The sequence below is a fragment of the Odocoileus virginianus genome, chromosome 21 (genome assembly GCF_023699985.2).
Source record: "Odocoileus virginianus isolate 20LAN1187 ecotype Illinois chromosome 21, Ovbor_1.2, whole genome shotgun sequence".
NCBI classification, from domain to species: domain Eukaryota; kingdom Metazoa; phylum Chordata; class Mammalia; order Artiodactyla; family Cervidae; genus Odocoileus; species Odocoileus virginianus.
In genome coordinates, this window is record NC_069694.1 from 22169991 (window position 1) to 22458348 (window position 288358).

At 39.7% G+C, this 288358-nt stretch overlaps 1 protein-coding gene, 1 long non-coding RNA gene and 1 pseudogene across 5 annotated transcripts; 2 read left to right on the forward strand and 1 right to left on the reverse strand.

Moving 5' to 3' along the window:
- Positions 1 to 2263: 2263 nt before the first annotated feature.
- On the reverse strand, positions 2264 to 219318 carry LOC110127253 (cytosolic beta-glucosidase). 4 transcript variants are annotated; one of them, XM_070452087.1, is made up of 6 exons: positions 219178 to 219318; positions 173156 to 173383; positions 159231 to 160027; positions 158162 to 158285; positions 19889 to 20024; positions 2277 to 2382 (listed from the first exon to the last, which is right to left on the reverse strand). In XM_070452087.1, exons 1-6 carry the CDS (start codon positions 219233 to 219235, stop codon positions 2304 to 2306), a joined length of 1422 nt encoding a protein of 473 aa, XP_070308188.1. In that variant the 5' UTR covers positions 219236 to 219318; the 3' UTR covers positions 2277 to 2303. The 4 variants fall into 4 exon arrangements, with proteins under 4 accessions (XP_070308190.1, XP_070308188.1, XP_070308189.1 ...); XM_070452089.1 differs by lacking the exon at positions 19889 to 20024 and having other exon boundaries at positions 2264 to 2382; positions 219178 to 219317; XM_070452088.1 differs by lacking the exons at positions 2277 to 2382; positions 19889 to 20024 and adding an exon at positions 68270 to 69062 and having other exon boundaries at positions 219178 to 219317.
- On the forward strand, positions 80861 to 84978 carry LOC110127252 (uncharacterized). The gene is made up of 2 exons (XR_002310731.2): positions 80861 to 81117; positions 84234 to 84978. It is a non-coding gene; the product is annotated as an uncharacterized lncRNA (long non-coding RNA).
- A 62206-nt stretch (positions 219319 to 281524) lies between the features above and the next one.
- LOC110152108 (ferritin light chain pseudogene) lies at positions 281525 to 282058 on the forward strand (annotated as a pseudogene).
- Positions 282059 to 288358: the final 6300 nt, after the last annotated feature.

Consider the following 288358-nt stretch of genomic DNA (forward strand, 5'->3'; position numbering starts at 1 on the left):
GCTTTCTGATGGCTCCCCACCCAGACCCAACACTGAGGGAAGTGAGAGAAGAAAGTAATGGGAGGACATCTCTTGTCAGCTGACATTGTCACGTTGACTTGTCCCTGACTCTTTCCGTAGTTGTCAGATGTTGACAACTGACTCTCTTATGAAGCGTTAGTATCCTTCCATCACCGAGACTCTCACTTGCCTCATCCACAGTTCCATAGAACAAGGCGAACATGTTTCTACTGATTCTTACTCCTTTCCCCAGACCCTAGGAGTCCAGCAGCATCTCCAGTTCCTCTCTGCTTAGACCTGCTCCCCTCTTTTGGATGAGACTTAAGACCCCTCCTTGCACATGTTTACTGTGTACAGGCACATGAATTCATACAAAATATTCATTCCTCCTTTACCCTTACAAACTCAAAAGTGCCTGCTGCCTAATGCAGCAAACTTGCCTTTGTTTTACCAAACTGATCATTCAGCCGGCCAGCCCATTCTTGCTGGAAATTAATAGCAAACTTGAGTCTCCAAATAACCATGTCATAATAACTAACAATTTGGTACTTAATATATGCCAGCAGCCTTTGAAGTACTTTAAATATATTAATTTATTTAATCCTCTATAGTCATTAGAGGTAGATATTATAATCATTTCTATCTTACAGATGAGGAACTGAAGTCATCTTCTCTGTGGCAAGTCCTGCATGAAAGAGTCTAGCTTTGGAGCATGATTCCTAGTATGTCTAGTCTTACCAAAACAACTCAACTCATTTACTAATAAATAATTCTAGAGTAGGTAATTTCTAATATTCTTTCCCATACCCATAATTAAATTTTTTAAAATGATATCACTCTTCCATCCACCCATGGGGAGGAACAGGAATGGGTTAAAGTTATGGAGGTGACAGCAGTAAGGACTGGAGAAGGATTTTCCTGGTCTAAATCCCTAGAGGTCCCCCAATGTGATTCTTGCTATGACTTTGTAGCTCAGGAGAAGACTAACATAGCATAGATGGTATTACTCATGGAACCATGGAGTTATAACTCTTCCCAGGTCCTAGTAACAGATGTTTAATTGACCGTTCACACTTGCACCAAACTGCATGAAGCAAATGAAAGCATAGTGCCAGAGACACAAAATATGAAGGCCTGCTTTTTTTTAAATGTATATACTTAAACCAAACTCCCAACTGTTTATGCGTCTCTGCCCCCGTACAAATCCAACATCCCTCTATTGAAAAGATATCAGAGAGTGGGAACCAAAATTAACTCTGTAACTGGTTGGAGGTTTTCTGATACAGGAAAAAGATGCAATAAACATGAATTTTATGACAATATTTTAGTACTTGCTGCTGGGGCATCTCCTTCCTGAAAGAGAAGAAACTGAAGAACTTAAATATGCATTCAGGAAGACACTTAAACTGACTTCCTGAACTGTGATCTTTGATGATCACAGACTTTGGGTATGTTCTATTAATGTCCAGTTGAAGAGCATCACCAGTTGAAGAGTAGGAATAAGGAAAACACAGAGGTATTAAAAGTTAGAAAGCGCTTATGCCTCATGTCTTAGATTTTGAAGGATCTTCAGAGCCCCTGGAAAGCAGAGACCCCTCTCTGCCAGGATGCAGCTGTAACTGGTGAGGTATCTGCGAACTCATAAATAAAAGTCAAAGAGAACCCAGAAAAATAAGTATGTAACAGTAAGGTGGATGTGTAAAGAAATGGATACCCAGTTCTCTTCTCTCTTGCCCCACTACCACTGTCTTGAGTTCATTTCACTGCAGTTAAGCCTAAGTCTCTTCTCTCCTTTCAGCCTTCCTATTCTTCTCCACACTCAACTTCACAGCCAGAGTCATATTTCTAAAATGCAAATCTGATCATGTCACTTCTCTGCTCAAAATGTTGCTCCCCACTGCCTACAGGCTAGAGTCCAAACTCATTAAAATGGAAGTCAGTGCCTTGAAAAGCTGGCACTGACCCACCTTCTGGCCTCATTTCTCAGTGTAACATTTCCAAACCCATCATGGCCTCTTCTCTGCGAACCTTTGCACATGCAGCCCTCCTATCTAGAATTCCCTGCAGTTTGGGATAGATTAGTTGCAAGTAACAGAAAACTCAGCTCAAACAGGCTTCAATAATGAAGTGTATGTATCAGCTCACAGATCGGAAAGTCAAGAGGTTGACAGGATTCAAAGTTGGTTGAACCAGTGGGTCACCAGCATTATTAAGGGTTCACCAATTACCATCGCTTTCCTCTGCCTTTTTACAGTACCTATTTCAGTGCCAGGAAAATTCACCTTGGGGTAACAGGATGAATATCAGCAGCAATCAGGTCTACATGGGATGGAGGATACACATCTTGAGCAAAGGGCGGCTCCCCAGAGAAAAATCTGGATGCTAAAAGGAGAAACAGAGAAATAAATTAAGTGTATCTTTCAAGTCCCAGCTTATCAACTCTGGGGAAACCCCCTATGCCCCAGGCTAAGCTAATAGTTTCTTCCTTAATGTTCATCTGACACATTATACATAGCTCTTTCCTATTTATTAGTACTCCTACAACTCATAAAAGTTTTCATGTTGGCCTATTGTATGCTGACTATTTGATATATGTTAACATATTTAACACTAATGACAAAACTTTGAAATAGATACTGGTATCCATGTTTTATTTATGAGGAAACTGTTCTGTGGTGTTAAATAACTCTCACCAAACCCTCTAACTTCTGAGTTCATATTCTTTACTCTATACTATGTAAATGAAAGCACATTACAAAATATTCACTACATGGCAGTCACCCGAAAGGTATTTTGAATGAATCATAACACTTATCACACTGTCTTATATTTATGGATCTCTCTTCCACACCAACCATAAAACCCCTATAAAAAGGAATAGTATCTTATTCCAGTTGAGAGCTCTAGGGTGTCATGATTAAAACCGTTGGCTTTAAAGACAAACTTCCCATGTTAATGTCTGAGTTCCTTCACTTCCTTTGAGACTTTGGGCAATTTTCTTAAACTCAATGCATTTGCCTCATCTGTAAAATGGGGATGATAACAGCACCTACATCATCAAGTTGTTAGAAGAACTGAATAAGCTACAGAAAATCCAAACAATTATGCTTGATGCATTGAAAGACTTCAGTAAGTATTACCTAAAAAGTATTGTTATTTATCTGCTGCCCCCTTAGGATGGTCACTGTTACACAGCTAAACAGTGTGATCAGAGCCATGAGGAAAATATTTACCCTGCAGAAAACATTTACCCTTTCCTTGTATTTTCCTCCCTGTCTTGTAACTTTAAGGACACAGAGTTATTTTGTTGATCTGCAGAGGAACTGGCCCTGCTTAGCACAGAACAGTGACTTTTTGATGTCCTAGACAGCACAACATGGGGGAGGGAAAATCATGTTACAGTGAGATGGAAATTAAGCATTGTCCAGGAATCAGCAGATTTCAGTTCCTAGAGTTGTTTCTCTTTAACTGTGTGTGAGATTGAGGTGAAATCAATAGAACTAGATGACAGTCTGAATGTGGGGATTGAGAAAGAGGGAATTAAGAATCATTCTCAGCTATTCTGATCTAGTTTGTTTTTTATATCAATGAGTGTGTTTCTATTATATATGTTCTTCTATTTTTTTTTTTTTAGAATCCACATCTAAGTAATAATATACAGTATCTGTCTTTCTCTTTCTTATCTCACTAATCAGAATAACCTCAGGATCTATCCATGTTGATGCAAACAGCAAAATTCCATTCTTTTTATGGCTGAATAATACCATATATATATGGTGCAGTTGGTAAAGAACCTGCCTGCCAATGCAGAAGACATGAGATGTGGTTTCAATCTCTGAGTTGAAGATCCCCTGGAGAAGGCAATGCCAACCCACTCAGTACTCTTTCCTGGAGAATCCTATGGACAGTGGAGCCTGGCAGGCTGCAGTCCATAATGTCACAAAGAGTGGGATATGACTGAAGCAACTTAATACTATATATATATATATAAAACATCTTTGTATATATATAACTATATATATGTATATATGTGTATATATAAAATGTCTTTATCCAATCACCTGTTGATGGACACTTAGGTTGCTTCCATATCTTGGCAATTACCAGTAATGTTATGAACATTGGGTGCACGAATCTCTTCCAATTAGTATTTCTGTTTCACCGAAGCCTTATTTAAAATGGAGTCAAGAGGAGCTGTCATGCCCTACCACTCCACCTGGATGGCAGATTCATCAGGAAGAGATACCCTGCTCTTGCAACAGAAAGGTTACAACTTTACTACTCAGCAGAAGGAAGAATTTCTTCTCACCTGGCAATAGCCCAGCCAATGAGAGACTGTCACAACTCTTGATGAAAAGAATAAGTGGCAATAAAACTTGTTCTTTGTTTTATTGTTCTACATTTGTTCACATTTCAAAACCAAGCAAACTATAATAGAGCCAATCCTTGGTATCCACTGAGGATTGGTTCAAAGACTTGCTATGTTATACTTAAATCCAGAGATACCCAAGTCCCACAGTCTGCCCTCCTCTCTCTCCATATCTGTTGATTCCACAGTCAAGGGTTCAACCAACCTGGAAGAGATTGTAAGTATAGCACTTTTTACAATTTACAGTTGGTTCAGTCCATGGATGTATTCATAGAACAGCTGATAGGGACAGCCAGCTTTATAATACAGTTAACCTTTGAAAAACAAGGGTTTGAATGGTGTGAGTTCACTTACAAGTGAATTTTTTTTCAAAACATATACTACTATGTCTCAGTTCAGTTCAATTCAGTCGCTCAGCCGTGTCCGACTCTTTGCGACCCCATGAATCACAGCACACCAGGCCTCCCTGTCCATCACCAACTCCCGGAGTTCACTCAAACTCATGTCCATCGAGTCGGTGATGCTATCCAGCCATCTCATCCTCTGTCGTCCCCTTCTCCTCCTGCCCCCAATCCCTCCCAGCATCAGGGTCTTTTCCAATGAGTCATCTCTTCACATGAGGTGGCCAAATTATTGGAGTTTCAGCTTTAGCAACAATCCTTCCAATGAACACCCAGGACTGATCTTCTTTAGGATGGACTGATTGGATCTCCTTGCAGTCCAAGGGACTCTCAAGAGTCTTCTCCAACACCACAGTTCAAAAACATCAATTCTTCACCGCTCAGCTTTCTTCACAGTGCAACTCTCACATCCATACATGACCACTGGAAAAGCTATAGCCTTGACTAGACAGACTATGTCTATAGTTGGCTGAATCCCTGGATGCAAAATCCCTGGATAGGAAGGGCAGACTATGTGTTTTGACCCTCCAAGGATTTTCATAACCATCATGGGTTATGGAACCAATACAGAGGGATGACTGTATAATATATTGTAAAGATACATATATATGTGGCAGAACTATAGAGGAAAAAAGAGGATTGTTAACAAAATGCAGGATAGAGATTTTCTTGGGAGGCAGGGGCACATGCTTTAAAGATGTTGGTGATTTCTAAACCTTAAATTGGTCAGTGGATACAAGGATGTCATTTCATTATTATCGTTTAAACAATACATTTAGGTCCTCTAAACTCTTGTTACATAAAATAGAATGTGTGTATGCTACATTTCACAATAAAAGCAAAGATTTAAAAGAGTCTCTTGTCTTGGTCCAGGCTTCCCTGGTGGCTCAATTGGTAGGGATTCTGACTCCAATGCAGGATACCAGGATTTGACCCCTGGGTGGGGAAGATCCCTGAGAGAAGGGAATGGCTACCCACTCCAGTATTCTTGCTGGAGAATTCCATGGCCAGAGGAGGCCTTGTAGGCTATAGTCCATGGGGGTCGCAAAGAGTTGAACATGACTGACTGACTAACACACATTGTCTTGGTCCAGGTGTCAGTGGCTTGGTCCAAGCAGGTGGGACTAAGATACTGGGTCAGATTGGTAAATATATTTCAGAGGCAAAAGGGACAGGACCTGTGACTGTTTGCATGTGAGTGTTGGGGGTGGGAGTGTCAAGGATGACCCCTAAGGATTTGGCATAAAGACTGAGGGGACACAGCATTAGGCATTATTTCTTAAAATGAGAGGTTAAGTGAAGTGAGGCAGAATGTGGTCCTGAGTAAGTTTGTAGGGCCTGTGAGATACCTGATAGGAGATGGCTTTAAGCATCTGAGTGTGTAGGTCTTGTTCAGAAGACAAACAGAGACTGGAGAACTCAATCCGGAGTCATTGACCTGAAGATGACCATGAAGACGGTGCTTGATAAAAGGTAGCACTTAAGTAATATTATTACATCATCAAGGTCACATAAAATGTTGACCCAATGAGTGGGAAGGAAGACTTGATGGTGGTGGTGGTTTAGTCACTTAGTTGTGTCCAAATCTTTGTGACTCCATGGATTGTATCCCATCAGGCTCCTCTGTCCATGAGATTTCCCATGCAAGCATACTGGAGCAGATTACCATTTCCTTCTTCAAGACTGTCCCAACACAGGGATCAAACCTGTGTCTCTTCCATTGACAGGCATATTATTTACCACTGAGCTACCTGGGAAGTCCAGAAGACTCACTATACAATTCTGCCCTTTTCATTCTTGCTGGGGAGAAATATCCACTCTTTTACCAAAACTGTATCTTTTATTCCCAACCTAAGGAAAGTGGAAAGCAGGGCAGAGAAACCAAGGAAGAAGGAAGGAGGAAGGGAACACTGGCTCACCAGATTATACTACATTTTAAAACAACATACTTCCTGCCTATTAGCATCACATCCTGTTCTGTCTGAGTAGGCTGCCCAAGCCCCTAAATGTATCTGAACCATGCATAAACTTCATTTTCCCTTCCTCTTTACTTTTCATTGAGCTCATCCACCCACATCATTGTCTCTCCATGAAAGTCACCATCCTCATCAACAAAAAAACATTAAGCTTTCAGTTTTGTCTATCACTGGGAAACATTTTCAGAAATTTGGTATGAAGATTGCTGAAGAAAAACACATTGTGTTCTCTCCTACCTGCCAGAATGATTGTTGCTATACCAAATTTAATGAAAGATTGCCATCAGGTGTCTAAATGCTTTAGTGACCCAAAGGTCAGAGTAGGCCTTTATCTGCTGTTGTAAAACCTAATGCAAATTACAGACTCCCAGAGCCAAGGGAGGGAGAGTAAACAAGAGATATCATCATGAAGCTCCTTCTCCTTCTCCTTTGTCTTGTCCATATTTTCATGCAAATTTTTAAAATACTAATAATGCAATACCTTTTCTATGAAAAATGTGAAATTAAAAGCTCACCTTTTTTCAAAGCTCACTGCAATGTCATAGTTCTGAAATTTAAATATTTTCTAAAATTATCATTATTAGGAATAATCTCTTCAATTATAAATATATTAACCAAAAACATCATTCCTTTCAAGCAAAAGTGAAATAATATAAAATATTGAAGTGATTTTAACTCTCAGGAAATTGCAATGCTCTACTTCAGTTTCAAACATAATAATTCATTCATTTATGCATTATTCACTTTCATTTATTTAATGAACAACTACTCAGTGCTACAGACTGTTACAGACTCCAGGGAGAAGCAATAGAACAAAATAGACAGGATCTCTTAAAACTCTTAAAGAGTTTTATTATAATTGCGGGGCTGGGAGTTGAAATGGGAAAGACTGACAAGAAGTATATACAATCAATCAATTCAATTACAGAGCATGAGAAGTGCTTTGAAACAAAAAGAAACAGAGTGGAGACTCAAAGGACATAGGGATAGAGTGTCAGGAAAAGGGGCAACCCCTCTAAATGAGATAGTATAGACTCGAACACCAGAAGAATGGGAATGAGCCACTGAGGTGATAATGGGGTGAGGAAATACTCTTCCAGGCAGTGAGATTTGGAAATGTGAAGGCTCTGGCTGGGAAAGCACTTGGCTTGTTCACAGATCACAAAGTAAGTCAGTGGTTGGGTTATATAAAGGAAAGAATGAATGTTAAGAGTGCATTTTCAAAGCTCTGTGGGTAGTGAGAAGGTTGTATTCAAAATCAATCCAGTGGCTTTGGACCCAGGATTCTTACTAGTGACCTAAAACAATAAAACAGCTCGTTATTTTCACCAGCAAAATGAGTTTACTCAGCAACAGCAAAGAATTGCAACTCAGGATATGCAATGTATGGTGAACCACAGGCGTGCTGCGATTCATGGGGTCACAGAGTCGGACATGACTGAGCAACTGAACTGAACTGAACTGAACAGGCAAGTCTGGAGAACAAAGGAAAGGGCCATTCTTTACAGAGTAGAAAAGGGAGTTGCGAAGGGCTGTTATAAGGAGTCCACTGGAGGAAATTGGGAGTTTGCAGACTGTCACAAATTGGCCTGGGGTGTTGCCAGGCAAGGAAAATTCTTTCTTCTTCCTGCTGAGTAGTAAGATAATAACCTTCTTTCTATTGGAGATGCAAAATGTATCTCTTCCTGCTGGGTCTGCTACTAAGGTGGAGTTGTAGGGAATGATGGCTCCCTCTTCTGGCCTCCTACCTCCATTTTAAATAAGGTTTCTATGAAACAAAAAACACTAATTGGAAAAGATACATGTATCCCAATTTTCATAGCAGCATTATTTATAATAGCCAACATATGGACATAATCTAAGTGTCCAACAGATAGAGAAGATCTGCCATGTATAAATGCAGTGGAATACTACTCAGCCATGAAAAGGAATGGCATTTTGCTATTTGCAACAACATGGATCAAGAGTATTTTTCTTAGGGCAGGAAGTCAGATAGAGAAAGACAAATATTGTATGTTATCCCGTGTATGTGGAATCTAAAAAGTAAAAGAATGAACATAACAAAATCAAAATGACTCATAGAGAACAAACTAGTGGTTACCAGTGAGGACAGAGAAAGGAGAGGTAGAGGATTAAGAGGTACAAAATACTATGGATAAAATAAAGTAGCTACAGGGATATATTTGTATAACCCAGGGAATACAGCCAATATTTCATAATAAATAACTTTAAGTGGAGTATAATCTATAAAAATATTGAATCATTATGCTATATACCTAAAACTAATACAATATTATAAATTATCTGTACTTCAATTTGAAAAATTATATCCACAAAAGTAAATAAATAAGATTTCTGTGTCTTAATTTTCACATTACCCACTTATGAGCAATCCGAGGAGAAAGCTACAACAATCTGGTGGCTGTTTTGATTTCTCCTTTTTTGTTGGGTCTGTCCTATGGCTGATTGAGTTTACCTATGCCATGTTTTTCAAATCCCACCGAAAGCTCCTGGCCTAATTGAGGCCTTCACCATTTTTCACCTGGCCTGTTGAAGAAACTCTGAGCTCTGGAGACCTGCTGTTACTTTAGTCCTTCAGACTAAAGCTTTTCCAGTCTGCTGCAAAGTTAGCTCATTAAGGTACCTCTGACCAGGCCACTCGGACCTCAGAAGCCCCCAGCTGCTCAGACTGCTGACCTACAGTGGACGGATTCTCACAATCTAGCCTCAACTTGCATTTCTTGCTTCACCTCCTATATTAGTCTCCTAGGACAGCATTAACAAAGTACCACCGACAAAGTTTATTGTACCACATGTTGGTGGAAGAGTTGGTTCCTTTCGAGGGCTGTGGGAGAAGGATCTGTTCCAACCTCTTTCCTTGACATATAGCTGACTGTCTTCTCCCCGAGTTTCTTTACATCACTTTCTCGCTCCGTGTGTCTGTGTCCAAATCTCTTCTTGGAAGGACACAAGTCATACTGGACTAGGGTCCACCCTAATGAGGTAGTTTTAACTTTGTTACTTCTGTAAGGACTCTCCTCTAAGTCACTTTCTAAACTACTGGGGGTTACAACTTCTACATAAAATTTGGGGGAAAACATAGTTCAACCCATAACACCTCCCATCTCCCATCCAATATTTTTTCATCCTATGCTCTGATCCCATGTAACATTCAGGTCCCCATATCATCCTATACTCTTTGATACCACCAGGGGTCTCTTGACTCTTTTCTCTTCTGCATATGAAACATCCTTCACGTCTTATTCAATATGGTGAAACCTTACTCACCAAAAAAAGCCAATCTCAAAAGTTATGACCTCTATCCTTATCTTCCCCCAGTGCACACATTTCTACAGTTGGAAGAAATGGCCTCTCCCACCAGTATTTTTGTACCGATTATATTCACAATTGTTATATACAAATTGTATATATACAAAATTATATACAAAATTGTTATAGCCAGACATGACTTGTGATGCATTGTATTAATTAGTTTGGGGTGCATCCATCTCCCCAGATAGTGTGGTGAGCTGCTCCATGCCTTCCATGTAATAAATCATCAATAAATGCTTAACGGACCACACTGCATGGCATTGCTTTTACTCTTACTCCCTTGGTTTTCTTTTTAGAAACATTTTTGTTGGAGACTTCTGACAGTGACAAATAGCATTATCAAAATAATGATGGAGACAGTGTGATGGATCATGTGTCAGACTCTACAGTTTCTTTTATATATGGGGTATTGACCAGCTGTGTGATTGAGGAAAATAAAAGTATTATCTATTGGATGAGTGGTTGGACTTGACAACCTTTAAGCTCTCTTCCGATCCCCCAACATGTTATGATAGAATTTTCAGTTCGATTTGAATAGCTGTTTAATTACTAACCCATCCCAGACCTCCCATAAACAATACTTTATCACCTAGCTTTTAAAGATGCAATGAATAATAATCCAAAGCATTAACCAATGAATAAAGGTACCCTGTGGTCAAATGAGTTTGACTAAAGCTAAATTACAAATCTCCCTCTTGAAGATGACAATGATGTCAATATATTAAAGACTGAAAAATCCAGCAGCAAAGAAGACTTTTTAAATGTGTTCCAATAGTTTTCTCATGTATTTGATTATATAAAATTATATATATACAAATAAATAATGAATAAGTTTATAAAGTGTTTATTTGCATGTAAATATGTATGTATATTTACATATAGTATAAAATGCATGTTTTGTATGTAAATATAGGCATAAATGCGGATAGATATATAGATAGCAATATTGTAAATAGACATTTCATCTCAAGAAACTAGTGTCTGTGAAGCCAGCTTTAGGAAAAGTGGACCCAAAAACATTTATTGACTTTAATAACAAAAAAGGCTGTTTTATTACAAGTGGTCATTTATATTTCTTTTTTAATACTATATGTTTATATTTTCCTCCCTGTACACACATACATGGATTCAAGGGAGTAATACAAAACTCATTTCTCCACCTAATTCCTCCTTAAAGATATAACAGCAAGAGTCCTGAAATTCTGAAGACAAGGTAAAATTGGTGATTATAATTTCAGTATAAAGTTGTTAGGATGTTAGGTAACAGATTCTTGTAATATTTGCTCAGCAGACATTGTGATTTTGGGAGAGCTTTACATTAGATCTCTGACTCATGAGAATTTTGCAAATGATGATTGTGATAATCAATTTTGTCTGTCAATTTGACTGACTCCAGCCCCAGGTTATTCAATCAAACACTAATCTAGGTGTTGCTCTGAAAGTATTTTGTAGATGAGATAGACATCCATAATCAGCTGACTTTAAGTAAGAGACTTTGTCTTAGATAATCTGGGTGGACCTGACTTAATCCAGTGAAAGATCTTAATTGCAGCTGAGGCCTCCCTGATGCAGTGCAAGTTCTATATGTGTCATCAGCTTCCACTTGAGCCCACGGATTCCAGCAGGGCCTTCCCGATGGCCCATCTTATGGACTTGAGACTTGCCTAGACAGTGCCCACAATTGCATAAGCCAGTTCTTTGCAATAAATCTTTTAGTATGTATCTCCTACCAGTTCTGCTTCTCTGACTAAGCACTGATTGATACCAAGGTAATGTATCTTCTATGACCGCCACCCTACACTTTATTTTGCCTTTTTTGATCAGGAGACATTGAAGGGCAGGGAGCAAGTCTCATTCATCTTGATGGCCCAGTACTCATGGGACTTGGCAGACTAGAGCTCAGTAAATATACTCTGAATGAAGTAATTAATCAACGTAGGCCAAACCCATGGCAAAGACATTTAAATAGGCTTTTCTGTGCCTCTGTATGGTTTTATAATAACCCACTGAGGTCATATTTTTGTGGTTTTGCTGATAAAGGAAAATAATTCTATTTTTCTCTATCCTTCTGTGGAATGAAAGAAAAATATAAAAGCACTATAAACACAAGCCTCAGCTAATTATTAGGGAAATTACATAGAGCAAGCACAACAAACAAAATAGTTTCAAGGGTAATAACACTGTGACATTTTATATAACTATATACTTTTGTAGCAGAAAGCTTTCTTTCCACCTGTATGATAAAAATTCATAATTTTGTAAATAAGACTAATTTCTTATCACACTCTAAAATGCAGGTGTATCATAAGGGGAAAACCTAGAGTTTCAAAGGGACTGTGTTGGTAAGAAAGAAAGAAAAATAGTATAATTTTCATTGAACGTGTATGTCATAGATGCTGCCCTGGATTGGTTTGCATTCCCAACAAAAATACCCTCCTTCAACAAGAGGTCAAGTGATTGTGATAAAGTGAAATAGGCTTATGAATGTGTGGAGGATGTGTGTGTGAGGGCATAGAAAATAAATAAATGTTGTTCAAGAAAAGAGAAATGAGGAAAATAACTCACAGTAGAGTTCTACTATATGACAACCTTGGTAATATTGAGAGAGAATGAAATAAGTTATGCATTTTACTTGTTAATCTTTATAGTCCCATGAAATAGGTTTTGCTTGTGATATTTCCCAGATGAGGCTTAGATAGGTTGGATTATTGGGACGATAATTGCAGAGTTGGACACGACTTAGCAACTGAACAACAACCACTGGTTAGTTAAAAAGGCAAGATTTGAATTCAGGGCTGACTCTGAGGTTGATGCTCTTTTCACTACATAAATGTTTTCCTTGCATTTCATTGCACTGTATACTTGACAAACTCTTTAATATATGTTTGGGTTGCACATTCATGCATGCTCAGTCACTTCAATCGTGTCTGACTCTTTGTGGCCCCATGGACTGTGGCCTGCCAGGCTCCTCTGTTCATGGGATTCTCCAGGCAAGAATACTGGAGTGGGTTGCCATGCCCTCCTCCAGGGGCATCTTCCCAACCCAGGGATAGAACTTGTGTCTTCTGGGTCTCCAGCATTGCAGGTGGATTCTTTCTTTTTACTGTTTAGCCACCGGGGAAGCTGGATTAGGTGTTATAAAAAATCACACCTATTTTCCATGCCCATCTCTTAAGAAAAGAGAAAAAAAAGTTAGATGGAGAACAAGTATCCCCTTTATTATAAGTAAAAGTGGAAGAGAGAAACCAGCTGAAATGGGCATCCATGTTAGGGTTTCCCAATTTTGACCCCCAAATCTGGACATGGGAAGACCACATAAGGGATAATGTAGACAAGCAGATCAGACATGGTTACTCAGAACCTTTGGACCACATGCCTTCTGCCTTATTAGTAGGAAGATTCAGAACTCCAACCCATCCTTCAGAAACCAGGCTTAGCCTCTGATCCACATGTTCTAGCCAAATGGAAGAGCAAAGCAGAAACAGTCATTCTGTTGGCAGGCAGAGCGAAAGGGAGAAACCAGAAATGGATTCAGTTCTGAATATCCACCCTGTTTCCAATCTCAGCAGTCAGAGTCATACTTCTCCACAGGAGAGGAGTGAGTGGGTCACAAAGATCAGAAGCATACCTTTTGAAATGTTCCCTCGGGTAACAGTGGTGGAGCCCCACTCCACCAGCACTCCTCACCTTGCTAGTTACAGAAATGTAAGGAGTGAGAATTGAGGCCCTTTCTAATATCGTTCAACTGTGTCAATCAGAATGTAGCTACCTTACTGGATGCAGATAACGGAGCAGTGGAAGAGCAGAATTTCATCTGGGACAGTCTTACTCCCACTTTTATGAGGTGGTTCCCCTTACCACTGCCTCTTTGGAAGAGCAGGAGGACAGCTAAGCTTTTCCTTAGAGAAGGTCTGAAATCACATATTTTTTAAAAAAAATTGATTAGCTAAGCACCAAGGTCAAGGCGCCACCCATGGTTGCAAATTCATTTCTTAGTCTATTTATCATCCAAAATTTTGCCCAGTAAATTATTCTACACAGCTTCCCAGAACTATACAAAGTATATTAGTTTCCTAAGGCTGCCAAAACAAGTAGCCACAGACAGACTGGGTGATTTAAAAAAATATTTTTTTTTTCCTCAAAGTTTTAATGATGGGAGTCTAAAGTCAATCAGAGCCATGCTCCATCTGAAACCTATGCAGGGAATCCTTCTTGGCTTCTTCTAGCTTCTGGTGTTTGCTGGCAATCCTTTACATTCCTTGGCTTACAGATACTCAACTCCAATCACTCTCTCCATCACTACATAGCTGTCTTCTCCACTTGTAGGTTTGTGTCTTCACACAGTGATCTCTCTCCTGTAGTCTTTCCTTCTTGTTATAAGGACATAGTCATATTAAATTAAGTGGCTACCTTACTGCATTATATGGGGCTTCCCTGGTAGCTCAGATGGTAATGAATTTGCCTGAAATGCATGAGACCTGGGTTCAGTCCCTGGGTCTGGAAGATCCTCTGGAGAAGGAAATGGCAACCCATTTCAGTATCCTTGCCTGGAGAATCCCATGGACAGAGGAGCCTGGCAGGCTGCTGAGCATGGTGGGTTGCAAAGAGTCAGACGTGACTGAGTGACTAACGCTTTCTTTCACTTTTACTTTCTTTCACTGTATTATACCTCTTCTTAACTTAACCGGCCATATCTGCACTGACCGTATTTCCAAATGTTTTGTGTTCTGAGTAATGAGAGTTAGAACTTTAACACATGTTTTGGAGGGACACGATTCAGCCTATAGTACAAAGTCATCACATGAATACCTAAAGGTGCTAAGACAATACAACATCAGCAACCCATCCAAGAGCTCCAGATGTGAACAAATATTTACATTCCTAGAGAAAAATTAAGGCTTCAAAATCCAATGTTCTTGCCTTTAACATGACTGTTCAATGATATGACAGTGCAAAACTCCTGAAATTAGGGTCCCAAATTTATCTCATTCTGCTGCGTTTCCACCAGCACATCTATGTTGTGTTCCTCCAGGAATCCTCCAGCACAACCTGGAATGAAGGTGATTCCTCCACTGAATTGTTCACAACAAAGAATTAGTTCAATACAATTTCTTTTGTGTTTTCCTTTCTCAAAAGTCTGGAGAGTTTGTAGGTCACACAGATAATTACAATACTCCCAAGTCCACATAATTTAGAGAACAAGACAAACCCCAGTACCAAAAGCAAGGTTAATTCTCCCAACTCAGCATGGGCACAATCCTAATAAAGAAGCAAAAATCCTAATAAGTGAAGACATCCAAGTGAAGGAGGAGAGTGAGTGGTAAGATGATTACTTCTATGTTTGATGCTTCCCAGCAGGTCCACTACTTATAACTATGGGACCTGGAGCAAGAAGACATATAAATGGAGGCCTTCATACCATTGTTTAAATGTTCAAAAGTTATAGATCAAGCTAACAAGCTATGAAATGCAATATGTCCTATCCTCCTACCTAGACAAAAATATAACCTGGAAGTCAAATTAGAATTTAGAATTCTCAGACTTTTTCTGTGTTCTTATTCTAATTATCTTTTTAAGAGCATTCGACCCCAGGGCATCCCTTTTCTCCTGCACCCTGTGATCACGGAGTTAAGTCTCAGCAGTTCCCTCTAATTTATTTTCAGTTTTTGGATCTACCTCAGTTTCTCTGTTTCCAGAGCTACACACTTTGCCTGAGTTCTGGTTCCAAGTTCATCTAAAATATCTTAATTTGGTTAATTTCCTCTTTCAGGTTTTGCACTGTTCCCATGTTCACCTGCCTCCTGAGAGAAGACATTCTGGAAAAAATCCACCTTTGGTAAATTTGTGGCCTTTAGGTTTTAACTTTTTCTCCTCCTTTGTTCACAGAACCTTTTCCCATGGATCAAGAACACCACTAATCTCGATCTGTTTATCAATAAAACACACTACTCTTCCAGGATTGAAGCAAGTGTCCAGGCATCTAGAATAAAAACCATTGTCAGAACTTTCATAATTGAGAAGTCTAGAGCCAAAGTGAAGTAATGTGATGGAAAGGTGGGGAGAATTAATGACTCTAGGACTCTGTGAAAAATCCACACAAAACCAAGATGTGTGTCTTTCAGAGTCCCATAATCAACCCTCTTTACAGGTAGTTCACAGGAAAGAGAGTGAGAGAGAAAAGAAACAGAATGGGGTGGCTAATTTATTATCCTTTACCTGCTCAAGTCTAAAAATCAGTTTTTTTCGTGTTCCAGTAGAACTTAGCTGCCCTTTGCATTTTCAAGTCCTGTTCTGAAGTTCTGCGTGAGAACACAATAAAAGCAACAACAATAAAGATATTGTGAAAAATACTGATAGAGAAAAAGTCAGCATGCTGCAGATCTGCTCATTTGAAGTGAGCTTTAAGGAGAAATAAAAATAGCCTTTTCCTTATAATCTAATCATTTTCTCAGTTAAGCCTGAAAGGTCAAAGCCAGCTTTATTTTATTTTTTTTTATATTTGTTTTTTTTTCCATTTATTTTTATTAGTTGGAGGCTAATTACTTTACATCATTGCAGTGGTTTTTGTCATACATTGAAATGAATTAGCCATGGATTTACATGTATTCCCCATCCCGGTCCCCCCTCCCACCTCCCTCTCCACCTGATCCCTCTGGGTCTTCCCAGTGCACCAGGCCCGAGCACTTGTCTCATGCACCCAACCTGGGCTGGTGATCTGTTTCACCCTAGATAGTATACATGTTTCGATGCTGTTCTCTTGAAACATCCCACCCTCGCCTTCTCCCAGAGTCCACAAGTCTGTTCTATACATCTGAGTCTCTTTTTCTGTTTTGCATATAGGGTTATTGTTACCATCTTTCTAAATTCCATATATATGTGTTAGTATACTGTAATGGTCTTTATCTTTCTGGCTTGCTTCGCTCTGTATAATGGGCTCCAGTTTCATCCATCTCATTAGAACTGATTCAAATGAATTCTTTTTAATGGCTGAGTAATATTCCATGATGTATATGTACCACAGCTTCCTCATCCATTCGTCTGCTGATGGGCATCTAGGTTGCTTCCATGTCCTGGCTATTATAAACAGTGCTGCGATGAACATTGGGGTGCACGTGTCTCTTTCAGATCTGGTTTCCTCGGTGTGTATGCCCAGAAGTGGGATTGCTGGGTCATATGGCAGTTCTATTTCCAGCTTTTTAAGAAATCTCCACACTGTTTTCCATAGTGGCTGTACTAATTTGCATTCCCACCAACAGTGTAAGAGGGTTCCCTTTTCTCCACACCCTCTCCAGCATTTATTGCTTGTAGACTTTTGGATAGCAGCCATCCTGACTGGCATGTAATGGTACCTCATCGTGGTTTTGATTTGCATTTCTCTGATAATGAGTGATGTGAGCATCTTTTCATGTGTTTTTTTGCCATCTGTATGTCTTCTTTGGAGAAATTTCTGTTTAGTTCTTTGGCCCATTTTTTGATAGGGTCGTTTATTTTTCTGGAGTTGAGCTGGAGGAGTTGCTTGTATATTTTTGAGATTAATCCTTTGTCTGTTGCTTCGTTTGCTATTATTTTCTCCCAATCTGAGGGCTGTCTTTTCACCTTGCTTATAGTTTCCTTTGTTGTACAAAAGCTTTTAAGTTTCATTAGGTCCCATTTGTTTATTTTTGCTTTTGTTTCTAAAATTCTGGGATGTGGGTCATAGAGGATCCTGCTGTGATTTATGTCAGAGAGTGTTTTGCCTATGTTCTCCTCTAGGAGTTTTATAGTTTCTGGTCTTACATTTAGATCTTTAATCCATTTTGAGTTTATTTTTGTGTATGGTGTTAGAAAGTGTTCTAGTTTCATTCTTTTACAGGTGGTTGACCAGTTTTCCCAGCACCACTTGTTAAAGAGGTTGTCTTTTTTCCATTGTATATCCTCGCCTCCTTTGTCGAAGATAAGGTGACCATAGGTTCGTGGATTTATCTCTGGGCTTTCTATTCTGTTCCATTGATCTATATTTCTGTCTTTGTGCCAGTACCATACTGTCTTGATGACTGGGGCTTTGTAGTATAGTCTGAAGTCAAGCAGGTTGATTCCTCCAGTTCCATTCTTCTTTCTCAAGGTTACTTTGGCTATTCGAGGTTTTTTGTATTTCCATACAAATTGTGAAATTATTTGTTCTAGTTCTGTGAAAAATACCGTTGGTAGTTTGATAGGGATTGCATTGAATCTATAGATTGCTTTGGGTAGTATAGCCATTTTGACAATATTGATTCTTCCAATCCATGAACACGGTATATTTCTCCATCTGTTTGTGTCCTCTTTGATTTCTTTCATCAGTGTTTTATAGTTTTCTATGTATACGTCTTTTGTTTCTTTAGGTAGATATACTCCTAAGTATTTTATTCTTTTTGTTGCAAAGGTGAATGGTATTGTTTCCTTAATTTCTCTTTCTGTTTTCTCATTGTTAGTGTATAGGAATGCAAGAGATTGCTGTGTGTTAATTTTATATCCTGCAACTTGACTGTATTCATTGATTAGCTCTAGTAATTTTCTGGTAGAGTCTTTAGGGTTTTCTATGTAGAGGATCATGTCATCCGCAAACAGAGAGAGTTTCACTTCTTCTTTTCCTATCTGGATTCCTTTTACTTCTTTTTCTGCCCTGATTGCTGTGGCCAAAACTTCCAAAACTATGTTGAATAGTAGTGGTGAGAGTGGGCACCCTTGTCTTGTTCCTGATTTCAGGGGAAATGCTTTCAATTTTTCACCATTGAGGGTGATGCTTGCTGTGGGTTTGTCATAAATAGCTTTTATTATGTTGAGGTATGTTCCTTCTATTCCTGCTTTCTGGAGAGTTTTAATCATAAATGGATGTTGAATTTTGTCAAAGGCTTTTTCTGCATCTATTGAGATAATCATATGGTTTTTATCTTTCAATTTGTTAATGTGGTGTATTACATTGATTGATTTGTGGATATTAAAGAATCCTTGCATTCCTGGGATAAAGCCCACTTGGTCATGGTGTATGATTTTTTTAATATGTTGTTGGATTCTGTTTGCTAGAATTTTGTTAAGGATTTTTGCATCTATGTTCATCAGTGATATTGGCCTGTAGTTTTCTTTTTTTTGTGGCATCTTTGTCTGAAAGGTCAAAGCCAGTTTTAAAAGTCAGTTCATTCAATCCCCAGGTGACTAGGCTCAGCATGGCCCAGGTGAGTTTCAACAACAAAAACAACAACAAAGATACACAATTTTAAAATGTTGCTTGCTGTTCTCTCTGGTCCTTACTCTCTCACATACACACACAAAAAGAGGTGTGAGGGGGTGGGAGGGTTCAATTCCTTCCAAAGAAATAAAGATAGGTTGAAGGAATAGTCAGCATTGTCCACTTACATCATGACATTGTCTCTTGTGGTTTTACAGGTGAGAAAACCACATGCCTTTGCATCACAGGCTGAACCACACTGATTTTACTGAGGATGAGTGAAGATCTACACTGGTACTTTGAGCTAAAGAACAAAGGAAGGCTTTTTCTTCCCTCAAGAATTATCTTGGGGGAAGCAGAATAGTTCTAAATGATGGTCCTTTTTGGTTCTGAGAATCTATGAATCTAAGGTTATCAATTTCTCTGAACCAAGACAATAACAATGAGGTTATCTTGGAAATTTCTCTATGAGTAAGAGAAATCATTTGACTGGAGGAGTGGACAAGATATCAGGGAGAAAGGGACATTTGAAATAGGACAGGGTGGATTGAAGTTTATACTCTTTGACTCATGTAACTATTTCTCTATAATTCAACTTATTTTGCTCAAAAGCCCCAATTCCTACCTTTTGGGCAGCAATGGATTCAATTTTATAATCTCCAGGTCCATCCATGTTGCTGCAAATGGCATTATTCCATCCTTTTTAATGGCTGAGTAATATTCCACTGTATAAATGTACCACATCTTCTTTATCTGTTCACCTGTTGATGGACATTTAGGTCACTTCCATATCTTGGCTATTGTAATAGTGCTGCAATGAACATTGAGATGCATGGATCTTTTCAAATTATGGTTTTCTCTGGGTATAGGCCTAGGAGTGGGGTTACTATGTCTTATGGTAGCTCTATTTTTAGTTTTTTAAGGAACCTCCATATTTTTTCCCATAGTAGCTGTACCAATTTACATTCCCACCTGCAGTGTAGGAAGATTCCCTTTTCTCCACACCCTCTTCAGCATTTATTGTCTGTGGGTGGGATGAAGGGAGAGTAAGAACTAGAGCTTGACTTCAGTTTAGGTTTAAATTATACCATGAAGAGCCATGATTATAGTTTATTCAATAAACTAGGAGGAACCATTAAAATGTTTAGGTTTGTGAGCAATGTAACTGAACCAGGTCTGGGGAAAAAAACTGAAACAGTCCTCCATAGGAACTCAGAATAGATGTGACTTTGGGGGAAAAAAAATCATAATTTACAGAAACAATATATGGACAAAGGAGTACTGCATTCTAGAAAATATCCCTTTCCAAAACCTGAACTAATAAATTTTACCCAAAAGACCATAGAACTCTCTCAAGTAAAAGCTGTTATTTATATCATTAGGCATACACATAGTCTTGAGAAGTACAAGACACATCAAGACTTTCCTTTTTAAGAGTATTAAATATAGGTCATTCACAAATTCCCCTGACTAATCCCACCAAATGTGTTCAAGTTACGCTTCGATGACTTACACTCTGCCAGCCTGGCGTGACTTCCGAGTGGCAGCAGCTGAGATGTGCTTTAAAAATAGATTTTCTTTAATTGGATTCCAAATCAATTAAAATCCCATTAGGAACATAATTGTAGTGATACAAATCATAAAATGATATCTTTTAAAATAAACTAAAATCCGGGGGGTTCTGGTGTAATTAAGGCTTGATACACATAGACAGCATCAGACTTTTCAGTCACCACCTGCCCAGATGCAGGTAGACGTTTCCATTACTGAAGAGGGAAAAAGTGGAGAAGTGTTGTCAGCTGCAGATGTGGGCACCAATAAAATGTATAGATCCCCACTGGTTCACTTGTAAGAAAATCAAAAACCTTGTAGATATTTCATCACGGCTTTGGACACATTCTACATCTTTCCTATCAACTAATTAACCAGTAAGAACATACTAAGCAACACCCTCTGCTCCTTACTTTTACCCATTCTTCAAGATCCAGCTCACATCTTGTTCTTTCAACAAAGCTAAGCCGCTTTCCTCAGCTGCAGTTACCAGTTGGCTCTTTAGAACAAGGAGGATACAGCCCTTCAGCTTTTATCACTCCAAAATTCTTTCTAACAAAGACTGGGCCCCTGTTCTCAAAAGATGGTCACACACCAGCAGTAGCAGCATCGCCTGGGAGCTTGCCGGAAATGCACAGTCCCATGCCCCACTCGGACCTACAGCGTGACGAGATGCTCAGGTGCTTTGTCTCAACGTTAAAGGTCGAGAAGCAGTTGTACACTTTGCCTTGTCCTTAGCGGAGTGCCTTGGAAAGAACTCATTCTCAACGTACAATTTTAAATAAATTCTTCTTCAAGTCTGATGTATTAGCGAAATTACATTAAAAAATTGAGCCCATTTTTTTCTATATTAAGGGCATCCTTTGCTTCTGAGTGGTAAGAATTAAATGAGACAATTACGTATAATGTGCTTATACAAGGCAATTACATTTAAAGCATTTAGAGTGCCTATCATTGAGCTTATTAAATGTTACTTAATAACATCATTATCTGGACTCTTTTGCCAATTGGTTTCTTTACCCTTATAGGCATGATCTCCCTATTTTGGTCGATGTATTCCAATATAACTTGGTTGAATTTTGCTTTCATTTTAAAGGAGGGAAATGACACAATATTGCAGAATCATTATTTTAAAAACCAGTGGAAAAGGCAATGGAAACATGAACTTTTTCTCTTGTAGCAGATGACTGTGAGCCTTAATGTGAGGAATACAATTATTATGATCATCGTATAGAACATTTAAGTAGCCACGGAGTATCTGAGAAAATTCAGAGCCCATAGAAGATGCATCTTCCACCCAGCATAGTGCTACCAAAATGATTTTTGTGAGGGAGTGGGAGAAATCTTCCTTCAACCAAAGGAAATTTCAATTTTCAGTCATCACCTTGTCAATCTTGCTCTTAAAAATCTCTTTAAAAGAAGATACTTAGGAGAATAAAAAACTTTGTGTTAGAAAAAGTAGACATTTCTAGTTTCTGGAATGAGTCTTGAAGTAAAAACCCATATAAAAATGAAGTACATAGTTTAATTGTCCTTTTATCAGATTGGGGGTGGATGTGCCTGATAAGATTCCCTTCAGCAGCCTACTGACTCTTTCAACCTTGCCTCTTGAAACCTTTCTGAACACAGGAGCTGATACTGCAGGTTTTATATTTATAATGATTAATTAATTCTGCACTAAGCAATGTTCTTGACTGCAAGAACAAAATCCACTTTAGAAGGCCTAAATGACAGCTTGCCTAAAATAATTAACACTCATACTGATAGAATTGAAATGTTCTTACTCTACCAATGCAGATTTCAGCAATTTAATTACTAGTATTTCTAATTGTTCTAGAATTATAATAAAAATAAGAGAGTTTGATAAAACAATAGTGCTAGTTGCTCAGTCATGCCCATCTCTTTTTTTTCTCATTTATTTTTATTAGTTGGAGGCTAATTACTTTACAATTTTGTAGTGGTTTTTGTCATACATTGACATGAATCAGCCATGGATTAACATGTATTCCCCATCCCGATCCCCCCCGCCACCTCCCTCTCCACCCGATTCCTCTGGGTCTTCCCAGTGCACCAGGTCAGAGCACTTGTCTCATGCATCCAACCTGGGCTGGTGATCTGTTTCACCATAGATAATATACATGTTTTGATGCTGTTCTCTTGAAACATCCCACCCTCGCCTTCTCCCACAGAGTCCAAAGGTCTGTTCTATACATCTGTGTCTCTTTTTCTGTTTTGCTTTGCGACCCCATGGATTGTAGCCACCAGGCTCTCTGTCCATGGAATTCTCCAGGCAAGAATACTGGAGTGGGTTGCCATTTCCTTCTCCAGATAAAGCAATGGTGTCAATGCAAAAAATCAAGCAAGGGATAGGAAATGAAAAAACAACATTTAAATGTGGACATACTTAAAATGATTATATACACAGCAGGCACAAACAGGTATTTTGGTTGGGTGAACTACAAACAAAAAGATGATGCCGATTACGATCTAGGTTTGGAGAGAATGCTCTGAGAACACCATTGTAACTCTCTGGAACTAGTAACTCTCTGGCACCCCAGTGAAGTATTATGTAACTGTGGCTTCTGAAAGTCAGAGATTTAGCATTTCCTTGAAACTCCTTGGCCCTGACTGTCACCTTTGACTATTATCAAGTTCATCATGAGACTTTAAAATCTCCAAATTTAAGAGTTCTGACATCTGGTTCATGTGACTTAAGTAAATAAAAGAGGCAGAAGCATGTGATACTGCCTCTTGCCTTTTCCTGTGAATCTCTGAGTAGAGTTCATAAAATTACCCTGCAAGTGGAAGCTTTCAACCCAAGCAAACTCAGGGTAGTGCCTGTCGGATTACGTCTCTATAAAGTGACAGCTTTGCTGATAAAACACTCTGATGGCATCCTCACACTTTCCACTCTCCCATCTCTGTTTCATATTCCCTAAATATGTAATAAATGAAATCTAAATATTTCCTCCTGTTTCCCATAAAATCCTCACTACCTTTTAAAAGTTTGCTTTGAAAAAGGTAAAAGCAACCGAGTTCCTATTTAGTGAACAAATCAGTTTTTTTTCTTAAAAGCAAAATAATACAGACCCTTCTTTTCTTTGTAGATTTAGCCAATGTAGTCCAGAATTTCACTGACAGGATTGATTCATAAAATCTTTGATCACATTTTCCTTTTTGTTCGTTATACTGAGGCAATCTTGCTGTGGCTAGCAACTTCAATGCCTTCCTTAGCTTGGAGAATTATCCAAATTGACAGAGCTGTTGTCTAAAGCTCCCCGATCCAATGTGGTAGCTGCTAGCCTCCTGTGGATTTCAACCACTATTTGAAATGTAGCTACCTCCCTTTAGGGGTTTCCCTGGTAGCTCAGTCTGTAAAAGACCCTTGCAATGCAGGAGACCCAGGTTCAATCCCTGAGCCAGAGAAGATCCCCTGGAGTAGGAAAGGGCAACCCACTCCAGTATTCTTGCCTGAGAAATCCTGTGGACAGAGGAGCCTGGCGGGCTACAGTCTACGGGGTCGCAAAGATTCAGACATGAATTAGGAACTCAACTGCCACCACCGGCCCCCACTAAGATGTGCTGTAAGTATAAAATACATAATGGATTTCAAAGACCAAGCAGAAAAGGAAAAAAAAGAATATAAACTCCTCATTAATCATCTCCCATACATGGGTGAGTAAAAATATCTTAGATCTATCAAGTTTGACAAAATAAATTAAAATTAATTTCACCTCCTTCTTTTTTAAAAAACACCAACATTTGAAGAAAAACAATTTTATTATTTGCTTATTTATTTTTGGCCGTGCTGGGTCTTCACTGCTGTGCCGGCTTCTCTAGCTGTGGCAAGCGGGATTCTCTCTAGTTGTGTGGGAGATTCTCACCGCAGCGCCTTCTCATTCAGCAGAGCTCAGGCTCTCGGGTACACAGGCTCGGGAGTTGTGGTGCACGGGCATGGTTGCCCCGAGGTGGATGAGATTTTCTTTGCATTGGCAGGCGGACTCTTAACCACTAGATCACCAGGGAAATCCTCACTTCTATTTTTTTTTTTAACTTGTTTTAAAGTGACTACTAGATAATATTAAATCACACCTGTCTCTTATTTTGAGGGTCCACATCCTATTTCTATTGGACAGTAGTGGTATACAGAGGGCTATACACTCAATATTTTACAAACTCCACCTCTGTATGTTCTTAGTACAGAAAGACAGACCTTGGAATCTGAGAATCAAGGATTTAGACCCTCTTCCTGGGATTTTCTATCAGTGAAAATCAGAATACTCACTTCTCAGAGTAGCTGTAAGCAATAAATAAATAAGCTCTCAAAGGGTCAAAGGTAATGCCTGGCAATGCTGTAGAAGAAAGAGTTTGAATTTATCTCACTGGACAGAATAACACCTTGGAATACATGCCTCTTCCCAGCCTCATGGTTGTGGTAAACTCCCAGCATCCATGTTTTTCACCCACAAAAGAAAGTGATGATGCAGCCTTGCCCGGTCATCATGGACAGCACAGGGTGCAACGAATAGAGGTCGTTATTGACGGTCTCCATAAACACAGTTATATTCCTTTTGCTTTCTACAGTCTGCTTCTTAGCAGGTGCCAGGGATGGTTCTAAAGAGCTTCTGACACATGGTAGAGTTTAATCCTCGCCACCGTGACCGCAGATGGTAACAGCTGCAGCTTGTAGAGACCTGACCAGCCACTGAGCAAAGCCCCCCACTGGGTCACCTTACAGCCTCGCTGGTAAGGAAAAGGGAGACAAAAAGCATTGTTAGACACCCTTTACGGATGAGAACATTGAGACTCAGAGAGGCTAAGTCATCTCCCAAAGTCCCAAAGGAGGAGACAGAGCTGGGAGTCAAACGTGTTAGTTTTGAGTTGTTCTCTCGATCACTCCAGCACTGGGTCTGCCAGCATCCTCGCTCCCTTCATGGCTTTGCTCCTTCCTGCCCTTTTTCCTTTCCTGTCTCTTCCTTCCTCCTTCCCATCCTATTCTTCTTTTCTCTATGTCTCCTTTTCTTTTATTCTCTCTTCTCTCCAATCACTTTCAAGGTGTCTCTTCGGACGTCAATACATTTTTTTTTCCTCCCAGCAATGTCCAGTTCAGTGGATCAAATAACTTTAACTTTTCTTAAGCATCTCTATTAAAACCATCTCTGCCGTGATGTTGTGTTTGTACTTCTAATCGTAAATGAAAATCTGGTGTGTGACTGTTCCTCTAACATATCACAGGGGATTCGTGCTGCCATGAAGGTGCCTCTGCAGGTACAGTCACTGACTGTCAGATGTCCAGGCCAAACAGTCACAGAGCACTGCGGCAGGGCTCCAAACTGGCAATAATATATGTGATCTTACAGTATAAGACACAGAATCTAGTACTAAGCAGCATATTGGACATCATCTAGTTTCTCTGTTTTACACCACCATCATCATCATTTCTACATTTTATAAATAAAATAATTCTGCCCCAGAAAGATTCTGACTTGATTTTCACTTTCATATAGCTATTTGGCCATTAAGGTCTGCAGTTAATCCTATGTTCTTTATATTATACTAGTCTATCCTCCAAGCTTAATTATCTTTAATAAATAGCTAAAATCCTATTTTTAAATAGAAAGTTCCATTCAAGAGAAGAAAATTCAGGGAAAGCAAAGTAATATTAAAATTTTTGTGGCTGAAACCCCTTATTACTTTTTTACCTACATTGCTATATTACTATATCTATATACTATCTAATTATCTATGTTACTCTTTATGTATATCTCCTGATCCTATTTTAAACTGTACCCTTGTCCCATAACCAAGCCTTCCTTTGCTCCAAACTTTAGAGCAGAAAAGAGCAAACTGCCTTTCCCCAAGGCTTGACTTTTCAGCATCCGATGGAAAATTGGTCACTTCATTTCAGAGCTGCAAATCCACCTGCCTAGTGTTATTCAAATCAAAACAACAAAGTTATCGAGTCTGGCTAATTTCTCAATCACGCCTGTCTCCTTTCACAAATCTAAGCCCTTGGGCCACGTTAGGTATTATCATTGTACTTAAGACTGAAGCTTTACCATTTTAAAAACCACTCTGGGAAAACATGTGAAGCTGAGTGAAACCCTCTAAGTATTTTGGATCAAACTTTACCAATCATTTGTATTTCTCTAATAAAGCTTTTCAAACTTGGGAGCATCTCTTCCTGTTTATCCACTCTCAGTAACAGTGAGCCACTGTGCAACAGTGGGGGAGGAGTGATTTTTTTTTTCTTTTTTAAAATTGGACTATAACTGCTTTACCATTTGCATTAATTTCTGCTGTACAACAAAGGGAATCAGCTATATGTGGATATATATTCTCCTCCCTCCCACTCCTCCATGCATTTTAAAATACCTTCCCCAGTAGAGTCATCTCAATCTGAAAGAATATTTACAAACTCATCTTTGTGGCAGCTTACTCCCACCACGTTTCATACAATTTCCTCACCAGCTCTATTTCTTGTCACCTTCCAAAATCAATTATTGTGATTATATCTTCTAAAGAAGGTGGCAGAAATGATCGCTTATTGTTCTATATCTTTAATTCGCTGATGAGAAATGAACTACAAATTTATTAACCTTGACCAGACAGTAATAAATTTGATGGAAATAATGTTAATTTGTAGCAACCACTGTACACGTTGACATCTCTCTAATCTCTGAGGCTGGTTACCAGTCCTTCTGATCCATATCTCTAGCAGAGGAATCTAAATCCTTCCCATCTCGTGTGGTCATTAGTTCTTAGGAGAGTTAGATATATTTTCCAATTGTGCATTCTGGTTGAGTGAGCAGAGAGAAATCACCAGGACCAGTATCTTTAAATAGCATCAATGGAGTATCCTTCTACCCCCAGAAGAGGTCTGGGTAGCATATAAAACCAGGTAAGTAGAGGCTGCCCTGCCCTCCAGGAGCTTCAATATATATCCATTCTGTGCCTACCTAGAGGCGTCAAGCATGCATTTCTGCTTCTATGTGGTGGACACAGCGCTCAGTTATATAACATAAAAATATTGGGTTTCAACAGCACTTATACTGTGGTCTCTACTTCTGAAGCAAATCCTGTAGAATGGAACTAAGTTTCCTAAGAGAGTATATTTTTAAAACTTATGTTGACTACCATTTTGCTTCAAGACGGAGCCATAAATTGAACTTGAATTATAACTCAATGCCTGTCTACAGCCTCTTCCTCTCACATCAATCAAACTGCGGTACAAAGATGCAGATTTCTGAGAGATGTGGGGTGGATGTCCCAGGGAATAAATACTATTCAATACATCAGACATATCCTTTTTATAATGTAGAGAGAATCATCTAACTGAAAGGAAACCGATCCCTATTTGTCCCTTAACCCTGGACATAACAGACTAAGTGTGACTGTGCTCCCTTTGAGAGTAATCATTCTTGGAAGCCTGATGACCTGACCTGCATGTTAAAGGTATCTCACATTCCCTCCTCTAAAGTCTCTCTCAATTATTTCCCGAGGTCTCCTGGCAGTGTGACATGCCCTCTGAAGTGTTTTCTTGCTTTGCTCCAGCCCAGGAGTTGAAACCCTATTCTAGAAGCTTCTCCCATTTCCGCTTCCTCCAAGGTCCTCAGTAAGATCAAAGATGTCCTCGGAGGGGTCTGAATCAGAATGTCCATCCTCCCCACGTGGTGAGCCGAGGGGCTGAGGGGTCCCGGAACGGCACTGCCCCCCTCTCAGGCCTCACATGGGGAGAGACACCACGCCGTGTTTGACACAGAAACAGAGAGAAGCCATCAGCCAACCAGGTCCACCCAAGCGCTGCTGCGAACCCTGACATCCAGAGTACTCTCACAAATCCACAACAAATAGGCCACAAAGTCGAACCTACCGGGCACTGAGCGTTTCCCCTGCCACCCTTCTCTCCCTCCCCAGCTCCCCTCATGCAAAATCAGATTATGAAAAATAGATGTCTAGTTCCTGCACAACTACAGCCAGGCAGGGGCTTCCCAAGAGGTAGAATAACAACTCACCCTTTCTGAGCACTTAATGCAACCAGGAATTGTTTTAAGCAGCTGGTGGGTTTAAATCCTGACTCTGGCTGTGCAACCTTAGGCATATTTCTAAACTCCTCTCTGTCTCAGATTCTTCAGCTCTGAAGGATCACACTAATCATAATAACAATAGTACCTATGTCATAGGTTTCCCTGAGCACCAAACGATTCATACATAAAGGACTTAGACTAACAGCAGACACATAACAAGCACACTATTGTTTGAATTGATAATAATTCTCACAGTAACCCTCCTAGGAATAACATTATTGTCAACTTGCAGATGAGGAAACCAAGGCCCAGAGAAGTAATGTCACTTGTCCAGGATAACCCAACATGTAGGTGACAGACCAGGGATTGAGAGTCAGAGATACCACAACTCAAGCTTTTAACTCCCACTTTTGACTTGTATGCAATAAAATTCAAATCTGCTGATTATCTAGCAAGAGTCTTGTAAAATTCCCATTTGAGGCTTCTACTTGATTATCTCCAGGTCTTGCATAGTGGGGGCAACGAGGGATAGTAAGCAAAGAGCCCCCAGGCACCAAATTCCCTAGCAGTGCCCTCTACAAAGCCATTTTCTCCTCTCAAATGTAGTCAGTATTAAGTCCGTAGCACCCAGTGCCGCATCTCTTCAACACAAGTAATCGTCAACCATTTCTCTTGGAGTTTTGTCTTGTCTTGTCCTGTTTTATTCTCCTCTAGCACAAGCACTGCCTTCATCCCCCACTTCCGCAATGCAGCTGGGCATATGCCCTGAACTTTCTCTTTTGGACTCGATTCCATCAAATAACCTATAACCGAAGTTCGGAAGTAAACTTGGGCAGTGCAGCCCTCCCCCTAGTGGTGATGCAGGGAATATCCTCAATTTGCTTGCCTTACAAATGAATAACGTTTTGTTAAAAACCTACGTACTTCTTTGAAAGATATTACAGTAGACGAGTGTAGCCTGTCAAACGAGGATGAAACAGGTTTCTCAGGTGCCCTGAAAACTCAGGCACTTCAGTCATCTGGAGGCTCAGTAGCATTAATGAGTTGGAGTAGAGGGAGGCTACTGTGTGTATCCTCAGTCGCGTCTGACTCTTTGCAGTCCCATGGGCTGTAGCCCGCCAGGCTTCTCGGCCCTGGCAAGAATTTTCCAGGCAAGAATACTGGAGTGGAGTGTCAGTTCCTACTCTGGGAATTAACCCGCGTTTCTTGCATCTCCTGCACTGGCAGGTGGATTCTTTACCACAAGCGCCAACTGGGAAGCCTAAAGGGAGACTAAGAAAACTCAGCTTTACAGGGGAGACCGGGGTAGTGCATTCAAAGTGTGTGCGGGCGTGCTCAGTCATGTCCGACTCTTTGTGACCCCACCAACTGTAGCCCACCGGGCTTCTCTGTGCATGGGATTTTCCAGGCAAGACCGCTGAAATGGATTGCCATTTCCTTCTCCAGGGGATCTTTCCAACCCAGGGATTGAACCTGAGTCTCCCATGTCTCCTGCATTGGCAGGCAGATCCTTTATCACTGAGCCACCTGGGAAGGGTGCATTGGAAGGCCCTGATGCAAAAGGGAGTAAGCTGTGTGGGGAAGGTGGGGGAACTAAAAGAAAAACCAGTGAGGCTAGAATTCACAGAAGAGAAAGAATGAGCAAGGCCAGCACATGCAAGTTTTTCTGGCCAAAGTTTAGGACTGGGCCGGGGGGGGCGGGGAGGGGGTGGTGGTGCTGTTGTCTAATAGCAACAAGCAGCACTTAAATGTCTTGAGTCAAGGAAATGGCATGATCAGACTAGAATTTTTAGCCAGTCCCTTAAATCATATCTACCCTATGCTGGAGCTGGGAGTCCTTCCCAATACAGGGGGAAGGACTTTGTTTTCCCTATTATCCTCATTTCATATTCCTGGACATGGGCTTGACTAAACCAATAGCAGAAGAGACTTGCTCTCTTAACGAGACTGTAGGAGGGATGCTCTCACTGGTAAGTAAGGGATATTTGTAAGTCAGCATTTCCTCCTGGGAGGATGTCAGCTCCATCTGGAAATGGCTGAAGCACTGTTGGAATAACAAGTGTCATGATTCCTCAGCAATCTTGCCCTCTGTGAAAGGAAAAAGTATAGATGCTTCTCTGTGGTTACAGTATATTTGCTTATCTGCGTACTTACCCAATGGCAAGGGAGTCCCAGAGAATCTGGGATTTAATGTTGCCAAAACTCTACCTGTCCTCGAGACACTTCTCCATGAAACCCTGCCGGTTGCTATCTGCCCCTCCTTTCTCTGCTCTCCTATAGTAACTGACATCACTATTGGAACTGAATAGTCAAACCTTAGTTAACACAGTCTAAGAGAAACTGTGAGATCTCTTCCCTGCCCCTAGCCTTCTCGCCATGCGGACATACGCATAGAAATGGGGATGATGCACCTACAAGCCAAGGATTGCCAGCAAACCACCAGGGGTCAAGAGAGAGGCGCAGAGCCAATTCTCCCTTGCAGCCCTCAGGAGGACCCATCGTTTCTGACCTTGACCTAGTACTTCTAGTCTCCAGACAGCAAGCTTCTGCTCTCTAAGGCTCTTGGTGTGCAGTGCTTTGTTAAGGCAGCCCAGGCAAACTCATACAGCTTTTGCTCTCAGTCTTCCATATCTGAAGAAACATCACCCCTATTTTCAAAAAAAACCAGGGTCACAAAGTTGAGTCATACTTGATTTGTCCATTTTCTTCAATATCCACCACCCTCCCATATTCCAACCATCAACAAGCAGTCTGTCAATGCGTAACACTGGCTCCTCCCTCCGTTTTCGCCGCTATCCTCTGATCTACACTTGCACCACTTCTTTGCCTGAACTGTTGCAAAAGGTTGTGTTATTCTCCTGGTTCCATCTTTGTTAGTGTTAGTCACTCAGTCGTGTCTGTTTCTTTGCAACTCAATAGACAGTAGCCCAGCAGGCTCCTCTGTGGAATTCTCCAGGCAAGAAAACTGTAGTAGGTAGCCATTCACTTCTCCAAGCAATCTTCCCAACACAACCCAGAGATGGAACCCAGGCCTCCAGCATTGCAGGCAGATTTTTTTTTTTTTTTTTTAACCATCTGAGCCACCAGGTAAGCTAAAGCCTTCCAATGACTTCCATTACATTTAAAGTAAAATCCAACTCCACCCAGGGGCCTCCTGGCCCTCACGTGACCTTGCCTTGCTCATTGCTCCGGCCTCTTCTCTTACCCACCTTTTTCTTATGCTTCAACACACTCACCTTTTTCTGTTACTAAAATTCACCAAGCCTAGTCCCACCTCAGGGCCTTTGCACCAGCTGTTCGTTTCTGTATAGAACATTCTTCATCCAGATATTTTCATAACTGGCTTCCTCTTCTCAGCTCTAATGTTGAACTCTTCCATGAAGCACTCCCTGACTAGCCAACCTGAAAGAATCCCTCAGCTCCTCTTGATCACATCTTCAGTTTATTTTCTATACATAGAAAATTATGCACATTCTATTACTTGGTAACCTATTTCATTAATTGAAAATATTGATCGAACCCCTATGCTGTGTTGAGAATTCTTCCAGGTATTACGGAATACAGTGGTGGAATGACAGTCTTTGTTCTCAAGTTTTCCTTCCAATGGGGAAAGACAGATAAGTGATTTATCCCCACCTGATGTACCTCTGGTTTATTCTGGTTAATTGTCTGCCCAGTCCACTGCTCTTCCCACTAGAATGTAAACTGTTAGATATCAGGGCACTCTTCTACCTTGGTCATCTCTGTATCTCCAAGGCCTTTTAAAACAGATGCATAAACATTTTTATTTGGATAAAACTATTGAACAAATAAAAGGTAAAACCACTGTATATAAGTCTTCTATATAGTCTCCACTGACTAGCAAAAATATCTGGAGGAAGTGAACAAATCTCTCCAAGACCTCAGTTTCTTTCATACTAAAACAGATATCATGATATCCACCTTGTTAAGGATGTATATTGTCCAAACACCAGGTTCAGAATTTTTAATCCAAAAAAACTTTTTTAAAAAATGTATGGTCTCATTTGCCATAAATAAAAACAGGATTATCAAACAGGAGAAATATAGAAAGGGTCAGCTATGAAGATTCCACAGAAAAGCAAGTGCTCACATTGGAAGAGTGAAAGCCAAGCAGCTGGAATCCTGCTGGAACATAATTATAACTAAACCTGTAAGACCAGCGGGCGCACGCTTAGATCTCAGGCTTCTTCTCTACATCCTCAAAGCCCACATGGAAGGAGGAATCACTTATTGAGGAAAATAAACTTTAAAAATGACTGCGTAAAGTAGGTAATAAGCATAAGAAACTAGTAAACCTGAGATACAGTATGAGATGAAATGGAAACACAGAAATATAGAACTGAAAGGGGATTTAAAAACCCAGAGCTTATCTGAAAATCTTTTTTAAAAAGAGAAGAAAAGTCCAGGGAAAGGCAAAAATCATTGTTATAATGTTTATTCATCAAAATGTGTGTCTTTTAGTCTCTTAATGTCTATTTACCTCTTGTTTACACACAATTCTAACAAGTATGGAAATTTAATTTTCCTACTTCCTCTAGATTAGGCTCAGTTATATCATTGAACAAGCACTAGCTTGACAGAAAGAAGATACATAACAAAAAAATTAGACAAAACCTGAAAAACAATATGAACACCCTGAGGCCATTTAATGAAAAGGAAGGAAGTTTTATATAATGCAGTAGCATCAGATCATTCCTATTTTATAGACATACATAAGTATTCTGATTAAACCAAATCTTTCCAAAGATGCAAAAAATTATACTTTACATTTTCTCTCTCTAACCATGAAAGTGTGCCATAACTTCATAAATTTTTATTGCTATTTGGCATTAAAAATTGTATACGATGTCACATTTCAGTCATCCATTGAATTCAAGTATAAATCCCCCTAACTTTGTGACAGCAGGTAAATAAAACACTAAATAAATGCGCAGAGAAGGATCTCAGACACCCAATGAATCACTGAGGGACACTGGAATATGTAAAGTAGCCCTGAATCTTTGATTCTGACATCCAGAAAGAAGGGCACATCCATGTGCCCATGTCACCTGGGACTATCAGACAGAGGGTTCAGCCGGTGAGCATATAACCGCTTGAGAAAGAAGGTTCCAACTGCAGTGCCTGGACTTTTCATTCTCTGGGCAGTGATGGCTCTTTTACAACATCACACTGTACTTTCAGTATCGACAGGGTCCCTCCATCAATTTGCCCTGTGTTGTCAATTGTCCCATTTGCAAGTCATTTAACCAAGAGCTATTTTCCTACCTAACATTTTTCTTCCCTGTGGTTCTTTGAGGACCTCAGGTGGAGTGACAATGTTCTGTGCTCTATCTTCTCCAGTTGCTCCTATGATCTCTCTCTCCCCATTCTGCTCTGGGCCCCAAAAGGCTGACCTCTAAGGCCTGCCTGACAGAGCCCCTGGTTCTCTGGCTTCTGGGTAGCTACCGTATCTATGAGAGACAGTAGGAAGAGAGAAAATTGCATTTTACTCCCCTAGTTTCCTTTCTGCTGGACCAGTTGTTAGATGTGGCTTCCTTCCTTCCTTCCTTCCTCACTCCCTCTTCCTCTCTCTCTTTTTTCTTTTTCTTCGATCTTTCCCAACTTTATTTGCCTGTCATAAAACCACTTTTACTATTACTGTTGAATGCATTTTTTAAACTGTATACACTTGTGTAACCAGTACCACAATCAAGAATTCAGAAAGCATTCCATCACCGCAGAAGGCCATGTGACAGAGGCGCCTGGTGGGCTACAGTCCACAGGGTCGCACAGAGTCAGCATGACTGAAGCGACCTAGCACTCCTGCACACACTTGCAGTCCACCCTTGCCTTCCCAGCCCCAGGCCACCACAGATCTGACTTCGTCAGTATACATTAGTTTTACCTTGACTAGAATTTAATACAAATGGAATCACAGGGTATGAATTCTTTTGTTCAATTTAATTATTTTGAGGTTCATCTCTGTTGTTGAGCTTATGAATAGTTCACCACAGATTACTGCACTGTAGCATTCTACGGCAGGCCTATCACAGGAACGCAGTGCTTCCATAGCAGTCCCTGGAACATAGTACTTCCCTGCACCTAGAACATAGGCTGCCCTGGTGTAAGACAGTAAAGAATCCTTCTGCAATGTGGGAGACCTGGGTTTGATCCCTGGGTTGGGAAGATCCCCTGGAGGAGGGCACTGCAACCCACTCCAGTATTCTTTCCTAGAAAATCCCATGGACAAAGACAGACAGTGGCTACTTTTTTAAAGGCTCTCCTGCTGCTGCTGCTGCTGAGTCGCTTCAGGCATGTCCGACTCTGTGCGACCCCATAGACGGCAGCCCACCAGACTCCCCCATCCCTGGGATTCTCCAGGCAAGAACACTGGAGTGTGTTGCCACTTCCTTCTCCAGTGCATGAAAGTGAAGTGAAAGTGAAGTCACTCAGTCGTGTCTGACTCCTAGCAACCCCATGGACTGCAGCCCACCAGGCTCCTCCATCCGTGGGATTTTCCAGGCGAGAGTACTGGAGTGGGTCACCATTGCCTTCTCCACAGGCTCTCCTACAACTGACGTTTTCCCTAGTTCCACTATCCTTGTTGGTTTCCCTTAAGTCTTCTACCATTTTTGTAAAGAGCTCCCTCATGGTACTGTCATCATGATCCCCTGTGGACACGCCCTCTGTCTCCTGCTGGGCCTCTAACTGCCCCAACATCACTTAGAAAACACTATATGAAAAGCGTATACACAACATTCATTGCAGCACTGTTTACAATAGGCAAGACATGAAAGCAACTTAGATGTCCTTTGACAGATGAGTGGATAAAGAGGATGTGGTACATATATGCAATGGAATATTACTTGGCTGTAAAAAAAGAATGAAATAATGAAGTTGCAGCAACATGGGTGGACCTAGAGATTACCATCCTAAGTGAAGAAAGTCAGAGAGAAATGAATGTCATATTATATCACTTATGTGTGGAATCTAAAAAAGAATGATACAAATGAAACTATTTACAAAAGAAAAGCAGACTCACTGATGTAGAAAACAAATTTATGGTTACCAAAGTGGAAAGGTGGGAGGGGGGAATAACTTGGAAGTCTGAGATTAACAGACACACATTACAGTGTATAAAATAGACAAACAACAGGACTTACTGCATAGAACAGGGAACTATACTCAATATTTTATAATAACCCCAAAGGGAAAGGAATCTGAAAAAGAATATATATATATATATATCACTGAATATATTTTAAGTCAACTTACACTTCAATTTTTAAGTGAAAAAATAGGATGTAAACTTCTGTTCTCTAAAGTGGTGAACATTTCAAGAGACATCATTTTATCATCTTCATTGTGTCCCTCTATGGCAAAGAAAAGTACATGTCAGCCTTTGTAACTGCAAAGAGAAGAGGAATATGGAGGTAGCCAGCTTCTTGTCTGTGGTAGGTCATGAGATAGTAGGTAGAAATAAGTGGGGGCAAGAGTCTGGTGCCCTTGAATTTCTAAACCTCAGTGTTTATTTAATTATTTTAAAATGGTCTAGTAGATAAAACAGTCTGAAAGATATGGATATCAAATAAAAATATAAGGAAAAAATTAAAGCCATTCATAAATCCACTTTCCTGAGACAAATGTAACCTAAGTCTTCTCTCCCTCCACCTTACCAGGGGAACTAAGGGGAGCCTATTTTTTAAAAAAACAGCTTTATGCAAATGTTTTAAAGAAATAGGACAGTTTGATTTTCTGCCTTTTTACACTTAATTATATTTCGCAGCAGTTCCATTAGTATTAAATATTATTCACAGAGTTTTTTTTTTAAGCCCATATAAGCCTTACACTGTATAGAACATGTGTTCAACTACTTCCCTATTGTTTGTGATCGTTGGCTTCTAACTACATTCTGAGCTATATTTTGCAGAAAGCAAACCAAGTTTCAATTCAATCTTTGGCCATCATGATGGTGTTCTTTGACATTTAGGGACAGCCTCAATCCAAAATAGAATTTAAAATCAAAGGATTTAAGAATTGAGAGAATGGTGCTTGACAGCTAATGGAGGCATTTGGGGAATACTCACTGGGTCTAACAAGGAAAATAGAGGGGTTCTCAGTCTCCACCTCTAGGTAACTTCGAAAGCCTGCCCTGCTGAGGTTCAATTAAGATGAGAACGATCAGGTAACTTCACAGGAAGACCATAATTCCTGCAATAACAAATGTCAAATGCTGCCATTTTAGCAGTTCTGAGTGACTGCCTTGTTATTTCTGAGGGTTTTACAGGTAGTATTTGTCAATGGTAGTCTCACTGACTTTTCAAAGTAATTAACTTTGTATCCAAAAATAAACTTAATTGTTTAACCACCGGTGTATTAGGCACCATGGGAGGGATGTACCACTTTCTTTGGAAATAAATCTCATTTCTTCAGCCTCTCGATTTATTTCTCCAGGAGCTGTGTTATTGTCTTGTAAAATGGTCCATCCCTCCCATTATCTCCTAAGTAGCAGTTAGGCTGGGGAGAAAACAGTTATATTGATATATGAAGTTGGAGGCAGATGCCAAGCTAATTGATCTGAGTAGGTTAAATGGTAGAAAATACTTCGGAGAATCAATAGAGGTGCTAATTCGGCTAATTGTTGGATAGTGTTTCTTTTTTAAGTGAGTGATTTTCCCAATTACTGTTTATCATGTTGATTTTTTTTACACTGAGTTTATCAGTTGTTTTTTTTTTTTTTTTTTAGTTTATCAGTTTTAACTTTACTAAACCTTCTATGATACTGGATTCCAATGTCTCTTGCTCCCAAACTTTTTATCTGCAACCTGGTGGCAGGTAGTTTTTCTGGATGTGCTGCTCTTAAGGTGCAAAAACGAGGCTTAATCTTTTACCAAGAAGACCCCAGTAGGGACAAGTCCCTTCCAGTGGCATCTAAAAAAAAATAAGATCTCTATCTCACTAGAGTGGATGGACCAAGAAGTAAAAATTTAAGCACATTATGTAAATCTGGGCTTCACTGGTGGCTCAGCAAGTAAAGAATCCTGCAAGTCAGGACCCTCAGGAGACACAGGTCCGATCCCTGGGTCAGGAAGATCCCCTGGAGAAGGGCATGTCAACCCACTCTGGTATTCTTGCCTGGAGAATCCCATGGACAGAGGAGCCTGGTGGGCTACAGTTCATAGGGTCTCAAAGAGCCGGACAGGACTGAAGCAACTTAGCACGCACACACAAATTTACAAAGGTAACCAATAGACAAACTGGAGATTTAATATCTTACAAATTTAAAACTGGGAAGAGAAACGCAGAGGGAGTGGATAATGAACTAATGTCTCACCTTTCCAAAGGTGCTGGGAAGGGGACATCAAGAGATATTGCTCCAGATTGATAGTTCAAGACCTTGATCAACCATGGATACAAGGAGGAGACGTGGGGGAAGGATTGGAGGGGCAAGGAGAGAGAATTGTCTTTTTTTATTCAACCCGTCTGTATAGTGACTTAAAATTAATAATAATGTAAACACAAAGGTGTTAAGAGTTTGAAAAGAATAATGAGCAGGAAAGAGGAGCCCGGAATGCTAGAATGTCAGGACTAAAAGAGACCCAGGAGAATGGTCTTCTCCCCACTCACATCCTTTACAAACAACAGACTAAGAGACAGCTGGTTGAATAATAATACAGAATATCACAAACACTGAGACGCAAAAAGGACAAACCAGAGCATAGTCTATTGATATTCATGATATTTTCTTGGAATAATACTTGGAAAATTCTCCTTGCTAACTCACACCCTCAAACCTGCTCACTAAAACCTGAAATTCTTTAAAGATGGGACTAAGCCTTTTATTCCAAAATGAAGGCTACCCTAGGGAGAAATTTACACATTAACTCGGGGTTCTGCTTGAGTGATTCTGACCTAAATTGGAACAAAGGTTTAAATGTCTGATATTAGAAGAGTACAAAACTCTGAACACAGAGACAGAGAAAGCCCTGTCAATGTGAACTCCAAAAGGGATGACCAGAAGCATCAGATACAAGTATTTTATGTCATAACTGTTTCCTGCTGTGTCGCCTGCTCTCTGCTCTCTTTCTCTAGCCTCCTTCTTTCTTTATGTGCAATGGTCCATGCTGTTGAAGTTGTTTTACGGCTAAAATCAGCATCAGAATTGGAATTTCAAACAGTTACCATCAGGTTTTGGCTGGCATCTTTGGCAGATCCTCCTTCTGGAGTGATCGCTGTCATATCAGGGGGTGGTGATAAACTAGAACCAACATATCAGCTGGTGGCTAACCTGGAACAGAGAAGAATGTTTCAAACTCTTTCTCAGGGAAATTGAAGTTCCCTGATCAAAAGAATTCACAAGAACATCAGGGTATCAACATGAATCACCCTGGAAGTAATGTGTAATCATCATCATCAACAACACTTCACTTGGGTTGCCGTGTGACTGAGGACTTATTTAACTTCTCTGAGATCAGCCTGTCCATCTATAAAACGGAAACATTGAACATGGCCCTGCCCACCTTGTAAAGAGAAATAAATATGGAAAAAGAAATGAGACAAAGATGCATAAAAAAAGCCATGAGAAAGCACTAAGCAAATATGAAACCAATCAGAAAGATTTCTAGGTTGGGAGGTCTTTGAAGACCCCAGAAACCATTGCATGGAGCATTGCACATTGTGGATATGCAAATGTGTTTTATATATACCTCACAGAGAAAATAAGGTAAAAATACACAATAACATAAATGATAATATAATTCCACAAGGTATTAGGCATATGAGAGCCAGGGGTATGAATAGTCAATGCTATAATTTCAGAGGATATGGGACCCACCAGAAGGATTCTGGAGTAAAATTATTGAGAAGAAACTTTAGTTGAGCTTTGAAGTATAGATCAGATTTAGATAACTATTGAAGGAAAGATATCCAAAGGTAGGAGAAAAATATAATTGGCAAATTAATCCAATTCTTATAATACATCCAGGTATGATGGTCTTGTATCCCTTTAGTTGTACTCTTCAGTTCAGTTCAGTTCAATCACTCAGTTGTGTCCGACTCTGTGACCCCGTGAGTTGCAGCATGCCAGACCTCCCTGTCCATTACCGACTCCTGGAGTTTACTCAAACTCATGTCCATTGAGTCGGTGATGCCATCCAGCCATCTCATCCTCTGTTGTCCTCTTCTCCTCCTATTCCCAATCCCTCCCAGCATCAGGGTCTTTTCCAATGAGTCAGCTCTTCTATTGGAGTTTCAACTTCAGCATCAGTCCTTCCAATGAATACCCAGGACTGATCTCCTTTAGGATGGACTGGTTGGATCTCCTTGCAGTCCAAAGGACTCTCAAGAGTCTTCTCCAACACCACAGTTCAAAAGCATCAATTTTTCGGCACTCAGCTTCCTTCAGAGTCCAACTCTCACATCCATACATGACCACTGGAGAAACCATAGCCTTGACTAGACGGACCTTTGTTGGCAAAGTAATGTCTCTGCTTTTTAATATGCTGTCTAGGTTGGCCATAACTTTCCTTCCAAGCAGTAAGCATCTTTTAATTTCATGGCTGCAGTCACCATCTGCAGTGATTTTGGAGCCCAAAAAAATAAAGTCTTTCCAAAAACTTTCTGAGGGATTAATGTAAATATTAGTATAAGTTTCCAGTAAGTTCTGTCTCATGGATGAACCAGGATTCCAAAGTGGTGAGTTGCCTGAAACTGCATAGTTAATCACGGGGAGGCCAGTGTGACTGACAGCAAACCCTGTGCTCTTAACCACACTGTGAAGTAGATGGGCACACAGTTTGGAAACTGAAGACCATTATTCACTTGACAGTAAGATGTCCTTGAACCCTTGGGGGATGTTTAGCCTTGACATTCTAGAAAGGATGCTCTTTTGTAGTCTGAGCTCTGTGAAAATGCAAATAGAACCAACCTTGAATATTTGCAGACTCCATATTTGTGAATTTACCTACTTGCTCAAGTTCGTTGGACAAAATCAATACTTGCAGAGCTTTTGTGGTCACTTGCAGACATGGGCAGAGTGACAAAAAATTTTGAGCTACTGGACATACATGCTCCCAGCTGAGGTCCAGCAAGGCAATGCTTTGCTTTCTGCTTTAGCTCTCATCCTATAAATGAGTGTCCTTCTCAGAATCTATTTAGTTCCATCCTTTTCACATTTTTGTGCTTTTAGTTGGTGATTTCGCCCCTGAAAATGGCCCCAGAGTGTAGTACTAAAGTTCTGTCTAGTGTTCTGAAGCGCAAGAAAGCTATGATGTGGGAAAGAATGTGTTAGACCAGCTTCACTCATGCATGAGTTATGGTGCTGTTGGCCTTGAGGTCAATGTTAATGAATCAACAATAGATACTAAATAAGGGGGTCTTTAGACAGAAACACGCATAAAACAAGTTTATGTACTGAACGGTTGACAAAATTGTGACCTGAGACTCACAAGGACCTAACTGTTTTTCCCCTGGGAGTAATGGTTCAATATCCTCTAACTCAATGTTCACAGCAACTTTCTGGAACGTAACTACCACAAATAACAGGAATCAAGTCTATTTCCTTGAAAACACAGCCTGTGGCTTGCAGTATCGCTCATTGGTTACATATCACAAATTCATTTATTGGATTTGCTCACCCCTCTTGGGAATGGGAAGTAAAGTTGGAGGCAGGAACAGAGGTGTAGGATGGGAAGGACAGAGAGGATTTAGAACTAGGACAAGCACAGGTGGGTTAGCACAATAGTGAGGAAGATGGCATCAGTTAGAGTAGCTAGAGAGAATTGGGTGCTTGAGAGTCCCAATATGAGAGACTCTAAAAAGAACCAAGGAGGGGACCATTGAGCTCAAGCTTCTGCTGCTCACTATTTTGTCTTGAAAAGAAGGACCTCTGTACGTAGCTTTGTGGAAAGCGTCTGTTACAGCCAATAGGAATTATTCAGCATGACTGCCTTCTTCCTGAAAACCTAGTTAACTCTCCAGTTAGGGCTCAGGAACTCCACAGTCTCCTTTTCAGCATCTTTAGCTGTCATTTGCCCATCCTGGTCTCTGCTTCTAAACCATCCCATGGAGCCAGTGCCCATCACATCAGAGGAACATCCAGGTCTGGAGATTGCCTGAAGCTGCCTATCATCAAGGTTCAAAGCTTCTTTGAGGGTCTGTGTTTTGTCACAGAAATTCAGACTTGGGCAAATTTTGTGTTCCACTCTATAAAGGACCTGCACCTATATGTGCAACAAAAATTAACATAAATAAACATTTTAAGAATAATCATTAGTCTATATGAACACTGATCATGAGTCAGGCAGTGATCTATGCCCTTTACTTTCATTATCTTTTTTTTTAATATTCAACAGTATGATTATATTGCCATCATCCCCCTTTTACAGGTGGAAAAACTAAGCCTCAGAAAGAATACTTTGCCCAAGTGCATTCAATCAATCAGTGCTGGAGGCAAGATTGAAACCCAAGCTGGCTGACTCCAGAGCTCAGTTGGATCCTTCAAGAACCATCTAAAGATCCTCCTCCTGTACCCGTCTCTTCATTCGCCTTGTTATGAGCTAAGTGTCCTCTGAAGTCATGGCATTTACCATCCAACCCCTTCGGTAATCATATCCTCCTTAGGGTATCAGGTATATTTTCATTCATATTTATTACAATGTGCTCACACTAGGGCTTCTAGAACTCCCAATCTCAAGAACTTAAGTTTGGGAAGGACAAATCTACATGATTAGACCTGTCAGAGGAAGTCTTAACATTGTCTAAGCTAAGCAACAGTTTTCCAGTAGTCATGTATGGATGTGAGAGTTGGACCATAAAGAAGGTTGAGCACCGAAGAACTGATGCTTTTGAATTGTGCTGCTGGAGAAGACTCTTGAGAGTCCCTTGGATGGCACAGAGATCAAATCAGCCAATCTTAAAGGAAGTCAACCCTGAATATTCATTAGAAGGACTGTTGCTGAAGCTAAAGCTCCAGTACTTTGGCCACCTGATTTGAAGAGCTGACTCATTGGAAAACACCCTAATGCTAGGAAAGATTGAGGGCAGGAGGAGAAGGGGGTGGCAGTGGATGAGATGGTTAGATAACATCACTGACTCAATGGACAGTATTGAGTTTGAGCAAACTCCAGGAGATAGTGAAGGACAGGGAAGCCTGGCATGCTGCAGTCCATGGGATCACAAAGAGCTGGACATGACTTAACAACTGAACAACAATCAATAGTCTTCAGCCTGTGCCACAACTTGAAGGCCTCCAGTGAGGGAAAAGAGATAAAAGAATATAAAAGAAAATGGTAGTAAGAGGAAAAAAATGGAAAAAGATTTTGAAAAATATCAATAATAAAGTTAGTAGTGGGAAAGGAAGACGGGTTAGAAAGAAAAATAAATACAAGTGGTGTATTAGCCTGGGTATGTTAGAGAGAAAACAATGAGAAAGGTGTCTGTTACCATGTATATCCCACGGGTTACCCATCTTGCATGGGCTGGCCCAACCTCAAGGCTAGTCATTAGAAAACAAGAGCTCTGACCCTGTGATCACTACTAATTAGTTGGAAAATCTTGAACCATTCAGCCAGTTTCCAGTCAACACACTTCACTTAATCTCAGCTGCTTCTACTCCATTACCTCCCCTGACCACTGCGTGAGATGGCTGGAAGAACTAAGTGACTTCACATTGTGTGAAAACACTCGGAGGGGAAGAGGCATGTGGCAGAATATTACATTGCACTTCTAGAAAATGTTGTAGAAGGCTTCATGATGAATGTTAGAGATCCAGAGATGAGCAAGACCTCACCTCACCTTCACAGAACCCACAGGGCAGGTATGGAGACGAGATGGATTAACAAATGAACTAGAAAATAGTCTGATAAGTGTTGGGGCTTCCCTGGTGGTGCAGTGGTTAAGACTGCACTTAGAATTCGAGGATGGCGTTAGAGTTACACCTGGTAGCTGCCTTTCTTTTGGGTTTCTCTGGTGGCTCAGGTAGTAAGAATCCACCTGCAATGCAGGACACCTGGGTTTGATCCCTGGGTTGGGAAGATCCACTGGAGAAGGGAATGGCTATCCATTCCAGTATTCTGGCCTGGAGAATTCCAAGGACAGAGAAGCCTGTCAGGCTACAGTCCATGGGGTCAAAAAGAGTCGGACATGACTGAGTGACTTTCACTTTCATGACAAGCATAGGGCTTCCCAGGTGGTACTAGTAGCAAAGAACTCACCTGCCAATGCAGAAGACACCAGAGACATGGGTTCGGTCCCTGGGTGGGGAGGATCCCCTGGAGAAGGAAATGGCAACCCACTCCAATATCCCTGCCTTGAAAACTCCATGGGCCGAGGAGCCTGGCAGGCTACAGTTCATGGGACCACAAAGAGTAGGACATGACTAAACGACTGAGCATACGCGTGACAAGTGTAATAAGAAAACACGTCCCAAGAGTGGGGAACGGTTAACTCTATCAGGGGAGGGCAGGGAAGACATCATAGAAGAAAATACAGGTATCAATATTTGTTTTATGGGGAAAAAAATGGAAGGTGATGAAAGGAAAGACAAGAAGTAAATAAAAATGTCCAGTCTAGCTTTAAACCCACCTGATTCACTATCAGAGGAACAATGTATTTGTTAATGTCCGACTTCTTTTCTCTGCAATTTTAATCAAGCCCGAAAAGACACTTGTGAGATTAAATCACCACCCACAAGACCTTGATTTATCCAGGGAAAATGGACTATTTCAGCCTCCATTCCCTGAGCAGAACAGACAAGCCAATTTTGCTTTAAAAAATCAACAGGTAGAGGCATAACAAAGGTCATATATTATGAGGCTGCAGATGGAAATTCAGCCCCAGCAGTTACATCGACACAGTTATTACTGTTATTACAGCTAAACCTCCTCATTCCGCTGACATTATTAACCAAGACAAACGTGGCCCTGCAGCTTTATTTCATGGGGCAGATCACCTATTAAACCAAGAACAATATCACTGTCTTTTGCAGCACTTCCAAAATTGCTTCCTGCCTCTGAGAGGTTTCCTGGGCTTTTTTCCCCTTACCCTCAAAATAGACACCATCCATCTCGTACATGTTGTATGGGCAGAATTGGTTACGCATACCCCTGCATTTCGCCATGATATTCAGTCAGGTGAAAGACATGCAATTGCTCTGATCATTTGTGAAACTATCAGCATGCTCTCCGGTAATATTATTTAGGTGCTTACAGACTGAATCCACCTTTTAAAAAGCTCAAAGTTTATCAGGCTATTTTTTTTCCTCTAGTCAAAAATGCACATGTCAGGATCCATGAGTGAAACTCACCCCAGAATTTGAGAGTGCTACCTTCATCTAGAGAGAGAAAGTGAGTCCCAGGCAATATAAATGACTTGACCAAAGCTACTCAGCTATATGTGGCTGAACAGGGATTAAAACTGAGGTCATATAAAATGTTTTCTTACCTATTTAATCTGAAAAATAAGCTACTCTTTGAAACAGGATCTTATTATTTTTGTTGTGTGCTCAGTCATGTCTAACTCTTCGCAGCCTCATGGACTGTACCTGCCAAACTCTTCTGTCCCTGGAATTCTCCAGGCAAGAATATTGGAGTTTGTTGCCATTTCCTCCTCCAGGGTATCTTCCCGATCCAGGGATCGAACCTGAGTCTCCTGCATTGGCAGGCAGATTCTTTACTACTGTGCCACCTGGGAAGCTGATTCTTTTGAAACAGGATCACAAGTCCTTATTTGCTATGTGGATGATAACTAAAATTCAAACTACCTTTATATGACTGATAGGTTGGGCTGATGTTTATAGGGATTTTCCCCTCATTTAATTATACGTTTTTTCACCTTAATTAATGTACTGAGTAAATCATTCCCACACTTCATGTCATGTGACTTGGATTTGTTTCAGTTTGAATGTAGTCCCTTCGCCTCAAAGGGGGAACAAATCCCCTCAAAGCATCGATGATCATGGAACTGACAATATTGACTCTTTTTAATGTAGCCCTAGGCACCCTATGTAATTGTAAATAAAAACCCAGATGGAAATAATTACAGCAATCACTCAACAGTGTCCTTGGTTCTCTTGTGAATGGTACCATCAAGAGGCAGAGTCCAGCAAGGAGTTTAGGACAATGTGATCTTTCAGAAAGGGGAAATATCTTCTAGGTTTTGTGAAACTCCAAATGATCAAAGCTGTCCCAGGAGGTTTGCCATATGGCTTGAGCTTTTGCATGTCTTTTCTTGAATTTTCTTCTCTAATAAAACACATCAACATGTTACTGTTGAACGACAACAAAATAGCAGGACTTGATGTTCCAGTGGCATCAAGGTCGGACGTCTGACCTGCGAGGACCTCTGTGGGCTGCCTCTCCCTTGGCCTCCACGCTCCCAGCCAAGCTGGCCGCCTGCAGACAAGTGTGATGTGGGGGGCAGAGCCTGTCGCCTCGCTGGTTCCTCTGGTCTGTGGGCAGCCGGACTGATCCAGGGCCAGACCTGGCTCCCCAGCTCTCTGCCTTTTGGCGACCAGCCACCTGGAGTCTGTTCAAATGAACAAGCTGCCTTTTCTTCCTACATATTGGTTTCTCCTCCATTTGAAAACAAAACTCTTCCCCATCTGCTTGCTTCTGGGATCGCCATAATTGCATGGAGGATAATTGGCGGCAACTCAATCTGAGGAAAACCCTGTTGATTCGAAGCACAGGCTCAATAAACGTTTGTGTTTCATCGTTTTGCTAAATGGAGCCTGTGTCCCAGCCAGCTTTGCTAACGCAGGAGGAGAAATTAATGGGCGCCATATGAAGAGGAGGGGAAGCATTGAACAATATTCTACCATGACCTCTTTGTTTCTAAGAATTCTTGGCTGTCAAGGGAGCCGTTGATTTGTCTGGAAAGTGTCCCCCCCAATCCATAAAGCACAAAGTAAATGACATCAGGATGGAGCCCTAAAAACAATGGTACTGCCAGGAATAGGGCTATTTACCTGACTCCGTGTACTGAACTGTGGTTCTGGATATGAGTACTGAGCCGGACGACTTCCATAAAAAAAGAAAAAACCATTGCCTTAATACCTAACATTTGCTTTCTGAAATAGTCCTTGACACCATGAAATAAGCCTCGCAAGTCTGTACATAATCCAAGCAGGGAGTATGAGAGAATAAACTAGTCATTCGCACACCTGGATTTGAGTCTTAATACTCACAAGCTGTATGACCTTGTACACGTCCTTTAATCTCAGCCTCGGGGTCTCATCTCTAATATGGGGATGAAGAATCATTTCTAACTCATTGGACTGCTGTGAATGAGATGGTTCATGTAAGCGCTACATCAATATCTGAAGCATAGTAAGCTCTGAAACACTTGGCTATTATTACTTATTACATTTGGTGTTCATTCAACAAACCTGTATTGAGTATTTACTATCAATCAGGCACTCTTTTATGTTCTGGATATACAACATAGAAAAAAACAATGTTTGGCCGTCATGAATCTTAGAGACTTGTAAGGGAGGCAGGCAATAAAGCAAGGAAATAAATTAGTAAATGAGATTGTTTGAAATAGTAACAATTTCTATGATGAAAATAAAACAACCTAAATGTCCATTGACAGATGAATGAATAAAGAAGATATGGTGCTGTGCTGTGCTTAGTCACTCAGTTTTGTCCAACTTTTTGCGACCCCATGGACTGTAGCTCACCAGGATCCTCTGTCCATGGAATTATCCAGGCAAGAATACTGGAAGTGAGTAGCCTTTCCCTTCTCCAGGGATCTTCCCAACCCAGGGATCAAACCCAGGTCTCCCGCATTGCAGGCAGATTCTTTACCAGCTGAGCCAGAAGGGAAGCCACAGGGAACTATACTGAATATTTTGTAATAACCTATAAAGGAAAAAAATTTTAAAAAGAGCATATATAACTGAATCACTATGCTGTATAACTGAAACTAACACGAGGCTGTAAATCAACTGTACTTCAAAAAAAAAAAAGAAAACAACAGAAGTAGGGAAAGACTAAAAGAGGGACTATAAGCTTGGATAGAATTTAGGAAAAGCCGCCCTAAACAGGGGAGCTTCCCTGGTGGCTCAGAGAGTAAAGAATCTGCCTGCAATGCAGGAGACGCGGGTTCAATCCCTGGGTCAGGAAGATGCCCCTGGAGGAGGAAATGGCAACCCACTCCAGTATTCTTGCCTGGGAAATCCCGTGGACAGAAGAGCCTCACAGGCTTCATTCAGTCCATGGGGTCACAAAGAGTTGGACACGACTGAGTGACTAACACTTTCCCTTTCACTTCCCTAAAGAGGAAATATCTGAATCACAACTTGAAAGCATAGGCATAGAAAAGAGCTAGGGCGAAGGTCAGTAGTGGGAATGACCCTGACATGTTCAAGAGGAAAAAGGAGACCAGTGAGGCTGAAACACAGTGAACAAGGGATGAGAGAGATGTGAGATGAAATCAGAGGACCTGGCAGGACCCTGTAGTTCAAGGTAAGTATTCTTTTGTACACTGTGAAAGGTTCTGTAAGTAACTAGAGTCATGTAATTTTTCACGTTTAAATGCTCACTCTGGCTGCCTGGGGAACACTGTCATGAGTTTAAGCAGGAGCAGGCCAATAGCAGACTGGTGCTGTGACCTCATTGGTGGAAGGAGCAAGATGGAGAGAGGGAGATGGTATTTGAGCTATATTCCAGTACAGCCACGTCCATCAGCCTGACACTTGCTTACTTTCACTGATCTGATGAAGCTGAGTTTCTGAATTTCAGTCCTGAGATCACCTGTCCAGCAGCAGTCACATAGACAGTGAAGAGGGTTGGAAGAAGGTGTATTCAAGGGACTTTTTCACTACACCAAGTAGGCAGGATGGGGTAGTAGAAAGTGCCCTGGGGTTTTGTCAAAAAAGCCAAGAATGAGCTGGACTCCACCACCTACCAGATGTGTCACTTTGATCAAGATAGTCAACATCCAGCCTCAGCTGTTGCCTCATCCGCAAAATGAGGGGGAATTCCAAACTCATGGACTGGTGAGGATAATATATGTAGAAACTGTTCCGTGAACTTTAATGTGGTATTAAAATGTAAGAAAGTATTTCCAAACAGAGAGCTGGAACAGATGGTTTCTGCTTTTCTTGATGTTCACTGCCCAACCACAGGGCCAACTGGGCTGCATCCTGTTTGAGTTTCTATATTAGTTTCCTACGCCTGCAGTAACAAATTAACACAAACTGGGTGGCTTAAGATAAGACAAATGTATTCTCTCACAGTTCCAGAAGCTAGAAATCCAAAAACAAGGTGCTGGCACGGCCATGCTCTCTCGAAAGACTCTAGGGAAGTGCCCTTCCTTGCCTCTTTAAACTTCTCGTAGCTCCAGGTGTTCTATGGTTTGTAGCACCATTACTTCAATATTTGCCTCCATCTTCACATGGCCTCTCTCCTACACGTCTGCGTATCTCTATCTTCACAAGTCATCCTCCACATTTTGCTGTTTTCTCTTCTTCTAAGGACATAGTCATATTAGATTAGGGCCCAATTTAATCAAATATGACTGCATCTTTAACTTGGTTATTTCTGCAAATACCCTATTTTTAAACAAAGGGACCAGGTTGCAGAGATTGGGACTTTAATATATTACTCCAAGGAACACAAAAAAGAAAATGTGCAGATTTGAACCATCGTGGTATCTTGCTAAACAAGAGAGTAATGTCCAGTTTAGAGTTACAGGACATAGCTTTGCAAAAAGGCAAAATCAAGAATCCAGGATATAGGACCATGAGCAGATGGGATAAAATGGGATGCTCGATGTAATGGTTAAAAATTAAGCTGGAGCCATCTGGTGGCCCTAAGGAGGGTTGTCAAGGTGGAAGAACTAAGGAAAAGAGGGGCTAGAGAATAAGCCAGCATTGTTACGGGAAAAGAAAGAGTTAAACTGGTACAACTGGGGTGGAGGAGACAGCTGCCAGACACAAGGGACCTGGCCAAAGCATTCCATTTTTTCAGGCAAAGAGTGTTACCCAATAAGAAACAAAGAGAATGATTCGAAGAAAGTAGGTTTCAAGTTCTGCAGGTCATTAATTGAGCACAGGTGGAAGCCCTAAAGAAATTAGACTGTAAGTCACTCTGAACTGTATATGTGTTAGATGGTGGCTCAGTCTGGCAGGTAGCCATGTTCCTAGGCAGACAAGACAGAATTTTTAAAAATTGTCCTTTACCAGTTTCCTTTTTGATTTTTGCTTTAATATTTAATTTTAAACTGTTCATGAATATATGCTTAATTCCAGTAAACAGAGAAAGTAAGCAATAATCTCAACTTATTAATATTTTTCCTTTCTCAGCTGGGGGAGAGGCTTTAATTCTGGAATTAACTGGGTACACTAAGAAATATTCAAATGAAGCTTCATGGGATGTCTTCTGAAAGAAATTAATTCAAGGAATGTCGAATTTTGTGTAGAAAGGAAAGAACTGGAATATTCTCTTTCCACAAGAAATCATAGTGGCTTTCAGGGATCAAAGCTGCAGGCAAATCATTATACTAGTGCTCGTGAGATGAAATGTGCACTTTGAATCCATAAAGTGGAACCGACGGTGTTTCTTCCACGGCATCAAGTACTGTCATGTGAATTTCACTATATATAATTCACCCACATATGTCATATCAAACCACATTAGCAGACATTTAGAAGCACCAAAACTGTACCAACCTCTGAGAGAGATTCAATATGCTAGTGTAGTTGTATGTCTCTATGTTATATATTTACCCATTTATCTCCCACTCTAGACTCAAAGTCCCCTAAAAGCCAGGGATGTCTTTCATTTCCAAATGCCTGGACCAGTGTTTAATCAAAACTCAAAGAATGAATTTAGCTAACATACAACTATCTCACTTAGCCCTAATTCTAGGAGAGAAAGCTCCTGGGGAACATGACCTTCGAGCTGAGGTTTGAAGAAGAATAAAAGGACATTCCAAGCAGAGAAAATGAGATGAACAAAGGCACGGAAGGAGGAAATCACGATGCGACAACTGGTAGATGGTAAATTTGAAGTTAAGACCAAAAAATTAGCTGGAGACATACAGTGGCCACATTCAAATGATCCCAGACTATCTTTCCAGACTTCAGTATCAGCTGGGGTTCAATCCAGAAACACAAACCACCCTAGATGTCTTAGTCAGGAAGCGGTTTAACATAGACAAGTGGGAGTCTATAGGATTCTTGGAGCTGCTGGACTGTACCTCCGGGAACATCTCCCAATCTACACAGAATGAGCCATCAGAACTAGTATATCTGAGACCCCTGGAGCTATGCCAGAATCAGGAAGCTGGAACTGCCTCTCATGCTCCACCATGATTGCCTCCAAATGCCCCCAGAAGCTGGTGGTGGCCAATGGAAAGCTTTTGCAGAAATACCCACCAATCCAGGCTCTTGTCCAAGAAGGTCAGGAAGACGGCACTTTCCAAATACCACACGAAATCACTCATTGCTGCTGCTGCTGCTAAGTCACTTCAGTCGTGTCCGACTCTGTGCAACCCCATAGACGGCAGCCCACCAGGATCCGCCGTCCCTGGTATTCTCTCCAGGCAAGAACACTGGAGTGGGTTGCCATTTCCTTCTCCAATGCATGAAAGTGAAAAGTGAAAGTAAAGTCACTCAGTCATGTCTGACTCTTCACGACCCCATGTACTGCAGCCTACCCGGCTCCTCCATCCATGGGATTTTCCAGGCAAGAGTACTGGAGTGGGGTGCCATTGCCTTCTCCGAAATCACTCATTGGTAGCCCCTAATTCAAACCCAAAGCCCTATCCATAAGGATGTGTTAGTCGCTCAGTCGTGTCCGACTCTTTGTGACCTCATGGACTGTTAGCCTCCCAGTTTCCTCTGTCCATGGAATTCTCCAAGCAAGAATACTGGAGTGGGTAGTCATTCCCTTCTCCAGGGGATCTTCCTAACCCAGGGATGGAACCCAGGTCTCCTGCGTTGCAGGCAAATTCTTTACCATCTGAGCCACCACTCACTGAAAAAGACGCCAATACTGGGAAAGATTGAGGGTAGGAGGAGAAGGGGTGACAGAGGATGAGATAGTTGGATGGCATCACTGACTCAGTGGACATGAGTTTGAGCAAACTCTGAGACATAGTGAAGGACAGGGAAGCCTGGCCCACTGCAGTCCACGGGGTTGCAAAGATTCAGGCACAACTTAGCAAATGAACAACAACAACATCCATAAAGAATTCTAGGAAATGTAGTTTTAATGTAGTTTTCACCTTTTTAACTTCTTCAATTAGAAGGAAGTTGGTGGTTTGAGTGATCCAAACCACAGAATTCAGAAAACCTGTTACAGGATTAAAGTGCTGATGATAAAAGTGATGGTTTGAGAAATTTTTCCAGGATGAATTAAACAGAGTCTGAACACAGAGAAACTAACAGAAACAAATAAAAAATTTATTTTATAGCATGTCCTAAATATTACTCAGAGATTTTATTGATGGCAAAAATCTTTTTAAAGAAAATATCTTTCCTGATTTAGAGTATGTGTGTGTGTATGTTGACGTGCATGCATGCGTGAGTGTGTGTGTGTTTTAAGGAAACTGTTTTATGACTGATAAGGGCATTTATCAGTAGGGAACAATGAAATACTGATAAGGAAAAAGCGTCCCTCAGCTCAGAAGGACTGCCTACTGTTGTCATCTTACACTGTAGCCTGCTGAATCCTGGAGCCATCCACGGGATTTCTTGAATTCATTTGGCATTTCAAATATCAGCTGCAGTTTTAGGTCAAGCGTTGGCTTAAATTTCTATGGGGTTTGTTCAATATGGTGCCTCGGGTTTGGGTATTGGCGAACTGTCATTGTAATTGTGCATTTAATTTGATGTGACTTCAGTATGTACCTCTCACTAAAACCTCCTGAGCAGCTTTTAGAATCCTTTATTAGTTTAGGAAAAGAAAAAAAAAAAGTTTCTCCATTAAAAGAAAGAAATAAAAACGGCCACATTAGTCATGAGGCTTTCAAGATTTGTGGCTATGAGAGAACAAAGTCCCCATCACAGCTATCTTCCAAGCTGCTCTCCACTGCATCACGGGGCAGTGGGGACACATGTAGGCAGCCTAGACTGAATCTCAACATTGCACTCTGCCAGCTACTTATTTCCCTGCTCCAAGTCTCAGGTTTATCTTCTGTAAAATGGACATGACACTTATTTTATAAAATGGTTGAGGAGATTAAAAAGATAGTAATTTCTGGCCTATAATACATAGTTTGGGCTTCCCAGGTGGTGCTAGTGGGTAAAGAACCCACCTGCCATTGTGGGAGACATGAGAGATGCAGGTTCGATCCCTGGATTGGGAAGATCTCCTGGAGAAGGGCGTGGCCATTCACTCCAGTATTCTCGCCTGGAGAATCCTCATGGACAGAGGAGCCTGGCGAGCTATGGTCTGTAGGGTCACAAAGAGACCTATGTAACCATAGGGTTATACGATTGAAGGGACTTCACATGCATGCATGCATACATAGTTTATATACTATATAAGTATAGTTATAGCTTTAATAAATATCAGTGCATTCTCTTTCTCTCCTTTGATGCTTAACTGTGTGCTTAAAGAGCGTAATACTGTGTGTTCCCTTGTTTCTAGTACCTGTGTATATACCTGGTACATAGTAGGTTCTTGACAACTGGTTTCTGGATAATTAGTTAATGTTAGGATGGACAAGTGGGTTGTTCACAAAGGTCACTCATACCATGAACAACTGGTTGTTGACTGGGCTGTACCTACATCTTTGTAACCCCAGGGAGTGGGTTTACAGTGCAGACTCCAGCCCATGCTGAGCAGTGAAGCAACTGTCATTTTCACTCCTGACTAGAACCCGACAGGACCCTCCCCTTTCTGCCTCAGGAGGGCTTTCTTGCATTTGAGGCCCCAGGAGTAATTGTCCTTTCCTACAGGCTTATTTCACAGTCGATTATCCAGTGGCAGCCCCAGTCATCTCATTTTAAACATGTATAGCATGTCCTTGAAGAACCCAATTGCTTCAACAAGAAGCAGTCACTCAAAATATTAAATATCACTCCATCTTCAAAGCAACTTATCATATCATCCAGCCTCTTTCGCGCAAGATCAGCTCTTATCAAAAAAGAAAAGAAAAAGAAAACGTAGTTGCTTAGAGACGCAGTCAGTCAGTTATTGAGCCATGGCGGCCATAGTGCTGGACATAATCAAAGAAACATCACCTGCTGACAGGCTCAAATACAGCCATTGGGCCACCAATATCCAAATCAGTACTTTGCACCAAATGAACACGGGGCTCTGATCCTCCACAACATCAAAGAACCTGGATGTGCAGTCCCCGTGGTTTTGGTGGGAGTCCCAGGGCTTCCTCTCGCCGCCTGGATCCTCCAAGTGGGTATTTATCTTGGCTGCCTAAGCCACCGCTGGTGTCATTAGTGACTGCGGAAAGAAGAGCCAACACCACGCTGCTGCTTCCAAATCACTGCGGACCACAGAGACGGGGTGGTTTGGATAACTCCTGAGAAGCAGGCTGCTAGGCGAGGTTTTCTCTCCTCCCTGAGAAGTGAAATTATTCAAGCCTTTGATCTCCCTTTATTTTCTTTCTCTGAAGTGAATTTTTTTTTTTTTTTTTTTTTTTTTGCCTGTGGAAAGTACCAGATGAGCAGGCCAGGAAAATGAAGAACTGTACTTGCCAGTGAGAAACGTCAAAGAAGAGGAACAACCTTGCTCTCAGTGGTCAATTTTCCTGCCACCACCACCCCCCTCTCCTATCTAGGAGGGGTTAGAAGAAAACTGTCCAAATATCAGAGGATTCTTGTCCTGGCTTCAGTCTAATCGGAAAGCTCGCCCAGCTTCCTTGCTCCACCTCGGTTTTCCTTTCCACTGAGTCAGTCAGATTTTTCTTCCTCAGAGAAATACTTGAAAACAAAGGTGCTTTCAGGTTTGAAGTGCTTCTGAGTTCACCGGAGCGTAAGTGTGGGAGCAACTCAGTCAGAAAAAACCGGGCTTGCTTCTGAGGTCTATGTGCCTGTGTGCTCAGCCGTGTCCGACTCTTTGCGGCCCCATGGACTGTAGCCTTCCAGGCTCCTCTGTCCATGGAATTCTCCAGGCAAGAACACTGGAGTGGGTCGCCATTTCCTCCTCCAGGGGATCTTCCCCACCCAGGGACTGAACCCATGCCCCCTGCCCTGGCAGGCGGGTCTGTTACCACTGCACCACCTGGGAAGCCCCACTCTGGTCTCTGAGGAATGTACAAAAAGGGCACCATTCACCCGCCATGTTCCACCTCCCACTCTGTTCCCGAGAGTGGCCCCACCTCTGCATGGAGACATAGGGATGGGATCCTGCCCTCAATCAAGGACTGTCTGTGAGGCTGCTTCTTTTTCCTAAAAATGGAAACATAGGTCTAATCAGAAAAATTAAACTAAGCCAATAAATGACCGAGAAGGAAAAAAGTTAAACCAAAATTGCCTGAGCGTAACTTGACAACTGTGAAGTGTTAGGAAGATAGCCATAGCACCACGTAGCCACCACCCATAGGGCTGAGGAAACTAAGGCGACAGACAAGCACCATTAAAACAGAACAAAGACCCCCAAAGGGCTGAAACTCAACTCGGACTTCCGAGGAGGGAGAGCTGCGTGGCTGAAGCCGGTGTTTCTTAGGGGATGTGATGGAACTGGTCCTACAAGACTTTGAAAAACTTCAACGTGCTTTCAGCTGCTGGGGTGAAGAAGCACCCCCTAAGTAATAAGGACAGGAACTGGAGATTGAATAAAGCAAGAAGGAAAAAACAGGAACAGGTACCTTCTCCCCTCCGGTCTTGCTCACAGTGTCCCTCTAGTGTTTCCTTTCGGCAAGACCTAACCGAGAGCAGTGGGCAAAGCAGATAGGTGGCTGTAGGGTCCCACTGCCTGCATCGCGCAAGGCACAAGAGAAGGGTCAGTTTGGAGCGGGAAGACAATTCCTTAATAACTGGCCTTAGGGAATAAATAAGGAGAGAAAGGGATGTGTACCATTTAGGGGTTGGTGCTATAAAGACAAAGGGTAGAGAGTAAGACGAGAGAAGCAAAAAACTGGAACAAAAGTCATCAGTAGAAAATGTAAGCCTTTGTAGTTCACAAGAAAAATATAAAGAGGGAGTAAACATAACGCAGAATGTAAGGTTAGGGCAAGGCTGCTGGGCAGGGACTGGAGGCAGTGAGCCAGACAGATCTTAACATGAGAGCATGAACTCTGACTTAAATACAAGTTACATCAGTTATTCAATGTAGGATCCTGGGCAACTTGCTCAAACTCTGAGTTTCTTTGTCTACATCTGTCAAGTAAGGATAATAACACTAGCTATGTTGTAATGTTACTATGAACGGTGGTTGAGATAATTTTGTAAAAGGGCTTAATAGAGTGAATGGCATAAACCAAGATCTCATTGTTTTGTGTAGCTTTTTTTTTAAACATATTTCAACTCTATTCATACTTGCTATTCTCTTTTGTGATGTTATGAAAGAAACTGCTCTTTGTGTCCCAATACTCACTTTTTATTTCAGCATAATAGTGGAATTTTTATCTGGGCACCTGGCTACACAGAGGAACAACTTCTTTCTCAGCTATCTCTGTATCTGTGCCTTGTAGGTTAAGTTCTGACCAATAGGATAATAAGTCAAGTCATGGTGGAACTTCTGAGTGCTGTCTTTAAAAGAATAGGGCACCCTCCTCTTTCCTTCCTGCCTTACTGCTGGCTGGAATGTAGACATCCCAAGGAGCCCTCTTGACTTTTTGAATGAAGACAGCACCTTAGGGGAGGCAGAGAAACAACATAAAAGGAGACTGTTCCATGACGACATCATATAACCATCGTAGTAGCTCAGACTTTGTGTAAGAGAGAAATAAACTTCCATTGCGTTACAGTCACTGTGATCTGGAGTGAAGTAGACTTGACCCCTGTCTTCATGGAGCTTTCATTCTAAAAGGAAAGCGTAGCTGTTATAAACGTGTAACCGAGAGTATATGTTTGATTTCAAGAAACAGAATAATCAGAACCTAGGAGGTTTTGAAATAAAGGTTTTGTTTGTCTCACAGAAAAAGGAATTCGAGTGGCTCTGGGGTGCATTCAGTAGCTCACCAATAACAGGATTCTGGGTCAGCTTCTCTGCAGTGCTCTTGGACCTATCCTCATGGTGTAAAGATAGCTGCCATAGCACCAAACATCGCATCCTCACACACAAAAATATGTAAAACAAGAAAAATGGTCCCTGTTTGTCCTTCTCTTCCATCAGAATGGAAAGTCTTTAGCAATGTCCTTATCAGTTTTGGTCTCAGGTTCCACTGGTTAGTATTGGAACACAGTCCAATGCCATAACAGCTAGGGAGGCCAGGCCAGCAAGGAATTGACATTCTTAGCTTTTACAGGCTTTGGAAGGTGGGCTTCTCAGGAAAGGAAGAAGCAGGCTAATAGTATTGTTAGGCAACAATCTTTTTAGGAACCATTCTTTGCTTTTTGTAACTTTCATGTGGATAGCTTAGTGCTGAAATTCTTCGCCAAAAGTGTTTATTTATACCTTATTGTCTTATTGAGTTGCCACCTTATATTATAGAGGAAATAAAGTAGGGTTAATTAATCTAAATTTTTTTCTGTACTATTACATAATTCAATTATGCCGTGCATCAGGCTTTGTGTTGAATACTTGAAACACATTATATCATTTAATAAAGTGTGGTTTCTGAAAATTGCTGGTCACTGCTTGTTACCTTCCAAAGCACTGCATTTTTGTATGAATAAAATAAAGCTGGATGATAGAAGGTACTGTGAATCAATTTTCAATATGCTCAAGAATCAACATTGCAGAAAGCAGACATCTTATTATCTTGGCCAAACTACATAAAGTGTTGGCTTAGCTTTTAGCTATGGTTTCAAATCGATTCTGATAATGGTGACAGAAAACACGGTGAAAAACTAAAACATATCTGGCATTTTCCTGTCAAATAAACCAACCACTCCCTGGGAAATGAGACATTAGTCAAGAATTTAGATTGACTCACCAGGGTTATTCCAGGACTTATCAAAATGTCTCAAAGTTCTTCTAATTTGCTTAAATACTTGCCGCAGTTGTGCACTCTGCTAGTTACTTGCAATGCATAAATTGCTACACATTCTCATGTAGACTGTGGACTTGCCGTTAAATCTGCTGAATTTAAGAAATTAATGCTTAGAGACTTTATTAAAACTGCCACTCTCACATCCCATCACCTTCACACAAATGGTCAGATTGCAGATATGGTAGATGCAGTGAAGAAACTTGTAGAAAGAATTGTCCAATGAGACTAGACTAGACAGATTCCTCATCACAGAGCACAGCTCAAGGGTGGAGTCAGGACTGTGGTTTAGTGAGCTGTGCAGTATCTCACGTCTTGACAACATCTAGACCTCTATATGTGCAGCATCAACACATACAGAGCCTAGAACAATTGGTTCTCAAATTTGTGTGGTCATAATAATCACATTAAGGAGTGTATTAAAATATAGATGCTATGTGCTAAGTCACCTGAGTCGTGTCCAACTTTTTGCAACCGTATGGACTATAGCCCGCCAGGCTCCTCTGTCCATGGGATTCTCCAGGCAAGAATACTGGCATTGGTTGCCATTATTGATCTCTACTGTTGACCTCCCCTGGAGGAGGACCTCCAGGGGATCTTCCTGGCCCAGTGACCGAACCCCCATCTCCTGCATAGCAGGCAGACTCTTTACTGCTGAAACACTGGGGAAGCCCATAGATTCTTTTTTCTTATCCCAAACTGTGTGAGTGGATCTAGGCTAAAGTAGGTGAATCTGCTTATTTGACACGAGTTCTAGGTGGCTCTGATACACTGGCAGACCCAGATCACAGATCATAATTTGAAAAACATGGTCTAGCTGCTGTTTGGTTAGCATCTACTATTCCAACTTTGAGTTATACAATTTAGTCTTTATGAATTTGACCTATAGTAGGATCCCTTTAAAACTGAAATCATAAGTCAAGTTGTGCAATGACTAGACATCATAAAAATCAACATGGCATTACCATGTTCACTGAGTGAGATTTGTATGTACGTACACACACGCATAGTCCAGTGACTAACAGAATCAGAGCTATTAAGACATCTAATCTCCATCACTTAGGAAATAAACTATCAAATTTATCAGAAATAGAATGCAAAGAACATAATTATTTTAAGACTACCACAAACTGCTACAATTAAGTTATCTAATAGTTTTAAATCTATTGGCACAAGGTTCAACTTGAGGTGTCCTCTTCCAGGATAAACAGTTATTAATTTTAGGAAGTAAGAATAAAGATTTGATAGTCAAAGAATTAAGACACATTAAATCTTAGTCTAACAAATATCCTTATTTCCCCATTAGGTTCCCAAGAGACATTTATGCAAAATACAGAAGCAGGATGTTTAGAATAAAAGAACCACTAAATTAATAAAGCACAGATCCTCCTACTATTTTACTCTGTTACATGGCAGAACTGGAGCAAGTTTGCTTTTGTCTCGAGACATAGGCAGGGTCTAAGATTCCTGCTCTCCTCCTGTAAGTCTAAATTCTGGGGCAATTATATGCTGTCAAATTTATGTGGAGAGGGATGGCAGAGAGGTGGCAGGATACGGAGAAGAGAGAATGAGGCCAGGAATGAGGAGGAAATCCAGGTGGGCCTGGGCCTGAGTCACCTACCTTATAACACACTGAGAGATTGAAAACTAATTAACCAGGAAACCAGGAGTCACTAGAATGGCAGGCCCTGCCGAGATCCGCTTATCAAAGGAAGAGACATCCAAAGGACAAAGGAAAGAAGCCACTCCACCTGTAAGGGCCGTAAGCCTGCCTGTAACAGTGGTGTGGCTCTAAGGTCTGCTTTTATGTGACCAATCATATCAGCAAGTCTGGCTCAGACTCTTGTGTGGGGTCACTTCTCCTTTCCCATGGGTCCTGGAGAAGACTCTTGAGAGTCCCTTAGACTGCAAAAGAGCAAACCAGTCCATCCTAAAGGAAATCAACCCTGAATATTCACTGGAAGGACTGATGCTGAAGCTGAAGCTCCAATACTTGGGCCCCTTGATGTGAAGAGCCAACTCATCAAAAAAAGACCCTGATGTTGGGACAGATTGAGCACAGGAGGAGAAGGGGGCAACAGAGGATGAGATTATTGGATGGCATCATCGACTCAGTGAGTATGAGTTTAAGCACACTCCGGGAGATGGTGAAAGACAGGGAAGCCTGGCGTGCTGGACTCATGGGGTCACAAAGAATCAGACATGACTGAGCAATTGAACAGCCACCACCTCACAGCAAATACAGAGGGATGGAGCAGGGGCAGTGGAAGGAAAGTCCGAGTTCGCTCTAGCTGTGATTCACTCCATAATTGGTTTTGACCTTGAAATGGATGAGCCAATCTGTTTCCTCAGTCCTACCTACCTTTCTAAATCTTACTCAACTTTTAGGGTTCAGCTCAAATACATCCTTCTGCCTGACACCCAAGCAGGTAACTCTTTCTCTGCAATCAAATGGCACACTTCCATACCATCTCACTTATGGACAGATTGTGAACGACTTCACTTGTAAGAAAGTAACCCTTGTATGAATTCATAGAATAATTGGGAGCAGTCTCAGAAATGTGATCATGTCTCCTCTCTGTAACTAGATTCTCTATTCCTGAAACATAGAATTTTTGTTTCAAGTATTTTTGTAATCTTTTGTATCACCTGTAATGTATAATCTAGAAGTCCCCTCACTTAAGAACAGTCAATTTACGAACTTGCATTGTAACAAAGATTTCCACTCGGGTGAAAAGGAAGCAATCTGCTGGCCATCAACAGATGGTTGGGCATGGTCCCTTGAGATGTGGGGATCGAGTCTTTCATTAATTAATAGCATGTCTGAAGCAGTACCGTGCTATCAACTTATTTTTTATTTAAAAAAATAAAAATGCAAGCATATTGGGGGAAAACGTTTAAGAAGTTTTTAAAAATTGTAACTGTCAAATAATCACAGTTCTTTTACAAAACTTGACATAAATATGCTGACAGAGATTGCTTGTCGGGTATCCTGGGACTTCTGAACAAATAAGCTAATGAACAGCCTTTTGAATCTTGACTTGATCATAAGTTAAAGAAGATTTTGGACTGGCATGTAGTAATTATTCAGTAAATTTTTATCTGATTTTAATTTCTGTGGCTTCACAACTAAATTTTTAACCTTTTCAAAGGCAAGCACCGTATCAGCTGCTTCTTTTGCATTCACCACAAAAGACCAAACATGGCGCTAAACAGCACTGCCAACCATAGAAAGAGAACAAACTTTAAAAATCATCATCCAAAGAAAGTCCTTGTGTGTAAGATTCTACACACTAACATGGATATTTTTCCTCCAAGAAAATGTCCCAGGAAAGGAAAGAATGTGTGGATTTTCAGAAACTTGTGTGCAGCAGAGGATGCAGGTCCAGGTCAAACTTGCTTCACCTGGAAGCACCCATTGAGTATTCACCTTTGGGTACATTGCCTGGTCATTCTGTGCCTCAGTTTACTCATCTGTAAAATGGGGGTGACAAGAATAGCAGGCCCGATCTCACACAATCAGTCTGAAGCTCAAAGGAATTAGAGGTTGGCAAACTAACCCCCATGGAACTTTCCAGGTGGCACTAGTGGTAAAGAACATGCCTGCCAATGAAAGAGATGTAAGAGACGGGGTCCGATCCCTGGGTCGGGGAGATCCCCCGGAGGAGGGCAGAGCAACCCACTCCAGTATTCTTATCTGGAGAATCCCATGGATAGAGGATCCTGGCGGACTATAGTCCATAGGGTCACAAGAGTCAGACACAACTGAAGCAACTTAGCAAAGCACACAGAAACTACCACCCATAGCTGAAATCTGGCTTACTGCCTTTTTTTTTAATAAATAAAGTTTTATTGGAACACACACACACAAGATTAATGCATGTGAATGCTTAGAGTTTTCCTGCCCTCTAGCCAATGCTCAGTGAATACTAGCTATTGTTTTTGTGGTGTCAAGAGAGGGTAGTCCTAGCTCTGCTTCGATTGCGCCCTTTGATTCTATTTCCTTGTCTGAGAAATGGAAATATTTAAGTATTTAAACCAAATGCTCTCTAGTGCTAATTCTAACCTGAGTGATTCATATTCACATTATTCATATTCTTCTTTTCAGAAAAGAAAATGCACAAGGTAATGGAAAGAAAAATATAGACAAAGAAAAAAGAAAGCAAGCAGAGTAAATTATTTGACAGAAAGCATCCTGCCTCCCCTTCTCACACCCAAAATAAAAGCAGCTGAGAGAAGGAAGAGGATACAAGAAGAGATAGTGACACTATAAAAAGAACGAAGAGGCAATATTTCACTCAGGGCTCTATTGCTTTTATTAACTGTGAGACAGATTCACTCAGAACTTTTAATTCTTCAAATAACAGGCATCATAAACACCATTATCTGTTTGCTTGTGCCTGTAGCATTTACTGTAATTCCTCAGATGAAAACCTCAGCTTCTAATATTACAGGACAAGGATGGAGTGAGAAAGGCTTAATGCAATTCAAGATATTCAAAGGTAAAAAGCTGCAAATGAAAATTATCACAATGAGCAAGAATAAAATTATTATAAAACTGTCACATTTCTAATATTTCATATCACTTCTGACCATAAGCTCTGCAGCTATAAAAGCAATATCTTTTACTCCCCAGTGTGCAGTGGTGATGGTTCGCATTCTTCAAGGCTTATGATGTTAAAATGCCTTTAATTATGTTCCGGATAGCTATTCGTAAGGCATTCTTAAACCTCTCCAAGGTCAGCGTCTTCCTTCTCACTGATTCTCAGATCATCACTCTCTGATTCTGGCTTCACTGACATAATATTCATTTTATCCTGGGGAAAGGCACAATTGCTGAATTGGTCACACTGGCATCCGGGACGGGAGCAAGACTGTCCCAGAAGGTACCTTTGCCGGGCACTTGACGTCTGCATTGGTCTCCTCTGCTATTCTTTAGAGGTCAGCCAAACAAAATTCAGATGGATACTTAATGCAATTCAAACGTCTGAGCTTTGCAAACAGCCACCACCTTTTGGGGCCATTTGGAGACCTGAGTACCAAGCAGATGGTCAGCGGCACAGCCCCTTATAGATTTGTGTTTCTGGCGATATCGTGTAATGGGGAACAGGAATGCAACGTTGAGTTGCCCATCACAATGTTAAGTAGGCACCTTGAAAATTGAAAACCTATGTCTGCCATAGTTTATCCCGAACTTCAACAATTGCTGGCTATATTGCCTACAATATTAGACTTTACTCCCAATCCATCCATTAAAATGCTCAGACACCCAAACCCCAAAAAAGAAATCAACTTCATGGATGGCTGGCCTTGTTAAAAAGTAGCGAGTGGGTAAGTTATATTTTGGGAGCACTGGCTCACCAAATTCTCGTTAAGGGCATGGCAATTTTGGAAATGTCCTTGTTTTCAGCAATTTTCTTTTCATTTACACACATACCCACCCACACAGACCCATACATCTGTTTCCCCTCTGTGGAATTTCAGAAAGGCTGTGAAAAATAAGTGGAAAGGGAATCCAAAGCCCAAAGCTATCAGAAGGAAGACCAACTACACAACGGGCTATGGGGTGACTTCCAGGAACCACCTAGGTGATGGGGGATGACTTTATTTTGTTGATAATTTTTAACAGTATTTTTGTTATTGTTGTTCAGTCTCTCAGTCATGTCTGACTCTTTACAACCCCATGAACTGCAGCACGCCAGGCTTCCCTGTCCTTCACCATCTCCCAGAGGTTGCTCAGACTAATATCCATTGAGTCAGTGACACCATCCAGCCATCTCATCCTCTGTCGTCCCCTTCTCCTCCTGCCTTCAACCTTTCCCAGCATGGGTCTTTTCCAATGAGTCGGGTTTTCGCATCAGGTGGCTAAAGTATTGGAGTTTTAGCTTCAGCATCAATCCTTCCATTGAATATTCAGGACTGATTTCCTTTAGGATTGACTGGTTTGATCTCCTTGAAGTCCAAGGGACTCTCAAGAGTCTTCTCCAGCACCACAGTTCAAAAGCATCAATTCTTTGGTGCTCAGCTTTCTTTATAGTCCAACTCTCACATCCATACATGACTACTGGAAAAAACATAGCTTTGACTCAATGGACCTTTTTTGGTAAAGTAATGTCTCTGCTTTTTAATATGCTGTCTAGGTTGGTCATAGCTTTTCTTCCAAGGAGCAAGCATCTTTTAACTTTGTGACTGCAATCACTATCTGCAGTGATTTTGGAGCTCAAGAAAATTAAGTCTGTCACTGTTTCCATTATTTCCCCATCTATTTGCATGAAGTGTTGGAACCGGATGCCTTGATCTTTGTTTTTTGAATGTTGAGTTTTAAGCCAGGCTGTTCACTCTCTTCTTTTACCTTTATCAAGAGACTCTTTAGTTCTTCTTTACTTTCTGCCATAAGGGTGGTGTCATCTGCATATCTGAGGTCATTGATATTTCTCCTGGCAATCTTGATTCCAGCTTGTGATTCATCCAACCCAGCATTTTGCATGATGAATAGTACTTTACTGTGTTTTTTGCAGTAATCGAGAGAAATCTATGCCCACTATAGGAAATTTGGAAAATACAGAAATGCTATGGAATAAGTTCTACCTCTCAGGCACTGCCACTAATATGATTTTGGTACATTTTTAACTGAATCTTTATAAGCATTTTTTTATATTGCATTGTCTATTTGTTTTATACCTCTTCATTTCTAACCTTGTCCTAATTCCAAATTTTGTTTATTGTCTGTCACCCCCCAACCCTGAAATGTTCCTTCTGCCCTGAAAAGCATGCTTCTGAAAGGAAAATAATTCTGTCCTATTCTTTGCTTTCACAGAACCCAGGATCTCTCAGGCCCAATAGATTAGTGAATGCACCTAACAGATTAGTGAATGCACCCAAGATTAGTGAATGCACCCAACAGATTAGTGAATGCACCAATTCATTGAGATCCTACTGAACATGTAACTTTAGGTCTTATATTTCTCTCCCAACACTACAAGAGAGTAATAAGCACATCTTGTACATTATGACACAATCCCTCCAATCTATTTATCCAAGTACTACCAAAGAGGCAGATACCCATATGCCCTAATGCAGCTGGTGAATGCCTCCCACAGACTTTTGCTTCCAGCCTGAAGGTGTTTCTCATTCCCTAGAGACACTCATGGGAACCCTCCGCACAAGCTGGAGGTGCGTCCATGAGGCCACCCTTGATCAATGACAGTCGGGAGCCAGTGGATAAATCCGCTTCTTATCCCTGAAGAAGATGATTCTGAGATGTCTTTCACAAACTCCTCTGAAGGTCCAGATGGGTTTGAGTTCATCAGCCAAGGACAACATGAAAACACATTCTTGTTCTGCTTCTCCCTTCTTCCTTCTCTTTTGCTCTACAAGCCACCCCCAGGGAAACCCATCCTAAAGATTCAAAAAGCCTTCATCTCAGATTCTGCATCATGGGAAGTCAGCCTAAGAAAAACATAACTTTTATACATTATTATAAATGATTTAAAACTATTTTAATGGCTGTATAATATTCTACTAACATGAATTACTATAGATATATAATAATTTTAATATTATTGGACTTTGAGGTGGTTTGTCCCTTTTAATCTTATAAATAAAACTATGTTAGTTTTCACATGTAAAGCTTTATCTTCATTTAAGAAATGGAATTGGTGATTCAAAGATAAGAACCTTTTTTTTTTTTAAGTTTTAGACCATATTGGCCAGTTTCTGTCTGAAAATTATAGTCTTATGAACCTGTTCTTTCATGGCAACCTTGCCAGCACTGAATATTATCTTCACTTGTATTTCTGGTAATTTGGGAAGTAGAACATATTTTATTTTAATTTGCATTTCTTTTATTTGTAGTATTTCATCTTTTGGAAACTGTGTCTTATGGAAGAACAACACTGTTTGGAATTTTATGAAATTCTGTTAGACGTACCCTACACCACAAGCCAGATCATCCTAGGAGATGACCATTAGGTTAATGAGGTTGGAGAGGAGATCTATGAGAAGTTTTGAGTTGGAAGAAGAAGAAAAAGGGACATTTCAATTAAATAAATATGGTGCCTACTACATGCTGGCACATTAGAAAATATTGAAGATCCAAAGATGAAAAAGATAGAAAATGTCATCTTTGAGCTAATACTCTAGTGACCATGCTAAAGGGGAAACTGAATGACTGAACTAAAGTCATCCTAGACAACGGCTTGACTGGAAAGAGAAAAACTAGTTCCAAATTGTCACACTTTAGATTAAGACAAGTACGTTGTTTGGACTGCATTTCGTTTGACTATGAAAGAAAATAAACAAAGTCAGTGGTTTGGAACTAGACATAACTGGATTAAGCTCAAGTGATACCAAGTAGAGTAAATGATAATATGATATTATAAGAAAACAGTTGTTATGTGACTTTAAATTAAACAGGGTATGGAATACTCTAACAAACTCAATGGTACAAAGCAGAAAACTGATAAGAATCATAAAGCAAAAAAAGTTAATGTTTTTTTAAAGTCAAAGACAAAATTCCTCTGAGGATAAGAAGTATATTTTGTCATGTAAAATACATCAATGTCACATTTAACTGTGAAAAGATAGACCTAAAATAAGAGAATAAAAATGAAGGAAAGGCTCTAGAAGATAGAAACTATGAGGAAATTAAAAAGTAGTAACCAAAAACAAGTGCTGAGAAATAAACAGAAACTGTCTCAACAACTTTTTTAACAATGAAGGATATGAAACAACCAATTAAAAATCATTTATTGTCTGGTGACTACAGTTCATAATGCTTGAAATTTGCTAAGAGTGTAATGAAATTTGCTGAGAGTCTTCCATGTTCTCAACACTCATGCACAAAAAAAGGAACTATTGAGATGATGGATGTGTTAATTAAATTGACTGTGGCAATCATTGCACAATGTATACATGTATCAGATCATTATATTATTCATCTTGAATATATATAATGTTTATAATCAATTATACCTCAATGAAGTGGGGGGAGTGACTTTTCTACTCACTAAAATTGGATGTTATCAATCTTCGAATTTTGGCAATAAGATCTGTTAAATTGTTTTATCTAATAATTGCTTTAGGTATTCCACTCCAGTATTCTTGCCTGGAGAATCCCATGGACAGAGGAGCCTGGCAAGTTACATACAGTTCATGCAGTTGCAAAGAGTAGGACACGACTGAAAACTAAACAGGCAAAGTTGGGGAATAAAAAAATATACCTCCAAAAAATTTTGCTACACACATAGTCTAGTACCAAAGTGTGTTAATTAATACACATATGAGGGTTTAAGATTGCTAGCAGCTCTCTTTTCTCCCACACTCAGGACCTGTTTATGGAAAAAGTATATTAGATATGGGAATTACAAAAGATGTTACATATATACCTAAAATATTTTTATCCACTAATTTTTGCGTGTGAATCTAATACCTTCTGTTCAAGTAAAATTCTCTCAGCTGGCTTCCCAGCCATCTTTCTTGCATAAATCCTACCTATAATACAGCATTAATTTCCATTTTTATTTTGTGAAAGTGGAACAAGAACTTAAAGACACTTGTGAAATAATCTGAGTACAGAATCTTTCTGGAGTCTTCCAATTTTTTTCCAAATCTTTTACTGTTATTTTTCCCAGGTTTAATTTAACTGTTTTTAAATAGCTCATCTTTATTGAGACTTGTCATTATTATTTCATAATGGACAAAAGCTTTTACTTAATTTTTTAATCAGTTAGGATAATATTTCTGTAAATTAATTAGTTATACTAAAAAATGTCTGTAGTAAACCAGTTTGTTAGCAGACATTTCTAATATTACTAGGCATAAGCATACCACCTGACTGGTGCCTGTGCATAAGTGTAGTTCTAGAGAAGACTATAATGGTTTCTATTTTAGCAGTATAGTAGACTAGATCTTTCTGAACAACCTTCCAGACTAAAATAGCTAAAGTGTTGGATAAGGTATATATATATTCAGTCTTTTACAAAGAACTGCTGAGTTGGCATAAAGGAAGTAACTCACAGAGGTCAAAGTAAAAGTGGAAACAGGAATCTTGAAAGATAAAAGATAACAAAATCAGATTACATGTAGAGGTTTCTGGTAAACTCTGGAGTTCCTGAGCTCCACTTTTATGCTAAAAAATGTACAGGGGACTGGAGTTAAAACCTAGGATTTACCCAAGGATGGAAACTGTGAAGACAAACTTCACTAGGTTTAGCTTCCAAGGACTGCCTACTCAAGATAAAAAGGGACACAAGGAAAATTTCATTTATTGATTCATTGCATTTATTGATTCTATGCTGAGTCAAGAAAGAAAAAAAAAGAATTTGTTGCCAATAGGCCATCATCATAGAAGTTTACAATCCAAATCCATGCTCCCACTAAATAATAATAAATTCCCAAAACAGTAAAGTCATCCCGTGTCAGTAATGCTACTGAATAGCCTAAACAAACAAAAATGTAGTTTGGAGGAATCCAACTATAACTTAGGCCTCAAGAAATTCTCACAGAAAAAGTGCCGAGGGAAATGAGCAGACCATAGCCAAAAATCACAAAATGCAAAAGTGACAGCCGGCAGGAACAAAGAGGTGGCAAATTAGAACTGGAAGTCTTCAGTAATTCTAATATCAGATGCTGAGTATAAAATACACAAATTCAGTATGCTTAAAGAAACAAAAGAAAAGCTTGAAAGTAAAACAGAAAAGAGATTATAAAGAGTAACTAAACTGATTTGGAAAGACCTAAATTACACTCCTAGACACGAAAATAAATTAATTAAAATAAAAAATACAATGGGTAAATTCAACAGCAAATTGGAGACAACTGACATGAGTGTTAATGAGCTGAAAGACACATCCAAATAAGTTATCTAGAGTACATCCAGAGAAAAAAATGATCGGAAACATAAAAAGGGCTAAGAGCCATAGAGAATAGAGGGAAAATGTCCAGTATAAACCTAATTAGTGGTCCAGAAAGAGGATGCATTTGTCAAAATAGGCTAGTCTATGACATAGCCACCTTTTAGTGGCTTAACAAACAAGTGTATGTCTCATTCATATAAAGTCCAGTGTGAATCAGGCAACTGTTCAAGGAAACATTCTCTCCCGCAGAGACCCAGGGGTACTGTGGATCTTCCAATTCCATGAGTGGTCTCCACAGTTTCTGCCAAAGGAAAAGAGAAAACTAGAAGGACACAAAATAATCAACAATTATAAGGTAAATGCACAGCATTATCTCCACCTCTGTTTGCCCTTTAGTCATCAAATTCCATTGCCCACACAGAGAACACACTCAGCCTCAACCCGAAGTCCCACCTAGTTACTATCTTTACCTCAAAATCCTTGGATTTTGATAATCATATTAATGTCTCTAAACCTGGCCTCTCTTTTCATGAGATCTGTGAACTAAAAAGTCAGCATTATATCTCATCCAAAAAAAATCAATAATGGTGAAAGAGGGAAAAATAATTGCAATAAATATTCCCATTCTGAAAAGAAATGAAGGGAAGACATATAATGTAATAAAACATAGTATTCACTGAAGTCTAGTGGGCAAACCACATGAATGCTCCTTACTCAAGAGAGATTTTCCTCAATTAAGCCCTGATTTTTTCTTTTGGAAGAATCCTTTTCCATGGGTTTTATGCCCCGCTGGTGTTACTCTATAAAGTTATTCCTTTTTACTTACTATCCTTTGCCACATCTAAAGTGGGCTTTTGGGGTCAATAACTCTTGTGGTCTATACAGATTTTACAACCCATTTTCTGTTCATGGAAAGTTGGAACCCAAAGGTTGCTTTAAATTGGAAAGGTCATATGCTTTCTAAAAAATCAAGCTAATAGTTTCTTTGTCTATGTAGGTTTCCTAAAAAATTATTACGTTTCTGATATACCTGCTTTCAGTCAGTTACACATACCAGTAATGGTATCAGAAGTACCCTTAGAGACATGTTTTCAGATATGATTTATCTCTCTGTTTTCTTGCCCCGTATGTCCCATATACTTCTTTTTCTCTTTCAGTTTAATGGCAGGTATTTTAAGGCTTTTGTAATAAGGAGTTAAAGGGGAAAAAGCTATAATGTGTATTTATCCTGGGTCATTTTATCTGTTGATGGGTTTTGCTAGTTGCCACTTTTAGATATTTTGGCTTTCCCAATTCTGCAAGTTTTTGAATTTCTAGATTCTTGATATTCTCTTCTATTGTGCTTATAAACTGACCCTACCTCTCTTGAACACATCCCATTTTTATAACATTGTTACAGGTTGGGTTCTCTAGAAAGGGATTTCAATGGGAGTTTAATATACAAGATTATTATTGAGGAATGTTCTTTGAGTCGGCAATTGTGAAAGAAAAGGAAAGACAGGAGAGTTAAACAGAGGGGAAAAAAACTGAGCTATGACGGAGTCCCATGAAAGCCTCAGTCTATCCCACATGGAACTCTGGAACTAAGATGGCCCAGGAAACTTTTCACATGCTGGGCTAAAATGATTGGATGTTCATATATCTGTTTTAATCAGTCATTAGATATAAGCTAGGTGCCCAAGGACAACCATCTAAGTAGTACCTCTTTCATGGAGGATAGTCTATTACCTATTGTACGTACCGATAGTAATGTAGGACATTACATTCATGTCTTATAAAGATCTTTACACTTAGCATCTATTCCCATGTATTAACCTATGTGTCTCTATGCCGGATCACCTCATCACTAGTCTTCTAATCTTTTTCCTTCCAGAAGTCTGATCACCTGTTTAGAATATTCACATCTTCCCATGAATCCATATACATACTTTATCCTGAGGAGGTCACTCCTCTGGCTACACAAGTTGATAGCCAGGTGTACCACTTGTATACCTGCCAAACTTGAGAGGAACCAGCATCCCTTTCACCCACATTCCACTGTCCACATCTCCACCATATCGTCTTTACCAGATTTAAAGACAGCTAGACAAGCTAAGAGTATTCTATATCTGGAATGTTCAAAGCTTTGTCTCTGCCATGGAGACAAAAGAAAATAAAGAAAAGATAATGTTCAAAAATTGGTGAGAATTTTCCAGAACTATTTAAAGATATCAACATTCAGGACTAGGAACTACAATAAATCCCAAGGGGAATAAGTAAGAAGGAAATAGGTACCTCAATCATAATAATAATCCTGAAGAACACAAAAAATGAAAAGAGAAAAAAAAATGAAAAGAGAACATCTTAAAACACAAATTACCTACAAAGAAATGGATATTAGACCAATTTATGATTTATCGACAACAATGAAAGCCAGATATTATTGCAATATCTTCAATATTATGAAAAAAAACTGAACTATTGTTCAAGAAAGAAGGTAATGACATTCTCAGACAAATAATATATGAGAAGCTCAACCTAGCTTCTCCTTGGAATAAAATCTATGGTATATAGTTTAAGGAGAAGAAAAACAATCACAGATAGAGTATCTGAGACACAAAGATTAAAAGAAGATGGGAAATGTGGGGAAATTTAAATCAACACTGACCGTCCAGAACAGTATAAGACATGTTAAATGTTGGGGGGGGAGAATTAAAATACAGAATAATATCAAGATTTAAATTGGAAAGAGAGGTGATTAAATTTAAAATATTTAAGGCCCTTGAATATCTTGTAGGACAATAAAGTGGTGGGGGTGGTTAAATAAATGTGTTAAAAGTGTTTGGGTAACAAAACAAAAAATACATTGAGCACATAGCATCCAAACATACAAAAGGAAAAAAAAAACAATAAAACAAGGGAAAGGAAAAAATATTTAGTCAAATAAGTATGTCACAGAAGAAGATATATCAATATAGAATCATATTATTTTACTTACACATAGATAAAAATAAAACAGTATATTTTCGGGGGTACATATAAAATCACAGAGGAAATTTAGCGAGTTATTTAGAGAAAATTTAAAGGTTGACTACTCTTTAGAGAGTGCAAGGGGAAGAATAGTAGAGGGAGGCTGTGAGTGGGGGGCACATGCATTTTGGTTTTTTAAACTAGAGGATGGGTACCCAGGTATTTATCTTATTATCTTTTTTCAAAAGAGTTGTAAGTGTTTCAAATATTCTTCTACATGTATATCTCATCAAAAATTAAATACATTAGAAAATGTGGAGTACTGACTCTGAGTATTCAAAGTGCCATGAGCTTTTAGTCAGTATGAGTTGTCAGCACATACGTTTTAGAGAAGGAATAGAGAGTGCCAATTAAAGCAATAAATCAATCCAGAAAAGCACTAATCCAGCAATATGATTAAGTAGAAATCAGATAAGAGTGATTCCACTCTGGGTAAATAAAACTGTTTGGATGTGCACTCCCAGGGGAGAAGAGAAGAGGAGAGAAAATCTAGCAGAATTCATTGTTCCTGGTTTGATTTCTTGGAAATTGTTCTGGATCGTGGATGTGGATTTAACTGACTGTGATGCTTGCTTTGGTAAGACTCTTTATGTGTTAACTGCATTTTATCATGTACAGACTGAATTTCACTTCCTAATGGGCTATATCTTTCTATACTGCATATTTTTCCTCCATGAAAAGCACAGCAATAGGTTACTGTTCAAAAACAACAAAAAGATGATAGTTAATAAGGTTTGTATTTCTTATAAAGTTGCTTAAATAATGCCTGCTCAGCTTCCTGAAGAAACTGGGATGAAACAATAAAATACATTTTAATAAAATATGCAAAGAGTTTGAACATTAAAACTGTCGTTATCAGTATCACCATTATCAGTAGAGAAGTTGTATACCTAATTCTCCATACATTGTACCAAGAAATTAAAGCTTTATGTCTAACACAATGTCAAAGACGTTAATGCAAAAATTAACTACAGGAAAGCACAAAAGGAAAAGAACAGAATTCCAAATGAACAGATTAAAGAGATGGTAGCATTAAGATGTCTCAGCTTCTAGAATTAAGACATAAAGTTTTCTAATGTAGCACTCTGAAAAAAATTACTCCTGGAAGTTCTACCTATAGTCATTTACATTTTCATACATGATATGTAAAATGTAATATTGACTTTAGACTGATAAAGAATCAACAACCAAGAAATGCCTGAAAATGAATTCATCCAAACTGTCATCATTGGCCAGAGACTGTGCTTTGTTAGAAATACAAAATCAAAACAACCAGGATTCCTGCCTAAAGGGATGAATGGAGCGAACAAGTCAAGAGATTCCATGCTCGCATGTTAAGTCTCTGGCTCCCCATTCTCCATCTCTTAGTAGGTGCTTATTGAAATATTATTTGAATGATGGCTATGTAGTACATTGGGTCAAAGTGCTTTCAGAATACCAAAGAGTAGGTGACGTTGGAGCTGAATCTTTAAGAAAGGACAGGGCATTTCTAAGAAGAGAAATATCCAGAAGAGCTCAATGGAAAAAAAGATTGCTTTTTCCATTCAAAATGTAAGTAATGCAGGGGTAAATGGACATGTAAGCCCTGAAAGATTCAGAGGAAGCCTGGAACAGAAGTATGAAGGTATAGATGAGATAGGGAGGTAGACTGAGCCATATTAAAAAAATGACATTTAAAAAGCTTGTACTTTCTCCTACAAAAAAGGAGACTTCAGAGGCTTTTCTGCAGGGGAGTGTACATGCAGACTTGTCCTAATGCATAACAGAGGATGGATTAGGAGAGGAATGCCATGTCCTAGGCCCTGTGTTAGTGACCACACGAAGATAAAGAAGATGCTGTCACTTGTACCCCAGTGTTCATCACAGCACTGTTTACAATAGCCAGGACATGGAAGTAACCTAGATGCCCATCAGCAGATGAATGGATAAGGAAGCTGTGGTACATACACACTATGCAATATTACTCAGCCATTAAAAAGAATTCATTTGAATCAGTTCTAATGAGATGGATGAAACTGGAGCCCATTATACAGAGTGAAGTAAGCCAGAAAGATAAAGACCAATACAGTATACTAATGCATATATATGGAATTTAAAAAGATGGTAACGATAACCCTATATGCAAAACAGAAAAAGAGACACAGATGTACAGAACAGACTTTTAGACTCTGTGGGAGAAAGTAAGGGTGGGATGTTCAGAGAGAACAGCATTGAAACAAGTATACTATCAAGGGTGAAACAGATCACCAGCCCAGGTTGGATGCACGAGATGGGTGCTCAGGGCTGGTGCACTGGGAAGACCCAGAGGGATGGGATGGGGAGGGAGGTGGGAGGGGGGATCGGGATAGGGAACACATGTAAATCCATGGCTGATTCATGTCAATGTATGGCAAAAATCACCACAATATTGTAAAGTAATTAGCCTCCAACTAATAAAAACAAATGGAAAAAAAAAAAAAAGAAGATGCTGTCATTGCCTACCAGGTGGTGGATGCCTAGTGGACAAGGGAGGTAAAATCAGGGGACAAGATAATTGCTATTCAAAGGCTAAGCGCTATGATGAATTTATCCACAGTGGTGCTTTGGATTATCCAGGACTACCTATCTCATGGTGAAGTCAGGGAAGGCTTCCAGGAGGAAGTGTCAGCTGAGCTGAGGCTAGAAAATCAGAAAATAAAGGCATATAAGCTGTACTTTAACTCACTGCTAAGCATACCATAAGGTTAAGACACCATAACTGATTATTATCCCATCGTGTGTATTTTGGGGAACATGGCAGGGTATAAATATAAAAGAAATTAATGTAATAAATCAATAAAATAATAAGGGCACTATTTAATCTTATTAAGCACAAGGAATGTTTCATTGATTAATCATGCACAGAGAGTATTTATCAAGAGTTATGCACTAAAAAAGCTTCAGGAGAATTTTCAGAAGTACCAGAACTATGACCAATGGGATTCTCGCAATGGGAAAGACTTGATCACATTTAGAATGTGACCTTAGAATAGGTCACATTTCACGAAGTCTCTTTGAATACTGAGGTTCCATTTCTGCCACCATGAAGCTTATAACCTAATTGATGAAGCATATTTTTTTCATGCCAGAAAAAATAACAGTCTAAAACAAAGCTTACAAACACGTAGGAAGAAGTGGTATGGTACAAGCTGAAGCTTTCATGGGGGTTCTAAGAGATGAACTGAGAAATTCCAGACAGGGAGTATTCTAAACACAATGCCTGGGAATAAACAAAAACATGGCTTTCTCGTTTTCCTTTCTTTCTTCCTTCCTTTTCTTCTTTCTTTCCTTCCCCACTTTCTTCCCTCCCACTCTTTATTCCCCTCCTCACTCTTTTCTCCTTTCTTTCTTTCTTTCCTTCTTCCAATAGATATTTATCTAATCTAGAATTATTTTAAAAATCAAATTTTAAAAATTTCCAGTATTTCTTTGCTGTAAATTGCTTACATTTCAGTGAAAGGACATCAATAAATGAGAAGATAGCCTGCCCTCCTTCCCCTCCTAAATATAATTCCATCTTCCAAAGTCAGGAATAAGGGGTTGATAGGGAATACATCCCCAAAGAGGTGATGCCCAAACTAAATCACAAAGAGCCCAGAAGGTACCCAAGGCAGAAAAATAGCTCGCACCAAGCAAAAGACAGAGCGTGGCATGTTCAAGGAAATGCGATGATTTCAATATAGCCGAAGCTTGGGACGTGCTGGAGAGTGATGAGGGGCGGGATCTGGGGAGCCATGCAGTGATGACTCACAGGAGAGGACACTGACCTGGCTGGTGGCGAGGAGCAGGAGGAGACGAAGATGAATAGGTCAAATAAGGTCCTGCCAGCTAGAGGAGAGCAGATGGACTTCACATAAAAATGCTTCCTATAACTCCTGCAGCACTGTGTTGCTTAAGCAATTTTGCACACTTGAAAGCAATCTGGGTCCATTTAGACCTTCCAACTATAGTCTGTGTTACCTGTAATTATTATTAATTAAGGAAGAGCCTGGTGTATATGAAAGGAGGGTGGAAATCTGCAGGGTTCATTTTTGTATTTGTCAACTTTTATTTGAAAACAGCAGGTGAAATTCTGATTTGAGCAACGTTTAGCCTCAAACTATCATGCAGATTGTTTTGGTATCTATGTAATTGCAAAAGACTGCTTTGGTCGAAGCTCCCGAACACTTTTTATTGCTAATTTTGGCAATAAACCTGTTAATTAGTTAATTGTAAAACATTAGTGAATCAAGCAAAAAGAATCCATCTGTTTATAAATTTCAAAGATCTCTTCTGGGCATAACGTTTAAAAAGAAGAGCTGGCTTGCACTGTATTGCCTACCAACTACAGACCCTGTCTTTGAAATATTTGTATAGTCTCCTCTTAGGGCTAAGAGGGGCTATTTTAATGGAACCAATTGCTGTATTGGAAGGTAATTCTGTAGGTACATGGTACTGCATACCATTTTCTTCAGGAACTGTTGAAAACTGGAAAATCCAGTGAGATATATATGACTTTTTCCTCTATATCCCAAGCTGAACGTAGAAATAATTAGCCAGACAGGAAAAAAAAGCAGAAGGGCATTTCACACAGAGACGCACAGTTATAAAAGCGGGGCTGTGGGGAGGACTGCAAAAATCCCTAAACAAAGAAAATCTTTTGTGCATTCTATGAGAAGGACCAGAGAGAAGGCTAGTGAGAAATGCAGGGACCAGACTATAAAAATATTTCCTATTGTTCAGGGCTCTGGTTTGCCCATGAAGTCTTCACTTAAATATTCATCAAAGTTGATGAAGTATGATGTGATGAAGTACACAGAGCCAAACTAACGAAGTCAATTATGGAGATGGTCAGTGCAGGTGTATAATGGAAGTTTAAACTAACCCTGTGAGTTGTTCTTAGTCACCCAGTTGGGTCCAACTCTATGCGACCCCATGAACTGTAGCCCACCAGGCTCCTCTGTCCTTGGGGATTCTCCAGGCAAGAATACTGGAGTGGGTTGCCAGGCCCTCCTCCAGGGGATCTTCCCAACCCAGGGATCGAACCCAGGTCTCCCACACTGCAGGAGGATTCTTTACTGTCAAAAGGGCTTCCCAGGTGGCTCAGTGGTAAAGAATCCGCCAGCCAAATGCAGGAGACACAGGAGACCTGGGTTCGATCCCTGGGTAGGGAAGATGCCCTGGAGTAGGAAATGGCAACTCACTCCAGTATTCTTGCCTGGAAAATGCCAGACACAGAGAAGCCTGAGGAGGTACGGTTCATGGGGTCTCAACTGAGGACACAGGCGCAGGAACTTCCAGCTCTTCTCAACATCAGCAGAGGATGTCAGCCACTCCCCACATGCCAGGTATGGCCATGGCATCTCAGGGGACTTCCCTGTTCCCCTGACTCAGAGTCCTTGATCCGACAGGGAAGAAGACCCCTAGGCAGCCAATAAACTGAAAAAAAAAATGACTTTTGCATTCACCCCATAAAAATCCCCCAGTCTGTGAGCAACTTGGAAGACATTGCTCCCTTCATCTTAAGTTTTCTGACTTGCTCATGGAAAGGTTTGCAACAAACTCATCATTCTGCTTTGTTTTAGTCAGCGTGCAGAGTGGAGAAAGAGCACTGAGTTGGGAGCCACAAAACTTGGCCTCCCGTCTAGTCTCGAGAATTATGTGGCCTTTAATAGCGCAAGTAATTTCCTTTAGCTTCCTCAACTATATTTCCTCCCAGCTTCCTCAACTATAAAAACAGAGTTGGATCAGGTATAATTTTAGATTACTTCCAGTTAAAACCTTATGGAATTTGATTTCCCAGGCTAATTTGAGGGGCATCCATTTGCTTCCAGCCCAGCAACAGAGGCCAATGCTGTTATAACTGACAGCTGGAGAGATAGGCAAAGAATAAGTTTCCCTAAATGCTCCTGATCTTCCTTTTTTCATTTCTTGGTAAATAAATGAAAAAATTTTATTTTCCAGAGCAAATTCTGAGTTGCAAATGCCATTTTTTTTTTCTTCATGGGGAAGTAAAAAAATTAGCATTTAAAATATGCCAGCATGTAACATTCCGTTTGTTTCCCTAATGTCTGATTTAAGGATAAAGATCTTTTTTCAACACTGAAAGCAAAACCTCCTAATTTATCTGGCTTAGAGGATCATTTACATATCCAATGGAACATTTATTTTATCTGACCAGAATTGAAGATGATACAATATTCTTGGCTGAGATTAAAAATATATAAGGGTGGAATATTGATGGCAATGCGCAGGATAGAGAAGAACAGCCCACATGATGCACTGTGGATGATAAGAATGAAATGGTTCCTAGCTAAAGTGGAATGATAACCTCAAAAGATACAGATTAATGACAGTAGTTTCTAAGGTTGAAATGGGAGAGGCAAGGATAAAGAGGAATAAATTTAAGCATATCGACAAAGGACAGAGAAATTTAAAGGATAATGTTAATTGAATTATGTGTTGTAACCAGATAATACTCTATTATACAAAGATGAAAGCCACAGTCATATCAAAGCATCTAGGAGAAAAGACGTCAACTGAATCTACAAGAGTTATTTTTAAAGTGGCAGTTTCTAATAGGAATCCAAATTTCTGGAGTCCAAGTTTCCTTTAAGCATCTTAATTTATAATGGTGATAAACATAGTTTGATTGCTCAGGAACATATATGGCAGATGTATGGCAACATCAGGATAACTGAATGCACTGTTACTTTTCGACCAGAATTCATTGATTTATTTTGTATACATTTATTGAGTTTTTCTATGTCCATAATTCCAGATGGCTCAAAAGGCACTGTTTTATTCAATCTTCATCCATTCAACAAACCTTTCCGAAGCAGCTTCTGTGTGAAAAGCACTGTGCTAAAAAGTTCAGAGCTTAGAAGAAATTAATGTTTTTTGAGTATAAGCGCTATGCTCTTTTTACCTTTCCAAGCCTAACAACAGGACCAGGCCTGATATAAGTAGTTGATAAATGTTAAAATGACCTAAACCTTTTAGGAAGTCAGATATACATAAAACTATAAGCTAAAAAAAAATAAATAATATCTTAACAATGTATATAATCATGAATTTAAAAAGTTGGAGGAAGATATGAAAGCAACCTAAGTGAGCATCAACAGGTGAATGGATAAAGAAGACGTGGTACATAGATAGACAGACATCAATACAGATACACACACACACACACACACACACACACACACACAATGGAATACTACTAAACTATAAGAAGAAAGAAACTTTGTCATTTGCAGCAACATGGACGGACTTGGAAAACATTATGCTAAGTGAAATAAGTCAAATAAGTAAGACAGAAATAAGACAGATAAAGACTTACACTGTATAATATCACTTACATGCAAAGTCTAAGACATACAAAATGAGCAAATATAGTGAATATAATAAAACTGGTGAATATAACTAATGAATATAATAGAAAAGAAGCAGATTCACAGATATAGAATGAAGTAGTGGTTAGCAGTAGGGAGAAGGGAGAGAGGAGGAGTAATGTGGGGTTAGGGGATTAAGAGGTATAAAATTATTAGGTATAAAATAATAACTATTAGGTATAAAATAAGCTATAAGACTATACTATACAATGTTTATTTATAATAGCCAATATTTTATAATAACTATAAATGTAATAAAACCTGTAAAAATTGTGAATCACTATATAGTATACCTGTAATATATACAGGTATATACAGGTGTATAATATATACAGGTATATTGTAATATATACAATATTGTACATCAACTATACTTCAATAAAAATAAAGATAAATGAAAATAAAAAAAATAAAATTGAAAAGTTGGAAGAGATAGTATAAGTCATTTAATCTTATGTTTCCTAGGTTTGTTCTATGGAATAAAAGTAACAAATATTATTAAAATTAAAGGGGATAGGAGATTCTTGGGTCAAATAATTTCAAAGGAAACAGAAAAAAAACAAGTCTCTTTACTTCCCAGAGTCTCTGATGTGCTAAAATTTTGTATTTCTCTCAAAATTGCAAAGAACACATATCATTGCCAACTTTATCCATTCAGGGACTCTTTTATTGTTAAACTAATGTTCTGACTTTGGTAAGGGCTGAACTGATCCATTTTCCTTGCTTTCCCTCCCAATCCCAACCTCTCTTAACCCAGTGAAACACAACTGTTTAACTCTGTCTAAAGAATTCAGTGAGTAAGTGATTCATCCAATTTTTTGAGCAAACCCGTTCTATCATAGTTGAGTTCGGTTCAGTTCAGTCACTCAGTCACGTCCGACTCTCTGCGACCCCGTGGACTGCAGCATGCCAGACTTTCCTGTCCACCTATCATTGGATAGCTTTAATCGTTAGAAATCTTGAGTTTTGAGCCAAAATCTACCTCAAAGTCTACTAGAGTACATCCTAGCAAACAATAGTCAGAATAATCTGCCCCATGGTCTACTTTTGTATGACCCTCAAGCTAAGAAAAATTTTATATTTTTAAATAGTAAAAAGAAGATGAATATACAGGGCTGATTGTATTTGGCCGATGCCACCTAAACTATTTGCAATCTGAATTTTTACAAGAGTCTACAGACTTGTATTCTAAATAAAAGTCTCCAGCATTTTTGATCATGGGCTCTGTGGTAAGTAGTCTCTAAGGCAGTTCCGCCAAATCTCTACCGACTGGTATTTAAATCCTTGTATAGCAACCCACTCCAGTGTTCTTGCCTGGGAAATCCCATGGAGAGAGGAACCTGGCGGGCTACAGTCCATGGGGTTGCAAAGAGTCAGATACAACTGAAGTAACGCAAGCAAATAACCTGCTCCTGTTGAGTGGCTAGATCCAGCAACTCATTTCTGTTTGACTTGATTCTATCCTATTCTATTCTACTGAACAGTGGTAAAGAACCTACCTGCCAGTGCAGGAGAAACAGGAGACAAGGGTGCAATTCCTGGGTTGGTAAGATCCCCTGCAGGAGGGCATGGCAACCCACTCCAGTTTTCCTGCCTGGAGAATCCCATGAACAGAGGAGCCTGGCAGGTTACAGTCGAAAGAGTCACAAAGAGTCAGACGTGACTGAGTAGTAGACTAAGCACAGAACACCGTATAGAACTTGGAATTTCACTAAACAGAACATGGAAAAATGGATGGAATGCTTCTTCTCAGATTAAGTTGTAAAAGAGTTTGGCTTCTGACTTGGATGTGTTCCCTACCGCTCTCATTCATCTTCTCTTAAGGAAAGTCAGCTGCCATATTGTGAGCTACCCGATAAAAAGGCAAGGGAAGGAGAAGGGCCTCCAGCTAACAGCCAGTGAAGGACTTAAGCCTTCAAACAGTCTGACAGGGGCTGAATTTTACCAATTAAATAGGTGAGTGAACCTAAAACAGAATCTCCTCTAGTTCAGCCTAAAACATGACCACAGCCCTAGTCAACAGCTTTATTTCAAATTCATAAGAGACCTTGGGCTACAGGCAGCCAGCTAAATTACACCCAGATTCCTGACCCATAAAAACTGTGAGACTGTAAATGCTTGCTGTTTTAAGATGTTATATTCTGGAATAATTGTTATACACCAATACAGATAACTAACATACACTCTCATTAGTAAAAATTTTCAGAGCATTCAATCACAATATATGTATATCTATTTATGAACTATAAACATGTCCTACCACAAATTTTTACTTTAAATACTAGCAAAGCTTACTTTTTTTTTAATTTTTAGGTAAAAATATAGAAGAAAGTCTTAACTCGTTATGAGTATGGACGCTATTGGATTGATTTATCCATCCTTTGATATGCTCACTTTTTATATCTACTTTGGAGAACACTGTTAAAAGTAAAATATAATACCATAGTAACACAAACACTCCCCAAAATTATAACTAGAAATTTATTTGTCTGATCACTACATCCTTTCAGGAGAATCAGATCATTCTCTCTAAAATACTTTATTTGTTCAGAAATGTTAGCTCTTCATTCATGTTAATCAATGGACAGCTGGGCACAGAAGTCACCTTGGAAACCTGTACTTCAGTTTGTAGGAAATTTTCAGACATCTAAAAGAGTTTGTTCCTGTCTTAAGGGTTGCTTGGCCACTGAAGAGGAATGTTAACAGCTGTGGGAGAAGCAATTAGTGTCCATTCTATCCTGATTGACAATTCTGCAAAATGCCTGGTAGCATTTTCTATGGTTTTACAAAATGGCGACCTTCTGTTTCAGAGTGCTTGCGTAGATTGAGTTCTCAGTACAGTTATCATCATGTGGATGCCCCATGTAGCTTCCAATTAGGAAATCACAACTAATTTTACTCTCCAACCAGACTGAAATATAAAAGAGACAGATAAGACCTTCATAGTGAGGTGTGAACAAAGATTTCAGGAAAGCAGAATTCATGAAAATCAACTTTTAGGAGCATTCAATTAAAAATGCAAAGACAGAGCTCTCTGAAAAATGGGAAGGCTCTGGATGAAAGGAGAGAGATTAGTGAGAACCCTGCAACGAATGCACTGTTTTCATACAATGTCCTAATCAAGAGACGAGAGGCAGTTGTGAAGCAGTGAGCTGGGAACAATGCCTTTCCCAGGAAAGAAGTCACTACGAAACAAGGGCTGCGGTAGTACGATACTGACTCGTATGCATGAAAAAGAATAATTACTTTCAGACATTGTGTTTGACATCTGGTGAGCTTCCTTGGTCCAAAACAAAAAATCCTAGAAACTGGAAAGTAGGGGGTTATTTTTCCCTTGGCTTCAAACTTCCTATTTTTCTCACTGCACATTTCATATTATCCCAATTATCTAAGTTGGTGCATTAATATAGAAATACTATGATCTTCCATTTTCCCTAATTAAGACTATTAGGAAGACATTTTATGCTCTTATTTTTTTAATGAAATTCAATTTAAAGTCACTGTATCAGATCTTATTAGCTGCTACATTATAACATATAATATTTCATTGGGGGCAAAACGCCTAAATCAAAAATTAGATCCAAACTTCAAGAATACAAACTATGATAGTAACATAGTCATGGTCTTTTGCATATATTTCATCCTGTATAAAAAAAAAAAAAAAAAAAAAAAAACCTCCCTTGTGTCAAATTTTAATGAAGCATGTCCCTAGGAAAAACTATGACATGGGGGACTGCAAAGACATTTTATCATTCCATCTTTTTAATAATAGGTTGTCCAAATTAAAATTCCCATATATTTTAAGGAGGGTGTGAGAGGTGAAGAAAGGTTGACTCACACTAAATAGGCCACCCTTATTCAATAAATTCAGAAAGTATATTTAAGTGTTACCTGCATCGTGAACATGAAACTGACCACAATGAGATGGGGTAACACACTGGAGAAAGGCATGACCAGCATCCAGTAGCAGTTGCTCATACTAGTTTTATACTAGCTCTGTAAAGTCCTTATTCTTTTACCTAAAGAAACATACAATCTAATTGGGATTAACAGACATTCTAACTAATGTTCATATTATCTGTAAGGAAGGAAATATTTTTCAGCTACTTTTGTAAATGAGGAAACTGAGGTTCTGAAAAGTTAATTTGCCCAGCCAAGCTAACCAGAAAGTGTGGAGCAATGAATTCAGCTCTGTCTGTCTGGCTCTGGAAGCCAAGCTATTAACTAGGATTTGCATCTTTCAGCTGCTGCTGTTTCACTCTTCTGAGAGCTAAGGAATGCCCTCAGTGATCTGCTAGTCCTTCAGTCATGGCCTCTTTTTTAGTATGCTTTCTCCTCTTATCTATTATCCTCCCTTAGAAGCATTATAGAAGGACAATTCAGCCTCATAAGGGAAATCTTCCAATAATGATTATTAAAACACAAGTAAACCCATAGCCCCAAAACTTTAGGGAAAATCCTATTTTCAAGTAAAGCCTTCAGGGCTGCCTGGCAAGCTACTCTGCATGTGCCCAGAGCTCAGAATCACCACCACCAGGACAACTGATACTCAAGGATGTTTTCTTTGTCATTGCTGGACAGGAAGGACCTTTCTCAATGATTTTCTGTCGCCACTTGAAAGTGATAAGCTCTATGAACAGTTTAGCGGCCAAATAAAGGATTTCTGGATACCCCACAGTGGGGATTCTCAATTTTGCTGTGCTCTCAGTATATCTCATAGGTATGCTTCGAGGACACATCAACGTTCAAATTTCCACCAGGGTTCAGCATAGTCTACTTCTCTTAGAACAGCTCACACTGGCGGAGCTCAGATGAGACTAAAGATAAAGCATCTTAGGAAGTGAAGAGTGAACAATCAATGTAATATGCATCCTCGGTTTTAAGCTTATGGGGACAGAAAGGTTTTTTTGTTTAAGGTCTAAATTTTTTAAGCCTTAATAAATTTGAATAATAAGAATTGTATAGCGGGGAAATATGCCAGAAAATAAAAATGATGAGTGGGATTCCCTAACAGGAACGGGTTGCTTCATAGGAAGATATCTCATTTCCTGTTTCTCTTTTGTTTTTTACAGCATTAAATACTTAAACTATAGCATTTTTCCCTGAGACTCTATTACTCTCGAAGGAGGTTCAGCCACTCCTGACCAAAAGATTTCACCCAGCCAGCCAGAATTGGAACTGAGAAAACCGGCAGCCCTGATTCCCCCCAAAAATGACAGATTGCCAAAAGCCACAGAAAAAGGAACTTCCAGAAACGCCACAGTATTGCTGTCACCCAATTATTCTGTAACGTCTGATTTGTAGCCTATCAACAGACTGCACTGCGTTCTTCCTATGATTCCCATACAATTTTCCATCAGACATCGTAAGGACCGTGTAATACGTTCCTACTTCCGGTTTATGGTAAAGCCACCCCAGGAATTAGTCTTTATGTCAACAGATTTTCTATTATGCCTCCAGAAGACCTCAAAGCCACGAGGAGCAGAATGTTTAAAGTTTATCTATGCAACGCCAGTGATGTGTCCCGTTACATGTACCTTCGCTTTACCTTTTTCCTTACCATTTGGAGATGAAGAAAATGATTTTTACTTTTTGAAGTCAAGATCGTTCAACCACTCAATTTTGTCAGGGTAAAAAATCTTTATTCTAGCCTTGCAAATCCTTTCTCAGGGGTCTTCAATTCCTTCTTAGTCTGCCCAGAACTGTGCTTTTATCCAATTCATAGGCAGTCCGTAAGAGTGATCACTTCTCTCCAACCCTTACGCACTGCAGGCTGATTGTAAACATAAACCCTTTCAGGGGCTTGATGCCGTTGTAGTTTGAAATGTGCATGTGTTGGATTTCATCAAGAAAAAAGAAGGGAGGTTAGGCCCCCCGTCACATGCTCCTTAGCACTCTGCTTCTCCTCTACCGTCCTCATCACACTTCTAATTACTTGTTCAATGTCACTATCTAATTACTTGTTCCCCACATGTTCTCAATTAAGACTTTTAGAGGCCCTAAGCTCTGACAGGATAATGGTGTCTCTTCCAACACCATATGGATTTTGAAATTAAGAAGAAAATAAAAACTTTTAAGTAAGTTTAAGATGTCCAGCAAGATTTTATTTCCCATGATGACTGCTCCAATGTTTTACTCCAAGTATCATATACCAAGCTTAATTTTTAAATAGGAAAGGGAGGGCACATCTCTGGCGGGTGCCTGAGCGGGTCGGTCTTTCTTTGGGGAATCCAGCACCATTTCTACACAAATTGTAAGCTTCATGAGGACCAAAGCTGTGTGTGTCTTGATCAAAATGTAGTCATACCACGCCTGAGCTAAAATAGGTTCTTAATACATGTCTCATGAAAGGTTAAGAGGAGGACTAAGTGAACAAGTGGGTGAGCGAATAAGTGAGTAGATGGAGAGTTAGGAAGAGAATGAGATGGGGAAGAAAATGAAAGGGAGAAAAGGAGGGAAGGAAAACAGGGAGGTCGGGAGGAGGAAGAGAATGAAAGGAGACAGAAGGGCAGGAGGAAGTAAAACCCGTTGGTTATTATCTTAATTTTGCTATAATTTAGGAGAAAGATGTACCAGGACTAGATACTGTAGTCCATTTCGAGAGCTCAAAGAATTATCTGTTTTGTTATAGGTTAATTCCAGAATAAATGTTGCCTTCCTCCTTTTATAGAATTATAAACTGTGTATTTACTTCCACGACATAATTTTCAAATATGTGACAGTCTGTTGCTCACGTTGTCTTTGTCATAGAATTAGAGAAATGTAGCGTAAACTTTAAATCCGCAGCTGTCACCCAATCCGTGAGGAGGGGCTGCCATGCAGTCAGCCCTGTGATACATGGAGTCAGCTATTCAGCTGCTAAAGTCCTTTGGACTTTCGACTTCTGTCACCCTGGAGGAGGAACAGCATTTGTGCTGACAGCTTTTCCTTTTTCCCAGTTCACCCCCTCCTAATGAAGTGATTCCAAACAGAGGTGTGCGTTTAAATAAATTTTACAAGCCATATCAAACAGAAATATTAATACTCCTTGCCAAAAAAAACAATACCACGCAAATTACAGGGAACTTACAGACACAAAACATTTAGCCAAAATAGGGCTTTTAGATTACATAAATCTTATAAGATGTCAACACACAGCAATAATATTCAGAGATTTCTGTTCTCCCTTTTTCTTGATAAGAACAAAAGTATGCTTTGGCATAGCATTCAAATTTGTCAAATAAGTACCCAAGAATGGATGTATTGTCCAATTTAAGTTTAGTAGAGAAGGCCCATATGTTGTTTAAAAACAGCTCCTGTATCTTTAGGTCTCCAACTCCGAATGTGACAAGGATATTATTATCCAATAGAGTTATAAAGCCTTTTATAGAGATATTTCCCCCCTTAGCCCAGTTATTTTAATTTGTGCACAGATTTTAGCACAGGCAATTTCCCCCTGCAAGGGCCTTTCACTAATAGAATTATACTATCTTAGCACAAAATGGCCTTTGGTTCTTAGTCCACTGGGCTCAAAAGATTACTTCCTTGTGGTCGAGAGTTTTCCACACCACCCAGGAGCCCACCATTATCGGCACTGAACACCCCAATCCTCTACATCCTTCAAGAGGCTACACAGCTGGGCCCAGCATGAAAATGACAAGCATTAGGAAACTCCAAGAGTTTATTTTCCTCTAGCTGGGCATCTTGGCTTCTGGACTCCCGTCAACGCCATCACAATGCATGCCTTTCAATAAAAAGTGATCCTAACAGGATTAAATGTAATTTAGTCAATAAAGAGAAGTTTGCCATCGGGCGGAATTATAATAGACAGTGTGATCAGAAGGAAGAGAATCTGGAAGGTGTTCAGAGCCCATTCTACTGTAAAATGAAACACAGAAAAGAGAAAAAAAAATTACTCTCAGTCAAACCCTTTCACTAATTCCATCTTGCACATGAATCAATTCGCAGTCTATTAAAGTGCTAAGAGCCATGTATTGTCATTTATGGGGAGGAAAAAGAGAGAGTAGAAAACAAGTGTGATTTCTACACCAGTCTTCTCTGTGGCTATGCAAATAAAATGTTTTCAGTTCTGCCTGACATGTGAACTGAACCCACAAAAGGGTCACGGAGCCCAACAAAGAATCATATTTGAAGCAGTGAAAAGTGTTAATTACTCAGTAGTGTCTGACTCTTTGTGACCCCATGGATTGTAGCCCACCAGGCTCTTCCATCTGTGGAATTCTCCAGGTCAGGCTATTGGAGTGGGTAGCTGTGACCGAACCCAGGTCTCCCATGTTGCAGGTGGATTCTTTACCAGCTGAGCCACCTGGGAAGCAGTTCAGTTCAGTTCAGTCGCTCAGTCGTGTCCGACTCTTTGCGACCCCATGAACCACAGCACACCAGGCCTCCCTGTCCATCACCAACTCCCAGAGTCCACCCAAATGCATGTCCGTCGAGTCTATGATGCCATCCAACCATCTCATCCTCTGTCGTTCCCCTTCTCCTCCTGCCCTCAATCTTTCCCAGCATCAGGGTCTTTTCAAATGAGTCAACTCTTCACATCAGTACTGGAGTTGGCCAAAGTACTGAGGTTTCAGCTTCAACATCAGTCCTTCCGATGAACACCCAGGACTAATCTCCCTTAGGATGGACTGGTTGGATCTCCTTGCAGTCCAAGGGACTCTCAAGAGTCTTCTCCAACACCACAGTTCAAATGCATCAATTCTTCTGTGCTCAGCTTTCTTTATAGTCCAACTCTCACATCTATACATGACCACTGGAAAAACCATAGCCTTGACTAGATGGACCTTTGTTGGCAAAGTAGCGTCTCTGCTTTTTAAAATGCTGTCTAGATTGGTCATAACTTTCCTTCTAAGGAGTAAGCGTCTTTTAATTTCATTGTTGTAATCACCATCTGCAGTGATTCTGGAAAGCAGGGTGGTTCCCAAATCTTTACTCAGCAGGCAGCAGTTTAGAAAGGCAAGTCACTGTCTGGAAGGCAGCCCTCCATCCCCTGGGCAGGGTGGATTTAGAAAAGTAATGGAGGAATGAAGCACTGAATTGGAACTCTAGTCCAGAGAAGAATAACCCTCCATGGCCAAAAGGATGAGCTGCTGCTTTCTTAAATCTGCTAATCAATGCCCTTCACCAAATCACTGTTTTAGTACCAATGAAAGGGATAAGGAAGCAAAGTGAGCATGTAGCAAGAGGTGACTGCCTGGAATGAATTCCCTAATTTTTGAGTCTTTTCACTAATATTAATAGAAAAAACAGTACTAGCTACCCTTTTTAGGACACTGTAATTATCACTGAGGGGAGAGTGTTCTAAGTTATGTTAACTGTACCATCTCATCTAAATGTTCACTATGAGGATTTCCCTGGCAGCCCAGAGGTTAAGACTGAGCACTTGCAATATGAGGGATACAAGTTCAATCCCTGGTCAGGGAATTAAAATCCCCATACCATGCAGGGTGGCAAAATAAAATAAGTAAATAAATTCTCACTATAGTCCTATAAAGTAGGACTTTTTTGTGTTGTTTTATGGTGGGTTTTTTGTGCTTGGGATCTTGGTTCCTACACCAGACATAGAAAGAGTGCCCCCTGCAGTAGACTCTTGGAGTCCTAACCACTGGACTGCCAGGGAATTCCCAATACATAGTTTTATTTTAATTCTTAAATACAGATGAGGGGAAGAAAAATCAGAGGTCAAATATTTAATACACAGTTATAAGTTGCTTAGTTACACCAGATATCACACTACATACTAGAAATATTAAGACCTCAAAGTTGATTGCCATTGAGAAGGGCAAACAAAAAACATTATTGTGACAGAGATAATAAATTGGTCCCAATCTGCCCATCTGCTCTCCTAAGGAGAACTGGCCTAGACCCTGCCTCGTACTCCAGCAAAATGTATGCTTTTCACTTTCATATTTTTAATGTATTATTTTTACATTACATTATTTTTCCTTGCCTATGGAGTCATATCTGACCACCCTACCTAGCAGAGAACTCTCTCCCCTCTTTGGCGGTGGTGTTCAGTTGCTCAGTCATGTCCAACTCTTTGTGACCCCATGGACTGCAGCATGCCAGGCTTCCCTGCCCTTCACTATATCCCAGAGTTTGTTCAAACTCATGCCCATTGAGTCGATGATGCCATCCAATCATCTCATCCTCTGTCACCCCCTTCTCCTCCTGCCCTCAATTATGCCTAGCATCAGGGTCTTTTCCAATGAGTCAGCTGTTTGCATCAGATGGCTAAAGTACTGGAGCTTCAGTTTAAGCATCAGTCCTTCCAACGAATACTCAGGGTTGATTTCCTCCCTCTCTTAGCATCTGGAAAATTCACCCAGCATCATTTATCATCATTTCGTGTCTTCTAGTTCCCAAACCAGACCATGAGTTGTCTGAGTCTTGCATCTCTACAATGCATTGCACAGTTTAGTTTGATAAATATGTACTGATCAGGCTGCTGGAAACCACTTCAAATTACTATAAAAGTAATGGCAACTTTCAGTTGCCAGTCCAATGCGTAAGGAGCTTGTAAGTCACTGCTCCTGTCCTAAGTACAAGAAGAAAGCCAAACAAACTGAAAACGAGCAATCCTTCATAGATCTTTCAGAGAATTGAGGTCACAGGAGAAAAATGCTGTCACAAAAATTGGAGAGACAGTGAATCGCAAGTTTCCAGAGCAAAAACCTTTGCAGGAACCAGAGGAAGTAAACATAATGGCTCACACTCATCATGTCCAACATCTCTGAACATGTGACATCTATCAGCTTGTTTAACCTTCACAACAGCCTTATGAGGAGCCCATTTTACAGACAGGGAAACTGAGGCTCAGGGACACTCAGTAAGGTACTTCATGTCACATATCAGAAAGTGAAAGTGCTAGCCACTCAGTCGTGTCCAACTCTTTGCAACAATATGGACTGTAGCCCACCAGGCTCCTTTGCCTGTAGAATTTTTCAGACAGAAATACTAGAGTGGGTTGTCATCCCCTTCTTCAGGGGATCTTCCCTACCTAGGGATCGAACCGAGGTCTCCCATGTCAGAGATATGATTTAAATGCAGGGGAATTGGTTCTTAAAGATTCTTAATGATTACCCTCTATTGACCTGGTGTCTGTGTGTGTTCAGTCTCTGAGTCATGTTTGACTTTTTGTGACCCCCATGGACAGTAGGCCTCCTCTGTCCATGGAATTTTCTAGGTAAGAATACTGGAGCAGGTTGCGATTTCCTACTCCAGGGTTTCTTCCCAATCTAGGGATCAAACTCACATCTCTTGCATTGGCAGGTGAGTTCTTTACCACTGAGCCACCAGATAAGCCCTTATGGGCCTGGTATCAGGGGCCAATACCACCACTCAAGCAAGGTCACATAAACCAGTTATGGGTCAGGTGATACTTAGAGACCTTGGGAAATCCTGGAAAACTGGGTTCCGTTTACTCTCCACAAGAGACATTAACTCTCACAATTGGAAATCTAACCCAGAGCTTCTGCCATCTCCCCATCTCACCTACTCAATTCAGTTCAGTTCAATCGCTCAGTCGTGTCCTACTCTTTGAGATCCCATGGTCTGCAGCATGCCACGCTTCCCTGTTGGTGTCTATCACCAACTACCAGAGCCTACACAAACTCATGTACATCATGTCAATTATGCCATCCAACCATCTCATCCTCTATCATCCCCTTCTCCTTCTGCCTTCAATCTTTCCCAGCATCAGGTTCTTTTCCAATGAATCGGTTCTTTGCATCAGGTGGCCAAAGTATTGGAGTTTCAGCTTCAGCATCAGTCCTTCCAATGAATATTCAGGACTAACTTCCTTTAGGACTGACTGGTTGGATCTCCTTGCAGTCTTTCACCAACATCACAGTTCAAAAGCATCAATTCTTCGTCTCTCAGCTTTCTTTATAGTCCAACTCTCGCATCCATACATGACTATTGGAAAAACCATAGCTTTGACTAGATGGACCTTTTTTGGCAAAGTAATGTCTCTGCTTTTTAATATGCTGTCTAGGTTGGTCATAGCTTTTCTTCCAAGGAGCAAGTGTCTTTTAATTTCATGGCTGCAGTCACCATCTGCAGTGATTTTGGAGCCCAAAAAATAAAGTCTCTCACTGTTTCCATTGTTTCTCTATCTATTTGCCATGAAGTGATGGGACTGGATGCCATGACCTTAGTTTTTTGAATGTTGAGTTTTAAGCCAACTTTTTCACTCTCCTCTTTCACTTTCATCAAGAGGCTCTTTAGTTCCTCTTAGCTTTCTACCATAAGGGTGGTGCATATCTGAGGTTATTGATATTTCTCCCGGCAATCTTGATTCCAGCTTTTGCTTCTTCCAGCCCAGCGTTTCTCGTGATGCACTCTGCATAAAAGTTAAAAAAGCAGGGTGACAATATACACCCTTGACGTACTCCTTTCCCTATTTGGAACCAGTCTGTTGTTTCATGTACAGTTTTAACTGTTGCTTCTTGACCTGCATACAGATTTCTCAGGAGGTAGGTCAGGTGGTCTGGTATTCTCATCTCTTTCAGAATTTTCCACAGTTTGTAGTAATCCACACAGTAAAAGGCTTTGGTGTAGTCAATAAAGCAAAAGTAGATGTTTTTCTAGAACTCTCTTGCTTTTTCAATGAGCCAGCGGATGTTGGCAATTTGATCTCTGGTTCCTCTGCCTTAAATCCAGCTTGAACATCTGGAAATTCACAGTTCACATACTGTTAAAGCCTGGCTTGGAGAATTTTGAGCATTACTTTACTAGCATGTGAGATGAGTGCAATTATGCAGTAGTTTGTGCCAAAGAATGTTCAAACTACTGCACAATTGCACTCATCTCACATGCTAGCAAAGTAATGCTCTCACCTACTGCCACCATCTATAAGGTTTCTTCTCCCTTCCTGCTGCCACAACCCATAACTATAAGGCCACCATGAGTGCCTCTATATCAAAATGTCTTCTAATTTCATTCTTTGAGGCTCATCATGCTTTGTGCTGTGTACTGTATCCCTCCCAGGACAACTAGGGCCTAAATTATCATGATCAGTGATGAGTATGTGCTCTCCAGGTAGGGAACACTGCTCGTAATTAAACAGTATTAATTCCATCAGCTTTGATTTATTCTGCTCTCTCAATAATGAAGCTCAATCTTCTGTTTTCTTTCTGCCTAGCGCTGAGCAATAGAGTTGGTGTTTAAGGATTACCATATAAATCTACTTTTTGGTCAGCCAGTGCTGGAGAATTTTTTCAATATATTACAAATGTATTCATTATTCTCTCATTCACAAAAATAATTAAAACCTACAGGCCAAACACAAATTCCCAGACCACAAAAGCCTGACTGGCACTCTGCTGCCAAATATCAAGGTTGCAAGTGTCTTAGTTTATGGGTTTCTTAATGAGAACTTGTACTGTTCATTCAATAAAGGACTTAAGCGGACATTTCCTGGTGTTCACAGGAATTTTAAAACCAGCCTCACATAACAAAATGAAAAGGGAATACTATTACTTTCTGCATGTTTTTAGGAACTCAGAAATGAATTACCCTAAAATTAAAACTATCAAAAAAAAACTCTAAAAGTGATCCCCAGGATGCTAATAATGTGTTCACATCTCTTTTAAAAAAAAAAAAATCAAAGAAGGAGGGTAAAGAGAAATACAAGTGGATCCAATCCATCATTGTGATATTCAAGTTTCTCCTTAGATAAAACAGACATAAAACATGTGCTTTACAAGTCTCAGATGACCTTCAAGACATCTGAAGTCCAGTATCTATGGATTTTTAAGTATAATTAACAACTCCTGTTTTTCTGTCCAAAGAATCCAAGTTCTGTTTCTCTGACAGGCAAAAGCCAATCAATTTTGTTCCCAAATGCCAATATAAGCAATTTAAAAATAACATTAATTAAAATACTACCAAGGCTGTTAGGGTTTGTGCTGGTGGATTTTTTTCCCCCTCTGTTTAACCTAATTTAATTTTTATTTACAGGGCTAATGAGGGAAACACTTTGGTTGATCCATCTCCGGGACAAAGAGCTGGCCTTTCAAATACAGCAGAAGTCTGTGCAGGCCACCACACTGCCAGGCTGCATGGCCACTGCAGCTAGATTGTTTGTTTCACCTGGCAGACCAAAAGTGACAGATCATTTTATCACAGTGCGAGTAACAATTTTCTGGTTTTGGTAACGAAAATACAATGCTCATTTGTATTGCTGTAAAACTTATAAATATGTTCTATAGGATAAGTAATATTCAAAGCAACGTCCTAATTAAAAGGAAAGCTCAGTTATCTTGCAAGATAATATAAGGAAAGGCACATAAATTGTAAATAAGATACATGGTAAAAATGAAAAAGACAGGCTGGATAGGAGAGGAATAAAATAAGATTTGGAAACCTGCTGTCTAAATGAACACAAATTGTGAGATTATGTCTCATTGAACAATAAAAATAACAAACCAGTGGCAAAGATGCAATAGAATTTCCTATGTACACCATTTTAATCTTAATATAATTTTCCCTAGTGCATCCACATTTATTGAACTACTACGATCATTTCTTTCTCACTCTGACCAAAGTTGCTGAGAGAATGTACTTTGATACAAATAATTTCCTGATTATGAACATGAAAACAGTCCAGAAACTGACCACAGTGTTTTGTTGTTATTAACTTTTTATTTTGTATTGGAGTATAGCCACTTAACAATGTTGTGGTAGTTTCAGATGAACAGCAAAGGGACTCAGCCATACATATACATGTATCCATTCTCCCTCAAACCCTCCCTTGCATCCAGGCTACCACATAAGGTAGAGCAGAGTTCCATGTGGTATATAGTAGTAGGTCATTGTTGGTTATACATTTTAAATATAGCAGTGACCATAGTGCTTTTTAAAAATAACAGGACAGAATGAGGAAGCTGTGGTACATATACACCATGGAATATTACTCAGCCATTAAAAAGAATTCATTTGAATCAGTTCTAATGAGATGGATGAAACTGGAGCCCATTATACAGAGCAAAGTAAGCCAGAAAGATAAAGACCATTACAGTATACTAACACATATATATGGAATTTAGAAAGATGGTAACGATAACCCTATATGCAAAACAGAAAAAGAGCCTCAGATGTATAGAACAGACTTGTGGACTCGGAGAAGGCGAGGGTGGGATGTTTCAAGAGAACAGCATCAAAACATGTATATTATCTAGGGTGAAACAGATCACCAGCCCAGGTTGGGTGCATGAGACAAGTGCTCGGGCCTGGTGCACTGGGAAGACCCAGAGGGATTGGGTGGAGAGGGAGGTGGGAGGGGGGCCGGGATGGGGAATACATGTAAATCCATGGCTAATTCATTTCAATGTATGAGAAAAACCACTGCAATGTTGTAAAGTAATTAGCCTCCAACTAATAAAAATAAATGGAAAAAATAAATAAAAATAAAAATGACAGAATGTCTGCTCAGGCCTGAAGCCTTAGGAGAATCACAAAATATCTGCCATTTCCTCAAGAAAGCAGAAGGAGAGTACAGAAAACCAACTTCCCCATTTCCTCCTGCATAAAGTAACTCGATACATTTGTTTCTTTCTTACTTTAAAAAAAAATGCAGAAACAACTTCTGTGACACCTTGATCTAGACTGATGGCCACCTGATGTAAAGAACTGACTCATTTGAAAAGACCCTGATGCTGGGAAAGACTGAAGGCGAGAGAAGAAGGGGATGGCAGAGGATGAGATGGTTGGATGGCATCACCGGCTCAATGGACATGAGTTTGAGTAAACTCCGGGAATTGGTGATGGACAGGGAGGCCTGGCATGCTCTAGTCCATGGGGTAACAAAGAGTTGGACAGGAATGAGTGACTGAACTGAACCGATCTAGATTGTGCTAGACAGAAACAGAGCTGATGCCAGGGAAGAGCCAGGGCCAGTAAACACAGAAGTGGCTTAAGGAAGATGACCATTGGTGTGGCCTCAGTGTTTCAGTCTGCAAAGTGGGATGATAATACTTATTTCACCACTTCAAGCCTGATACATGAATGCTTAGTAAGTATTACTTGAATATGTATGTGAAGGCACAAACTGTACATATGTAAAAGATTCACTGGAGTGAAGCCATGAAGTCCAGAGGGGGCCCTACATCTCCTTCAGTCTTTACTGAGGAAGCTCAGTAAAATATCCAAGGCCAACCACCCTCACATAAATCTTAGACATTTCAAACACCAAGGTAACAAACTATACCCTCCTTTGCTTCTGCTCATGTCAGTCAGTTAACTCGTACTTATTTCCTGGTTGTCATCAATGTTCTAATGGATCCTTAATTTTTAAAAATACCCAAAAGTAGAGACTATACTCTGCTCCTTCTTTTGTTTTTAATGTGGTGTCACTATTATGCCAAAGCCTTTGACTGTGTAGGTCACAACAAACTGTGGAAAATTCTGAAAGAGATAGGAATACCAGATCACCTTACCTGCCTCCTGAGAAATCTGTATGTAGGTCAAAAAGCAACAGTTAGAACCGGACATGGAACAACAGACTGGTTCCAAATTGAGAAAGGAGTATGTCAAGGCTGTACATTGTCACCCTGCTTATTTAACTTATATTCAGAGTACATCATGCCAAATGCCAGGCTGGATAAAGCACAAGTTGGAATCAAGATTGCTGGGAGAAATATCAATAACCTCATATACAGATGACACCACCCTTATGGCAGAAAGCTAAGAGGAACTAAAGAGCCTCTTGATAAAAGTGAAAGAGGAGAGTGAAAAAGTTGGCTTAAAACTCAACATTCAAAAAACTAAGATCATGGCATCCGGTCCCATCACTTCATGGCAAACAAATGGGGAACAATTGAAACTGTGACGGACTTTATTTTTTGGGCTCCAAAATCACTGCAGATAGTGATAGCAGCCATGAAATTAAAGCTTGCTCCTTGGAAGAGAAGCTATGACCAATATAGACAGCATATTAAAAAGCAGAGACATTACTTTACCAAAAAAGCTCCATCTAGTCAAAGCTATGGTTTTTCCAGTGGTCATGTATGGATGTGAGAGTTGGACTATAAAGAAAGCTGAGAGCCAAAGAATTGATGCTTTTGAACTATGGTGTTGGAAAAGACTCTTGAGAGTACTTTGGCCTGAAAAGAGATCCAACCAGTGTATCCTAAAGGAAATCAGTCCTGAATATTCATTGGAAGGACTGATGCTGAAGCTGAAACTTCAATACTTTGGCCACCTGATGTGAAGAACTGACTCATTGGGAAAGACCCTGATCCTGAGAAAGACTGAAGGCAGGAGGGGAAGAGGACAACAGAGGATGAGATGGTTGGATGGCATCACCGACTTGCTGGACATGAGTTTGAGCAAGCTCAGGGAGTTGGTGATGGACAGGGAAGCCTAGCATGCTGCAGTTCATGGCGTCGCAGAGTCGGACACGACTGAGTGACTGAACTAAGTAACTAATAGTGTAGAAATCCAATTGCTCTTAAATGACAATGCTCAAATACTTCTTTTGCTATTCGCATTCTGGTTTGTGTTATTAATTTACTATTTTCCAAAGGTTTATCAGACAAGAGAGACATGTACTTGCTCATGCATAGCTATGTGCCAAACACATGAACCAATCAATTTTATTAAGTACGTTATTAATTAACTCCTTTGATGAACAGAATGTATAAAGATATAATGTGACTTTTTTAATGTGCCCTTTATTAATTTTTTAAAATGCTTCATCAGTTCTATCATGTCTATTCATAAGTTTTCCAAATGTTCAAATACAATTTCAGATACCCTGCCAGTTCTTTTTCTTTTTAGCTCTGCAGAACTCTCTCCTGAAGTTCTCTGATAATGTGACTAACTTTTAATTTTGATATCTATACTAGATTAAATAGTAGAAAGTTATGGACAGTGGACCTGCTAAGGCAAATAACAGTTGATGTAAACAAAAAAAAAATAGATTCATAAACAAGCCTTCTTAAATTAAGTGATTTGTTCTTAGAGCTGCAAATCATGAGCACACCCTGTTTATAAATTTTGGATTACTTTTTCTAGAAAAAAAAAATCTAAGGATTTAAATTGAAGCTACCAAGTCCATCTGATTTCTTAATACAAAAATCCATTGCAGTGGTTTTCTACTTTTTCAAAAGCCTCATTGATCAAATACAAATAGAGTAAAAGCCATCATTAAATAATTTCCAGGCACTACATATTCAGACTTCATGATCACAGATCAGCTGGTAGGAAACGCTGGTTACCAAAGCAACCTGAGGATGTCTGCAGGATCACCAAAGCAGATTCCATTTCCGAGGGCAGAGAGTCCTTCTCCAGGTGAAATTACCCAGCTGTGCTTTCTATGGAGGTCCCTCCAGGCCATTGTTTCGGATGATCTTAGCATACTCCTTGGCTGATGTGTAAGGGACTCGGGGTCTTGCTGCATCTTCAAAATCAATGTGGAAGAGACCAAACCGGCTGTTATATCCCTGGTTCCACTCAAAGTTATCCAGGAGAGACCAGGCACAGTATACTTGAAGATTGACTTTGTCAAGTTGGATAGCTAAAATTACACAAACAAAAATTTATCAATTACTCAAAGATTTTATGGAAACATAGACAAAATCATTGATGACCAGTATAGGTGGGTAGTCTTCTCCTGCTGAAGATCACAGTGGAAACAGAAGAAGCCTTATTTCAATCCTCTTTTCCAATTCCCTATTTTAAACAAGCATGGACTTCATTTAAGAAGTTAGATTACACACCTTGTTATTTGTCAGCCCCTCTTCATCATATGGGGGAGCTCTTTAATCTCTGAATTTCAGCCGAGTCCAAGTATATAAAAGATCCAATTTTTATTAAAAGTGTAAATAAATGAATAAAGAAATTATGACACTTTAAAAAGTTAAATTACATAATTCTAAACATTTGGGGACTTCCCCGGTAGCACAGTGGATAAGAGACCACCTGCCAATGCAGCTGGTGCAGGTTCGATCCCTGGCACAGGAGGATTCCGCATGCTGGGAAGCAACGATTAATAAGTCCGTGTGCCACAACTACTGAGCCTGCGCTCGAGCCTGCTTGCTGCAGCTGGACAGGGCCTGGATAAAGCAACAAACACCCAGTGCAGCAAAAAGCAAATAAATAAATAAAATTAAATAATTTAAAAAAATATATAGTAACTTTAAAAAATTAAAATAAATATTTGGAGATTCATTCATTTTGAAATGCATTTTATTCATTCATCCATTTACTCAGTACATGTCTTTTCAATACCTACTATTTTTCAGATATGAAACACACGTATACAGAGTTTCTCCTTAGTACCCTAGAACTGCACTCAGTAAAAACACTACTAGCTTCTAAATTCAACTCCAAGATAATCTAGAAAGCTTACTGACAAACTGGAAAAAAGTGATAACATTGCTGAGGAGGCCCCAAGTCTTACTTTGTGTCCTTATGACCAAATTAACATATATTTTAAAATTCTGGAAGTAGAACCTCCAAAATGAAAAGGACCAGCACAGGGTTCTGGCCGTGCTTTTATTCCAGACTAAGAAGGTACAGATATGTTAGGGCATTCTCTCTGCCCCATGTCTAAACTCAGAGTGGTACCAAAGAACTAGACCACCTCCGCTCCAAATGCACATATGCCCAAGCACAATATCCTATATAATTTCATCTGCGGATGCACCAGAGCCCATCCATGGACTCCATAGTAAGATACCAAAGCGTGGAGAATTTTCTAAGTACGCTAATTTCTATCTTTTAGTCAGAGAATTAAGTTCATTTTTAATTGGCATCCTCTTAGGTTATATGAATCTTTGCATTTTCTTTTCTTAATAACAAGTAAACCTTATCTGTGGGATTCACTAATATTTGTTTTATGGTGCAGAAGTTAAAGGGCAGGTTTTCTTTATAAGATAGACATATTCCTAAATAAGTTTGGAGAAGGAAATGGCAACCCACTGCCAGTGTTCTTGCCTGGAGGATCCCACAGACAGAGGAGCCTGGCAGGCAACAGTGCATGGGGTGGCAACAAGTTGGACACGATTGAACTACTAACACAATTTCTTCCTAAATAAGCTAGATGAAAATGAGCATTTATACAATAAATCAAATTTTAATTTTACCAGGGATTGCTTTCAACCCAAATGTCTTCTAACTTCAACAAAGTAAGATCTACCTTTAATTTTTCCTGTAATATTTCTGTATTTTTCTGGTCTCTCGAAAGTACTATACCCATGAACGTGTGTTGATCTCCAAATCTTAGAATTTTTTTTCACTGTGGATATTCCATAGACAAATGGAATTGTTTTTACTATAGATATTCCTTTGACAAAAGTTTTCTGACAGGTTAACTGATGCATAACCCCTTGTCCTTTATGCATGGAGGCATGGATGGGGCTTTACCTAGAGAGTGCCCTGTGAATGACCTCAAGGCAGGAATTAAACCAAACTGGACAGATTCTTTTGCAATGAAGTATTGTTGGAAAATGAAATATATACCATTCAAGCACATCAAGCTTTACAGGAATTAAAACATTTACTAAGTATTCCTTTTCCTTCTACCTGTCCACCTTGCCACATGTGTCTCCTCCCCTATCAACCACAATCTGCAAATACCAAATTTTTAAATAATCTTCTTATATTTAATTTCTGGATGGCATATATCTAAGAATGAAAATGACCAAAACCAAATACCAGGCAAGAATATAGCAATCTTTTTTGACTGCTTTACAATTCAATGTGGGGACATGTGAAAATCATCACTTTTTCTTTCTCACTTGCAGAACTACTGCTCAACAAGCCAGTCTACCAGGTATGAAGCCAGTTTCTGAAAGCATGCACAGTCCCACCAATCACGTACAAAAGGATTGATTCATGTACTAAACTGGGGGATAAAAACGATGCCCTGCCTGCTTGGAAGGGAACAAAAAAGGAAATCTTGACAATTTCATCATTATCTGCCAGGAGTTCCGCAGCAGGCACTAAACGGCCCAAGTGACACTGGTGGATGTCGCTGCGTTTTCATTGCAGGAACACTCAGCTAGAGAATTACCTACTTAGGGCTGAGGAGCCACCCTGCTGGAATCCTTCTCATGGTGCTACCACTGGGAAAAATTACAAAACCGTACTGGAACCTGCATGCCTCTCCTGTTCCAATCTTCTCAAGAACAGAAAGAAACCATCATCGCGTTTCTTGTCACTGTGATTTATGAAGTCCCAAATCTATGCAGGAAAAATATCACTCCTGTGAATCCACTCTCTTTCTTTAAGCAGAGTTTCAGGCCAAGTAAACACAGACCGACAAGAACTGCAGGTGAGTACCACATACATGTGGGTGTGAGCAGGACACCCGCCCCGGAATAACCGGAGTTTGGTTTTGAACTAAAAGACCAGTAGAAAAGGTGTCATGGTCAGCAAGTTGAATATATAGATGAAAGGATTTCTAATCTCATAGCATTGGAATGCTCTTGAGTCATTTACAGAGATGTGGATGGACGGGCAATGTGTCATACAGAGCGAAGGAAGTCACAAAAAGAGAAACAAATATTGTATATTAACACACACACATATATATATATAGAAGCTAGGAAAATGGTACAGGTGGACCTACTTGTAGGGCAGGAATAGAGACACAGATGAAGAGAATGATGGGTGGACACCAGTGGTGGGGGAATGAGTTGGGAGGTTGGGGTTGACGTGCATGCACTGCCATGTATAAAACAGATAGCTAATGGGAACCTGCTGCATAGCGCAGGGAGCTCAGCTCGATGCTCTGTGATGAGCTAGATGGGTGTGATGTGGGGGAGGCTCAAGACAGAAGGGATATACGTATACACGTAGCTGATTCACTTCATTGTACAGCAGAAACCAACACAATATTGTAAAATAACTATACCCCAATTAAAAAAAGGTGCAAGGAAGAAAAATATCTAAGGTTGATTAATATATTATAGCCTCCGGCTGTTCTCATTACAACTCCAGTGTTATAATATGCATATACACACACACACATGCACACATACACTCACTGCCCAGTGTTGGCCAAAATGAAAAGGTTGAGGAGGCAGTCCTTCACCAGACTGCTTTCTCTGCTGACACAACTTCAAGTTCAAAGCATTCCCAAAACCCTGCTCAGTTTCAGTAAGTTGCTACAAGAACTCTCTAGAACACACAGAAACCTCTTATAGTCAAGGTTATGGTTTATTCAGCAAAGGATCCATATTAATATAAGCCAAAGGAAGAGGCACACAGATCAGAAATCGATGGACTTCAAACAGAAAGTTTTCATTGTCTTTTTCCCTAGGAGTCAGGACAATTTGTCCTCTTGGTGCTCACATGTGACAACACACACAGCATTGCCAACCAGAGGCCCACCTGAGCTTCAGTGTCCAGAGTTTTCATTGTAACTGTGTTATCAACATATTGGCATGATCGACTGATTGTTCATGTGAATGAACTCAATTTCCAGGTCAAGTGACACTGTGTGACCCAAAGCCCCCCACTCAGGCACAGAGTCGGTCTTCTAGTGTGACTAGCCCTCACCCTAAACAAAGACATTCTGTCATATAGCAATAGATTTTTCACCCAGAATCTGAGGACAAAGGGCAATCTACTCTTTGGCCAAAATCAAATTCTTTACTACACACACACACCTATTTTATTTATTTTTTTCCATTTACTTTTATTAGCTGGGGGCTAATTACTTTACAGTATTGTAGTGGTTTTTGTCATACATTGACATGAATCAGCCATGGATTTACATGTATTCCCCATCCCGGTCCCCCCTCCCACCTCCCTCTCCACCCGATCCCTCTGGGTCTTCCCAGTGCACCAGGCCCGAGCACTTGTCTCATGCATCCCACCTGGGCTGGTGATCTGTTTCACCCTAGATAATATACATGTTTCGATGCTGTTCTCTCGAAACATCCCACCCTCACCTTCTCCCACAGAGTCCAAAAGTCTGTTCTGTACATCTGTGTCTCTTTTTCTGTTTTGCATATAGGGTTATCATTACCATCTTTCTAAATTCCATATATATGTGTTAGTATACTGTAATGGTCTTTATCTTTCTGGCTTACTTCACTCTGTATAATGGGCTCCAGTTTCATCCATCTCATTAGAACTGATTCAAATGAATTCTTTTTAATGGCTGAGTAATATTCCATGGTGTATATGTACCACAGCTTCCTTATCCATTCATCTGCCGATGGGCATCTAGGTTGCTTCCATGTCCTGGCAATTATAAACAGTCCTGTGATGAATATTGGGGTACACATGTCTCTTTCAGATCTGGTTTCCTCAGACACACACCTATTTTAGAAGCTGACCATTTCATGGTATTGTGCAGATTCTTCTCAATTTACTGACCTAAGTGGTGTTGTGATTATACCTGTGCACTGCTGCTGTACAGAGCAGGGAGAATAGAAAAGAGAGATAAGAAAGCCTTCCTCAGCGATCAATGCAAAGAAATAGAGGAAAACAATAGAATGCGAAAGTCTGGAGATCTCTTCAAGAAAATTAGAGATACCAAGGGAACATTTCATGCAAAGATGGGCACAATAAAGGACAGAAATGGTAGGGACCTAACAGAAGCAGAAGATATTAAGAAGAGGTGGCAAGAATACACAGAATAACTATACAAAAAAGATCTTCATGACCCAGACAATCACGATGGTGTGGTCACCAACCTAGAGCCAGATATTCTGGAATGCGAAGTCAAGTGGGCCTTAGGAAGCATCCTACCAATAAAGCTAGTGGAGGTGATGGAATTCCAGTTGAGCTATTTCAAATCCTAAATGATGATGCTGGTAAAGTGCTGCACTCAATATGCCAGCAAATTTGGAAAACACAGCAATGGCCACAGGACTGGAAAAGGTCAGTCTTCTTTCCAATCCCAAAGAAAGGCAATGCCAAAGAATGCTCAAACTACGACACAATTGCACTCATCTCACATGCTAGTAAAGTAATGCTCAAAATTCTCCAAGCCAGGCTTCAACAGTACATGAACTGTGAACTTCCAGATGTGCAAGCTGGATTGAGAAAAGGCAGAGAAACCAGAGACCAAATTGCCAACATCTGCTGGATCATTGAGAAAGCAAGAGAGTTTCAGAAAAACATCTATTTCTGCTTTATTGACTATGCCAAAGCCTTTGACTGTGTGGATCACAAGAAACTGTGGAAAATTCTGAAAGAGATGGGAATACCAGACCACCTGACCTGCCTCTTGAGGAACCTGTTTGCAGGTCAGGAAGCAAGTTAGAACTGGACATGGAACAACAGACCAGTTCCAAATCAGGAAAGGAGTACATCAAGGATGTATGTTGTCATCCTGCTAATTTAACTTATATGCAGAGTACATTATGAGAAATGCTGGGCTGGAAGAAGCACAAGCTGGAATCAAGATTGCCGGGAGAAATATCAATAACCTCAGATGTGCAGATGATATCACTCTTATGGCAGAAAGTGAAGAAGAACTAAAGAGGCTCTTGATGAAAGTGAAAGAGGAGAGTGAAAAAGTTGGCTTAAAACTCAACATTCAAAAAACTAAGATCATGGCATCTGGTCCCATCACTTCATGAGAAATAGATGGGGAAACAGTGGAAACAGTGACAGACTTTATTTTGGGGGACTCCAAAATCACTGCAGATGGTGACTGCAGCCATGAAATTAAAAGACGCTTGCTCCTTGGAAGAAAAGTTATGACTGACCTAGACAGCATATTAAAAAGCAGAGACATTATTTTGCCAACAAAGGTCCATCTTGACAAAGCTATGGTTTTTCCAGTAGTCATGAATGGATGTGAGAGTTGGACTATAAAGAAAGCTGAGCACCAAAGAATTGATGCTTTTGAACTGTGGTGTTGGAGAAGACTCTTGAGAGTACCTTGGACTGCAAGGAGATCCAACCAGTCCTTCCTAAAATAAATCAGTCCTGAATATTCATTGGAAGGACTGTTGCTGAAGCTGAAACTCCAATACTTTGGCCACCTGATGGGAAGAACTAACTCACTGGAAAAGACCCTGTTGCTGGGAAAGATTAAAGGCATGAGGAGAAAGGGACGACAGAGGATGAGGTGGTTGGATGGCATCACCAACTCAAGGGACATGAGTTTGAGTAAACTCCAGGAGTTGGTGATGGACAGGGAGGCCCGGCGTGCTGCGATTCATGGGGTCACAGAGAGTCAGACACGACTGAGCGACTGAACTGAACTGAAATGAACTGCTGCTGTTGCTGTTTAGTCGCTAAATCGTGTCCAACTCTTTGCGACCCCACGGACTGTAGCTCGCCAGGCTCCTCTGTCCAGGGGATTTCCCGGCAAGAATACTGGAGTGGGTTGCCATTTCCTTCTGCAGAGGATCTTCCCAAAGCAGGGATAGAACCCGGGTCTCCTGCGTTGGCAAGGCAGGCTCTTCTACCTGCTGGGCCACCTGGGAAGCCCATGCTGTGTATCTCATGTTACAAAGGGCTAGAAAGCAGGCACTCAGAATCAATGGGATTTAGTTCCCCACAGTTGATAAAGAGATAATCTTTGTTTTCAAGATTGCCGAAGACTTCTATAAGACATCCATGAATGTGACACAGCTATTAAGCTACAAAACAAACTAATCCACAGACCCAAGCTGCCAGGAAAAGAATCAGTGGACAGGTCCACAACAGTGCAAAAGACAGCAACTTCACAGGGAAAAAGAAGAGAGATAAAGCACAAAAATGGATGAGAAGAAAATATTATAGGCTTCTAAATTTTCATGTGTCAAGTAACAGAAGACTACGCTACCCAATAAAGTAGTGAAAATAACTAAACGTGCTGGATAAATTTTTTTAAACAAGTCTTCCAAACAGTGGAAAGCTGACGGTTTCATAGGGACTTACCAGGACAAAGCAGGAAGTAAGAACTGAGATTGGTGGGCATGGCAGCTACTTTTCCATGACGAAATTTCCCAATCTTAGAAAATCAGAAACTTTTTTTCTTTTCTGGAGTGGGAATAGGTGTCAAAGAATTGTAGTTTGAGAACTCACACACAGAAAGCTAAGATCCCAGAAGACTAAAACTTCAGGGTAAGGGTGAGCCAGAAGGAAACTGGTCACTGGAAAATCACAAGTCACCTGGTGGTTCAGGAAATGTCAAGCAATATGACTGATGTCCTTATAAGAAGAGAGAGTCACCGGGGTGCATGACCACAAAGAAAAAACCAGAGAGGACACGGCGAGAAAGCACTTATCCAAAAGCCAAACGGGGAACGCAGGAGAAGTCAAACCTGCTGATATCTGAATTTTGGACTTCCAGCTTCCAGAACTGTGGGAAAACAAATTTCTGTTGTTTAAGGCGCCCAGTCTGTAGCGTTTTGTTACAGCAGCCCTTAGCAAACTAATATAGGTTGAGGATGGAGAATTTCTGTTCTTAATAAATTCCCTGAGTGATTTTTATATTTAATCAAGTTTGAGGCTCATAAACCTAGGATAAGCTCTGATGGGCAACTACAATTTTTGAAACCCAACTCCCAACCCCAGAGCCATTCTCTAGAGGCATATAAGTGTTGGACAATCTCCATCAGCCCCTCTCCTCAACAGTCATATCTGCAGGAGCTCTATACAGAGACACAACCATGCGAGGGCCATAGCTTCAGACATGGAGGACCGCTGTGAGACTGAGGGGAAGATGCAGCATGCTTAGGAGCATCAGTTGCCTTTTCATCCCACTGCTGAGTCCGTACCAAGCCTTATCCCAGCAGATCGTGGGAAACCATCTCAATTCACCACGTGGGATGGGCTGATTGGATGCTCATACAAAAGATGTGTGCATCCAAAGCCCATGCTGTGTCTTTATTTGGAAAAAAAGGGCCTTTGCAAATGTAAATGAAGGAGCTCAAGATGACATCATCATGCATAATGTGTCTGTGCATGCTCAGTCATGTCTGACTCTGCAATCCCATGGATTGTGCCCCGCCAGGCGCCTCTGTCCATGGAATTTTCCAGGCAAGAATACGGACGTGGGTTGCCACTTCCTATTCCAGGAGACCTTGCCAACTCAGGGATCGAACCCATGTCTCCTGACTCTCCTGTATTTGCAGGTGGATTCCTTCCACTGAGCTACCTGGGAAGCCTCTATCATGCATAATGGTGAGTCCTAAATACAGTGACAAGTGCCCTTAAAAGAGAAAGAGAGGAGTTATACAAGGAAAAAGGCAAGGCGAAGAGAGGCAGAGACTGGAGGCATCTCCTGCAAGCCAAGGAACGCCAAGGCAGCCGCCAGTAGAGAAGCTGGTAGAGCGGCTTGTACCCAGGCTTTCCCAGGCGGCACTGGTAGTAATGAACCTGCCTGCTGATGCACAAGTATGGTACAGATTCTCCCTCAGGACCTCCAGAAGTTGCTGATCTTACTGATAAACCTTCGCTTCAGACTTCTGGCCTCCAGACCTCTGAGAGAAGACATTTATGCTGTTTAAGCCACCAAGTTTGTAGTGATTTGTTTCAGCAACCACAGCAAACAGACACACCAGACTCTCTGGGGTAGATGCCAACTGGGTTCCAAGTACCAAACCACCCACCTGATTCTGCTGAGTGCTTATGAGAATCCCTCTCAAGGCCCACAAAACCGGAGAGAGTAAGCCTTCCCGGGACGCAATTCAAAGCAGATTTTCTGGCATTTGTCCCACACACGAACTCTGAAAATGTGTCTCTCAGAGTTTGGTGGATGTGCACACAAGCTCTACAACTGGTGGACAGCTTTAGCTGTTAAACAGTTCCTGAGAGAACTGGCACGCCAGCCGTTTCCCCTTTCTTTAAAAAAATAAAATAAAACAACATCAGGAAGATCTAAACATAGAAAATGCATAATAAGCCCTCCCCTCCCACCCCTGACAACTCCAGGTGAGTATCAGTGGCCGGACAGCATCTGTGAAAATGCCCAAATAATCCTGAAGCTGGAGGCCCCACCTGCACATGGGAACTCTTCAAAGCAAAAACTATGACTCTCTGAAAAAACAATCTTTGAAAAGCAAAGGCTAATTTATAAATATTTTATAGGAAAATGACAGTTAACCAGAGATGAGCTTAAAGATTTCTTAATTATCTGCATTGTTCCTATTACTTAGATTAGATTAGGGTGGGGGATGGAAGTAAATAGCAAGCAGATGAAAGGTATCATATAAAGCTGTATTTTTATTTAATTATAAAGTTGATGAGCAGATAGGTACACATTTGGAGTCACCTTCTGTAGTTTCTCCATCAATATTACTTTTACAGTTACCTCCGCTATACTATGTAAATTCTTATAAGAACCAAAGTTCTCAGCACATAAAATTGTCTTCTACCAGAAGACAATCTTTCTCTCTTCCTTCCTTCTTTTCTTTCCTTCTGGGACTTACTTTCCCTTTCTGTAAAATGAGGATTATTTATAGCATTTTCTTCCAAGGATTGTGGTGGGTATTAAATCAATATAAAGCTCTATTTATAATGCCTAGTTTATAGTAAATACTCAATAAACACTACTTGTTGGTACTGTTATTCTTGTTATTTCTCTGAGTCTGGAAGGGCAATGAATGAAATCTGTTTTTTCTCTTCCTCCCATCTGTCTCCAAATAGCTTTCAGAGCATGTAGAGTCAGCACAAAGCTGTTCCATGCTGAGAACAAGAGAAAGCAGGGCATCAAGGGAAGTGCAGTATCTGGGGCAGGGTTTGTGCTGGTGGAAAGGGTCAGTTGTGGGTCAAGAAAAATAAATCACTGAAGACAGGGGCCTTAGGGTGAGGCTGCCAGAAACACCGGATGTTGCTGAAGCCTCCCTGCATCAGTACACTTGGAGGTGGGAACAGCATCACTTTAGGTTTCAGGGATCCACATCCATCCTTGGGGCTTCCTCAGTGGCTCAGTGGTAAAGAACCCACCTGCCAATGCAGGAGCCACAGGAGATTCGGGTTAGATCCTGGATTGGGAAGATCCCGTGGAGTAGGAAATGGCAACCCACTCCAGTATTCTTGCCTGGACAATCCCATGGACAGAGGAGCCTAGTGGGCTACAGTCTGTGGGGTTCTAAGAGTCAGACCCGACTTAGTGATTAAACAGCAACAACACATCCATCCCACATTTATTCAATAAATATATATTGTGTTAGGAATTGGGACCATAAGAGTGAACAAAATAATCAGCCTCTCTTTTTAAAGAGCTTAACAGCCTATATGGAAGACATATCTTAATCAAATTACCACCCTGTGAGCCTTTAATTACAATCTGTGAAAAGCATTATGAAAGGAAAGACGTGGGAACTATGGGAAAGAACAGCATATTAGCTAACATTTATTGAGCACTTGGGTACCACTGTAAGGGTTTCGGGTATGCATTAATTCACTTAATCTTTACAGTAAACCTGTGACTTAGATGGATATCACCATTGTCTTCATTTTACAGAGAAGGGAAGTCATGCACAGAGACGTTTGGTAACCTTTGCAAAATTCAAATATCAAGTAACTAGGGGAGTTAAGACTGGAGCTCAGGCAGGATACTGATGGAGCCATGACACTGTACTGAGTCTTTGCTTGTTTTGTTTAAAATCCAAGTTTCTTTTTCTTTAATTTTTAAATTTGTATATACAGTTTAAAGGTTACTTTCCATTTACAGATGTTACAAAATACTGGCTCTATTCCCCATGTTGTACAATCATCCTGGAGCCTATCTTAGACCCAATAGTTTGTACCTCCTACTCTCCCACTCTTACTGCCCCTCCCTCACCACTGCTCACCACTAATTTGTTCCCTATGGATCTGTGAGTCTTGTTTCTTTTTTGTTATATTCATTGGCTTGTTGCAGTATTAGATTCCACATATAAATAGTAGTATATAATATTTGTCTCCGTCTGAATTATTTCACTTAGTATAATGCCCTCCAAGCCTATCCACATTGCTGTAAATGGCAAAATTTCATTCTTTCTTATGGCTAAGTAGTATTCCATTGTGTATATGTGTGTGTGTGTATTATCTACCACATCTTCTCTATCCATTCCTCTCTATCCATTCATCAATTAATGGACACTAGATTGATTCCATCCTTTGGTAATTCTTTGGCAGTTGTAAATAATGTTGCTATGACCATTGGGGTGTGTGTATCTTTTCAAATGAGTGATTTTGGTTTTTTGTGATATATACCCAGGAGTGGAATTGCTGGGTCATATGGCAGCAAGAATGTGGATAAAAGGGAACACTCTTTCACTGTTTGTGGGAATGTATCATGGTGCAGCCACTGTGGAAAACAGTATGGAGGTTTCTCAGAAAACTAAACAAAGAACTACTATCCTAAGTCTTGACAATATGCTATAGTGGAAAGATCTTAGGAAGGGTGGGAGAACAGGAGAGAGGGAAATGGAAACAGTTTCTTGGAATGAACTAGAGCTGAGAGCTCAAAGACTAGCCAGACTTATCAAATGCTCCCAGCCAGGTTCTTTCTTACTTGTAAGTAATAGAAGCTGACCTTGACTGACAAAGCAAGAAAGAGGTGAAGCGGCAGTTGAGCGGCTCAGGAGCAGCGGCCGAGAGGACATACCCCACATCCAAGGTAAGAGAAACCCAAGGAAGACAGTAGGCCCTGAGAGAGAGCATCAGAGGGCAAACAGAAAATTAGCCAATCTGATCACATGGACCACAGCCTTGTCTAACTCAATGAAACTAAGCCATGCCGTGTGGGGCCACCCAAGACGGATGGGTCATGGTGCAGAGGTCTGACAGAATGTGGTCCACTGGAGAAGGGAATGGCAAACCACTTCAGTATTCTTGCCTTGAGAACCCCATGAACAGTATGAAAAGGCAAAAAGATAGGATTCTGAAAGATGAACTCCCCAGGTCGCTAGGTGCCCAATTTGATACTGGAGATCAGTGGAGAAATTACTCCAGAAAGAATGAAGGGATGGAGCCAAAGCAAAAATAACACCCAGTTGTGGATGGGACTGGTGATAGAGGCAAAGTCCGATGCTGTAAAAAGCAATACTGCGTAGGAACCTGGAATGTCAGGTCCATGAGTCAAGGCAAATTGGAAGTGGTCAAACAGGAGATGGCTAGAGTGAATGTGGACATTCTAGGAATCAGAGAACTAAAATGGACTGGAATGGGTGAATTTAATTCAGATGACCATTTTATCTACTACCGTGGGCAGGAATCCCTTAGAAGAAATGGAGTAGCCATTATAGTCAAGAAAAGAGTCCGAAATGCAGCACTTGGATGCAATCTCAAAAATGAGAGAATGATCTCTGTTCATTTCCAAGGCAAACCTGTGGCTCTAGAGGTAGAAAAATAGGTAAATAAAAAATGATAAAACTGACTGTGACACAAAAGAAAAAATGTATCATTTTGCTCTAAAACAGACTCAGGGCTTTAGAATTATAATTTGTCAATTCTTTCTTAAGTCCACAAAATATACCATAGAGCATCTACTCTATACAAGTTACTATTTTAGGCAGAATGATCCTCACTGGGGGTTGGGAGGAGGAATCTAATGCAGACCTTTGCCCTGGAGGTGAAGTAAAAGAGCAAAGACCCCGTTAATCTCTCTGCTATGTGCATTCATTCAACACCATTCATTTCCCTTTTATAACATGAATAAGACACGGATATAACTATTTGTTCAGTGCTGTCTTCTACTCCAGACTCAGAGCTCCATGAGGGCAGGCAGCACAGAGATTTTATATTCCCAAAACCTAGCACAGTGGCTGGCGAAGGATCATTTTCTAGTGAATATCACTTAAATGACTGAATGACTACAAATAGATATAGAACACTGAACAAAATGTTTGCAAGGTAAGAGTAGATAAAAGGTCATTCTCAAGACGGCAAGAGTATCTTCTTGACCAAGATGACAAATTTCAACTCCAAAATTCAACTTGTCCAAATAAAGAGGAAGAAACATCTCCTTACAATCTGATAAACTCATCAGGCATTTTGTATGCTGAAATATTTTTCTATGATCACTTGACTTCAGGAACATGTCTCTTGTCAGTTACTGGTATTCCTATACCTATACAATACATGTTGAATAAATTATACTTAAGTGAAGTCGCTCAGTTGTGTCTGACTCTGTGACTCCATGGATGGTAGCCTACAAGGATCCTCCGTCCATGGGATTTTCCAGGCAAGAGTACTGGAGTGGGTTGTCATTTCCTTCTCCAGGGGATCTTTCCAACCCAGGGATCAAACCCGGGTCTCCCACATTGTAGGCAGATGCTTTACCATCTGAGCACCAGGGAAGTCAAATTATACTAAATACCCCTTAAAAGGGCTTCCCTGGGGCTCAGTTGTAAAGAATCCACCTGCCAATGCAGGAGAGATTTCGATCCCTGGGTCAGGAACATCCTCTGGAGGAGGAAATGGCAAGTATTCTTGCCTGAAGAACTCCATGGACAGAGGAGTCTAGCATGCTATAGTCCATGGGGTCGCTTAAGAGTCAAATACAACTTAACAACTAAACAACAACCCCTTAAAATGCCATTCTCAGAGGAGTTAATATCTCTTTTTGTTAATGACAAAGGGAAAGAAAGTAAGCATTAGCCATCTCCTCACCACAATAATACTACAAAAACATTTCAAGTGCTTGTATTTGATGACGCCTGTAATTGCACAGAGTTGAGAGATACAGGAAAGTGAGCAACAGAGAGTTGGGAAGATAGAACAGTGACATGTCTTTAAAATACTACCATGTACATTTTCATATTGGCATCAAGTTCAAGCTCAGATGGGTACACCTCACCCAGACTGCCTGTCATGGCCTACTGCACAAGTCTCGCTAGTCTGCTTTTTAAGGACAAGGAAGGACACTGCTTGGTGTTGTGGCCACAAGCTGTTCAGGGAAGAGACTTTGCTCAGCACATTTCAGCTGCTGAGCAGGGCTGGGTTCATTTCAGAGAGCCACATAAAATAAATAATCATGCAAAAGCAGATTCGTTCTGATAGGGCTCTGACAGCTGCTCCGAGAGGTGGGTGCTTGCGAGCCCATCTTTCAACAATGAACTGACCCAAAGATCCAGGAAAGCTCCAGACAGGACCATATGGCCTGGAATAAAAACATATTTCAAACTCTGTTTATTATGCATATCTTTCAAAGGTTCACTACTCTGTGATGAAACATTGCACCTGCAAGGCTTTAATAAGCTTCCCTAGCAAGTACAATTATAAAACCCAGGAACCTGAAGAATTTGTCTTCTCTTACACCTAGCCATGTACTGCCCACCAATGACTGGTCTCATTCTTTTTAATTATATAGGTTTGCAATATTTTATAAGCTACAATCGATACTTATTCAGAAAATAAAACTTCTTATAGACCTCAGAGTGAGAGCCTTGAAATATCTCTCTTTAAATTTTGGGGACTGCAACATTACTGTCCACAGAACCCTCTAGTCTGCCTGAAAAGAAAAGCAGCAGTTTAATCATGCACAGGAGAGCATATGACATGAATTGAGGTGGGGCTTCCTTCACCAGCAATGGCCAGGGCAGAGGAGACATGAACAGTTTTCTCTTCACGAAATGAGCCCTGTGATTCCACATTGGATCCAAACATTTGAGAAGTCCAGCTTGTTCATTATTCACTCAACAAATATCGACTGAGCAGCTCTTGTGTGTCAGAATCCAGGTCAGGTATAGAGATTCAAAGATCAACAGTACATAGTTTCTGCCCTCAAGAAATAATGGGGCTTCCCTGGTGGTCCAGTGATTAAGAATCTGCCTGCCAATGCATGGGACACAGGTTCGATCCCTGGTCTGGGAAGATCCCACACGCCATCGAGAGACTAAGCCCATGTGCCATAACTACCGAGCCTGTACTCCAAAGCCTTAGCTCTGTAGCAGAGAAGCCACTGCAATGAGAAGCCCAGGCACCACAAGACCGCAGCCCCTGCTCATCACAACTGGAGGAAGCCCACGCTCAGTAGTGAAGACCCAGCACAGCCAGAAATACATACATACATTACAAAAAAAAAAAAGAAATGTGGTATCATTTGGAAGACAGATCCAAAAAGAACTGGCTAGAGAATATGAAGAAACATTGGTAGGAGAAACCAAAAATCCACATGAAATTCAGAACTTTTTTATTCCTCTACCCTGAAATAGTACACTTGAGACATTTTAGGATTTTTAGAAATGGATTTCATGTAAGATGGCTTAGCCTAATCATTTTGCAGAGTGTTAGCATGGCTGCATCTTTCTAAGATCGTATCTTATTCCCCTTGAACCCATGGGGAACTATATCCCTGGGTTTACATCATAGAAGTATTTTATCATACAAACATCAATGTGAAGAATGTAGGACCAATAATGGTAGATGATACAAATACTTCACTATAAGATTATGTGGTAGACCTGGAGACATATGAAAAAAAGTAACTGTGTCTTCCTAGAGGTGTGGTGATGCCATCAGTACATGAGCTTCTTGGACCAGGGGTTGTTACTTCTTGAACTTCCCTCATAGCTCAATTGGTAAAGAATCCGCCTGCAATGCAGGAGATCCTGGTGAGAGAAATACACAAAAGGAGGAAGGGAGGGAGGATGAGAATAAAGGATAAAGGAGGCAAAGAGAAAAGGAGGAGACAAGAGGAAGGGAGGCAAAGAGGGAAGGAGTCAGGAGGGCAGCAATAAACATTTACTTTCTACAATCAATAGCATCTCTAAACTGCTTTTATCTCCAGACTCTCAAGAATGATTCACAAATATGTAGCCAGGACATTAGCTTTCAAGCCTTTTCAGAATCAAGGAGAAGAGCAAAGGATTACCAGAGATGACACCTGATACTGTCTAGACACCCACGAAAAAGAACAGCTATGATTTATTGCTAAAAACTATCCCGTTCACAACAATTCTTAAAGACTGATGCTATTCTGTCCATTATATGGACACAGAAAATGAATCTCAAAGAAAGTAAACATGTTCAAGGTGATCAAGACAACGGGTAACAGAGAAAGGATTAAAACCCAGCTATCTGCCTCCAAAATTCATGTTCTTCCCAATATCCTGTCCTGCCTTCTTCCTGATTCATCTTAATGAACATTCACATCCCTGCTTAGAAAGGTACCCATTTTTTCTCCATTTTACCTATGCTTTGAAAGACTGCTGATCAAAGCCGTGTAGGTGGCCATAACAGATGAAGTGTCAAAGGAATTCTGGACAGGTGCCTGATACCAAGCATGTGACTGGCAAGGACCAGTCTGACCAGTATCTCTTCATTTGACCTTGCTGTCTCTCGAGTATCAATTAAACGTCTCTGGTTCTGAGCATTAAAAAAAAAAAAAAAATAGTCCTAAGAAACATCAGCAGAAACAGAGAGAGTAGACCATGTACATTGGGAATGGAAAACCTTTAATTTTACTGTGAACTGCACGGCAAAGAAAATCATCAAACCAAGAGAGAATGGGGTCAACAGATTTTTGTTTTTCTCATGCTTATGCCAGAATTCTACAAGTATTTTAACTCCATTTTTTTCTCTTGATGATGTTTTTGTTTAGATGATAATAAGTCCACTCTTATATTAGCTACTTCACTGAGATCAAGAAAACCTATAGACCATCTCTTTCACCTAAACTTTCATTGACTACCTCTAAGAGAAACTTTCTTAAATGAAGGATGGGGTGAATTCACTTGCATTTGGAGCTAATAAGACAGTAGTAATTCCCGCTGAAGCTGAAACTCCACTACTTTGGCCACCTCATGCGAAGAGTTGACTCATTGGGAAAGACCCGGATGCTGGGAGGGATTGGGGGCAGGAGGAGAAGGGGATGACAGAGGATGAGATGGCTGGATGGCATCACTGACTCGATGGGCATGAGTTTGAGTAAACTCCGGGAGTTGGTGATGGACAGGGAGGCCTGGCGTGCTGCCATTCATGGGGTCACAAAAAGTTGGACACGACTGAGCGACTGAACTCAACTGAATTCCCGTTTACTGAATACTGGGCACACTTTTAAAGTTTTATATGCATATTTAATTTACTCTTTCCAACAATACCATTATATAAGGTAGACACTCATTATTCCCACTTTACAAAATGAGAAAAATGGCTTAAGGATGCTGTGTCATTTGCCCCAAGGTCATGCATCTGATAATACACGTCAAGGATGATCTTTGTAAATCTCTGGCAGAGTGAAGTGGATAGCAACTTGCAGATGATTCTTGAAGGACAACTACATCATCTTATTTTCATTGGGCATAATATTTATTCTTTCATTCAAATTCTTTCAATTTATTGTTGTTTTTTTTTTCTCAAGCCAATGGAATACAGAAACAAATATGATGAGATACTAACCCTTAAGTATTTCTCTTTCTTTAAGGAAGAAAAATACGTAAAGGAGTAATTGGGATAGACGCAATCAGGGCAAACACTGGGCATGGTGGGGGCACAAAACAGGAACTGTTAACTCAAGGCATCAGCAACACGATGTCAGATAAGGTTTCTTTAGACTAGCTGATGCTAGAATGAATAACCTTGAAGGGCAGATAGCATATAATGGGGAGGAAAAGGCCAGAAAGCACAAGAAAAAGACAAGGACACATTCTGGGGAACTATATCTAATTCGATGTGGCACAAGGCATCAATAAAGACAAAAGGGCAAGAGTGACCCGGGGGAGTATGTAAAAAGTATGTAAAAAGCCAAGTCTTGAGAGCACTTGCTCGCCATGCTAACAAATTGGAATTTTATGCTGAAGGCAATGAGAAACCACCAGGGATTTTAAAGTAGGAGAATGGGAAGAATGAATTGCACTTTAGGACAATCATTCTGGTAGTAGACCAAAGACGAGTCTGGGAGGCCAGGGAGGCGGCTGCTAAAGCCTTCTATTTGAGGAAATTGCAATGGCTCAGAGGGAGGGGCACGATACTAGAGATATTAAGAAAGAATCAAATCTTTCAGTCAATTCATTAAGATGAAGGGTTTAACATGACTCCCAGTTCTATAGCTGTGTCAATTGGATTTAAGAAAGAAAGAATTTGGGACTTCCCTGGTGGTCCAGCTGTTAAGACTCCTTGCTTCCAATGCAGGGGGGATGGATTCAATCCCTGGTCGGGGAACTAAGATTCCATATGCACTGAACTGTGCAAATAAAGCAAGTGAATTGTATGGTATATGAATTATAACTCAATTTTTTTTAAAAGCAAGAACTTAAGAGAAGAATCAGGTTTGGAGAATTAAACATTATAATGCACCTGAGGCTCTAGAGTATAAAATAAAACTGACGATAGTGTTTTATCATTTCTTTAAACAACCCTATGAGGTTGGTCTTATCCATCCTCATCTCAGATGAGAGCTCTGAACAGAGAGATCAAGTGATTTGCTCAAGTTCCTACAAATAGCAGAGGGAAGAACTAGAAGTTGAACCCTTTCTAAATCTCATTTTCTCTCCACTACAAAGTCTGATTCATGCAATAACAGTAGCAAAATAATAATGACGATAGGGAATGTATGTTGAATGCCCAGGCCATCTTCTGAGAATTTCATATTTAATTTTTAAATTTTTTTAACTTCATATTTAATATTTAACTTCATAACTCATTTAATTCCCATGACAATCCCACCCAGTAGGTATTATTGTTAGCTCCATTTTATTTTTATTTTTTTCAATTTTTAGTTTGTATTGGGGTATAGCCAATTCACAATGTTGTGATAGTTTCAGATCAACAGTGAAGGTAGTTAGTCACACATATGCATTCTCCCTAAACTTCCCACCCATCCAGACTGCCACATAACACTGAGCAGAGTCCATGTGCTACTCCATTTTATAGCTGAAGCAAATGAGACATGAAGAAGTGTCAGCAATAAGTGGTATCAACTGGGACCAAAACCTGCCTGTTGCCATCTCCCCTATGGACGGGTCTCGTGCCACAGCGAACACAACTACACAGCAGTAAGTCAGTGACCATCTTCGTGTTCCTCAACAGAAGCCATGGTTTTCTCAAAGCCTGTGAACTAGGAGAAAATCCAGACACAGGTCCTCATTGTTTCAATCCACATATGAAAGTTGACAGGTATCGCCCCACTCCCTCTGCCACCAGTTTCTTGAGTCGACCAGCACAAATATCCAGGTCTTCCTTGCCAGGCTGCCAGCATTGCCTTTCAGAAGCCAGGGCCAGGCTCTATTGATGCAGTTTGCATCTTCAGTAGGGAACAAATTTCCAGCAGCTTTAGTGCACTGGGCTATGCTGTCCTGGAGCGGAATTAACAACCCCAGCTTGACTGCCCCATGCATCAGGCTGTGGAAACAGTCCTCTGGAGGACCCTGCTCACCAAAAACCCATTAGCCAATTACTCAGAGCCAGTTTAGTAAATGAGCTTTCTGTGGACTAACTGGAGCGCCGTGAAAGCGAACCTGCAAAGAGAAGCTAGCTCTCTGTAGCGAGATCTCTCTCGGTGCACCCCAGATTCGGGGGTCCTGGAGAGCAGATGGTGGATTGCCGCAGCCACACACTCTCAGCCTGGGCTGTGTTGTGTGCTCAGTCATGTCCAGCTCTTTGCAACCCCATGGACTGTAGCCCAACCAGGATCCTCTATCCATAGCATTCTCCAGGCAAGAGTACTGGAGTGGGTTGCCTCCACTCCAGGGGAATCTTTCCAACCCGGGGATGGAGCCCTCATCTCCTGTGTTGCCTGCATTGCATGCAGGTTCTTCACTGCTGAGCTATTGGGGAAAGCAGCTCAGCCTGGGCTGCCCAGAGTCAAATACCAGGTCTGGCCCAGCTGTGCCCTCCAGCAAGGTATTCTGGTCTCAGTTTGTCTCCCCATTTGTAAAATGAGGATCTTAGGACCCATTTCAGTGGATCTGGAGCTCTCAAATGTGATGATGCACTTGTGCTCAACACATAAAAACCATTTCAATCAATGTCAGCTGATATTATTTATTGCACTTGTTTATTTGTGTGGGAAAAGCCCACTTTATTCCAAAGGATGCAATATTAAAAAGTGATAGGAGAGAGGATAAATTCATTTCAGTTTGATTACTCAGGTTTGAGTAAGTAATATTACCAAGGCAAAATGTGGTGTTTGCTACAGCCCTCATTTGGCAGTAAAATATACTTGATTATTAGTTTGTATCACTGTGTTGCTAAGTGACTTTTCTTCTACCTAAGTATTAATTTCTCATCAATTTGATTTTATGCTCCTTAAAGACGGGTTCCATATACTTTCATATCTGCCAGTATCATTCAAATATTCAATAGATATTTGCTTGCTGATTATGTTCTTGAGTAAATTTCTGTCATTCCTTATAAAAAATCAAAAACTGGTATGTTTGCTTTATTACCATGAATATTTAATTCTTTAAGATTGAAAGATTCCAATCAATTTAACCTCTATTCTATTTAACCAAACCACCATGTTTTGGTGTCAAATTAAACGTGCATATAATAAGACCCAAAGAATAAAATGGTAATAAAATAAGCCAGGGCAAGAACTTATATTCCTGAGTCATAGGTAGTTTATTTTATGAAGACTTCATATTAAAGTTCAAGTAGATGAATGCAAAAGTCTTCATGATCTTAATGCCACTGGAGCTGGACAACTGTTAGCCTAAGAAGTAGAAAACTAAAAAGTAAATTGAAGTTCTGCATGAATTAACTGTAATTGTCATTGAAGCTGTGTAAACCTGATCAAATAATTTTATTATCAGCAAAATCTGAAGTCCATTTTAATATACATGAAAACAATATGCTTAGTACTATTGAACATTAACCCAGTAACCATTTTATGGCTTGAATACTTGATTATTACTTATTGAAAATTATAGTTGTCAAGGTAAGCATTAAAAATAATAACTTTATAATGTGATAAAAGCCAATTATTGGTATTCAATGTTTTTTATGTTTTTAATTTAATCGCTTTTAAAAGCATAAAAATACTATGTCGATTTGTTTAAAGGAAAAATAAGAAAAAGTATGTCACATCTTTTGATAAATATAAGTAGCTCCTGAGTGGAAAAGTAAGAACTATTTACCTGCAAATTTGTCATTCAAACTTAGGTAAAGAGTTAAATTGCTCTTAATTATCAAGTTTCTATGGAAATAACTTTGTACTCTAAAAAGGAGAAGAAAACCCTGAAATAGCTTCTTTTCTTTAGTATGGTCATTTTCCTGATCCCACAAGCTGAAGCAAATACAATGTGACCAGCTAATTCCCAGCTGTTTAAAGCTTTAAATCCATGTCTGAACATTGGACAATCAAATTATGTAGTAGCACAGTAGCCAGAAATAAACCCAACACATAAATGCTGTTTATTCAACATTATTAACACAAATAAAATTTACACCTACAGTCTTAGGCTTTAAAAATAACTTCTCTCGTGTCAAATAGCAATATTTTGCTATGCCAATCAAATTAAACCACCAGAAACATATGGAAAGAAATCAATTCTATAGCAAACTGTTGTAAAGTATGGCATTCATCATGTTCAAGACAGGTTAATTCCAGTTCTAAACAAACTTTCTCCTTCCAAGTTGGGCTTTTGTTTTACATTCTTTTCTTTGCTGGGAATGTACACAACACATTCTGCCAATCTCGCCACAAAATCCTTTCTCTCCCACCTGCATGAATTAAATGGAGAAAACACACACACACATAGACATATAATCCTACTAGAACCAGAAAATTTTAACTGTATTTATTTCAGGCAAAAGTGGGACTCAAATCCTATGCCAAGAATGAGTTTGAAAATTCTGGTGAGAAATCTTTATAGAAAAAGAAATGTTTCTCGTCAACAGCTTCAGAAACCAAGTATAAAATCACACTAGCGAATCTACCTGACTAATGAGAGAGAAGCCATTTTTAATGGCCTTTAAAATGCTACACTCTACATAGCACTACAGATGGAAATGGATAGCCTCAAGCAGAGCCCTACTATGAACAATAACTGCATATCCACATTATCTGAATAATATTCCTAAATTAGCATCCTTCACAGCCACTGATGAGCTCACATTTGAAAGACAGAGTCAGGACTCATCTTGCAAACCATGGACCAGAACAGCCTCATTGGAAGCTATGAGTGGAGGAACAGCAGCCGCTGTAAAGTGTATGCAGAATGGAAAAGAAGGAAAAGAAAGGCAAAAGGTGTATATTTTAAAGCAGAAAGAGGCCTTCCCAATTGCCTAGTCTGGTCTTATAACTTCTATCACATGAGAGTGTGGGAGTGAAAATGTGGGATGCAAAAACTTTCCCCACTGGCAAAGAAGAAATGAACATAAAGTGCCAAATGCCCATAGGGCTTCTCCACATTTGTACAGGTACCTAGTTATTCTTCACGAAAATGGAAACAGTCAAAACTATCGTGTCAAAATTAAGAGAGGAGTTGGCTTTTCAGCTAGGGATTTGAAATTTGCATTTAGTTAAAACCAGTCAGCTGAAACATCAAAGTACGTTTTTCATTTTGCCTCAATCTTATCTTATACATCCTAATTAATTCATTAGGCATTCACTTACTAAGTCAACAAATATTTACTGAGAGCTCCCAAGTATCACTGCCCTGGCTGCAGGGGTGGAACAATGAACTGAGCAGAGAAAGTCCCTGGGAAAGAACTGTCAATAAACTAGTACAGGCATGTATACATCAACTGGTGATAGGTGATATAAGGAAAATGATATCAGGATATAGAATGGTCAAGGAAAACCTTACTAATAAGGTGATATTTGAGACAAGATTTACAAAAGAAAGGAACAAATCTGAGAGTATGTAATAAGAGCATTCCAGACTAGTGAAACAGCAAGTACAAGGTTCTCAGGTGAAAGCATCAACACATACAAGGAACAAGAAGACCAGGCTAGACTGGAATGTGCAGAGGAAGAGTGGAACAGGAGGGAGAGAAGTGAAGACTGTCAGGTAGGGTCTTAGAGGCCACAACAAGGACACTGGGTCTAATCCTAAGTGAGATGGAAAGTCATCAGTGCTTTGAGGAAAGAAGTGACATTATATTTGACCTGGCTGTTATCTGAAACACAGACTACTAGAAAGCAAGGACAGAGCAGTTTAAAGAATGCCTGTAAGCATTATCAGCCCCTTCCCCACAGAGTTGGCTTCGTTCAGGACTTCAGTTCATCACCGACGACCACAATCACTACCATCACTCCACCAAACCCAGTAGATACGAGTAGAACCAAAAGGGAAAGATGTCATCTTATTACAGTTCATAGAGAAGCAAGCATCCTCTCTTCTTATACCTCTCTATCATCCCGTTGTATGATACTGATGGGATCCAAATGTCTTCCCTCACCCCTGGTAAGTCAGGAACTGATGACCATTTCTTTTCTCAGAACTAAAGGCAAAGGCAACAGCAGGATGGCAGAGGTAAGAAAGACAAGGCTGCTGGTTGGGGAGCAGCCTGCATCACCACAGTTCACCAAAGCTAAACATAGAAAACTCCTATGGGTAGACCAGATGCCAGCAGATAGAGGAATTTAAGCACTTCTGAAAGGACCACTCATTAAATGAGGGCACCCTGTGCAAGAGTTAATTGGGTGAGTGGCCTGCCCATGGTCTGGACTGAAACTGGCAGGAAGACATCAAAACTAAAAAAGGTCTCCTGGGCCAGGTGACTGGAGAGTATGACAAGTATGACAAGAGGTCTCCCATGAGCACCCAAACGAGGTAACTCTTGGGGAAACTGTCACACAGGAAAGTGAAAGCCAGTTGATAAAGGAAAGCAGACTAAAGGACTCTAAGGAAGCCTGAAAAGCCCCTTGCCCTCAAACTGCTGCCTTTTGTGTGATAATAATGTAATTCCGGTGATAACTCATTGAGGAATTTGCAAATGCATATAGTTTAAATTTTGGAAACATTCCAGTGAAAATTTTTCATATTAAAAAAATTCCATCACAAGAGACTGATTAAACAGGGCTTATACATATAGTCTCCCTTTACAGAATTAAATTCAAATCAATTTAACACAGAAAAGTTTAATAGTTCTCTCCTAAAGTGAAGTGGTGATCAGTCCTGGGTGTTCATTGGAAGGACTGATGCTAAAGCTGAAACTCCAATACTTTGGCCACCTCATGCAAAGAGTTGACTCATTGGAAAAGACCCTGATCCTGGGAGGGATTGGGGACAGGAGGAGAAGGGGATGACAGTGGATGAGATGGCTAGATGGCATCACCAACTCGATGGGCATGAATCTGAGTAAACTTTGGGAGTTGGTGATGGACAGGGAGGTCTGGCATGCTGCAATTCATGGGGTCGCAAAGAGTCGGACACCACTGAGCGACTGAACTGAACTGAACTGAAAGTAGTATTCACTAGCTCTTGAGTTTTGCAAATTTTTGAAATTAAGTAAAAAAATCATTTTCAAAAACTGACTTTTTAAATCATGTGTATGATTAAGAAGCAGCCTGGTTTGCAGGTAGAGCATTAGAATGGTGTCAGCCTGACTCTACCTTTTAAATTATGATTCTATGGACAAGTCTCTTCCTTTTGCAGAGATGACATCCTCTTTAAAGAGTTGGTATATAGAAAGTGTTCTGATTGTGTACATTTTCAGCCCTTTGGGGTGGGTTCCTCCTGATATCTCTTACTTCCCATCCTGTTCTTACTGCAAGGTAGCCAGGAATCCACCATGAACTTCTCACAGTGCCTGTTAGTTTCACCGAGACTACCTTTCATCTATCACCCACCAGCCACTGGTAAGAAAACCTCACTTTTTCTGGAGAAATACTGTTGATATTCAGTGCACATGCTTCATATGGGACTGGTCCTATCTCCTAGATCCAGGTCGGAACACAAGATCTATTTCTGGCCAGTCAACATTTTCTCAAACTGAAGTCATAGTGATTCTGGCCCACAGATGAACTCCTGACTCCAGTTCTGTGATCAGAGATAAGCTAAGCATTGGCTAGAGAAACAGGAAGATGTCCTTCTCCTCCCTTTGATCTTGAACCTATAGGATGCAAGCCTGAGTCTGCTAGCAACCACCACATGGAGAGAGCCTGGGAGTTGAAGAGCCAAGAGGTGGAGAAGAAACAGATTTCTTTAAGCTTCTAAGTCCAATTAATTTGAAAAACTATCCTTGGACCTTTCAGTCACTTGAGCAAGTAAATCCCCTTATTTCTATTAAGTTTTTTTGTAACTGAAACCAATATCTCTCTGTAACTGAAAGAGACATATCTAATGTACATAGTCTATAAGTTGAATTATTTATCCATTCTAATTTAGTGGTATACAAATATATTATAATATACATAGATTATGAACCAAACAAAATATAAATCAGCATAAGAATCACTTTCTACATGTTTTATTACCACTTTCTCAATTAATACATAGTAAAGCTACCATCAGAAAATTTCAACAGTCCTTTTGGGTTCTAAAACCCTATAATATTTAGAAGTCTTTGCATTACATAAGCCAAAGTATAAATGTTCATAAAATGATACAGGACATTAGTCCTCAGAGATTAATCAATAAGCACCTTTCCTGTTAATGTGACATGTGAAAACTTTGAGACAATGATGTTACATTGTGGGTTTTGCTGGTTAGACACATGGAAATAAGGTTGTGGATCCTGAGTAAGACCAAAAAATTGTTTAAATCCAAAAAGATGCCTTTTGTTTTGATCTTTCTTTTGGTGCCAGTGGAGATTTCACACTGGGTAATATAAATCACCAACGTGCTAATTAAGCTGTGTTTCTCACTTTAAGGTCTTTTTGTGCTTCCCTCAAAGTGATAACAAATGGAACATCATCATTTCCCTTAGATCTCAGATCACAAAATGTCCACAAGCTATATACAGTTGTAGTGATACAATAGCCAGCAAAAAAATAAGGCTTTAAATATCACTCACCACAAAACCTGGAATATAAAATGTGAAATTTGCAGAGGCATGACTAATGGGGTGATTTCTATTTTTCCAGCAACTGAACACCCAGTCCATGAACTGTGCACATATAATACTTAGAAAACAGTCTTAGAGAAAACTGACAGATATATGGGGTATTTTATCTTGCATTATGTGATTTGTAGAAGTAATCTCCACTGGAAGTACTTCAAAGGAAGGCATTAAACAAGTGTAAAATAACTAATCTACAAGTATTTATTAAGTGTTTGCTATGTAGCCAGACAAATCCAACGTGATTGAGGAGGAAATAAGGATATGAAGTCTAAGGACCCTGTTGAGAGTAACCTGCTAACTGTGTCCCACTCTTTAAGCCTCATCCTTCCAAATCATTATACATGTGGCTCCCAGGCTGATGGACTCAAAGCACAGTCTGATTCATTTCACCCTCCAGCTCAAGGATCTTCAATGGCTCCCAGATGCCTATGAAATACATTCTGGATATCACAGGTGGGCACCAAGATTAGACATCCTAACCTTCTAGGCTTATCTCTCAGTATTCCCCTTTGAGTGACTTGGACACAAATGAGCATTTTTGTCTGACAAGGAATTGGTTCTAGAAGGGCTATGTTGATGAGAACAACAATGATGATGGAAAAGAACATGAAAAGGAAGAGGAAGAAGAGGTTGACATTCTTCAGTTGGTTACCACGTGCTGAGTACCAGCTATTGTACTAAGTATCTATAGTCTCATTATAACCCCATGAGGGGTATATTATTTTCATCTCCAGTGTTTTCTACTGAAGCAAGTTTCACATAATGTAAAATTAACCATTTTAAAGTGAAGAAGCATTTAGTACATTTACAATCTTGAAAAACCACCACCTCTATTTAGTCTCAAAATATTTTCATCACCCCAAAGGGAAACTCCACATTCATTAAGCAGTTTCTCCCCTTCCCCCCTTCCTCCCAGCCCCTGGAATTCACCAATCTTCATCTATCTCTCTATCACCCCTACTTCAAAAAAGAAAATCCAGTCTTAGAAGAGAGGAAACTAGTTGTCCAAGTTCTCAGTGGTAAGAATAATTGAGCTGGGACTGTCTCTCCTACCTGAAAACAATTAAGCTATGAGGATTTGAAACAGTTACTTGAAGAATAAACTTGCTATGAATACAGGGATTAGAGAGCGGTTCAATGGTGTGCCATGGGGACCCAAAAACAATAAAATAGACCAGATCCCCTACCTATCCTGAAGAGACCACAGGCAATTCGCCAAGGAGACATCATCAACAGCTCTCAGTACCCTGAGATTCATTTCTAACCAGCATTTGATCTCACATTTATGTATAATATTATGTGATATGGATTGAGCACCTACTATGAGCTCACTATATAGTGCTCAGCTATAAGCATAGTCTACTTGAAAACCTCCCAGATGGGACAAGTTTCAAAACAAAATATCTTTAAGCCTGTACATGCCATCCGTGATAAAATGCACCACTGTTTTTCTCAAGTTGGGAATCCTAGTTCTTTTGTGTGATATAGTACGAACATTATAAAATATTTTCCATAGCAGATGTAAATATCCCAGACTGTAATGTGATATGCATATTGCAATATCATATTTATATAATTACATATTATAATGATTAATCCAAATCTAGATATATTATCTTACATAAGAAATCATACATATTAACTCAGTATAGTCTTGTAAGATATCTAACTTGACCCTGGTCTAGATGAACTGAAACAGGAGGGAAGGGGCAGGGTATAGTCTTCAAAAGAGTGACATGGCCACAGGTCATAACAAACTGTGAGAACCAAACGGATCCAAGATGGCTGACAACCTGACTTCCACTAGACATTCAGCCCGGATAGACACTCATTGTAACATGTCAGCAAGCTAAAGGACACATCCACCAGGCCAACCTTTAAGGTCAAAAAGTGGGTGGCGCCCAATTCCTAGAAATCCCCACCCCTTCCCCCAAATAGCTGGAATACTCCTCCCACTCATTAGCCTTTGAAATTACCCACCCCTAGAAAAACTGAATGGCACCCCACTCCAGTACCCTTGCCTGGAAAATTCCATGGACGGAGGAGCCTGGTGGGCTGCAGTCCATGGGGTCGCGAAGAGTTGGACACGACTGAGCGACTTCACTTCCACTTTTCACTTTCCACTTTCATGCACTGGAGAAGGAAATGGCAACCCACTCCATTGTTCTTGCCTGGAGAATCCCAGGGACAGCAGAGTCTGGTGGGCTGCCGTCTATGGGGTCACATAGAGTCGGACACGACTGAAGCGACTTAGCAGCAGCAGCAGCAGGAAAACTGACAGCTGCAAACCCTGGGGCCGTACTCACCTTCTGAGATGGCCCACACTCTGTCTGTGGAGGGTGTTTCTCTCTGAATAAATCTACTTCTCACCTATCATTTTGTCTCTCACTGAATTCTTTCTGTGATAAGACATCAACAATCTGAGCTGCATGAGGCCCTAAGACCAGGTGTGTGATCTCAGTTAACAGATCGTTGGTTCAAGTCCCAATCCGGATTTTGGTTGGGTTCAAGTCCCCATAATCATGTAAGCCAGGTCCTCCTCACAATAAATCTGTCTCTCTACATCCTCCCTTCCTACCAACACACACACATCCTACTGCATCTGTTTTTCTGAGGTGTTCTAAAACAGTTAGTAGGGCTGCCATATGTGCACAGTCAGACAGCTTTGGAAGTTGTTCTGAAGCCACACAATTCAGGTTGGGACTTGGAGGAGTCAGGGACCCAAAGAGAACAGACATCAAATTCTGTCCATGTTCTGTGCAAAACGTTACAGGACTCCGATTTCCATCGAAGGAGAAGCCAACGCCACTAAAGACTTAACCTGCTCGTGGAGGCTTCCTCTCTCCCTCAGGGACTTCTTTCCCCTCAGTCATGTCGCTCCAATCCCTTTGGCACCCCCCTTTCTGCCCCTGGGCTGTGGCAGGCCAGATCCCAGCTCAGAGATTCTATGCTGGATCTCCCTGCTGCCTGGCAGCTGTTTCTACGCTCATCTCCTCCAAGCCAGCCCTCACAAGACTCTTCCTCAGTGAGGCACAGACTGCAGCCAGCCTTTGACCTCCGCCCCCCACCCTCTTCGCAGGTAGCTTCCCAGGTAGCACTAGTGGTAAAGAACCCGTCTGCCAATGCAGGAGCCATGAGAGATGCAGGTTCGATTCCTGGGTTGGGAAGATCCCCTGGAGGAGGACATGGCAACTCACTCCAGTATTCTTGCCTGGAGAATCCAGTGGACAGAGGAGCCTGGCAGACTACTGTACACTGGGTCACAAAGAGTCGAACACAACGGAAGCGAAATTAACACACAAAACACCCCAACTTCTAGTCCCAGTATATCTGGTCCCCCTGCCCCTGCTTTACCTCATTGATTCTCCCAAGAACCCCATGAAATACATGCTTTTATTACCCCCATTTTACAGGTGAAGAAACTGAGATACAGTTGGTTTCATTACTTTGCCCTTCCCATGAATCCTCAAAGTGGAGAGACCACAGAATTTGAAGCCAAGCAGTCTTCCCTAATTCTAAACCCTTAATGACCCAACTAGACTGTCTCTAGCTGTTTTGGAGGAGGAAAAGAAATGCCATGTTTTCCCAGCTTTATTGAGATATAGTTGATATAGACCATTGCATAACTTTAAGATGTACAGTATAATGATATGTCTACATATTATGATATGATGACCACAGGAAACCCTGCTTTCTGAGTGAACTATGTGACAGGCATAGCCCACAACCCAGTGCACACCTTTGGCACATTATTTCATTTAACTGCCAAACAGTTCTGTGAAGTCAGCATGGTCCCATTCATGAACTGTGGGAAAGACTTTCTAGGAGACATTGGGTAGCACAGAAAATGAGAGAATTCCAGTCTACTCTCCAAAATCTTTATCTCTATTATTCTGTGCTCCAAGGATCTGGGTTCTCTCTGTCTGTCTGTTCTGACATCCATGATACCTGTTTCAAATTCAGGATTCTCGCAGTGGCCCCAGAGCTCCGGGCTCTACCCTTGTGAATGTAATACAACAGCCAGAACTTCAGGCCTCCTCTTCTCATACCACAAGAGAAAGACGAAGCTGCTCCTTTAACTACTCCAATGGAAGGGACTGAAACCATCTTTTAGAAACACCAATCAATATCTTCCTGCATCCCTTTGTCTCTGTTTGGGTAACATCCTTTTCCATGGTCCAATCAGAGTGTCTCAGGAACGGGATTCTCTTATGGAGAATTTAACTAATTAGAGCTCTTGCTCTTCTCTGAAGCTAGGGTGGAAACATTCTTCCCGAAACTAGAGAGTTGTAATGGGAACCAAATGAATTGGTCAGAGAAAATGTGGGACAATATCAGAAGATGTAGCCTATGTCCAACAAGAAAGTGTGTGTGTGCGTACTCAGTTGCTCAGTCACGTCTGACTCTTTTGCGACCCCATGGACTATAGCCCACCAGGTTCCTCTGCCCATGGCATTTCCCAGGCAAGAATACTGGACTGGGTTCATTTCCTACTCCAGGGGATCTTCCCGAGGCAGACATTGAACCCACGTCTCCTGCACTGGCAGACAGATTCTTACCACTGAGCCACCTGGGAAACCCCCACTAGGAAAGAGTAAGCTATAAAACCATTTTAAGCTGTTAATACTTAATCGGAATATTGGTGTATCCACTGATTGTCAATTGTGGCACCTCGCCTGGTACATGGAAAGAAGAGTGTGAAGGGGGTGTCAGCCTGTGTGGGAGTTAAGGGCTGAGGTAGGGGGTACAATGCATTTCATCTCCTGCAGCAGGAAACTGGCAGAGCAAGCAAATGCAAGAACCAAGTCTTGCTGAGAGGATGGAGTGCCTTAGGTTAGCAGTGAGCACCAGAAGCTACAAGGCAGAGCAAGAACAGGAAGGCAGATAGGTGCAGGAAAGAAAATGAAGTTTTGCCTACTTGACAATTTTTTCCCTCTCTGTGAGGCATGAACTATTGGACAGGCAGGCTACCAAAGGAGAAGAAATTGACTCTGCAAAAACAAGCATACGTTACAGAAATTCTCAGTTGGGATAATCCTCCCGAGAATTCTGTTATGTCCCAGCTAATTAGCCAAGTAGATAATTCATTTTACTCTTGAGAATCCAGTTTTCCCTGAGGGGGGAAAATATTCAAGGTCTGCAAAAAGAGAGTTCCTTACCACTGTGAGTGTTAACAAGTACCAAGCGTTCGAACTGCAGGGCTGGAGCCCAGCAAGGACAAAGCGAAGCCAAATTATCTGGCTTTGAGTGGCAGTCTCCACTCCTCCCCTCATCCTTCTCACCAGCCCCTTCCATCTAATTTTCCTGCCCCTCCCCTCGCATTTAGGCCTAGAGACATCTCATGCCATGGGAATGCAGATCCTGGAGAGAATTCCTCTTGCTACTGCCAAAATAGACTGAAGGGAGAACCACACAGCATGAGGTGGGCAGAACACAGGGGGAACAGAAAGCATGCCCAGTGCTCAGTGAGCTGGAAAAGCACCACTGGGTAAACACGGGTGAGCAAAGACAGCTGCGGAAATGTTCTTGTTTTATGGACTAAAAGCGATCGTGCAATCATCCTGTCATGGACTCAAGGACCCACTTCATAGCGCCTGCCTATCTTATTTCCTCCGATTAGGTCTCTCCCCAACCCTGGTACAGAACAAGGCTGACCAAAGCCATAATGAAAGTGTGGCTACATCCAGAGAAGAAACGACCTAGTCAGAGCACAACTCTTATGACTTCATCACAAGCATGCTGCCATCTTCCTTGTGATTATGTTGATTGGTTTCCCAGCCCAGCTTAGATTCCTCAAGAGTTAGCTTCCTTTAGTCTTACACTTTTGTTACTAATCTAATTGTATATGTTAATTTTGTTTTAAACCCTATCCATTCCTGTATGAAAGCAAGGAGCCAAAGTAAATTACCCATTTAAAATACCTCTGATGGTTACAGAAACTAACTCTGTGTGTGTGTGTGTGTGTGTGTGTGTGTGTGTGACAATCAGTCACTTCAGTCATATCTGTTTGCAACGCCATGGACTGTAACCCGCTAGGCTCCTCTGTCCATGGAATTCTCCGAGCAAGAATACTGGAGCGGGTTGCCACACCCTCCTTCAGCGGATCTTCCTGACCCAAGGATCCAAGCCTTGTCTCCTGCATCTCCTGAATTGCAGGCAGGTGCTTCATCGCCAAGCCCGGTGGGGAAGCCCCACAGGCGCTGACTGTAATGCACACACTATATGTGGATATGTTAGCAACCCTCTTTCTTTAAATTATATGCCAGTCAGGATGGCTGCTATCCAAAAGTCTACAAGCAATAAATGCTGGAGAGGGTGTGGAGAAAAGGGAACCCTCTTACACTGTTGGTGGGAATGCAAATTAGTACAGCCACTATGGAAAACAGTGTGGAGATTTCTTAAAAAGCTGGAAATAGAACTGCCATATGACCCAGCAATCCCACTTCTGGGCATACACACCAAGGAAACCAGATCTGAAAGAGACACGTGCACCCCAATGTTCATCGCAGCACTGTTTATAATAGCCAGGACATGGAAGCAACCCAGATGCCCATCAGCAGACGACTGGATAAGGAAGCTGTGGTACATATACACCATGGAATATTACTCAGCCATTAAAAAGAATTCATTTGAATCAGTTCTAATGAGATGGATGAAACTGGAGCCCATTATACAGAGCAAAGTAAGCCAGAAAGATAAAGACCATTACAGTATACTAACACATACATATGGACTTTAGAAAGATGGTAATGATAACCCTATATGCAAAACAGAAAAAGAGACTCAGATGTATAGGACAGACTTGTGGACTCTGGGAGAAGGCGAGGGTGGGATGTTTCAAGAGAACAGCATTGAAACATGTATATTATCTAGGGTGAAACAGATCATCAGCCCAGGTTGGGTGCATGAGACAAATGCTCGGGCCTGGTGCACTGGGAAGACCCAGAGGGATTGGGTGGAGAGGGAGGTGGGAGGGGGGACTGGGATGGGGAATACATGTAAATCCATGGCTAATTCATTTTAATGTATGACAAAACTACTGTAATGATGTAAAGTAATTAGCCTCCAACTAATAAAAATAAATGGAAAAAAAATATATGTGATGCAGAACCTAACTTGGGCAGTCATGAGTCTGGAGTGTTGAAAAATAGGAAGATGGCAAGTGTGGCTGGAGTAGAATGAGGCAGAGAGAGTAATGGGAGATGAGATCCAACAGTCTGTGTAGGAGACTGTCAATCACATAAGTGTTTTCACCGTTATTCTGTGTGGTGTGGAAAGCCACTGAAGAGCTCTAAGCAGATTATTTATATGACCGGACTTACACTTTAAAAGGATAACTCTGGCTTCTGTAAGATGGAGAAATGAGAAACCAGGTAAGAGTCTGGTTCATTAGTTCAGGCAGAGAGACAGTGGCTTAAAACTAGATGTCAGGAGATTTATTGGCTGAGAGGGCACAGCAAAAGGATAGGAGACAAAAATGGCTCCATGATTTGGGGCTTAAGTCATGGGAAGCTAGGAGTTGCCACTGAATGAAATGCTGTGCCAAGGCAATGGGGATGTAGAGATGAACAAGACACAGTGGTATTGAGAATCCACAGTCTAAATGAGGAGATGGGCAAAAAAAAAAAAAAAAAGATGTCAATAAAAGTAATCCCATCTCTTACAAACTTACTTTGTACTGGGCACTGAAGTAAACATTCTATAAATATGACATAATTCAGTCCTTGTAATGACTTCATGTGGTTGATGTAATTTCCCTATTTTATAGATGAGAAAACTGAAACTCAGCAGAGTGCAATGAGTTCAGAGCTGAAAGATGAAGAATTGGTTTAAAACCATATCTGCTTAACCTCAAACTTATGTACTATGCATGTGTGCTAAGTCACTTCAGTCATGTCTGAATCTTTGCAACCCGATGGACTGTATCCCACCAGGCTCCTCTGTCCATGGGATTCTCTAGGCAAGTATATTGGAGTGGGTTGCCATGCCCTCCTCCAGGGGATCTTCCTGATCCAGGGATCAAACCTGCATCTCTTATGTCTCCTGCGATGACAGGCGGGTTCTTTACAACAAGCTCCACTTGAGGAGCCTCTTATGTACCTCTTATATACCTGAGCCTAATTCTGACTCCACCTAATCTGAGAAAATAAGATAGCTGGTTATATGAAGCAAGTCCACGAGAAGAGGTAGCAGTTTACCTATGACAGAATGATTGCACAATTGCTTTTAATCCATAAAACAAGAAGGTTGGACTCAACGATTTCCACGGTTCCTCTCAGCTCTAAAAGCCTGTAATTTTAAAACACGGTGATGCTTCTTTTCAGTCAAGTGAAAGTCATTTTTATTCCTTAAGATTGAACAGCATATAACATAATTCTCTTATTTATACAAAGCTATTCCAAGCTGGGCTGAACTGAGCCTCAAGCCTTACAGCTTGCCTATTTTGAAATAGAAAGACCATTAAGGGTGGAAGAACAGCAGTGAACACAGAAGGGTAAATGAGGAAAAGGACAAGGCACATCACGGAAATAAAGGCCTTGTCATAAAATAAGCAAGAGAAGTAAAAATGAGGCCTGGAAAATTATTGTTTTCCAGAAAACTGAAGGACTTTTACATCTTTTATAGTGAGACATCTTGATTGTTGACTAAAAAGTTCAGTGACAACTAAAGAATATCTTGAGTGCTAACAGAAACTTTAATTTTCAGAGTGTTTGTTGTGCCAAATCCTAGTCTGTAGTATCACATCTTCAATTTATCACAATAGCAAAATCATATAAGCATATTTTTACTCAGAAGGGACATAAATCATAAACAGCCAGAAAAAGATAATGCAATATATTTAAGTTTGCCTTCAATATGAGATATGTCTGTGAGATTAAACTAAAATTTTGCCTAGATTTAAGGAATCATAAAATTAACTTTGGGTTTAACTGGAATGCAATAAGCAGCATGTTTTTCTTCATCATCATCACTAAGTTTACGATGGGCAACCATAATGTGGGAATCTTTGCAGCACACGGAGGCTACAGGGTTATATCACTTGATTTGCTAACACTGAAGGCAAAAGAAGTTACAGTAAAATGATACCAAAGTGTCCGATTAGCATAAACAGAAAAGGAAAAGTTCTAAACTCTGCTTTGTAAAATATGCTTCGTGGAACTATGGTATCATAGTCCATGGGTACACCTCTCCTTCTCCTTCTCTCTCTCCCTCACTTTACCCTCTTTTGGACACTTTCATAGGATGTCACTAATATAATTACATTTTAAAATCTCATTTTAAGCTTTAAAAAGCATGTAACATTGCATCCAAGAATATAATGAATGGATGGAATGGAATGAATGGAATATAATGAATGTTTAAAATAAAGAAAATTGAACACTATCTCATATTTTAAAATCTTCCTTCTCTATGTACTTTCTGGGGATTGTTACTGGAAATGACAATCAGCTATTATAATGGCTAGTATTTTCTTAAAACATATGTTAAACATGAAAACCACAATAGAACTTTTAGAAGACTTGAACAGATGCCTTACAGAAGAAATTCAGATAAGTACATAAAACATTATCTTCTCTAAAATTAAATGAATGTAGGTGAAAACAAGAGAACCATACACGCAAATGTAAACATCATATCAACTTAGCAAGCTGTATGTTGTGGGTATGTGTGCACTTTAAACACAATATCTACTATTGGTGAACATGTGGCAAAATGGGAATCCTAATAAGTATCAAGAAATAATTTAATTTCTAGAAGTCAATTTGAAAATATATATTTAAACACTTTTAAAAGTGGATATTTTTTAACTCAATTTTCCATCTAGAATCATATTTTAAGGACATAAACAGAGGCTGAATCAAAAAATTATTTCCCAATGATTTATCGTGATTTTAGGTAAGGGGTCAGTGTAAGTCAAGTATCCAATTCTCTCAATTTCCATATTCCTATAAACATTTCAAAATACACAATATATAAAACCTGCATTACTTCTGGAAACCATAAAGGATTTGCCAAAAAATGTAAGGTTTCTAGTTTGTCTGCTGTAGAGAGGGGGCAGATGGCACCAGACTGAAGGAAGAACAGAAGGTAGACAAGGGGAGATGAAAAGTAAATACAGAACACCCCTGTGGAAGACGGACACCCAGCATGAAGACCACAGACTGGATTCCACCCAAATGAGGAGGAAAACAATTAGATCCTTGAAAAGCTACTGCCTCTCATAAGAAACACTCCTAAAAACTAGAGAAAATGTCTTACTCTAAAAGAGGCTTATTTTAAGAAAAGTAGGCATGTTTAAAACGTTTCTGCCCTTTTGTCTCAAAATTATATGAGGGTTTATTGTATCTGTGAAACTAAAGTAAGTAGTCATGAGATCAGGAAAGAATGCAAGAAATTACTAAACCAAAAATCACCATGGTGGTAGAAATCAGGTAACCAAGCATAATCACAAATCAAATTAGTACAGTGGAAGACATGATCAGAAATCTGTTCAAATCTCACAGGAGGGCAAGAAGATTTAACTATAAGAGAAAAATTAAAGACATGGAGAACAGATTCTGTAAAAATTAGAATACTCAGAGGCTACAGTACAGATGAGACACACCTAACTCTCAAAGATATAACAGCATAAAGTTTTTGTGAGCTTAAGAAAAAATGAAACAGTTGTTGCAAATAGCTTCTTGGCAGGCTAAATAAAGAAAAGACAGGAAGCATGGATTACATAACTCAAGATAAACAGCTATTCTCATAAGCATTCTTGTGGATGCTTGATCACCTACAAAGAAACAGAGACTTCACTTCCACAACAGTAACATCCAGAAGAATACAGACCAAACTCTTAATTTCAAAAAGAGGGACTTCTCTGGTGGCTCAGTGGTAAAGAATCTGCTTGCCAATGCAGGAGACACAGGTTTGATCCCTGACCCAGGAAGATCCCACCTGCCATGGAGCAACAAAGCTCGTGCGCCACAGCTATTGAGCCTGTGCTCTGGAGCCCAGGAACCACAACTACAGAGCCCATGGGCCCAAGAGCACAGCCTACTGAAGCCCAAGAGCCCTAAAGCCTGTGCTCTTCAACAAGAGAAACCACGGCAATGAGAAGCACTCACACCACACCTGGAGGGTAGCCCCTCTTCACTGCAACTACAGAAAAGCCCATCTAGTGAGGAAGACCCAGCACAGCCAAAAATACATAAGCAAAATTTTTAAAAAATTATAATTTAAAGGAAAAGAAGCGGAGGATGAGGAGGAAGAGGAGAGTTTTAGAGGCATTCACATTGCTACTTACGTGCCAAGGGCAACAGAAATGCACTTTCAAACAGTACCTGTCAGGAAGGCTCTGAAAACATTACACCTGTATAAAACTCTTCCTGAGCATTTTTCAAAAAATCCTACCATTTCACAATAACTCAGCATAAATGAGAACACTGGTCTAAAGTGTCTCTTAGAAACTAGGTCTTTTTACATCCTCAGATCCGCAGAGAGTCTATGTTCTATGCAAACGATGCTCCACAAATAATAACATGGAAATTTTTAGATTTCTCTTTAACATTAGGAGATCAAAGCCCCTAAATCAGTGATTCTCAGCATTATCTGCACATTAGAGTCTCCTGGGGAACTTGCAAAATCCCTAATGCCCAGGTCACACCCCCTGCATTTAAATTAGAGTCTGTTTCTGCCCTCTCGAGTTTATTGCAGCATTATTCACAGTAGCCTAGAAATGGAGACAACCTGTCTACAAAATTGAGTAGATTAAGGATATGTGATAAAGCTACAGATAACACATGTGCACATGTGTATATATGTGCACAGTATATATAGAGTGTGGGGCTTCCCATGTGGCTCAGTGGTAAGGAATCCTCCTGCCAAGGTAGGATACTCAGGAGACACGAGTTCAATCCCTGGGTCGGGAAGATCCCCTGGAGGAGAAAACGGCAACCCACGCCAGTATTCTTGCCTGGGAAACCCCATGAACAGAGGCCTGACTACAGTCCATCGGGTCGCAAAGAGTAGGATACAACTGAGCGACTGAACTTGCACACATATTGAGTATACATATATACATGTTAGGTAGTTAGAATAGAAAACAGAAGTCCAAAATGGCGGTGATTAAAAGACAAGGAAGGGAAAAGCCTGCGAAAATAGAACAAAGGAAGGTCAAAGAAAGGTCTGAGGACCAGACTGAGGACCTCAGGTAGAACAAACAGCACTCCTGGCTAACCCAATTTACATAGGGCAGGCCCAGGGGGAGGAAAAAACATATAAAAGGAAGACCCAAGTGCGCTCTCTCTCTCTTCCTTGTGCTGGGGCATTCTCTTCCTGTCTTTGGGTCGACATGCCCTCATGCCTCGAGGATGGATTCTCCTGCTATTATCTAAGTAAAATAGAGCTGTAACACGGAGCTGTGACACTGATTTGTCTAAGAGCTATAGCACGGTCCATTCAAGACCTGAGAGCCGTAACACAGTCTGTCCAAGACCCAAGAGCTGTGACACGCCGAGGGCTTTAATGTCCATCACTCCAAATCTTTGTTGTGACGAGACAGAACCGAGGAGCATACACTTGCCTGACATACACATACTAATATATATGCCTCCCACGTGGTGCTAGTGCATTCCCACCAATGCAGGAGACTAACAGACACGGGTTTGACCCCTGGGTTGGGAAGATCCCCTGGAGGAAGGCATGGCAACCCACTCCAGTGTTCTTACCTGGAGAACACCAGGGAGAGAGGAGCCTGGCGTGCCACGGTTCCTTCAGTTGCAAAGAGTCGGACATGACTGAGCTACTGAGCATGTATATATAGAGTATACATGTATACACACACTATTATTTATATATACATACAATATAATATTCAACCATGAGAAAGAAGAAAATCCTGCCATTTGCAACAACATGAATGGACTTTGAGGCCATTATGCTAAAGTGGAACAAGAAAAACAAAGAAAGACAATTACTGTCAAGCTCTCAGTTACCTGTGCAATCTAAAAAAAGCCTAACTCATAGAAATAGAATAGAATGTTAGTTGCCAGAGGCCAAGAAGAGGTGGGGCAGAATGGGGAAAGGAAGTGTGGTCAAAGGGCACAAACTTCCTGTTATAAGATGAATAAGTTCTGGGGATTTAATGTATAGCAAGGTGACTATAGTTAATAACACTATATTGTATATTTGAACATTGCTACGACAGTATATCTTAAATGTTCTCACCACAAACAGACAAAAAAAGACAATTATGGGGTGATGGAAGTGTTAATTAACTCTATTGTGGTAATTATTTTACTGAATATATACATACATATAAACATCACCTTGTACACCTTAAAATTACACAACATTATATGCCAATTATATCTCAAAAAACATGGAAAAAATAAATTGTAATCACTAGGGGAGGACAGGGGAGAGCCCAGATAGATGAAAGTATTTTTCAAACCTGCCAGGCTATTTCAACATGCAGCCAAGATTGAGAAGTAGTACTCCAAATGCTTGCTCTGTATACAACAAAAATTAGAGTATTGAAGGAAGAGTAAGGAAATGGCAACCCACTCCAGTATTCTTGCCTGGAAAATCCAATGGATGGAGGAGCCTATTGGGCTATAGTCCATGGGGTTGCAAAGAGTCAGACACGACTGCGCGACTTCACTTCACTTCACTCAATGTCAGAATACACAAACTTCCATATTAATATTTTCAATTTCCCAGACTCTTTTGCTTTTCCACCTAAGATCCTTTCAAAGTACTGGCATGTCAGCATAAATGGAAAATTTAGGCCCAGTTGACTGAACATTCTCAGTGGCTCCAAAACAAAGACTTGGGAAAGTTGTCTCCATCACTCAGTCCCTCAGAACTATAGCCCTTATTCACAGCACATTAATCTAAACTACATTTGGAAAACATAACTTAATATTGGATTCATTTCAAGGTCAACAAGTGGAAAGGAGACACATAGAAAAGGACATGGGCCAGCAGAGGAATTAACGAGGTCCCCAAACTATATGGCAAAGGAATATTTTTAAAGAGTGCCCAAGTATCTTGCATACTTACTAATGCAGAAATGAAAGCAAACATTAAAAATCTGAGCCTGTAATCTACTTAGGGTCAAAGTGGCATCCAATGTTATAAGTACCCTGAAGAAGTATGTTCATCTCTTAGGTCACTGTGATACCATGAGGACAAGTGACTACAGGAAATATGTTAATGATATTCTAACACTCCTTTTGGAAGTGTATGAAGGACCAAAAGGCTGGATCCACACAATGGCAAAGGTCATGTCTTTGGCACAGTCCAGAGAATTCAGACCAAAATGTTAGATTCATAATGTGATATACAAATCTAACCCACCACACTGTTCCATCCAGACATTTACTTATTAATGTTCTCTAGTGAAGTGAAGGAGGTTTCCAAGTCAAACACATTGTGATTGATTGGGGCAGACTTTACTTCAAAGAATTAAGTGTGCTTACTTATAATTCTGCAAAGTCTCTACTTTATAATTCATGTTTTTACCATCAATGAGAATTCCTAAGATCCAATTCTAATGCAAAAATATTTATCTCGACAGAGTTTGATTAAAGAAAGCCAACACACATCATCCTGAGCTCGGAATTCATATTAACTTTAAAGACCAGAAGAGATGTGAACCAAAGAAAAGAAACTCTTTTTTTATATGTGATAATCTTTCATGTCATGAAAGCAAAGCTACTAGATCTTAATTTTTCCAAAAACTAAAAAGAAATAGTTACGTGAGATGATAGAGGTGCTAATTATCACTACCATGGCAACCATAATACAATATATAAATGTATCAAATCAACATGTGTTGTACACATTAAATTTACACAATGTTATATATCACACAGACTTCAATTTCCTTCGCCAGGGGTACAAAAGTAGGAATTGGCTATGAAGTGGTTTTCTGAACCATGTTCTTCCCTGCTGGGCATAAAGTTAAGTGTCACTGGTAGGTTGGCAGTGTTTTGAGACCTCATAACTTCAGACTGCTCTAATGTGGAATTTGTGAGAATTACATCAGAGCTTTGGCTAAAACTCCCTGAGACTCATGGAATTCAGGACTGGAAGGTGATCACATCCAGACAGCAGCTGTGCCTTATATATTTCTGTATCCCCCTCAGAAACAGGCACATGGTGGGTACTCAATAAATATTAGGTGATTGCACACACTTGTGGAATGACCATCCCACGTGGGCAGACATCCTCTGAACCGTGTCTTTGACAGATGAGCATCTGGCGTCTGCTTCCATGCCATCTATTGACAGGTATCTAATGACCTCCTGAGGACATTAATTCCCTTCTACAGCCCCACTAATTGTTAGAAAACTCTGGTTTATTTTGAACTGAAACTTGCTTTCTTGTAATGGCATTGGCCTGAGCTCTGCCCTCCCCAACAACACAAAATGAGTCTTTTTAGTCTTTTGCATGATAGCTCTTCAACAACTTTAACAAAAATTACAGGCCTCTCCCTATATGAGATTATCGTGGGTGTTCTCTTCTGGGTATGATTTAGATTATTAATGTTAATGCTTAATGGTGCCTTGGATAAAAGATAGTATTCCAGATATAAACTGAGTGTGATGCTATTATATTTTATAATCAGGCAATCTGACACTACGGATGTAAGCAAAGCAAAGTTTTAAATGACTAAAATATATATGTTTGCTTCCATGGAGTATATTCAACAATTTCTATCAAGCTTCTAGCTTGACTTCTTCCAAGTTTCATTTCTAAGTCAGAAATCTGACCACGTCATTGTATTGCCTAATATTCTTTAATGGTTCCCACAACTTTCTTTCAATCAACAGAAATTTATTAAGCTCCTATTATGTGTATATGTGCTCAGTCATTCACTCATGCCCAGTTCTTTGAGACCCCATGGACTACAGTCCATCAGGCTCCTCTGTCCATGGAATTTTCCAGGCAAGAATACCAAAGTGGGTTGCCATTTCCTTCTCCAATTCTATTATGTACCAGGAACCATCCTATGTTCTGGGGTGCCAGAAATGAGCAGAGAAGCCCTCTCTTTCTGCCATTCAGCTCAAAGTCTAGGACGATGAGTCAAGAAACCAGTAAACAACTAAGAAATACAATTTCAGATGAAGAAAACAGGTAAAAATTGATTGGAAATGGGAGGCCATATATTAGATGCACAGGGAAAACCTCTGTGAGAAGGTGAAATTTAAGCTAAGACCTACTTGATAAAAAGAAACAAACCATCACAAAAGGAGCAGCATGTTTTTGCTCTCTCCTAAGGAGATTTTTGTCACCTTTTTGATGACATTTGAAATGAACTCACTCAGCTTTTTACCCAGATCATTGGTTAAAATGTTACCTGAGGCAGGGTCACAAGGAGACAAACTTTAGGCACCTAGAAGCTTCCTGCTAGACCTTCTTGTAGCAACATCTAATTACAAAGACTTTATATAATAGGCTCTAGGTTCAACCACCTCATTAGAACTGACTCAAATACATTTGCTTTCTTAGAGTAATATTCCATTGTGTCTATGTCCCACAATTTCCATATCCATTCATCTGTCGATAAACATCCTAGGTTGCTTCCATGCCTAGCTACTGTAAATAGTGCTGCAATGAGCACTGGGGTACTTGTGTCTTTTTCATTTATGGTTTCCTCAGGGTATATGCCCAGTAGTGGGATTGCTGGCTTATATGGTAGTTTTATTCCTTGTTTTTTAAGGAATCTGTTCCCTAGTGGCTGCATCAATTTGCATTCCCACCAACAGTGTAGGAGGGTTCCCTTTTCTCCAGAGTCAAGTAAGTCAGCAAGAGAAAGATAAATATCATATATTAATGCAAATATATGGAATCTAGAAAGACAGTACTGATGAACCTATTTGCAGGCAGCAAAGGAGACACAGACATAGAGGCTTTTGGACACAGTGGGGGAAGGACAGGGTGGGATGCTTTGAGAGAATAGAGCTGAAACATATACATAACCATACATAAAATGGATAGCCAGTGGGAATCTGATGTCAGACATAGGGGACCCAAAGCCAGTGCTCTGTGACAACGCAGAGGGCTGGGACGGCAGGGAGATGGGAGGGGGTTTCAAGAGGGAGAAGATACATGTATACCTATGGTTGATTCATGTTGATGTACGGCAAAAACCATCACAATATTGTTAATTAGCCTCTAATTAAATTTTTTTAAAAAAGAAAAATTACAAGGACTTTGCAAAGCAAATAATACACTTGCAAGGTTTCCAAAGCTGGGTAGAATTCCTCCCCTACTAAACTCCCATCAATAACAGAGGGGACATCACACTGCCTGTTGTGGGGCTGTTTTCCTCTCCAGGCAAACCTACCTAGTGAGAACCAAAGGGACTTTAGATGAACGCATTACAATGTATTGATACTTGTGGCACCAGCCCCAGTGGGAGGTTCACAGCTTGGTACCTCAGCCCAATACAAGTCAAACTTCCTTTCCAGGAGCAACCACAGATACACCTTCCCTGCACAACTTGCCTTACTTAGCGGCATACAGTTGACTTGGCAGATGAAGCCTGCGCTGTATGTATATGTGTTTACATAGAAGGGGCCTGAGGGCATTATTCTGGAAAGGGGGAAATATGGATAATGACTCCTCATATTATCGCTTGGCCGAACGACCATTCCGCTGTGAGCTGGAGAAAGCAAAAGCCTTGCCCATCTTCCTGGTGTTCTCCATTTGCAACACATTGTCTCCAAGGAGGAGAAGAGGGCGATAGAGGATGAGATGGTTGGATGGCATCACCAACTCAATGGTTATGAACTTGGGCAAACTCCAGGAGATGGTGACGGACCGGGAAGCCTGGCGTGCAGCCGTCCATGGTCATGAAGAGTCAGACACGACTTGGTGACTGAACAACAACAAAAATCTCCGAAGAAAGTACAATTCCACCCCCAGCCTCTACCTTTAGTTGGAATTACCTTGAGTAAATATTAAGCATGAATCTATTTAGATTCCAGTTGCTAACCTGTCAAACACATGAATTCACCCAAACTCTGTATACCCTACAGATATTCATACCTAGAGCACCCTCAACATTCAAGACTGCTGCTTATGATGAGGCAGGTTGTACTTTGCACAGCTCCAGAAAATACCCTTGACAGAAAGCCTCTCTAGATTTGTTTAGTCTTTGTGATCAAAGTTTTCCAAAAAATATTTTGAGGGAAGGGAGCCTCATTCTATATGGTACAAAGATACCACATGGGCTAAATGTGGGGCTGCTTCATAAACCCTCATGTAGGAAATGCCTTTCAAACATATGAGCTACTCCAAAAATAAATTAATTTTAAAAAAATATGAGCCACTCAATGACATTCAGTGGAGCATTGTTTATAAAAGTGAGAAAAAAAATCCATCATTTTGACCCCAAAGGTCTATCAGCAAGCAAATGGATATTAAATATGGTCTGATCACATATCAGAATATCATAGTGCCATTTAAAAGATGAATTCAAGCTAAAAGTATCAACATGGATAAACCTTATAGAATGTAATGTTGAAAGCAGTTATTGTGACACCATTTATATAAATACTAAGCTGCACAAACAATGTTCAAATAGGTAATGGGTCCATGCATTTTGTAGCAAAATGTTTATCTAATGTGCAATTTGATGTCTACCATTTTCAGGATCAGGGTTATCCCAGGTGAGGGATGGAAGAAAGGCAATTTAGGAAGGGCACAGAAGGGCCTCACCTGGGTCAATGATATTTTTTCATATAAAATATATGTGGCAAAATATTAATATTTGTTAAATCTAGGTCATAGTTGTATGGATACTTGTATTTTTTTCTGTATGCTTGAAATACCTTTTTTTTTTTTTAAGTGAAAGAGAAAAGAAGTGAAGCTTCATTTCCCCAAAGGAGCTACTATGCTTCTTCCCCTCTGATAATGAGATCCCTATTAGTCAGTGGCTTTCCACTTTTTCTTTTTTTAGCAACAGAGTCTTCCTTTCAAATGAAAATTTTTATGGATTTCTAATATATATACCCAATGAAAGCTGAGGTGCCCCAGAGCCCTAATTTCTCACCTTCTCTCAATGTGACCTAACAGAGTCCCCAAAGATATCTCCACAGAACCCAAGTCTCCAGAGCACACAATCTGAACACTACTTTTATAATAAATGGTGAATCCCCTTTAACCCTGATGTCAGAAAGCTACGGGCCAGTTTTCAAGCTTTCTAGTAAACATCTGTGTTCAGAATATTTGTAGTCTCCCTTTCCCTCCTGTTTCTGACTTGCTAGCTGGCATTTCTTTTCATCAAGAAACCTGAATGTAATAAAATGGCCTATCTTCAATAATTGACAAAAATTAATACCTCTCAACAAGTTAAACTGACATCTAACTGTCCTCCCTACTGTTATTCTCTGAATAACCAAGATTTAGCAGTGTTTATGTTATTCAAAAATAGTTTTTAAAATAGAAATACAAAAAGATGATTTTTTAAAGAAGCAAATCTCCCTTAAATAAAATGAAAGCAATAAATGACTCAGATTGAATGCAATTACCCACATTTATAAGAGAATCCAGCATTAGGAATATCAAAAGTTAAAAAATAATAGACTCATTTTCACAATATATACAAATATTGAATCATTATATTGTATACCTGGGACTAATATAGTGTTATATTATGTTATATGTCAATTATACTTGAACAGAATAATTTTAAATTAAAGAATAAGAAACATAATATAAATTACCCTCAACTACTGACCAATATACAGATACTCAATACTACATTTATTGGTACAAAAAGCTAGTGAAGATATTTCTTCGGCTTTAACTTTTTATATTAAGATACATTTATTTGTTCTGACAAGGAAATTTGATACTGTTCTTCTGAAGATGTCACATTTTCTGAAAGAAGTCTCCTCAACAAAACATTGTAGTTGACCATTCTAATATACCAAAGTTCAAAATCATCACTCCCAGAAGATTCAACATAGCCCAATCATGTAAGTATGGTTGGTCAAACATGAAACATGTTTGCAAGAGTCAAACAGATATAACTGCTGTGGCTAGAGAAACAATCCCCCCTCAAATGGCCTGCTTTTAATACATGCCTATATAACAAGGGAAAACTGTCACCTAGTGAGAGCAGTCTCAGAGACAGCGCGGCGTCAGAGTGCTAACTGCTGCTTCCTGCTTATGCACGCAGGCTCCCTGTCTTCCCCAAGCATGTACCCAGACATCATCAAGGAAGATCCCATCCTTTGACAGGAGCACCCTCACCAGTCCTGGCTTTCCACCAGGGCCAAGAGTTGCCTGATCTTGGCAAACAAAATTCTCTCTTCACCAGCTACCCTGTCCTTGTTCCTCATTTAAAGGAAACAATCTACCTCTTTCTGCAGCCACCACTGTACTCACCTAGCCCTGGGATGGTCAGCTGGGATGTGGAGGATACTGTGGGGAAAAAAAAGACTGTCAACTGGAGGAGGGAATTTCAGGGCAAGGCAGATACTTAAAGGAAGGCAGTATGAGGCCAGACACAGGAGGACAAATGAATATTATGTTCTATGGTGATCAACTAAACCTCTAAAATCAATCTGCTTGCCTGAAAATCTACCTTACCAAGATCACAAAGAAACAACACATTGATAAATTCTTAAAGACTTTATTTCTAACACAAGACAGTTACTAGGCCATCTTTTAAAGCAGCACATGACATTACATGGGGCAAGAGATAAATGGAAGAAATGTGAAAAATTCAAAGAAGAAACACAAAAAATGATTAAATGCATAGTAAAGTTTGCATCAGGAAGGTTATGTAGCCTAAAAAAGTCAGGTGAAGATAAGTCTAAAACATAATTGGATAAAAGTAAAGGCTGATGAAACACCAAGACAGGTTGAATACTGTCAGTTGAGGTGCCCATCTCTAGAAATCCATAGAAAAAGAATGGACAGTCCTCCGGGTGAGAAGATTTAGTTACTCATCTGCACAAAATCAGATTGGATGACCAGTATTATGAGCTTGTGATCAAAAATACACAAAGGGCCTTGTGTAGACTCAGACTATTGTTTGAGAATATTTAAAGATTAGCTCTATAATTTCCACCAGGGTGTAACGTCAACACATTGAGAATGGATATAAGGCCTGTGCAAAGTGAACACACACAGCAAATGCCCAGTTGATCCGTAAATATTTTGGGTTCCATCAACATACAATAAATTCTTTATTAGTTAGATAGTCAGGAAATAGAGTGCTCCAGCTAATCAAATATTTTCCGTTAATTGTTACCACATGCAGAAGGATTACAAATTTTTAAAGAATGAGAATAAATTAAAATACACTTAACACTGAAACTAAACTGATTATAATTTAATCTTTCTCTAATTATTCAGAATGCATTTCAGGGTCATCAAGAAAAGCATAAATTATCAGTGCTTGATGACTGTGCAGGAAGTCACAGTTTTTCTAAAATCCTGGTTAATAGATGCTGGGTAAAAAGAATTCACTGCATTCGTTATCATTTGGGGGAGTTATGTGCCAAACATTTTTCTAGGATATGAAGTATGTCATTAATCTTCACCAAAAATAAAATTTCACAGATGATGAACTGAAATTCATAAGAGTTAGAATAACTTGTTCAAGGGTACACAGCAGGAAAGAGTCGTCAGAGCCGGGTTTTGAGGGCAGAACTGTGTCTTTAAGGAATATGCTCTTTCACTATTTCAAACAAGGTATTGCACAAAAGTATTCATAAAATTTATTGCTTGTATGCATAAAACTTAAGCATAGTCAGTGGGTCGGATTGTTCATTTTTCCAGACATGCTGAAGAATTTTTCTGAACCATTCTTGAGATTGCTACCATGTATTCATAGTGGCAGAAACTTTGGGCATGAAATATTTTTATAGATTTTTTTTTTTAAATAAAAGGCCAACTGCTCATTCAAAAGCTCAAGAATATAGCTCAATCTTTGGACTAAATTAGCATAGCCTCGGCCACAAAACAAAATGGTTTACCAATAAATGTATATACTTAATATACATTCATTTACTCACATTTTATGCAGTGACCTAATTTCTGTGTTAATCCACTCATATTTAACTGTGCAACATATCTGACTTGACTCAGATGGTAAAGAATCCACTTGCAATGTGAGAGACCTGGGTTCAATCCCTGGGTTGGGAAGACTCCCTGCAGAAGGGTATGGCTATCCACTCCAGTATTCTTGCCTGGAGAATTCCATGGACAGAGGAGCCTGGCAGGCTACAGTCCATGGGGTCACAAAGTCAGACACGACTGAGTAACTTTCACTTTCATAAAGGAACATTTAAAATTATAGACTTTAGGCTGAGTTTATATCTATAAAGGAAATGAATTCAATTTGTGATGGAAGAAAAAAGTTATTTCATCAACAGATGTGATACATCCCTTGTCCCATCATCTACTGTTGAGTCCCAAACATTCAGTTTCACCTGAGACATTTATGGTTTCTTGTTCACCTGTTTTCACAAGCACCAATTAAAATTCTTCTGGGTCCAAATGCCTTCTGTTCCTTCACCTCTAATGGTTTCACTTATCTCTAAAACAGGCAGTAATTCCCATAATGGAATTTCACAAACAAGGGGGGGAAGTGGCTGAACTTTGGAAGGTGGGGAATCATCTCTGGCCATGATACTGTTTCATTAGCTAATTCCATTCACATCCAGGAGACTTGGCAGTTCTGAGATGACCCTCATCAAAGAGGCTGGCCTTCCTCCCCTCCTCTGCACATAGCATTTCCAGATAAGCCTTAAGAATTACTTTCTATTCCAAAAGAAACTATTTTCATCTCTAGCACCACACTGATATTTCCATCATGTTGAAGAAAATCCTACCTAAACCGTAACTTGGGGTCAGAGGATCCCTGACCGGAGTTACCCCTTTGCTCAAACATTCAGAATAGAAAAACAAACTTCACATATATGAAGTCGCTACACAGAATTATGGTGGGAAGGTAATTCTGAAATTTGATCCTTCCTTCTAATTCAGGATCTTGCCCAGAGACAAAAGTTTCATGCTCAAGTAAAATTTAAAGAAAGTTAAAATTACTGCACTGCCTAACTGAATTAAATTACGCATTTATAGTGAAGCTTGAAAATCATACTTAACTGTCTTAAAACTTGATAGATTAGGTGGTGCTTGCCATGATCGTGTTTTGAAAGGTGATTTCACTGCTCGTGATTGTAACTGCCGAGGAGCTGTTCAGTTGGGAATTTTACTCTAATGCTTTGAACTGATTTGTTCATTCAATTTCCTCTCTGAGATTTTATACCCTCCACAGTAACTTTGTTAAACTTGAATCTGAGGTGACCCTTCTGATTCTGAACTCCAAGGGATAACTTTCTCAGGGGAAGAAAAGTAAGGTTCATTTTCAATATGAATGAATAAAAAAGGAAACACCCAGACTGAAGGTCAAGAAAATGTTACTTGGAACTGAATCAATATCAATAGAAACAGTTCACTGAAGAGCAAGGGCTAATTTTATGTCCAGATAAAAAAGGTGCTCACATTTCAAATTAAGTAGCTGGATAAGAAGAATGAAGAAAGTTCTTTTTAAAAGACTATTAATTATAATTCCTTAGACTTAATTTTATAGCCTAAGAAATTACCGAGAGTTCTTATAAAATATGATCCTTGACATACACGTCTAGAAAGAATATTTGGAGGGTCACATAATTCTTAAACTGAAAGGATCTCAAATGAATAGCTAGTTTACCCCTTTTGTTCTTCAAATGAAGAAACTGAGGCACAGTGAGGTGAAGCGTACTTACAGAAAAGAAAGGTCAAAAAATTTTAGCATAGACTTCAATTACTGTCAGAACAAACTCAAGTTTAATATCAAAGGGGTATAATTAGCACCCATGCATAATACCAATGCATGAAAATCATCTTAATAACGGTAAAAACAATCTATCATTTCTTTAAAATTTTATTAAAAAGCAAAATGGTGGAATAAATCTAGTACTTCATTGCAATTCCCAGGAGTAATTCATTTCTCCTACTAATCTAGACTCAATCTCCTAGTCACTCATTAAATGTTTACTGAGCATTTACAGAATGCTAAGTATGGAGCTCAAAACTCCAAAACTGTATTCTTGTCAGAAATTTGTCTGTTAAAAAAAAATGGTGATTAAAAGTTTACTACATACTGTTCCTGCCTCTGGGTGCTTATACCTTTTAAAAACTTCCATTTTCTTCTAAAAATGACTTTCTTCCTTCCTTTCAAGAATTATAGCAGGCACTGTCTTCAAGAATCCAAGTATTTCTCAAGTTCTATCTATTCAATCATCTTATTTAACAAATATTTAATTGTTACAGGGCTACAGTTGTGCAAGGATCCTATGAATCAGTTACAGTATCAATGTTTAATGTTTCTTTCATAATATTGTTGATTTTCTTACATACAGTGTCAAGCTCTCTATTGGAATAATATATATATATATATATATATATACACACACATATATGATGCAGTCAACCAATAATTTATCCAATAACAAGCCTGGGAAAGCTGTCAGAAACCATATTTATGTCACTATAAGAGCAAATGTCCAGCATAAGCAATCTCAAAGTTATATAATAAATATTGAGCAACTGTCCAGCATATGTTGAAGTTATAAACAGATAAGACCAGACCATAGGTGAGATTAACACTGCTTAAGGTCTCATTAGCAATGCTGCAAATCCAGAGACTAATTTTCTCAGTGTACCCAGAGTTAATATCCACTGCTGAACTCACAAGACTGATTTACAAGACAAAATGTCAGAATAATAATTCATAGTGAGGAATATCCTCTTCCAAGATTTGGAAAACTCCAAAAGTTCCCTGAGTAGGAATGGCTAACACCTGGCCATGCACTCCTCTCTCTCCTTTCCAAGAGCCCACAGCTGTCCAACGGAATGCGTCTTAATACAGTTACCAAGACAACCCCTGCCAGTCACACTAAGAAATTACTTACCACATTCCAAAGTAAGTTTTTAGAGAACTAAGAAGCCAGGTGGTAATCAGGTTATTTTGCAGATCAGGAAACAAGAGCTAATGCAGGCAGACACATGGAGCCCCACATCACCTGGGCCCCTGGGGAAAACCTAAGACTTGCACCGTCTCCCACTCCCAAGACCCCGCTCAGCACCTGAATATTCTAGCATTGCTCTCTCCCTGAACAGGTGAAAAAAATCATCATCTCTTCAAACTCATTTCTGTTTCCTTTGGATATATACTCTGAAGTGGATTTTGCTGGATCATATGGAAGTTCTATTTTTAACTTTTTCAGGAACCTCCCGACTGTTTTCCATGGTGGCTGAATCAATTTACATTCCTACCAACAGTGTACAAGAGTTCTCTTATCCCCATGTCTTCCCCAATACTTATCTCTTGTTTTCTTGACAACAGCCAAGAGACATACGAACTCCTATGTTTATTTGTTTGTTGCAGCATTATTCACAATAACCAAGATATGGAAACAACCTAAATGTCCATCAAAAATTGATCAACAGATGAATGAATGATAGTGAAGTTGTGGTATACACACACACACATGCACACACATACACAATGAATTATGAGAAGAAAGAAAAGAAATCCTGCCATTTGCAACAACATGGATGGAATTTGAGGGCACTATGCTAAGTTAAAAGTTAGAAAAATACAAATATTGTATAAAATCACTTTCTTATGGAATCTAAAAAGCCACATTTGTAAAAAGAAAGAGTAGAATGGTGGTTACCAGAGTCTGGGAGTTATGAGAGATGTTGTTTAAGGGTACAAACTGCGAACTAAAAGATAAGTAAGTTCTGAGGAACTAATGCACAGTATAATGGTTATAGTCAACAATACAGTATTATAAACCTTAAAGTTGTTAAGAGACTAGATCTTAATTGTTTCTACTACCAGAAAAAGAAAATGATAATTCTGTAACATAAGAGAGGTGTTAGCTAACACTAAGGTTGTAATGATACTATAATATATAAATATCAAATCAACGTGGTATACACCTTAAACAATGTTATATCTCAATTATGTTTCATTTAAAGCATGTGTGTGCTCAGTCATGTCTGACTCTGAGACCCTATAGACTGTAGTAGCCTGCCAGACTCCTCTGTCCACAGGATTCTCCAGGCAAGAACACTAGTGTGGCTTGCCATATCCCACTCCAGGGGATCTTCCCAACTCAGGGATAGAATCCACATCTCCTGTGTCTCCTGCATTGCCAGCAGATTCTTTACTGCTTGAGCCACTGGGTTTTCATTTAAAAAGTATTACCAAATCCTTCCTTTTGCCCCCCTTTTGGGATTCTATTGACTCTATTCCTTATATTGGAAAGATAAGCCTTCTTCAGACAAATTCTATTTTACAGATCTTTCACAGCTATAAAAATGCTACTGCACTTCTGTTTGCTGCTACCTCAATACAAACACTACCAGACAGACTGCCCTAACAATGGAGGGTGAGTTTAGAATCACCTAAATAAAAATTTTTAAAGACTGTATAGTAGTATAAAATTCACGGGGTATGGGGTAGTGGAGGACCTTAAGTAATCATCCCCTTGAAGCAGTTGGAACTGAATTAAAAAGAAGTCCAAGGGACTTCTCCGTAGGGGGCAGAGAATGCTATGGAAATAGAAGATAAAGAATGGTTTCTAATCAGGAAGCACAAGGGCAGATTCTCTGATGTGAGACTGAGCTGCTGCTCACAGGGAAACTCCTTGAAACCTGCTCCCAGGAAGCAGATGCACCAGGTTCTATGTCTCAAAGAGGGTGTGCCTGCTAAGTCAAGTATGTACCTCACCATATCAGTATGGCCTCACTTGGGTTAAGTCTGATGAAGTAGCTCAATAATGGCAGTGTGTGGGTGTGTGTGTGTGTGTGTGTGTGTGTGTGTGAGTGATTTTGAACTCTGCCAAGCACCATACCAGTCAATAGGTCATAGAACACATTCTCTCAAACCCCTAAACTGATCCCACTATCATAGCCCTTCAGAAACATGCAAGAAAATAGAAACCATAAATTCTGAGACAGGATCTGGATAATGAGCACCAAACCTCCCCTTTGCAGTGGAGAGCACTAAGGTCCAGATTGTGTATTTTGGCCAGAGTGGTTGATATCCTTAAAGGTATAAAGTAACTATATCAAATATGAAACTAATATCTAACATTTTAAGGTGTTCTGGGCATACGAATACATAAATTTATTTTCACAACTGACTTTGGGTTAGGCAGAATGGCAATTAGCATCAGTCTCATTGAACAGATGAGGAAGTTGACATTCAGAGAGTCCTAGTGAGGACTTCCCCAAAGGCACCCCCCTAGAACACAAGACTTAGCCTTCTCTCTTCAGACCCTGCAGACTTTCTACTCTTCTACCCTTCATGTGGGAGAGGGACGACAAGATGCTACTGAACAGAAGTAGGGGAGAAGCAATAGAGGACAATCACCTGGCATGTTTCTCTTCAAAGTTTACTCTATAATCTCTGGTTGTCTGAGTTGATGTGTGGTCTGAATATGTAGGTTGGTGGTGGTTTAGTCATTAAGTCATATCCAACTCTTGAGATCCCATGGACTGCAGCCCTCAAGGCTCCTCTGTCCATGGGATTTTCCAGGCAAGAACACTGGAGTGGGTTGTCATTTCCTTCTCCAGGGGATCTTCCCAGTCCAAGCAGCAAACCTGCATCTTCTGCATTGCAGGCAGATTCTTTACCACTGAGCCACCAGGGAAGCCCTGTAGCCTTGTAGGTTGGTGGGATACAAATACATTGGAAATTGTTTTCTTCATGACTTTTCAAATTCCACAAGTCTATACACTAGCATGCTTGAATAATTCTGTGAACAGCCTTTGAATCTCGTTCTTCCTTCTCTATTCTGACCTTGACTCCTCTTCACAGGCTCCATTCAGTCCTGCCGGGAGCAACAGTATCAAGTGCATCTGACATCCCAGCCTCCACATACCCAAAGCTGTGAGTTCTCCATGAGCTATGAGATGAACTGCTCCATGGGGCTGAGTTGACAAAGGTTTATCTTGAGAAGCAATAAAACAATAAACATGGAGTGGGACTCTACATTCAGGCAATTGAGTCTCTATTCTGAGCTTGCAATGGATTTTTAATTGGTTCATTTTTCCAAAAGGTCAATGTGTCAAACTTTGAGCCTTTTCCTTAATTCTTAGGATATTTTCTAACACATATTTAGAAAAACACAGGTGCTTAACACATTTTGTCCAGTTAAATGGGCCTCTGCAATCTGAAATTGACATAGGCAGGTGGCTGCCAGGTCTGCACCACTTTAGGAAATGGATGTATTTCTCCCTTCCCGGATCTCCACTGGAAGGGAGGGAGGGAGAATGCTGACAGACAACAGCAGGGTGATTCTGAGCCCAGCATCCTATCTTAGTGGTATACCCAAGCTGCAAGATTTATAACCTTCTTGTTACAATGCATCAGCTTCAACACTTTCAGTGAAGTCTTCAATAACTTCGATGACATCTTGCTGAGGGGTTTTGTCATTAAAAGCCTAAAGCTGGTCATTAACAAACCTTCTCTGCAATCATCTACCGCTGTGCTAACTCAGGCATGGATCTCACTGGAAAGTTGGGCTGGCTCAGAAACTTTCCAGAAGGCTGCGTTTTTTTCCCACGTGGGGTATATTTCTTTAAGAAAAGGAAATACAGTTCTCAATCATTTCATTTCATCATTTATTTCTCATTATCCATGGACTAACTCTTCTCTGAAAGACACAACCAAATTCGACAAACATGTGTAGAAAGCTACTTCATGACAGAAACAGTACTTGGGGCTGAAGATATAATTATAAAAAAGACACAGCTCCAACTCTCAAAGGGTTCAGAGATATCCCCCTCCCAAAATTAACTGTCATTTATGGAATCTTTCATAACATGCCAGACTCTGTACTTAGGCTTTATAAGCATTATCGTGTTCATTTTTCACCATGCTTTAGAAGACAGATATTTTTATTATCCCCATTTAAAGATTAAATGACTGAAGTATTGTTTGTTTAAGAATTGCCCCCCAAAATCACTGAACATGAAGTGGAAGAACCAAGTTTCGAACCTGTATCTTGCCTGACTTCAAGCTAGCTGATCTGCTCCAAACAACAGGATTGGGCCAGGAAGAAGGTGAAGAACATGACATTTCAGTTGAGGAAAGACTGAGAGCCACGCCAAGGGGAGACACATGTTCGGTAGGTAGGTGTGAGGAACAGGTTGAACCCAACTGAAATCCACTTTTACGAGAGTTTATGTCATGGGTCAAGGATCACCCGCGGAGAATAACTTGCCTGGTTTCTCACACTTTCTTACCTCCTCAACATCCAGATTATTAAGGTATCCCTTTATGTGTCCTTGGGCCCTTGTGGCTCAGCTGGTAAAGAATCTGCCTGCAAGGCAGGAGACCTGGGTTCAATCCCTGGGTTAGGAAAATCCCCTGGAGAAGGCAAAGGCTACCCACTCCAGTATTCTGGCCTGGAGAATTCCATGGACTGTATGGTCCATGGGGTCACAAAGAGTCGGACACAACTGAGGGACTTTCACTTTCATTTACGTGTGCTTATACATAGACTTAATATATAAGAAATTAAAAGACACTTGCTCCTTAGAAAAATAGCTATGACAAACCTAGACAATGTATTAAAAAGCAGAGACATCACTTTGCCAATAAAGGTCCATATAGTCAAAGCTATGGTTTTTCCAGTAGTCATGTATAAATGAGACAGTTGGGCCATAAAGAACGCTGAGTGCTGCCGAAGAATTGATGCTTTCAAACTATGGTGTTGGAGAAGACTCTTGAGAGTCCATTGGACAGCAAGGAGATCAAACTAGTCAATCCTAAAGGAAATTAGCCCTGAATATTCATTGGAAGGATTGGTGCTGAAGCTAAAGCTCTAATACTTTGGCCACCTTATGCGAAGAGCCAACTCATTGGAAAAGACCCTGATGGGAAAGATTGAAGGCAGGAAGAGAAGGGTACAACAGAGGATGAGATGGCTGGATGGCATCACTGACTCAACGGACATGAGTTTGAGCAAACTCTGGGAGATAATGAAGGACATGGAAGACTGGCGTGCTGCAGTCCATGGGGTCACGAAGGGTCAGACACAACTGAGTAACTGAACAACAATAATATATAGACTTAAACTTGCCAGCTGGCACCAGAGCAGCCAAGACTGGTGTAAATTTTATGAATATAATAAAGATTCAAATCATGTGAGAAAAGCCTAACGCTTTGAAGATCACCGCTTCTTGAGTATTTACAAAAATCCCCGTGACCGAACAATTCCAGCTACCCAGTTATTTGATAGTTGTTTCTGCTGCCAATTACTTGATATTTCACTTAATGTGGCAACCTCTCCAAATGAAGTAATGAATGGAGGGAAGTCCTGGCTGCTAGGTCCTCCATAGGATTCAATCATAAATAGCCAGAGGGCCAGTGCTACCAGCATTTATTAGGAAGTTTCCCAGAAAAAAATGATGGAAAAATTGCAGACATGGCAGGGGACGTTCTGTCATAACTTAGGGACATGAAGGGGGATAGAAATTTTTTTTAATGTCCTGGGATTCTATTTTTTAAATAATAAGGAAAATAACTTGAGGTGATAGATATATTCTTAAAAGTGCACATTTGGCAATGATAACAGGGCTTACTATGTGCCAGGCAATTGCTTGGGGTGTTTAGCACAATAACTTATTAAATGAAATGTTTACAACTCTACCAGGGAAAGTATTGCCCCATTTTTATAGAGGAACAAGCTGTGAGTTTGGGAGGTTAGTTGAATAACTGGAGCTGGAACACAAGCCCAGTTATATATTATTTCAAGTTCGCGTGTCTCCACTGTGTTGCTTTTCTCTTATCCATATCTACATTAATTAAAACAAAACCTGTTTAAAGGCATTTAAATAATGCAGTGATTAAAAAGGCATTCGCCGATTTCTCCCTTTTTTTTTCCTGAAATGACATTTTCCTCTTTTCTTTTTTTCTCCTTTTCTCATAAGGAAATAGAAACATTAGCTTTCTTTTTACAGCTCAATTAATTGCTGTGGGATTTTACCCGAGGAGATTAGTAAGGCCTTCAGGCAGACGCCATTGATCCAACTACAGTGTCATTATGTGCCTGTCCATATGCATGATGTGGGAGGGAAGGCTTTGTTCTTGAGAAGCACAAAGCCATCATCCATCTGACTCCCTGGGTTCTGGCAGCCTCTCACCTGCCGTGCTTCCCACAAATACCTTCTTCGGCTTGTTATTGCTTTTAATCGCTCACAGGGTGGTTCTTCCCAGTAAAGTGCTCGCCAGTCAAGATCATCGGCACTACCTTGGAGGAGTCTCAGGAAATTGATCAGTCGCTTCGGCTCCCTTCCTCTGATGAGAGGCAGGATATGGGACATCTGAGCTCTGTCCAAGGTCATAGGACTTGCTGGCTCCTGCCGAGGCAGGATGAAACCCTTTCAAAGAATTTACGCAAGCCCAGGGCACCCAAAGGTGAGGCAAAGTTTCTAGAAGTGTGGTGGGACAAGCAAGTGCTCTCACTCAGAAAGCCCTGGACTCGGATCCTATCAAACACCAAAGTAGTGGCAGTAACAATAATACTATACACATTCTGCCTTGTTCCAGCAAATATTACTTAGTAACTTTTTGATCTCGAGCAAATGACTTAGCCTCTTTGAAACTCAGTTTTCTTATCTGTAAGATAGGAGCAATGACCTCATCTCACTGTCTTGAAAATAAAATGTGATCGCATCAATTAAGACCCTTTTTGTTCCAAGTGATAGAAATCCAATCAGAATCAGGTGAACCAGAAAGAGCCCTTAATTATAAGTAAAAGTAATGTCTCTCAAAAACATGTTTGCAGCTGAGTCTGAGAAAAACTGGAATTAGAAGCACAACTGTCCCCCTGATTTCTCCCTGGTTTCTTGTCTCCATTTCCCTGGGTGCACTAGTAGCTGTTGCCCACCCACCTTCTCACTACCCCTAAGCTTTACATGGAAAAGCATAGCCACCAATGGCCCACAGAGTTACATAACCTTGTCAATCCATGTTATGAGACAAGCAAACTGATTGGTCCAAATTCTAAATCCCAGGGAAGAACTGGGATTGATCCACCTCACGCCATGTGCCTACATCTAGATCAATCAATTGTCTGTTGACAAAGAGCAGTCATTTATTCTGCTTACATAGCTATCCCTGTGGTGAGTTTAAGAACAGGGGCAAGGTGGGTATTTCCTAGAAAGAAAAGAGACTAGTTATTGGAAAAGAGTTTCACTGCAGAAGAAAGAACTGGTGTTCACTACAACAACATATGAAAAATAGCTATCACTATATCCAGTCCAGAATAGATACACTTAATATAGTGTTTTTGGTCAATGTGTAGATTTCTACACATTTTGAAAAACTACATTTTCAAAAAATACAATATTATTTGTTAATTGCAAAGAATAGAAATCATAATGTTAAGAATCAGAAGAGAATGTAGATGCTGTGAATAATTAACGGTTTAGGTTCATACTTTTTCCATTAATTCAACAGTACAATAGGAATTCAATAAGTTCGAAAGCAGGATTTTGTTCCTAACCTTATCTTCTCTCCTATCCCTCACAAACCCAAATCTTCTCACATTTTCATCTCTTGCCTTTAGTTACTGTTCTGTCTTTAAGTTATCTTAATTTGAGGGTCCACCGGTGAGTTTTTAGTGTTAAAGATCTAAGGCACTGTAGAAACAACTAAAAATGACTTCAGAGAACAAAGAAATGTCCTTATGTGTTAGCACTAAACAGAGCACCAAGATGGGAATGAAGAAAGACAATTTCTACTTTTTCTCTTTTTTCCCTAAAATATACAGAACAGTGTTGAACAAGTCCTTTGTGGTCCCTAGGGCATCCATAAATCTGATGATCATAACTAGCCTACTTGTCTCTTGAGGTGAAGTTGGGAACATTGGTGTATTAGCTATGAGCAGGGTCATTTATAACCCACTCCAGTATTCTTGCCTGGGAAATCCCATGAACAGAGGAACTTGGCGCGCTATAGTCCATGGGGTCGCAAAGAGTCAGACATGACTTAATGATTAAATAGCAGCAGCAGGGTCATTTATAGGGAGAAGTGGGGAAGAATCTCAGAAAACTAGAGATTTCCTTTTCTTATCAGAAGGTGAATTCCCACACAGAGGATGAATCTTTTTTGTGTGTAACACAAAAGAATGATTTTGCTTGTGTAAAATTGTAGAAATCCAATTGCCCTCTGTCAATAAACCCCAGGGCCTGGGTGAGGAACTGAGTCAATATATTTGAGGTTTTGGAAAGAAACCACTTTGTGTCACTTTCCAGAATTCCTTCTCACTGATTCCAGTATATTACTGATTTAGTTTGGAAAGAATAATTCCAGGACCTCTCAAACAGAGTGAGGAGAAATAAGTGCCTATCATGGTTTAAAAAAAAAGGAAATTGAAAGCCTCATTTTCATTGAATTTTGTTGCTATGATATGATTTCTTTATAGGGAGGAGAAATTAAATTTATGAAGCAACAGTGTTCCAAGTGGAAGCTAAAAGGGAGAAATTAACTAAGGCAGAAATGTGTGTTACCAGTTAAAGATTATTCCTTCACATTTGTTTTCAAATATGAAAAGAATTCCATTGGGTAAAAGAAGTTACCAGAATAACAATATTGTCTTGAAGTAAAATTCACAGATTCTATATGGCAAAAAAAATGTCTGCTGTTTGGTTATACTTTAAATGAAACATTCATTGATTGAAGACACATACCACTTGAAAGTTTATTACACAAATGCTTGGTTTTGGTCCTTTAAGAATTCTGCCAATTCATTTCTTGATAGTTAGGATATTAAACTATGCCAATAAGCACGCTCTAGTTGGTCAATGCTGATCTATGTGTAATAACTAATGCCCTCTCCCCAACAGCCACCACTCCTTCTATTCATGTCACCTTCACCCAGGAGTCACAAAATGCTGAAGACTGTCGCTTTTTACTTGATTAAATTTCAGCAGGTTGAAGTTAGGCCAAAATTCTCACCTTCCTCTTTCCGAAATACTTTTTTCTTCCCCCTCTGTTAATTACATAGCTTTACACTGATTTACATGAATTTCAGCTTTCAAAATCATTGGTCTTTGCTGAATGCAAATAGGCACATGGGAAAATCATATTAAGTTTGCACAATTGATCTTTCATCATTTCAAATGGTACCTTTGAACAGTTCCTGAAATGTCTGTCTGAAATACTCCCAGCGCTGAGTGTCATCAAAAGATGTGGGGTCACCCTGGGGAAACCCATTCTCAGTGATGTAAATTACAGGGTTATTATACGTATCCTGGAACGAGAAAGCAGAAGTTTTATTCCAAACAGATGTGTAAAAAAAAAAAATCTCATAAAATCAGGTGCATTACCCTCTATCTTCTCTAAGCTACAACCCCAAAACTAGTTTTCATCAAATTGCACTGACCCTATTAACTTAATTTTCCGCGCACTGACCTTTTATAACTAACAATGGAAAAGAAAAACTGTGCAAATATCCATGAAGACAGTCAAATGACTCTTGTTATAATGAGAAGACAGAAATATCTTTCTTCCATCAGCATCTGCTGATTGTCATTGCTCCTTAACCCCTTGGTCCTCCTCTCCCCAGCAGCTATATTCTCTATCCTCCTGATAGCAGGAATCCTACAAAACTGATAACTTAAAATTTTCATTTCAGCTACCTAGATGCCATCCAGTGTAACAGAGACCCAAAAAGGATCCAGCTATTTCAAACCCCTGTTATGCCTTTTAGTAACTCAATTGTGACCCCAGCCTGAAAAATATGTCCAAGGCACTACTGTAGTTACAACTGAATTTAACAGCAAATCCTAAGTCTAATCATGACTTTGAAGCCCTTTATCCCTGGTTGCTCAGACAGTAAAGAATCTGCCTGTAATGCAGGAGACCCAGGTTTGATCCCTGGGTCAGGAAGAATCCCTGGAGAAGGGAATGGCAACCCCACTCCAGTATTCTTGCCTGGAGAATACCATGGACATAGGAGCCCGGCAGGCTACAGTACATGGGGTCACAAAGTTGGACACAACTGAGCAACTAACACTACTATCAGCTAATTATCCCTCATTGACTTAAATTCTAATCACCTCTTCCCAGGCCAACAAATGTATATGCTATTGCCTAAAGCATTCATTTTTCAGGTCTTTATACACATAGATATATGCGCATCTTCCCATATTTCCAGGTTTGGGTACACATGGATGCAAACAAATACTGCGTTTACCTTAATGTATTTCAGTAGTTTACGTATTCCCCACGGCACCACACAGACCCAATTCAAACTTATCCAAGATGGGTCTGGAAAAACTTCAACCTCCACATCCTGGAGTAAACCCAGTTCTCCTTTCTTGTTCTCCTGGTTCTTGACTAAGTGAGTCGTGTAATACTGCACAGCAAAGAAATCAGCAGTGCCTTTGATCATCCTCTTCTCTTCTTCTGTAAATTCTGGAAGCCGTGACGATGAGTAGCCCTGCTTTTTGCTCATGAGGGCAACCTGAGACTTGACAACTTCAGGATAATCGCCATCAATAAATAAGGGTTTAGCAAAGAAGTCCAACTGGAATGCCATGGCTCTTTTAACTGCTTCCTGGTCAGACACTGAGGCGGGGTCTGCTGGTTCCACCCAGCCAGCAAAAACTGACAGAGATACCATGCCCTTCTGCTCTTTTCGGAATAAGGAATCATAGCTGTGCCAGGATCTGGCATGCGCTTTAATCAAATTATGAGCTGCCTGATAAGCTTTAGTTCCAACGTGAGGCACACCAGGAGGAAATACACCAAATTCATATGCCATCACTGCAAAAATATTAGGCTCATTTATGGTGATCCACTGCTTGACTCGATCCCCAAATGTACTGAAGCAAAACCGAGCATATTTGTCAAAGGATTCAATGATCACCTCTGAGAGCCAACCTCCTTGGTCTTCCAAGGCCTGAGGCAAATCAAAGTGGTAGAGGGTCACAATGGGTGTGACCCCATTTGTTAACAAATCATCAATGATCTTGTTATAATAGTCAATTCCTAGGAGAAAAATAAAAGAAAGTATGAGAAGAAAAGTCATCTTCATTATGCTGACAATAAACAAGGATTGGGAGAGGATCGGGAATAATAATTTCCTAAAAAAAACTTTGATCCAAAATAAGGTTTATAACCTCCTACCATTTGGAAGGAAACATGAAGTCCAAGGAAGACTGGCTGATCAGAGACAAGAGAATGTGATGGGGTGACACAATTATGGAAGCTGTTACATTCTGAAAGGGATTCATTTGGACAGGTTGCTATCACGTAACTTTGTGCCAATGGGACACTTACTGAAATTATTTTTTTTTTAATTATTTTATTTGTTGGGTGGGGGGATAAATTTGGAGTTTGGGATTAACATATACATACTACTCTATATAAAATAGATAACCAAAAAGGACCTACTGTATAGTCCAGGGAACAATAGTCTCTAAGGAAAAAGAATATGAAAAAGAATATATATATTCTTATATATATATTCTTTTATATATATATATATAAAACACACATATATATTCTTATAAATATATATAACACATATATATATAATATATATATGTATATGTAACTGAATCACTTTGCCATACATCTGAAACTAACATTGCATTGTAAATCTATTATACTTCAATTAAAATTTTAAATTTACATGTTCATATTTTTAAAAAATTATTTTCTTTGCTTGTTTGCATGTTTGACTTGTCACTCAATTCCACTAGAATTGTTGTTATTGTTGTTGTTCAGTCGCTCAGTTGTGTCCAACTCTTTGCCACCACATGGACTGCAACACGCCAGGCTTCCATGTCCTTCACCATCTCCTGGAGCTTGCTCAAACTCTTGTCCATCAAGTCTGTGATACCATCCAACCATCTCATCCTCTGTCATACCCTTCTCCTTCTACCTTCAATCCTTCCCAGCATCAGAGTCTATTCCAATGAGTCAGCTCTTTGCATCAGGTGGCCAAAGTATTGGGGCTTCAGCTCCAGCCTCACTCCTTAAAATGAATATTCAGGATTGATTTCCTTTAGGATTGACTGGTTTGATCTCCTTGTAGTACAAGGGACTCTCAAGAGTCTTCTCCAACACCACTGTTTGAAAGCATCAATTCTTCAGTGGTACTCAACCTTCTTTATGGTCCAACTCTCACATCCATACATGACTACTGGAAAAGCCATAGGTTTGACTAGATGAGCCTCAGTCGGCAAAGTGATGTCTCTGCTTTTTAATACGCTGTCTAGGTTGGTCATAGTTTTTCTTCCAAGGAGCAAGCGTCTTTTAATTTCATGACTGCAGTCACCATCTGCAGTTATTTTGGAGCCCAAAAAAATAAAGTCTGTCACTGTTTCCATTGTTTCCCCATCTATTTGACATGAAGCAATAGGACCGGTTGCTGTGATCTTCATTTTTTGTATGTTGAGTTTTAAACTAGCTTTCTCCTCTTCTCTTTCACCTTCATCAAGAGGCTCTTTAGTTCCTCTTAGCTTTCTGCCATAAGAGCAGTGTCATCTGCATATCTAAGGTTATTGATACTTCTCCCAGCAATCTTGATTCCAGCTTGTGCTTTACCCAGCCTGGCATTTCACATGATGTACTCTGCATTAAAGTTAAATAAGTAGGGTTACAATAAACAGCCTTGACATACTCTTTTCCCAATTTTGAACCAGGCCATTGTTCCATGTCCTGTTCTAACAGTTGTTTCTTGATCTGCATACAGGTTTCTCAGGAAACAGGTAAGGTGGTCTGGCATTCTCATCACTTGAAGAATTTTCCACAGTTTGTTGTTATCCACACAGTCAAAGGCTTTAGCATAGTCGATGAAGCAAAAGTAGATGTTTTTCTGGAACTCTCTTGCTTTTTCAATGATCCAACAGATGTTGGCAATTTGATATCTGGTCCCTCTACCTTTTCTAAATCCAGCTTGAACATCTGGAAATTCTCAGTTCACATACTACTGAAGCCTAGCTTGGAAAATTTTTGAGCATTACTTTGCTACCATGTGCAATGAGTGCAATTGTGTGAAATTTCAAACATTCTTTGGCACTGCCTTTCTTTGGGGCTGGAATAAAAACTGACCTTTCCCAGTCCTGTGGCCACTGCTGTGTTTTCCAAATTTGCTGGCCTATTGAGTACAGCACTTTAACAGCATCATCTTTTAGGATTTGAAATAGCTCAGCTGGAATTCCATCTCCTCCACTAGCTTTGTTGGTAGTGATGCTTTCTATGGACCACTTGACTTAGCACTCCAAGATGTCTGGCTCTAGGTGAGTGGTCACACTATTGTGTGATCATATGACCCATCATTATCTGGGTCATTAAAAATCTTTTTTGTATAGTTCTTCTGTGTATTCTTGCCACTGCTTCTTAATATCTTCTGCTTTGATTAGGTCATGAGCCTTGCCTAATTTACCTCTGGGTCCCCAAAATCCTGGGACAATAGCAGAAACCTAGTAAAGACCCAATAAATAGCTCTTGAGTGAATGAATAGATTTCAACAATATTCAACATAAAGTCAAGAAGTTGAACACGATGACTGCCTTAGTGCTTCTCCAGACAGGTCAGTCTTACCAGTGTAAGAAAAGAGACTCACTGAGCATGGACAAGGGATCAGCATCAGTCCCAGGGTGTGAGTTACAAAGACAGAAAGCAATGGCTTGACACATTAAAGAACTTTCCACTGGAGAGTTTTCTCTAAATTCCTGACATAATTCATAGGAATACCTGGGCTTCCCTGTTGGCTCAGATGGTAAGAAATCTGGCTGCAATGCAGGACACCCAGGTTCAATCCTTGGGTTGGGAGGATCCCCTGGAGAAGAGAATGGCAACCCACTCCAGTATTCTTGCCTGGAGAATTCCATGCACAGAGGAGACTGGTGGGCTACAGTCCACAGGATCACAAAGAGTCAGACATGACTGAGTGACTAAGCACAGCACAGCACATGATTATGTTGAAGAGTATGGAGGGAAAAAGAGGAGATATATGTATAGGTATAGCTGACTCACCCTCCTGTACAGTACAAACTAAGAAAAACATTGCAAAGCAACTGTTTCCTGATGGCTGTGCCTGCAATGCAGGAGATCCAGGTTCAATGACTGGAGAAGGCTACCTATTCCCGTAAGCTCGCCTGGAGAATACCAATGGACAGAGGAGCCTGTTGGGCTACAGTCCATGGGGTCACAAAGAGTCGCACACGACTGAGCAGCTAATGCTCTCACACTTACACTCCAGTAAATACTTAAAACAATAAAAAAAATTTTTAAATTAAAAAAATAGAAGTGTGGAAAGAAACAAAGCAAAGAGGAGAGAAGAATTCCTGCTTTGAGAGATGATTTCCTGAATAATAATTGTAAATTCATATGCAGACTTGTGTTGCATTCAAAGTTTGCATAGAAGCAGCGTCCCTTTATCTCTTTTTAAAGTTATTATCTTCCAATTTTACATAATAATTGAGACATTTGTGTACATTTCATTTATTCAATCATTAATTTGTTCATTCCTCAAATACGCATTTAGAGAGACACTACTATATGCTTGATTACAAACATTATAAACTCTCCTTGTACTGAGAAAACTTTAATTACAGTAGTAACCAGGCATGCTTAGTTGCTCAGTAGTGCCCGACTCTTTACGGACTCTTTGGACTGTAGCCTGCCAAGTCTCCTTTTCTCCGTGGGATTTCCCAGGCAAGAATACGGGAGTGGGTTGCCATTTGCTTCTCCAGGGATCTTCCCAACCCAGGGATAAAAACCTGCATCTCCTGTGCCTCCTGCATTGCAGGCAGATTCTTTACTCACTGAGCCATCAGGGAAGCCCCTTAAATGTTAGTAGGGACTACAAATAAATTCATAAATAATTATCACACAGTATTATTATTAAAGGTAAGTCCCCATCCCAAAATGAGGGCATATGAAAATCTACTCTGAAAGCAGAGTAGCAGCAGGGTCTCAAAAGTGAACTATGGTGACAGGCTACCTAAGTTCTATCCCAAAACCTTCACCTACTAGTTGAGTGACCTCAGGAGAGTTACTTTATCTCTCTGGGTTATCTTTTCTTGTCTGTAAAATGTAGGCAATAATAGAAACCTATTTCAATAATTGTTCTGAGAGTTTAATGAGCTGATAAATTGAACATGCTTAGAACAGTTCTTGGCACAGTTAACTATGATTCTAATAATGATTATTATTGTTATTGTTGTGATGAGTGGCATCTAAACTGATCCTTAAAAGATGGATACAAATGACCCACATAAGGAGGAAAGATCCAGGAAGAGAAAAAAAAGGAAACAAATGTGCAAAAGGCCAAAAGAAGAATGGAAATAAACAAAGACCTCCCAAATGTGAACAGTCTGCTTATTCTAAGTTTGCAGCAAGGAGCCAGCCATTATCACTAGCATCTGGCAGATACTCAAAGGCCATCAGTGAGGCAGGAAAGTTTCACAATAAAAACAATGAGGGGAGGATCCAGGTACCTTCTGATTGAAAGCTGTTGGCACAGGGAGGCTGGACGTGGGCTAAATGGAACCAGGGCCTCTTGGGTAATTGGGTTGGGGGGCAAATTTGCCTTTTTCTGAATGGTCCTAAGTTCAAAGAAGAGGACAGAGGAACAAAAACAAAGAAGGGGTAGTTGTTGACCATATTCTGACTTTTCTGGGTCAACTGCTACAGAAATTGTGGTTTGGCTGCCTGGACTTTTTATGAGGGTCAGAGTTTTACTATCATATATGGCATGGCCATTATTTGTAAATTCATTCTCTTAGAACAATATGGCTCTTTCTGATAACTGAAAGCTCACAATAAGGAGAATGTATAGCTCAGCAGAAGGGGAATAATAGTGAGAGGTAAGCAGCATAAGCAGAAGCCAAATTATGCAAGGTCATGGGTTATCTGTCTGTAAGAATGGGTAATTTTTAACAACAGCTCACTTATTTTGCAGGCATAAACATCATGTGGGTCATGAATAGCAACTCCATACTTGGAAGCCCCCTTTTGCATGCCATTACTCACTGGGTGGACATAATAAGTTACACCACCCAGAAGATGTCCAAGTTTTAATCCACAGATCATGTGACTATGTTACTTTACTTCTTGTGTTACATCAAAGGGACTTTGCAGATATCATTCTGATTAAGGATCCTGAATTGGGAAGATGTTTCTAGATTGTTCAGGTGGACCCACTCTGCCACGTGAGTCCTTAGAAGTGAAAGAGGATGGCAGAAGAGTGGGTCAAAAAGATGCAACAACAGAAAAAAGAGGCCTGAGAGGGATTCAGCCAACTATTGCTGATTTTAAAGATGGAAGAAGGGAAACAGCAGCTGAAGAATGCAGGTGGCCTATAGAGGCTGAGAACGGTCCTCAGTTCACAGTCATCAAAGAAAAGGAGACTCCAGTCCTACAACCACAAGAACCTGAATGAACCAAGAAACAGAGTCTCCCTTAGGTCTTTGTAAAAGAAATGCAGCCTTGTAATCACAGAGGTTTTTATTTTGGAGAGAGACCTGTGTCAGACTTCTAACCCACATAATTCTAAGGTAGTAAATTTGTGTGATTTTAAGCAAGTAAGCTTGTGTGATTTTAACAAGTAATAATTTGTTGTAGCAGCCATGGAATACTAATACACTCACCAAAGTTTATAAAGCTTTCCTCTCTCTGTAAAAGATCATTCCACCATTCCATCTCTGGGCCTCTGTAAGCCCATATCTCCTCCTTTGTAAAATGGAATATCCAAAGATTTGTATAATGGAATCATCTTGATATCAGACTGTGTTAAGGTTTTCATAGTCAATGCCTTCCACTGGCTTTGAATATAAAAGTAGTATCAGCTTTTGTGTTTTGTATTCATACTATACGTACATGTTTGTCACACATTTTGTTTAATCCCTGCACTAAGTCCAAGAGGTAAGCATTTTTAGTCTCAATAAACCTATGAAGAAACTAAGATTCAGAAAGTAAGCTCCAGACTTCAAGTGACAATGTGTTCAGAGAGCAAAGCCAACATTTAAAGCCAGTCTGTCTCATGATAGACTGAGCTGTTCCCACTATGACATTCCCCTTCTTACACTAATGTTTCAGAACCAAAACCAGAGTGATACTGTTTTCCTAGCCTTAATAATCACCTACTTTGGATCTGATTCATAATATCATGGTTTTTCTTATTTCTGGAGGAATCAATGATTTATAAGCATCATTTAACATGATGCAATCATTAATGATGGCAATCAATGTAATTCAAACAACATGATGATATGCAATTGAATTGAAGATTTAAAAAATTTAAGTAAAACTTTTTCTAACTCATCAACATGGCAGAGCAACAAAGCATTGCATACTTAATATTTATCATCCCAGAACTTTACTTTATTCAGTTTATTCAGTACTTCAGTGAAACCTTTCCATGATGCAATGGAGTGAGGCATTGAAGAGCAGAGCTCCAGAGTCAGACAATTCAGACAAGGGATCATGGACAAATCACATGACTGCCTCTATATACCCACATTTCCTCATCTCTAAAAGAGGAATAGTAATAGCATCACCTCAGGAGTATTTAAGCATTGAGAACAAATAGTCAGAGTTATCTAGCTTTACCAAATTCATACAATTCAGGGTAACTCATTCTATCTATAAATACGTATTTTTGTTTCTTTATTTTTTTATTTCTTGGTCGCATGGCATATAGGTTCTTAGTTCCCAAAACAGGAATTGAACCCTCTGCATTGAGAGCAGAAGTCTTAACCACTGGACTGCCAGGGAAGTCCCCATAAATATGTATTTTTAAATGATCATCAGTTACCAACCTAGGGAGCCCGAAACCCCAGGAAGTCATATGGACTCTGTTCTACATCTTGATATTTAGGGCAGGGTTATTTTAAGTATTAAAACTTCCATAGCCTTCTATCACAGTTACTATCATCACCTTTGTTTTAATTAAACCCATTCCTTCTTATTTGATCTTTGAAAATATGAAGCATGTTTAAGTCAAAGATCTTTTGGAAATAGGGAAAAGAAGCCCAATCAGATTAACTCAAATGTAAAGGTGGCATTAGAGGCAGGATGCTGGCTGATAGGGAATGCAGTGAGCATTATTTGAAATGACAGAGAGATATCAGATACCAAATGACAAGAAATAATCACAACTGGAACTTAAAGCTGGAAGCTGAGAAAATCTTAACCTCTCAGAAAAGACTGATGTCTCCTACCCTAACTTCCCTCAACACATCTACTCTGTCCCTCTCCTGCTCAAAAAACCAGTTTCCTTTATGCAGCCAATTTGTTATAGTCTCAAAATGGGCATCCTATCTGATAAGACTACTTCACAACCCTAGAGCCAACCACCCACCAAATCAGGCTTCAACTCCTCAATCCCAAACATCCCTGAGACAGGGAGGCAGTTGAACAAGATTCTTTTCTAATGAAATTACAAAATTTATATGTCACAGGGAAATAAGTTTTTCCCCCGTTCAGTCAGCTGTGGCCAAGGGCAGAGCAGGGTTATATAGAACAAAGAAATGGGAAAATTCCCTTAAAAGAGCATGTGGCTGAAACTTTCAAAGATGATGTCTCAGTTCATAAAATAACTATACTGGAATTCTTCTAGTCAAACTGTAAATGCCTTAACGAAGAATGAACTTTGACCTAGTGCCTACCTGTGTCAAACATGTAATTCTCTAGGTTCACTCCTCATTAGGCCCAACCACCAATTTCTCTTGGCATACTCTCTGTGTTAGTTTCCTATAGCTGCTGTAACAAATTACGACAAACTTAGTGGCTTAAACCAACACCGAGTTATTATCTTACAGTTCTAGGCATCAGATGTCCAAAATGGTTCTCACTGAGCTAAAATCAAGATGTCAGCAGAGCTTCATTCCTTCTGAGAGTTCTCAAAGAGAATCCATTTCCTTGCCTTCTCCAGCTTCTAGAGGCTCATGACCCCTTCCTCCATCATCAGAGCCAGCACTGAAACTCCTTGTCTCCTGTCTGACCTCTGCCTCAGTTCTTATACCTTCTCTCTCTGACTGTGATCCTCTTACTTACCTTTTTTAAGGATCTGTGTGATGACATCTATCCAGATAAACCAGGATAATCTCCCCATCTAAAGATCCTTAACTTAAGCACATCTATAAAGTCCCTTTTATCATGTAAGATAATATATTCAGTTTCTAAGAATGAAGACACGGACATCTTTGAGGGGGTATTATTCAGTCTACCACGCTGCCCAATACAGAGTAGGAGATTAATAAATTCTCCTTTAGTTTACTTAACTACCATTCCTCTAAGTGTGCTAATATTTTAAATCAAAGTGTGAAAGAAATTCTGCATAACCATTCCTTTTCCTTTTCCCTTTCTATTTCCAATAATTGGGTCTTTTGCTAATCACTTGAAACTTACATTTGTGGCAGATATGAAAATGCACTTGAACAGTTGAGAAATACAGAAATATGTGATTTCAGTTGCCAGCTCAATCTCTTCTTGTTAAGCCTCAAAAACTTGACATTTGAAAGAGAAAAGCCATGTAATAATACCACTTTGTAAAATGTTCTTCCAGTTTGGGAACATGGGATTTTATTTACAAGTTTCCAAATGTCCCCTCATCAAGTTTTAAAATAGGAAGTCAAATACAAAAACTTGAGTTTCTTGGAAAGGACAGTGACAAGGATTCTCTAATTCTTTACATGCTCTTTGAGAAAATGTTTAAACAGAAAAAACAAATGATGGCCTTTCTGAGTTAAAACAGTTCCAACTGCTTCAACAGATCACTGCACAAGAATGAGCAACCACTTATTGAAATTCTGCCTACTGGAAGCACCTCTAGTGCCCTCTTGCTCGTGGAAAAGTCTGTAATATTAATCAGCTTTGGCTTTACAAAAGCTAGTGCCAAACATAAAAAGCTCAGTGCTCAGACAATGTGATCCCCACGTGAGAACGGCACCAGTGAATCCCTCACGTTGTCTGGATGGCCCCAGTGACTCCAATCCCCTTCCACCAACACTCTCTACCTTCTCTGTTGCCCTGTTCTTGGATGTCTAATCTACAGTGAACTCCACGAGCTTCTGTGTATCTGGAGTTGGTGTTAAGTAACTAGACATGTTGAGGTATTGCCACAGGTCCATAATCCTTTATCTGAAAATCTTGGCAGCCATGTTTTCAGAAGTTGAGGATTTTTAGAAAAGAAACACAGTAAATACTGTATATTAAGTTTAGCACCCCCAGTGGGGGTGGGTCAGTATCCCTTAATATTTCTGCAGTAAAACAGATAAATATTCTCACTAAGCAAAATGAACTGAGATGATATTAAAACTTTGCCATCAACTCAGGTCAGCTTTTGTTGCCTACTTTGTTTTAGAATTAAACTCAGTAAAAAGGGATTCAATATTCAGAATCTTTTGGATTTTAGAATTTCAGAGAAAGAATTATGGACCTACATTACAAGGTGTTGTTGTTTACCACCCAAATGGAATCAGTAAAAACTCCAAACTCCTAGAATCATAGGCTAGAACAGTGGCATGAGTTTTAGTAATGTAGTGCCTCCACCTCAGGGAATTGTAGCACAAAGCATGTGTGTCTGTGTGTGTGTGTGTGTGTGTGTTGGGCGCTCAGTCGCATCCGGCTGTTTGCGACCCATGGACTGTAGCCTTCCACGTTCCTCTGCCTATGGGATTCTCCAGGCAAGAATACTAGAGTGGGTTGCCATTCCCTTCTCCAGGGGATCGTCCCGACCCAGGGATTGAACCCAGGTCTCCTGCATTGCAGGCAGATTCTTTACCATCTTGGCCACCAGGGAAGTCCAGCACAAGCATACAAGTGGTTTCATGATGTTGTAAGTGTCTCTGGAACCTTACGCTTTTGACATGAGACAGAACTAGGTTGAAGTCAGCTCTAACTAAATGTGTTGTCTTGGCAAATTTATGCCCAGCCTTACACCCCAGATTACCATGATTCCCTCTGTTTAGGGAAAGCCCTCCTCACTCACAGGGCTGTTAGGAGCATTGACTCAGCAAAAGCAGATGCAGTGCTTGGCACAGGGAGAGGCACATAATAAACACTCAATAAAAGTCAACCAGTGCAATGGCAGCCCACTCCAGTACTCTTGCCTGGAGAATTCCAAGGACAGAAGGGCCTGGTGGGCTATAGTCCATGGGATCACAAAGAGTCAGACACAACTGTGCAACTAACTAACTACCCTTAGAGTGATCTCTATGATGGTTATTGATCTAATTCAGCTAAGTGTTTACTGAATTCCTCCCTGCAGGGCACTGTACTAGGTCACAGGGGTGAACAAGGCAGACATATCTGCCCATTACCCTGTAAACAATTTCAGGGATTCTCATATTTCTGTTAAGAGTATGGAGCACTGTCCCTGACACAAAGCAGACACTTGATATACATTTCCTGGGTTGAATTAAACACAAAGTGCTCACAATCAAGAAGGGGATTTAATAATGCCAAGAGTGAAGAATGTAAGAAATATTCTAAGAGTTTCTCAAAGCACTATGAGAATTTAAAGAAAAAAAAAATTTTTTTGTCCTGAAATAGGGACTCTAAAGAAGAGAACACGTTTGTGCTAGACCTTGCGCTGTGTGCTGTGCCTAGTCCTTTAGTCGTGTCTGACTCTTTGCAACTCCATGGACTATAGCCCACCAGGCTCCTCTGTCCATGGGATTCTCCAGGCAAGAATACTGGAGTGGGTTGCCATGCTCTCCTCCAGGGATCTTCCCAACCCAGGGATCGAACCCAGGTCTCTCGCACTGCAGGCAGATTCTTTATCATCTGAACCACCTGTGCGAGACCTTAAACGTATACAAAACATTGCACAGGTATAGTTGGGAATTTTTCTTAAAAAGTCATTCCAGGCAGGAGGAAGAACTTAAAACTTTTTCTTCAAAAGTGGAAAATTACATAGCATGTTTAATAAGTAGTGGGTTATGTGCTTAGGGCATTGTGTGGAGGAATTGCATAGACCATATGCATGGGGAATTTCAGCCTGGAATGCCTCAGAGGTGAGTCAGACTAAGTCAAGTAAAACCTGAAATGATATATGAAGGAGTTTAGATGACTAAAAAACTTTTATGTTGCTTTGTTTTAGCAGGAGATGATGCAAGCCAGCATGTCTTGAGCCAAGCTTTCGGAAAATTGCTGTGGTAGCATTTTGCACGAAGGATTAAAGGACAAAGAAAGAGAGTGAGTGTAGGTATATCCGTCAAGGGCATATCAAAAAGCCCTTGATGAGGATGATAAACATCTAAACCAGGACAAGGGGAGAGAAGATGACTGGAGCGGGCAGGGGGAAGAAGTTAAAGAGGCATAAGAAGAATGGATCAGATTTGGCAACTAGTAAGATGTAAGAAGAAAAGAAAAGAGAAGACTCAAAGATTACTCTTAGCTTTTAATCCTTGAAGGCTATGAGGGTGGCAAACAAAAGAGAGGGTACAGATGATAGACTAAGACGGTGGGAAATGACAAGTTAATTTTTAAACTGAGCAACAAATTACCTCCTGTTCAAAGTCAAAAAATAAAACTGGCCGCTGATGCCAAGAAAGGAGACCTGTAACCAAGAGCAGTTAAAAGCAGGGCCTAATGTCTTTAGAATCCAGTCATGGGCCTGCTAAACTTGTATGTTCCTTATCTGGGGGAAGCGACTTGAAAGCCATGGTGTGCTACATCCGTAAGCTGGGCTTCCGTTTCGCAATGCAGAGGTTTCCCCTCACCGCTACACAGAAAGCAAGTGCACAGGTCCACCTAGAAGCTGTTATCACAGACTGTTCTCACTACATTTGTTGTTGCTGTTGTAGGAAAGCAGATAACTTAATCAAGAAGAACCTCTGTTTCAATGCTGTCTCTTTGAAGTGCGAGTGTGGTGAGGCAACCTGGAAGTTGTGAGATGCTGAGAGAACATTCCTCCCAAATCCTGCACATCAAGCACCTCCTTGCCTCACCCCATCCCAACCCTAGGAGTCGTGGGAAACCTTATCCAGAGCAAAGGAGCAATAAAAGTTCTTTATGAAGAAGCCATTTCACTGTCATGCAGGGGTTATAAAACTTTTTTTCTATAAAGGACCACGTGGCAAACATTTCAGGTTTTGCAAGCTGGACAGTCTTTGCCCCAACTATTCAACGCTGCCATAGTAGTGGGAAAGCAACTACAGACTACACATAATGAAGGGGTACAGTTGTACTGCAAATAAAACTTTATTTATAAAAATAGGGATCAGGTCAAGTTTGGGTCTCAGGTCACAGTTTGCCAACTTCCGTTGTGTGGAAGGAGTTAGCCAAATCTTAGGCTTAAATTCCAGACCCACCCAAAAATACAAACTCAACAAAATATCTGGATTTGAACATGCACCTCTGTAAAATGTGGTACTTATACTTTCCTCGTTGATTTGTGGGGTTTAGAGAAAATGTATGCAAAATGCTTCATAAATAATAGGCTTTCAAATAGGGCAATAGTCTTTTTCATTACAAGGCATAAGACAAATAATAACTAACACTTACTGAATGCTTTTCTGCTATACCAACTGCTGTGTAAAGCACTTTAAAAGACTGTTTCATTTACTCTTCCAACAACACTTGGAAGTAGGAGCTATTACACTATCCCTTTCTCCTCATGGGGAAACTGAGGCACCAAGCAAGGTCCACGAGATGCTCACAAAGATAGTAAGTGAAATCTCTGGCACTTAATCCAAAGTGAACAGATTCCAGGGCCTCTGGGGCCAACCTCTGTGCTAACTAATTAACTCCACTGATTCAGCTCCAGTTGAAATGCTCAGAATCTTCTCAAGTTCTGCAGGGCTTTTCATGACCTATCACAGCATAACACAACTGAAAATAGATTATACACAACCTTTGGAAATTCACCTTTAGGTCAATACTCAAGTAACATTTTACATAAGTAAAACACTTATTCCAACCCACTTCCTGCCCATCTATTTCCACCCCTCCCAACAAAGATCTCCAGTTGAGGGAAACCAGGATAATACTGGAAAAGCTAATGGAAACCCATTTCAAAAAATGTATCCTATAATCACTCTAAAAACTTGCAATCTCAAAGCTACGCTGAAGAATAGCATCCTGGATTAATTATGCCAGACTGCAGCAATAACCTTGAATTAAAGCTGCAACCTTCTATTTTTAAGAAACACTTGCCTTTCTGGTTGATGAAACCTGTCGTCCCATCAGGTAACAGACGTGACCAGGAAAGAGAGAAGCGGTAATGAGTCAATCCAAGCTGTTTGATACATTTCAAATCTTCCTCCCACAGAGTGTAGCTGCCACAAGCTACATCGCCAGTCTGGTTCTTGAAAACTCTCTCTCCTCCCTGATGGGTGAATGTGTCCCAGACACAAGGGCCTTTTCCATCTGCATCCCAGCCTCCTGAGAAAAAGAAGAAAATGAAACCGTTACACTCTTGACATCAAGAGGCATATGTGGAATGTAAATATTTGTCACCAAAAGAACATCCCTCATTAACTCAATGTACCATATTGATAACTTTAAAATATGCCTTTAAAATAACATGCATGAGTGGGTTATGTGTTCAGCTGTCCTTGATCCCTGAAGCTGACTGGTGGCAAATGAAAAATTATTGCATAATGCCGCAGCATAGCAGGCTTTCACGGTTCATTATCTGAAGATCTCCCAGCTGGTAGACAGAGGCAGGGCTCAGTTTATGAGTGTCTGAATTGAAAACATCTCCTTCTTGTGAACATTTCTCCTGGCCCTGACAGACACACCTTGTCCTCACTGTGCATAAAGCAGTCTTGGGACTCTATCTTTGACCCTTGACACCTGAATCCTATCTTCCTGTCATCTAGCCATGGAGCCTGAGATGGTCCAGTCAGCTATTGTGGGAAGGGTGCTAGTTCCTGCCGTTGTTGAGATGATAAAAGTATCCTACATTCATTCATTCACACCTCCCTTAATTCAACACATGCTCTGTATCAGGCTCCAAGCTAAGCTTAGTGGATACCAGGGTGAACTCCGCTGCAATTCTTGTCCTTGTCAATTACATGAAATTATAAAACAGCCAACATAATGGTTCCTGCAAGAAAGCCAGGGAGAGGTGTTTATCCAGATGTGGGCAAGAGTCAGAAAATTCTTAGAGAAGACACTCCTAGACTGAAATCTAGAGGAGATGTTGACTCATCAAAGTGAAATGCTAGGAGGTAGGGGTTAGAGAAAATTAAAAAAAAAGAGGAGCTAGGAACAGAATAAGCCCAGAAGTAAGAGAGAACATCACACATTAGAGGGACAGAAAGCAAAAATTACATTAGATTTGAAATATCTGTTCACACAGAAATTTTGTCTAAAATGGACGTTAGAATCCATTTTACGGTACAAACGATTGATTTTTTAAAATCTCATGACTCTTTAATTCCACTTCTAAGGGCATACCCTGAAAGTATGCTCATAAATTTTCACAAAAAGATTATATGAGATTATTGAGGAAGGGTTTTCTGTCACAGCAAAATCCTAGAAACAACCTATGTCCTACCAACAGAACAGATAATTAATTTTAGGTATATTCACAGAGAGGAAACACAAATAAGTTGTTACAGTGAATGAATCAGAGCATAGATAACCCTCTGCTCTGCTCTGACTGTTTGTGTCCCCCCAAATTCAGAGGTGGAAATCCTAACACCCAATATGATGATTTGGGGAGGAGCTTAAGTCAGGAGAGTGGAGCGTTCGCGAATGAGATTGCTGCTTCTAAAAGGAGGCCCCACAGCGCTCCCTACCTCCTTCTGCCCCGTGAGGATACGAGAACCCTGTGATGAGGAAGAGGGTCTTCACCTGGCCATGCTGGCACCCTCACCCCAACTTACAGCATCCAGAACCGTGAGGAATAAACGTTCGTTGCTTACAAACCCCCTAGTTCACGGTCTTTGGTTAGAACAGTCCAAATGGACTAAGACACCCTCAAAACTATAATGTTAAGCTAAAGAAAAAATCAAGATTTGAAATACATAAACAGGAATGAATCCATGCAGCATGGGATTTTTATGGCAGTGAAACTACGAAAATTGTGCCTACCTTTTCCTATGGGCAGTGGGTCTGTTCCCCTAACCCCATGTTGTTCAAGGGTGGACTATATAATAGTGGATACATGACATTATACATTTGTCAAAACCCACACACTGTGAACTTCATTGAATAATAATGTATCAATATTCACCCATCATTTGGAACCAACGACCCACACTAATGCGAGGTAGGGGAAATTGGGGGAATGGGATACAGGAGAGTTCTGTACTTTGTGCTCAATTTTTCTGTCACTCTAAAATTGCTCTAAAATATAAATGTTATTAATTTTTAAAAGATTATATACAGTACTGCATCATGTTTTATACAAAATATATAAAATCAAAGATGGATTTCCTGAACATATACATATGAGGTAAACACACAACAGCATGCCTGGAGATGATCAGCTCAAGCTGGTGGCTGCCTTTGGGTAGAAAAGGGAGGGAAATGTAAACAAGCAGGAGCCTGAGGGCCCTTGGCATCTCTATGTTTCACTCCTTAAGCTGGCTAACGGGTATCTAAGAGGCTGTTGATTACATTATCCACAACCATTTTTATATACCTGAAATAGTTCAAAATGACTTTCACGCAAGAAAGGAAGTCACAGCTAGAGTAAAGAGACTAAAACAATTATAGGAAAGTTTTTTAGGTCTACATTAAGCATTAACTTTCTCATATTTTGTGCACAATTCTGATAGGACTAGACATAGTCTCCAGACCAATGAAAAGACAACATGCACTATAATTTACAGGCGAGAACCATGGGGACACAGGAAGACTGCTAAAAGAAGGAGCTCTGACAATAGCAAAAATGACAGTTGATATCAAGGCAGAGTATTAAAGATCTATACAAAGAAATTATGAATATTACAAATTATTATACTTTGGAGCCATATCAGACAGAGGCAAAAAGCTTTATACATCCCAATGGCTCTCAAGTTATGTCTATCTATGGGATTTAGAGGGAAAAAGAAAAAGAATACTGATATTCAATCTTAGAATGAAATAGGTATGAATACTAAAATACAACTTCAGTGAAGCATGGTATTCACAGTTTGAATAATTGATTTACAATAAATGAAGAAGCTTAATCTCAGAGAGTTTAGGCAGCTATGTGTTGGTAAATATTAACAACTGGTTGTATATTTTAAAACATATATACCATCATATATACCTATTTATTATAAATTATATTGGTATAGAGGTATATTGGGATAAAGGATGTATAATACACAATTGCCAAATAACAATATGCAATGCTCTTTATTGTATATTCCTTATAGCCAATTGATTCTCACAGAATACTTGTTTAGATTTTTGCCAAACTCTTATATGGGGAGCCAATCTACAATATACAACCTGACAAATGTGAGTAGTTCTCATGTAACTGTTGACTGGTATCTTTGCTTAAATTAATGGGTACAATGAAAGGAAAATGATAATATATCAGAATTTCACTTGTTCATCAGTGACATGAGCAATTTTCTTGCTAAATTGGTAATAGTTTTTAACACTGGAAGAATATTTCCTTGATTTTTTTGTCCTACTCACAATGTAACAGTTACATGCATACTATACATTCATTGACTCTGCATTATTTACATTTTATCTGCCACTTTCTTGAGTCCAGGCAACCAACAAAACAATAAATCAAATGCTGGCTTATAGCACTTGCCAATTTCTGTGGTGTAAATACTTACACATGGCCAATTTCAAGCATCCGCTAGGATAGCACTGAAGGCAAAGTTGCAAGATGAACAATGGCATATCATTAGACAGTATTTCTTCTATACAGGTACAAGTAGCCTCAAGGGCATAGCTAATAATAAAATGTGCTAAAATAATTAGGAGATAAGGATTTGAATATTTATTATCTTTGTTTTTAATATAAATTATTTATTTATGTTTATGTCATTGAATCTTTAATACTGGCTATATATTTAAGAATCAGCTCATAGGGGATTTTCCTGGTCGTCCAGTGGTTAAGAATCCACCTTTCAACGTAAGGGACATGGGTTCAATCCTTGGTCAGGGAAATAAGATTTCACATTGCCGCAGGGCAACTAAACATGAGCACTGCAACTGCTTAGCCTGTGTATTCTAGAGGCCCAGAGCCACGGCAGAGAAGCCCAAACACTGAAGTAAAGAACCCATACACTGCAACAAAAGATCCTACATGCCACAACGAAAATCCTATGTGCTGTAACTAAGACCTCATGCAGCCAAACAAATTAAATTAAAAAGAATCAGCTTGTAAAATTAATGAAAATTTAACAGTGGGCACTGGTGAGCCAGTACAAGCTGGCCTCACATATCACCAATAAGTACTTACCTAAGACAACACTTTTCATTAAGTAGTAGAACCAAGATATGGGGACTTCTCTGGTGGCTCAGTGATAAAGAATCCACCTGCAACGCAGTAGCCACAGGAGATGCAGGTTTGATCCCTAGGTTGGGAAGATCTCCTAGAGGAGGGCATGACAATCCACTCCAGTATTCTTGCCTGGAGAATCCAGGCAGAGATTATAGACAGACAGAGGAGCCTGGCAGACTACAGTCCACAGGGTTGCAAAGAGTCAGACATGACTGAAGCAACTTGGCATGCACAGAACCCAAGATGTGTTTCCAGACTTGTCTGATACTGAAGTTCAAGCCCTTCCATTAGACCACACTGCTCTTAGTAATAAAGCCTGACTGATGAGTCAACTTATACCCATGCTACTCAATATATGAAGTGTTAGAAATGAATAACTTGACATGCATTTTGGAAGACAGCCCTTCTTAAGTGCTTACAGTAAGTTTTGACAATTTTAATAGGTCAACGTCAGCAGGAAAATTCACTTATGTGGAGTAGTTTATTCTAGGTGTATACTAGATGAAACATGTATAAGCAACATTGTTTCTATGAGAACCAGAACGTGAATCAAAAATTAACCATTATAGTTGAAATTTTGATAAAAGAAAATATATATAGTGGCCTTTTAAAAATATATATAGTATACTAACAATGAAAAATCATAAAGAGAAATTAAGGAATCAATTCCATTCACCATGCATCTGCCTGCAATGCGGGAGACCCAGGTTCGATCCCCGGATCCAGAAGATCCCCTGGCGAAGAAAATGGCAACCCACTCCAGTACTCTTGCCTAGAAAATTCCATGGACGGAGGAGCCTGGTAGGCTACAGTCCTTGCAGTCACAAAGAGTCAGACATGACTGAGCAACTTCACTTTCTTTCACTTTCCATTCATCACTGCAACAAAAAGAATTAAATATCTAGGAATAAGCTTACCTAAGGAGACAAAAGAACTGTACACAGAAAATTATAAGACACTGATGAAAGGAATCAAAGACAACATAAACAGATGAAGAGATATTCCATGTTCCTGGGTAGGAAGAATCAATATTGTGAAAATGACGATACTACCAAATGCAATCTACAGATTCAATGTGATCCTTATCAAATTACCAACGGTACTTTTCACATAACTAGAACAAAAAAAATTCACAATTCATATGGAAACACAAAAGACCCCAAATAACCAAAGCAGTCTTGAGAAAGAGGAAAGGAGCTGGAGGAATCAACCTTCCTGACTTCAGACTATACTACAGTCATCAAGACAGTATGGTACTGGCACAAAAACAGAACTATAGACCAAAGGAACAAGATAGAAAGCCCAGAAATAAACCCATGCACCTATGGGTACCTTATTTTTTACAAAGGAGGCAAAATATACAGTGGGGGAAAGGCAGCCTCTTCCATAAATGGTGCTGGGAAAACTTGACAACTATATGTAAAAGAATGAAATTAGAACACTTCTAACATCATACACAAAGATAAACTCAAAATGGATTACTAAATGTAAGACCAGAAACTATAAAACTCTTAGAGGAAAACATATGCAGAACACTCAATGACATAAATCAAAGCAAGATCCTCTATGACCCACCTTCAAAGAGTAATGGAAATAAAAACTGAAGTAGACAAGTGGGGCCTGATTAAACTTAAAAGCTTTTGCACAGCAAAGGAAACTACAAGCAAGGGGAAAAGACAACCATCAAAATGAGAGAAAATAATAGCATATGAAACAACTGACGAAGGATTAATTTCCAAAATATATAAGCAGCTCATACAACTCAATGCCAGAAAAACTAACAATCCAATCAAAAAGACCTAAATGGACATTTCTCCAACAAAGACATACAGATGGCTAACAAACACATTAAAAGATGCTCAACATCACTCATTATTAAAGAAATGCAAATCAAAACTACAATGAGATATCACCTCACACAGGTCAGAATGGCCATCATCAAAAAGTCTATAAACAATAAATGCTGGAGAGGGTGTGGAGAAAAGGGAACACTCTTGCACTGTTGGTGGGAATGTAAACTGATACAGCCCCTATGGAAGACGGTATGGAGACTCCTTAAAAAACTAGGAATAAAACCACCATATGACCCAACAATCCCACTCCTAGGTATATACCCTCGGGGAAACCGAAACTAAAACAGATACACGTATCCAACTGTTCACTGCAGCACTATTTACAATAGCCAGAATATGGAAGCAACCTAGATGTCCACAGACAGATGAATCGATAAAGAAGTTGTGGTACATGCACACAATGGAATATTACTCAGCCATAAAAAGGAGTGCATTTGAGTCAGTTCTGATGAGGTGGATGAACCTAGAACCTATTATGCAAAGTGAAGGGAGTCAGAAAGAGAAAGATAAGCATTGTATTCTAATGCATATACACGGAATCTAGAAAAATAGTACTGAAGAATTTCTTTACAGGGTAGCAATGGAGAAACAGACATAGAGAACAGACTTAAGGACATGGGGAGAGGAGAGGAGAGGGCGAGATGTATGGAAAGAGTAACATGGAAACTTACATCACCATATGTAAAATAGATCACCAAAAGGAATTTGCTGTATGGCTCAGGAAACTCAAACAGGGGCTCTGTATCAGTCTAGAGAGGTGGGATGAGGAGGAAGATGGGGGGAAGATTCAAACAGGAGGGGATATATGTATACCTATGGCTGATTCATGCTGGGGTTTGATAGAAAACAACAAAATTCTGTAAAACAATTATCTTTCAATTAAAAAATAAATTAAAAAGAAAAAAATATATACATATATATAGTAGCCAGTATTCATATGTCACTCAGACATGTTCCAACTCTTTGTTACCCCATGGACCATGGCTCACTAGATTCCTCTGTCCATGGAATTATCCAGGCAAGAATATTAGAGTGGGTTGCCATTTTCTACTCCAGGGGACCTTCCCGACCCAAGGATCAAAGTCACATCTCCTGCATTGGCAGGTGGATTCTTTACCACTGAACCACCTGGGAAGCCCACTCACTGGTACTTGAATGTAAATTTTCCTGAATGAATGATATTAATAATTCATTTCTTCATCAGGCATTTTCTCAAGATGTGATTATGCCTACTCTTTAAAAGTTCTGACCATTCTTTATCAGGAACAAGATTACTGTTTCCAGGCAGATTACATATTGAGCTCTCCTTCAGACAACAAGTGCCTGATAGAATATGGAAAATTTGCCATTGTATTGTTAAATGTGCCATCCATCTTGCAAGATGTTAGGCAACCCAAAATCAAAGTAAGAGACATTCTGAAGCATAAATGAGTAGTGATGCAGGATTTTGTCTTCAGAGCATCTGAGAAGCCCAGATGTTATGAGCTTCCATTTTAATGGCCTGTGGGACAAGGGAGTAAAAAAATTCTAAAGCTCACCAAAGATGGGAAACTGATGATAACATGTTCACACAAGTCTGGTGATGCAAGGACTCCAGACACTGGGCCAGAATAAACAAGAAACGAATTCTGCCTAAAAAAGAGATAACAAAGCAGCTGGCCTGTGGGGGAGAAATTGAGTGACTGAACATGAGCACATTTGTAACCACAACTCATCTCTCCATTAATTAAGAGTGAGAATGGAGAAAGGTTTTAGCAGACATATAAGCTCTCACAGGATATTGGGAAAAAAAATTTCTCTCATTGGATATTACTGGAGGATAAATTTCTCCAAAAAAATGATGTTAACCAAGAAAGAGAAAGATCTAGGATCCAGGAAATGAAAAATTCAGCAGGATAAATCTCCAGAATGATGCAGCTGTGCAGCAAATTCCAGGAGTAACTGGACAATTTGCGCATGTCATAGGCTACGGGAAATACTTCTTTAAGAGTATTAATCTACTAAAATATTTAGTTTGATATTCCTCAAATTTTAAAATATTTCCTACTGAATTGCCAACATGCACAAAAGTAGGCAGAATTGTACATCGAAGTCCCACACATGTACACGGGGCTTCACAGTTTCCCACCTTTTGCAAATCTTGTTTCATATCTATCCCAACCGTGCTTTTTCATTTAATCTGTAAACATTTCCATATACTCTCTGACAGTATTTTTAACTGGGGTCAAATGCACATAATATAAAGCTTGCCACCCTAACTGTGTTTAAGGAGAACAGTTCAGTGACACAGAGTGCACACACATCGTTGTGTAATCATTGTGCCTTTATTGTGCCAAAGTGAAACTTTGTACCAGCTCAGCAATGATTCCCATTCTCCACAGTACTGGAATTGTGTGTGGTGGGGGTTGGTAGGGAGGAGGGGTGGTGAAATTGAGAAGGGAGAGGGAGAGAAAGTGGACAAATGGGTAAATCATCTTTCACAGGGAGAATTCAATAGATTACACCTACAACAGGCAAAAAACTCAAAACCTAGGAATATAAGCATGCCATTTAAGACACAGAAGTCAATGCCAAAAGGATTAAACAGAATTAGAAGAGGTTTCCTCTAAAGAAGTACATGGAAGAGAACAGGGAGTCGATAGTTTCTAAAACAGTTTTGTTTTGACTCTTTAAATTATTTTATTTTATTAACTTTGATTAGCTTGAAAATGAATTTAAGTACTATTAAACATAAGAAAAATGGCATTGCAAATATACTATTAAATATGGATATATTAAATATAGATTATGTGGATAATCTAAACAAGCTATTAACATGCAGAACAATAACAAAATGTCTGTTTTGTGAGAATTAAAAAGACTAACTAGATAGAATTAAAATCCTGGACCAAAAACTATAAATATATCTATGTATGGATATGTATTGGAGAAGGAAATGGCAACCCACTCTAGTATTCTTGCTTGGAAAACCCCATGGACAGAGGAGCCTGGTCGTCCATGAGGTCACAAAAGTCGGACACAACTTAGCAACTAAACCGCCACCATACATATATATATATGGATATACATATACATATATCTACATATATACACATATATACACACATATATATATATGAAAGCAACAAGGTAAGAAATCAGAGTTAAAGTGTTCCCAGGTTTTTATACTGTTTAGAAAGGGACCTTAACATTTTACTTTGTTGTATTTTGTATTCAAATTAAAATTTCTAAGCTAAGCATTTTAGGAAAAAATGTAATTTATAGTTTTAAAGATGAGTCCAACACATCTATTGCAAGTCTGTGCCAGGCTCTACTCTAATCAGTTTATATATATTAACTCCTCACAACAATATTATTAAGTAACTGCCATTATTAGCCTCATTTTCAGGAAATGAAACTGAGAAATGAAGACCATTTCAGTTTGTACTAAAGCTGAGAGGTGAATTCCAGAGCCCATGCTCTTAATCATCATGCTAAATAGGAAAAACTAAATAAATTTAAAAGGGGGCAAGAAAACAATTTTTTAAAATACATAGAAGTGATAAGGGAAAAAAGCATAAAGTGGCATGACAAGATATAAATGATCACTTATAACAATATGTCAATGGACTAAATTCCCCAGATAAAAGACAAAGACCGACCGACTGTATTTTTTAAAAAAAATCCTGGGATACAATGTTTACCAATACACCTAAGACCATGTTAAAAATAAAAAGTCAAAATATAGAGGGAGAGATTCCTCCTTCCCCTAAAAAAAAAAAAAAAACCAAAGGATTTCAAGGAGGGGAAAACAGCATTACTTGAGATAACATGGGTCACCACATACTGACAACACTGTTGCATGCATCTAAGAATATAGTTTCAAAATATGTGAAGCAAAAATTGATACAACTGAAATGTAAAGTTGACAAATCCACCTCCATAATGAAAGATTTTAATTACCCAAGTTTTATCAAACATTTAAAAAATAAAACCAAAAAACTCCACACATAGGAATTATTCAAAAAAAATAAGAAAAAATTACTCAGTTCATTTTATGTGCCTAAAACAACTTTAACACTAAAACCTCTCTCAGCAATTGAAACAAGAGAAAATAAGGAGAGCAGATATTAACAAACTTGATCTGATTGATATATTTGACACTGCATGATAATAAATGCTTCAATTTTTAAAATATACATTCTTTTCATGCAGACAGAAACATTATGAAAGTTGAGCACAAATTGGTTCATAAATAAAGTGACCATAAATTCCAAAGGATTGGAGAAATACAGATGGAAATCCCTGATCAATCATGTTACAATGATTGAACTACAGTATATTAGTTCATTCTTTCAGAAATCTGAAAAGGAACATCTGAATAGTTTGGGAGTAAGGAAGGCATAATAGTGGTCACCAGAAAATATTAAAAACTAAGTAACAAAAAAATCAAAACATTGATATCTAGCTTAAGTGGTATTTAGAGACAAAGCCTTAATGAATAAAAAGTAAGAGTTACAGCTAATAAATTAATATAAGACTTATAGCTAATAAGCCAAAAGAATATATAATAGAATTATTTTTAAAATAATTAATCTGAAAAAGACAGAAAAAGAGGGGAAAGAGAATAAAGACAGATGGAACAAAGAGAAAACAAATAGCACAATGGTAGATTTAAACCTAACTATATCAATATCATTAAATGTAAATGAGTCTAAATGACCCAGTTGAATGGCAGAGATTATCAGAATGGTAAAAACACCAGACTCAGCTATATAGTACCGAAAAGAAACCCTTTTTAAATATAAAGATAAAGAAGCTTAAAAGTGACAGAATGGAAAAGAGGTACCATGCTAACACTAGTCAAAGAAAACCAGAGTAGCTATATGAATAACTCTGTAGATTTCAGAGCAAGAACATTACCAAGTATAAGGAAAGACATTTCCTATATAAAAGGGGGCCAATCTATCCAGAGGATTTATGACTGTAAGTATTTATTTACATAATAACAGATTCAAAATACATGTAGCAAAAACTGATAGAACATAGACTGCAAAAAAGTGGGCAAAAAATTGCAAAAATAGACAAATCCACAGTTGTTTTTGGATATTTCAATTATTAACAAAAGACCAAGACTACAAAAAATGGACAAAATATGTAAATAGTTCATTCACAGAAGGAGAAACAGTGCTAGTAAACATTTAAAAACACATAGGAGATCATTTTTTAAAAAATAGGAAAATGCAAATAAAAACCACAATGAGATACCATTCTACAGCCACACAGTTGGCACAAATTTAAAAGCTGGATAATATCAAGCATCAGAAAAATTGTTGCAAAGCAGGAATGTTTAAACACTGCTGGTAGGAGAACAATAAGGAAATATCTAGCAAAGCTGAATAAGTACATATATCAAAACCCCATAATTCACATACCATAATATACCCTATTTCTACAAACATAGACCTGGACACATATATAACCATGATTGCAAAAATAAAAACTCTCACTGGAAACAGCCTAAATTTCCTTTGTCAGGATAATAAATCAATGAAGGAATAAAATAAACCACAGAATAGTCATACAATGAAAGACTACACAGGAGTAAAAACAAATGAACTAATTCTGTACGGACCCACATGCATAAATTTCCCAAATATAACACTGAGAAGGAAGAAGCGAATTGTAAAAAAAGAAAATACATACAATGTTATTTCTATTTATATAATGTCCAAAATATGTAAAGTTAAGTAAGAAACTATTTAGCTACATAGTGCCACGTGCTAAAATCATAAAGAAAAGCAGGAAATGAACAAATGCAAAATTCATCTTAGCAGGTATCTTTGGGAAAAAAGATAAAGAGACAGTACTGGAAAGGAGTCCTAGAAACATGGTGAGTATAGAGCTATTTTTATTTTTATTCTATATGTAAATTATAAATGTTTTATCTGTTGTTTTTAAAGTTTGTAATACATTTTATTGTTCATAGTAAAGGCCATTTACTGAACATTAGCTCTCTGTCTCTCTCCTATACCAGCAACTTACATCAACCAACGTATTCTTACCCTCACAATAACCCTTAGGTGTACTATGATTACTAATAAGAATAAATGTATAAAGATTGAATAACTTTCCAAGATCATTTAACTAATAACTGTGACTATCAAACATGATACCCCAGTCCTACCCTTATTAAAATCAACTTAGGTGAGTCTTGCGCAAAAGGAAATCTTTTTTTATGAATTCATGTTTCATTCCACCTCTGTAATTTCTCAAATAATCATTGCAATATCCACTTTACTTTGAGGCCCTCACAGTCTGAGTGATATCAGACAGGTAAAGTCTTAAACTATGTTAAGGTAAGCACTGCATTAAAATCATGGAAAAACACTAAAGGAGAACCAAGAAGCAAGCACTCAAGAGTTACTCCACCACTGGGAGACAGATAGACTTGCCCATGAGAAAACATTTTTAAGGCAGGTGTTGAAAGATGAGTAGAAGTTATGACAGTGGCTCTGATAAGGGAAAAGCAAATGCATAATCCTGTGGAATTGCCAGGGTGAACTGAAGACAGAAGGCATCAGAAGTCCATAAACCAGTTAGCAGTTTACTGCAATGTTTTTGGCAAGAAATTATAAACTCCTGTGTTTTTTTAGTAATTTGGAAGAAAATAACAATGTTTCTGAAATTCTTACCATATGAGGACATAGAAGAGAATCCCATAAAAATGTAAAACATTGATATTACCTACAAAAACTAACATCAAAAACTTCTAAGACTGCAAAGGATTATGGAAAGAGCACAGATTCTAAAGCTGGCATGAAAGAGTCTCAGTTCCATCTCTACCCATTACTTGACTTCTCTGTATGTAAAAATTAAAAGATAACATCCACTTTGTAGGGGTCTCACAAAGCAACTGAGCCAAAGCAAACATGTCTAGCAGGGCATGTGGCAGACAGTATGTATCCAGTGAGTGTTAGTTTTCTCCTCTTCTAGGCTCAATGCAATAGTGGGGGAATAAAAAGTGAAAGTGTTAGTCTGACAAAGTGATAGAGTCTAACTCTTTGCAACCCCATTGACTGTAGCCCTCCAGTTTCCTCTGCCCATGGAATTTTCCAGGCAAGAATACTAGAGTAGGTGACTACTCCCTTCTCCAGAGGTTCTTCCTGACCCAGGAATCAATCCTGGGTCTCCTGCATTGCAGGCAGATTCTTTACCACTGAGCCATCAGAGAAACCAAAAATACTAACTAAAAATGTACACCAAAAGTGACCAGTTGCTCTCTTTTCTTCTTTCTGTGACCATCTCTTGATGCCAGCGTGCACATGTAGGAAGCACTCTAACTCATAATATTTGTAAACTTGCCTGTGATGAAGATTCAGTGTCTTGACCTACATGCTTGGGCCTATGGGGTCTTCAGCTTCCTGGTTTAGAAGTTAACATCATAAACAGTATCATGTCACATTCACTTTCACCATGACAATGCCCTTTGTGAGGGCACAGATCCATAGGACTCAGTTTCTGCACAAAAGCAATCATATCAAGTAAACACTAAGCAAGAGTGTGAATGTGTGTGTATATACTTTTCCTTCAAAACCCCCAAATGATGTTACTTTACAGCCTCTTCTCCAGTAGCACTCTAACTCTCCACCATGACCACACCCTCCTCAGCGTACACCCTGGACAAATAACACATAGCATAGAGTCATTAAAAGTATCTTTTCTCTTCCTGGCTGATATTCCATTGTGTATATGAACCGCATCTTTATTCATTCATATGTTGATGGACATCTACGTTGCTTCCAGTATATGCATATATATGGAATCTAGAAAAATGGTACTGCTGAACCTATTTGTAGGGAGGGAATGGAGACGCAGACATAGAAAATGGACTTGTGGACACAGCGGGAGAAGGAGAGGGAAGGATGAACTGAGAAAGTAGCACTAGACATATACACACTACCATGTATGAAATAGATAGCTAGTGGGAAGCAGCTATATAGCACATGAAGCCCAGCCTGGTACCCAGTAATGACCTAACAGGGTAGGATGGGAGGGGGAAAGGAGGCTCAAGAGGGAGGGGGCATGTGTACACTTATGTTTGATTCACATTGGTGTATAGCAGAAACCAACACAACATTGTAAAGAAATTATCCTCCAATTTAAAAATTAAAAAAATAAAAATCTTTTTCATCCTTTGTACTTTGAGCTCTGTCAAGGCAGAGTCCAGGTTTCACTCACTTATCTGTGCTTCTCGGGTAGCAAGAATGGCATATGGAAACAGTATGTATTGAGTAAAATGATTCTGTGTGGCATGGGTAGCATAAAACAGGAATCCTGATATCTGCTGTGTCACTGCTTCACAGAAATACAGAAAAGCTGTCTCCATGTTTGTAAATTCTTTACTTGAAAGAGGAAAAAATTCAAGCAATTGCCATTTGTAAATTATGATCTGATGTGTTTTCAAATGAAAACATTTATTTTTACAGCTAACATTCATTAAACATCTTAGATGTAACAATTCTATGTGAAACACTGAGGTTGTGAAGAGCAAGGATTCCTTGATCTAGAAACAGTGCCCTGTGCCAGAAGCTAATTCAGAAGGGATGAGGGCCCCAAAAGCGATAAGAAAAACCACCATACCACATTTCACTATCATAGCACAGGAGGATGGAGCGATCCAGAAGAGATGTCTTCAAGAAAACAAAAACAAAAGAAATGGAGGAAGTATATGATGTGCTTGAACACATCAAGAAATAATTTACATTTTTAGTAGAGAGTGTGAAGATGAATTAGTGAAAGAATCATAAAAAGGAAGCCAACAACAACAAAGACAAGTATTAACTCTCAAGAAAAATAAAAACCAAGTAAAAAAAGACAATCATAAGATGTTAGATTCACTTGTGCACAATATTTACATAAAACTGTGTAAATATTTTTTGTGATGTAAAAACTAAATGATAATTTAAACAAAACTGATTAAATATCCAAATACCCACATTGGAAAATGGGGAAGAGAAAGTTTGCTTTGTGAGCAAATACCATAAGGAAGACTGGAAAAAAAAAATCTAATCTAACATAACAGGATGTTGATATGTTATATTTTCAACTAGAACATCAAATAAAAGCCATATGGACATGCTCTTGAGAAACATACAAGTAAATCCTAGAAAGAGTAAAAGTCTCAGAAGTGTTGGATTTGGGTAAAATAAACAAGATCTCCTAGAACTAACACCAAAAAAACATGTCCTTTCCATCACAGGGGACTGGAATGCAAAAGCAGAAAGTCAAGAGATACCTGGAATAATATGCAAGTTTGGCCTTGGAGCACAAAATGAAGCAGGGCAAAGGCTAATAGAGTTTTTCCAAGAGAACACACTGGTCAAAGCAAACACCCTCTTCCTCTATACATGGACGTCACCAGATGGTCAGTACCAAAGTCAGATTGATTATATTCTTTTCAGCCAAAGATGGAGAAGCTCTATACAGTCAACAAAAACAAAACCTGGAGCTGACTGTGGCTCAGATCATCAGCAAAACTCAGGCTCAAATTGAAGAAATTAGAGAAAACCAGTAGGCCGTTCAGTTCAGTTCAGTTCAGTCACTCAGTCGTGTTTGACTCTTTGTGACCCCATGGACTGCAGCACGCCAGACTTTCCTGTCCATCACCAACTCCCAGAGCTTGCTCAAACTCATGTCCATTGAGTCGGTGATGCCATCCAGCCATCTCATTTTCTGTTGATCCCTTCTCCTCCCGCCTTTAATAATTTCCAGCATCAGGGTCTTTTCCAAGGAGTCAGTTCTTTGCATCAGGTGGCCAAAGTATTGGAGTTTCAGCTTCAGCATCAGTCCTTCCAATGAATATTCAGGACTGATTTCCTTTAGGATTGACTGGTTGGATCTCCATGCAGTCCAAGGGACTCTCAAGAGTATTCTCCAACACCACAGTTCAAAAGCATCAGTTCTTTGGTGCTCAGCTTTCTTTATAGTCCAATTCTCACATCTATACATGGCTACTGGAAAAATCATAGCTTTGACTAGATGGACTTTTGTTGGCAAAGTAACATCTCTGCTTTTTAATCATATGCTGTCTAGGTGGGTCATAGCTTTTCTTCCAAGGAGCAAGTGTCTTTTAATTTCATGGCTGCAGTCACCATCTGCAGTGATTTTGGAGCCCCAAAAAATAAAGTCAGCCACAGTTTCCACTGTTTCCCCATCTATTTGTCATGAAGTGATGGGACCTGATGCCAGATCTTAGTTTTCTGAATGTTGAGTTTTAAGCCAACTTTTTCACTCTCCTCTTTCACTTTCATCAAGAGGCTCTTTAGTTCTTCTTCACTTTCTGCCATAAGGGTGGTGTCATCTGCGTATCTGAGGTTATTGATATTTCTCCCAGCAATCTTAATTCCAGCTTTTGCTTCATCCAGCCTGGCATTTCATATGATGCACTCTGCATATAAGTTAAATAAGTCATTCAGGTATGACCTAAATCAAACCCATTATGATTATACAATAGAGGTGATGAATAGATTCAAGGGATTAAATCTGGTAGACACAGTGCCTGAAGAACTATGGATGAAGGTTCATAACATTGTACAGGAGGTGATGACCAAAACCATACCCAAGAAAAAGAAGTGCAAGAAGGCAAAGTGGTTGTTTGAAGAGGCCTTACAAATAACTGAGAAAAGAAAAGAAGCAAAAGGCAAAGGAGAAAGGGAAAGATATACCCAATTGAACGCAGAGTTACAGAGAATAGCAAGGAGAGATAAGAAAGACTTCTTAAGAGACCAATCCAAAGGAACAGAAGAAAAAAATAAAATGGGAAGGAATAAAGATGTCTTCAAGAAAATTAGAGATACCAAGGGAACATTTCATGCAAAGATGGGGACAACAAAGAACAAAAATGGCGAGGGCCCAAAAGAAACAGAAAAGATTAAGAAAAGGTGGCAAGAATACATAGAAGAACTGTACAAAAAAACTCTTAATAACCCAGATGACCACGATGCTGTAATCATTCACCTAGAGCCAGACATCCTAGAGTGAGAAGTCAAGTGGGCCTTAGGAAGCATCACTACGAACAAAGCTAATAGAGGTGGTGGAATTCTAGCTGAGCTATTGCAAATCTTAAAAGATGATGCTGTTAAAGTGCTGCATTCATTATGCCATCAAATTTGGAAAACTCAGCAGTGGTCATAGGACTGGAAAAGGTCAGTTTTCATTCCAATCTCAAAGATAGGTAATACCAAGGAACATTCAAATTACTATACAATTGTACTCATTTCACATGTCAGCAAGATTATGCTCAAAATCCTCCAAGCTAGACTTCAGGAATATGTGAACCAAGAACTTTCAGATGTACAAGCTGGATTTAGAAAAGGCAGAGGAATCAGAGATCAAATTGCCAACATACATTGGATCATAGGAAAAGCAAGGGAATTTTTTTTAAAAAATCTACTTCTGCTTCACTGACTACACTAAAGCCTTTGACTGTGTGGATCACAACAAAGTGTGGAATATTCTTAAAGAGATGGGAATACAAGACCACAATACCTGCCTCTTGAGAAACCTATATGCAGGACAAGAAGCAACAGTTAGAAGTGGACACAGAACAACAGACTGGTTCAAAATTTGGAAATGAGTATGTCAAGGTGTTTATTGTCACCATGCTGATTGAACTTACATGCAGAGTAGATCATGTGAAATGCTGGACTGGTTGAAGCACAAGCTAGAATCAAGATTGCTGGGAGAAATATCAACAACCTCAGATATGCAGATGATACCACTTTAATGGCTGAAAGTGAAGAGGAACTAAAGAACCTCTTAATGAAGGTGAAAGAGGAAAGTGAAAAAGCCAACTTGAAACTCAAGATTCAGAAAACTAAGATCATGACATCTGGTCCTATTACTTCATGCAAATAGATGGGGGAAATGTATAAACAGTGTCAGATTTCATTTTCTTGGGCTCCAAAATTAGTGCAGATGGTGACTGCAGCACATCACATTTCCTCCTTGGAAGAAAAGCTATGACAAACCTAGATAACATATTAAAAAGCAGAGACACCACTTTGCCAACTAAGGTCTGTCTAGTCAAAGCTATGGTTTTTCTAGTAGTCATGTATGGATGTTAAAGTTGGACCATAAAGAAGGTTAAACACTAAAGAATTGATGCTCTCAAAATGTGGTGTCAGAGAAGACTCTTGAGAGTCCCTTGGACAGCAAGGAGATCAACCAGTCAATGCTAAAGGAAATCAACCCTGAAATTCATTGGAAGGACTGATGCGGAAGCTGAAGTTCCAATACTTTGGTCACCTGCTGTGAAGAGCTGACTCGTTGGAAATGACCCTGATGTTGGGAAAGATTGAGAGCAAAAGAAGGGGGCAACAGAGGATTTAATGGTTGGATAGCATCACTGACTCAATGGACATGCCTTTGAGCAAATTCAGGGAGATAGTGAAGGACAGAGAAGCCTGGCATGATGCAGCTCACAGGGTTGCAAAGAGTTAAACAGAACTTAGTGTCTGAACAACAAGAAACAAGAAGCAAAGAGAAGTGATATAAAACACCTTTTTTGCTGTTGAGTATTATAACTCTTCAGGCTTTCCATGTGGCTCAGTGGTAAAGAATCCGTCTGCCAATGAAGGAGCTGCAGGATACGTGGGTTCCATCCCTGGGTCGGGAAGATCCCCTGGAGGAGGGCATGGAAACCCACTCCAGTATTCTTGCCTGGAGAATTCCATGGACAGAGGAGGCTGGCAAGCTACAGTCCATGGGGTCACAAAGAGTCAGACATGATGGAGGGTCTAAGCACAAGCACATTATAACTCTCACAGCATTTTTTTTTGTACTATGCATATATTTTACTAAGATAAATCTAAAAGTTATGTTAGAAATAAAGATAACCACAAGAGAAGGAGAACAGTAGACCTAGGTCCCAAACTAGTCAGCACTGGTTCGCAGGGAAGAGGATGTACAACAGAAGGAGACAGGCAGAAACATACACACATGTTTTTTACTGTCCCAGGGACTAGGATGCTGCTAATATTTACTGACAAGACCAGTGAGAGGTTCTGCCAAGTACAGAGTAGCCACACATGACAAGGAATGGCCAGATCAGCAGCTAACAGCACCTCCGCTGGGATACACTGCAGTAGACGGGAAAAGGGGCTTCCCAGATGGCACTAGTGGTAAAGAACCTGCCTGCTAACACAAGAGACACAAGAGATGCAGGTTCAGTCCCTGGGTCGGGAAGATCCACTGGAGTAGGAAATGGCACCTCAGTCTAGCATTCTTGCCTGGAAAATTCCATGGGCAGAGGAGTCTGGCAGGCTACACTTCATGAGGGCCGCAAAGAGTCATGACGCCTAAGCAATTGAGCGTGCACGCATACCCACACACACACAGATGGGAAAAAGAGTGGAGAAAATTACACTGAGAAGGGAAGAAGGACAGAAGAGAGGGGGTACAGAGCAAAAAGAAACTATCACATTAGAATATATAAAATGGTAAAATGGCAGAAAAAAGTTGAAATGTATTGGCAATTGTTCAATCCTCACATCCATACATGATTACTAGAAAAACCACCCATAGCTTTCACTATATGGACCTTGGTCAGCAAAGTGATGTCTCTGCTTTTTAATAAGCTGTCTAGGTTTGTCAGGGGGTTCCCTCCAAGAAGCAAGCATCTTTTCATTTCATGGCTGCAGTCACTACCCACAGTGATTTTGGAGCCCACAGAAAGAAAACATGTCACTGTTTCTGATTTTTCCTTCTATTTGCCATGCAGTAATGGTACTTGATCCCCTGATGTCAGTTTTCTGAATGTTGAGTTTCAAGCTAGCTTTTTCACTAGCTTCTTTCACCTTCATCAAGAGTCTCTTTAGCTCCTCTTCACCTTCTACATTTAGAGTGGTATCATCTGCATATCTGAGGTTGTTGATATTTCTCCCAGCAATCTTCATTCCAGCTTGTGATTCATCCAGTCTGGCATTTCACATGATGTACTCTGCATATCAGTTAAAGAGCAGGGTGACAATACATAGCCTTCTCATACTCCTTTCCTGATTTTGAACCAGTCCCTTGTTCCATGTCCAGTTCCAACTGTTGCTTCTTGATCCACACACAAGTTTCTCAGGAGACAGGTAAGATGGGTCTGGTCATCCCATCTCTTCAAGAATTTTCCACAGTTTGTTGTGATCCACAAAATCAAGGGCTTTAGTATATAGTCAGTGAAGCAGAAGTAGATATTTTTCTGGAACACATTTGCTTTTTCCATGATCCAACAAATCTTGCCCTTCTTTGGGACTGGAAGAAAAACTGACCTTCTCCAGTCCTATGGCCCCTACTGAGTTTTCCAAATTTGCTGGCATACTGAGTGTGGCACTTTAACAGCATCATCTTTTAGGATTTTCAATAGCAGGGATTTGTAAAAATTATACGTCCATTAAATAGCCCTGTTTCAACAAATGTAAAGATTAAGAGGAAAAGCATATTTACATGTAAGTACTGATAAAAATAAAACATATATAGTAATATTAACATAATAAAAATGAATACAAGTTAAAAAATCAAATAAGACTAAGAATAATAAGCTCATGTTAATAAAGCTTATGTAACCCACCCAAACTGTATAGCAATTATAAACCTCTGTGTATCTAATGAAGTTTTTTTTTAATATACAAGAAAAAATATACTACAAATGCAAGGATATGCTGAAAACTTAATTAAGAGATTGAGAAACTCCCTCAGAAATCGACAAAACTAGAATTTGGTTAACATAGTTTATAAGCCTATTCTCTTATGGATAGAAGTCTATATATGACCTTACACATATAGGCATATATTATATGTATATATACATATAATACACACACATGTGAACAAGAGAAGCAAAGCCTGATACTCAACAATAGAAAATATGTTCAAATACCCTTGAAGTACTCACAAATAATAGAATTCATGAAGACTACATTCTCTGACAATTAAAAAAAAGGAAAGGACGGAAGGAAGGGAGGGAGGGAGGGAGGGAGGAAGGGAGGAAGATTTTTAACAACCAAAGAATAAGCCAATCTATCCACTTGGACTTTATTTAAAATTCTAACTAAATCTTGAAGTAAACAGAAAATAAAGCAGAATGATTTTTGAGGGAAAATGTGTTATTAAAATTATCTTAAGAAAAGGGAAAAACCTGAAAACAAACATCTTTAATGTAGCTAAGTGCTTTCAAACAGACTTTTCCTCAACAGATGGGAGCCGAGGCTGAATAGAGAAAGTGATGGGCTGGGGAGACAGCTTCACATGCATCTGGGGTGCTCGGATACTGCCGGGCAGGGGGTCTCTGGAAGCCACAGGCGCATCCATGAGAAAAAGACTCAGCTCTAAATATCTGCCAAAATCAGATGCTGTGAAACCGACGTAAGAACTTTCCTTTTCATTGCCTTGCCTTCAACCAGGTCAACCCGGCTCAACCCGGTCAGAAGCTTTGGTAAACAATTGGAAATCAGTTGTTTGATTGAGAAGAGAAGCAGGCAAAAAAAGTAGGTGACCACATCCTCTCTTCCAACAGAGCTAAGGGAGAGACGTAACCTTAAAGTCTCATTTGGAGTTTTACCTATTTCATAGATTAGTTATGCTGAATACCAAAATGAGACTATGTATTGCAAATGAAGTGGGCACAGCAATCAGCCAAGGTCCTAGCAAGAAAACAGGTGGCACTCAAACTGGGTAAGAGAGGACAGTTTCCTACAAGGGCTGTTCCCTGTGAGCATTGTTTGGGGAAAGCGACAGGGAGGCAGCAGTACCTCCAGGCTCTCTCTATTGTCAGCACCCGGGAAGGACCTGGGGGCAGAACGGGCCTCCAAAGCCTGCAGAGAGTAATGATTTGCTGAGGGCCGCTGGCCAGAGAGGAGGCCTTTGGTAGAGCCAACTCAATGCAACACAGCAGAGCGGGGAACAGGAAGAGTAGATATTTTGTCTTCTCCCTCCTCCCCTGCGGACTCTACCATCCCCTGCTAATGCTTCCTGTTGATCGAGTCCAAACTGAAGCCAAAGGACAATGCCTTGCATATAGGCTAGTTCCAGAGCCAAGAGCAGGGAAAGGTGAGGAGTATATCTCAATGGACACCTAGAAAATGTCCAGTATAGTAGATAAACAGCAAGGGGCTCCTGTAGATCACAGGAAGCTATATTCAATATCCTGTAACAAACGCTAATGGAAAAGGATATGAAAGGGAATGCCTGTATGCACATGTAGAACCGAATCACTTTGCTGTGCACCAGAAACTAATACAACATTGTAAACTAACTATACTTCAATTTTGAAAAAAATGAAAATTTCTGGCACGCAATAAGATTTAAAGGACGTCCCTGGTGGTCCAGGGCCTAAGACTCTCTGCTTTCAAAGCAGGGGAAGCTCTTGGTCAGGGAGCTAGGATCCCAAGTGTCGCGTGGCACAGTTAAAAAAAAAAAAAAAAAAAAAAAAAAACCACCAGACAAATGGATGGAGCCCACCAGTGCTTTCCTCTAAAGAGAAAGGAAGAACACCCCCACTATGGTAAGTGTGAAGGACAGTGAGGGGAAAAAAGAAGTCACTTTTATGAGTGTGCCCTGAGAGATGTACTTGCAGGCGGCACAAATATAATGTATAACAGAAATGATTATAAGTTAATTTCTGACTTACTAATTCAGGAAAGTGATAAATTCTACTAGGAACAAAGAGTGAGAGGAAATTTAATCCTGGCTCTGGGACTCGATCTTCTGGGCTCCAACCCTGGGCTTGTGTTGCTTGTTTTCTGATGATCACAACGTCTTCAGCTGCAAAGACTCCTGACACCCCCTTCAGTCACTGTAGTCCTGTTTAACACATGCGCTTTTTGTCTTAACTGCCTTTGCCTCTGCTATTCTACGGCAATTATTCTTTTATCTTTCAATTAAGTCTCTTTGCATTCAGCCACTTATGCACAGAATTCTTCCATCTAGTCAAAGACACTCTTCTCATTCTTTGAAAGAAAACCTCTCCCCTTCTTTTCATCCATCAGAGTACTGCATTCATCTAGGCTGACTTCAGTTTCTGATTGTCACTATGCTAATCTGAGCCCCATTTGGGAGGACAGGAATGGTGTACTGGAGAAAGCATCATGATGATAATAATAGCTATCATGTATTAAGACCTCACAGGGGGTAGGCACTCTGCTAAGCACTTGACATGTGTAGGGAAGGAAAAAGATCCTCCTTGACCCTCTAAGGTTCCCTGGCGGGGCCTGAAAATTAAACTGACAAAGACAGATTAACAGGAGAAAAGCATACGAATTTATCTGATCTAAGTCTGACACAACATGGGATCCACCATAAGGAAATGAAGAACAGATGAAATGGTTAAACCTGAGCATTTTTATGCTGGATCGATGAAGAGTGGACAGTTGTGGAGGAATAAAATAAGTCAATGGGTATGAGCTAAGTTGGGGGAAACTTAGCAAGGTCTGCTTATTCAGATTCTTCTCAGTGTCCCTCTGTCTTGTGAGATAAGGGTGTTCCTTTCCTCCATGTATGGGGAGAGCACGTCTCACATGAAGCATTTATGACCTGTTTCAGGGGCAGACGATCAGAGAAACCTTGTTTCTGCCAGTTTCTCAAACTGCTTCCGTTTCCAAGCTGCCATGTTTGGGGAAAGTGAGAATGTGTCCTGAGCCCCATCACATCCTCTCTACCTTCTGATTCTACCCCTTTGAGACATGAAGAATCTGAGGTTTCCTTGAGTTTAAGGATTTGGAGACAATCAGAGAGCTGGGACTGAGTGAACCTAAAACTGTAAGCCAGCATAAACTCATTCAAGACTGTGCTCTGGCTGGAATTCGATGGCTTTTCAATTCATATTTTCTATATATTAACTCATCTCTACACCTCACCCCAGTTGGCTCAGTGGTAAAGAATCTGCCTGCCAAGAAAGAGCTTCGGGTTCGATCCGTGGATCAGGAAGATCCCCTGGAGAAGGAAATGGCAACCCACTCCAGTATTTTTGCCTGGAGAATCCCATGGACAGAGGAGCCTGGCGGGCTACAGTCCATAGGGCACACAGAGCTGAACATGACTGAAGCAACTAAACAACAACAGAACCTTGCTATCTTTGTGACCTTAGAGAATTCATTCAACCTCTCTTTGCCCCTCTATGCCCAGTTTTTTTAATCAAAATAAGAATGATAATAACACCTGGGTCTTCCTATTTGACAGCGCTGTTGAAAAAATTTCTTGGATGCCTTATGGGAGTTGAGGCATTTAAACTTGTTGGGAGGCAGTGTTTCCTGTTGCTATTGATAAGCAGTATGAGCAACATCACTTTCACTTTTCACTTCCATGCATTGGAGAAGGAAATGGCAACCCACTCCAGTGTTCTTGCCTGGAGAATCCCAGGGACAGGGGAGCCTGGTGGGCTGCCGTCTATGGGGTCACACAGAGTCGGACACGACTGAAGCGACTTAGCAGCAGCATACCTAAGACTCCAGGCTACACTCTCTCCTAAGAAAAGATCTCAGAGTAACTAGTCCTTTTAGGAACCCACCTTGACTTCCTGCCCTCCTTGACAGCTACAGAGCTGAATGGCTCCTGGACACAAGGCACTATAAAAGCTGTTCCCCTAGAGGCAAGCATTTTTTTCCTAGTGGCCCTTTTTCTGTTTCCCTTTAAAAGTAATAAAGTTCTCTTATTACATAACTATGGGACAAGGGATCAGACAGTGCTTAAAATGCAAAAAGTGCCCTACATTCAAACCACTGTTGCCCAAAAGAAACACCCTTTGCAAGACTTAAATAAACCCTTTAACTCTTACCTGCCTCTGATGCATGAAAATTACAAAAAGCACTGTCTTTATCCATGGTTTCCTAACGACATCAAGGAAGACATAAAATACCCCAAGAAGCCTCAACTCCTGGGAATTCTGGCCGAATTCCAGAAGCAAATCAACCCAAGGACTGTAGAAACACTTATTTGATTTTCATTATTTTCTTATCAACCATAAATTAAAGGGTTTCATTGTACAACATAACTAATCAAAATAATGGGCTCCTTAAATCTATTCCATGAATTGGGGCAGGTAAATCAATTCTGCTTGTCAGTTAAATTCAAATGTATTATTTCAATGAATTCCATTTTGATATATGTTTTAAGAATACCTATGTAAATCTGGCATTCATGAAAATAGGCTATAGGTATCCTTTTTTAACTAGTGAAAAAAAAAGTCACAAGCTTAGGAGTCAGCCGCATCTTTCTTTCACTATATTAACAAATATTTATGAATAGTACAATGTTGTAAATGCTGAGACATGACTCTGGGGTTTCAATCCTAGTTCCCATTTCCCAGAAGAAGAAAGAAGAGCTGGAGGTATATAGTCTTGGAGAGCTTAACCCAAAGAGAGGTAGGTCATACCCAGATAGTACCACCTAAAGAATGCCAAGCCCACAAACACATGAGGCAAGAATTCTTGCCAATCTGTCTAAATAGGAATGTGGGTTTATTATTTTTTGTCTACAATTTTTTTAAAAAAAATTATCAAATTCCCACATAATAATTCACCCTGGACAATTCAATTTCTTTGAATCTGTGTCCTCATTTTTAAAAAGCGATTGATTATATAGGAAACATGCAAAATGTCTGGCATGGTGACAAATAACAGTTATTTTAAAAAGGCATCTATTATTATTATTATTATTATTATTATCATTCCCATCCTAGGAAGCTTTTTCTACAGGGATTTTTATGTTTTCAAATATCTCATTAAACTTGCAAAGGTATATTTAGATCCATGCAATATATTCAGATGCATTTAATGACAGACTATGTCATAAGGTAACTCTGCTATGGTTTCTGTCTTTTAGAAAAATGCTGTTCAGAGTCAATGTATCATAGAAATTAAAAGCCCAGCTTGAGGTATGATTGAGTTATAGTCCATTGCCTGAGATGAGTAAAACCATTCATCCCCCACAGACAGGTCTATACTTGGTACCGGTGAGTCTTACTAAATCTTTATGTGATCTAAGTTTTGTTATACTTGAAATGGTTAATTAGGAAAGGTAGGAGAGTCTGAAATGTCACAGCAAGTTCCTTTTGGCCCACTGTCACGTTTCATGAATTCTTGTGCTGAACCCATTTGGATTAAGCAGTGACCCAATCCAAACAAATTGCTTCTGTGCCTCTTATCTCCTATTACCTATTTATGTCCCAATACATCTGCATTGCGTAGCTCAGTAAGATCCATTAAGTCCTTGGGCAGTGTTTACAGCTAATTTTTTTTTTTATTATTTCTTTGAGGCTCAAATTTATCACAATAAAATGATAGAAATCTACAGTGCAGACAGTGAGTACAACACTTTTTAAAAGAAAGGAAAGAAAAGAAGTATAAGATATGCAATTTCAGTCTGGGAATTCTCAGAGCAACTCTGTGGGTGAGAGACAATCATTTCTTGTAGGTTTTAGGTAAAGATATAATTTACCTTTATTTGCAGACACAAAATTCTAAGAAAACATTACTTGCTGTCAATTCCTCTGGCTTTAAAAATATTTATGAGATTGAAATAGTTACCTGGAGACAGACATTTCATTTCAATGTCAAAGGTCAGGCACATTGGCTAAAACCCCAGATAATATTGATGTACTTTCAAATTTTAAAATAATGTTTATACCATTTACTTATTCATTCATATTATAGAGCACCCATCCTGAAGTATCTGGGACACTGAACAAGGTTTACATAAATCTGACTGTTTTTTCCTCTGGGCCATTTGGCTCAGTCTGGTAGAACATAAATATTCAATAATACTTTACAATGACAAAGCATCTTTTATGCAAACATCTCTAAGCACATTATTCACCAATATTACAATCTCCTTTTTAACCTACTGGTAAAGTCACAGAAACTAATTGACTTTCTTCAAGGTCCCACCAGAAATTGTTTATTTTATAGAGTCCAGGTATCCTGTTTCTACACATAACTAAAAGGAAAAAAAATAAATAAATAAACACATTTTTTAGATGCTTAAGCTGATGACCTACACTAAATATTTCCAAATTGAATCTATTAGGCAAAAACATCCTCCTTAAAGATGTTAAATGTTGTGATGCATCCAACTGAATTTTATAACTTTTCTTCCAATTTGCCCAAGGCCAGTTACCATTTTCAGAGCCCCAAGAATGACCTATTTTAATTGAATCCTGTTACAAACACTTAAACTTTAACTCTTTAATCAAATCAGTTTTCTAAACAGAAATTAAAGTTGGAGCACGAAAATAAAACTTTTCATGAAAAGATCCAGTTGAAGTGATAATATAACTGTACCAAAATAGTCAAGCAAAGTAAAAAGGTGGGTTACTGTGAGATCCAGGCAAATCTCAAAGAGTTCAGGTTACCCAAGCAAAAGGAAATAATTTAAAATCTTTTTTACTCCTTCTCCCAAATGTTAAGTAATGCAGGCTAAATATTAAAAATAAAATACAAAAAAATGGGAAAATTTTTGCATCAATCACCACTGTGACTGCCATAAGAACACATTTTACAAACCCCTAACTTCAGGGAGTATAATGACTGAGGACTGAGCTCTGAAATCCATCATCTGTGCTGGAATTGGCACTGAGGCACTCTCGCCCAGGTTGGTCCCAGCCAGTGATGAGCATCAAAGGCTATTAAGAAAATCCTGGACTCGGAAGATGTGGGAGGGCTTCCCTGGTGGCTCAGCAGTAAAGAATCCACCTGCAATGCAGGAGACACCCCTCCCTGGGTTGGGAAGATCCCCTGGAGGAGGGCACGGCAACCCGCTCCAGTATTCTCACCTGGAGAATCCCCGTGGACAGAGGAGCCTGGCGGGCTACAGTCCAAAGGATCACAAAGAGTTGGACACGACTAAAGTGACTTAGCTCACTTGCACAGATGTGGGAATCTTCTGACAGGCGACTGGATCAAAGACTCCCAAAGATCCTGGTGAACTTTCTTTGATTTGTGATTCACACAATCTTCCTTTCTTTCTTCCCTTACTCCTTCACTCCTGCATCCCAGACTCTCCAGGCTCCCACTCCAGTTTCTCTCATGGGCATTTCCCCTAGTCAATTTCTTGCATGTTCAGTACCATCCTGGCATCTGCTTCTTGGAGGACCCAGACTAACCCATCATCTGATGGTGATGATGATAATAATGGTGATGATGGTGGTGGTAGTCATGATGGTAGTAAAGATGATGATGACAATTATCAATATTTAGTGAGCCTTTTTTTTTTTCTGGATATAATAATTTATTTATTTTTATTAGTTGGAGGCTAATCACTTTACAATATTGTAGTGGTTTTTGTCATACACTGACATGAATCAGCCATGGATATACATGTATTCCCCATCTTGATCCCCCCATTTTAAAAATATCAGGTCCTGTGCCCAATAAATTGCCTAAATTATTTCATGTACTACTCCCAATAACCTCCAAAACATAGATATTACCCACCTGGGGGAAGTAACTCTTAAAAAGGTTAAATAACAAACACCACATTTCTTAAGAAAACTAAATTTGAACTCTTTGTTTTTCCTAAGCTAGTGGAGTATAGAAGCACTGTTGCCAGTAACTACTACATTATATTACTTCTCTGTATTAAAATTTTGCAGTACAATCTTCCAGTCCTTCTTCCAGATAGTTATTACATAGTTATAATTATACTCAAAATAATAAATGTAAGAAGGAAAGTCTTTTTTATAAGAAACTGAATTTCCACTTGAACTTTCTGATTCACCTAAAATTTTCAGTTAATCTATTTCACTGGGTTACATAAACCTGATCCAAATATTCAAATACTGTTAACATATTCACATATTTTCCATCTTATCATTAAATATATATTTGTACCACATATATGTAGAACCACTGTATCAACCCTGTGCGGTGGAGGAATTTTCCCCAAATTATGAAAACAAAGGTCAAGCAAACAAGCCAAGGTCAAGTAACTTAGACAACCAAGACAGTTAGAACATCCAAAATAACAATACCCAGTCTCCAACTTTAGAATTTATTGACACTATTAAATAGACCACTTTAAATAATAAACTAATAGGCTTTTTCTAAACAAAACAATTGGTACAATAAAATGTACTTGAGGATTTATATCCCATAAGTGTCTTACTAAGAACAGAGACCAACATGGAACTTGTTGCAGGTTGCCAATTCCAGAACAGAACTTTCCAATGGCGGTAGATGCCACCTAGAATAATTTGAGGTTCCTTTGACTCATAAACTAATTGAATTTCCTCAAGGTCTCCCAGGAATCACTGGGTCAGTCTTCAGTCTTGGCAGATTTCCACTGAAACCTCAAAATAACTCCCTTCATACCAAGTATTCTGGAGTTTCCATGTGAAAGAATGATTGTAGTTGCTATAAATAGTTTCTACCATATGCCAGTTGGCAGCATAAAGTGGTGTTTCATCAGTAACCCTCCAAAGGGGTCTTCTTAAATAAAAATGCATTTTAATAGGGGAAGCACACCTGTCTTGAAAATATAATTTTAAGACAAGTCATCAAGATTTCACTCTGACAAATTATCAAGATTTCACCACCCAACTAGACTGTCTCTCCCAAAGACCCTCTTACATGAAAGGAAAGCCACTGCTGCCCTTCACTGGCTCTCTAGCTCATCTTATCATTAAAGTTCCACTTCTACCAAAATTTGAATGGAGTCTGGACTATAATTGCAATGCAATGTCCATGACAACTGCCTCAATTTCATAGAAACTAGAAAGACTCTTTGTTTCTCCAACCCAGCACAAACCTTTTAGCTCTGACTCTTAAATGGGCAAGAAACTGGAATACCTGAATGTCTTCTTGGAGTCACAAATGTACCATCTTTGCAACTCCTTCCTGGAATGTTACAACTTAGAATGTTTACACACACACATATACACCTCATCTGGTCCTTAAAACCCTGCGCTGTCTTCACCATTGGGCCAGCTCCAACTTCCATGCTGCCTTTGACTGCTTTGTTTCTTGTGGGCTTTATCACATCATGTTCTCCCTCAGTCACAAATGAGTTTCCAATGAGTTTCATGACAACGATCACGTAATCCATCACCCAGCCTCTATAAAATAAGGAATGCACATTGATGTTTTAAAAGCCCTCTTCCCTGGAGAGGAGTCAGGAGTTACCAAGTGGGGAAGAAGCAGTAAAGAAAGGAGCACTGGGTGGATAGGCACACATTCTCCCTCTCTTCTCTTCAACCAGAGATGCTCTATCTGGATCTGTTTTATTAAAGTTCTAAGTTAGATTTTCCTTGAAAACCGAGTTCTGCTGCATTAAAAACTGTTATAAAATCACTGGTCTAGAAGATGCCTCAAGTTCTTTCTAATCATTCTCATCTTCTGGGAAAATGCCACATCCTTGTGAGCTCTTCCGAATCTTTTGAATTCTTTACTTAATCCAGACTCTGCAACCTGCTCCTTTTCTGTTTCCCTCTCTAACCCTATCTCAAGGATTCTCCTCTTTCATGATTTGAACTGTCAGCTACACGCTGAAAACTGCCAGCAAATCCAATCCAGAATGGAGATGTGAATTTCCAGTCACTTCCTAGGCATTTCCATTTAAATACCTTAAGGAAATTTCAACCCCAAATTGAATCTACCAAATTATATATCTACCAAGCAAATTCCAATGCCGCTCCTTCTCCAGTGTATTGTATTTCTATTCATAGACTCATCAGCCAGAAAGTTACCTAAACTGTTATCACAAGAGTCACCTTAGTCTTGCTTCTATTTCCTTCACACCCTACATTATACTCATGGGCTTCTCTGATAGCTCAGTTGATAAAGAATCTGCCTGCAGTGCAAGAGACCCCAATTCAATTCCTGGGTCAGGAAGATCTGCCGGAGAAGGGATAGGCTACGCACTCCAGTATTCCTGGGCTTCCCTTGTGGCTCAGCTGGTAAAGAGTTGCCTGCAATGAGGGAGACCTGGATTCAATCCCTGGTTTGGGAAGATCCCCTGGAGAAGGGAAAGGTTACCCACTTTGGTATTCTGGCCTGGAGAATTCCATGGACTGTGTAGACCATGGGGTCACAAAGAGTCGGATACAACTGAGTGACTTTCACTACATTATGTTCACGAATATTTCCCTTTGGTTCTCTCTCAATATGCCTCTTTCTGGTTTTTTCTCCATTTTGTCCCCTCTACCCAAACTCAGGCCTTTATCACCATCTTCCTCATCTATTGCAATAGCATAATAACTGTCCTTTGTTTCCACGTCTTCTTCCTTCAGTTCCTCCTCCACTCTGATGACAAAACTCTTCTAGCATATGGACTTGACTGTAGCATTTCCTGTGCTTAATATTTTGTGGGTCCCAAGAACCCAGAGCACAAGATCCTGACACCAAGTCCTTAGCTTGGCACCTTATGTACATCATGACAAGGCCCTACCTGTCTCTCTGGCTGTAGGTCCTGCCATTCACCCTGTCATCAGAAAACATAACCTATGGCAGAATTTCTCAAATCATCGGCCATTCACAACACAATCACACAGAGTGTTTATTTTTTAAAAATATAAATTCCTGGGCCCCATCTATAAATATCACTATTAAATAACCAGGTATAGGCCCCCAAATCGTGAGACAAGAACTTCAGGTGTTGCTAGTACATTCTAAAGTATTACTGTTTTGTTTCTTCTACTTTAAGTTGTCACAGGATATCATAGTCATGTGTTTGCCTCTACCTCACTAGAATCTTGGATTCAAATGATCATTCTGCTGACCTTTTAAACCTCCAGACTCTAGTACCCACAGTAAATAAATATCTAGGAAGAACTATGCAGTAGTAATTCAAATAAACATTCATTCAATTTACTTGAATTACTAATTCATCCCCAGGAACCATCCAAGTACAACCTGGAGATAGACCTCTTCAGAATCTTCTTGCATAATTTCTCTACAACCAAGAGAAAAATCATCATCTAAGTCAATCATATTGTAGGCTTAGTATAGCTGTACCTGATCTTTCTTTGAGCCACAGAGCATGTACTAGCATGACCCTAGAGGATGTTTGGCCCAGCTGTATAGTTTCTATGCTGAGAACTCTTCTCTTTTCCCTTCATCTAGTCAGTTGAGCCACGAGAGTGTATTGTGTGCCTATGTCTGACAGGCTCTTGGCACCACAAAGAATCAGAAGATTTTGTTGGGGGGGAGGGGGCAGGGTCTATGTACTAGTTAAAAATTTTCTATGCAGTAAACCTGATTGATATGTACATTGTAAATTTAGCCAGATAATTTGTTGAAATAATTCCAATGAATTGGAACTGATAGGACTAAGAATATCCAAAATTTATAGTTTGAGTCCAAACCAGATTTTCCCCTATTACATAGATGGGACTTCATCAATCTTGTTCCTTAGTGTTAAAGTGGGTATGTTTCCTAAAACTGTACAAATGCTAGATTTTTAATTTTTGGTAATATGATATTACAAAGAAATTGTTTTTCTTCTGTTATTGTTCAGCTCAGTCATTTTTAAATATGCTTAACCCTTATGAGTCACTTCTGTTATTTCATGTCTTCTGTTGTGTTTTTTTTTTTTTTTTTTTTTTTTCATTTCCCTTGGTATAGCAATGTCTTTGTCTTTGTTGCTAGTTTCTAAGAACTCATTTATGGCTAAGGATGTTAACTATTTGTCATGCAATGCAAATGAAATACTGTATTTTATTGCCAGTAATTTACTATGGTGTTTTGTATTTTGCTTGTATATTAAAATATAATCAAGTTGTGTTTCTAAAAGAAAAGAACCAGAGGATACAGCACCTCCATCCCCATGTCTTGCTCTTCACACAAACACAATAAACAGTGACCAAAGGCCCTTTGTAATATTTCACTCTGTGAAAGAGCCTTAGTCTCTTACACTCTGGTGCAGAATGGCTGCCGTGCATCCCTAACCAGAGCCTGCCACCCAAACCTGGATAATAATTTGTAAGATATATGAAGGAACGGACCATCAAGAGAAAATGTTGCTCTTTCAAAGATCCCCCAGTATGCATCTGTATGATGGACTACAATAACTCCAAAGGAAGATTATTGTCTTTAGAGTAAATAATGCACTTCTTTCCCCAAGTCTCAAAGCCTGCATTTAAATGATTATTCATGGGTGTTATGGGAGTCTTTAAGCCTTAGCTGGGCAATTCCCAACATAAAAATGGGTCATGTTTCAAAAACCATCTTTATGAGTCACCTGCCCAGAAACTCACCGTTGCCTCTTACATTACTTTCCAAATTCCCAGGTCAACCCCCAAAATCTATTTATCTCATTACACACCTGAAGGGCATTCAGTGACACCAATCCCTATTTACAACACCATTCCTTTGCGAACATGTCCTCTAAATTCCCAGTCAAGTGACATGTAAAAACATTTCTCTCTGCATGCGGACATGCATGGGGAAAGATGAAAGGATGAAAATGAGAAGCAAATGAGATCAGATGCTTCCAGAAAACAGAATCCTGTTAATCTTACACAAACATTCATGAAATGCCTTTCTCCACATGGTTACTGCTCATTAGGGACAAAGAATTATAGCCTCCACTTTCAGAAGAGAGCTTTTCAGAATCTGAAGTAACTCCCACCCACTCCTTGCTACCTAGTTGAAACATAAACATGGTTATAAAAGAATCTGACATTGAATATGAAACCATCCAAACTCTTGCCTATATTTTCAATTTGTCCCCTAACTCCATTAAGTACCTATTATGATTAGCATACATTTTAAACTGGTGCATCACAGGAAATAGTCTCCTATTTTGAATCCACTTAAAGCCAAATATATCAACATTTACTGTTTCAAAATATAAAATAGTCTCTTTTTGATTAAAAAAAGGAGAAGAAAATCTAGCTTGGTTTTTTTTTTTTTTTCTATTATTAAAATGTAAAGGATTTTTAAAATCTCATTTATTTTGTCAATTGGTTCTGCATAGCACTCTTCAGCCCAGTCCACTCTCAATTATCCATGCTAAGGAAGGAGGATCAGTGGCCTGGATAATCTAAAACAGCAGACAATTTTAAAAGCCCTTGCACTTGGCCTAGGCATACTTTACAATCAAATTCTGATTATCCACACTAATGAAAGGAAGAACAGGCACCTTGAGAAAGATCCAAAGCCAATACAGATCTTTTCAAGGCAGTGTCCCACACAGCAGAGGAAAAGGAAAATAACAGGGCTGCAGCTGCACCCTTGCCATCTGAAATACCAGCCCTCAGTGTAATAGCCATGCTAATATCGTATCAGTCCATATCAATATTTCTCATGATACTGCACGCATGCTAAGTTGCTTCAGTCGTGTCTGACTCTTGGCAACCCTTTGGACTGTTGCCCCCCAGACTCCTCTATCCGTGGGATCCTCCAGGCAAGAACACTGGAGTGGGTTGCCATGTCCCCCTCCAGGGGATCCTCCAGGCAAGAACACTGGAGTGGGTTGCCATGTCCCCCTCCAGGGGATCCTCCCCACCCAGGGGTGGAACCCGCGTCTCCTGCAGCTTCTGCATTGCAGGCGGACTCTTTACCCCTGGGCCACTGGAGAAGCCCCTCTCATGATATTAACCATTATTAAAAGCATGGAGCTATGTCCAAATGCTCTCAGGGAAAAAGCCATATTATCCATATCATTCCAAAGAATTAATACAATAGACTGTTATAGGTATTAAAGATTTCTTTGGGTGGCTTCCTTTGCATATCCCACTCCCAGCTCCTTACTATCTCTATCAAGCTCCCATAATATACTCAGATGAGTAGCATAAAGGATGAAGGCGAAAGAGGCAGTACGCTGCAGGAGGAAAGGAGACCCAGCCTGGAAGTTGAGAAGCCTGGATCTTTGTCCTCTGTTCGTCTCTGCACATGCCAGAAGTCAGGTATGCATTCAAGCAGAGGGAACGGTGCATGCAACAGTACATGAAGGTCATGGCACATTTAAAGAATTACTTGTGCTTCATTTTGGCCAAAGAATAAGATACAAATGAAAAAGAAACAAGAGATAAAACTGGGGATATAGTCAGAGGTAAAATTACAAAGAGTTGTTGTTTTTTTTTTTTTTTTATGCCATGCACGGATTCAGAAATAGTTCTGTACAAGGCAAGAAGACAATTAAATAATTGTTAAATTGTACTGAACACATGTAGTTTGCCCAGTGCAAATCTAAACAGCTGATATTCATAAACATAGTTACAACAACCAAGACAGGTACCCCTACTATTCCCATTTTACACATGAGGAAATGAGGTACAAAGCTTGGTTGTCTCCAAAGATCACATAACTGGTAAGAGGTGAAGTTAGAGTTCAAACTTGGTCTATTTGATTTCAGAGCTCATGCTATCTCTTAAGAAATGCAAGGAGTCCCCTGGAGGTCCAGTGGTTAAGACTCTACACTTCCGATGCAGAGGACTCAGGTTTGATCCTTGGTTGGGGAACTAAGACCCTATATGCTGCACGGGGCAGCCAAAAAGTAAAAACTAAAAACTGAGGACCACTTAGCTTCTCTTACAAAAAACAAAAAAAAAATCATTAAAAAAAAAAAAGAAATGGAATGAAGTGGGCAGAATTTTAAAAGACCGTGCTAGAAGCAGGGTGTTTGAGAGAGTAGAGGAAAGCGGAGGGGAGGCAAGAGAATTTAAGACAAAAGATAGTGAGTTTTGGAACTAAAAAAAAAGGAAGCAGTAATGGGGAAGATGGGTGTAATCAAGGGGTTTAAAGGAGGTAGAACAAAAAAATAATTGATTAAATAAAGAAAGGTAAGAGGAACAGTCTAGCATGAGCCCCATATTTCTGTCTGGGACACTGTGTGATGACCCAGTAATTCTTGAAGAATCACTTAAGCTTTGCACCAGTGAACTTACCTGGAAAGCAACCCCTGCCAGATGGGCAGGCCGAAGAAAGAACAGTCTTTCTTTCAGTGCAATGCTGGCACACATTTATCCAAATAAACAAATGTCCCAGCTTAACTGATGAATTTGGTGGTGACAAATTAATTTATGTACAGATATGTAGGACACGATATAGATCTCTACTCCAAACAGGAGATGTAGCAAATCTACTGAGAAACAGCAAATTTTCTCTTAGCTTCAAAGATGCATATTGATTCACATTTGTTTTGTTTGCCTTTTTTGCTTCTTTTTATTTTTAATTAGGGGATAATTACAATATTGTGATGGTTTCTACAATATAAGCAGCTCATGCAGTTCAACAGCAGAAAAACAAACAACCCAATCAAAAAGTGGGCAGAAGACCTAAACAGACATTTCTCCAAATAAGACATACAGATGGGTAATAAACACATGAAAAGATGCTCACCATTGCTCATTATTAGAGAAATGCACATCAAAACCACAATGAGGTATCTTCTCACACCAGTCAGAATAGCCACCATCAAAAAGTATACAAACAGTAAATGCTGAGGAAGGTGTGGAGAAAAGGGAACCCTCTTGCACTGTTGGTAGGAATGCAAATTGATATAGCCACTATGGAGAACAATATGGAGTTTCCTGAAAAAATTAGGAATAAAACTACAATATGATCCAGCAATCGCATTATTGGGCATATACCCTGAGGAAACCATAATTGAAAAAGACATACATATCACATTTGCTTTCTACGCAACATCCATGTATATAGAAAGATAGAGAGGAGAGAAAAAGAGGCAAATGTGTTATAGTCTATCAGGATATATTTAAGTATCTTACAGAAATCAAAACCATCTATAGAACATTCCTATTAGGATAAACAAAAGTGGATGAGTGCATGAAAATCTATGAATGTATACAAGGAGACTGAAGTATAGACCCAAAATTTGAAGACACCTCTCTGGCTGATTTTTTATTTGTTTGCTTGTTTGTATATTTTAAATGCTCTACAATTATTTTGTAGTAACTCCATCATACAGATAAAAATTCTTTTTCCTAAACATATGTGATAAGCATTCATTCAGTATCAAGAACCTTGTTGACAGAAAAGAATATATAAGCAGGCAGACTGCTATCGGCAAATACCCAACATGTACCAACAGTGATGGCAGCAGATACCTTTCATCATTGCCCATGAAGCCAACTCGTTATCAGGAAACTTGGTACATGGAGAATCTGTGTTGGTCCTTTAATGGACCAGAACCTAGTGGTCCAGAGTCGACAATGAGAAAGTGAAAGAAGGAAAGAGGCTAATATTCCCTAGGTTAAGCAGCCGGCTTTCACGTTCCAGGGAATCAGCCAGAAATAGAAAGAGAAAGAGAGGAAGAGAAAGAAAGACACGGGGACCAAAGCTCTGATGGAGCAAATGTGTTTTAATCAACATGGTGTGGGCATATATACTGTCTTACAAGGTAGTTATTCTCAGCAAAGAAAAAGATTAAAATTCAGACTTACAAAACACAAGGCGATCCCTATTAAAAGAGAGAAGAGGGTACTTATCACCATAATGAGAAACTAACAAAGGAAATGCCTGGATTCCTCAGCCCTGGGAAAGGCGTGCCTCTCCCCTTAATTCCTGAATATTCAGGAATTAATAAGGACCAAAGGATTCCGACAGATCCAAAACAGCACACAGGAAGCTTCCTGTAAGATGCTTCCTGACAAATCTGTGTCCAGAATAAAGGGATGTAAGAAAGGATGAAAAGTACAAATGGCTTGGAGCCGCTGGCCCCGAGGCAGGCACTTCTCTTGATCGTGGCACCCATCGTCCACCACGGCTTCTCTCACACTCTCTCAGTATTTCACTTCCTCTCATTGCCTGAAATGCCATCAATTCCAGGCTATCACATCCTCTTTCTGAAAAGCTTAAGACTAGAAAATTCCCAGAGCTTGGATGTGTTAGTGACAAAGAGAAGGAAGATAAAGGTAAGAAGAAGATGGGGGAATTCATTTGCTAAACTTTGAATAATACTGTATAGTTTATAAGACACTTTTGTTCTACAAAGGCATGTTAATAAGGACTTCCAGTTCAAGATGGGGAGTGGAATGGACATTTAATTCCTCTCCCTCTCACAACCCCACTGAAATGACAATTTTTTTTTTTTTAAACCCATGACATAACTGAAAACCAAAAAAGCCCCTAAAGAATGCCACATTGACTAAAGAATTTGTGGCAAACAGAAAGTAACTAGAATGGAATTGTCTGAGAAACTAAAGCAAAGGATGACAATACACACGGGGACACACACACACACACACACACACACAATGGCTGGTAAGCATTAAGAGGGTTTGCCCTAGAGAATCTATGGGTCAGTCACTGCAGAGAGAAGAACAGACTCAGAGCGATCATCAGAGTAATTAACTAAAGGATTATTCAACACGTTGCCGGCCTGACTGTTTCCTCACCCACCCTTCAAACAGAGCAGTTGGTGCTGCCTTCACCCCACCTCAAAGTTACAAGATATGCTCAATAAAAGTGAGATATGTGACAAGAAAAGATGGCTATCAAGGGTACTGAGTGCAGAAAGGCAGAATAAACTCTAGAACTAAATATGAATTTGAAGGGTAGTACAGATGGGAAACAAAAGTCAAAAGTGAACAATCAGACAAAGAAAGATGAATATGGTATGATCTCACAGTGGAATCTAAGGAAACAGAAAAAAAAAACCAACTCATAGAGAAAAAATAATCAGATCCATATCCTCCAGAGATGGGGGGTGAGGGGAGGAGGAACTGGATGCAAGTGGTCAGAAGGTACAAACTTTTGGTTATAAGATAAATTAGTACTAAGGAGGTAATGTACAACATGATGCCTAGACTAAACTTTGTTGTATGCCATATTTGAAAATTGCTAAGAGAATAGATCCTAGAAATTGGCATTAAAATTTTTTTAAAAAACTTTTTTTTTCTTATTGTGGTAATCAATTGACAATATATGTAAGTCAAGTCATTAAGCTGAAACTTTTAAACTTATACAGTGCTGCATGACAATTATACCTCAGTTAAACTGATGAAAAAAGAAAGACTTGATAAAAACACTTTTAAAGGGCAAACAAAAACATTCTTTTTTAAAGTTCTCATTATCTGGCAATTATTGAGATCTAAACATTGGCTTCCTTCCCTTACATACATAGTCCTTTATGAGTAGACTGACCATCAATGGGTCCCACTCACTTACACAGAACCCTGCTTCTTACAGGATCAGGACTGTTTCAGCTGAACAAAACCACTTAACTTCAAAGGAAGCCTGACTCAGTTACTCATATCAATGTATTCTTCAATCAAAATCATAAATGGGTATTCCAGGATCACCAGCCACTTGACAAAGACAAATAGCATGAAAAATGAGGATCCAAGTAAACAAAGATTTCAAAGTGATACAAAAAAGGGCGGGGGCAGGGGGGAGACAATTTTTGAACTAGCATTCTTTAAAAGATTTAAAGAATGACTACATCCAAAAAACAAAACATGACCTCCTGGAAATTAGACAATCAAAGAATAAAAATGTGTTCCTAAAACTTAAAAATATGATTGCCATAATTAAATACTTCATAGAGAGGTTGAAAGATAGAATGAACAAAGCTAATGCCCAAATTAGTAATCTGAAAGAAAAAGTTGGGGAAATCAACCCAGATCCAGAGAAGTACACAATGTAAGAAAAAGTTCTCCAATACTTACCCAATGAAATTTAATTAAAAAAGAGAGAGAAAGAGATGAGCATCAGGGATTTTGCAGGTGAAAAATCTGAGGCTTGGAGAAATTAAAGAGATTTAACTCTCCAGTAGTTCACAAATAGTCTGATATAGTCTTCATATTTCCCACTCATAAGCCTAAAGCTAAAATTCAATCAGTACATGAAATTGTGGCCTCAGTGGTTGATTACAGCTGGTACCCACTCTGATTAGTTAAGTGAGTGCCAGGCTAGTCAAGTCAGTTGACATCTGGCCTCTAATCTTAATGGTCAATGAAGATGCTGCCAGTAGTCTGTGCCATACCAGCGGCTGACGGTTGGAATTTCCTCTCATTAGTCAATGTAAGTGCAAGTCCACTCTATGACAATTTTTTTTACAGTTAGCATTTGATTGGTCAGTGTATCAGCTAACGAATATCTGAATGCCAACCCGGCCAGAGCCCATACTTGTTCAATGATGCCTACATAATTTCATCATACAATCAAAAACGGGGGCAACTACTGAGTTTTTGTGGATCTCAAATTTGAAACTGGGGGAAAGAAATAAGGGTGGTTTCTCTCACCTCAACTTCAAGGTATGAGAAATTTCATGGATAAATTCTTACCCCTCTTCCTCCTTTTTATAAGTGTCCCTGTTTTAAGTCTGCTTCCACTTCTTTCTTAGATGGTTCATACAAAGGGCAGATCAGTTTGGTGAACGCTGTACCAGAAGACTACCAAGGGTAGCCAAAAGATAAATCCCCATCTGAAATGTTTGCTCCAAGGAGTTCAGTGGAAATTAGGAAGCCAGGTACACAGCCAAAACTGGTTGAGTGGAGGAAGCAAACAGGAAGCGGTCTAAAGAAATATGGGGCCTGTGCTGACATCTACAGCAGGTAGATAAAATGGGCCTCTAGCTCAGGTTGCATCGTTGAATTCAGTTTTTAAAAGGTACGGAGAAGAAACAACCTGGATAGAATCACTACAGGCCTTCCCTGGTGGCCCAGTGTTTAAGAATCCGCCTGCCATTGCAGGAAACATGGGTTTGATTCCTGCTCCAGGAAGATCCCACAGGCCTAGGAACAACTAAGCTGGTGCATTGAAACTACTGAGCCCCCACTCTAGAGTCCGAGAGCTGCAACTACTGAAGCCCATGTACCATAGAACCATGCTCTGCAACAAGAGAAGTCACCGCAATGAAAAGCCCATGCCCTGCAAACTAGACAGTAGCCCCCCCTCAGCTCACTGTAACTAGAGAAAGCCTGCTCGAAGCAGTGAAAGCCCAGAGCAGCCAAAAATGGATTAATTTTTTTAAAAAATGAATCACTTAAAACTGGGCCTAAGACCAAAGAATTTGTTCATTCTCCCACTTTTGTAAGCACAAAAGAACCCCAAGTTTCTCAACTACAGGAGTTCATCTTTGATACATCAAGGCAAATAGAAGACCCAATTTTGAGGCCAGCCTCAATATCTGCCAACATAAAGTCAAAATCCAAGTTAAATCATACTCCAAACATTACACTGATATCCAGTGCATCATGGAGGGTTGGTAATCGCATTCATAAAACTGAGGGCTTTATCTCCTTAAAAACCACAAACTTGGATTCTGCCAGGAGGCCTTAGTGGAGTAGTTTTAGACTTTACTTAGGACCCGCAGGATTTTTGCAGAGTATATTCACCCCTTTAGGGCCTTCCCTGAAATTACTGGGACTTACAAGCTCATAAGAGCTGTACAATCAGGTCCTAAAAGTTATTTTCATAGGCCCTCCGTGGCTTACAAGGAAGTAAACAATGGCACTGAACTATCTGCTGCTTTGTGCCTCATGTTTCCTGCAGCCAGAAACACAGGCAAAGAGTTTCATAAAGGGTTAAAAATCATGGGGATTTTTTTTGTGCTTTAAAATATTGCATGAGATTCACTTCCGTATGAATGATGATTATCTTCATTTTCTTCCCTGCCTCTTTGTCTAACGAACACATTTTTACAGGTTTTACAGGGTTCTTTACAACTCACCTAAAACACGTAATTTTCCTCCTGCTTATATCACTTGTTTATTATTTATTTATTAGATTTATATGGTGCTTTCCTTCAAAAAGCTCTAGGCACCATGAAGCCAACTCTGGTATAATAAACATTAAACTCTTCTTAAAAACCATAGCCAAGGAAGTGGCCAACATGAAGGTGAATGAGACATGGACAAGGACAGAGAGAAGAAAGAGCCATAGGTCTGGTAAAATACACAAGCAAATAGTACATTAGGAAGCCCAGTGACTGAAGGGCCTGTTTTGCCCTTTCTGGTCACTCTACTTGCAAACACCTGACAGTGACTTCCATTCCAAGTAACAGAGCCAAAAAATCACAGATTCTGTGTGGGGGTGGGCATGGATCTGTAGAGGAGGGCAGGGGCCATGGAGTATGATAGCTCTCTCTCCAGACTCAGGGGAGGGTGTCTGAAAACAAAGATACCTACACAGACAATGTGTTTTGAAAATCAATATAAAAAGATACATCATGATGTTTTAGAATAAATGACCAAGAGAGATTTTTTTTTTTTTATAAATACAGATGATGCTCAGTCCTCAGTTCTGCTAACTGTCCATGACTTCCAAAGATTCTGTGAACTTTCAGAGGCTAGGGAAGCTCAAAAGTTCAAAGATTATCAAAATTGGAAAGTGACAAGGGGACTTCAGCTTTTAAATGCCAGGCCACATTGATCTGACAAAGCCACGTGTTGACATCCTGCATGTGTGATCCCTACAATGGTGGAAGGGGTAGCTAAACAGTAACTCCGAGTAACTGGACAAGAATGAGCAAGAACAGAGTATATTCTTATTTAGGGTCCAAAGAAGAAAGGACCATTCCCAGTAAATGGAGCAGATGACGTAGTGGGACAGAATCAAACCAGGAGAAAAGAATAACATTCATCATCATTACTAGTAGTAGTAGTGTTATTTTTACTTAGTGGATACTATGCACCAGGCATTGGTGGCTCAGATGGTAAAGTGTCTGTCTACAATGCGGGAGACCTGGCTTCGATCCCTGGGTCGGGAAGATCCCCTAGAGAAGGAAATGGCAACCCACTCCAGTACTCTGCCTGGAAAATCCCATGGACGGACGAGCCTGGTAAGCTGAAGTCCATGGGGTCGCCACGAGTTGGACACGACTGAGCGACTTCACTTTCACATGCACCAGCATTCTTGTGCTTCAATTACATATGCAGACCTCTTTAAATCTCAGAACAAAGCTACAGGGTGGGTATGACCATTTTCTTAATTTTACAAATAAGGAACCTGAGACTTAAACAAGTTATTTGTCCAAAGTCACTCAGCTAGTAAGTGCTCGAGCTAGGATTCAAACCCAGCATAAAAGGATAGGTAAGAAAAGAAAGTCAGTTCAGTCACTCAGTCGTGTCCGACTCTTTGTGACCCCAGGAACCACAGCACGCCAGGCCTCCCTGTCCATCACCAACTCCCGCAGTCCACCCAAACTCATGTCCATTGAGTCAGTGATGCCATCCAACCATCTCATCCTCTGTTGTCCCCTTCTCCTCCTGCCCTCAATCTTTCCCAGCATCAGGGGCTTTCAAATGAGTCAGCTCTTTGCATCAGGTGGCCAAAGTATTGGAGTTTCAGCTTCAACATCAGTCCTTCCAATGAATATTCAGGACGGATTTCCTTTAGGATGGACTGGTTGGATCCCCTTGCTGTCCAAGAGACACTCAAGAGTCTTCCTCAACACCACAGCTCAAAAGCAACAATTCTTCGGTGCTCAGCTTTCTTCATAGTCCAGCTCTCACATCCATACATGACCACTGGAAAAACCATAGCCTTGACTAGATGGACCTTAGTTGGCAAAATAATGTCTCTGCTTTTTAATATGCTATCTAGGCTGGTCATAACTTTCCTTCCAAGGAGTAAGCGTCTTTTAATTTCATGGCTGCAGTCACCATCTGCAGTGATTTTGGAGCCCCCAAAAATAAAGTCTGACACTGTTGCCACTCTTTCCCCATCTATTTCCCAAGAAGTGATGGGACCGGATGCCATGATCTTAATTTTCTGAATGTTGAGCTTTAAGCCAACTTTTTCTCTCTCCTCTTTCACTTTCATCAAGAGGCTCTAGTTCTTCTTTACTTTCTGCCATAAGGGTGGTGTCATCTGCATATCTGAGGTTACTGATATTTCTCCTGGCAATCTTGATTCCAGCTTGTGCTTCTTCCAGCCCAGCATTTCTCATGATGTACTCTGCATATGAGTTAAATAAGCAGGGTGACAATATACAGCCTTGATGTACTCCTCTTCCTATTTGGAACCAGTCTGTTGTTCCATGTCCAGTTCTAACTGTTGCTTCCTGATCTGCAGACAGGTTTCTCAAGAGGCAGGTCACCATGAATAGTATGAAAAGAAAAGAAAACGGACATATAAAAGGCATCTGTGCATTGACAGAAAGGAAGATCAATTTCCCTTCTGAAAGCAGTTATGAGACAGTGAACAGCACGATAGTGGGCTAGGGATCACAAATAAAGAGCTTACAGTAAGGCAGCAGCAAGCTGGGTGTAGACAGAAAAGGGCTAGCCATGCGGAAGCCCTGTGAAAAGAGAGAAGCCCAGAAGGGAGCCGTATGCTTACCCCCTGCACCTGAGTGAGCAGGATCTGGAGCTGGGTGCTGAAACCCACTGTGTTGTCTTGGATAACTGATTGCATATTTCAGCCAAGTTTACTGCAGAGTTCTAAACTGAGTCATTCTCAGTAAACCCTTTGTGACTGACCCCCATCTAAATATAAGTACCATTCAGGAATCACTTACTAATCATTCAGCGTTTAACTTATATCATCTTATTTAAACCTCACAGCAACAATATAAGGTTGATAATACCATCATTATCCCCATTTACATGAGAAGGCACAGAGAAGTCGAGTAACTTGCCCAAAGTCACACAGAGTTAGGAAAAGGTAGAGACGGACCCCAGGTCCAGGGAGTCTGACTCCACAGCCTAATTTCCTAGGCTCCATTCTATGTTCCTTCTAGAACCTGATTCTGTTCACTCCATTCCAGCACTCTGCAACCCCCTCTCAGTTCTGTCTGAACTCTCTTCCAAGGAGGAAACTAGCCAAGGCAATATCTCTCATTTTTACTCCTAGAGGGTCATCTCTGTCAAGTCACCCACGCTGACCAAGTGGAGATTATCTGGGAAAAGATGAAGACGGTACTACAGAGAGAGAGAAAAGTGATGTGGGACCTTGCTAAACTGGACATTCCCAGACCTTTTGAGCATGCCTTGTATCAGAGCATGAAAGTGTGAAAGTATTGGTTGCTCAGTCATGTCCGACCCTTTGCGACCCCATGCACTGCAGCCCCGCCAGGCTCCTCTGTCCATGGGATTGATTCTCCAGGCAAGAACAGTGGAGTCAGTTGCCATGCTCTCCTCCAGGGGATCCTCCCAACCCAGGGATCGAAACGGGTCTCCCGCAAGGCACGCTGATTCTTTACCATCTGAGCCAGCAGTCCCCATGGAAGATGGCTTCTACCTGGCAGTTCCAGGGAGGTGAACGGAGACCAACTTCATCTGGATCCTCTGACCTCTCACAATCGCTCCCCTTTACTTCTCAGCCACCCAGGAAATGGGGGGGAGGTGGGGGCTTGTGCCTAATAGAAATAGAACCGGGCACCTCTCCCAACTGAAGGACAACCCTTAACGATGTCTCTTAAAATCTTTGAAGGTACTTAGTATTTTCCAACCAACAGGAGCAACTGTTTTCATTTTTAGGGAGGTCATGGCCAATGTGTTCAAGAAACAAATGATGAAAGCAACTCGCTCAATATACACTGATGTCTCAGATACGCTGAAACCGACCAAAAATACAGCTGTTGCTGGGTCTTCAGCCAGTCACCACCACCACCCTTGTGCCTAAGGAAAGGGACATGGGAAGCGAGCCTCTTCTATAAGAAAAGAGGTAGTTTCATTTATACAATTATGGGCTCTTCAGTGCTTTTCTGGGACTTCCCAGGTAGTGCTAGTGGTAAGAACCCACCTGCCAATGCAGGAGGCCTACGAGACGCAGGTTCGATCCCTAAGTTGGGAAGATCCTCTGGAGGAGGGCATGGCAACCCACTCCAGTATTCTGGCCTGGAGAATCCCCATGGACAGAGGAGTTGGCGGGCTACAGTCCATGGGGTCACATAGAGTCGGACACAACTGAAGCGACTTAGCACACAGCACAGTGCTTTTCCTTCTTTTTTTTTTTCTTTGCCTCCTCATCCCCACCTTCTTCCGCAGACATACAGAATCCATGACAAGGCATCCAGCCCAGCCCTAGAGAAGGGCAAGGAGTTTCTCCTACCTTCCACTTGATAAGCTGAGGTGGCTGCCCCCCATCCAAATCCTGCAGGGAAAGCCATGTGTTTCAGAGACAGTGGACCCGGACACTTGGGCAACGGAGCACCTTTCAGGCAGAGTCCCGCAGTTGCGCAAACAGTAAGTGAACTCTCACCCTGGCTGAAGTCACGCATCGTGAGCGAATATGCAAATAAGAAGGGAGTCTGATTAAACGACTCTGCTTGAATGGCCACAGCCTTGATAGGAAGCCAAGTCACTGTGTTCAGGGAGAGTGTCTATAATTTCTTCCCTGGACACTCCCTGATTCTTAACAGAGTTGGGCCAGCCTGGGCACAGACCTAGTCCCTGCAGGGCACCCGTCCTTCTAATCTTATGAAATACGTGGACATTGCTTTTAAAAGTCACGAAAACCCTAGTGGCTCAGCTGGTAAAGAATCCGCCTGCAATGTGAGAGACCTGGGTTTGATCCCTGGGTTGGGAAGATCCCCTGGAGAAGGGAAAGGCTACCCACTCCAATATTCTGGCCTGGAGAATTCCATGGACTGTATAGTCCATGGGGTCACAATGCAGGAGAGCCAGGTTCGATCCCCGAGTCCGGAAGATCCCCTGGAGAAGGAAATGTCAACCCACTCCGGTACTCTTGCCTGGAAAATGCCATGGACGGAGGAGCCTGGTAGGCTGCAGTCCTTGGGGTCACAACGAGTCGGACTGAGCAACTTCACCTTCTTTCTTTAATCCTCCTAGAACTTTCCCTTGACCAATTCCTCCCAATGCCTTATCCCCATGCCCTAGAGGTAACTATCCTCAGCTGTTTCTGCTGGTTTTTATTTTCATGTTGCTTCCCAGATGGCGCTAGTGGTAAAGAACCTGCCTGCCAGTGCAGGAGGCATAAGAAAGGCAGGTTCGATCCCTGGGAGTGAAGGATCCCCTGGAGGAAGCATGGCAACCCACTCCAGTATTCTAGCCTGGAGAATCCCATGGACAGAGGAGCATGGGGGGCTACACCCCATAGGGTCCGAAGAGTTGGACACGACTGAAGCCTGCTCGGTATAGGTATGTATGTCTAAGCAATAGGCTGATACTGGTGCTTCTTAATTTGTTTTTCAATTTTCCATAGTAACTATTGACTTCTGGATAGAAGGGTGGAAGATCCCAGCATGTGTCTGTTTTCTCTTTCTCTCCCCTTCCTCCATTCCCCCTAATGTGGTTAGATTACTATGTCTGTTTAAATAATGTTCACTATTTACATGAATTTGACCAAGTATGGCTCAAAGCTAAACTATGTAGCATACCACACTTATGTGAAGCTTTTTATTTTCTCTCGGGCTCATCAACTGTCTGGTTTTAATATTTAATTTCCTGTATACTTGTCACTAATTTATCCCCACACAGTCTGCTATGAATCTATGTTCAGACACTTCTGTTTTCCTGCTCCACGCCGCACTGCTTATTTCTCAGGCAGCCACAGATGTGCCTGGTCTGCAGCCTCCTGCATCAGCTCTAGGATTTCTCCCTCTTTGTTTCCTTTCCCTTTTTAGAGAAGCAAGCCCTTGAATAACTTTCTGATACAAAGGGCATGCTGCTGCTGCTGCTAATTCGCTTCAGTCGTGTCCGACTCTGTGCGACCCCATGGACGGCAGCGCACCAGGCTCCTCTGTCTCTGGGATTCTCCAGGCAAGAACACTGGAGTGGGCTGCCATTTCCTTCTCCAACAAAGGGCATAGGGGGCATATTTTTTGAAACCCCATAGTTCTACAATTATCTTTATTCTAATGTCACACTTGATATGTAGTTTGGCTACTCTGGAATTTTATAACACAGATAATTTTCACTCAGAATTTTGAAAGCATTGGTTTATGGCTCTCTAGCTTCTGGTGTGGCGATTGAGAAGTCTGATGACAAGCCAAGCCTCATCTTTCATATGTCGCCTGTTTCGTGCCTCAGCTCACTCTCATTGCTCCCCGACTTTCTCTTTCTGAAATTTCAGTCGCGTGCCTCGTGTGGAACTTCTCATCCACTGCGCCAGACGCAATGTGTGGACCGTAGTCCTGAGGATGCTGACTATAGGGGAAGCCGGGCGGAGCGTATACAGGAACATTCTCTACTATCTATGCACCTTTCCTATACATCCAAAACTGATCCAAAATTAAGTTGGCTTTTTTAATGCCTGGGGAGAGAGGAGTTAAGAAAAATCAAAGCGAGGAAAGTTATTTCTTCAGTTCAAGTGTTAGTCGCACAGTTATGTCTGACTCTTTGCCACCCCAAGTACTGTAGGCTGCCAGGCTCCTCTGTTCAGGGGATTCTCCAGGCAAGAATACTGAAGTGGGTAGCCATTCCATTCTCCAGGAGATCTTCCCAAACCAGGGATCAGACCTGGGTCTCCCCCATTGCAGGCAGATTCTTTACCATCCGAATCACCAGGGAAGCCCCCAGTTCCTCTAAGACAGCAATAATACATCCTACACTATGTAAGACAGGAACATAAGATTGGATCAAAGTATAGCTAGGTTGAAATCCTACCCTCTCTAGTAATCCTAATCCTAGGAAAAAAGAAGTTAACTATCAAAGGAAATGAGGGAAGACATTTAAAGGGTATGTGTTTGGTGACATAAACGTAAAAAACACAAGACATGATATTAAAGTCCCTCTAGTCTTTCAGTTCTGAAGCAATCATAAACTGAATGAAATATAAATAAATATTAAAATATTTTCACTATGGAACACTAGATGGCAGTATTGTAATTTTTTAGGTTTACAAATTGCTGTGTGAAGTGTTACTAACATTTCCTTATCCCACCAATGGCCATCTACACCATAACCCCTAGCTTCTAATGATTTTTTCTCCAGAAAGAAAAATCTACCTTCTCAGTGCTTCACATTCTCTGAAATTATTAGACCACAAATGGCAGAATCTAATTTTTCTCAGCTCTGGTGGCAGTCTGCAATCTAGCATTCTTAAGCATCTTGGTGTCAGGACCTCTTTACATCCTTAAAAAGAACTGAAGCCCTAAAGAGCTTTTTTAAAATATGATTTGTATTTATCAATATTTATTCTATTTGAAATTAACACTGAGATTTTTAAAATATTTACTGATGAATTCATCTAAATAGCAATAAAAAGCATGTGAGCATAAATATTTTATGAAAAGTAATCATATAATCATAAACAAAGAATATTTAGTGAGAAGAGTGTTTTGCATCTTTGCAAATCTCTTTTATGCCTGGCTTAAGAGAAGACAGCTGGATGTTTATATCTGCTTTCATTTGATCCGTTGCCTCTGGAAAACTCCTCTGTACACTCATGGAGGAAAGAAAGATGAGAGTGGAAAAGACAAGTCATGTCTCAGGATAAGTATGGGCCCCCCAAAGGGTCTTCAGGCCCCAGGGGTACCTTTGCTCCGCCGGCACAATCTCCAATGCCTCCCTTTGCTTCCCACAGTCTCTCTACTCTCGCCTTAGAGAGAGCTCATTCCACTAACACTCCCCACACTAAAACCCTCTTGGCTAGAAGACCTGTGAATTTGCAGCCCCCATCTTCAGTAAGAAAAAAAGTTATTTCTTAGTTTTCTTTATACAAAAGAACTCTGATTTCATGGCCCCATCTAGCAAGACTGTCTGGTAATTTAATTTGTTATTGAGTCCCCTGCACTCCATTTTAGGGCCAAATTAAGAAAATTCAGGTCTTTTGAAGACGATGTTTTAAATGCTTGATGTTCCCAACCTCCCACTTCCCAATTTTAATCCCTACTAGTTGATGCTAATTCGTCCACTATCTAGTCTCTATACCTGCCATTGCCCCCTGCAGTCCACTGACTCTCAGCTTTTGAGACATAGGAGCCCTTTAAGGGTGTACATCTGAACCCTTAGGTTCAACTCACTTTCAAAACCACACAATAATCCCTTTGAGATCCTACCACCTTCCCAGCGTCCTGCTTCAGGACAGCACACCAAATCCTGCCATTCAGGACAGCCACTGACCTCTGTCCACATTCAAAACTGAAGGGAAGTGAATATATGACTTGCATTATGGGTTTGGCTGCAGCCGTGCTCTTTCTTTTTCTTTTCTTTTTTTTTTTTTTGTAATTAACGTATTCATTTTAATTGGAGGCTACTTACTTTACAATATTGTAGTGATTTTGTCATACATTGACATGAATCAGCCATGGGTGTACATGTGTTCCCCATCCTGACCCTACCTCCCACCCCCCTCCCCATCCCATCCCTCTGGGTCTTCCCAGTGCACCAGCCCTGAGCACCCTGTCTCATGCATCAAACCTGGACTGGAGATCTGTTTCACATATGATAATATACATGTTTCAATGCTATTCTCTCAAATCATCCCACCCTCGCCTTCTCCCACCGAGTCCAAAAGACTGTTCTATACATCTGTGTCTCTTTTGCTGTCTCACATATAGTCATTGTTACCATCTTTCTAAATTCCATATATATGCATTAGTATGCTGTATTGGTGTTTTTCTTTCTGACTTACTTCACTCTGTATAACAGGCTCCAGTTTCATCCACCTCATTAGAACTGACTCAAATGTATTCTTTTTAATGGCTGAGTGATATTCCATTGTGTATATATACCACAGCTTTTTTTTTTTTTTCCATTTATTTTTATTTGCTGGAGGCTAATTACTTTACATCATTACAGTAGTTTTTGTCCTACATTGAAATGAATTAGCCATGAATTTACATGTATTCCCCATCCCGGTCGCCCCTCCCACCTCCCTCTCCACCCGATCCCTCTGGGTCTTCCCAGTGCACCAGGCCCGAGCACTTGTCTCATGCATCCAACCTGGGCTGGTGATCTGTTTCACCCTAGATAATATACATGTTTCGATGCTGTTCTTTTGAAACATCCCACCCTCGCCTTCTCCCAGAGTCCACAAGTCTGTTCTATACATCTGAGTCTCTTTTTCTGTTTTGCATATAGGGTTATCGTTACCATCTTTCTAAATTCCATATATATGTGTTAGTATACTGTAATGGTCTTTATCTTTCTGGCTTACTTTCCTCTGTATAATGGGCTCCAGTTTCATCCATCTCATTAGAACTGATTCAAATGAATTCTTTTTAATGGCTGAGTAATATTCCATGGTGTATATGTACCACAGCTTCCTCATCCATTCGTCTGCTGATGGGCATTTGGGTTGCTTCCATGTCCTTCTTATCCATTCATCTGCCAATGGACATCTAGGTTGCTTCCATGTCTGGGCTATTGTAAACAGTTGCAGCCATGCTCTTTCTAGAAATCCTGGAGTGCTCAAAGGCTATAAATGCTGTACCCTCTGAGGTAAAAGTATATCTCACAGAAACTCTTCTTTGCTGACAAGCTGTTACTCAGTAGAGATTCTGCACCATCAGTCAGACTTTGACCCTCCCAACCTGAAAGACCAAGATTCAAAAACCCTGGCGTTCACCATGTTCCTGGGTAGCTTTGTCAGGAGAGAAGTCAGGGTCTACATAAGCATTTTTCTGTCTGCAGCAGAGATTGCTATGTGTTAGCCGAATCCTGGTTCCTTTTCCATCTGGGCACACAATTAGACCACATTTGTCAGCTCTGTTGCATTTAAACGTGGCTATATGACTATGTCCTGGCCAGTGGAATGTGGCCAGAAAGAACATACATCGCTTCCAAGCTAAGTGGAGGAAATCTGCCCAAACAACCATCCACGTTTATCCATATGTCATTATCATCCTTCATCCAGCCACCGGATATAAACGCTCCACTGGAAAACTTCAATGTCCTAGGTGTTCCTTCGATAGAAGATGCCTAGTTCCCTGTATCACCAAGTGAAGCAGGTCCCAATACCAACCCCACAAGCAACCCACTTTGCACTATGGTGTGAATTAGAAATAAATGTTTGCTAAGCCACTGAGATCAGACACAAACTGATAAATACAATCTCTGAATACTGAATAATGACTATGTTTTAAACAACACCAACAACAAAAAAAGCCCAAGGAAAAAGTTTGGTGACTTCAAAATACTCTTTTCCAGCAGGGGATCCTGTTGTAATATCCTATCACGGGAGGAAAAAGATGGTAAGACAGAAAGTGAAGGAGGACAGGGTGGAATGAGACACACCACAGGGCAATCCTTCGTGCAGTTGTGTGTGCAGCGGATTATGCCTTGATTGTCTGCCTTTGCCAAGAAAGAGCTCCTCAAACCTTGATCTAAGGGTGCATATTTTACAAAAGTGCATCCTGAACAGGGCCCTGGACTCATGAGAGCCAGCAAGCTATTTTAATATTTCAGTATGTCTAATTGCAATTGTACATTTACTTTCTAGCGGGTCTCTCAGGCTATCTGAAGCATCCATTTTATTGCTTTAGGCTGGAATTGCATAAACTCATTGTGGTAATCCCAGCTTCTCATGCATGAAAATGCAAAAATGAATTAGTTATAACAATGCTCTCAGTTTCTTCACAGATAGAATCTGTCAAAACTTGAAGTACAGAAAGCAAATCAGTTATAGAAGAAATCTTCAATTGTGAAGATTCTGACAATTATGATGTGTATGTGTGTGTGTGTGCCTGCAGTTGAGGCAGTTTGTTGATCTGGGCCACCTAGAACTCAGCCAGTTCTCAGGGTTCTCTCAGTAACTGAATCTGATTTTCCTGTGGGTATCTGCCTTTCCTCTATGCAGCCAATCTGCTTGTGGAGACACTTATGCTGCACCCTACCCAACAACCCACCATTTCCAGGGATTAATTTAAGGCCATCTTCACATCTCATTGGTTACAGGGATTAGATCTGAGTTGGGCTTGAAATCCAATCAAACAATGAAACTTAAGAAAACGTATGTTAGGGTTTCTGAGAAAGACACTTCTCACTCTTTCATAGAAGCTAGCTAAAAAGACATGGTCTTCCTGCTAATTTGGAAGGCCTTGGCAACCATTTCAACAAGATAAAGAGGGCTAGCTTTGGGATCTGGAGGAAAGATGGAAGAAACTGAACCTTTGAGAACTAAAAAATTCCCTTTATGGTTTAGCCTATTGGGTTGAGTTTCCTGTTATTTGCAACCAAAAGATTCATGTACAGTATGTGTATATATTTGCACTGTGTGTACATGTATCTGTATCTATATATGCATATGTGTCCATATCTATAATATTTATTTTCATGTTTATGTCTATCCACACGTGTGGTTTTATGTAGATGTGTATAAGTTAATATAGACATAGGGACATGAAAGTCCCTATATACAGGGACATGATATATATATACAATGTCCTTAATTATATACACGATTCATTTGTACTTCTTATATATCATAAATCCCCTCCAAATAAAGGAACTTTGCTGGATATTTTTTTCCACCTGTCTTTAATGTTGGCCTGTATCACCAGTGCTGCAGTGAAAAGATCGGAGATAATTAATGGCAGGCTCAAATGGGATTCAATTACATCATTTGCATTTATTTATTGAAGGCCATACACGCCATAAGTTTTAGCATGAAAGCAATATAAAACAACAGCAGTGTATCACTCGATATTCCAAAAAGCCAGACTGCTATATAATTAAGGATTTACTACTGAGTAATTTTCAAAACAAAACAAAACAAAAATGGTCTGTCCGTCAAGGTGTTGACAGGCTGGTGCTAGCAATGGCATACAAGTAATCACAGGAACCACTCAATATCACTCAGAGCACAACCATTGAACTTAGAAGCACTAAGAACAAAAGGCCGTCAGTAGAGGCAGAGCTCTTAGAAGGCCTTTTGGGAGCCTTCCAGCACACACCCACAGCTGTGGTGTCAGATTCTATTAGCAGCGCTTCTCGGGATATCATTCATAGCCCAGCTGCCAGGGAGTCTGTCTGTCCATCAACCTGATTTAGATTCACCAGAATTGTTATTCCACCAGCTTGGATTTAGCCAGTCAGATTATCTTCCTAAAAACACCCCTCCATCAAAATAATCTAAACTCCACTTACCTCCCTAGGGACTGTTTGGAGACGTGTTAAAGCTGAAATTAGCATGAAGCAAGTGAAGTGCCCAGGATGCAAAATTCGAGGAGGTGCTCACTCCCAGCCTTGGCCCTGGCGTTAAGTACCAGGAAGAGAACGTTCGGGTTGTGAGGCCATGCTGAAGATCACATGCGTGTGTGCGTGCAGTGTGTGCTAAGTCGTGTTCAACTCTGCGACCTCATGGACTGTACCCACTAGGCTTCTCTGTCCATGGGATTCTCCAGGCAAGAATACTGGAGTGGGTCGCCATTTCCTCCTCCAGGGGATCTTCCTAAGGAAGCGAACCTGTGTCTCCTGCGTTTCCTGCATTGGCAGGCGGATAACTTTACCACTGAGCCACCTGGGAAGCCTCATGATCACGAACAGGCTTTATTTCTAAACTGTTTGTGGCAATGCACAGGTGTGCCATATGCCTCAGGACTAGACTGTAGCTAATCCACCTAAATCCCATGAGTGTTTGCACGTTTGAGAGCATCTTTGATTGCTTGTCTTGCTTCAGGGACTGGTTTGGAACTTCAAAAGGATTTTCTTCCCAAAGTGAAAAGAATGATGCTTTGGAGGCCCACAGTCTGGAAAGGAGGCATCAAAGGGTGGAATCTAGCCAAATAAAATGTAAAATCAGAGTGGAAACAACAATTTCAGTGATCATCAAGTTATTTTAGACAAGCTATGCTGGAGAGCAAGCACAGCTTTCTCTGTGGCATGTGATGGATGGTCAAAAGGAACCTGCTCGGACCTCTCTCTCGGATCCTCAACCAAGCACCTCTGCAGAGCCTGGACACTATTCTTTCCTCTTGTCCTCCTCCTTTCTGTCACATGCTGCCCACGTCCAAACATTGTTGACTCGAATGCCTTGACATGTGTGACGTGTCAAATTCCCTTCATCCCTCCAGTCTGTTTGTGCAGAGGCAGTGGAAATCCTCTCTAGCCTGGAAACCTCTAAATGGGCTCCCTACCAACAAATTCTACTGCAGCCTGAGCCATCTTTCTAAAACATTAATTGTTCAGAGGTTGTGCTCTGCCCCAGAAGTACAAACTTGTTGATCTATGCAAAGCCCACGTGACCTGCTCCCCACCTCCCTTTCCCATTCAGTTACATCACTGTTCCACACATAAGCTCTTTTAACTTTGTTCAGCTTTCCAAGTCTACCATGCTTCTTGCTCTTTCTCCACAGTGATCCTTGGAAAACAATGCTTTCTCTGCTGGAACTTTTTCTCCCTTTATATGAAAACCACCTCTTGCTCCTCTTCAATTGGCAAGTTGAAATTTACATTCCCCAGAACAAGCTAGGTCTGCCTGCCCTGGGTTCTTTATACTTTGCGCACCTCTTAATCATAGCACTCATGGTTATTTCATTGTAAAGTGTGTTTAGCTGCCTGGCTTCTCCATCAATTTATAACTTTTCTGAGAGCAGGAATTGCCTTCACCAGGCAAGCTAATATACCAAAGCTCATTTGGTGTATTTTTCCCCTGAACTCAATGCGTCTTCACCAAATGTAGAGTCATTATTTACAGTGAGCCAGGAACCATGCTAAACCCTATGCGGAAAGCAGTGAACCAGTCCAACCAAATCAGTTCCTGAGTATGCCATCAGGGTTTGAATCATCCTTCAATCTAGTAATTAAAGCTCCCAACTTTATTGTAACAGCATCCGATTTTGATCCCGCATTACTCAAAGAATCAAAAAGTAAGTAGAGAGTAACTTGTAGTTTCCCTTGGTGTATTATTCTGGAGAAGGGAATGGCAACCCACTCCAGTATTCTTGCCCAGAAAATCCCATGGACAGAGGAGCCTGGTGGGCTACAGTTCATGGAATCACAAAGAGTCGGACACAATTGAGTGACTTACACACACACGCTCACCCCAAACCCCACCCTCATGCCTTATAGATTCTGAATAGAGAAAGGAGATGGATATGGAGGAGGAAAGAATATAAGCTGACACTTTTGCTCTGTTTGCCTGTGAGGTCATCAAGAGAGAAAGGAAGTGGTCCTCTGGGACCATTGGCTAAAGTGGGTTTAGGATTTAGGTTCAAGGAGCAGACACTAAGGCTACTCCTTAGAGAACTCCATCCAAAAAGTTGTCTGTGAAACTTCAGGGTCTTAGAGTAGCTGGCACAAAGATCCACCAGCCAGTGTGGTATACTAAGAGTATGGGGCAACTCAGTCTCTAATAAGTCAGGGAGCCCTCCTCACTGCCTTACAGAAGGCAACATTATACAGCACCCACATTCCTTTTATTTGGGATCCTCTTCCTTGGGCAATACCAGCCCTCAACTTAATTTCTGTTCATAACATTTAGAGCTAAAATGTACTCTGCTCATTTTAAATTATTATAAAATATTATTATTCTATTCTCATTTCCTGTGTTTTATGTTGTTTCATTCTGACTAATGATTTCTTGCATTGTAACCTTCATATATAATCAAAATGCATAAAGTATGAGCAATATATTAATAATACTCTTGAAATCAAGGTGAGGCTGTTAAAACATGCCAGAACAGTTAAGGTCAGTGAGAAAGAGCTTGTGACAAATGAGAATTTTTTCTGGGGACCCCTTTTTATAACATTCATTTCCTGTACTTAGAGATTCATGGAAGAAACAAACAATATACACACAAACCAGCAAGCAAAAACACAAGTCTATTTCTAACTGTGATAAAACAAAAATTCTAGCTTCCGATCATGCCAGAGTAGCATTTGTCAAAATTATCCTTTTGCAAATTCCAATTGCAACGTCTTAACACAATAGCAGAGACAACTTTTTAAGGAAACTGAAGATGATGCAAAAGTGGGTGGAAACCGCTGCTGCTGCTGCTAAGTTGCTTCAGTCGTGTCCGACTCTGTGTGACCCCATAGACGGCAGCCCACCAGGCTCCGCAGTCCCTGGGATTCTCCAGGCAAGAGTAGCGGAGTGGGTTGCCATTTCCTTCTCCAGGTGGGAACTGGGGAGGATTCAAACTGCCAAAGACAGAAGTGAAACATAGTGCTATTCATTCCTCAAGTTGTTTACCCTGAGGACCCTCCTTGGAAAACAAGCAAAAAACCTCTCTGTCTTTGCAGCTTGATGGGAGAGAGCTTGAGGGAGAAGAGAGGCTAGAAGAGAGGAAATCTGAAAAAGGAGGGAGCTAAAACTTAAATCACCATGCTTTCAATACATACTTTTCTAGCTACCTTCTACATGATGCTCCTTATAACACATGGTGCTAGTTTTCTATATACAACCATGATATAAGTTTTTCTTTATAAATTTTAAACTTAATAAAAATTTTAAGTAAAAAAAAAAGCGTTCATATAAATTAAGTGATAACTCAAGAATCACAAAGCTACAGCAAAACAATGAAACAGTGTTAAAAGTGGTATCCAAAGGTCCGAAATTTGTGTAGCTCTGTCTTAGGCCATTATTTTCGTCCATTTTAAACCCAGGCCCAAACAGTAATTTAACCTCTGACAATAAGGAAGATGCTTATTAGCTTTCCCTTTGGTGGTTTGTATTGGGAAGGAAATTGGAGTATTGAGTATTTTCAAACCACAGCAGGCCCCTCTTTTCTAGAACGGTGAGTAGCAGAGGAATGTGAGTTTGGGTGTCCACCAAAGGGCCCCATGTGAGGATGGCCTGGCTGTTTCATAGGTGTGTAGGCTTGGATGCACTTACCTCTCTGAGTAACACTGTCCTCATCTGTAAACTGGTGATGGTTCTTAGTTTAACCCTCTTGTGGGGGGAGAGCATATGTGAGACAACATATATGAAGCACTAAGGAAAGTGCCAGGCCCACAGCTGATGCTTCATCAAGAACAGTCATGGGTAACACATTGCCAGGTATTCAAGGTAGCAATTTGAATAGTATATGATTCCATTCTTAGTTCACATCTGTGAAATAACAATTATAAAATGCAGTACAGACTATGAGCTGCCTGGGATTAGGGATTGGAGGCTGGCTATAAAGGGACAGCAGATGGGATCCTTGGGGTGAAGGTAAAGTAGCTAATTACGGTGGTGTTTACTGCACAGAGTTACACACATACTCAGGAAGCGCACGTGTGTTACCTGGTGACATGGAATTTGTACAATGTCAGTTCCCTAGTTTTAATATTGCACCATAATGTCTGAGGTAAGACATTAACATTGGAGGATACTTGGGGAAGGGGGCACAGGACTGACTTGTCAATCTCTGAGCAACTTCCTATGGATCTTAACAACTATTTCAAAATAAAACGTTAAAGAAAAAAAAGGTAACAGTTTGACATTCAGAAGGCCAAGCTGATAGCCACAAGCTGGGTTGGGCAGGGATCTTTTCAGATATAATGTATTAAAGAAGCTGATTCCCTCTGTCAATTTAACTTGGCAGTGAGAGGGGGCTGAGAGGTGGGGCCAGCCTCCAGACTTAAAGAAAGTGTGAAGATGCACAATTATGAGATGCATAGGAGCAATTTGTTTCCATAGCTCACACTTGTGAATGAATGGCTTCTCTCATTAGTCACGGTGATTCTCCCACTTTTACAAGTACCTGCTCTTATTTATACAAATTCAACCAAAGAATTGAGCCAGAACAGAAGTCACTAGGGCATATGGAAAAATGTCCTCCCCTAACTCCAGTTAGCATGGGACCTTAAGTGCCCCTCTCTCACTGGACTTGTGGCCTTTTGCCACTTGTTATTCCAATCAATTTCCTATGTAGTCCGACAAACACTATGAAAATGAATGTCTCACTTGTCTAGGAAAAATTCACTTTTGCTTGATTCTTACAAGACTTCTGACATCAGAAGTGAGGTTTTCCCTCACTGACTAATTCTCTGATGCCAGCTGGGTGTCTGCCAACATGAATCAGTTCTGACAATCTGCCTACAGTTAACATCAGACCCCATGAGTCAAGTGCTAAGTCCCACGGACCACCTCCACTTCAGAGGCCAGTTGCAAGCCCCAAGTTGTTACCCATACTCCTAAGTTGGGGTTCCCACACCCCCTTCCTTGCGCTTAATTGTTTATTAGAGCAGGTGACAGACTCAGAGAAACTTTCTCTATGTCAGTGTACTCTATAATAAAGAGTATGATCAAGGGTAGAGATGAGCAGCCAGATGAACAGATAAGTAGAGTGTGGTCCAGAAGGGTCTTGAGTACAGGAATTTCTGTCCCCATGGAGTTTGGGGTGTCGCCACCCCAGCTTGGACGTGCTCACCAACCTGGAAGCTCTCCAAACTTCATGTTAGTTGTTCAGTCATGTCTGACTCTGTGTGGCCTCATGGTCCATAGCCCACCAGGCATCTCTGTCCACGGAATTCTCCGTACAAGAATACTGGAGTGGATTGCCATTCCTTTCTCCAGGGGATCTTCCCAACCCAGGGATTAACCCTGGGTCTCCCGCATTGCGGGCAGATTCTTTATTTTCTGAGCCACCAGGGAAGCCTCCAAACTTGTTGGGATTCTATGGAAGCTTCATCTCACCAGCATGATCAATTATTATCTCCACGTCCAGGCCATTTCCTCTCCAGAGAATGGGAGGTGGGGCTGAAAATTCCAAGCTGCTACTCATGATTGGGTCTTTCTTATGATCAACCCCCACCCAGAAGCCCCCGAAGAGTCACTCCTTTAGAATAAAAGATGCTCCTGAAACTCAGGAAATTACAAGGGCTTTAGGAGCTCTGTGCCAGGAACTGGATCAGGTGTGTCTGTATGCGATCACATCAGTGATATTTTTTAATCAGTGATTTTTTTTTAAATTCACATCAGGGTAATTAAAAAAAAAAAAAAAACCCCACTGAATTCTCTGGATCACTCACCTATGCTCCAAGCAATATTTGCTACATTTTCTACAATTAAATATCTATCCAATAATACAGTTTAAGAAGTTCTTTATGTAGTTCTCATGGGTTGGCCTTATGTTCTTCAGAGAGGGATTCAGAAACTATAAAAGTGAGAAAAGCAACAGGGACTATTAAGGTTGAGGCCTGGCCCCTTCTGTTTTCATGTGTTTGGATATCACTTTTGTTAGGACAAAATACCCGCATGTGTTGCCACATCCTTTTCTGGATCACTTTCTCCAGTTCACAGCTTTTGTTTTATGTCTGCCTCTGTTATTTAGAAGCCTGGAAGCTTCTGTTAAAAATGCCTCATTTTATGGCATAATTGCTAATGCAAAAGGCAAACATTTAGTCTGGGGTATTTTTCTTTCCCCAAACCAATTGATCTCTAAATCAATAATTGTTTTAATAGTTTTTTAAAATTGGATTCTCAATGATTGAATGGCAAACATTGTTAAATTCCGCAAAATTGCCTTAATTTCCCTATGATGTTCATTTATTCCACTTTGCCTGTGGTCTGTTGAGCTATGCCTACACTGCTTTTCTTATTCTATCTTGTTTTCTTTTCTCTCCCTCTCATGTTATCTGAGCTTCCAAAGATTCTAGTGACTGGAATTTTGTGGTAGTAAAAAGCAGGACTCTCACCAAAGATCTTTTTTCCTTCAGGGCAATCACCCACATATGTCCCCACTAAGAATTTTAAAGCTTCACCCATTTAAAAGGAGCACGATTCTTTATTTTACCCATTTTTTTAATGCCTTAAGCAGAACTATCAATTTTGCCAAGCTAAGGGGGAAAAAAACATTTTTATTTGCAACATTCTCCACAAATATTCTATGTATGGCTTTTATAGTTAAAAACACATCATCTCCTCCAAGTGTAAATATTTTCTTGGGATGAGAAATCCAATAAAACCACAGGTCCTTGGCCTTTGTGGTTGGTATAAACAAGCTCTACTTTTTGAGCTTTCAGTCTCAAAATGTAACAGCCACAATTTTATTTTAAAGGTTACACTTTGCATTTTTTTAAGCATTTTCAAGATTTATTCATTGGTGGTTAAATATTTCCACATCTCTGAAGTCACCTGCTAGGATCAGCCTAACTATACATATGGGAAAGCATTTATGGGAAGCGAACAATAATTCCTTTGTCTCTAGCCACAAGCTGGCTCAGCATCACCTTCACAATTAAGTGAGTTTCCAAAATTATTTTCCTGGTGTGCAGTGGATTCTTTTCTTCTCTGAGAACTAGAGAACAAAATTGCCTTATCCCGATTCCTTACTGTAGCTTTTCATTGTCAACAATGCTTTCACTCTTCTGAAACATTTAGCTGAGCCCCAGAAGAGGTGCAGTGCAACATAACAATCTGCGCCAGTCGCAAAGGTTACTTTGCTTCTCCAGGTTTATTTCCCTATGTGGATGTATGTATTTCCTATCTCTCATCCCTCTTTGGCTATTTATTGGTATATTTCTTACAAGATCCATTTCCAAAATGTGGTCATATCTTGGTGTTGAGGTTATGATCTGTTGGGCAACATGTATAGACTATATAGATCAGAAGGAGGAAAGCATTTTTCTTAAAATGAGACCACATAAGGAGTTAGAGAAATTCTGCCAGCCGTCACCAGACCTTGATTCTAACCACTAATACTCCTCAAAGCAAGTCGTGTGAACATCCTCCCCAGCCACTAGGAGAGAGAGAAGGCAGGGCTCCACAGGCTCACAGTTCTCTTTGAGCAGCTGCAACAACTGTTTTGAATGGCAACATAGATGCGCTGAGTGTTAATGTCAGGGCTGGCTGCCAATCATGGGGAGCTAAATAAAGTGAACATTCCCGAGGCTCCCGCCCTTATTCTGCCTTTGTCCACTTCCACACATCGTATTTTTTTTAGGAAGCAGAAATGCTGGTAGTACAACTATTCTTTGTGCCAGATGGTATCACAGTTAACTACCCAGAGTGCCTTTCCAGAGCTTTCTTCTCCCTTTCCACACAGTGGTCAAGCTGAAGTGAGACCATTCAGAATCACAAAGCAGAGAACTCAAAAGGCCCTATTCATGGAGTTTGGAGAAAGCCTCAGTTAGGGTCATAGAGTCTTCTGAGCTAGAAATGATATTAAAGCCCATTTAGGAAGATGCAATCATTTATAAACAAAGAAGCGGGCCAGAGACTTGTCTGGAAAAGCACCCCTAGAAGTCAGCAAAGCCAGAACTCCAGTCCAGGTATTTCCACTCCAAGTACTGTTCCTTTCCAGCACTCCCATTCCATGTGGAGATGCAGCTGATTGCTACTCTAGAAGATACAACTCATTTCTACCACAGCGACCCTGTAATAGAAAAGCTTTTCCCAAAATTTCTCTAATTTTTAAGCCTTTTACAGGCGTTTATCTTCATTGGATTTTCCAATAGGCGTATACCTAAAGCTTATGCAAAGGAGCATGAAAATTCCACTTCTGGACAAAGTCTTTCCCCTCGAGGCTTTTCTTTAAAATCATCTCTCCTACTTTTCCCCTCTCTCTCCATTGTACAAAAGTGAAAATGGCAAAGAGAGAAAGAACTCTGAATTTACGTGTTGATATACGTCTGGCACTGGGTTACATACACTGGAGTAAAGGAAACTCTTGAGATCACAGTGTACTTGAAATAAACTGGTAGCACCCTGACTGAAAAATGGGGAGCTGGGTTTCCAAACCAGAATGGAGATTTCAAAACATCAGCACATTTTGAACAAGTATCTCTTGCCAGGGTCAATATACAACCATAGTTCTGGCACTCCATTTTGTTGGATCAACACTATGCTTTAAAAAAAAAAAAAAGCTTAAAATATTTCCCATGATTTAAATGACTCTATAAGGAGACAAGGAATCCATACTTGGGTAAATTTAAGTAGATTGTGTGTGCATGCTCAATCGCTCAGTCACGTCCAACTTTTTTGCAAACCCCATGGACTGTAGCCCACCAGGCTCCTCTGTCCATGGGAGTTTCCAGGCAAGAATACTGGAATGGGTTGCCATTTCCCCTCCAGGAGATTTTCCCAATCCAGGGATCAAACCCAAGTCTCCTGCATTGTCACGTGGGTTCTTTACCACTAAGCCACCTGGGAAGCCTTTTTTTTTTAACACCAAAAACATTTTGTATTGGGGTATAGCCAATTAACAATGTTGTGATAGTTTCAAGTGAACAGTGAAGGGACTCAGTGATACACACACACACACACACACACACACACACACACACACATATATATATACTGCTATATTTAAGATGGATAACCAACAAAAACCTACTGTATAGTACATGGAGCTCTGTTCAATGTTATGTGCCAGCCTGGATGGGATGGGACAGGGGTTTAGGGGGAGACTAAGAAGCGCTTTAAGTAGATTAGAATAATACTTTTTTGAAGATAGCCAGGTAGCTGGGCTTCAACAGAAAGGAAAAAGTCATAGTTCTCTGAGTAAGATCAGATTGGTTCTAGCACTTGTTTCCCCTTTCAACTTGGACCTCATGTTCCAAAACACAGACTGATTCTAGAAGCTCCAGATCAGTTTTGGATAAGACTACAGTAGGTTTCCTAAATCAAGAATTGACCATTTACCTTCCTTTTTCTTTCTCTCTTCACAAACACCTAACACAAGTGCAAAAAGTTCATAAACCATGAAGAGTTGGGGGAAGGAGAAGAGTGTGGAAAAATAGAGATATTCTTTCAATGACCATTGGCAATGTGTATGGGACGTGGGTTCACAAAGACCAGGCCTATATAACAACTTTAACCTCTTCACTCTGTTCTAAAGTTCTTCTCATTCTTCATGATGAAGTGAGGTATTTATGAGGAAAGGTGAATAGAACCACCCAGTGTAGACCAGGCTTCATCTTACCCAGTTTGCCAAGCAGGCTTAGTTCCTTTTCCCAACAATCCTGAAGACCAACAAGTCTTATTGCCCTTTTAAAGACTTAGAAATTAAAGGCTAGCAAGGTTTAGCAACTTGCTCAATTTGAAGTTGAAGACGAGTGTCATAGGGATTTCTTTGAAAATAAGACCTGTTGGCTTTGCCCCAAATCATGACGCTTGAAGCTTATCTGCCGTGTGTGAAGAGTATGTAATTTTTAGCTCTTCACCCCTAGGCAGGAGGACAATCCTCGGGCCCATACTTGTTCTTTCTGTGAACCTGAATTCTTAGAAAATCAGTATTTTTCATCTTGGAAAAATCCAGACTCTTCTAAACAAATGATGGCTGGGAAGGAGAAGGAGGAGAAGGCTAAGCCCCTGGGGTAGGATTGTGTATTCACATTGATGGGTGGAAAAAAAAAAACCATGTGCAGTGGGGGGACTCTACCTGATTTCCACTGTAGGAATCACTGAGCCAAAAACCTAAGGAAGTCACTTTCCCGTATATATGTGTGTGTGTGAATGTGTGTGTGCGAACACTCAGTCATGTCCAACTCTTTGCAGCCCCATGGACTGTAGCCCACCAGGCTCCTCTGTCCATGGAGTTTTCCAGGCAAGAACACTGGAGTGGGTTGCTATTTCCTACTCCAGGGGATCTTCCCAACCCAGGGATCAACGCACATCACTTACATCTCCTGCATTGGCAGGTGGGATCTTTACCACTAGCACCAACTAGGAAGCCCTATATATATATAGTATGTCATATGCTTTTATATATTAACATATAGTGTTATTAGTTTCAGATGTACAACATAGTGACTCAACACTTGTAGACATTGTGAAATGCTCACTGAATTAAGTCTATTTACCATCTGTCACCACACAAAGTGATCACAACATTATTGACTATGTTCCTCATGTTGTACTTACATTCCCGTTACCTTTATAACTGGAAGCTTGTACTTACCCCCTTTACCCATTTCACCCCACCCCCACCTCCCTTCCCTCTGGCAACCACCGATCTGTTTTCTGCATCTATGAATCCTGGTTTTTAATTTTTTTTTGTTTTGATTTTTAGATTCTACATATAAAGTAAAATCATGTGGTATTTGTCTTTCTCTGTCTGACTGATTTCACTGAGCTTAATACCTTCAAGTTCCATCCATGTTGTAAATGGCAAAATTTCAGTTTCTTAATGGCTGAGTAGTATTCTATTGTTTATGTATACCACATCTTCTTTATCCACTCATCCATCAATGAGCACTTATTTGTTGTTTCCATATTTTAACTACTGTAAATAATGCTGCAATAAGCATAGGAGTGCAAATATCTTTTCAAATTAGTATTTTTATTTTCTTCAGATTGAAACCACAAGAGGAATTGCTGGATCACATCGTAGGTTAATTTTTAACTTTTTGAGGAACCTCCATACTGTTTTCTATAGTGACTGCAATAATTTACATACCCACCAATGGTGATAAAAGAAATTGAACAAGTACATAGATAGATGAAAAGATATTTGTTGCTCATGGACTGGGAAATTAATATTGTTAAGATATCCATACTACCCAAAGCAATCTACAGATTCAATGTGATTACTATCAGAATTCCAATGGCATTTTCCATCCTCCCTTTTTATTGGACACGAGCTATTACAGAGATCATTTTGTTTGGAGCTTCTGACTTCCTCAGCTATGAACACCTTCCTTTATAAAAAAGCTCTACCTTTCTCTATATAACAGAGGTTTGCAGTTTCTTTCTAAAGGTAGGTTTTAAGCTTATTAAGTACTTGGGCCCTATATTAACTATCTTGACATCTACAGAGTACCTGAATTTGCACTCTGATGATTCTCTTGAAAAAGGTAGACAAGGAGGGGAGAGAGGATTAGAAGGAAAGAGACAAGGTCTGACTAATGCAAAAAGAAAAGCTACTGCTTTTCCCAGCTTTCTGAGCTTTGCCACATGTTTTCAAATTCATTTTCCATGAATCATCTTAGTTGTTCTCTTTCTCATCTTGATGCCTCCCTTTATCTTTCCAAAACCGTAAATTAGACAGACAATTACTCAGATGTGGCTCAAATGTACTCCATCAGCAAAATTAAATTTTCTGTTAGTGGACAAGCCCAAACCCTAAGACCTCATGATTTGTGACCTGCTCATGCTTATGTCAGTCACTTTGGGAAAATAGTCCCACAAGCTGGATCTGATGCCTGTGGCAAATATCATAGCAGTAAGTACCTGTTGATATAATATGTAAAGAGAAATCATAGAAAGAGAGACTATGCTTGCTTTTATTTACAATCAGATAGAAATTATTTCTGCTTTCCTTATTTTGTAAAGAAGGCATTTAAGACACTTGCTACTGACTGCTAAGATCAGTGGGAATAGATCCTATAACCATTGCCTTCTATTTCCTCTTACCATGAACAACTCAAGGTTAGCTAGAAGGTACTCATAAAAGGACTAGGATGCTACAAAGATTATCTTAACAGCCCACGGAAAACCTGTAAATCTAAATTGTTACTTTCAAATACATCACTGTATAGATTTACATTATGATTGTTATTGCAAAGTATTGTTATATATGTTCTGTCAAGCCCAGAAATAATTCTCTTATCTTTAAAATGTTGTTTATTTTGCATTTACATTTATATTAACCATCCCCCACTAAAAAACTCTTGCTCTTGGAAAAATAGATAGGCATGGTGATACAAATTTACACACCCAAGTCCTGCACCATGAGTTCAAATCCAGGCTCTGTCACTTAATAGCGGTAAGTGGGACTGTGCTTCAATTTCCCTATCTGTAAAATGGAAAATAGCTTTACAAATAGCTGTGAAAAGAAGAGAAGTGAAAAGCAAAGGAGAAAAGGAAAGATATTCCCATTTGAATGCAGAGTTCCAAAGAATAGCAAGGAGAGATAAGAAAGCCTTCCTCAGCGATCAATGCAAAGAAATAGAGGAAAACAACAGAATGGGAAAGACTACAGATCTCTTCAAGAAAATCAGAGATACCAAGGGAACATTTCATGCAAAATGGGCTCGATAAAGGACAGAAATGGTATGGACCTAACAGAAGCAGAAGATATTAAGAAGAGGTGGCAAGAATACACAGAAGAACTGTACAAAAAAGATCTTCACGACCCAGATAATCACGATGGTGTGATCATTCACCTAGAGCCAGACATCCTGGAATGTGAAGTCAAGTGGGCCTTAGAAAGCATCACTACTAACAAAGCTAGTGGAGGTGATGAATACTGGAGTGGGTTGCCATTTCCTTCTCCAATGGAATTCCGGTTGAGCTATTTCAAATCCTGAAAGATGATGCTGTGAAAGTGCTGCACTCAATATGCAGCAAATTTGGAAAACTCAGCAGTGGCCACAGGACTGGAAAAGGTCAGTTTTCATTCCAATCCCAAAGAAAGGCAATGCCAAAGAATGCTCAAACTACTGCACCGTTGCACTCATCTCACACGCTAGTAAAGTAATGCTCAAAATTCTCCAAGCCAGGCTTCAGCAGTACGTGAACCATGAACTTCCAGATATTCAAGATAGTTTAGAAAGGCAGAGGAACCAGAGATCAAATTGCCAACATCCACTGGATCATCGAAGAAGCAAGAGAGTTCCAGACAAATATCTATTTCTGCTTTGTTGACTATGCCAAAGCCTTTGACTCTATGGATCATAATAAACTGTGGAAAATTCTTAAAGAGATGGGAATACCAGACCACCTGACCTGCCCCTTGAGAAATCTGTATGCAGGTCAGGAAGCAACAGTTAGAACTGGACATGGAACAACAGACTGGTTCCAAATAAGAAAAAGAGTACATCAAGGCTGTATATTGTCACCCTGCTTATTTAACTTATATGCAGAGTACATCATGAGAAATGCTGGGCTGGAAGAAGCACAAGCTGGAATCAAGATTTCTGGGAGAAATGTCAATAACCTCAGATGTGCAGATGACACCACCCTTATGGCAGAAAGTGAAGAGGAACTAAAAAGCCTCTAAATGAAACTGAAGGAGGACAGTGAAAAAGTTGGCTTAAAGTTCAACATTTGGAAAACTAAGATCATGGCATCTGGTCCCATCACTTCATGGGAAATAGATGGGGAGACAGTGGAAACAGTGTCAGACTTTACTTTTGGGGGCTCCAAATTCACTGCAGATGGAGATTGCAGCCATGAAATTAAAAGACGCTTACTCCTTGGAAGGAAAGTTATGACCAACCTGGATAGCATATTTAAAAGCAGAGAAATTACTTTGCCAACAAATGTCCTTCTAGTCAAGGCTATGGTTTTTCCAATAGTCATGTATGGATGTGAGAGTTGGACTATAAAGAAAGCTGAGCACTGAAGAAATGATGCTTTTGAACTGTGGTGTTGGAGAAGACTCTTGAGAGTCCCTTGGACTGCAAGGAGATCCAACCAGTCCATCCTAAAGGAGATCAGCCCTGGGTGTTCATTGGAAGGACTAATGATGAAGCTGAAACTCCAATACTTTGGCCACCTCATGGGAAGAGTTGACTCATTGGAAAAGACTCTAATGCTGGGAATAATTAGGGGCAGGAGGAGAAGGGGAAGACAGAAGCTGAGATGGCTGGATGGCATCACCGACTCAATGGACATGAGTTTGGGTAGACTCCGGGTGTTGGTGATGGACAGGGAAGCCTGGCGTGCTGCGGTTCATGGGGTCACAAAGAGTCAGACACAACTGAGCGACTGAACTGAACTGATCTGAAAATGGAAAATACCTACTTTGTGCAGTTGTTAGGATTAATTTACCTCGTTCACAGAGAACATATTTCACTGTGCCATAATAATGCCTATATTAGCTTTTATCATCTATGCTGAAACAGACATTGCTGACTTGTATCAATTTCTTTGTGGGAAGAACAAGATGATTTAAAGAAGAAGGCGAGAATTGTAAAATGCCAGTCCCTACCATGACGATACTGGGGAGATCGTGAACTTGGGGTCAGAAGATTCAAATACACTGTAAGAACACAGTGAGCTTAGGAACATCTCCTAAAATTTTTTTTCGAGATTCCCTATCTGCCTGCATCCAAAACTGCTTATGGATCAAATGAATCCTTAGTCGAAGCTGGTCAGAAACTGGAAAAAACGGAACACAAAGACAGTTTTGTTATTTGTCTTAGTATTAATTTTTACCAAAATTATTCTGACAATGGTTTTTATATTAAAGAGTGTTATAAATTAATTACATATCAACTTCCAACATCTTAAAGCTGTTTTGATCATGTCTCTCTGCCAGTGGTTTCTACAAGTAAAATAAAATTGCTGCTCCCACAGTCAAGGCTTTCCCTGGCAAAGCATCCTTCTCAGTCTTATTTCCCCAAGACTGGTCAAACTGAGTGGTTAGTCAGGATTTCAGTTCACAGAGCGAATATTTATTCATTTCCTCTCTAATGTTATTCCTGACATGTGGCATGCTTTTTCGTCTCCATCTCCGTCTGTCCAATTCTTACTCATCCTCCAAGTTCAAACGTCACTCTTATGAGATCTTATATAATTCTCCTAGAGTCAACATTACTTTCTTACTTCTCTGAACTATGCTGTTTCTTTATGTGTGATGTTGCGGGAAATCAAAGCCACTGCATGTCAACAGCTGTAGCAAATGACATGCTTTTCCCCAAATCAACTCTGCTTTTCTCTCCTGGGAGAGTCTATGCATGCTGACTCTACAATCTGAGATTCCTTCCATCTGCTCATTCACTAACTGGATTTCTAAGCCTGTGAACCTTAATCCAAGAGCTACTTTGTCAGCCAGGACTCCACCAGACAGGACTGAGTAAACCCTTTCTACCATCTCATAGCACCTAAGACCCTGAGCACTTCACAAAGCCATAGAAGGCAGTTTTTGACACTGACAACCCTGTGTTTGAATCCCAGGTCATTCACTTATTACTCTGATAACTTTGTCAATTAAACCTGCTCTAAACTTGTTTCTTCCCCAAAAAATATAGCAAGAGATTGAAAAGAGAATATTAATTTTGGGGAACAACTACTAAAATAATTTACAAAGTCATGAGAATTTGCAGCATTGTGAATAAAGCACATGCACATTTAAGGAATAAATAAATCATATATATTTTCACATAACTCTGTGTTAGCTCCTATCATAATACAGCAGAATTGCTTTTTTGATTGATGTTTCCCTGTATTATGAGCCCCTGGAAGGGAGCTATCATGGAGCAAAAGAGTCTTAGAGCCTGACAAATATACACCTGGGTTTAAGTATCAGCTCCATTACTTATGAGCTGTGGTCACTGAGCAAGATGCATCATCTCATTATGCCTCAATGTTACTACCTATAACATGCAGGTAATGTTAGCTATATGGGAGGAGGGTCTTAAGGATCCACTGAGTAGAAATAAGACGCTCAAAAAAATATATAGGACATAGGGACTTCCCAACACACTGGTTATTATTTCTCTGATACAAATTAGTATATAGTAGCTAAATATAGAACACTGTTGTTGTTTAGTTGCTAAGTCATGTCTGACTCTTTCGAGACCCCATGGACTATAGTCTGCCAGGCTCGTCTGTCCACGGGATTTTCCAAGCAAGAATACTGGAGTGAGTTGCCATTTCTCCAGGGGATCTTCCTCACCAGGAATTGAACCAGAATTGGACCCCAGTCTCTTGTGGCTAATGCATCAGCAGGCAGATTCTTTACCACTGAGCCACCTAGGAAGCCCAAACATAGAACATGGTGGTGGTTCAGTCACTCAGTCGTGTCCAACTCTTGCGACCCCGTAGACTGGAGCCCACCAGGCTCCTCAGTCCATAGCATTCTCCAGGCAAGAATACTGGAGTGGGTTGCTGTTTCCTTCTCCAGGGGATCTTCCTGACCCAGGGATCAAACCCAAATCTCCTGCATTGCAGGAAGATTCTTTACCTACTGAGCTACCAGGGAAACTCAAAAATACAGAACATATAATTTCTATATACAAAAAATATAGAACATAGCAGATGCTAAATAAACATTTAGTTTAATAAAGTGAAGAAATGAGTAGTCTATAAAGTACTAAGCAGATATTAACAGTTATTCTATTGATTTACTGAGGTTATTTCAGCTCAAAGAACCCATTCTCAGCTTTGAGTAGGCCATCTTATTCCATCATTTACTTCAGTCGTTGTGAACGAGATCCAGGATGCCGATTTAAAAGATTCTAGCTTTTTTTCAAAACGTGCTGGAAAATATACCTGGACCGATAGTCAAAACGTATTGATATGCAGTGAGATAATCTATCAGATTTTCTATCAGCAATCTTCCTATAGGCCAGAACAAAAAACGTTGCATCTAATATTCTTCTGGAGACTTTTTTTTTTAGTACCCTTTTCAGTGCTACAATCAACCAAGATATTTGTTGAAAGTCTCAAGTCTGGCATTTGAAAAGCAAGACCTTTTGACTAACTTCTCTAAGAGTCCTTCTAGGATTTCAAGATGCTCAGCACCTGACTGGGTTCCATGGAGAGATGACAAAGTATGAGGCCTGTACCCTTCCTTCGAAGAGTACTTCCTCAGAGCTAATATTGTTAAATTAAATAGGGAATAAAGAGGAGTTGCTCATTAGAATTAGTCCACTGGTTTTCGGTTTAAGACTGGAAACATTGCATACACTTACTATGGGCCACTGGTTTTCATTATGACCAGAAACTTCAGCTTCTCCAGAACACTGTGTATTGCAATATCAAGTATTCAATTTCAACACCAAGTTTTACAGGAAAGATGTTTTCAATGGGCTTTCTCACACATGAGGTAAGTAAGACAGAGCCTAGCAGAGGGTGTCACCTGCTACCATATTTCACTTTTGTAGATTTTAATGTTTTTTCCCTGCATCCACATTGTCTTGGACACTTCTCTGTTCATGTGCTTCAAATATGGCAACACTAAAACTAACAGTGAGTTTTAGAGTTAAAAAGAAAATGAAGAATCATATTATTATTTTTATTATTGACTCTTGCAAGGAGAGCTTTTAGGACACTTAATTTAGTTTTGAATTTTTAAACTCTAAATTACCAGTTTTTTAAAAATGTATGTTACTGTGTGCCTTCCTGAAATTTTTCTTAAATAACTGATACATTGTCGCCCTTTCATTGTTATTGTTTTTCACTTACATAATGTTAATTTTATATTATTTAAATGATTTATACCTTTAACCTATCTCCCTAAAAACAACCAGCATTTTTAAGTGCTTAATATGTGTAAGACACCACTCTATATCATGTAACTTCACACAACAACCGTATAAGAATGTGCCCCATCTGACAACTGAGAAAACAGGTTTATTACAGCATGTAATTTTCCCAAGGACCTATAGTCAGGAAGTATAAGCAAGATCAGAACTTGGTTTCTCTGACTCCAAATCATAAATCTTTCATTCCTATGTCTCAGCAGCTTTCTTACCAGATTGAATCTTTCTTTAGAACAGAAACAAATACATTGTTCTGATTTCTGTATCTCCTTCTAATACCCAGCATAGAATCCCTTGCCTAGTAGCTGCTTAATAACTTCAGAAGAAGCAGGAGGAGGAGGAGCAGAGAGAGAGGAAGATGAAGAGGAGACAGCAGAGGGAGGAGAGGGGGAAATGGACTCCAAAGTGATACAGTGACTGTGATACAGTTTCTTCTTTCTTGAAGGCATCCCCATGCTTCTCTGGAAACCTTAGGCTCCAGCCAAGAGTGCCCACCCACTACATGGGGGATGAATATGGGAAGTGGGTGGGCAACGAATTTCTAATTTTATGCATGGATGCCTTAGTTCCTATTAAGATACTGTCAAAGGGAAGTAATTTCAAAGAAGAGAAGCTAGCCTGATTAAGAAGTTAGATTAAGATTGACTTTAAAGAAAAATTAAAAGCTCAGAGGAAAAAGAAAAGATTCAGATTGGGAGCCATTAAAGGGAACCCAAAGACACCGGAAAAGCAGACAGCAGCTGCTCACTGGCACAGAGCGCAAGACCTTTATACCGACAATGCCTTTAATCATAGCAATCACAACACCAGTGTGCGTTGTCAGCCTGCCCGAGGCCAAGCATGCCCATGTTAGCTGTGATTTTAATAAACGTGGAGCCTCTGCGAGCCTGCAGGTCCTCAGCGGAATCACCCGGCCTCCCTGCTCACCTTGCCTGGCGCTGGCCCACTCAGGACTTGGAGTAGGAGCACCTAGTCCCACTCCTTCAACCCAGTGAATTAATTTTTTCTCTCCTTGGAGATTTGCTGAGAACAAGTAGCCACCCCAACCACCTCGTTTAAACAAGAGAATTATTTTTCTTAACCTACTCCATGTCAAGCTCCTAGCTGGTGGCATTCTTGGCTGACTGTCCAGATTCCTCTAAACACAATATTCTTCCAGCCAGTGCTGCCCAGGAGCTGATGGTCTGGCTTTTGGTCTCAGGAGTGTAGTCTAGAAAGGATGCCAAGACTGTTCCCCTGGGGAGATGTCAGGGATGAGTCCTCTGGGGACAAATGACATATAGATCCATACTCCCTGACTTCTGCAAACCCTACATGCTTCTGTGTCTGTTTTATATCTTTGTCAGCATTTAAAAGTTGTCACTCAAAATAGACTCTGGCTACTCATTCTTGGTCAGTTCAAATGTATTTTAATGTGCTCTTAGCACTAACAAGTAAGGAGAAAGTTGTCAGCCTAGTCATTATTAGAACTATAACCAATAGGAAATGCTTAGAAAATTCTACTACAATTAAAACACGAGGCATCCCTAGAAGGGACAGGGACTAGAAAATTGGAATTAGCATAAAACTAAATGGTCCCTTTCAGCTTTTTTTTTCTTCCTTATTTTCCTCAGAACAAGAAGTCTTGGGTTTCAAAACCCCACATTTCTACATAAAAAAAGAGATAATGATATTGCCACCCTAAGGGTTTATAATAACACATGGAAAGTTTTTGTGTTATGTATAAAAGTGTGTTCAATGTTCATGTAATTTTAACCTGATAAGGAAGAGAAATGGGGCATCTCAGGTGGCTTAGCAGGTAAAGAAACCATCTGCCAATGCAGGAGATGTAGGTTCGATCCCTGGATTGGAAAGATCCCCTGGAGAAGGAAATGGCAACTCACTCCAATATTCTTGCCTGCGAAACCCCTTGGACAGAGGAGCCTGGCCAGCTACAATCTACAGGGTTGCAAAAGAGTCGGACACAACTTAGCAACCAAACAACAGCAAGGAAGAGAAATAATGTCTTCTAATTACTCTGAGAGATGTGAAACTCAAAGCAACAACAGTTTGTAACTTGTTACTTACACAGTTTGTAACTTGTCACTTACCACCACAATCTGAGTTATAATATTCTACTTTTAGAAACTCCCAGAAGTATGTATGTGTGAGGAATGAGGGTCAGGCCAGAAATAAGAAACATGCCTTGAAATTAAACCTTCTAGAATCACATTATGTTTTAATGTTATATCTGCCTTTCTGAGCTCAATAAACCCCCAAATAATTCTAAGTTAACATTTATCTGTTTCTTCTGAGTGTGTGTCTGTGTGTGTGTGTGAGTTTATGAACTTAAAATTTTGTTGCTGTTATTCAGTCGCTCAGTTGTGTCCGACTCTTTGTGACCCCATGGACTACAGCATGCCAGGCTTCCTTGTCCTTCACTGTCTCCTGGAGTTTGCTCAGATTCATGTCCATGGAGTCTGTGATGCTATCACACACTTAAAATAACTTTTACTTTTTTCTTATTTCTAGAAAAAAAAAAGAAATATTGTAGATATATTAGAAAGAATAGAGAAATATAAGAAGAGAACAATCCCACTTCTGGAGATAGTTAACATTTAACCTCTCAAAATACAGCCCATCCCTCAGCGTATTAACGTTTTGTTCATTTAAACCTAAGAGGTCCTTTTCCTCACATCTTTCTCCACAGTGTTCTTCCATGAAATATAAAATGACTTTTTTTTTAAACTTACCTTTAATAACTACAGAGTAGATCTAAGGGAGCAAAAACACAGGACCCAGTACCCATACGCAATTGCGTGTGTGCAGAAAGTCCAACAGTACATTTTAAAATTAAAAGAGACTTTAAACATGGCACAGTGAATACTTATTTACTTTGCGCTCAATGCATGCTTCTTTTCAATATCCTATGGAATAACAATGTGGGGATAAGCTCACAATGTCAAAAGGAATGGGGAAAGTAATGGCAGCAATGAATTTTAAGAGGAGAGCAAATGGACAGGTCGTAACAGACTTCGCAAAACAGAGGAACATAGAAGCCAGCCCATGGCATAAATACTCCCACCATAGGTAGTTTCAAGCTTCTACTATAATGTTACCAAACACAGACTTGGTTGAGATGAACCCACCATCTCTAGAGAGATGATTCAAGCAGGCTCCAGCACAAATCTGGTTAGAACCAATTAAGGAAAAAAAAAAAAAAAATTAAGCAGTAAGAGGTGTTAGCCTTCTTTTTCAGCAGCTATTCTATGGAGACATTCCAGAGAGACCTAGGACTCAGAGACTTGAGGCTCAGATAGGAAGGAAGCCCAGCACTCAAAAGGAGGGCTATGTGGGCATGTTTTTTATGCTACAGCCCCTTTTTCCTCTTGGCTGGAGATGGGAGAATCCTTTATGGTCAACTGAAACTTAAGCAGAAAGATCACTAGACAGGGCATTTGGAGAGTTTCTCAGTGAAACACAGCAACCACATCACACCAAAGTGAAGCCCATAATCAAGATGCTCCCCTCTTGCCCCAGAGCCTTCAGTCAGCATTTCAGTGCATCACTTTCAAAAATAAACATAAAATCATATTGGTGTTGGTAAGTTAATATTACTATTATTATTTTTGTGCTAAGTACTATGCTAAGCGAAATAAGTCAGACAGAGAAAGACAAACACTGTATAATATCACTTACATGTGGAATCTAAAATCCAACAAACTAGTGAATATAACAAAAAAGAAATAGACTCGAAGATACAAAGAGCAAACTAGTGATTACCAGTGGGGAGAGAGAAGGAAAGGAGTTGATACAGGGACAGGTGAGTAAGACGTATGAATTACTAGGTATAAATAGCTAAAAGGATATATGCGCAGCACAGGGAATATAGCCAATGTTTGATAATGACTGTAAGTGAAGCATAACCTTTAAAAATTGTGAATCACTATATTGTATACCTGTACCTTATTTATTGTACATCAACTATACTTCAATTTAAAAATATTGTTATTATGAAACTGTTGGTATAATATGGGATAAAGCATGAGTGTACTGTGGGATATTCAGCTATCTTCTGTGTCCTTGAGAACTAGAATTCTTAATGCAGAAGAAAGGAGACTAAATGTAATATAGAAGGAGCTGAACTCTCATACTCATATTTATGGTCAAGTAATTTTTTGGCAAAGCTATCAGGGCAAATCAATGGAGAAAGAAAAGTATTAAGACAATTGGATATTCACATGCTAAAAATATAAGCTTTGATTCATATTCATACCATACATAAAAACTACCTCAGAATGGATCCCAGACGTAAATGTGTATGCATGCTCAGTCATATTGGACTCTGTGATCCCATGGACTATAGCCCGCTAGGATCCTCTGCTTACAGAATTTTCCAGGCAAGGATACTGGAATGGATTGTCGTTTCCTACACTGGGGGATCTTCCCAACCCAGGGACCAAGCTCATGTCTCCTGCCTTACAGGCAGCTTCTTTACTGCTAAGCCACCAGGAAAGCAATACAGACCTAAATGTTAGCACTTAAACTACAAAGGCTCTAGAGGAAAGCATAGAAGGTAATCTTTATGACTTTGGATTAGATATGACACCAGAAGTAGAATCTATAAAATAAAAAACAGATAAATTGAGTATTTTTTTAATAAATTTCACCAAAATTAAAACCTTTTTGTATTCAAAATATGCAGCTAAATAATGAAAAGGAAACACACAGACTGGGGTAAAATATTTGTAACACATACATGATGAAGGGCTTTTATTCAGGTTATAAAAAGGATTTTTGAAACTCAACAAGATGCCAAATAATCCACCAAAAAACTAGACAAACTATTTGAATGGACACAAAGAAAAATATATATATGATTGATAAGCACATGAAAAGATGCTCAACATCAGTAATCATGAGGGAAAAGCAAATCATCATGTACTAGTAATCATCATGTACTAGTACATGAGCTACTAGTACAGAGCAAATAGATTGACTATAATCAAAAATACTACTGAATATTAGCCAAGATACAAAAAAAATCTGGATTTCCTATGCTTTGTTGGTGGAAGAACAATCTGGAAACTTTGGAAACCAATGTGATGTGCTTCTATCCCTAGGTATTTACTTGAGAGAAGTGAAAACTTATATCCACCCAAAGATTTAAATAACCATAGCAGCATTACTTTTAATAGCCAAAAAGCTGGAAACAATTCAAATACAAATCCATTTATAAATAGACAAATAAGATGTGGTATAACCATATGATCAAACACTGCTGCTGCTAAGTAGCTTCAGTTGTGTCCGACTCTGTGAGACCCCATAGATGGCAGCCCACCAGGCTCCCCCATCCCTGGGATTCTCCAGGCAAGAATACTGGAGTGGGTAAAGAATGGATTATTTTTACATACTACAATATGAATGAGCCTCAAAAACAGTGTGCTTAGTGAAAAATGCTAGACACAAATGGCTTCAAATATTGTATAATATTTGAAGCAAATTCATAGAGACAGAAAGCAGATAAATGGTTCTCTGGGACTGGATTGTGGCAGTGCAATTAGACACAAGGGAAGTATTTGGGATGATTAAAATGTTCAAAAGCTAGATTGTAGTGATGTTTGCACAACTCTATAAATTTATTAAAAAATCAATGAATTGTAGTTATAATGGGTAAATTTTATGATACGTAAATTATTCTTCAATAAGGCTGTTAAAACATAAGGAGACCAAAAAGCATATTAAATAAGTGAACAAAAGTGAAATGTGACATCTAGCATGACATCTTTAGCAATGAATCTAGAAAGAAATATTAATATAAAGAAGTGGTTATTATCTGACTTTTTTGTTCACATTTATTCAAAATTCCCTTAGTCTTCATAATCCCATTGAGTAAAAGGGACATCATACTAAGAGATGGCCCACTGTTTCTAATTTTGGAACTATCACTTCCTATGGGGTTTCCTACTTTCTGCAGTCTTCCATAGTTAATTCAAGAAGTCCATACAAGTCTCTCAGTGACATCATTAACTAAACTCTCAAACAGAATTATCTCATGGGATCATTGAGAAGACAGTGTTCTTCTTGTTGTTTAGCTCCTTTTGTTAACATCCATGTATGATCTATGAAGCAAATCATGAAACATGGAATGAACCTGAGTCTGTCAATAAATGAATGGATAAAGAAAATGTGGTATATGTATATACACAAATGGAATATTATTCAGCCATAAAAGGAATTAAATATAGCCATTTGCAACAATATGGATGGGCCTAGAGATTACCATACTAAGTGAAGTCAGTCAGGAAGGAAAGACAAATATTATATATATCACTTATTGTCATTGTTGTCCAATCTCTCAGTCATGTCCAACTCTTCCTGACCCCATGGACTGCAGCATGCCTGCTTCCGTATCACTTATATATGGAATCTAAAAAAATAATACAGATGGACTTATTTACAAAACAGAAATAGACTCACAGACATAGAAAACAACCTTATTGTTACCACAGGGGTAAACGGGGAAGGAGGGATAAACTAGGAGTATGGGATTAACAGGTACACGCTACTGTGTATAAAATAGATACGTAACAAAAGTCTACTGTGTAGCACAGGGAACTATATCCAATATCTTATGATAACCTATAATGGGAAAGGATCTGAATATATATATATATGCATGTGTAACTGAATCACTTTGTTGTACACCTGAAACCAACACGATATTGGAAATCAACTATACTTCAATAAAAATGTGATGTCATTTTAGTGATTCTACACATGAGATTAATGCTCTCATAGCTACTTTTAAAATTGATATTGTACAATATAAATGATATCGCACAGTATGAATGGCAAAATCTATGCTAAGAACTTAAAAAGTTTCAATTTTCCCTTACTTAAAATGACACAAAATGGAAAATAAAAAGCATCATAAAGGTTCAAGAGAAAGTCTCTGGAAGTGAGGGGAAAACTTCCTATTTTATCACCTTTAACATTTTTTCTAGCTTTTTCAACAAAGACTTTGTATTTTCATTTTGCATTTGACTCCCTAAATTATGGACCTGGTCCTAACCTGAAGGTGCCATTCTGGTTAGGACAGTGTTGCTCAGGTATGACAAGAGAGATCAACTACTGACAACAAGGGAGGGGCCTCAATATCACGATTTTTACCAAAGACCCTGGCGGAGACTTATGCACAGTTCCACTCCCTATATTTGCAGAGTACAGGACAAGAGGAGAAGTGGAGGACGATATATGACATGGCTGAATATTAAAAGTTGTTGAAAAGGTTAACAAATTCTTAAATAAAATATGTTCTACCCTCTAGCCTTGAAAAAAAAATACTCCTTTGCTACAACTGAAAGGTGAGTCTAAGACATCTTAGAATTCTGTTCTGATATGTGAAGGTGTAAGGTTTGCCAACCCTGGTCCCCAGTTCCCAGCTGTGATGTGATCTCATTTTCTTTTCACCTCTAGCTTCATCCCAGACCAAGAAAATTTCATGCTAATGTGTGTAGACACCATAGCCGACACATTCCAGCTCCATATACCCCCCCACAAATAGCCACCCCTTGCTTCCCTTCCCCTTAGACCTACTACTGAGAGACTGAACATACCAATGGACAACAGCCAGACCAGCTATAAAAATAGAATTCTGACCCCACACACCTCAGCAATCAGTCCAGGAGATCAATTCCCTTATCTATTAATACAATAAACAGCCCAGGAAGCCAGCCTGCTGTAAGTCAGACTTGGAGAAAGTCAAATGGTTATCTCCAATGACAATCCAAGAAGCTAAACAAAAACATCTGTAACAATCAGCCCCAAGTGGCCAGGACTTGATTAATAACTGATGTCTTCCCAAATGTTTCCCCCGCTTCCAACCTAGGACCAGCCAGAGACAGGCCAACATGCAGAGTGGAGGGCAGTGGACGGATACTTATGAGAGGAAACATTAAGGCTAGTCCAACTTGACAGGACCCTTGGGGAAGGTAAGCCGAGGTAATAAGATATTGAGGGTGGGGAATAAGAAATGTGATCAGTTATCAAAGGTGGGGAATTTTTTGCTAAACCAACCCAGGAGAACTTGCTAAAACAAGACTAAGCAGGATAAGGACATATCCCCAGAACAAAGCCAAGTCAACAAGATTACTGAAAGGGGCTGACTCAACTTTATTTAAAAATGAGTCTCTGTTAAGTACTCCTCACTCTCCTTTTTATTTCTTCTAATTTCTATGTATTTATTTTGACAAAGAGTATATATATTTAAGGCACATGATGTGACATTTTGGTACTGGTATATGTTGTGAAATGATTACCACAGTCAGACTAATCAACATATCCATCATTCCATACTTATTATTGTGTGTGTGTGTGGTGAAAATCTGAAATCCCTGCTCTTAGCAAATTTCAGGATACAATGTATTATTATTAACTCTTTAGTCACCATACTGTAGGTCTCCAGAACTTATTTAACTTCTACCTGAAAGTTTATAGCCTTTGACCAACATCTCCCAGTAACCACCAGTCTACTCTCTGTTACTACGAGTTTGACCATTTTTTATTCCACATATAAGCAAATTCATGCAACATTTGTCTTTCTGTTCCTAGCTTATTTAACATAATGTCTTCCAGTTTCATGCACGTTGATGCAATTGCCAAGATTTCCTACATTTTAAAGACTGAATAATACTGCATATATATGTGTGGGTGGCTATTGCTGCCGAAGTCATTCCTTTCCCCTCACTTCCATTGTTGGGGGGGAAGCACGGAGCTTGGAGGCTGGCTGACCAGAGTTTGAATATGGGTTGTGCTACTAACAGCTGTAGGATCTTTTGCAAATCATCTGTCCTGGTTTATTTTACATAATTTTTTGGCTGCACCTCACAACTTATAGGATTTTAGTTCCCCACTCAGGGATCGAACTTGAGGCCCCAACAGTGAGAGCTAAGTCCCAGCCATCGAGGAATTCCCTGTGCTGATTTAAATCATGTATTCTTATTTATGCCATTTTTTATGTATAAAATGGAATGATAATATCTGACTGGAATAATTGATATTTATATTAGCAATGGTATATAGTTGTTATATAAATATTTACTACTCCCCTTCCTGCTACTACTACAACTATTAGGGTCATTTTCTATTCTTTAACTCAGCACTTTATCAGTTCTACTTTATTTGGTCTGGTGCTCAGTTCCTGTAAAATTTTTGCTAAACAAGTGTATCACATTGTGTATTTGTGTAGCCAAGAGAATTCTCAAGCATGCACATGCACACATAGACACACACACATACTGCATGTCAGAAAACAATCTTGTCTTGACAGGAAGAAGGATAATGACACCCAATGGGTCTTTTTCATTTCTAATTTCAGTCACTCTATGGTCCTGCAATTACTGTAGCCAACTAATCAACTAAACGTAATTATGCAGAATTCCAAACATATTATGAAGTAATAAGGCCCTTATTTTTCATTGTGCCCTGAATGCTTGTATCATTAAAGATATAAAAACAGAATTTAATTTGGGCCCACAGAATAGAAAGTCAAAGGAACGAAAGAGAAGATAAGAAGGTCTAATTTTTTTCCTTCTTAGCTCTGAAATATACAAACACTTGCATCTTAGTTTTAAAATGTGTGAAGAACCTCACAGAGGCCAAATGATAGAGGGGACTCACCTTATGTACCCCAATATTGGAGGATTTTATTCTTGAGTCCATTGAGAATAATTGAAAGTAGATATCAGAAGTCTTTGATGAGATGCAAATGATAAAGTGTCCTGGAAAATCTAAACAGATCTATATCAAGATCATTGGGACACATCCTGATTGTCTCATAGCCTGGAAAACGTGTCTAACTCCACAGTTTTCTAAGTCAAGACTGTATATAAACTGCAGAATTAATTCTAGAAGCATTTTAACAAAAAGCAGATAAGAGCAGAGGGTTTTACAAAGTAGTTCTGATATAACTCCTACAGCATATCATTAAACAAAATAATGAATGCAGTCCTGGTCTGTAATCTGTACTACAATGGATTAAGCAGAGTTACCATTATCTCTAATGATGTAACCCACTAAAATTCTCATAATGAGAGCAGAACAAAGTTATTCATCTTACCCAACATCTTCAATAAACAGGCTAGTCCAGTGGCTAACAGTGCCTGCTTTGCAGGGAAAATCAAGCAAAGCAGTGGCATCCTCCTTTAAATAGAAAAGAACAGAAAATCTCACAATAATTTGGGAATGATTTTAACAACTCTTTTCTGAATTCGAGGCTGAAGTATGGTGAGACCAAGCTCTGTCTCCAAAAATTAACAAAACCTTAAGTTATTTTAAATGCTAGATGTATTATAGCCCACTGTTTGCCCTGCAACATGCACTAATTTTAATCAGCACAACACACAGATTTATTCTGTGTCCTCTCACATCTCTTTTTATATTTCTATTTAAATTTTCCTGGAGAACAGTGAGCATAGCTAAACATTCTTCACTCTCTAGGCAAAACCATGTATGAACATGGATTCCAAATTATGTCCTTTCTGTTTTACCCTATATGGGCATACATTAAAATTCAGACTAACTTTGTGAGGGACTGTCATAAATAAAAGAAAAAAAAATTAGAAGAGTTTAAATCCAACTTGTTGGTGTTGATATTTCAGGATCCAGGCAGGAAACGCCATATTTTTCTCCCCAGCTCCTTACTCTTATGCAGCTTGTTTTCTCTTAGAAGTTAGAAGAATGTTGAGCTTAAACATCAAAACCAAATTACTCTTAAAAAGGAACATTTATCAGAAAAAAATATTAGTTGGTTGCTGGAAAGTGGAGCTATGAGAATAAAGGAATCTGAAGTGAAATGAGAGATTAAAGCTAGAAAACATCACTAATGAGGAATGGAATCTCCTTTCATGCACGTTGGAGCTTGCATGCATGTGTTCATTTCTCCCAAATATCTGAGATGCTTAGATGAGCAACGACATGCCGTTAGCTTTGCCCAGTGAGTTTCCCTTTTGCCTCTTATGGTTTGTGATATGAGATATTTTCCCCTCTTATTCTTCTGTCGAAGTTTTGTAATATTGCCTTGTGTTGCACACTGCCCACACTGCCTTTCCTGCTCTGATGACTGTAAGTTGGGAATACAAAGAAGGTATACCCTTGTCTGTGATCAGGGCTAAGATTCAGTAAAGAGAAGCAAAAAGCAAGGAGACTGCTTCTTGTCCACCCAGGAGAGACCACAGTATCCTAGCAGAATAGAGAGGCATTTCAGCAAGGTTTCCAAGGCCCCAGTCTAATACACTGGACTTCTCAGCACCCAAGTCAGAAGGAGGGGAGGGGAGGCATGCGCAGCTGCTCTCTTCAACTCCCACCAAAACATACACACACACACACACTGACAGTGTGCTGACATAGAAAGTTATTCGAAAGAGTCCTACCTTGCCAACTCATCCTTTCATTTTCCAGCCCTCCCCTCATCTAATCAAGAGATTTCATGCCTCCAAGGGTCTTCAGTTCAGTTCAGTCACTCAGTTGTGTCTAACTCTTTGCAACCCCATGGACTGCAGCACGCCAGGCCTCCCTGTCATTTGGGAGTTTACCCAAACTCATGTCCATTGAGTCAGTGATGCCATCCAACCATCTCATCCTCTGTCATCCCCTTCTCCTCCTGCCCTCAATCTTTCCCAGCATCAGGGTCTTTTCAAATGAGTCAGCTCTTCGCATCAGGTGGCCAAAGTATTGGAGCTTCAGCTTCAACATCAGGCCTTCCAGTGAAAACCCAGGACTGATCTCCTTTAGGATGGACTGGTTGGATCCTTCAGTCCAAAGGACTCTCAAGTCTTCTCCAACACCACAGTTCAAAGGCATCAATTCTGCAGTGCTCAGCTTTCTTTATAGTCCAACTCTCACATCCATACATGACTATTGGAAAAACCATAACCTTGACTAAATGGACCTTTGTTGACAAACTAATGTCTCTGCTTTTTAATATGCTGTCTAGGTTGGTCATAACTTTCCTTCCAAGGAGTAAGCATCTTTTAATTTCATGGCTGCAGTCACCGTCTGCAGTGATTTTGGACCCCCCAAAAATAAAGTCAGCCACTGTTGCCACTGTTTCCCATCTATTTCCCATGAAGTGATGGGTCTGGATGCCATGATCTTAGTTTTCTGAATGTTGAACTTTAAGCCAACTTTTTCACTGTCCTCCTTCACTTTCATCAAGCGGTTCTTTAGTTCTTCTTCACTTTCTGCCATAAGGGTGGTGTCATCTGCACATCTGAGGTTATTGACATTTCTCCCGGCAATCTGGATTTCAGCTTGTGCTTCTTCCAGCCCAGCATTTCTCTTGATGTACTCTGCATATAAGTTAAATAAGCGGGGTGACAATATACATCCTTGACATACTCCTTTTCCTATTTGGAACTAGTCGGTTGTTCCATGTCCAGTTCTAACTGTTGCTTCCTGACCTGCATACAGATTTCTCAAGGGGCAGGTCAGGTGGTCTGGTATTCCCATCTCTTTCAGAATTTTCCACAGTTTATTGTGATCCATACAAAGGCTTTGGCATAGTCAATAAAGCAGAAATAGATGTTTTTCTGGAACTCTCTTGCTTTTTCAATGATCCAGCGGATGTTGGCAATTTGATCTCTGGTTCCTCTGCCTTTTCTAAAACTATCTTGAACATCTGGAAGTTCACAATTCACATATTGTTGAAGCCTGACTTGGAGAATTTTGAGCAATACTTTACTAGCATGTGAGATGAGTGCAATTGTGTGGTAGTTTGAGCACTCTTTGGCATTGCTTTTCTTAGAGATTGGAATGAAAATTGACCTTTTCCAGTCCTGTGGCTATTGGTGAGTTTTCCAAATTTGCTGGCATATTGAGGGCAGCACTTTCACAGCATCATCTTTTAGGATTTGAAACAGCTCGACTGGAATTCCATCACCTCCACTAGCTTTGTTTGTAGTGATGTTTCCTAAGGCCCACATGACTTCACATTCTAGGATGTCTGGCTCTAGGTGAGTGATCATAACATCATGATTATCTGGGTCATGAAGATCTTTTTTTGTACAGTTCTTCTGTGTATTCTTGCCACCTCTTCTTAATTTCTGTCCTTTATCGAGCCCATTTTGCATGAAATGTTCCCTTGGTATCTCTGATTTTCTTGAAGAGATCTCTAGTTTTCCCATTGTTTTCCTCTATTTCTTTCTATTGTTTTCCTCTATTTCTTTGCACTGATCACTGGGGAAGGCTTTCTTATCTCTCCTGGCTATTCTTTGGAACTCTGCATTCAAATGGGAATATCTTTCCTTTTCTCCTTTGCTTTTTGCTTATTTTCTTTTCACAACTATTTGTAAGGCCTCTAGACAGCCATTTCACTTTTTTGCATTTCTTTTTCTTGGGGATGGTCTTGATCCCTGTCTCCTGTACAATGTCACAAACCTCTGACCATAGTTCATCAGGCATTCTATCAGATCTAGTCCCTTAAATCTATTTCTCACTTCCACTCTATAATCATAAGGGATTGGATTTAGGTCATACCTGAATGGACCCCACAGAGACTGAGACAGAACTGTGTTTGAGCGTCTCCTGTGGAGGTATGGGTCATCAGTTGCCTGCCAAAGGGACGGGGGCTCTGGGTGCAGCAGACTTGGGTATGGCATAAGCCCTCTTGGAGGAGGTCGACTTTAACCCCACCATAGAGCTGCCAGCACTGGGAAATAAACTCTTGGAGGGCACAAACAGAACCTTGTGCATCAGGACCCAGGGGAAAGGAGCAGTGACCCCACAAGAGACTGACCCAGACCTGCCTGCGAGTGTCCTGGAGTCTCCAGCGGAGGCGTGGGTTGGAGGTGGCCTGCTGCAGGGCTGGGGGCACTGCGTGTAGCAGTGCCTGCATGGGATCTTTTGAAGGAGATCACCATTATCTTCTTTACCAATGGTCTTAGCCTCCAGATTAATGATAATAACGATAGCCTATCACCCTCAAATTGCTCATGCCTGAGACTTCTGGAAGAACAGCTCCAGAGGAAATTGGAAAACTAAGAAATTGTTTACTAAAAGGACTCAGATATGGGGCCCCCAAACATACTGCAGGTCTTTGTAAAGAAAGGATACTCCAGATACAAGAGCTCAAATACCTTGGCTGCCCACGGCTTCCCCCTCCACCCCACCCCCGCCCCCATACACAGGATATCCAGAAGGAGCCGTCACAGCAAGAAATACTCTTCCTTCTTCCCCAATCTCATTCTGGCCAATCAAATAACATTAATATATGGTTTTTTATTGGGCTTCCCTAGTAACTCAGACAGTAAAGAATCTGCCTGCAGTGTAGGAGCCCCAGGTTCAGTCTCTGGGTTGGGAAGATCCTCTGGAGGAAGGAATGGCTACCCACTCCAGTATTCTTGTCTGGAGAATTCCATGGACAGAGGAGCCTGGCAGGCTACAGTCCATAGGGCTAAAAAGAGTCAGACACGACTGAGTGACTAACACACACACACACAGCCTTTTATTAGTATGAAAAGCATGTTATCAGCAAGAACAGAGTTTAGAGATGCTCCAACAGTATGATGAGTCTCCTCTGAGAACTGTCAATAAATAAAGGAGCCAGGACAGGCTTAGATGTGGGCAAAAGGGATCGCTAATCTGGCCCTCCACTTTCAAGAGCCCCTTATAGCATAAACATCATCCTCACAACAGTGTCTGAAAGAACACATAGGTCAGCAGAATGTAAAAGTTCTCTTTACTAAAAGATGTCATTATGAAAACAAAAAGATGAGTCAGAGACTGGGAGAAAATATGCACAATACTTTTATCAGACAAAGCCTTATATACAAGAATATATTAAGAATTTCTATAGATTAGTATTGAATAAAAGATAACTAGCTCAATTGTTTTTAAGTGGGCAAAAGACCCGAAAAAAACGCATCATAAAAGAAAATAGTGCCAATTAGCACATGATAAGGGGCTCAATGTCATTTATCATCAAGGAAATGAATATTAAAACCAAAATATAATACTAATTTACACCCAGAAGAATGGCCAAAATAAAGCAGATAGAAATTCCAAGTGTTGGCAAAGATGAGGAGCAATTGGAATTCTCATATAAAATATCACTTTGGGACACTGTTTGGAAGTTTCTTATAAAGTTAAACCTATGGGTACAACCCTATGACCAAATAATTCCACTCCTAGGTATTTACCATAGAAAAATGGAAACACATGTCCATACAATGAATTGTATGGGAATGCTTACAGCAGCTTTATTCATAATAGCCCCAAACTGGAAACAACCAAATATTCAGCAAGAAGAGAAAGGTTAAATAACTACAATCAATATATTTTAATATATTGTTTTTCAGCAATATAAACAACTACAAACTATACAAAGTAAAATGATTAATCTCAAAAACATTATTACATCTAGCAAAAAAAAAATAGACATGAAATAGTACACACCATTTACATGAAGCACTAAAACTTAAAATGAATCAACAGAAACAAATTGAAATGGTGATTGCCTCTGGTTTTCTAAGGATCAACTAAACAAAGAGACAGAAAATGTGTTCTGTGATGATGAAATTTTTAATATCTTGAGTGAGATAATGGTTAAATAAAAGTACACATTTGTCAAAAGTCATCTAATTTAATACCTAAATCTTACATTTTATTATACCAAGTTGTGCATTATTGAATGAGTTTATATAAAAAAATTAACTCTAAGAAAAAATTATCAAAATCCAGATTTTACTCCATTTAGGATGATGAGTATGTCTGCCACTCAGTAATCGGTGCTCAGCACTGACAAAGTAAACACATATCTAGGAGAAAAAACTCTTCCTCTACCATCTTATGTTTTGTCTATGAGGCCTGCAAATTAGACAAAAGATAGATTAACAGAAAAATATTTTTTCATGTACACACAGAAGCCAACAAAAGAAGTAGCTGGTTCATTATCTGATTAAAGTTTTTAAGGCTTATATATTTAGTTTAGTAAGAGAAAGTTACTTTAGACCATCACCGTCAAGAGAACATAAATTATGTATTACTTTGATTACAACAATGTAATTAGTGATTTTGCTGAAAAGTTCCATGGGGTTTTTCCTGTTCATAAGAAATTGGGACCTTTACAGTCATTTCTGCTTTAGCCTTACTTACCATTTTTAATTCTAGAAGGCTTTCAGAAAAGCTTGGAATATTGTTATCTTCTATCTTAATCTAGATCAAATTCTTGAGCAGGCTTTCTACCTACCAATGTTCTTTATGAACTGGTGGAAAAGCACAATACAAAGACTTATTTTCTCAATTTTAAGTGTAACTCATTGTGAATTTTCTCTGGATTTCTACAACTGTATAACCTGACCAAGAATAAGGAATAGTTTTCTCTCTCTTGGTACCTACATTCCTACCCCACTGTGCCCACACATTTATGCTGCTGGCTTAATAGTAACACTTTAAGCTGGCAAGTTCAACATTTCTTGAGAGGCATGACTGAGTGGGTGCCAGAAGATGTTGGATTTACTGTGAAGCTAAGGAAACTTGCTTCAGAAGCCCTCACTTGCACACATCCACTACGAAACCCTGGAAGGGGCCCTAGCAACATGTTCTCATGGTTCTGTGCTTTTCTGAAATTTGCAAAAGGGAGGCCTCACCCCTCCAATTTGACTTCTCCCATTGCACATACTCTTGTTAACGCAGGGTGATGTTGAAATGGCTATGGGCTTTAAGAAAGAAAAAAAAAAACATCTAGCTAGGGAAAATCTGACTTGGGCTCCTTCTAGTTTGTATTTGGCGGGATATAATTGCATGATTTGCAATCATCTCCATATACAATCAGTCTCTTACTAGCTTTCCAGTGAACAAATTCTCCTTTCACTCCCTGTGCAAACTCACCTAGCACATCAATACAAAGGTCAGAGTAAGAGACTGCATGAAAGAGTGATGTTATTATCATTTGTGATGGTTTTTTTCTCATTCATGATGAGTAGTTATTTACATACCTAATTTTACATGTGCGAATTTGTACTCTTTGTATTCTTTATCCTTGAGAAGATCTCCCAGGTCGTCCCTGAGAGCTCAGCGATAAAGAATTGCCTGCCAATGCAGGAGACAGGGGTTCAATCCCTGTTCCAGGAAGATCTCATATGGTGTGGAGCCACAAAACCCATGTACTACAACTATTGAGCCTGTGCTCTAGAGCCCAGGAGCTCCACTATTGAGTGCACAAGTCACAACTACCGAAGCCTTTGCTTCCTAGAGCTCGTGATCCACAGCAAGAGAGGCCACCACAGTGAGAAGCCTTCACACTGCAACTGGAGAGTAGCCCCTACTCGTGACAGCTAGAGGAAAGCTCACACAGGGATAAAGACCCAGCACAGCCAAAAATAAATACAATTATATTTTAAGAAAAAGATATCCAAAATTATGTAAGGCTCTGACCCCATAAAATCCAGATATGTTCTTCATAAAAATTCAGTAAATGTTTGGTGCTCAATTTTATTAAGAAACTTCAAGTTAAGGTGGTGAATTGAATTCCTCAATCTCTAAATACCACTTCGGTATATCAGAAAGTTTTGCGGGAGAGCATAGACTTCAGATTCAGATGGAAATGAGTTTATACCCTTCCTCTTAGCAATTTAAACTCGAACAAGTTATTCAATTCCCTTGGGCCTCATTTTCCTCATCTGTAAAATGAGGCTAATAATACTTTGCAGAATTACACTGAGGATGAAATAAGATGAGATGCATGTAACACTGAATCATGGGACTAAGGCTACAAAAGGCATCTAGAAAAGTGTTGGGGATTTGGTGTAGGGGGTGAGCACACAGACTCTGAAATCAGATTACCTGATTTAAATCCTAGCTCTGCAGCTATTTACCTGTATAATTCAGGACAAAATGTTTTCCCTTTCTGTATCTCCATGTCCTCATCATTAAAATGGAAATAAAAATGGTACCTGTATTATAAAGTAGATATGAAGATTAAATGAGATAATATTTCCAAAGCACTCAGAATGATACCTTTGGCACAAAGTGTGCTATCTAAGTATATTAAATTGTCAACTATTTATTTACTGAAAATCTTTATTCCACTAGACCAGAACTGTTCTATTAGGTACAAGCTACAGAAGAATAACCGTAACATTATCTCTGAAAATGGGAGAAGTTTGTTCTAAGTAAGGCTACATTTCATTGTTCAGATTTCTTGTAGTCATAGATTTATGAGGAAAATGAAAGTATTAGTCATTCAGTCTTGTCCGACTCTGTAACCCCATGGACTGTAGCCCACCAGGTTCCTCTGTCTGTGGAATTCTCCAGGCAAGAATACTGGAGTAGGTTGCTGTTTTCTTCCCCAGGGGATCTTCCTGACCCAGGGATCGAACACAGATCTCCTGCATTGCAGGCAGATTCTTTACCATCTGAGCCCCCAAGGAAGCCCTACAGATTTATGGACAGCTTAAAAAAAATGCAAGTTAGGAATCAATGGCATCACGTTCTGCCTTGTTTTTATACATAAAGACCCCAATTATACTACTTGGTTAATGCCTTCAAAAGTATTTTTGATAACAGTTTAAAAGAGTTCCAACAGAAAAACTATTGTTTTCTCTAGGATCCAAGAAAGTTTAATTAAAATGCCAACATGATCAAGCAGGCTAAGAATGTTTTCTCATTATTCCAATTAAGAGTCGGTAAGATTTGATTAATATTATTCTGACTACATTGGGTTCTGGCAGATCTGTATATTTTCATTTAGTTATTCAACTCTCAAATATCCTATTAATTATCTTTCTTTCTCTCTGCTTTTCTCTTCTTCAATATAACCCTTTTTTCAAATGGCCTCAAAAGCTTTTCCCTTAAAACATTAAGATTTAAGTGCTACAGTAAATTTTAGTCAAAACTTTAAATACCATTTTGAGTTAATTCATAGCTCAGGTTCTTCATATAAAAGGAATATGCAACTTTTAAAAAATAGAATTTCCTTAGTCTTGATAGAATATGTAACTCGGTATCTACCTGAGAATTAGAATGATTATGTTCTCCAGACTCAGAGAATGAGGGAAACATTGAACTGTGGGGATTTTTTTAAAAACAAAGTTAGAATTGTTCAGTAAGGCTTCATTTGCATGCAGAAAACACAATACATATTAAAACAGGTACACACTTCTGTGCTGGATTCAAGGAAGTGAAGGTGAGCCAGTTTATTGTCAAAGCTTACATTCAGTACCCACCCCAACATTACATAAATGAGATGCCATGTTGGAAATAATAAATAAATAGGAGTCTAAAACCCAAAGTTACGACTCCCAAAGAAAGGATAACTCATTCCTTTACATATTTACAATATTAAATCCTTGGCTACATATATAATTCTGAGTAGGTGTGTGAAACAGTTTTCTATGGGGAAAATGCCTGGTTAGTAGTCTTTTTCAGCCTGGTAATTGTGCTGGTATTTTTAAATATGTTATGGTACCCAGAGGTTTTGGAAATGGTCATATGTTTTATCCACATATGAATAAATGTGAGTTAGAATTATACTGCAATTTCTGAGGAAACCATAATTCTGAATTGAATGGCTTTTTTGTGTTTTTAAACCTCACCTGCATAAATGTGAATATAAAATGTGAGTTTTAACTGAAGGTCATCTATAATTATATTCTAGCTCTCTTGTGTACTTACTTTCATGTCTCTGTGTGTGTACACACACACTTTTCTGGTTCTGTGGGGGAAAGGTTTCCCCTCAAATTACAATGATATTGAGAGACAATATATTAAACACAACTGCATAAAAGAAATGCCGCTTTTTGTATTTGAGTTAGTTTCTTTTTAAATTTTTTTTTTCCTTACGTATGAATTAGAAGAAGAAAATAAAATATATAGACTCTTTCTCATCTGCCCACTACCATCATGGAAGCTACTACACCTGGACCAAATCACCCTCCAGGTAAGGATTTGTGTTCCCAAAAGGTAGCATTCTTCACAGCAATTTTATACACAAAATACTTTTCAACTTCATTTACCCAGGCTACATTAAGTAGAGCATGGAGAGATTGATTATGATTTGAATTATTATAATTTCACATGATAAAAAAGCTTTAATCTATCCTGTTCTTTATTGATGACATAAAGAAGGGAACGCTAAGTGATAAAGTATGTCTTTTTTAAGAAATGAAGAATTAAAAGTCTTGAATTATGTCAGTGGCAAGGAAAATTCTTCCTTGAAAAGAATCAAATACAGCATTCTGATTCACTCTTTGATGCAAAAGGAAGAATACAGTATGATATGGTAATACTGGGATCATTTTGTTGCAAAATGGATGAGACCCAGTCACTAACTGTGTTAAATCCTAATTCTCTCTACTGTGCTGTGCCTTCTTTAACTCATGTTTCAGGTTAAAAATAAAATGAAGAAAATACTTTTTTCCATATTGATGACAGTTCTCAGTGAAAAAATTCACATGAAATATTTAGCTAATGCTTGTTACTTAGTGAGTGCTTAGCAAATGATAATTCCTATTTAAAAATCAGGTTTCAAAAAATAATTTTTTGACCATCTCTCACAAGAGATGTCCTTCTCTTGAAAACTTATACCTTGCTCCCATCTGCAAAATGCTAACAATATACATTATCTTAATAAAATATTTATTGTCATTTTTCCATAATTCCTTTTAATTTTACTATTCATTTGCTTTTAAATTTATAATCATAAGAAGCACTCTTTTCTTCCCATTCCGAAATTATGTGTTCAGATTTTTATTTATTCACTAAACATGTTTTGAAACCAAGTTCCTCTCCTTTAAACATAATTTTTCATCATATGCACAACTGTTTTTTGTTTAAGGAAGATCTTTGTAGTTTTATGTTACTAGCAACTACTGCATCTACAAATGGCAGTAGCATTTTTCCTAAACTGTGAATTCATGAGAACATAAGGTTATGTGATTTAATTTTCTTTGCAGATTCTTCAATTTTGTTTCAAAGAAATTAAAAGCATTGATTGCCCTAAGCCTTCTAAACAATCAACAATTAAGGGACTTCCCTGGTAGTCCAGTGGTTAGGAATCCCCCTTCCAGTGCAGGGGATGGGGGTTCCATCCCTGGCCAGGGAACTAAGACCCCACATGTAAGAGGGCACCCTACAACCGCTGAGCTCCGACACTAGGGCCAGTGCTCTACAACTAGAGAAGCCCATGGACAATTTAGTTAAAACTCAGATTTAATAAACATTTTGGAAAGAAAATGAAATTATGTCTAAACTTCAAAGCCAGTTGGAATTAAGAAAGTGAGTAGGAAAAATTCTAAGTAGCAATTTAACTAAGTAACAAACACTTCCCAACTCTGTTTTCTACAAGTCCACCGTAAATATAAAGATGTGTGGATGCATGCTAAGTCATTTCAGTTTTGTCTGGCTCTGTGCCACCCTGTGGACTGTAGCCTGTCAGGCTCTTCTGTCCATGGGATTCGCCAGGAAGAACACTGGAGTGGGTGGCCATGCCCTCCTCCAGAGGAATCTTCCCGATCCAGGGCTCAAACCTGCGTCTTTTACGTCTCCTGCACCACTGTGGAAGCACAAATATAAAGACACATATAATTTAAAATATATTTAGATTAAAAGTAAAAGGATGGAGAAAACATATCATAAAAGCAACAATTTGTTCAGGTTGAACTTAAATGCCTCCCTTTGTGATAGTGCTTAATTTTAACTACGTAAATTGCATTCAGGATACATGAGCTCCTTTATCTAATCATAGGCTGCCAAGAATCTGTTTAGACATTCACCTGGGTTAATATGCATATTATTGTTCCTTAGTTTGGAAAATGAAGTTTCAGACAGAATCCATTATCTCTGTGTGCTGGTTTGCCTGAGCAATTGTTTCCCAAATGCATATTAATTGTATTTTTGTTATTTTTAGCTCTAATCTCTCTAGGTCCTTGTGCCCTGAGCCCTTGGATAAAGACAGCTAATAAGTTACGGGAAGTTGAGAGATGGATTCCAAGAGGAAGTGGATAACTCTCGGAAACCTTGACCACGCTGGGCTAGTGCTCTTCCAGTCAGTGAGGGATACTGGCTAGCAAGCAATGAGTGCTTTCCATGTGTCTCCTCACTATCGGCAGTAAATCCCAACCAACACTAGCCCCCAAATGCCGAAAAATTAGTGGTCCAATTTAGCTCTTTAGGAAGTAGTTCCTCCTAAAGAGCTGTATACTACAGCTCCAATGGAGAGCCAACTTTATTAAAATTAATGTTTATTGCAGTATAGTTGATTTGGGCTTCCCAAGAGGCTCAGTGGTAAAGAATCTGCCAGCAAAGCAGGAGACATGGGTTCAAATACTGGGTCAGGAAGATCTCCTGGAGGAGGGAACGGCAACCCAATCCCGTATTCTTGCCTGGAGGACCCCACAGACAGAGGAGCCTGGTGGATTACAGTCTGTAAGGTCTCAAACAGTTGGACACGGCTGAAGAACTGAACAGGCGCGCAGAGTTGACTTCCAAGGTTGTTTTAGTTTCAGGTGTAGAGCAACGTGGATCAGTTTTACATATACACACATCCACTCTTTTTTAAATTCTCTCACCATATAGAAAAGAAAACTGTGTAGAGCCCCTTGTTCTATACAGTAGGTTCTTATTTGTTATCTACATTATATACAGTAGTGTGTATATGGCAATCACAGTCTCCCAATTTAGCACTCCCCCCCAAACTTATTGGTAACCATAAGTTTGCTCTCTATCTCTGTGACTTTATTTCTGTTTTGTAAATAGGTTCACCTTTCATATTATGGGTCATAGTAAGGCTCTGAGAAGGCATGAAAAGGTCTAACTTTGTTTAAACCAAAGCTTCCTCCATTATTTTTAGGCATGGTATTTTTTTTTTAATCATGATTAGCATAAAATATTATATTAGCTTCAGGTGTACAGCATAGTGACTCGATATTTTTATACATTGTGAAATGACCACTACAGAAAGTCTAGTTACCACCTGTCACAATACAGAGCTGTTAAGAGTGTTGCTAACTGTATTCCCTAAGAGTGTGTTACATCCCTGACTTATTTACTTTATATATAGAAGTTTATACTTCATAATCCCTTTCACCTATTTCCTCTTTCTCTGCCCCCATTCCACCCCGTGTGGTGACACATCTAAGAGTCTGTTTCTGTTTTGTTTGCTCCTTCGTTCTACTTCGTTTCCACATACAAGTGAAATCATATGGTATTCATTTTTCTCTATCTGACTTATTTCACTTAGCAAAATACTCACCAGGTTCATCCATGCTTTGGTAAATAGCAAAATTCCATTCTTCTTTATGGCTGAGTAATATTCCATTGTGTGTGTGTGAGAGAGAGAGAGAGGTTTGTATAGTCTGCTTCCATAACTTGGTTCTAGTAAATAGTGCTGCAATGAACATAAGTGTACATAGAGCTTATCAAATTAGTGTTTTCATCTTTTTCTTTTTCTTTTTTTTGATAAATATCTTAAAGTTGAATTGCTAGATCACACAGCTTTGTTTTTAGTTTTTTGAGGAAACTCCATACTGCTTTCCAAATTTATTTGAGCATGAAATATTTTAAACAAAACAGCCATAACGACTTTTCTTATTTTACTTTTATCTGTTTTCTGAGTTTTCTGCAATGAGAAACTGTTAGTAGAAAAGAAAACAATGAATGCGTAGAAAGTGAAATAATTAAAGTTACCACGATGGTGGTATAGAATGCCTGTGAGCAGTCGCTGAGATCCTGACTTTCCTCACATTTTTTTCCACTTTGAAGCACAACCACAATCACGTTCTCTGACTCACATTATTGTTTAAAGTGGCACTTCTCAAAGCATGTTCTGTACACCATTAGTTTCCAGATACATGAATGAATGCTCCACCAAAAAAAAAAAAAAAAGCTTTAGGGTCAAAAAACTTAGGCTCTATAAAGTTGTGATTGAACTTCTCAGAACCTTTAATACTCTAACACACATTGTACATTCCCAAAAGAGATGGTGCTGCTGCTAAGTCACTTCAGTCGTGTCTGACTCTGTGCGACCCCATAGACGGCAGCCCCCCAGGCTCCGCCGTCCCTGGGATTCTCCAGGCAAGAACACTGGAGTGGGTTGCCATTTCCTTCTCCAATGCATGGAAGTGAAAAGTGAAAGTGAAGTCGCTTCAGTCGTGTCCGACTCTTAGTGACCCCATGGACTGCAGCCTTCCAGGCTCCTCCGTCCATGGGATTTTCCAGGCAAGAGTACTGGAGTGGGCTGCCATTGCCTTCTCTGCAAAAGAGATGAATTTGCCGTGTTTCACCAAATTTGTTTGACCATTTTTTATTAGAAATATCTTAGGGGCATTTTTCTACCAAATGTACTTTGGAGAACACTGGTTTAAATTCTTAGCTTAGAAAGTGTTTGACAACACAAAGAGAGTGGTGATTAAAACGGTTTTCGAGTTGACCTAAGACCCTGACTGAGTCAGGGACAATTTGGAAATCAAAAAGTGAAAGTGAAAGTCGCTCAGCCGTGTCCGACTCTTTGCGACCCCATGGACTAGACAGTCCATGGAATTCTCCAGGCCAGAATACCAAAGTGGGTAGCCTTTCCCTTCTCCAGGAGATCTTCCCAACCCAGGGATCGAATCCAGGTCTCCCATGTTGCAGGCAGATTCTTTACCAGCTGAGCCACCAGGGAAGGCCAAGATTACTGGAGTGGGCAGCCTTCTTCAGCAGGTCTTCCCAACCCAGGAATTGAGCCAGGGTCTCCTGCATTGCAGGCGGATCAAAGGACTTTGTTTTTATATGTCTAGGAAAGATAGATGTATTTTTATAATGACGATAATGAATTTTACATACATAACCAAAACATATTTCACTAACTGTATGAAAAAACGTGTGTATGTGTGTGTGTCTTCCTTTCAATTGATCAACCATTTCTATGCCAATTCTATTCCCAAAACAGGAGTAACACTAAACATACAAAAACACTTAGATTAGTGCATGACCTCTGAGGGTTTATAGTCTTTTTGTGGCAGCCAGGCAAATAAGCCCGATATGATGATAACAAGGGAACAGTATGTCTAGATAGCCATGGGAGCAGAGATAAGGGACGCAGAAGTTTGAATATATTTGCTCCATGAAAGACTTTCTAGAAGAGTAGATTACTGAATTGAGACCCACTTCCAACTACTGCGTTTGTTTGAAGATCTTATAAAGCATGGAATTGCGTTCTACAAATGTATCTCTTTCTATGTACCTCTGACAGCAATGGCAATTTCTACAAAATTTGAATTGAAAGCTCTGTTTACCCAGTGATAATAAAATAGTGTCATTAAGATAATAAATCCAACCTCCTAGGCTTTATATAGAACAAGAAATTATCACTAATGAAGATAGAAAAATAGTATTGCCTCCAAGAATGAGGTGGGCCTATCATTCAGATCGTCCACGTTGAAGAAATACTGAAAATCTTCTCTTTTTGCTGACTGCAATCTGCTGTTGAATTGAACCTTTGAACCATTGAATCATTAATTTTAAAAAATCGCATTTTGCCAGCCAATTACTCAGCATTCCATGACATGATCAATGATGTTAAAGGTTTTCAGCTCATTGTATTAATCAATTAAGCACAGAATATAAACAAAAAACAACTGTCAGCTGATATGGGCCCATTGCTGATGAACTGCTGTTTAAAACAATTAATAATGAAGTAATGCTGGAAAACTGAGGGCAAAGGCCTAATTGATTTTTCAAAAGTAAGAACACTCTAAATGCTCAATTAGCTAATAATTTGCCTACTAATTGATTTCTTCAAGGTGTCTGACTAGCAAAATTGAGAAAGGTTCTATAATCACTATCTTTCTATGAAAAGCTTGTTCCTAGACATCTAGGAAGGTTAGAAGATCAATTTAGATTCCCATTAATAGTGTAGAAACTTTCTCCAAGGATGAAAAAACAACTATCAAAACAAAGAAATCATCAACTAATAAAACTCTAAGGAGACTTCTATGAAATGAACCAATTTTGTGAAGAACATTAATAAATTAAAAAGGGAAAAAATAATGAAATAATACAAATATCTATTAGAAATAACAGACATTTACCAAATGCAAAAGGACAAGCTTGAAACTGAGAGACTTGTGATTAAAATGCTGTTAATTGCAAGTAATGAGCTAAATAATGAGAAATTAACATATGGGCATACCAAGAATTCTTCAAATTATTTTCTATTCTCTAACTGTATCTTTTCACTGCACGGGGAAAGTTGCAAGATTTTCTGGTAATAGAACCTTATGAACATTGTGTTGATGATGTAATAGAGGTTATAGGTGTTAAAAATAATCCAAAAACATCCTGGGGGGTAGATTACAATGCTAATAGTATGAATAGCAGTAGCTTACATTTAGTAAATATTTACTATATGTCAGCCATTTTCTAAGCATTCTACATAGACTGGCTAACTTAATCATTGTAAATTCCTACAAGAAGTTGTCTTTCCAGAGGGTAAGTAGTGTTTCCAGAACTTGAATATGGACAATCTAATTACAGGATCCATACTCTTCATGTCTTGCTCTTTATGCAAACATTTACTATTTAAGCAATTGATGTAGATTTTCTTATTTCCACTCCCAGCAACTCTATGTGTTAGGTACTATTTTATCTATGTTTTACCAGCTAAGAAATTCTGATTAAGCAATTAGCTCAAGGACCACTGGGCCAATATAGTATCTTAGGAACTCACAGGACTACTCTGAGAACACATGGTCTTTGGGCACAAATGTGGACAGACAGACAAGCATCTACCACTAGGGAGCTGGACCTTAGATTTTTAACTGAGAGGTTTGATTCAAACTCATTATTGTTCTTCCTCCTCTCATCCTCTCACAATTTTAATACAATGATCTGACTTGAATTCTTTTTCCAAGGTAGTTTGAAAATACTTTTAACAAATACCAGTCTGTGTAAAAATTATAAAGTAGAAAGATAAGTACACTAGTAAGAATTTATAGGCTTATGTGTATAAATATTCTATTTCATTACTGTAAATTATCTTATAGATAACTAAATAATAATGTTAGTTTAAAATATCAAGCATATGTTAGTTATTGAACTAATTGTCAGAAAATAATTTCATCCCTAAAACCATTTATCAAGGCAGGGATACAGAGAACCAAGAAGTTGGAAGGAGGAGGCAGATGGGAGTCCATCCTGACTATAGGAGCAGGAGCTGGGACCCAGAGTGCAGATTTTGGTCTCTAGCTCCATAGGAAACTGTGTTGAGCAGCAGCATCATGAGGTAAAACCAGGTGATCATCAGTTAGCCCAAAGAAAGATTGCAAGTCTTTTCCTTCAGCCCTTCCTGTCTCTTGGCTTATCCTCTGAATAAATAGAGATGTAAATATAAGGAAGCCATAAACACATTTTAAAGAATCAGTAATATCCATCCTTCTTCTTGATTTATTTTATCCCTGAACAACCCTGTGTTGGAACTGTCTTCTGTGAATAAAAAACAGGAATTCTTTTCTTCTTTCATCTTTATTTTTTAAATTTTTTATTGAAATATAGTTGATTTACAATATTATGTTAGTTTCAGGTGTACAACAAAGCAATTCACTATACATATATATATTCATTTTTATATTCTTTTCCATTATGTTGTTATAAGATATCAAATATAGTTTCCTGTGCTATACAGTAGGTCCAAGTCCGTCCATGTTGCTGCAAATGGCATTGTTTCATTTTTATGACTGAGTAGTATTCCATAGTATATATGTACCACATCTTCTTTAACCATTCATTTGTCAATAGATACTTAAGCTGCTTCAAAGTAAGAATCCTTAATTAGGGTTTTAAGATTCTAACTCAAAATCTTTTTATCCCCCTTATTTGAAATCAGACATCAGCTGTCATACTGCTTTGTGTAGTTATAAGGATTAATCAACTAATTTATCCAGTGTGCATGGGCATAGACTAACATGACTATTAGTCAGCCTCCTTCCCCCTCCACACACATTCATCAGCTCTCCTTCCCCCTTCCTTCCTCACTGCGCTGAAGAGACGAGCGCTGCCTCCAAGTGCTGCATTAGTCAGCCTTCCCCGACCTCCAGTCCCAGTCACCCAGTTCAAATTCCCAGCTGCACAATTTCCCATCATCTCTGCCCTTCCCCTTCTGTAGCTACCTATAGGTCTTTCTGGTCTGAGTGAAAACCTTGAGTCCATTTTTCTTTTTCCCTTTGACCTTGCCCCTATGCAGTCAACCATATGCATTGTCTGAGGGGGAGGGTTACAAGAATACAGAGAACAAAAAATTATCTTGCTTTTGGAGTTTCAGAATTTGCTCCTGAACCTCGTAGTTTAAATAATAACTTGAAATTATACTCTTAATTTATGAGTCCCAGGATTTTTTCCTCTCTCTCTCCCAAAAAAAACCCCACAGAAATCTGATTTTATGTATAGAAAGTTGCACTTCATAAAGATTGAGTCACAGATTATATGTCTAGCACTAGATTGGAAGAGAGGTAGTGGAAGAACCAGAATCCAATCTGGATAAGCAGGTGGGGTGTCCTTCTGAGAGAAGAAAATACTCTCAACTGTTGGTATATGTCTGTTAGGAATTGGGGCAGACAAGGGGCTTCCCTGAGAGTTCAATTGGTGAAGAATCTGCCTGTGATGCAGGAGACCTGGGTTCGATCCCTCGGTTAGGAAGATCCCCTGGAGAAGGCAAAGGCTGCCCATGCCGGTATTCTGGCCTGGAGAATTCCATGGACTATATAGTCCATGGGTCATAAAAAGTCTGACACGACTGAGTGACTTTCACTTTCACGGCTGGGAAAGTAGAAAGGAGGCATGACAGAAATCATGGGCGGGTTTAGTGAGAACCATGGGGAATGGCTACCTACTCCAGTATTCTTGCCTGGAGAATCCCATGGAGAGAGGAACCTGGCAGGCTACAAAGAGTCGGACCTGACTGAATAACTAAACCCTTCACTTTTCACAAGGGTAAGAGGACCTCAGCCACTGCAGTGAACTTTGGCGATGATACTTATAAAGATGTCACCCCCACACCCAGGGGCAGCACCTGTGTGGTAAAGCAGCATCCGAGAAGGTGGCAGACTATTTCTTGGCAGAGAAGACCTAAGTCAGCCCACAGAAATTTCTTCAGCTCTGGGGAGCATGTGAAAGCTTCCAGAAGTGTTTCTTGATCTTAAGAGACAAGAGAAGCATGTGGGAAGGAACAGCAAACCCAAAGAGACCGTCCGTCAGGGCACGGCAGATCTTGAGTGAGCATCCTGAGCTGTTACTGGCAACAACAGTGAGGAACTACAGGAAGTCTTCTTCATCGAGTGTGACCCATTCAGGATAGCATTTACACATAGTTATTTCTTCATTTAAAAGTATATTTTTTATGCATGGGAGTTTGTGCTCTATAAATTATAATGACCCCTCCTCAGGGGAGCGAGTTCATTTCAAGAGATATCTAAGCCTCTCTCAGTTCAGTCAGTTCAGTCGCTCAGTCATGTCCGACTCTTGAATCCCAGGACTGCAGCACGCCAGGCCTCCCTGTCCATCACCGACTCCCGGAATTTACTCAAACTCACGTCCTTTGAGTCGGTGATGCCATCCAACCATCTCATCCTCTGTCGTCCCCTTCTCCTCCCGCCTTCAACCTTTCACCTACCGACTTGGGGAGTTCATCTTTCAGTGTCTTATCTTTGTGCCTTTTCATACTGTTCATGAGGTTCTCAAGGCAAGAATACTGAAGTGGTTTTGCCATTCCCTTCTCCAGTGGACCACATTTTGTCAGAACTCTCCACCATGACCTGTCTGTCTTGGGTGGCCCTACATGGCATGGCTAATAGTTTCATTGAGTTAGATAAGGCTGTGGTCCATGTGATTAGATTGGTTAGTTTTCTGTGACTATGGTTTTCTGTCTGTAAGCCTCTCTAGATTTGCTAAAATGAATTGGAAGTTTCATCACAATGAATTGAAAAATGGGTATATTGACTTAAGAATAACATCAGTTTGAATACTCTAAATGTCACAGATAAAAATATTAAGTATTCTCAATAGCCGAAAGATGGAAACAACCCAAGTGTCCACAAATGGATAACAAAATGTGGTAAATATACACAATAGACTATTATTCAGCCTTAAAAAGAAGGAATTTTTGACACACACCACATGGAGGAACCTTGAGGACATTACACTAAAAGAAATAAACCAGTCACAAAAGGACAAATACTGTATGATTCCATTTATATGAAAAGTCAGATTTATAGAGATAAAAATCAAACTGGTAGTTTCTAGGATCTATGAGAACAGGAAAGGGGAATTCTTGTTTAATGGGTACAGAATTCCAGTTTTGCTAGATAACAAGAATTCTATGGTTGGATCATGGTGATGGTAGTCCAACAAAGTACTTAATATCACTGAACAGTGCACTTAAAAGTAGTTAAGATGATATTTTCTCTCTCATGTTTATTTTACTACAATTTAAAAAATTTAAGAATAAAACGAAAACAAAACACATCTTATAGAAAGACAAGGAACTTCTGTTTGTCTCTGTGCACACAACTCCTTCACAGAAATCTTTAAAATACTTGCTTCTCTAATTTATGTGACTACCAGGGCTTTATAACTTCCAACTTCACATCAGAGCCTCTTGACTTCAAATCCAATATTCTATCCATTAACTCTGATAAGTGTACACTTGAGAATATGTAAAGGAAATAAAATATACACAGTCATAGAAATACAAGTATGGTGTGTGTGGTTTTTATTAGGGGACAAAGTAATAAATGTGTTTTGCTGAGCATTTTAGCATTACCTTGGGTTTGTGAATTTTAAACCAATTTATTTTAAACAAAAAATATTTTCAGAATGTCTTTGATGACCAATCATTTCAAGTGTACTTATAGACTTTGTTCTTTGAAATGGTAAATCAGATTTGCTAAGTATTTAAATACTAAATGGTTCATTTCATTGTCTCTAAACTAAGAAAAATTTATCCTTGCCTCTTCCATTAATAGTGTGTCTGAATTTCATGTGCTACCCACTTTTATCGAAGTCCAATAAAAAATCTAGTTATTGTATATATTTGAAACAGGAAATAACTGTCATTAAGTTGAAAATTTTTTTATATTTATATGATATTTAGACATCATTAAAAAGAACACAATTTCTAACAAACTAAAAGCTAACATTGCAAATGGTAAAAAGAACAAATATATACTTGTGATTGTATGTTTAAGAGTTTATTTTATTACATTTTGTATTCATCTCATTTTACTTTGTTGTGGATTTAAAAACAAGTAGAACTCTTTGTCTCTCACCATTATACTTGGAAAAGAAGCAGCATTTTATGATAAAGAGCATTGGTATGGGACTTGGACATCCAAGCTTTTCTGCTGTGCCATCTCGAAGAGTATTATCTCCTTTGAGCTGGTTTTTGCCCACAATGAAGCAAAGAGAGAGTAGTTGAACTTGAATATTTTCCATCTTTTATATTCCAAGACCTCATGCTTTTGAAGGGCTTCCCAGGTGGCTCAGTGGTAAAGAATTCACCTGCAATGCAGGAGACACAGGTTCGATCCCCAGGTTAGGAAGATCCCCTGGAGAAGGAAATGGCAACCCACTCCAGTATTCTTGCCTGAGGAATCCCACAGACAGAGGAGTTCGGGAGACCATAGTCCATGGGCTCACAAAGAGTCAACTCCACTAAGCAACTAAACAACAACAACATGCTTCTGAGACTCTGATGGGCACATCAACAGCCTGGGCTGCATCCAGCACTCATCATAAGGTAAACTTGCGCTCTCTCCTTTGACCAAGTTGGACTAAATCAGTTCAACTCAATTTATAATTATTGATGTCCTTCATTAATGAAGACGATTGGAATGACAGGTATGATTTATTCAGCACTCACTATGTGCCCGGCTCTGACTGTTACAGATTGTTCTCCCAAACAGCCCCAGTTTCTCTACCCCACCCCATATCCACGCTCTTTGTGATGTGACGTTGGAGCTCCTTTGAGCTCTGGTCACAAGGTGGCGTGTATCTCCTCCCCCTCGGAATCTGGGTTTGCTGTGAGACATACTTTACCCCACAGACTGCAAGGGGCGTAGTGACGTCACAGCTCTGAGCCTCGACTTCTGTGCTTACCCTTGGATCTCCACTGCCACCAGGAGAACAAGCCCAGGTCACCGGCCAGAAGATGAATGGACACATGAAGCAGAGAGCTGTCCTAGTCAAGGCTCAAACTGTGAGATAGGCCAGCTGATATTAGCAGCGTTTCCTAACTCACCCGTGGCTCACCACAGATGCAGGAGTGAGCCCTGAGGAGTCTGGCTCTCCACAACCGCTATGCTGAAATAAAAGGTTATTGCTTTAAGCCACCAATTTTTGGTGTGGTCTGTCTTACAGCATCATTGTGCCAATAGACAATTTACTCTGCTGTCAACGCTTCATATGGCTTTCTCATTTATTCTTCACAACAGCCTTATATGAGAGAGATAAGGAAACTTAGGCACAGATGGTTTAACTTGGCCAAGATCATGAAACGACTATACTTAACATATCATAAGACATCATCAATTGCAAGAGGCACCATTATTTTATATTCCACTGAGAAACGTGGAGTACAATTTAAAACAAGACACATTCTAGTTTCTAAGATGGCAAAACATGATAAAAGTTTTCATGGTTTCATGTTTTGGTGGCTTCTAAGAAGCATGAGCAGATAAAATACAGAGGAGCTGAGGGCACTGAAGCTGCTCTAGAAAATGTACGACACCAAGAATAAACACTAATGTAGATTATGGTATTCAGGTGATTATGACGTGACACTGTAGGCTTATCACTTGTAGGGGGAGAGGGCATATGGGAACTTTCTGTACCTTCCCCTCAATTTTTCTGTGACCCTAAAATTGCTCTCAAAATTAGTCTATTAAAAAAAAAAAAACATGATAAAGAAGGAATGCATCTTAGAACTGATAAAATAAGGAAGTGGTGGGGCCAGATCTTGGGGCTGGCCACTTTACTTGTTTGAAATAATTTAAGGCACTTGAGTGTTCAACCCGTAATTTGCACAAGGTAGCCACCTTTTGTAGCTCTCTAGAATGGCAGATGTTGTGTAAAGAGCCTGATCCTCTGAAAAATCCTTTATTAGTACTGTGGGATTGAAATCTTTTCTCTGCCAGTTCTGTGAACTGTCTTGTGATCCTTTTGCTCCAACCAGGACTTCTATTCTTTGCTGTATACTTCATTGCTTGCATTATTTCATTAACATTTCTTCCTTCTAAAGCCCTCTCTGGTTGGTCTTCTAAAAATTTCTCCAATTTATCTATGTCTTTTAAAAGAAATTAGATGCTCACTTACTAAATATAGTATTAACGAGACCTAATCACTAGTGCTGAATTAGATTAATTACCTTGCTTGTTTGGAATGTGACATTCATCAATCAATTAATATTCCATATATGTGTCATTGCCCTGCTGTATTCCCTAAAATAGATTAGCCTGACCATGGTTTTTAGAGATAGAGAGACCCAGATCAGATATTTCTTCTTTCTGCCACTCGCTATTTATGTAACCTTGAACAAGATACTTAACATCTTAAGATCAGTGTCTTTATATAAAAATGTATACAAACACATTGCAGCCTGTATCATTCAGATTTTGTTCAAAGAAGCAGAATTACCAGAGGGAGACAGAGATAGAGATGCAGATATAGATATACAGATAGATGATTTATTCCAGAGATTTGATCTTATACAGTTGTGGGAGCTGATTAGACTATCCAAGTGGGTCTGTTGCTTTTGTGCCTGCTGCTGTAGCCTTAAGTCTGCAAGGTCAGCAGTTTAGAAGAGCAGATAAGTGTGAAATTGGGAAATAAGGACATACAGGAACCACAAGGCTGAGGGAAATCCCCAAGACCTTCTGGAACCAACATTGGTCTTTCACTGTCTGCAAGCCTCCAGCACCAGTGATAGGAATATCCTGCTGGATAAACCACCTCCTTTATCACTTTTTAAAATGTTGCTTCGATATTCCACTGACTATATACGATACATGTTCTTTCTCCATTCATCCATTGATGGATACGTATGTCAGAGACTGTCTGTCCTTCCATGCAGAGTTAAGCTGTTGCTAGCACTGCCTCCTCGCCGGGGGGCAGCGGGGGCTTCTCAGATGCCTCAGTGGTAAAGAACTCACCTGCCAATGCCGGAGACGGGGGGCTTGATCCCTGGGTGGGAAAGATCCCCTGGAGAAGGAAATGGCAACCCACTCCAGTATCCTTGCCTAGGTAATCCCATGGACGCAGGAGCCTGGTGGGCTACAGTCCATGGGATCTAAAAAGAGTCCAACATGACTTAGAGACTGAACGATAAAACATCAAGCTCCCACTGCCAAACCAATGAAAGAATGACCACCAAAATACTCTGATTTCCCACCATTCTGACTCATACAAAGTAGAGATAAGAGAGTGTGGGATTGGAAGTTACACTGTCATATGAGTATGTGGTATTACAACTGCCCCTGAAGAATGTGAGGGTATTTAAACTGCTCTCTGCCCAAAAAACTTGATATCTTACACCTCGTATATGAAAGAACTTATAGAGTTTCTCCCAAATATGTCATATTACCCATACCGAGAAGCTGAAAGACATTTTCAACACTTGAGCTAAGTTCACACCTATCAGCAAAACTGAAGGAAGTCATATGGCAGTTGTTAGAGGCTCTGCAAATTTGACCTATTCCCACACCAATGAATAAACCCATGTAACCTCAGCAGTGTGCATGACCCACAACAGTACTGGGTGCCCTGAATTTAGTGTTGCCAGATTTAGTAAGTAAAATACACAGAGTGCCCAGTTGAATTTGAGTTCAGATAAAAAGCAAATAATAGCAAATTTTTTAGGTATAAATACGTAGCAAATATTACATACAAATCCCTTTTTAATATAAATATGTTCCATGCAGCATGGGGACATATTTATACTAAAAATTATTTCTGTTTATCTGAAACTCAAACTTAATTTGGCATCCTGTATTTTACTGGTAACTCTACCTGTGCTGGCTGCCATAGTATAAAAATATTATGACTGCTACTGTACTTTTACCTTCCAAATTACACACAAAAATTCTCTTGGCAAATTCAAAACCAAAATAAGCACATCACCCCAAACTAATTAGGATGGCCACCATCAAGAGGACAGAAAACAACAAATATTGGTAATGACAGAGAGAAATTGGAATCCTCAAACTCTGCTAGGAATGTAAAATGGTACAAATACTACAGAAGCAGTACAGAGATTCCTCAAAAAAACAGAACTACCATATGATCTAGCAATCCCACTTTTGGATATATAACAAAAAAAAAAGCAAGTTTTCAAAGAAATGTCTGCACATTTGTGTTCGTTGCAGTACTACTCACAAGAGCCAAGAGGTAGACAAGCAACTCAAGCGTTCTTGATATATGAGTGGATAACGTGTCTTATATACACACAATGGAACATTATGCAGCCTTAAAAAGGAGATTCTATCACATACTACAACATGGATGAACCTTGAGGACATTAAGCTACATGACACACTCTGGTCACAGAAGAACAAATATTGTTTGAGTCCACTCATATAAGATGTCTAAAGTAGTCAAAGTCATATAAATAAAAAGTAGAAAAGTAATTGCCAAGGACTGGGGGAGGAGAGGAGGGTTAGTGTTTAAAGGGAATAGAATTTCAGTTTCACAAGATGAGGAAGTTCTAGAGAGCTGTTGTACAACAAGATGAATGTACAGACGTTCCCCAACTTAATGATGGTTTGACTCATGATTTCTCAACTTTACGATGGTGCCAAAGTGATATGCATCCAACAGAAACCATATTCTGAATTTGGACTTTGATCTTTCCCCTGAACTGGCAATATGCGCTACATTCCTATCTCACAAGGCCCCGCAGCAGCAACCTCTGGATCATGAGAATAAACAACCAGTACACTTACAACCATACTGTATCCACATGATCATTGTTTTCCACTTTCAGTACAATAACAGTTTCAATAAATACATGAGATATTCAACACATTATTATTATAAAATAGGCTTTGTGTTAGATGATTTTGTCCAACTATAGTCTAAGATAACTGTCTGAGCACTTTTAAAGCAGACTAGACTAAGCTAATAATAGAATGTTCATTAGGTTAGGTGTATTAAATGCATTTTCAACTTACAATAGGGTTTACGGGGATGTTAAACCCATCATAAGTGGAGGAAGATCTGTACTTACCACTGCTGAACTGTACACTTAAAAAAGTTTAAGATGGACAGTGCTCTCGGAGGTCTGTCTCTTGCTTCATATCTTGCTTCAACAGTGCTTGGCCAGAACAGACTCAGGGATGCCCCTTGCTCTAGCCTCCCACCACCCTCCAACTTTTTTCTAGCCTCAACCTTTGGAATCAGCCACTCAGCTGTCCGAGATCACTGGGACCAGCCAACACCATTTTTTGAACTGAACTCCTTATTACTGATCAACCATGAGCTCCCAAATTCGTCAGGATTTTTCCACCGAGGTGAGGCCGCTGTCAACATTCATTTGAGGGCCTTCTACACCTACCTCTCTCTGGACTTCTATTTCGACCATCCATGACGATTTGCCTCTGGAGAGTGTGGACCACTTTTTTGCACAAATTGGCCAAGGAGAAGTTCAAGGGCATGGAGCTTCTCTTGAAAATGCAAGACCAGCGCAGCAACTATGCCCTCTTTCTGGACATGCAAAAGCTATCTCAAGAGAAGTGGGGTAAAACCCAGGACACTATGGAAGCCATCCTTCTCACAGAGAAAACCCTGAACCAGGCCTTTTGAATCTGCATGGCCCACATTCTGCCTGCACAGACCCCCACCTCTGTGACTTTCTGGAGAGCCACTTCCTAGATGAGGAGGTGAAACTGATGAGCAACCACATGGCCAGCCTCCACAGGCTGACTGCTCCCCAGGTGGGACTGGGTGAATATCTCTTTGCAAGCACCCTCAAGCACGACCAGCAGCCCCTGGGGCCCAGTGGCCTTTGAGGAGCACCCCTAACATCAGAGCTTGTGCCTGAACCCCTCTCTGCAGCCACTGGGCAGCTTTTTAAAACACTGGAGACCTCTCTCAAGCCTTGGAGCAAATGGAAACAATAAAGCTTTTTGCAGTAAAAAAAAAAAAAAAAAAGTTTAAGATCTGGTTAATTTAATGTTATGTGTTTATACTCACAATTAAAGATAAGATAAAATTAAAATGTAAATCGATTGTGACCCATGCAGGGCCACATACCAGGATGGAAATTCTGGAAACATAGCTCCAACTTGGCCAATTTAACACAAAACAAATTCTCCACACAATACACTCTTACATTTGGAAAATCGAATTAGATAATGAATTTGAAACCACTTTGTAGGTATACGTTAGTACCTAATCTTTATTGTAGAGTTTGTACATTTTCTTATACAGCAATTTTCTGGCCTCATATTGTTGCTATGTCACATATTATTCTCACTTGAAAACCCCTCATCAGTTCTTTCCAATAGCACAATTTTAAGCTCACCTTCCCCTTCTGGACAGAGTGCTGTCCACCAGCAAACTTAGTAAAAAGATGTGACTGAGCAAAACTGTATGTTCTGGAACAAATTGTTCTGTGACTCAGAATTAAAGTCACTATGAGACTCCACAGATGGAATGGGAAGCCCTGTCCTTTGAGAATAGGAAAAGGAATTTTCCGTTGTATGTCAGTTCAGAAGAGCATTAGATGTCAAAGTGTCCCAGATACCAAGAAACAAAAAGGCCTATACCAGACATAGAATGTGAGAGACTATCAGAGAAGTCAACTGCCCCTTCACAATGCATCTGCAGTGCAAGCCATCAGTGGAAATTATGAGGCCAAGAGAAAGGAAAGGGGCTGATACAGGAGAACCATGACCTGGGGACAAGAGTGTTACGGTCAGGCATGTGCCGCTCCGGAGACTGCTCATTGCTGTGTGGTAGCCTAAATGGGAAGAAAATGCAAGAAAGAGAGGCTATATGTGTTAATATATGTACAGCTGATTCACTTTGCTGTACAATGGAAACTAACACAGTGTTGTAGAGCAAATAAATTTCAATTAAAATTAATTTAAAAATAAAATTACCTTTCTCTGTAAAATAATGGCAATAGCCATTACCTTTTAAAACATCTTCCACATGTAGCCTTTCAATTGAAAAATAATAATAGCACTTGCCAGGAAAACACACACACACACATACACATACCTTGAAAACATTACGGAAAAATTATACACCAAATGGTTAAAATGATTGTGTGAAGATACTGGGGATATTCAGTCTCAACTTTTATATATTTCGGTATTGTTTGAAGTTTTTATAACAATTATGTATTGCTATTGTAGTTGGAAAAATAAAGATTTATAAAATCTTTTTGTGAAAGAAGACACAACGACCTTACAAAATTGGCAAGTACACCATCACAGCGAAAGATTTTAAAATATCTCTTTCAATGATTGATTGTAAAGAAATCAGGATTTGTCACCTCAAAATACGACACTTTGACATAAGAATTATTTTGTTCTGAAGGCTTTTGAGTTTCTTCAATCGCTTGTATGTCTAAAAGCAGAGCTTCCCAAAAGAGCTCAAGTGTCATAAACACCCTTCCTAGAGTAACTCTTAGTCATCTCTCCTTAGAGAGAGAAAGTGACAACCACACCCAGACAGGCATGTTACAAACTATCATATTTCTATTCATTTTCCAGGGCCCATTTATCCTGCCAAAAAATCATTTGCCTCTCCATAAGTGCTCCTTCTCCCTCTTTCTTTTCCCCTACTAAGTTATGTACATAGACCCCAAATTTTACTCACCCTTTGAAGCTCTTCATCTCTGCAGTGAAGTTGTTCAGTTGTGTCCGACTCTTTGTGACCCCATGGACTGTAGCCCAACAGGCTCTTCCGTCCATCGGATTTTCCAGGCAAGAGTACTGAAATGGGTTGCCATTTCCTTCTCCAGAGGATCTTCCCAACCCAGGGATTGAACCCAGTCTCCTGCATTGTAGGCAGACACTTTACCATCTGAGCCACAGGGAAGTCCCTATTCATCTCTGAAAGCTCCCAAACATATATGTAATGTAGTGGTACAAGCTCAGTCATGCCCAACTCTTTGTGACCCAAGGATGATAGCCCACCAGACTTCTCTGTCCATGGAATTCTCTAGGCAAAAATACTAAAATGGGTTGCTATTTCCTTCTCCAGAGGATTCTCCCAAACCAAGGATCAACTGTCATCTCTTGTGCCTTCTGCATTGGCAGGTGGATTATTTACCACTGAACTATCAGAGAACATGTATAATGTACATGTTAATTAATTTCTTTTTCTCTTGTTAATCTGTGTTTTTTGTTAGTCTAATTTACAGAGCTTCAGCCAATGAACCAAGATGGGTAGAAGGAAAAGACTATGTCCTCCCCCACAATACCTAAAGTAGGCAAAACAAAACAGAACAAAATGAAAAATTGTGTGAGTAGAGCACATTTAAACAATACAATTAGCAAGCTTGATCTAATGGACACATGCAAAACTTTGTACTTAACAATTGGAGAAGACATGAAATGCTTATACAAATTCCGAGGTAACATAGTTTTGGAAGTGTTGGCCACAGCAATCAGGGCAGAAAAAGAAGTAAAAGGAATCCAGATAGGAAAAGAAGAAGTGAAACTCTCTCTGTTTGCAGAGGACATGATCCTCTACATAGAAAACCCTAAAGACTCTACCAGAAAATTACTAGAGCTAATCAACAAATACAGTAAAGTTGCAGGATATAAAATTAACACACAGAAATCTCTTGCATTCCTATACACTAACAATGAGAAAACAGAGAAATTAAGGAAACAATACCATTCACCATTGCAACAAAAAGAATAAAATACTTAGGAGTATATCTACCTAAAGAAACAAAAGACCTATACATAGAAAACTATAAAACACTGATGAAAGAAATCAAAGAGGACACAAACAGATGGAGAAATATACCGTGTTCATGGATTGGAAGAATCAATACTGTCAAAATGGCTATACTACCCAAAGCAATCTATAGATTCAATGCAATCCTTATCAAACTACCAACAGTATTTTTCACAGAACTAGAACAAATAATTTCACAATTTGTATGGAAATACAAAAAACCTCGAATAGCAAAGTAACCTTGAGAAAGAAGAATGGAACTGGAGGAATCAATCTGCCTGACTTCAGACTATAGTGCAAAGCCACAGTCATCAAGACAGTATGGTACTGGCACAAAGACAGAAATATAGATCAATGGAACAGAATAGAAAGCCCAGAGATAAATCCACGAACCTATGGTCACCTTATCTTCGACAAAGGAGGCAAGGATATACAATGGAAAAAAGACAACCTCTTTAACAAGTGGTGCTGGGAAAACTGGTCAACCACCTGTAAAAGAATGAAACTAGAACACTTTCTAACACCATACACAAAAATAAACTCAATATGGATTAAAGATCTAAATGTAAGACCAGAAACTATAAAACTCCTAGAGGAGAACATAGGCAAAACACTCTCCGACATAAATCACAGCAGGATCCTCTATGACCCACATCCCAGAATTTTAGAAACAAAAGCAAAAATAAACAAATGGGACCTAATGAAACTTAAAAGCTTTTGCACAACAAAGGAAACTATAAGCAAGGTGAAAAGACAGCCCTCAGATTGGGAGAAAATAATAGCAAACGAAGCAACAGACAAAGGATTAATCTCAAAAATATACAAGCAACTCCTCCAGCTCAACTCCTGAAAAATAAATGACCCAATCAAAAAATGGGCCAAAGAACTAAACAGACATTTCTCCAAGGAAGACATACAGATGGCTAAAAAACACATGAAAAGATGCTCAACATCACTCATTATCAGAGAAATGCAAATCAAAACCACAATGAGGTACCATTACACGCCAGTCAGGATGGCTGCTATCCAAAAGTCTACAAGCAATAAATGCTGGAGAGGGTGTGGAGAAAAGGGAACCCTCTTACACTGTTGGTGGGAATGCAAATTAGTACAGCCACTATGGAAAACAGTGTGGAGATTCCTTAAAAAGCTGGAAATAGAACTGCCATATGACCCAGCAATCCCACTTCTGGGCATACACACCGAGGAAACCAGATCTGAAAGAGACACGTGCACCCCAATGTTCATCACAGCACTGTTTATAATAGCCAGGACATGGAAGCAACCTAGATGCCCATCAGCAGACGACTGGATGAGGAAGCTGTGGTACATATATACCATGGAATATTACTCAGCCATTAAAAAGAATTCATTTGAATCAGTTCTAATGAGATGGATGAAACTGGAGCCCATTATACAGAGCAAAGTAAGCCAGAAAGATAAAGACCATTACAGTATACTAACACATATATATGGAATTTAGAAAGATGGTAACGATAACCCTATATGCAAAACAGAAAAAGAGACTCAGATGTATAGAACAGACTTGTGGACTCTGTGGGAGAAGGCGAGGGTGGGATGTTTCAAGAGAACAGCATTGAAACATGTATATTATCTAGGGTGAAACAGATCACCAGCCCAGGTTGGATGCATGAGACAAGTGCTCGGGCCTGGTGCACTGGGAAGACCCAGAGGGACTGGGTGGAGAGGGAGGTGGGAGGGGGGACCAGGATGGGGAATACATGTAAATCCATGGCTAATTCATTCAATGTATGACAAAAACCACTGCAATGTTGTAAAGTAATTAGCCTACAACTAATAAAAATAAATGAAAAAAAAAAAAACAAATTCCGAGGTACCAAATCATAAAGCAAATATAAAATATTTTTTAATGAACAGCACCATACAAGATGCATTAGTTGACAAGAATGTAATTAAGATAAAACCCACAATAACAAAATGAAATAAAAATGGAAATGAATAAACATTTAAACATACTGCTTCCAATGATTAAAAGTTGAAGTATATAGCAAAAGTGGTTTTTAGAGGGAATTTATAGCCCAACTGCAAGTCTAATAGGAAAACTAAGAACTTGAAAAGTAGGTTTTAAGCATCTAAAATAAGAAAGGAAAGACAGAACTATAATAAACCCAAAAGGATTTTTAAAAAAAGAAAATATGCTGTACACCTAAAACTAACACAATGTTTTAAATCAACTATATGCCAATTTTAAAAAAAAGCTAAAAAGAAAAGAAAATACCAAAGATAGCAGAAGGAATTAGTAAAATAGAAAAATATGTAATAGTGGAACTCAACTCAGCCAAAAGTAAGCTACATGAAAAGATTAATTGAAAGGATAAACCACTGGAAAGATTGTCCACGAAAAAGAGAAAGGATAAATAATTCTAGAAATTTAAAAGGGTACACAACCACAGATGCATTATGGATGAAAACACCACAAGGTTTTAAAAACTCTTGGCCAACAAACTTTAAGACTTAAGTGAGAAGATAAATTTTAGAAAATATTGAATTATCAGACAGAGCTGACTGAAAAAGAAATAGAAGATCTAAATGATCCTAAATCCAATAAATAAAATCACTCATTTAAAATCTTTTCACAAAGAAGTACTATGTCAGTTTTACAGTAATCATCTATCAAATTTTTACTTCAATCTTACACAAAATCTGTGAAAGAATGAAAGAAGTGGGAGCAATTTCCAAATCATTTTGTGAGGCTAAATGACTGACACAAATTCTAGGCATGGACAATTCAAGAAACGTAAATTATAGCCAAATCTCACATATGAACACATATGCAAAAATCCCAAACAAAATGACAGCAAATCAAATACAGCAATGAATTGAAAAAAAAAAAAAAAAGACATCATGACCAAGGTGGGTTTCTTTTGGACAAGAGTTTGGTTAAATTTAAGAAAATCTTGTCAGGAAATGTTTCTGATGAGATGGCAGGCTGGGCAGGTAGGCAGGTAATAAGGGTCACCAACTGAGTCTTCCTCTGAAACCAACTGAAAATTCAAGATAACAGATTTTAAAAATCCTCTTCCAAGCATCAAAGGACTAGATGGAAACTAACTCTCTGACCAGAAACTAAGAGAAGGTGGACACCCACAGAGCAATGGAACTTGAGCTAGCCTTACGTCTGAGAGCATTCCCTTAATCCTAGAAAATGAATCCTTGATTTATCACAGCCTTTCAAGTATAGGAAACAAGACCCAAGGGCCACCCAAAGTAAGGAGAATGGGAAGAAATACTCTCTCCCAAAGCTGGAAGCCCAAAAGGCCTCATCTTGAATGATAAGCTAGAAATAAAACTTTCATTCCATATCCTTAGGGATCTACAAGAAAAACTGCCTGTCTGAAGTTTACCTC

What these genes read in the sequence shown, in the direction of transcription:
- LOC110127253 (XM_070452087.1), bottom strand. Translation starts at nt 219,235, where the DNA reads ATGGCTTTCCCTGCAGGATTTGGATGGGGGGCAGCCACCTCAGCTTAT. An exon ending in AACTACTGAAATACATTAAG is followed by an intron (nt 158,286 to 159,230) that starts GTAAACGCAGTA and finishes TTCTCGTTCCAG; the next exon opens with GATACGTATAATAACCCTGT. An exon ending in ATTTCAGGAACTGTTCAAAG is followed by an intron (nt 20,025 to 158,161) that starts GTACCATTTGAA and finishes GTCCATCAACAG; the next exon opens with GTGAACAGATAAAGAAGATG.